Source organism: Dromiciops gliroides, chromosome 1 (genome assembly GCF_019393635.1).
Source record: "Dromiciops gliroides isolate mDroGli1 chromosome 1, mDroGli1.pri, whole genome shotgun sequence".
In the NCBI taxonomy this organism is placed as follows: Eukaryota; Metazoa; Chordata; class Mammalia; order Microbiotheria; family Microbiotheriidae; genus Dromiciops; species Dromiciops gliroides.
The window spans coordinates 480,614,320-480,902,677 of NC_057861.1; the positions used below are offsets into that span (position 1 = coordinate 480,614,320).

At 36.9% G+C, this 288,358-nt stretch overlaps 8 protein-coding genes and 3 pseudogenes across 9 annotated transcripts in view; 3 read left to right on the forward strand and 8 right to left on the reverse strand.

Moving 5' to 3' along the window:
• Positions 1 to 37,458: 37,458 nt before the first annotated feature.
• On the forward strand, positions 37,459 to 170,153 carry CDC42SE2 (CDC42 small effector 2). Of its 2 annotated transcripts, XM_043975826.1 has the most exons (6): positions 37,462 to 37,601; positions 51,249 to 51,474; positions 138,014 to 138,348; positions 156,251 to 156,352; positions 165,610 to 165,725; positions 166,691 to 170,153. In XM_043975826.1, the coding sequence occupies exons 3-5, from the start codon at positions 138,295 to 138,297 to the stop codon at positions 165,706 to 165,708; spliced, it is 255 nt and encodes an 84-aa protein (XP_043831761.1). In that variant the 5' UTR covers positions 37,462 to 37,601; positions 51,249 to 51,474; positions 138,014 to 138,294; the 3' UTR covers positions 165,709 to 165,725; positions 166,691 to 170,153. The 2 variants fall into 2 exon arrangements, with proteins under 2 accessions (XP_043831760.1, XP_043831761.1); XM_043975825.1 differs by lacking the exon at positions 51,249 to 51,474 and having other exon boundaries at positions 37,459 to 37,601.
• LOC122734754 lies at positions 81,959 to 82,548 on the reverse strand (annotated as a pseudogene).
• A 16,699-nt stretch (positions 170,154 to 186,852) lies between the features above and the next one.
• On the reverse strand, positions 186,853 to 187,404 carry LOC122735454 (interferon tau-2-like). Its single transcript, XM_043977012.1, has one exon. It carries the CDS (start codon positions 187,402 to 187,404, stop codon positions 186,853 to 186,855), a length of 552 nt encoding a protein of 183 aa, XP_043832947.1.
• Positions 187,405 to 201,952: 14,548 nt separating this feature from the next.
• On the reverse strand, positions 201,953 to 202,405 carry LOC122750621 (annotated as a pseudogene).
• Positions 202,406 to 202,949: 544 nt separating this feature from the next.
• LOC122750629 lies at positions 202,950 to 206,366 on the reverse strand (annotated as a pseudogene).
• Positions 206,367 to 211,224: 4,858 nt separating this feature from the next.
• LOC122750636 (interferon tau-2-like) lies at positions 211,225 to 211,776 on the reverse strand. The gene has a single exon (XM_043997393.1). The coding sequence runs from the start codon at positions 211,774 to 211,776 to the stop codon at positions 211,225 to 211,227; it is 552 nt and encodes a 183-aa protein (XP_043853328.1).
• Positions 211,777 to 219,737: 7,961 nt separating this feature from the next.
• On the reverse strand, positions 219,738 to 220,289 carry LOC122750646 (interferon tau-2-like). The gene has a single exon (XM_043997402.1). It carries the CDS (start codon positions 220,287 to 220,289, stop codon positions 219,738 to 219,740), a length of 552 nt encoding a protein of 183 aa, XP_043853337.1.
• A 6,182-nt stretch (positions 220,290 to 226,471) lies between these two features.
• LOC122735508 (interferon tau-2-like) lies at positions 226,472 to 227,023 on the reverse strand. Its single transcript, XM_043977102.1, has one exon. The coding sequence runs from the start codon at positions 227,021 to 227,023 to the stop codon at positions 226,472 to 226,474; it is 552 nt and encodes a 183-aa protein (XP_043833037.1).
• A 9,210-nt stretch (positions 227,024 to 236,233) lies between these two features.
• LOC122750654 (interferon tau-2-like) lies at positions 236,234 to 236,785 on the reverse strand. The gene has a single exon (XM_043997413.1). The coding sequence runs from the start codon at positions 236,783 to 236,785 to the stop codon at positions 236,234 to 236,236; it is 552 nt and encodes a 183-aa protein (XP_043853348.1).
• Positions 236,786 to 284,446: 47,661 nt separating this feature from the next.
• On the forward strand, positions 284,447 to 285,564 carry LOC122735109 (interferon alpha-14-like). Its single transcript, XM_043976422.1, has one exon. The coding sequence runs from the start codon at positions 284,829 to 284,831 to the stop codon at positions 285,378 to 285,380; it is 552 nt and encodes a 183-aa protein (XP_043832357.1). The 5' UTR covers positions 284,447 to 284,828; the 3' UTR covers positions 285,381 to 285,564.
• Positions 285,565 to 287,526: 1,962 nt separating this feature from the next.
• LOC122734700 (interferon alpha-3-like) overlaps positions 287,527 to 288,358 on the forward strand; it is a 1,227-nt gene continuing 395 nt past the window's right edge. The window contains exon 1 of the mRNA XM_043975704.1: positions 287,527 to 288,358. This exon is cut by the window's right edge and continues 395 nt beyond it. Coding sequence (XP_043831639.1) covers positions 287,594 to 288,142 — 549 coding nt within the window. The 5' untranslated portion in view covers positions 287,527 to 287,593 and the 3' untranslated portion in view covers positions 288,143 to 288,358.

Sequence of the window (288,358 nt, forward strand, 5' to 3'; positions counted from 1 at the left end):
TTGCCCAGGGTCACACGTGTCACACAGCTAGTAAGTATCAAGTGTCTGAGGCTAGATTTGAACTCAGGTCCTCCTGAATCCAGGGCCGGTGCTCTATCCACTATGCCACCTAGCTGCCCCTAAATCTTTTCTAAGCAATAAAATCCCTGAAATTTAGAATGACCAAAGAGAAACCAGTGATTTCATGAGACAACAAAAAAATTAAAAACAAAGTCAAAAGACTGAAAATATAGAAATAAGTATATCTTATAGCAAAAACAATTCACATAAAACCCATCAAGGATAAAACATTTAAAGATCATCAGACTACTTGAATGCCATGGCCAAAACAAATGCCTAGACATCATCAAGAAATCTTAACAAAAAACAAAACAAAGAAAGAAAACTGCACAGATCGCTTAGAACCCCAGGACAAAGTAGAAATAGAAAGAATCCACCAGTTATCCTCTGAAAGAGAAAACTTCCAGGAACATTAAAGCCAAAATCCAGAGTTTCAGTCAAAGAAAAAATAGTTCAAGCAGCCAGAAAAGAAAGAACTCAAGTACTGAGGATCGCCAGTTAGGATTACACATGGTCCATTACATTGTAAGCTCCTGTCTTTTGCCTCTTTTTGTATTCCCAGCACTTAGCACAATGCCTAGCACATAGTAGATGTTTAATAGTATATACAGATTAATTGATTGATTTGTCAGCCAACACTGTCCAGGAGTGGAGAGCTTAGAATACCATATCCAAAAGGCAGAGAATATAGGCTTACAACCAAGGATAACTTACTCAACAACATTGGACGTAGTGCCACAGAGGGAAGTATGGATCTTTAATGAGACAGAACTTTCAAGCATTCCAGATGGAAAGAACAGAGCTTGCGTAGAAACTTTGAAGTTCAAATACTTCATGACAAAGAACTTACATTCTAACATAGGAAAATGATATGTGTGTCCCCCCACCCCCCCGAACCCTGTTGTCATCAGTGGCTATAGAGGGAGTTCAATTATTAGACCTAAGAGTGGTTTTATCACATATTGGTGAAGTCAAAAGAGAAAAATGAAAAGAAAAGTGGAGAGGAATACATAGGGAGATGGGTAGAAGGGAAAGGAAAGTTATGAGACATTATCCCACATAAACAGCTGTGCACGTGGTAAGGGTAGGAAGCAACTGATATTTGAACTACATACTAATCTGAACTAAATTTCCTCAAATGAGGAAAGAATACAGACAGTTTTATACAAAAATACATTTCATTTAACAGGGAGATTAGAGAAGGGAGAATTAGTGGGAGAGAGGTTTTAAGGCTGGGAGGGTTAGTTATAGGCAAAACAAACTTGATGGAAATTTAGGGGATGCCCACATATTAAGAAATGCTGAACAAGTTATGTTATATAAATATGATGGAATATTATTGTACTATAAGAAGTGATAAAGGATATGGTTTCAGATAAACCTAAGAAGACTTATATGAACTAATATAGATTGAAATGAACTGAAACAGGTGAACGAACAATTTATACAGCCAAAGCAATATGGTAAAGACAGATAACTTGGAAAGAATTAGAAACTCTGATGAGTGTATTTATCAACCATGGCAAACTAATGATAAAACATGCTACCCCCCTCCAGATAGAGAGGGGAAGGCCTCTGAGTGTAGAATGAGACATATACATATTTTTATATATAAACATATATGTGTATATATCTCATTAATAATCATATATACATATAAATTTTTATATATATATTTAATATGGCCTATGTAGAAATTTGTTTTCCTTGATTATATAATATGTTTGTAAAAGGTAGTGTGTTTTGTTTTGTTTTGTTTTGTTTTGTTTTGTTTTGTTTTGTTTTTTGGAGGGGCAATGAGGGTTAAGTGACTTGCCCAGGGTCACACAGCTAGCAAGTGTCAAGTGTCTGAGGCCGCATTTGAACTCAGGTCCTCCTGAATCCAGGGCCAGTGCTTTGTCCACTGCGCCACCTAGCTGCCCCCAGGTAGTTTGTTTTTAATTCTCAATTGGGGGAAGAGAAAATGGATTTTTGCTGACATTAAAAAATATATAATTTTAAAATTATTTTTATCAGCATCATAAATGCAAGTATATTTTTTGTAATTTGTCTTTTCTTGCTTTTAAAAGACATCAGTAGATCTTATTTTTACACTGTTTTGTAGATTTTCCAAAGCATTTTCACATACATTATTTCATTTGCTCAATTCTTTGAGATAGCCGGAGCAGATAATTAAAGATTTTTTTGCCCATGAGAAAGCCAAGGCATATAGAGGTTAAATGGCATAACAAGAAACTAGATTCTCTAACTCATAGATCAGTTTCCTTTTTCACTAAACTTTACTTTCTGGACTTTGCCACCATACTTCAGCTGCCTTTTTCCACTACCCCTGCTGCCCATTGCTCCCATTCGTGAGCAGAACATTAGATTGCCAGCTTTCTCATGGCAGGGACTGCCTTTGCCTCTTTTGTATCTCCAGGGCTTGGCACAGAGCCTGCCCATAGTAGATGTTTAATTGATTTAATTAATTCAAATTTCCATTTTGAGGAAGGTTTCAGACCAGGTATGCTTCATTCTCTGGACTTCACCACCATACCCCTCATTTTTCAGCTCCTTTTTATGTGTTGTCTTCCTCTATTAGAATGTAAACTCCTTGAAGTCAGGGACTGTCTTTTTGCTTTTGTTTGTATGGATAGTGATTTGCACAATGCCTGGAACATAATAATAAGCACTTAATAAATGTTTGCTAACCTTCCTTAACCAAACCATGCTGTTTCTCTTGAGAGAATGCTTTGATAAAAATCTTCAGGCCTATCCAGGGTGAGGGTGGTAAGAATGAAATCCATTATTCACAATCATTTATTGAGCACCAACTGTATGTCAGGCATTGCTCTATGTCTTGAGACCCCGAGTCAAAAATGATATAATCCTGCTTTCTGTAACGATTGGAATGACTCCTAAGCACCTTTGCAAAGACCATCACACAAATGCCACATAGATACATGAAAGAATGGATTAATAGATACTCTTTTGTATCTGGACAGGAAGAAAGTACTCCTTAGGGGTATTAAAATTAAACTATTTCTAAATTATCTAAAATTCATTGTTATTAATCTATATTAATATTTAATTTACAAAAAGATAAATTACTTTTAAGATTTTTACCATTCAGCTACCCAACTAGTTATATTCCTTATTAGAAAAGGAGCTTGCTCATAAATTCCAGTTGAAATTATATCCCTTATTTAGAACATTGAATGAGTGTTTACTTCTTTATTACATCATTGTGGTCATGATTTCATTGATTTGTGTTCTCCATCCACTGTTGCCAATTATAGTCTACCCATACTTATGAGATTTTTTTCTGTGTTCTCCCATAGATCCTCAGTATTAGAGAATCTATCCAGGGGCCTAGAGACAAGCCTTCCACTATGTCTTTTTATGTTTCTTGAGTACCATTGTAGTACTCAGCCCATTATTATCCCTTATTCTTTCAACATAACTGGCCTACCTAATTTTCCTGGATGATCTTCCTTATACAACTTCTTTGTATTTCTATCTGCTTGGCTATGTCCTTTGTCCTTTAGGTCCCCCACAACTTTTAATTTTTTGGAGACTGATATTCTAGAATTTACAGTTACACATTATGAGGAGAAAATTGTTTTCTGGGGTTTTGTTTCAGGGATCATCTTGGAATGGTTAAAATTTTGCGGTATGTATTCTAGCCCACTGTCATATTCTTAATCAATTTTGTGTCCATCTATCCTGAGCATATGTGCTGATGCAGTAACTTAATGGACTTGCCTATCCAACTGTATGTCATAGTCTGAATGAAAAGCATTTTTCATTCTTTCTGGTTTGTCCTTTATTTAGAGAAAACCTCTAATATTCTGGGGCTGGAAGCAATCGGTGCAATGTCATTTATAAATGAGGTATCCAGAAGACCCAATCATCTATAGGAAAGGTTCTTAACATTTTTGGAGTCATGGACTTCTTTGGCAGTCTGGTGAAACCTATGAACCCCCCTTTTCAGAAAAATGTTTTTAAATGCATAAAATAGGTTGAAAGAAATGCTAAATTTCAGTGCTGAATTTTTTTTCCTATTTCAAGTTTATGGACCCCCTGAAATCTGTCTTTGAACAGTAGGTTTCAGGTAAAGAATCTCTCATCTCTAAAGAATCCATTTTTCATTTGGACCCTTCAAAGACATTCTTCCTTTGGAGGACATATTTTCACCTTGTTTTATGCTTCACTTACTAATCAGAGGGTCACTGGATGATCACAGCAGGATTTCATATTCTTAAGCACCTGTCAGTCAGTTGTGTGGTTGTAAATGTATGGTTTCTTGTAGAGAATTGTTTAAAAAGCCTGTCAGATCCCATCATTAGCACAATGCCTGAACCAGAGTAAACACTTATTAAATGCTTGTTAACTGACTGACTTTTCATTTTTTTATTCATGGATCTAAAAATCATAAAAGCTCATACTTGAGCCTCAGAAGTAATTTAGTCTAAACCATATATGAGTAGAAAATCCCTCAACACTGTCTCTGATAGTCATCAAACTTCCATTTGAAGACCTCTAGAGATAGGAATTCAACTACCTCCTGAGAGAGCCCATTCTACTTTTTTACTACTGTGATGGTTAGGAAGCTTTTCCAAATATAAAACTCAAAAAATAGACCTGTCTGTAAATCTATTTTCTTTTTATTTTTCTTTTGGTGAGGCAATTGGAGTTAAGTGACTCGCCCAGGGTCACACAGCTAGTAAGTGTTAAGTGTCTGAGGCCGGATTTGAACTCAGGTCCTCCTGAATCCAGGGCCGGTGCTCTTTCTACTGCGCCACCTAGCTGCCCCAAAATAGACCTGTCTGTAAATTTTTTTTGCATCCATTGGTTGACATGTTGCCCATTATGGCCATGAAAGCAACTCTAACCTTTCTTTCACTTGAGACTATTTTAAATACTTGAAGACTATCTTTCTCTACTCCCAGTTGGGTAGCACAATGGATAGAGCACTGGACCTAGAGTCAGGAATATCTGAGTTAAAATCCAGCCTCACACACTAGCTTTGTGATCCTAGGCAAGTTTAACTTCAGCTTGCCTCAGTTTCTCTCATAAAATGAGGGTGCTAATAGCACTTACCTTTCTGAGTTGTATCAGATGAGATAATATTTATAAATATTTTAAATGTCAAATTTATAAAAAAATATATTTATAAATATAAAGCCCTTAATCATTTCTGTCTAAATTAATGCCTATTTCTCCCTTACTCCCACCAAGTTTCCTTTTTGGGTTCAGCATCTCCCATTCCTTCAATTTAATGAAGTGGTTTTGAGTGCCCTCACTATCCCAGTCTCCCACTTCTAGTTTGTCACTGTTCTTTCTAAAATGTGATGACTAGAACTGAACATAGTACCATACCTATGGTCTAATCAGGGTAGAATATAGTATACTATGCTTTGGTTGCTAAAACCTAAAATTCCATTGGGTTTTTTTTTGCCTGTCATACCACACTGATGAATTGTTTTGTGCTTGCAGTTCACGATGATCCCAAGGCCCTTTTTAAAAATAAATTTTATTTTGATTTACGTTGGTAATTACAAGTGTTCAGTTACACATGCAAGAATATAAGTGCCACCCCAAAAGATTTGCCTTTTTAACATTGTAATACCCAACTAAAAGGATCATAAATTTAGGTCTAGGAGACCTCAGAGGTTCTAATCCAACCCCCTCATTTTACAGATTAGGAATCTGAGACTCAGGAAGATTATTTGACATGTTCAATGATAAGCATAGAATATGTCCAAGGCAAGACTTGAACTCAGATGGCTTAAGAGCAATATCCTCAGATCTTGATGTACTAAAGAGCCAATCTTTAAGCCAGGAACACCTAGTTCAAGTCCATGTTCTAATATATACTGGGTATATGACTCTGGCCAAGTTACATAATCTTTCAGTTTTCTTGGCAGCTCTTAAGAGGGTACAGACCTACATTGGTAGAAATCATTTTCTTTCTTGGAGGTTTCCTATACAAATGAAATCGCAAGTCTAGCCTCTCCTATTCTCCCTCATGCAGTTTAGGTTAGTTTTTCCTTTAAAAGTACTGAACCTGCAAAGGATATGAACAGGCAGTTTTCAGGCAAATTCAGAGCTATATAAGAAAGAATGCTTTAAATCACTATTCATTAGAGAAATGCAAATTAAAACAACTGAGGTATCACTTCACACCTATCAGATTGGCTAATATGATAGTAAAGGAAATGTTTTAAATGTTGAAGGGGATGTAGGAAAATTGGGATGCTAATGCATTGTTGGTGGAATTGTGAACTGATCCAGCCGTTCTGGAGAGCAATTTGGAACTATGGCTAAAGGGCTATAAAACTGTGCATACCCTTTGATCCAGCAATACTACGACTAGGTCCATATCCCAAAGAGAGGGGAAAAAAGAGGAGTGGGGAAGACCTATTTGTACAAAATATTTATAGTAGCTCTTTTTGTGATGGCAAAGAATTAGACATTGGAGGGGATGCTCATCAGTTGCAGAATGGCTGAAGAAGTCGTGGTATATGAGTGTAATGGAATATTTCAGAAAAACTGGGAAAGGCTTATATGAACTGATGCAGAGTAAAGTGAGTAGAACCAGGAGAACATTATAGACAGTAACAGCAGTACTGTAGGATAATCAACTGTGAAAGTGACTTAGCTATTCTCAGCAATAAAATGATCCAAGACAATTACAAAGACTCATGATGAAAAATGCTATCCATCTTCGGAGATAGAACTGATGGAGTCTGAATACGGATCAAAGCATACTATTTTTCACTTTCTGTATTTATTTTATGTTTTTATTATTTTGGTCTATGTATCCTTTCACAACATAATTAATATGGTAATATCTTTTGCATGATTGAACATATATAACCTATATCAAATTGTTTACTGTCTCATCAAGGGGGGAGGTGAGAAAGGAAGAAAACTGGAAACTCAAAATGTTTTTTTAAAATGTTAAAATTGTCTTTACATGTAACTCGGAAAAAAAGAAAATATTATTTAACCCCAAACCCTCAAAAAAGTATTGCACTTGTTATTGAGATTTAATTGGCTCAGGGGACAAAAGCTCAAGCTATTTGTTGGCATGGCTTCCTGGTCACCTGAGTACAAAAATCTTGAGGAACTCCAGCTGGGCCCTAATACTTGGTTGGTGGATGACCATAGAAACACAGTGACTGGGCTAGCTAGGTGGTGAAGTGGATAGAGCACCGGCCCTGGAGTCAGGAGGACCTGAGTTCAAATCCGGCCTCAGACACTTGACACTTACTAGCTGGGTGACCCTGGGCAAGTCACTTAACCCCAATTACCTCACCCCCCCAAAAAAAGTGGCTGAGGAATACTGTCTAGAGTTAATGAGGTATCCTTAATGGGGTGAATGTTCTTTCCCCCCTCCCTCCCTACATCCCTGCTATGGTAAAATAAACCTTCTGTTAACTGATAAATGTTCTGTCAGTGTCTCATTTAGTTCCAAGGATCAGACCTAAACTACCAGGCAACCAACCTGAGTCATGTTTTTCTGAAATACCAGTTCAGCTCATTCCTGAGTCAGTTTTCTTCCTAGCATAGTATGTTGGCTTCTTTATTTAATTGTTAAACAAAATTATTAAGTTCATACTTTGTGAAGTATGCTGTATGATATGGTAGAAATAAAAATATAAAAACTACCAGTCCTTACCCAAAAGAGGGGTTGCTACATTATGCATAAGTCAGTAAATACAAAATAGTACCGAGTACTTTAAAGGGGAGGAGTGCGAATAACTAGGAGATAATAAAGAGGAAAGGCCTCATCAGTTTTTATGATGTAATTTATAAAATATACAATACATACATTTTATATAGATCGTATATACCTATATACTTATGTCTCTGTGTGTGTGTATATACAGGTATACCTTGTTTTATTGTGCTTCACAGATAGTGCATACCCTATATAAAGCAATTCTATCAGTGCCATTTTTCCAAAAGCATGTACTCACATCTTGTCTTTGTGTCACATTTTGGTAATTTTCATAATATTTCATTATTATTATATCTGTTATGATGATCTATGATCAGTGATCTTTGATGTTACTATTGTAATTATTTTGGAGCAACACAAACCATGGTGATGTAATATGATGAACTTAATCAGTAAATGTGTGTATTCTGACTGACCTACCTTTCCCTATCTTTCTCCCTCTCCTTGGTCCTTCCTATTTCCTGAGACACAACAATATTGAAATTAAGCCAATAAATAACCATACAATGGCCTCTAAGTATTCAAGTGAAAGGAAGAGTCAGTCAGTGTGGCAAACTTTATTGTTATCTTATTTTACAAAATTGCCATGGCCCCCCCCAACCTTCAGCACCAACCACCTTAATCAGTCAATAGCCATTAACATTCAGGCAAGACCCTCTACCATCGAAAAGATGAAGACTAGCTGAAGGCTTAGATGATGGTTAGCATTTTTTAGCAATAAAGTATTTTTAATTAAGGTATGTACATTGCTTTTTATAGATATAATACTATTGTACACTTAATAGACTACAGTGTAGTGTACACAAAACTTTTATATGCATTGGGAAACCAAAAAATTCGTGTGACTCACTTTATTGCACTATTTACTTTATTGTGGTAGTCTAGAACCGAACCTGCAATTATCTCCAAAGGTATGCTTTTGTGTGTGTGTGTGTGTGTGTGTGTGTGTGTATGCACAAACACATACAGGTTCTATCACCATATTATTTACATACATAGATATATCTATATTTATCTATAAAACCTGTTTATAGAGATGCTACCAGAGAAATAAAAAAGCTGACATACCATCTTCCATGAGTACACATCAAGCAAATCAATTATCTGAGGCCTATGAGGGTTGACACCTGCAAAACAGGTACATAAAGTGCTGGAAGTGGCAGTAGGAGTGGGGAATGAGGTGCTGGGGAAATTCCTAGAAGGAGGTAGAATACACCCTGGACTGTGGTCCAGTTAGGAGTGATTGACCTGTAGGGTAGATCAAAGGCTCATACTGTGCTTCCCTTAAGGAAGCTTCCCAGTATCATCTGTATTGCGTATATGCATAACCCTCCCCTCTCCCTGCCTCCCCGCCCCCCCCCCACCCCCGGCCAGTTCAAAGCCCTTTAGACTTAGTGGATGACCCAAGACCCTGGGATTCGCCAATGGTTCCCATATGGAGATTGACTGAGATGGGTATGTATACTAAAGGTAAATGCCTCTGTATCCTTGTTAAATATTCTTGCTCTGTTAGGGCTATGTAAACATTTTGTTAACTCTTCAATGCTTCATTTCATTGCCACATTAAACAGGCTGCCATTATCAGTACCATTGTGTGTGTGTGTGTGTGTGTGTGTAGTTAAATTTTTTAAAAGTTGTGAAAAATAACATTTAAAAGATAACTTGTAAAAAAAAAAGATAACTTGTAAAATAACTTCTAACTGTGGCTTTTTAAAAATTCTGAATTTTTATTAATGGGTGTCACAGCTTTTCAAAACATTGCACAGGACCAGACAGGATGTTTTAAAAAATATCAAAGCAGTCAGAGGTAAATTTATTTTTACCTCCTTGAGGCATAAGGTCTTGTTTAATATCCTTGGTTGCCAAAGATCTTTAGTCCATCACCTTCAAAATTTTCTGTCCTAGAGTGTCTATATTGTGATTCCCTCTTCCCCCTGCAGTAAATCTAGAATTATCTTTAAATCTGTTTTAACTGTTCTTCTGGTTATTATAGTGCTTTGTACATCTTAATTAGTTAATTTGTGCTTTGATTTGTTTTTAGATGCCAATCTGCATCAATAGAGGAAGTTTCTTATCAGGAGTTCCCTATACTGATGAAATCACAAATCCAATTTTTTTTAAAGTTAAATAATTAATAGTTATGATTTCTGTCTTATCTGGAAGGTTTATAGCTACAAAACACTGTTGATACTCAGGTGAAATGTCATTTCCTCCAAACATTTCTAGTCTTGCCTATAGAGGGAACCTAAATGTAATGTTATCTAACTACCATATTAGGCAACTAGGTGGCACACTGGGTCCAAAGTCAGAAAGACTTTAGTTCAAATGGAACCTCAGACACTTGCTCTTTGTAACTCTGGGCAAGTCATATAACATCTGCATGCCTTGGTTTCCTCAACTGTAAAATGAGTATAATAATAGGATAATAAATCTACCTCCCAATACTTGTAAAGCACTTAGCATAACGCCTAGCACATAGTAGATACTTATAACAGGTGTCTATACTGTCCCTCCCTATGAAAACAATATTTTGTAATAGCCAATATGAAATTAGGCATGTTTAAGAGGATTTGTGAACATTGTCCATTCTTTGTTTTTCTTCCCTTTCTCCTTTCCCCTTTCCCCTTTCTTTAAAAACATGGCAGATGGGGCAGATAGGTGGTGCAGTGGATAGAGCACAGGCCCTGGATTCAAGAGTACCTGAGTTCAAATCCGGCCTCAGACACTTAACACTAGCTGTGTGACCCTGGGCAAGTCACTTAACCCCCATTGCCCTGAAAAAAAAATATATATATATATATATATATATATGGCAGGTGATGGGATTTAAGAAGGTAAGATTAGCTCTAGAATTTTTTTTAAGCAAAAATATGCCAATCCATAGGAAACACTTTGGAGTCAACAGTAAGGCATCTTTTAAATGGCTAAATAATTTTGTAGGAGAGCTAGAATTAATGGAATATTCCAATCATTTCCATGTACTAGTATATTGGAACAAAACTAGATAGTACAATGCTCTCCCTGGAGCCTGGAAGATTCGTCTTGGTGGGTTCAAATATGGCCTTGACACTTGCTAGCTGGGTGACCCTGGGCAAGTCACTTAACCCTATTTGCCTTAGTTTCCTCATATATAAAGTAAGCTGGAAAATGAAATGGCAAAGCATGAAGAGTTGGACATGACTAAAACAACTGAACAAAAATTTGTTTTGCTAACTTCCCAGACAATGAGATGACATGCCTTTGAGACTGATATTCAAACTGTCATTTTTCCTTTTTTTCTTTTTTTTTTTTGTAAGTGAGGCAATTGGGGTTAAGTGACTTGCCCAGGGTCACACACCTAGTAAGTGTTAAGTGTCTGAGGCCGGATTTGAACTCAAGTACTCCTGACTCCAGGGTGGGTGCTCTATCCACTGCACCACCTGGCTGCCCCCATTTTTCCCTTTTATTTAGAACTTCATTTTCCCCAATTACATGTAAACACAATTTTAACATCCATTTTTAAAACTTTATGTTCCAAATTCTCTTCCTCCCCCACTTTAAGAAGAACACAAGCAATTCAAAATAAGTTATATATGTGTAGTCATGCAAAACATTTCTACATTAGGTTGTGAAAGAAAACAGACAACAAAAATGAAAAAAATATATATATACATATATACACACACATAATATATATATACACACACACACACATACATATACACACATATGCTTCAATCTGTATTCAGACACCATCAGTTCTTTCTCTGGAGATGGACTGCATTTTTCAAAAGTCCTTCAGAATGTCTTGGATCATTGTATTGCTGAGAATAGCTAAGTCGTTCATAGTTGATCATCTTACAATATTGCTGTTACTTTGTATACAGTACATTTCACTTTGTATCAGCTCATGTAAGTCTTTTCAGGTTTTTCTGAGAGCATCCTGCTCAGCATTCTTGTATCACAGTAGTGTTCCTTCATAATCTCATCCCACAATTTGTTCAGCCATTTCCCAGTTAATGGGCATCTCCTCAACTTTGAATTCTTTGCACCAGAAAAGTGCCATTGTAAATATTTTTGTACGTATAGGTCCTTTAACTTTTTGGTTTTTTATCTCTTTCTGAATAGCCTAAGTCAAAGAGTATGCATAGTTTTATAGCCCTTTGGCCATAAAACTGTCGTTATTTTTAAAGTATTTTTGTGAGTACTTACTTAATATACCATCTCACTTTTTATCCTACTAGATCAAAATTTTATCCACAATTTTATATTGTAGAGTTGTCATATTTAGTGGGAGACTCAGCAGCTGGGAGCTGCAATTAAGCCGGGTTTTTAGGATGCAGACCACTCCTTTTATATATGCCATCTTGTTTTATTCCTTTCCCAACTGTAGATTTAGAGACAATATTATACATTTGTTCACTGTTACACAACTGGAACTCATCTTTTTGCCACATCCTATTCTTCCTACATATTTCTAAGTTGTTCCATGTGACTCAGTAGAAAAAGGGAGGCAGCCAGAATAGCAGTTAGAAACTGACACTTCCATTTAGAGGTTCCCTCTAAAGGCTTGTACCCAGGTGCTTAGTAGCCCTGAAAGAGCAGTTGTAGCCAACTATATGACTTGTTTTTTCAGCAAATCTGGCAGTCTTTAATTCTATTTTTTTTTTTAGGCAATTAGGGTTAAGTGGCTTGCCCAGAGTCACACAGCTAGTTAAGTGTTAAGTGTCTGAGGCCAGATTTGAACTCAGGTCCTCCTGAATCCAGGGCGGGTGCTCTATCCACTGTACCACCTAGCTGCCCCAGTCTTTAATTCAATAACAAAAGAGTATAGATAATGATAGCATGCAGTCATCTACCCCATTACATACCTGAAATGATTCCCCAGTATATTGTACCTAAAAACTTCCTCTTGAAGTCCTCCAGTTAGAGGGAAACCAGCACTTCTTGAGGCAGCCTGTTGCACTTTTGGATAACTTATTAGTGTGTGTATATGTATATCTGTATCTATATTATCTATCTATCTATCTATCTATCATCTATATGTATCTGTATGTCTATCTATCTATCATCTATATGTATCTGTATGTCTATCTATCATCTATATGTATCTGTATGTCTATCTATCTATCATCTATATGTATCTGTATGTCTATCTATCTATCTAATGTCTATCTCACTAGTATATGTGCCTCTTTGTAACTTCTACCCGTTATTTGTTCTCTTTCCTAGGCTAAAGAGACCAAGTCTAAGCCTTCTTTCACATGACATCCCTTTAAATATTTGAATATAATCATGTTGTCATCTCCCTCCCCCCAATCTTCTGTAAGCCAAATGTTCTCAGTTCCTTCAGCAGATCCTCATCTGATTTGGACTGAAGGTTCTTCGCCATAGTCTTTTGGATGATCTCCACTTCCTAAATCTCCTTCCTAAATTGTTCTAGTGACCAGAATGAATACAACAATCTAAATGTTGTCTGACCAGAGCATAGAGGGACTTTAACCTCTTTATTCTTGGAAGCTTTACTGCGTTTAATGCAGCCCAAATTACATTAGATTTTTATGGAATGTAGAGACTTTTAAATATAAGGAATTGACCTCTAATATATTTTTTCTAATTTTAATTTTATTAGATGTGTATTTTAGATGAAAATGACTGTTCTAATTTCAGCCTCTGCAGTGCAAATATATTAGAAGGCTCCCTGCCCTTCCCGCTCTTAGTATTCCATTGTCTGCTCAAAAGAATTTCTGATATTGTTAGTCAAGTAACATTCCTATGTTGACAGGATGCCATGTCACTTATTATCCATTGTTTTTAAGGGGGAAAAAGGGGAAATTGACAACAAAGTTGTAATGTACTTGAAGAAAAATAAATTCAGGAAGGAAATTCTTATAAATCATGAATAAAAACATTTTAAAAATGCATTTCAGGTGATTACTGATACTTTATTAAAACCTTTATCAAATGAGTACTGACTCAAATGTGGCAAAGCTGTATCCTCCAACATCAGAGACCACCATCAGAAAATAGTTTTTTTAAGAAGTTAGAACAATATTGACAAGCAGTTGTAAGGGGGTGAAGTCTCACTAGAGAAAGTAGAAAAGGTAACTATAATTGAGGTTTGAAAATATAGTTAAAAATTCTTATGTCATACTTTTCTTAGAAATGGGCAAATATTGCAAATAGAGGGAAAATGTAAAATAAAGTTAACACCTTACCAAGCAACCACCACTACTAGAGATGATTTCTACTTCTTTGAGGTAGCATCTCAGAGTCCTCTGCCTATCCCCAGAAGGCTGTAACTCAGTAAGAGAACATAGAAGCTACCACGTTCAAAAAGCAGGATCAGCAAAATAAAGTCCATAAAGATGGAAGGGACCTTAGAGGATCTAGTCCAAGTTTCTAATTTTACAAGTGAGGAGATAGGCTCATAGAAAGGAAGTGACTTGCCCAAGGTATATGGCTATTAAGTGGGTGGGGGAGGGTCAGAGAATTTTTCTCAACAGGACAGTCTTCAGAAGAGACAAGTAACTAAATAAAGAAGAGAATAGCCGGGGTAGAGGAGGATTATCAGGCTTATAGAGATGGATGAGCAGTGTCATTTAAATTTTAGGGATGTGGCTGTGCAAATAGACTTCAAATACTAATCTTTTCTTTATGTCTCCTTAGCTTCGGTTACCAACTCCAATTGTCACTTGCATTACTAGCATGTAGCTTCTCTATATCTGATGCTGGTGTTCTCATTATCACTTTCTTTTGTCAAGTTTGCCACCTAAATTTAGTCAGAGAGGAACAAAAATAGAAAAAGGAAAAATGAAAGTTATTTGTAGTAATGATAGCTTGAGTAGTTGGGAGTGAGGGAGATGTACAAATTTGTTAATTCCAACAAATATTTAATGAACATCTACTGTGCATGCAAAGTATAGTTCATTTGTGGCCTCCACTTCCTTGGCTCTCAGGCATTCAACTCTTTTCAGTCTCCTTCCAACTTTATAATTTAACTGAAGCTGCTTTCTTCAATCTTACCAGTGTACTCTTTTTTTGGGGGGGGGGGGGGAAAGCAGTAAGGGTTAAGTGACTTGCCCAGGGTCACACAGCTAGTACATATCAAGTGCCTGAGGCCGGATTTGAATTCAGGTCCTCCTGAATCCAGGGCCAGGGCTTTACCCACTGTGCCACCTAGCTGCCCTCAGTGTATTCTTAATTGTAAAATCTGATGTTTGGTTGTTTTTCCCCCCCACTCAGTTCTAATAATTTTCTGTCTGCTATATTTCACACCATGGACTGCCTCCTGGATATTTTTCCTCTTTTAGTTTTCATGACACTGGACACTGGTCATGAGTGATCTTTCTTAATTTCTTTTGCTGGCTCATCATCCATATGGGTTGGGGGCTATTGTCAGTCGTCCTGACCTATGTCTTGCCACTGGACTTCAATGACTGGAGAACAGAGTAAGGCTGATGAGTTTGCACAGCTTTGCCTCACTTAAATCCAATTCACTTGTAAGTCAAGACATCACCCTCCTGATGTCATTGATCCTCTTTAAGAATGAAGGATGAACGGGGCAGCTAGGTGGCGAAGTGGATAGAGCACCGGCCCAGGAGTACCTGAGTTCAGATCCGGCTTCAGACACTTAACACTTACTAGCTGTGTGACCTTGGGCAAGTCACTTAACCCCAATTGCCTCACTAAAAAAAAAAAAAAGAATGAAGGATGAAAAAAAAATGAATGAAGGATGAACCAAAAATACAAAAACAAACAAACAAAAAGAATGAAGGATGAATAATAGCCACAAAAGCTTCCATGGATTTAATTATAATTTCTTTAGAGAAAACATGCACATTAGCTACACACATTCATATGTGTATGTCATAGCACAGTGCCTGGCATATAGTAAGTGTTTGTTCACTGATATAATGGATGATAGGGTCAAGATCCAAAAAAAAAAAATCTACACAAGTTAGCAAATGGGGGCAAATGTAATAAGAGTAAATTTAATAGGACTAGAACTAAATAAATCCTTATATTTTAGTTAAAATTAATTTTACAAGTATAATAAAATAGAATATTTGTAAAGTGCTTTTCAAATCTTAAAGTGCTCTATAAATGCTAGCTAGTATTATTAAGTATAAGATAGGGAAGCATAGCTAGACATAATTGTTTTTAAAAGTCTGATGCTAAATACGAGTGGAGCTTTCAGTGGAGCTAAATGGAGGCAACAGTGGCAGCCTAAAAAGTTAATGTTAGGCAGAACTGAGAGGACTAATGCCCAAGATTAAGGAGGTTACAGCACTGCTGTGCCCTGCCCTGGTTCATCTGTAATACTGTGTTCAGTAGCTGAATCACATCTTAGAAAGGACATTAATAAGCTGGTCAGTGTTCAGAGGAGGGTAATCAAAATGGTGAAGCACCTCTAGTTCATATCAGCTGAAGATCAGTTGAAGGGACTGGCAGCATATCGCCCATCAAAGAGAATACTTGAGAAGAAGACACTACAGCCATCAGGTATGTGAAGGTCTGTCACATGGAAGAGAGATTACCTTTTTTCTGCTTGACCCCAGAGAGCAGAGCTAGGGTCACTGGGTAGGAGTTACTGAGAAACAGACTTAGTTTAATGTAATTAAAAGATTTGTAACTATTAGAACTGTCCTAAAGTGGAATGGCCTACCTGGAAATTTAGTGGGTTCCCTGTAGGCAAAGCCTAAGTGATCCACTTCTCAGGGCTGTCAAGGTGATTTTTGTTCATGTTGAATTAGATGACCTCCAAGGTCACTTCCAACTCTAAGAGTCTGTGCCTGTTTCTTCTTTCCATTAGTCAGTACTCATGCTCTCACTTGGCAGTGTCATGTTGGAGCGAGAGCACAGAATTTTGTAGAGTGATAGAATTTTCAGTATAAAGTGGACTTTACCTGGGTCTCATGGGTGCACTGGATCTAGTTGTCATTGGCATTTTACAGGTTATCAAACTGAGGCACAAAGAAGTAAAGTGATTTGCTTAGGCTGTCACAGCTATTTTAGTGACAGCTTTTTTGAACCTCTATTTCTTTCGTTTGGGTTTGGTTTGGTTTTTTTTTTTTTTTTGGTTTGTTGTTTTGTTTTGTTTTGTTTTGTTTTTTGTGAGGAAATGAGGGTTAAGTGACCTGCCCAGGGTCACACAGCTAGTAAGTGTCAAGTGCCTGAGACAGGATTTGAACTCAGGTCCTCCTGAATCTAGGGCCGGTGCTTTATCCACTGGGCCACCTAGCTGCCCCCAAACCTCTATTTCTTAATCTAGTGCAATTTGCACTGACCTGCCCATAATTTGTAAAGAACAAAAGTATAATTACAGAGACCTCTTAAAAAACTAGAAGTCTGTACTTTAAAAGGGGGAAGTGAGGGTTATTTCTGACATACATTAATGCAGTTAAGCTTCCATGCAGGTCAGAACTTTCCATGATGTCTGGAATAATTTGTGAGCATTTAGAAGCAATGAATCAAGAGCTCATCAAAAGTAGATCATGCCATCAAATATCTTTGATAAAGGTCTGATAAGTGAGGTATAAACTGAATTAACACATATATTACCAAGAGCTGTTCCCTGATAAGGGTTCAAAAAATATAAACAAATAGTTCTTAACAGAAAAAAATTTAAGCTGTTAACATATGACTCTGAATCACTCCAAATAATCAATAAATATGTATTTATTAAACATCTACTAATGCCAGACACTGTGCTAGCCTCTGGAGATACAGATAAAAAAATTAAACAGTCCTTACTTTTAACGAGTTTATGTTCTAAGAGAAATGTAAACCAATAACTCTGCAGTTTTACTTCCTATCCAGCAAAATAGCAAAGATAACAAAAGGCAAAATAGTATGGGAGGGGAACAGAAAGACAAGCATACCGTGTCACTGTTGGTGGAACTTTGAAATGTTCCAGCCATTCTGGAAAGCAGTTTGGATTTATGCTTTTTTAAAAAGTGACTAAAATGCTCATACCCATTGACTCAAATTCTGCTGCAAGGCATATGTACCAAGGAAGTCAAAGTCAGAAAGGTCTGGCATAGACCAATATTTTCATAGTAGCTTATTTTGTGATAGCATAGAGCTGGAAACAAAGGAGGTACACATTGATTGGGGAAAGACTAAAGTAGGAACAAAAGGAAAGTTCTACATTTGAGATAGAAATAAATAAACTTGACTACTCTGAGATAGGGTAAGAATAGATAGAGAGCAGTTAATCTTGTTTTTGTTTTAGTGAGGCAATTGGGGTTAAGTGACTTGCCCAGGGTTAAGTGTCTGAGGCCAGATTTGAACTCAGGTACTCCTGACTCCAGGGCTGGTGCTCTATCCACTGCCCCATCTAGCTGCCCCAGAGAGCAGTTAATCTTAAAAAGAAGTCTGGATATTTTGGTGGACTGCTGGTTCTATGTGAGTTAATAGTGTGATATAAAATAAAAAAAAACCTAATGCTCCCCTTGGCTACATTTAGAAGCAATATTACTATGCTATAAGAAACAAAAAATATGATAAATTCAGAGGAACTCAGGAGAATTTATAGATAGATAGATATACATGCACAAATGTTTATATATATGTAATAGAATTTATATGAACCAATGCAGAATGAAGTAACTGCAAGAAAACTATATATAACAATGCAGAAACAATGCATATGGGAACAAAAAAAAAGTATAAGGTTGTATAAATGCAATTTCCAAGCTTGATCCTAGAAAAGAGATTAAAAACATACAACTTATACCTTTACTGGAGAGATGGGAGACTCTGGGTCTAGGATATTAGATACAGTTGGCATATTGGTTGACTGTTGATTATTTTTTTCTTTTTAAAATCTTTGATACAAGGGAAGGCTCACAGGGAGAGGAAAGGAAAGGACTATATTTATAAATGGATATAATATAAAAACAAAAGGCAGAAATTAAAAACAAGAGTAGGGCATGTCAGAATAGCTAATAATAAGTAATAGTGTTATCAGACTGATAAATTAGGAATATAACATGAATAAAGTATATCTGGATTTTAGCAAATCATGACAATTTCTCATGATATCTTTGTGGATAAGCAGGAGAGATAAGGTGTTGATGAGAGTAAAATACATAGATTTTGAGAGAAAAGACTAAATTTGGACTCTTTTCAGAGCCCTAAAGGCAGAGAGTGAGTCTGGTTTCAGGCCCTACAGCTTTGTTGCCCAAACCTCCCAGTAGGGGGCCACCCAGCACATGAGGCTCTGAGGAGCCCAGGCTCCTGGGCTTTAGGCCCAAGCAAGGCCTGGAACAAAGCCTGTGTTTTGTGGGAGCCAAGCTAAGTTGGGAGTTCACCTTGAGGCACCCAAGGTAATCCCCACGTGACCCCAATGTTCAAACCCCGACTTAAGTTTTGTTTCTTGACAAGTTATGTATGGTTATGTGTGTTAACACATCACTGTTCTAGCGAGGAATGGGGACATTCTTGCCCGGAATAAGGTTAAGGCCTAGTGTCACAATCTGATTGGTTGACCGGTGCAATCTAATTGGTTGTTAATGGGGCAGTCTGATTGGCCGACTGATACAATCTGATTGGTCCATACAGTTACCATATATGGGAGGTTGGTACTATATGCTGTGATTGGTTGTTTTTGTAATGCTGTATGTAAATGGAAACTGTAATGTGATTGGTCCAGAGGGACCCTTGAGGAGTATAAATAGAGGTGAGGGACCTCACTTCAGTGCACTCTCTGGCACATTCAAAAGAGTGCCCATCTTCAAAGATGAATAAAGATGCCTTCAACCACACTCTGCTGCCTGCTTGGATTCTTTGAGCTGCAAGCTGCTAGCAATACTTGAGCTGCTAACACTTGAGCTTTGCAACACTATTCTAGCTGTTAGATGTGTTTCTAACAATTTGAAGGTGATTGAATGTCTGGAACCAAAGAGTAATCATGGGCCAATAGCATCTTGGGAAAAGGTCCCTAGTGATTGCCTGAACAATCTGTCCTTGGCCCCATATCATTCCTTATTTTAATCAGTGACTTGGATGTCAGCATATGTAGCATGCTTGTTAAATCTGCAGATGACTTGAATTTGACAGGAAGAACTAACATGTTAGATGACAGAATTGAGACTTAAAAGAATCTGGGAGGGACAAATATAATGGGTCAAATATAAGATAAAATTCGTGGGACAAAGATAAAGTTCTACATTTGAGTTCAGAATTTTAAAAAATGTCTACTATGAGATAGGGCAAAGATAGATAAAGAGATTGGTAATCTGAGAAAGATCTCTCTTTTGGTAGACTGCTAGCTCTATGTAAGTTAATAGTGTTATATGGCATCCAAAAAAACTAATGCTCTCCTTGGCTACATTTAGAGGCCTAGTTTCCAGGACAAGAGAAGTGATCATTATGTTGTTTGAGTTGTTGAGTTGTACTCTGCCTTAGTCAGATCACATCTGGAGTACTGTTTTCAGTTCTGGCACCACATTAGGAAATCCACAGGCAGGCTGTCAAAAAGTTTGTCCAAGAGAGGACTGTTCTTTCCCTGACTTCCTTTAAGTCCCAACTAAAATTCCATCTTCTAATGCCTTTCCCTCTCAATTATTTCCTGTTTATCTGGTATACAGCTTACTTGTACATATTTGTTTTCTCCATTAGATTATGGGTTCCTTGAGGGCAGGAACTTTCTTTTGTCTCTTTTTTGCATCTCCAGTGCTTAGCACAGTGCCTGGCATATAGTAGACACTTAATATTTACTGACTGATTGGAGATAATAGGAGGACTGGAAACCATACCATGTGAGGATTGATTGAAGGAACCAGGAATATTTAGCCTGGAGAAGAAAATACTTAGGAGACACATACATATTAAAGCTTCCCGAAAGTGGAATGTGCTACCTCAGAATATTATGGTATCACCTGTCTTGAGAGTCTTTAAACAAAAGCTGAAAAACCACTTGTTAATGGTGTTGTAGAATTCAAGTTGTATTAGATGCTCTCTAATTCTAAGGCTCTGGTATAGAAATGTAAAAACAGAAATAAGCATTACTGAAAAAGAAAGGGAATTTTATAGGACATATTTGTGTATGAATCATAGAAAATCATTCTCAAAAGTAATTTTTTTCTGTTTTTATCTTTTTTTAACAGTTAATCAAGATAGGTTCTGATGTTGAATCAATACTCAGAACATCTTTTATACAAGGGATTCATACAGATCACAGCATACAAAGTTACAAGGGAAAGTTGAATTTCTTCTATTCTCTCCATATATCAGACAGATTATACAACTATGCAAAGGACCTGTGATTTTATCATGATAGAGAGAAACCACATGGCATGATTAAGAGCTGGCCTGAATTCAAGTACTATCCCTAACAATCAAATCATTTAATCTCGCAATGTCTCAGCTAATTTTCTAAGACTATAAATTGTAGAGCATTGCTGATCTGCACTGAAACAGGAAATCTATTCACTGGGAGTTCTCTACACCAGTGGTGTCAAACTTAAATAGAAAGGATATTTGCTGGCTGCATATTGGCTTAGAAAAACACAGATTAACATCATCTATCATCTAACATAATTTACTTACATTTATGTTGTATTATATTTTTGTTTAAAATTTTCCCAATTACATTTAATCTAATGCAGTTAGATTAAATTAGATAGAACAGAGTTGACGTTATGGATTTGGAAGATATCTAGAGGTAACTCCCAAGGTAAGAGTTTTGCTGCTGTGTACTGGCTATGAGTTAAAACTTTTATCCTGCACCTATGAAATCACGGCTTTGGACCAGAAAAATAAAGGGAGTTTCTGATAATAGCAATACATCCATGAATTAATAGATCTGTGCCTCAGGCACAAAGAACCTTCCATACTGTGGCCAACTTGCCCCTGAATCCCCCACTCCATCCCCCATGCCTGGATATGCTTTGTTCCCTGGGTTTTCATGTCCTTACTCTTTCTGGTTCTTATCTGTTGGACCATTTCTTCTCACTTTACTTTGCAGGATCATTATCAATTTCCTGCCTTCTTTGTGTACATGTGTAACAGATCTTTTATACTAGGCCATCTTTTCTTTTTTCTCTGTTCTCTATTTTGATGATCTCATCAGCTCCCATGGCATCAACTGTCATATCTCTGCAGATGACTTCTAGATCCATATAGGCAACACTCATCTATCTCCTGAGCTTTAGTCTCACATCTCTAGTTGCCTGATAGACATCTCTACCTATAGCTCCCTTAGGCATCTCAAACTCAACATGTCCAAAATAGAGTCCATTATCTTTTCCCACAAACCTACCTACTCCCTCCTAACTTTCCTATTTTTATCAAAAACTCCATCATTCTTCCAGTCACCCAAGCAACATTCTCACCCCCTGAAAATCATAGGAATAAGTGGATCTTTCCTTAGTATAATAAATAGTATTTATCTAAATCCAAGTACAAACATAAAGGATAAAGCAAGGGTATGCATTATGGACATTAAAGTTTAAGGTAGTGCTAGCTATAGATATAAGACAAGAAAAAGAAACTGAGAGAATAAGCAAACAAAATTATTTCTTTTTCCAAATAATATGATAATGGACTTAGAGAACCTTAGAAAGTTACATTAAAATTAATTGACATAATAACTTAAGAAAAGTTGCTGGACAGAAGATAAAGCAACATAAACCACCAGGATTCATATATATATATATATATTTTTTTTTAAACTGGGGCTTTCTTTTTCTTTCTCTATTGGAAGAAGAGAAATCAAAATTTTGCTGATTGCAAGTACATAGATACGTATGTATGTGTATATGTATAAACACATATGCATGCATATGCATATTTTACAGGTGAGAAAGTGAGGTCAAGAGAAATTAAAGGACTTGCCCAGGACTATATAGCTTTTAAGTGTTTCGTTGTTAAAGTGGAGTACTGGTAAATGGAAGCCACAGATGATAGGTTATAAATTAGAACATATTTTTTTCTTTCAGTGGAGTCTCTTTAGATATGGTAAGAGCCTAGATGAAGTATTAACAATAGCTAAGCACTATTAGTTTTACTTTCACAATTAGGTCTCTTCAAAGCAGGGAATAATATTAGCTAAACAACCCCATGCCCTTGAAATGAGATTTCTTTGAAAGGAAAATAAAAAGATATACAAGGGAAAATAGATTAGGACAGATTTTAAGAATTAAAGAAAAATAAGTTACATTAAAATCCATTATCATATCATTTGGGGTGAAAAAGGTATATTATAAGTCTTTTGGATCATAGAGAGCTTTATTATATAGATGATGTATGTATAATACATTAATTGACCTGTGGTATGTCTGAGTCTACTAAATAGCAAGATCCGTTAAAGTGGATTTTTTACAGATTCTGTGATGAGGCTAGTATTCAAAAAACAATTGAAATATTGATAGATTTCATAGTGAAGAAAATTCTTTTTATTTACTCCTTAGAATTTGAAAGATAGAGCCAAAGTATAATAAGTGAGTAAAAATAAGGCCAGGCTCAAAAGGGAGTCCAAATTCTAAAAATGTATATGCCTAGGAAGGTAAATTTCTTTAACTTTTAATTAAATTTAAAAGTCATGTTTTTTATGTAGCTGGTTGGAATAAATCTGTTGTGTTAAAGTGGTCTTATTTTAGTCATCTGACTAAATTATTTGTATTTGTTTTCATAAATGGAAATATTTTGCTGAATGCTATGCAGTGCTTAATTTATAATGTTTAAGAAATAAATGAATGCAAAAAAAAACCCAAAACAAAACAAAAAAGGGGCAGCTAGATGGCTCAGTGGTTAAAGTACCGGCCCTGAATTCAGAAGTACCCGAGTTCAAATCCAGCCTCAGACATTTGACATTTACTAGCTGTGTGACCCTGGGCAAGTCACTTAACCCCCATTGCCTGCAAAAACAAAAACAAAAACAAAAAAACAAGAAATAAATGAATGACCAAACAGTTTCAATTGAGTAATGGGAAAATACATCTCATTCTCTTCTTTGCAGAAGTTAGGGACCATGGGTATGTTGCATAAAGCTTGGCTAATGTTTTGCTGAACCACTTTTATTTGTTGCTATTTCTATTTTACAAGGCCTGATTCTGTGAATAGGTGGAAGGGGGGGATGGCTATATTTGGAAATATAGACAATGTAAAAATAAAAGATATAAGTGAAATATTTTAAAAGGAATGTGACAGGTTGACGATACAATTTATTGTGGGCTTTTTTGTTGTTTTGTCGTTGTTGTTTTTGTTGGTTTTTTTTTGGTGAGGCAAGTGGGATTAAGTGACTTGCCTAGGGTCACTCAGCTAGTAAGTGTCAAGGGTCTGAGGCAGGATTTGAACTCAGGTCCTCCTGAATCCAGGGCTGGTGCTCTATCCATTGTACCACCTAGCTGCCCCCTGTACAATTTATTGTTATTGCTAATGTGAGGGCCAAAATTGGATATACGGAGCATTAATCTCCCCTTTAAACTTTCCCTTTTATATATATATATACCTCCCGGGCCAATAAGAAAAGGAGCCTCTGAGCTTTAGTTCATAAAGGATCAGGTTTTATTGCTTGGGAATTAATTAGACTACAAAGGTGAAACCAATTAGGGAAACAAGGAAGTAGAAGTACAGATGGATCGTCTTAGCTCTAAGCTTAGCCTATAGAATTTAGGCTTAAACTCACCAATCCCGAACTGCCACCAGACTGAGAACCAGCACTCCCAACACAGTGCATGAAACACGCCACCACAAGCTGAGCACTGCCAGAGACTGCTCTTCAGGCTGAAAAGGTGCAACCTTTTGAATGCCCCGCCCACTGCAAGTTGACTCCCTTCCCGTGGAGTTTTCTTCCCACAAAAGGGGAGGTCCTTCAAAAGCTGCTTAGTAGCATTCGCAGTCTCAGGGTGGGCCAGGTATAGCCCCTCCCAAATGATTCAGCTAAAATTTTCGATATTAATCTTTACCACAAATAATTTTTAACCACACTAAGTCATTTAAATCCACTGTCTTTACTCTTTATACATACCTGAAAAAAAAAATCACACTTTGTGGAAACTCGAAAAAGTTGAAACTTGGTATCCTAATGCCTCTAATATAAACATGACAATGTGCTTACAATTGTGTTTGGTTTTAATTATCTTAAATAATTTTCTCTACTTTTATTTTTATTAGAGTTAATACCAAGGAAAGACCTCCTTACAGAAAACATACCTTATTGTGATACAACCACCCAGAAGACATGACTCTTCTAGGACAAATGCAAGTGTTTGCATATTAATTTTTAAATCATTTTAAGTAAAGTCACTGTAAAAATGTTGAGACCCTTCTTTATATCTACAAAGAGAAAGCAACAGACTTAGAATGAACAATCTTGAGTACATTTTACATTAGAAAGATATAGGTGGGAATCTAAATTGTGGTTGAGTACTTCTGAAGTATATTTGATCAGAACTTTCATTTTCATAGGAAATCAGGTCACGTTTTTGCTAAAGATAATTGTGATGTACTGGAAAATGGGACAGGCCACCACCATACAAGAGTCTGCTGGATACTGTCAGCCAGGTTACTATAATAGCACTGGGGGATGCTAAACAAATACATAGAAGAACTCGAGTTTCCATGTAAGGCTTTGGGGGACAAACTGATCATGTGGAGGTGAGTGAAAGACCCCTGTGTGAGTCACAGTTGTGGTGGTAAATCAAAGGTATCATATTATAGGAATGGGTATTATGGGTTCTTGCAAGTCAATATTTGTGGGGATTCTTTTGGTAGGCCTTGACAATAGCAGAACTTTTTGTGGCAGCAAATAACTAAAAAAATGGGTGAATGGAGAATGGCTAAATAAATGGTGGTACATAAATATGTCAAAATATAACTGTGCTATAACCCATGTATATACACAGTGTAAGTGGACACAGTCTTTATTATTTCTAGCTATAGGAAATATAAATGGCTACGAAATTCCCTTCTTAGCAAGAGGAAGAAATCCTAGTCTCTGGCCAAGCTAGTTGTAAGAAGATATCTAAATGGGAATATTGTTTTTACATTTATTAATAATGTTATATGTAATGCTTATATACTCTGAGGTTCCTTATCCCAAGTCCCACATTCACAGATGAGTCTCAGGTCAAGGGTTTATCTCCCCTTCAGGGTTTTAGTTACCCCTGAAGAGCAAGGGACATTTTCTAATAATATATTGCCTTGAAACTCTACCCCCCGCCTTTCCCCTAAGATTCAGTTGAAAATAATTTTAGTCAGCCAATTTTGAATAACTTGTATAAAGTACTATTTGCTGAAGTTGTAAATAAGAACAGTTGGTACAATTGTCCATGCAAAAGGCTGTGACACATTTACCCACAAGTACAGAGTCCAGGGGAAATAAACTCAAATTGAGAGCACATGTGGCAAAGGATTCTAGTTGTTAGAAGTCCTTTCCCCTCATTTGTGGTATACTTAAGAAATTCCCCTTAGTCATGATATAGATTTTTCTGCCATAGTCTAAAGTTTATGATTGATTCATTGATTGAGATCTATTCTCAGTGGTATAGCATAGTTTTTACTCTTGCATATAAATATTCCATGTGGATCCAGAAAATTGCCTCTGAACATAAGTAAGCCTGGAGGGAGCAATAGCCAAAGAAGAGAGTCTGTCCAAGGCCACACCTAAATATTGATTTATATCCAGGCTATGCAAGTCCAGAAAGGGCACAAAAAGACATAATCTTTAAAGAATTGTCCCCACCCACTCTCAGAGAAGGGAAGTACTCATTAGCCAGCTGTCCCCTACATCAACACCTGAGAGCAATACCTGTCTCCAACAGTAACACCTCACCCTCTCACCTCCACTCCCCTGGAGCATCCAGCCCACCCCTTCAAAGTGCCTCCCAATTTTCTCATCTTTTTACACTTTAAACTTTCCCCAATGTACTCTTCTATCTAATGACATAGGCCTCTTTGCTTTTCCTTAAATAAGACACTCCATCTCCCAACTTTCAGGCATTTTTGATGGCTGTCCCCCAAACACAGAATACATTCCCTCCTCATTTCTACCTCCTAGCTTTCCTTACTCCCTTCAAGTACCAGCTAAAATCTTCCCTTCTACAGGAAGCATTTCCTGATCCTTTTTTAAAAATTAATTTATGTTTGTTGATACTTTGTTTCTTACATCACCATATCCCAAGTATCCCTCCTTTTCCTCCTTCCAGAGAGTCATCCCATCTGACAAATAGTATTTTTTTAGAGAGGAGAAAAAAATCAGCACAACTGATCAGTACAATGAAAAAGTCTGAAAACATGTGCAATGTGTTAACACTTGTGGGGGCAGCTAGGTGGCACAGTGGATAAAGCACCAGCCCTGGATTTAGGAGGACCTGAGTTCAAATCCGGCCTCAGACACTTGGCACTTACTGTGTGACCCTGGGCAAGTCACTTAAGCCTCATTGTTGGGGCAGGGTGGGGGGGGGAGAACACATCTCCTACCCATAGCTGTGAGAGGTATATGATCTACTTCTCTTCTAATTTTTCTACAGTATGATCTTTAATATTAAAGACATAGCAATTTAGAATTTATTGTGGAATATAGTTGAAGATGTTGGTCTAAGCCTCATTTCTGCTAGACTTCTTTCCAGTTTTCCCAACAGTTTTATTTAATCAAATAAGGAGTTATTTTCATAGGTAATTTATATTTTCCACTTTATCAAATTCTGGGTTATTGAGTTCTGTTGTTTCTGAATCTCCCTTTCTATTCTATTTAATATATTTTATTTTTTTTTTGGGGGGGGGACAGAGCAATGAGGGTTAAGTGACTTGCCCAGGGTCACACAGCTATTAAGTGTCAAAGAGGGAATAACATACAAACTCAATTGGGTGGAGTAATCTATCCAACCCTGAAAGAAAGTAGGAGGGGAAGGGGATAAGGAGGGAGGGCGGAAAGAAGGGAGGGCACAGTGAGGAAGGGGCCAGTCAGAAGCAAAACACTTTTGAGGAGGGGTAGAGTAAAAGAAGATAGGAAATAGTAAATATCATGAGGAGGGAATAGGATGGAGGGAAACAGTTAATAGTAACTGTGAAAAAAATTTTGAAGCAGAGGCAAGAGTAATGTAAGGTAGTGATGATGACGGTGGTGATGATTGATTAACTGATGATTGGAGGAAGAGGAGGATTGATTGACGATGATGACAAAATGTATGGTACTTACTTTGCTGGGCTATTGTCAAGAAAATGTCAGGTATATGGTACTATATAAATGTTATTTATTACTGTTGCTACAATAATCAACTTCATGGGTCTGTTGTAAGGAAATCTCTCTTTACAGTACTATATAAATGTAGTTTACTATAAAAAAATGATGAGCAGGATCCTATCAGAAAGACCTGGAAGGACCTGCATGAGCTGATGCAAAGTTAAATGTACTGTATACAACATAGCAATATTGTGAGATGATCTACTATGAATGACTCCGTTATTTTCAGCAATGTAATGATCCAAGACAATTCTGAAGGTCTTATGAAAAATGCAATCCATTTACAGAGAGAAAACTGATGATATCTGAATACAGATTGAAGCACAATTTTTTTTGTTAGTTCTTTTATCTGAAGTTTTGTTTTTGTCTGTTTTCTTTCACAACCTGGCTAATGTGGAAATGTTTTGCATGACTGCTCACGTATAGCTTAAAATGAATTGTTTGAGTTCTTGGTGGGGGGAAGGAGGAAGAGAATTTGGAACACATTTTAAAAAATTGATGTCAAAATTTGTATTTTACATGTAATTTGGGAAAATAAAATTCTAAACCTAAAAAATTGGTTTTGCACGTAATTAGGGGAAGATATTATTTTAAAAATAAACAAATAAAAGAAAAATAGTCCCCTATGAATTTTCAAATGAAGTCTATCAAATATTTTTTTCCTATCTTAATGCAACTTCCCCAATCTTATGTAAATATTCTTTTCAACATTAATTTCTGTAAGATTTTTTTTTGGGTGAGGCAATTGGGGTTAAGTGACTTGCCTAAGGTCACACAGCTAGTAAGTGTCAAGTGTCTGAGGTCAGATTTGAACTCAGGTCCTCCTGACTCCAGGGCCAGTGTTCTATCTACTGTGCCACCTAGCTGGCCCCTGTAAGATTTTGAGTACCAAATTTTTCTCCCTCCTTTGGACAATTTTCCTTAATAATTTCTTGAAATGTGATGTTTATAATCCTTTTTTTTTTTAAACCATGACTTTTCAGGTAGTCCAGTAATTCATAGATTATCTATCCTTGTTCTATTTTATGAGTCGGTCGTTTTTTATCTATGAGACATTTTATATTGTTTTCTATTTTTTTCATGCTTTTGACTTTTATTATTTCTTGAAGTCTCACTAAATCATTAGCTTTCACTTGCCTAATTCTAATTTTATGGTGAATTATTTTCTTCAGTTAGCTTTTATACCTCTTTTTCCATTTAGCTTATGCTTTTTAAGGTATCCTGTCTTTTTTACTAGGTGGTGCAGTGGAGAGAACACTGGGCTTGGAATCAGGAAGACTCATCTTCATGAGTTCATATTTGGCCTCAGACACTTACTAGCTATGTGGCAGACTCTGTTTACCTTAGTTTCCTCATCTGTAAAATGAACTTGAGAAGGAAATGGAAAATCATTCCAGTATCTTTCCTAAGAAAACCCCAAATGGGGATCACAAAGAGTTGGACACCACTGAAAATGAGTAAAAACAATAGTTCTGCTTCTGAAGTACTTCTTTTCTTCATTGAATTTTGATGCCTCTTTTTACCATTAGGCCAATTTTGATTTTTTAAGGTATTATTTTCTTCAGTATTATTTTGTGCCTTTTACCAAGTCATTAATATTTTTTTCATAATTTTCTTGTATCACTCTCATTTCTTTTCCTTATATTTCCTCTACCTCATATTACTTTCTTTAACTCTTCCAGGATTCATGTTGGGCCTGGGTTTAACATTTTTCTTTGATGCTTTACTTATAGATGTTTACACATTGTCCTCTTCCAAGTTTATAGCTTGGTCTTCCCATCTATCATATAGTCAAGTTCTTTTTTGTACCTTGCTAATTTTTCCAGCCTATTTCTTAACTGTGAACTTTATGTTAAAATGTGGCTCTGCTCACCTGGGCATGGGAAGGCACTGTTATAAGCTTCAGGGTTTTTCATGCTCCTATTTTCAGAACTAGTTCTGGGGGTCTACAAGTTTTCATTGCTTGGAAAGTGGTGTGATCTTTGGAGAGGTGTAGTCATTGTTTTCTTGGTTTGTACTCTGGTGCTTAGCCAGGAAGGGCTCATATGCTTCTGCAGCCACAAGTGCTAGTGCTTTTCTTGCCTCTGGAACTGTGACCAGGTCCCTTGCTCAGTTGTGACTGACCACAAATGCTCTTTTCCACCCTGGAACTGTGGCCCAGAACTGCTCATGGGAAATCAGCACCAGTTGCACCCAGTGCCAGCAAAGACCGCCTATAATCTCTTTCTGACTGGTTGTCTGACCCCCTTACTGGTTCTGAGCTGAGAGATCCTAAACCTTCTGCTGCTGCCACCACTGCTGTCATGGCAGCCTCCAAGGCCCAGTACTGTTGTTGCTGCTGTGTACACCCAGGCCAGCTCCCACCTCAGTATTACAGACCTCTCCTGTTGACCTCCTAAGTTGTGTTAGGCTAGAAAAATGTCTCACCCTGACCCTATTTTGGCTCTGCCACTCCAGAATTTGATTTGAAAAGTTATTTTAAAGTTGTTTGAAGTGGAATGTTGAAAGAGTTCAGCTGAATTGCTGTCTGTACTCCACTGTCCTTTTCTTAACTTATATCAGGATGTATATCAATTAAAAAAAGAAAGGTGAAATGATGAATGAATACTTTTGGAAAATCCTTATTTATACCCAAGAAGGACTGAAAAATATTTTATTATAATTTATTATTATTCTAACACAAAAAATAATTATACTCTGCTTTAAACTATAAGCAGTGAATTTTGCTGGGTGAGACTGTAATTTCACATTGTAATTTGATTTGCTCTGAGAGTTTTGAGTTTAGATATAATTATTTGATCATTAAACCATTACTATTCAAGGGAAATGCAAAGAGCCACTCAGAGATTTTGTCCTGGAAAAAGCTGTTGGTGGATGTAAATGAATGGGAAAACTGAAATGGCAGCCTACAAAGATAATGGAAGGATCCCCTTAGCTCAGTTTCCCACTGTACTATTTCTTTTCTGAACAGAAAAGTTTCCCACCTGGAAAGGTCCCTGCCTCAAGCCTGTGGAACTCTGTTGCATGATTGGCTATTACTTCAAAAGGTATGTATGACTCTTACCTGAAATCAAACAGATTTCAGTCTGAACATTCTTAATTTGATATTTTTACAACCATGTCCCTTAGCCTCCTTTCGTAGTACATTTCTCTGACCATGGCAGGAGTACTTCCAAGATTTTATAAATGAATCATTGGTATAATCAGTTAGCTACTATATTGAAATGAAAGTATATAGGACCCTATTGTCTTTATTTTTATTGTTCTGTATTTCAGACCATTACTTGTTTCAACTTCGTAATCTAGGTGACTAGAAAAAAAAATCAGTTTTTAGAATTGCTATCTTGGGGGCAGCTAGGTGGCACAGTGGATAAAGCACCAGCCCTGGATTCAGGCAGACCTGAGTTCAAATCTGGCCTCAGATACTTTGACACTTACTAGCTGTGTGACCCTGGGCAAGTCACTTAACCCTCATTGCCCTCAAAAAAAATAAAAAAAATAAATGGGCATCTACTTAGGGGGCATCTAGGTGGCACAGTGGATAAAGCACTGGCCTTGAATTCAGGAGGACCTGAGTTCAAATCTGGCCTCAGACACTTAACATTTACTAGTTGTGTGACTCTGGGCAAGTCACTTAACCCCAATTGCCTCACCAAAAAGAAAGAAAGAAAGAAGGAAAGAAAGAATTGCTATCTCCTTGTGTTGCTCATTGCTACTGGTTTAATTAGTTAGATGTTCATGTATAAAATTATATCCATCTATACAGTATTACACCTTTCCCCCAATGAGGGGAGATGATTAAGATGTAAAAGCTTTAATTTTAATGGATTAATAAAATTCAGTTTGAGAAAAGCATTAAAATTAGAGTGTTTATATATGTGATTTGCCTTAGCATTGATATTAATTCATTGTCTGTGGTACCTTTCAGCAAAATGTTTTTCCCTGTTTATCTCAGTAATTAACTCTATATTTAACATTATCTTGTCTGACATCAATTTCTATCCTCTTCCTCTTTTATTTCAGCTGAAGCATAAGAAATTTTGCTCCAATCCCTTATTTTAACTCTGGATCTTTGTTTTAAGTGTGTTTCTTATAAACAACATATTGTTGGAGCCTACTTTGTAATCGATTCTGCTATACTCTTTTAAGAGTGAGTTCATCCCATTCACATTCAGTTATGATAGCTGTGTATTTACCTCCACACTATTCTTTTCCTTCTCTCATTTTCTGCCCCTTCTTTATAAAGAGTTAAGAGGGTGGTCAGAAAGGAGTACACTCAGCGTTAGTGCTCTACTTTTGTTGAGATTTGCTTTTGCTCCCCTTTCCCTCATTTCCCGCCACCCCCCACCCCCGCACAATCAGTTTTTATCCTATCCTTTTATACCACTCTTCAAGGTTTTGCTTATGACTAATCCCTTTCTTAATCCACCCTTTTTATTCGCTCCTCTCCTTTCCTTCCTGTTTTTCTGTTGAGTGGTTCTGCATCAAACTGTGTGTGTTTGTTCTTTCCTCTTTTAGTTTAGATGAGGTTCAAGTGTCTTCCACTCTCCACAAACCTTCCTTATTTGGATAGATTTCTACTTCCATACTTCAATTATGTGAAATAATTTTGGTCACCTTTCTTCTTCCTCTCCTTTCCCATCAGTTATTTCTTTCCCTTTCCTTTTAAAAGATCATTAAAAGAGAAGTTTTATTAGACTCCCTCTATAACCTCTGATATTAGGTTTCTGAAGGGACTTAAAAAAATCTTTTCCTATTAAAATGTAAACATTTCGTCCTTTCTCAATCCTAATAATTATCTACTCCTATTTACATTTTTTGTGGTTCCTTAACTCTTGGGTTTGCATTTCAAAGTTTCTGCTCACCTCTGGTCCTTAAGTTAGGAATGCTTAAAAGTCCTCAATTTCATTAAAAATCCCTTCTTCCCAGTTATGAGATTATAATTAATTTTTCTGAGTAAGTTTTTCTTGGTTGTAAGCCTGTATCTTTTGTAATATCGTATTTCAAGCCTTCCACTTCTTTTAGGTGATAGTTTAATCTTCTGTGCACTTAACTGTGTATAATTGAATTCTTTCATTCTTGTTACTTGCATTTTTTCTTTGAACTAGAAATTATGTATATTCTTTATAATATTGATAGGACCTTTCATCTTAGGTGTTTCAGGAGGAAGCCAACAGTTTTGTGAAAAATGCTTTATGTGACTATAGATTGTTTGAACTCAAAATATCATGCTAACCTCAGTAACTCTCTAGGAATACTGAAAATGGCTATAAGGAATTTTGGGTTCCTTCAGGTCCTGGATCCACCCAAGCTTGTATTTTGGCTTCACTCAAATTTAAATGTTTACATTTGCTGATATCCATCTTAATCGACCTTGCTTACAACTTCCCTTCTTGGCAAGATTGCTTGATATTGTGTATGTGTGATTTGTTTGGATATTCCTGTCAAAATCCTATATAATGTAAACCTTTAGGAATCAGGATGAGAGAAAGCCACACCTACTTTCTGGCTCACTCTCCTCTACCAAACCACCTAATAAATTTCTTTCTAAAATTATTTTGGGTTTTGGGGTTTGTTCTCACAAACGACAGTTTATTTTTTCTACTTTGCACTTAAATGTTAAGTGATATGGCCAGTTTCCTTTCCTTATTTTTTGAAATAGTTTGTCCAGGCACCTAGTTAGTACAATGATTTTTAAATTGTCTCTCTTTGATCTATTTTCCGGGTCATTTTTCTTACACGAAATACCTTGCTTTTTTCTATTTATTTTTCAGTCTTTTGACTTTGTTTTTTTTATTATTTATTGTTGTCTCATGGAATTGTTAATTTCTATTTTGTCCATTCTAAATTTTAGAGTCTTTTGCTTGAGTACTTCTTATGCCAAACTGCTAATTATCTTTCCAATTTTTTCCATAGCTTTCTCTTTTTTCTAGCACATTCATTTTATTTATAAAATCAGTTTAAACCTTGTTTTTTAACTCTTGCTTCATTTCTTCTAGGTATTCTCGCTGACCTCGTGACCAAACTGTTTGTTTGTTTTTCTTTGATACTTGTCTTATAAATATTTTGAGTAATTCTTTTCTGGGTTTGTGTCTTGATCTACCTTGTCACCACAATAGCTCTTCATGGTGGGATTATATTCTTTCTTTTCTTTGCTCAGTCTTCTAGCCTTAGTTCCTGATTTTCCATTTTGGTAGAGCCAGGCACTGTGCACTTCAGGAGCGAAAGTCTAGGCTGTTCTTTTTTCTTTTTCCCCTCTTGAGTCCTGTTGTTGCTTTCTCTTGGTTTTGATTATTGTGTTATTCAAGGACCCCAGGGACAGCTCAGGCTGTGGACTCACAAGTTTTCAATGAACTCTAAACTGTCTAATTCAGAAAGAAGTCTGATCGCTGCCCTCTTGGTCTGAGCTTTTCAAGTTCCTAATCTCTAAGTCTGAACAATACTACTATGACCTTGCCCCTGGTTGGAGTTCCAGTAGATTGGTCATACATGTATAAGGAAAACTAGTCAAAAGGAGTTTCGTGAAAACTAAGAGAGGAGTGGTCATAAGCCTGAAGCTGTGTACTGGGCAAGGAACAGAAACAGAAGTGAGAAGCAGTTGCATAGCTTTGACCCCAGGAGCAGAGGAAGGTCCCAGCCCAGCCTGAAACCTACAGCAGAATAAATGGGATAAGGAGCTCATTTCTGTTTTTAAATATCTAACCAGTCCTTAGTATCCTTAACTTTTTCTTTATTCAGGCCATGCCCATTAATTATGTACATCCCCCAAGTCTCTATTCTGGGTTCCCTTTTTTCCCCCTTATTTTGCTTCCTCCATCTCATCAGCTCTCAAAGATTGAACTATGCCAATGATTCTCACATCTATTTATCCAGTGCTAAGCTCTCTTCTGAACTCCATTCTCATATTTCCAACTGTCTATTGAATACCTTTTCTAGTTAAACCTTTATTACCTCACCCCTGGAATATTGAATATTTTATTGTTCTTCAGTCATTACAGTCATGTCCAACTCTTTGTGATCCCAATTGGGATTTTTGGGGGCAAGTATACTGAAGTGGTTTGCCATTTCCTTCTCCAGCCCATTTTATAGATGAGGAAACTGAGGCAAACAGGGTTGTGTCTTGGTCAGGGTCACACAGCTAGTAAATATCTGAGGCCATATATAAAATAATAGAAAAAGACGTATTTGTACAAAATATTTATAGCAGCTCTTTTTGTGGTGGCTAAGAATCAGAAATCAAAAGAATGCCCATCAGTTGGGGAATGGCTGAAGAAGCTGGAAAGGCATATATGAACTGATGCAAAATAGTGACAAGAACCAGGTTATACACAGTAACAGCAATATTATACAGTGAAGAACTGTGACTGTCTCAGCTATTCTCAGCAATACAATGATCCAAGACAATTACAAAGGACTAATCCACCTCCAGAGAAAGAACTGATATTGTTTGAATACAGACTGAAGCATGGTATTTTCACTTTCTTTTTCTTTTACTCCAGTCTTCTTGTACAAAATGACTAATATGGAAATACTTTACATGATTGCATATGTATAACCTCTGATTACTTACCTTCTAAGGAAGAGGGAAGGGGAGAAACAGAGGGATAGAATTTGGAACTCAAAACTTAAAAAAAGTTTAAAATTGTTTTAATATGTAATAGTGGATAAATGAAATATATTAAATTAAATTTTTAAAGAAAGATTGCTGGTTGGTCTCCCTAACCCCAATCTCTCCCCACCTAAGTCCATCCTCCATTCATTTTTCAAAGTGATCTTCCTAAAATACAGGCCTGACTGTGCCATCTTCCTATTCAATAAACTCCCTATTACCTCCAGGTAATAGGGCTTTATCCTTCACAATTTGGACCCTTCCTACCTTTCCAATCTTCTTACACCTTACTCTCTTCCAAGTATTCTGTGACACAATGGCACTGGACTCCTTGCTGTTTCTACCTCCAGACACTCCATTTCCCAACTCCACGAATTTTCTCTGGCTTTTCCCTAAGCCTGGAATTCTCTTCCTGCCCACTTCCATCACCTGGGTTCCCAGGCTACTTTCAAGACTCTTTTTCTTTTTCTTTTTAAAGACTCTTTTTCAAGAAGCCTTCTTGCTCCTTTCCCTCTGAGATATTCAATTTATCGTCTGTGCATAGTCGTTTGCATACTGTCTATCAGATTGTGAGCTCCTAGAGGCCAGGGACTGTTTTTGCTTTTCTGTCTCCAGCATTAGCCCAGTTCCAGTCAGTTAGTAGGTGCTTCCTAGAAGCTTGTTGACTTAACATCATGTATGGATGTCCTCCATTAAATGTAAACTTGGGGTGGGGGGAGGAAACTGTTTCATTTTTGTCTTTTAATCCTTTGCAACTTGCATAGTCTGGAACACAGTAGTCATTAAATACTAGCTGAATGACTGATCTGTGAAATGAGAGAGTTGAAGGAAGCAACAAGTATAAATGAAAGCAGCACTAGAATTAGTCAGTAGACCCAGGCACGACTGGCTTAGGCCACATGTCTGGCCTTTTGACTCCTCTAATGTGATCAAGTTTAAAGGAAACCTTAAAAGGTGACCTTTAGAAAGGGAGGTGGCCAGCTTGCACCGCAGGTCCCAAGTCTGAGCTCTAACTCGCTCTGAGCTGCTGAGTTGTGAAAATCCTCCCCCTCCACCCTGCAAGCCTGCTTCTTGCTCTTAGACTGAGCGCCAGAGGGTGCACTAGGGCCCGGCCGGCCTTTCCGCTTTCCTCTCCCAGGAGTGGTCAGGAGTGTGGCGGCTGTTTGAAAGTGCGGCAGCAGCAGCAGAAGAAGCGGAGGGCGGCCGCGAACCGTCTGCACGGATGCTTCGGTAGCAGCAGCCCGGGCTAGCAAGGGCCAGCACCTCCTTTCCTGCCTTTGCCCCTTCCAAGAATCCCACCTGGCCAGTGAACCGACAGGCCCAGGCCCGGAGCGGAAAAGGAGCAGCCCCGGCAGCCTCCCAACAAGCAGAGTCGGGGGCTCTTCGTTACTTCCCTCTAAGCCGATACACTGAGTCGCCATCTTCACCTCCTTTCCAACTTGCCTCGTTAAAGTCCCTTCCCCCTCCCCCTTTTACGGATTTCCCTTTCCCCATTTGCGATCTTCCCTCAGTTCCAGCATTTTAGCAAACCTCCCTCACAGCAGGAAGGTGCAAGGGGGTGGGAGTGAGGAGGAGAGTCGGGAGAGGGACATTGCAGCACTTGCCGAGCCATCGTTAGCATAGCACACTCTGTAGGGAGGCGGCGAAAGCCTGGGAGGGACTCGGCAGCTCCGCCCGGGCAAGCAGGAGTCCGCGGTGGCGGAGTGAGGGCGAAGGTGCAGGAGGTGACCGGCGGGGGTGGGGGTACGGTGTGTGTGTGTGGAGCGGGGCGCAGCAGCAGCAGCATTATTCCGGGTTCCTCCTTCTGGGGGAGAGATAATCTATTATCACCATTCTCTCTCAGAGCCCTAGGGAGGGGACTGCGGAAGGGAGGAGACTAGGAAGGGGGTGGGGGGGAATTCGGAGAGAGGGGGCAGTGCTGAGAGCACAGGAGAAACACCAGAAGAGAAGCAGCAGCAGCAGCCGCTAACCGGGGGAGAAAGGGAAGAAAAGAGCAGATCAGACAAAGGAGAATAGCAGCGAACAAACTGGTGAGTGGATGAAGGGAACGCGGCGGCAGGGAGAGGGGGAGAGAAGGGATCTCACGTCCTAGCGGTCTGTGGATCGGACCCATCTACTCCCACATTTCCACCTCCGCTCCTCTTAGTTTCACAATTCGCTCTGCCCTCTTCACCACCTCCCCCCCTTTTTTACGAGTTAGTTGGGAGAGGTCACTTCCCAGAAAGCCTTAGCCTCTAGCCCTAGTTCCTGCTGCAGTAGCAACTCGTCCCTGGGCTGTTAGCACATCCCCAGCTGCAAGCAGACATAGCAACAGGGGGACTGAAAGGGAGCTGGGCTGGTTACCTCTTCCTCCAGCTCCACCCCCCCACCCCCCCAAAAAAGACAAAAACAGACAAACCACCACCAACGACGAAACCAAGTCCAAATTAGGATTCTTGTTATTGCTTCCTGTCTAATGCTGAGACTCTTCACCTCTAACAAACACCATGACGGTCCAGACTAGAGCACTGATAGAGAGACGAGACTGCAGCTCCATTTTCATTTCTGGGCACATTTTTCTATTCATTTTAGAGGTTGATTTCTTTCCTCTGGCTCTCTGGCTTTTACTTTAAATGCTTAGTTTAATGCTTCTATGCAGAACTAGAGGTGATTCAAACTGACATATGACATTGAGTGAAAAATCAAGACAAAAATTCCCTAACTTTTTAGACGTTTGAAAGTCAGTTTCACTAGCAATGTAAGTGTGGAATCAGACTAATCCGATTTCTCATTCCTGTACATTAAAGAGCGTGTCTTGAGTCCTGCAAACTGAAATTAGCAGAAGGGCATCTGTTTTTAGATTTTGTTATTGTGGGAGGGATAATGGTGGCTTGTGTGGGAATTGGATGTAGGCTGAGAATCAGAGGCTACCTCAGTCTTCCTCAGATATCCAGAACCTTGATGGAATTAATATTTGAACAGCTGGGTTATTTCTCATAGTTACTCAACAGCAGGCTTTTTAATTTTCTCATCGGAAGCACAAATGGCTTCTTGTTCCTTCCTCGCCCCCCCCCCCCCCATCTGCAGTGTATAGAAAAACATTTAAAAATTACTCACGAGTTGCAGTGGGTGAAGCATTGTGATGACGAGACAGTTATCATTTTATAGCAGTTAAAAGTAAATGTTTTGTAAAGGCGTCTACACTATTGGCAACTTTTTTTTATTGTAGCTGATTAGAAATGAGATCAGTACACTCTGTGAAGGAGCATAAACTCTAACAGGTTGTCTAATAAAAGTGCCTACTGAGTTCAAGGACAAACGGATGCTTCTTTAGGTATGCTTTGCTGGTATTGGGTGTGGTGACTACGCTATAAGGTAGCAGTGGTAGCTGAAAAGAAACTAGAGTGCTGACTTCACATGTATGAAACATTCTGTTTTATTTTTAGTTGTTACTTTAATAAGCATTTATCTTGGGGAAGTGTTAAGGGCGACAGAATTTATAAGTGAAACTCAAATGTTCACCATCAAGCCTTGTATATATGAAGGCAAAGAGGCAAAACCCAAATCTATCTGAATTAAAATGAAATAGTGCATAAACCTCCCCCCCCAACACTCTCTCTCTCTCTCTCTCTCTCTCTCTCTCTCTCTCTCCTGCTTCCTCTCCCTCCCCCATCATGGGCCAGGGAAGACTTATTTGGTGTCAAATATATGAATGTTTGGTGTTGCACCCAGCATGAATGAAGAATGAAGGCAAATAGGTAACACCTTAATTGCTGAATTTTAAGATGTAAATCCCTGCCTTAGATCAAGTCTAGGCGAGTCAGCAAGTATTTAAGTATGTTGGGCTTCCTGCTAAGTCTTGGTCATACAAAGAAAAGCAAAAAATAGTTCCTGCCCTCAACGAGCTCAAGTTCTGAGGCAGATAACCTGAAAAGACTGTATAAGAACAAGACACATACAGGGCAAAGTGTAGTTAATCGCCAAGGGAAAACGCTAGTAATGGAAAGGCTTGGGAAAGGCCTCTTGAAAAAGGTTGGATTTGAGCTGAGACTCCAAGGATGCCTGGGAAGACAGTAGGCAGAAGGTGAGAAGGAAGAGCATCCTAGGCATAGGGAACAGCCAGTGAGAAATGCATGGAGTCAAGAGATGGAGTATCAAGAGTTGGAACGTTATGTGTGAGGAACTTCCAGGAAGGCAGTATTGCTGGATATGTGGATGTGAGTCAAATGCCACAGTAATATCTAGTGTTTCTTAAACAATTACTTTCCCCTCTCTAATAGAATGCACTTGAGATTAAAGAAAAGATATTTAATTTCTGATCTTTGAAAGTGAGAAATAACTACCAGTAAATATAATATTTATTTTGCTGTGACAAACATCAGTAGTATTAGAAATAAGATACTTCCTTTCTTTATGAAGCAAAAGTTAAGGTGAGTATAAAGATGTTAAGATTATCTTAATTAAGATTAAGCTGTTGTCTAAAATTAATGTTATATGAACAAACTATATACCCTTTTATTCCTTTTGTTCTCTCTCTTTTTTTGGGGGGGGGTCAATGAGGGTTAATTGATTTGCCCAGGGTCACACAGCTAGTAAGCATCAAGTGTCTGAAGCTAAATTTGAACTCAGGTCCTCCTGAACCTAGGGCTGGTGCTTTATCACTACGACACCCAGCTGCCCCCTCCCTATATGTGGTTCTCATATGCTAAAATTCCTTGAGCTTTATCCAAATGGGGAGAGATTCTAGACTTACAATTGGTGGGAATAATACAGTGGTTTAAGGTTTACATGTGATTTTATTTGATCCTTACCACAACTCTGTGTGGTAGGTGCTATTATTATCTCCATTTTACAAGATGAGGAAACTGAAGTTGAACAGTAAGTGACTGAGGCAGTATTGGAACTCTGGTATTCTCAACTCCAAGTCCATCACACTGTACTGCATCACCTAGATAACTCCAAAGAAGGGATAAGAAACATACTTTGAGATCTTTTATTCTAGTCCCCAGACTTTACTGATAAGAAAACTGAGGCCCAGAGAATTTTATGACTTTCCTAAGGTCACACAGCTAGGAGGTGGCAGAGCTTGGAGAAGAGTCCAGTTCTCCTAATTTATAGTGTTGGTTGGTATATGTGTGTGTGTATATTCTACATATATGATAAAATCTGTGTGGTACAGACTATATATACATAGAGAGAAGTGATAGAATGACTCGATTTGGAGTTAGAGGATATAGGTTCAAGTTCTGGCTGTACTATCTTGGTTAAGTGGCAATGGTGAAGAGAATAAGCATAACATCTACTATGTGCCTGGCACTGTGATCATTGCTTTTATAAATATTATCTTTGGGGCAGCTAGGTGGTACAGTGGTTAGAGCACCAGCCCTGGAATCAGGAGGACCTGAGTTCAAATCCGGCCTCAGACACTTAACATTTACTAGCTGTGTGACCCTGGGCAAGTCACTTAACCCCAATTGTCTCACCACCACGGCCCCCCCAAAAAAGTCACTATAAATATTATCTTGTTTGATCATTCAAGTTCCTTAGGCCTCAGTTTCTTCTTGTGTGAAATGGTGATAATAATAGCACCTACCATACAAAGTTGTAGTGAGGATCAAAAGAGACAACATGTAAACATTAAACTAATATATTATTCCCACCAATTCAAAGCCTAGAATCTCTCCCCATTTAGGTAAGTATTAAGTTTATCAGGAGTTTTAACATACCTGAACCATATATCCCTTATAGCTCAAAGTTTACAATCCTTCCCTGTGGGTCCTTTCGGCTCCAAGTTTGTGATGCTTGGGTGTCTAAATCCTATGATCTTAAAATTACAGATTTATGTTACACTTTAAAGTATACTTGGATGATTTATATGTGAATAAGTTACATGGACTCAAGCATATGCAGACATTTTCTGTGGCCTTTTTTTTTGGGGGGGGGGGTCCTGCCTGTGATTTCATCTGTTTAGGCAACACTGGTGGGGGAACTTCTTTTTCACTCTTGCTGACAGGTAGCTTTTCTGTAATTTAAATCTTAGAGAGTTGCTTGGGGAACAGAGTGTTTAAGTGACTTATCCAGTTGAATGTGTCAGAGGCAATATGTGAATCCAGGCCTTCCTCACTGTAAGACTGGGTCCACCTCATCCCACTATCCCTTGTTTTAATATTTCCATTTGTCAATTTAAAAATATTTCGTTATGTTTTTAATGAGGAAGAGGGATAATAACTGTAGTATTCTTAGTTTTCCTTTGAGAAAAAAGTGAGAAGCTATTTAATACATTATGTTTACTCCAGAACTTCATGTTTCTGGCCTTGTTTCTGATTTTGCAAAAACAGTAGCATTTTCTGTTTACAAAAAGTTCCTCCAAAAGAAACGGTGGATTCCTTTGCTCTATTTGCCCAATATGGAGTACCTTTTCAAGGAATTATAATTCTAACTTTTCATCTGTCTACTACAAATTAATTTTGAATAGTGCTGAAAATCTAAGGGTCATTAGAGATATTTTACTATCTCTATCCAGACCTTGTTGCCAATTGTATAAGTAAAAGTGTTTAAAATAAATGTGGAAGAGATTTGTGTCATTGCATTGAGTGATCCAATGCAAACAGACTATATTTTCTGTTTTATTGTGCTATATTATGTAAATTCTTTATTTATTAGTTGGTATTGTTTAGTAACCTGAGGATGTCATATCAATTCTATACCTCTGTCCTTTCAATCATGTTCAGAAAGTCAAATTGATATGCCATTACTGATCATAAAAGTCCTATCAATTAGTAGAATTCTTTTTTTACGCTTTCAATTTTTATATGGATATACTCTTTATACCTAATTTTTAAAAAATCAGTGCATTTCATACATTGCTAAGAACATTGTATATATTTTAACAACTTGCAAGTGACAGGATTCTTTACTGATATTGTGCATCCGTACTTTTGTCAAAGAATACTGTATTTACACACACACATACAACAAACACAAAAACCTTGATTCTTAATTCTGTCATAGAGTTGTGACTCTCAGCAAACCATTTAATGTTCTTTGTGCCCTGGTTTCCTCTTCTGTAAAATGAGAAATTAAATTTCAGGAAGGTTACTTCCTGTTTTAAATTCTCTGATCTTCTAACCTTTGATTGGTCATAAGATCAGTAGGATTATAGAATCATAGAACTGAAACTGGAAGGAACCATAGTAGTTATGTAGTCAGACTTCCTCATCTTGTAGAGGAAGAAATGGACGCCGTTAAAGATGAAGTGACTTGCCCAAGCTCACACAAGTAGTAGACTATAGGGCTGGGATTTAAACTCAGGCGCCATGTTTCCAAGCTAGCACTCTTCCCACAGCAGCAAACCTCTAACCAATTTAGACATATTTTGTAGAGAGCTCAGAAAAGCAGGGCACACGTAAGTATTGATTTCATAAATCCTTCCTGGTGGCATAGTGATATGGTGATAGTGATCACTAGCATGGTGTAAAGAGTGCTGAAGTAGAAACTGGTGAAAAGAGATTCCAGGAACTTGTCTGCAAGCGTACTCCCACCCCTTACCTCTAGCCAGTTTCAGTGAGGAGACACTGAGGATTTCATAGCCCAAGTCCAGAGCTTCTGCATCAAAGAAATACTTTAAGCAGTCAGAAAGAGTTCAAATATTGAAGAACCAACGATTAGGACATCATAAAACTAAGCTGTAAGTCTTTATAGGAGAGAAAATCTTCTGAGACAATATTCTAAAAGACAAAAGATAAAAGTTTACAACCAAGAATAATTTATCCTGCAAAAAATTAGTATAAACCTATGGGGAACTCCTAAAGTCATTTTCTATAGCTGGAAGGGACCTTAGAGGCCACTTCATCTAATCACTTCATTTTGTAGTTGAAGAAACTTGAGACCAAGAGAAATTAAATGACTTGTTCAGGGTCATATAAATAGCAAGTGACAGAGCCAGAATTTGATCCCAGGCCCTTTATCTACAAAACCCTTGGCACTGTGCCATCTTACCACTTAAAGAAGTTATCCACATAAAAATGGATCTTTAATAGAATTAGAAGACTTTTAAATATTAGTGCTCAAAAGACTGGGATTGAATAGAAACTTTAAAATTTGAGAATAGAAGTTAAAACTAGAAAGGCAGTGAGCTCTCAAACTCACGACACAATCACTCCAAAAAACATCGAAATAATGTCATAGGACAGTGCCTGGAGCAGCAAAACCCACAGAAGAATGTGCTGAAATCATCTTCTAATCAAGAATGGCTTGGAAGGTCAGAAGGAGGGAGCTGCTGTGCTGAGACAGGAGTAGAGCCCAACCCCACAGTCACCCTGACACAGATCCAGTCCCAGGAAGGCCTCACCAGAGAAGGAGACCCCCCAGAGCCTCTGAATCAGCTGAAGTGCCAGTGTCGTCTGGAACTAAGCTCACAGTCTGGTGAGAGGGCTGAGCCCTTGGCAGGGGGGAAAATACAGGGGTCTATGCTGGTGCTGAGGCAGAACTTGGGTTTTTCACCCCTGCTGGGAACCAGGAGGTAGGCTTGAGTAGCAGTGGCCCAGGTGGGGGAGGGGCAAGGCTCATCAGAGCTGACAACCACAACAGACAAAGCTGGTTGATTAGCAAGTTGGTCTGGAGTCATCTACGGGTCAGGGAACAGGCCAGGCGAGTGAAGAACCTGATCCTCCTTAAATCATACCACCTGGGACTTCTGAAGCTTGGGATACTGCAGCTTAGAAACAGTGCCCCATTTTAAGGAGCTAAAAGTCAAGTAAAAGAAAGGCAAGATGAGCAGAAGGAGAAAGGCAAGGACCATAGAAAATTTGTTCAGTGACAAGGAAGATCGAGGGGCACCCTCAGAGGAAGATGTTAACGTCAGGGTCCCTATAGCTAAAGCTTCCAAGAAAAATATGAATTGGTCTCAGGCCATAGAGGTGCTCAAAAAGGACTTTGAAGATAAAGTTAGAGAGGTACAAATTCTTGGAAGATGATGTCTAAGCTCTTTCCTTGATCATGGTTTTCAGACAGACCAACAATTTTCAAATTATCTCTCCTGGACCTATTTTCCAGGTCAGCAGTTTTTCCAAGAAGATATTTGACACTGCCCTCTATTTTTTTTATTCATTTGGATTTGCTTTATTGTGTCTTGGTTTCTCATAAAATCACTAGCTTCCATTTGTTCAATCCTAATTCTTAGGCAATTATTTTCATCGGAGAGCTTTTGTACCTCCTTTTCTATTTGGCCAATTTGACTTTTCAAGCTGTTGACTTTTATACTGTGGAGCCTGAGTCAGGATAGCACAAGATCTAGCAGCTTCTACATTAAAAGACCAGAGGGTATGGAATATGATATTCCAGAGGGCAAAGGAAATGTGATTACAGCCAAGAATCACCTACCCAGCAAAACTGATCGTAATCTTTCAGAGGAAAAATGGGACTTTAATGAAAAAGAGGACTTTCAGGTATTCATGATGAAAAGACCTGAACTGAATGGCAAATTTGACTTTCAAATACAAGATCCTAGAGAACCATAAAAAATTGGAGTTGGGGGTATACCTGGGGTTGTGCAGTGGGTGACTGTCTTGTGTCTGAGGCCGGGTTTTGGCTGGGATCACCCTGGGTCCAGGGTGGATGCTTTGTCTGCTGTGTCACCTAGCTGCCCCATGAGACATCTTTAGGGTTAAATTGAGGGGTGAGGGAAATGCACTGGGGGAGGGGGAAAGGCATGGGGTGAAATCCTACATGAAAGAAACAGGAAAGGGCTTATGGAGTGGGGGAAGAGATGGGGGAGAAGCATGGCAGTAAATGAGCTTAACACTCATCAGAATTGGCTCAAAGACCTCAATCTCATCAAAATTGGCTCAAGCAGGGAATAACATACATACACAATTGGGTGGAGTAATCTCTCTAACCCCGCTGGAAAATAGGAGGGGAAGGGGATAAAGAGAGAGGCAAAAGAAGGGAGGGCAGATTAGGGGAGGGGACAGCCAGAAGCAAATCCCTTTTGAAGAGGGATAGGATGAAGGAAGATGGATAATAGAATAAATATCATGGGGAAGGGAATAGGATGGAAGGGAAACAGTTAACAATAGTAATCATGAAAAAGAGAAATGGGGGAAAATTGTACAAAAAATATAGCAACTCTGTGGTGGCTAACAATTGAGAATCAAGGAAATGTCCATCAATTGAGGAATAACTGAAGAAGTTGTGTGGTATATTATTGTAGTGGAATGGTATTGTGCTATAGGAAATGACAAACAGTATGATCCCACCTGGAAAGACTCATATGAACTGATGTATAGTGAAGTGAGCAGAACTGGGAGGACATTGTGCATAGTTATAGCAGAATTGTTCTGTGAGCAATTGTGAATGACTTAACTACTCTCAGCAATTCAATGATCCAAGACTATCCCAAAGGACTAATGATGAAGCATACTATCCAACTCCATAGAAAGAACTGATAAAAAGAGCACTTGTGGATTGTACATATATAACCTGGTTGTAGAGGGGGAATGAAAGGGAGGGAGGGAGAAAAATTTGGAACTCTAAATCTTATGAAAATGAATGTTGAGAACTACCCTTGGGCAGCTAGGTGGTGCAGTGGATAGAGCACCGGCCCTGGATTCAGGAGGACCTGAGTTCAAATCTAGCCTCAGACCTTGACACTGGGCAAGTCACTTAACCCTAATTGCCTCACCAAAAAAAGAAAGAAAGAAAGAAAGAAAGAAAGAAAGAAAGAAAGAAAACTACCCTTACATGTAACTGGGAAAAAACAAATGTTTGTTGCAAAAAGAAAAAAAAAGAAGTTAAAACTAGAAAGTAAAATTCATATGAGCCATTGGAAAAGGCTAAATGGTAAATGATTATAGTCAATGGGGGTGGAGGGAGAGACAAGTATCCCTTCAGAGTCTCATTTTCTCCAAAGGTCACAGATGGAATTAAGTAGCATACTAAAATAGGAACTGGATGTGATTTAGTTTTGTTTTGTTGGCTTTGAGAGAGGAAAGGAAAAAAGGAGGAGAAAAAGGATATATTAAAGGAGAGGTGGGAAAGAAGGGGGCGGAACTTACTATTTCACATAATTGAAGTGTACCAGAAGAGTATACAAACATGGAAGAAGGCACCACCATCCTTCTAGTCTTCCAGTTTTATAACCTTAGTATTATCCTGGACTCTCTACTCTCTCTCATCTCACATAGCTATGTAGTCATAAATCTTGTGGATTCTGATTTCAAAATATCTCTCTTAGTTCATCCTTTCTTTCTACTCACATAGCCACCACTTTAATGTAAGCCTTAGGGTATTGGAAAAACCTTTTAATTGGTCTCTCCACTTCATGTTTTCCCTAGCCAGCTCTATTTTACACCCTCTTCAAAAATATAAGCTCCTTCAGAACAGATCTGACCCTATTCTAGTATCTAATAAAAGATCTTTTCAGTAGATTTTAAAGCCCCAGCCCATTTTCCACCTCCACCCCACCCATCGATAATGCGCCCCAATCATACAGTGAAAATGGCCCCCTGTCATCTCCTTAAAAACAACCCTGCATACTGTATCTTTTCACTTCTCTCCTTGCTTTCACCTCACCTTTATTTATGATGTGCCTTATTTTACATGAAACATTTTCTGATCCTCTAACTTCTAGTACTCTCTCTCCCAAACTATTTTCTAGTTAAATACTTATATTTATTTACTTTATTATTATTATTCAATATATACTTATATACTTGTTTCCCCATTAGAATTTTAAGGCCATGTGAATGTTTTTTTTTCCTTTAGTTATATTTATATCCCTAGTTTGTAGCATAGTTCTTAGTACATAGTAGAGACTTAATAAATTCCTGTTGATTTAATGATTGAATTATAATAATGACTATAAATGGGATGAACTTACCCATAAAATGGAAGAAGATAGAAAAATGTATTAGAAAGCAGACCCCCAACCATGTGTTCTTTCCATAAAACACACATTTATACAGTTAAAAATGAGATGAAGGTAAATATATTATGCTTCAGGTAAACTTAAAAAGTAGGGGCATTTTTTATGATCTTAGTCAGTATAACAATAAAAGCAGATAGAGTAAGAGATAGAGAAACTACATTATGCTTAAAGGCATCATAAGTAATGAAATAGTATCATTAAAGATATGAAGGAGAGTAGAATTTCAATATTTAAAGGATAAAATATTTGAAATTAAAGGGAGAAATAGCAAATTTCTAATAGTTAGGGACCTTAATGTATCCTTTTCAGATCTAGGCAAATCTAGTGAAAAAATAGACAAGAAAGAAGATAAGCTCCTGAACAGGATTTTTGAAAAGTTAGATGTGATAAATCTTTGGCAGTTACCAAATGGAAATGAAAAAGATAGACATGTTTCTCAGCTATTCATGGCACCTCTAAAAAATTCTTCTGTTGTAGGGTATAACATATGTTGAAAAGCAGAAACATGAAACACATCCTTTACTGACCACAACATAACAAAAATATAATAAAGCAGCTGGTTGACATAGTGCATTGGGCCCTAGTCTGAGTTAAAATTCTGGTCCACTTTCTAGTTGGGTGGTCTTTTGTAAGTTATTTAATTTCTTTCAGCTCCAGTTTTCTTATCTATAAAATAAAGGGGTTGGACGTCTTTAAGTTACCTTCTAGTTCCAAATTTATGATAATCAGTAAAAGACCTAGACTTAGAGACTAAATTATTTAATCCTAAAAATGAATAGGTCAAAGATAAAATCACCAAAAATAATTATTTTATTAAAGAAAATGATGAGACAATATATTAATAATAACAGCATTTATGTAGTTCTTTTTAAGGTTTGTAAAGTATTTAAATTATTCTCACAATCACCCTGTGAGTTAAGAGCTATTATAATCCTCAGTTTCCAAATAAGGAAACTGAAACAGAGAGGTTAAGTGACTTGCTCATTGTCACAAGCTAGTGTGACATATGCTTATGTGAAACAGTATTTGAACTAAGGTCTTTCTGACCCCAAATCCTGTTTTTCTAACCATTGTGCCACCTAGCTGCCTTTAAAAAAACTTTTTTTGGATGCAGCCAAAACAGTTCTTAGGGGAAAATTTTAATCAACAAAAAAGTCTCAGGCAACTTTTTTTGTTTTAAAAGGCCAGCAATATATCAATTATACACATAAAGTCATGTAAGACATAATTCCAGATTAGCCATGTTGCAATAACAACAACAACAACATATTACATACACCAAAAAAGTAAGAAAAGTAAAGAAAGTGAAAAAACATGCTTCAGTCTGTACTCAGTTCATCAGTTCTTTCTCTCTGGAGATGAGTAGCATTTTTCATCATGAGTCCTTTGGAATTGTTTTCAATCGTTGTCTTGAATCATTGTCTTGATCAGAGTAGCTAAGTCTTTCATAGTTGATCATTGTTATAGTATTGTTCTTACTGTGTACAATGATCTGTTTTTGGCTCACTTCACTTTGCATCAGTTCATATAACTCTTCCTGGGCTTTTTTGAAACCATCCTGTTCATCATTTCTTATAACACAATAGTATTCCATCACAATCATATACCATAACTTATTTAGCCATAGCCCCACTGATAGGTATCTCCTCAATTTCTAGTTCTTTGCTACCACAAAAAGAGCTGCCATAAATATTTTTGTACAAACAGGTCCTTTTCCCTTTCCCAAGCAAGTTTCTAATACCTAATGGCCATGGTTGATATGTGTCATAGACAGGACTTGAATCCAAGTCTTTCTGACTCCAGCCCTTCATCATTATCACTGGTATGAGACTCTCCAGTGTAAGAAAAATTTCATAATAATCTGTAAGAGGATAGGGAACTAATGCTAAAGCACTTGAGAAACCCTCCAGGAAAACAAAGCACATGGATCAGCACAAGAATGAGTGCTGACTTGAAAGGCAAACCGTTACTAAAGTTGCTGAGCCAATGAACAATTAAAAACCATTGTATTTTTGTAACATGTTCCCTAAGGTGGATAAGGAAGACTATTATGAAACACATTAATATGCTTGAATTTAAACCAAAGCACAGTTGAAATAGCACTGGGTTTATAGGCATTGAGACTGCTTTAAAATCTTGCGCCCACCACTTACTGCCCATGTTACCTTAGGCCTCAATTTCTTCCTTTGCAGAATAAGGAAATTGTACTAAGGTCCTTCTACCTCAGTTTGGGATCAAACCTAAATACTAATTTATATTTTAAAAATTGAATACTAGGGCAGCTAGGTGGGGCAATGGATAAAGCACTGGCCCTGGATTCAGGAGGACCTGAGTTCAAATCCAGCCTCAGACACTTGACATGTACTAGCTGTGTGACCCTGGGCAAGTCACTTAACCCCAGTTAACCTGCAAAAAAAAAAAGCCATTAAAAGAAATTGAATAATGAATTACATTACAACATTATCAATCCAAACCCCTTGCTTTTTGGGGTTTAGCAGGGTTTAGCAGTAACCTGTATTATTTGTTTCTTGCCCAAGCTGGTATGGAAGATTTCCTCCTACCTCTGTCCTTCTATGGTACCTTAGAACTGCTTCTCCCAACATGGTTTCATGGATCAGAAATCATATTAGATTACCTCAGAGATCTAATACCCTCTCCCAAAATAAAACAGGTCCTACAAGCTTGGATATCATCAGGTAGAAATTTAATAAAATTAATTTTTCTTTTGCATGATCGGTATTATGAAATATAACTAGCTAAAGTCAGAACTATTGAATATTAACTCAATGTATCTACATCATTGGGATTTACATTATATAGGATTTGGGGAATTAAAAATTCTTAACTACTTTCAGAGCATAACTCAAGTGCTAACTCCTTTAAAGGGTCTTTCTTGACTTCCCCAGTTGTTAGTGCCTTATCTATCTCTTGTGCCACTGCTTTGTACTGATTTTATATATATGATGCATTTGTTTTTCATTGAATAGGTTGTATCCTCTCAGTAAAACCGTAAGTGTCTTGAAAATTGGTTTTGTCTTACATTTCTTTTTATATTCTTTGCTCTGGGTTCGGTGTTGTAGCGACTGAAACAACTGAACAACTATATTGCGTTTGGGATAGTCTGGTGGCATAGTAAAATAGAGTGCTGGGCCTGCCTCAGGAAAACTCTTCCTTCTGATTTCAAATTGGCCTCAGACACTGTGTGACTCTGAGCAAGTCACTTAACCCTGTTTGCCTCAGGTTCTTCATCTGTAAAATGAGCTGGAGGAGGAAATGGCAGATAACTGTAGTATCTTTTCCAAGAAAACCCCATAAGAGTACACGAAAAGTCAGATACAACTAAAAAATGATTAAATAGCAACAGGCACATAATAAAAAGCTTGTTAATTGGTTGAAAAATCATAATAGGATAAAATATAGAATTGATTATAGGAGATAACAGTCTCTTCATTGGTCTTCTCATTTCAAATCCCTTCCCCACTTCAGTATATCTCTTCTTTTCTTTTCTTTTCTTTTCTTTTTTTTTTGGCAGGGCAATGAGGGTTAAGTGACTTGCCCAGGGTCACACAGCTAGTAAGTGTCAAGTGTCTGAGGCCAGATTTGAACTCAGGTACTCCTGACTCCAGGGCCGGTGCTTTATCCACTGCGCCACCTAGCTGCCCCAGTATATCTCTTATAGATACCTTTTCCTCAAGCCCAATCTGTCCGTGTCACACTCCATAGTGCAGTGCTCTTACAACCATACCATTTTGCCTTTTTTCTATACCCATAGGGGAAAAACTATAAAGCTTTGTTCTGTTGCACAATGGGCCAAAAAGGAGAAAAATCTTAGTTGGAAGAAGCAAGGGGAGAAATCTCTAGGACCAATGGAAGAATAGAAAGAAGGTGTGAGGAGCAACCGGGAACTGAAAAGTGTTGCCTGGGGGTTATATCTGCAAAAGTTCCTGATCAACACAAGTGGCAAAGATCCACCTCCACTGACAACTGGTGGGAAAAAGGTGAGATGTGTTCCTGCCTTTCTTTTTGGAACTCTGAAAGAGTTTCCCTGTTGTAATTCAGGGTAATTGGGTTCTGTAACATACTTAAGGTATGGATGATCTGGGTAGTTTCCTTCTATACTTCAGGTACAGTTTGTAGAGTGCCCTAGACATAGAACCACCATTTCTTTCTCTGTGTTTTTAGGGAAGGTCCTTTCTGATTAAGAAACAATTGATTTAAAAATGCAATTTTAAAATTTAGTAACTTTATTGGCATTTTTCTTTTTTCTACTTTTAAATTTAGAAACCCTTGAGCATATATAAAGGTGTTTATTTTTTTTTCTTGTTAAGTGTTTTATTGATGTTCTTTTCTCTCTCTTTTTGTATCATTTTGACTCTCAAATGACACCTTCCATTCCACCCTGCAGCAGTACCCTCTTTTATGGCAGATAAGCACAGTCAACTAAAACATCAATGTATGAAAATGCGTGCCCCATTTATAGCTTACCACCTCACTGCCTAGAGCATGGACCATTAGTCTTCTGAAGGCACTGCATTAATCAGACATCTGAAGCCTATGAAAGTATTTTAAATGTTAAATGTTTAAACATTTTATGATGTTTAGAACATTACTTTAAAGAAGCTAAACTTTTTACATACAGAAGTTCTTTGGAGACTATTTTAGTTGCTGACATACTGCATTGAAATCCAAGATACCCAAGTAATAGAGATGGAGATAAGGGTCAATAAAAATCAGTTCCTGAAATGGCCTCATTTTCTGTTGGTTGATAGACATACTTTTAACTAAGGTACTTGGCTCTTAAGTACACTAGACTATATTGAGTGAATATACTTTTAAAAATATTTTACAGCTTAATTCCTGCCAAATAGTATGAATTTATTTTTCATACTATAGTGATAGGGCATAGAGTTCATTGATATAGGAAGCTACTGGTGAAGAACTTAATCTACCAATGCAAGTTGACGCCTTCTTTGAAACATATCATAAAAGAGCTGCTTAAAACATTGAGAGGTTAAGTGACTTACCCAGGGTTTCATAAACAAACATAGGTCAGCAAGACTTGAACCCAGATCTTGTCTCTGAGGCAACTACCCCATCCCTGCCTTTGATTTCCTTCTGTGAGTAGCTTTTTTAAAAAAAAAATGTTTTTTGTGTTTATATCTAGGACCATTTCCTATTTTTGTTCACTTTCACATGTAGGCCTAGACATGGTATAACTGAGTCAGTGCTTGTGCTCTTTAATAATTTTTATGTGTGATTTGAAATTACTTCCCACAGTGGTCGTATACTTTCACAGGTCCAAATGTGCTTTTTTCCCATATCTCCTCCAACAGTTATTCTTTTCCTTTGTTGTCATCTTTGCCACTTTGATTAGTGTAAGGTAAGGTTTCAGAATTGCTTTAATTTGCATTTCTCTACTAGTAATTGGGAGCATTTTTTTCATATGGTTATACATACCCTGGGTTTCTTCTCTAGAAAACTGTGTTCATATCCTTAGACTATTTATCAGTAGAGGAAACAGTTCTTGTTCTTATGAATTTGAGGAAATTCCTTATATATTTTGGAAATGAGGCCTTTATCAGAGAAACTTGCTGCAAACAATGTTCTTAGCAGTTAATCCCCCCCCCTTTAATCTTAGTTTTATTGGATTTTTTTCTGCAAAACCTTTCAAATTTTATGGATTCAAAATTATCTACTTTATTTTCTGTGATCCTCACTACACCTCATTTAAACTTTTATCTAGTTCATAAATCTAATTTTTAAGTAATTTTTCCCCTAGCATCTCATCTTTGAAATTATCTTTATATAAGATGGAATTGGAATCTTTGTGTTTATTTAATATTGTGCAACTTTGGGGGCAGCTAGGTGGCGCAGTCGATAAAGCACCAGCCATGGATTCAGGAGTGCCTGAGTTCAAATCCGGCCTCAGACACTTGACACTTACTAGCTGTGTGACTCTGGGCAAGTCACTTAACCCACATTGCCTCACCAAAAAAAAAAAAAAATTGTGCAACTTTGATAAGTTTACTTCCTTTTGTTGTAGTATACAAAAAACTTTGGTGATAACTTTTACTGATAATGAGATGGGAACAAAATTTCATTGGAATAAAAAAGTATTAAAACTGTCTCATATTGAAATCAATTTAAAAATAATCTTTTCCTGAAATAGCCTCACATTTAAGATTATGATTGTTAGGTTTGTGTTTTCTTTGATTTATTTCTTTTGCATTGATTTTATTTCTTTTCTCTATGAAGTCATCATTTTTCCTTGTGATTACTTTTGTTTATACTACTCTGTTACTGGTTCTTTCCCATAGGCTTTCCTATCTCCCCTCTCCTACCCATCAACCTTATTCTCATTTTATCAGCCCTATCTCATGTCCTTTGAATTTACTAAGAGTATATATTTCTAGGGGAAGCTAGGTGGCACAGTGGATAAAGCACTGGCCCTGGATTCAGGAGGACCTGAGTTCAAATTCGGCCTTAGACACTTGATGCTTACTAGCTGTGTGACCCCGGGCAAGTCACTTAACCCTCCTCCCCTCCTCCCCCCCAAAATATTATACATTTCTAATTTTAAAAAATTAATCCCTTCTTTTGGTTCTTCTCTTTGCCCAATCAATTATAAATAAGTGGTTCAAAAATCTTCTTTTCTTCTCTCCCCTCTCTTATAAAAGAAACATTCATTTTGCCACATGATTTTCTAAAAAGTTTTCATATGTGTTGTTCTCATTATTTCTCTTCCTTGTATTTTATTCTCTGATTGATGGCCTATACTGTTACATGTTCCTTTTTATTCTTTCTGTCTCATGAGGGTGAAGCTTCACTTAGAAATATAAATTCATGAAGGGAGCAGTGTTGTATCCTGGTAGTCATACTGATTCCCAAGTCGTAAGACCAAGGCCAGTATTCTGCCTTTTCACTACTGAGGCCAGGTTATCATCTCTGATTTTGTGTGCCCTCCTTATTGTGAGATGTTGGCTACTCTCTCGAAATGGGGTGTAGCTGAAGAAGATATATGTCTCTCCCTGACAAGATGATCTCCAAATGGTAAATTCTCACCACATGAAATCTTTTAAAAGGTCTTGCTATCTTTCCACATACATGTACCTATTCCATCATGGTAATTAATGATCTCCCTTCATCCCAATTTCTCTGTACCATTGCTTTTATCCCATTCTTTCAAAGCCCCTTCTGTTGAGCAACTAAAGAAATTATCCCTTTATTGTTCACATGTGGACTTGTTGTGGGCTGACATTCCGCTTGCCTTTGTCTTTTACTCCCCTTTCCCCATTCCCACAACACTCTACTGTCTTATCACTCTCACAAAATATACTGATTAATCTATAGGGAATCACAGCATTTAGTCTATGGAATATTATTATAAGTCTTATAAGATCCTATTAGAAGCTTGAGTCCAAATCCCTCATTTTATAGATCAGAAAACTAAGACCCAAAGATATTAAGTGACTTGCTTAAGGTCACACAGGTGGTATCTGAAGTGAGATTTGAACCCATTACACAGCCTTTTTTTCCCTCTCCCTTAGTCCCTTGGATCCTTTTTGTTCCTTGATGATCTCTCTTCCTTCTGACCATCTGTCAAGTCAATTCTTTTTTTTTTTTTTAATGTGAGAGAATGACTAAGCATAAGTTAACATAAGTTACTGCTTAGTCATTTCTTACTAATCATACTTATTTACTTTTGTGGGGACCAATTTTTAATTGGGGAGTGTTAGCTAAGTGGCTCCCCGCAATATTGGGGCAAGGAAGGAGACCAGCAGCCTCCCTCAAAACAGAACAGGATTTATTTATTTATTTATTTATTTTTTAGTGAGGCAATTGGCCTTAAGTGACTTTCCCAGGGTTACACAGCTAGTAAGTGTTAAGTGTCTGAGGCCGGATTTGAACCCTGAACCCAGGTACTCCTGACTCCAGGGCCGGTGCTCTATCCACTGCACCATCTAGCTGCCCCCAGAACAGGATTTATTTTAACAAGAATGAATTTAAAAAAAACACACACACAAATAGGATCAGTAGGATCAAGGGAAAGGAAATAAAATGGGGAAAGGGAAATTATGCAACCTGAAAAAATGCCACTGCCCAGGAATCAGCTGAGAATATGCAGTAGAACTCCTGTCACCTTCCAGTGTCCAGCCTAGAATGCCCAATTCTCCTCCCCCAATCCCAGAAAAACTCCACACAGCCCCAGCCAATGGGATGGCTGCTCTGACAGTCACAAGACTGCCCTCACTAGGCTTCCAGTCATTATAATTTTGCCAGGCCTATGTAGGCGTAGGTGAGTGGTGATGACGTGAGGTGCCAGCGTCATGGCAATGACTACAACCAGTGAGTGGAGCTCCGTGTGGTTTGCGGAGTCCCAGGCCAGTGCGTGCTGAGGCATAAAAACCTCAAATAACAATTGATTCTTTACACCTTCATTGTATTTCTGACATTTGGGAATATTTTAAAGTTGAAAATCTCTTTTTTTTTAAAATAAAAAGAATGCCATAAATGCCTCTCTTGTTGAAATTCCATCTTTTTTATGCATGGCTATTAGGCCCAGTTTGCAATGTATGTTATTTTGAGTTGTAGTTTTTTTTGGAATATACTATTTTTTTCTCTGATTTTTTGGGAGTGTACAGTAATACCTGTCTGCTTGTAAAAGTTATTTGTCATTGAAATTGTGAAACTTAACCAACAAATGCTTTGGAGTTTAAAATATTCTTTTTTCAAGTGACAACAGAAATTTTGGACATTTTTCTTTTACTATTATTTTCGATATGGCATTCAGGTTTTTTGTTGTTGTTGTTAGGTTTGTCTTTGATGCTTGAGTTATCTCTGCACATCCTGTCTTCAGGGTCGGTTACTTTGGCTTGTGTAGAATTCATGTTATTTCAAAGTTGTTGCCTTTTGTTTCTCATCTGCAGATCCTTCCGTTTCTGTATTGTTGTGTTTCAGATCTTTCATTTTTTTCTCTCTGAGCCTCTACTTCTTAAGAGAGAATGTTTATTGTGTCTTCTAAGTATTGTTCTCTGCTGCTGTTTTTTATTTCCAGTTTTCTTTTGAGAGTTTTTAGTTTCCTACCTAGTTTCACTCAGTATTTCTTCTAACAGTTCTGTTTCTCCTTTGAAACATTATACAGTTTCTTGCTCCTTTTCCATGATCCCTGGAAAGTCTGCAGATTTATCTTTCTTATCAGGAAATCGTTTCATTTTTCTTCAGCACAATAGTGTTCATAGTGTCTTCAACCCCCCTTTTTTTCCAGTTTTCTATTCATTCTTCCATTTGTCTTTATGCTACCCTCTGTTGGTTTATTACCCATGAACAAAGATTTTACTAGGCTTTCTGCCCTTTCTTTCAGCCTTTTTCTTGTAATTACAGTCACTTGGAATGATACACAGATCCTTGAGACAGGGTAGTCTAGGAAAGTCACTTAACCCCATTTTCTTTCAGTTTCCTCATCTGTGAAATAGGGATGATTATAATAGCACCCACCTCCCAGGGTTGTTTTATCTGAAATGAGATAATAATTATAAAGTGCTTAGCACAGTGCCTGGCACCTAGTAGACTCTATATAAATGTTAGTTATTGTTATTATTATTATTAGCTTTTATTATTATTATTTGCTTTTCCTCAGGCAAAGAGCTCTTTTGGTATTGGGCTTTGTTCTGCTTGCATCTTCAGCTCTCCTTCCTTTCAAGGGCTTTTCTCTTTCCTTTGTATGACTGGATAGAATTCCTGTCTTGTTTTTTGTGGCATTTGGTATGGGGGGGCCGGAGGAATGTCTCATGCTGTCCTTGCCATGAGAAGACTAGGAAAGGCCCCTTATGGCTTAACTTGGAAGCTCAAGCCTGGGATTTTACTATGTTTGCTGCACCCAGCCTGGGAAATGGGTTGGGGAATTGAGTTACTGGGAATGTTAAATATTTAAATCCTTGAAATGTTGTATCATGAGGTTTTTTACCTAATGCAGAGCTAATGCTGCAACCCTGAATTCTAATGACAATGACCCTACTGCCCCATTAAAAAAAGATTAGCTCAGATACTCAGAGACTGTACCTGAAATGGCTTCGTCTTCTTTATATTCCTAAAGTCCAGCTTGTGCTCCTCACGAAAGTGTTAATGTGAAAAGGGAGTCCTGCCATATATTATTACTGTGCTAAATTCATACAACACAGGTGACTGGCAAGACGGTAGAGTAGCCTTATTTTTAGCAGACTTTTCCAGTGCCACAACCTTAAAGAAGGGATTATGGGTCAGATACAGTATAGAGTAACTAAAGTTGGACCCACAAGATAAGAAGACAACAAATTTACAATTCTAGGAGACTGGATGAATGATGGTGTCCTTGACAGAAATAGGGAAGTTCAAAAGAAGGAAAGGTTTTGGGGGAAAGATAGTAAGTTCTGTTTGGGACATGTTGTAATTCTTAGATGTCTCTAGGGCATCAAGTTTGAAGTGTTTAGTAAGTAGGCTGTGCCTGATGTGTGACTCAAGTTCCTCTTCCAGTCTGAGCTCCAGCTCAGAAGAGAGACTAGATTAAATAAAGCCAGTGGGAACTATTGAAGCCCCCAAGAGAGAATGTAGAAAATGAAGAGTAGTGGGCTCAGAATAGAACCTTGGGGTGTACCCACACTTGGTGGGTATTATATGGATGAAATTATAGGTATTATAATTTAATGAAAATCTGTAGAGAGGTCACAAAAGACCATTGGATCTGTCTATTAAGAGATTATTGGGGGCAGCTAGGTGGCGCAGTGGATAGAGCACCGGCCCTGGAGTCAGGAGTACCTGAGTTCAAATCCGGCCTCAGACACTTAACACTTACTAGCTGTGTGACCCTGAGCAAGTCACTTAACCCCAATTGCCTCACTTAAAAAAAAAAAAAAGATTATTGGAGGGGCAGCTAGGTGGCACAGTGGATAAGGCACCGGCCCTGGAGTCAGGAGTACCTGAGTTCAAATCCTACCTCAGACACTTAACACTAGCTGTGTGACCCTGGGCAAGTCACTTAACCCCAATTGCCTCACCAAAAAACAAAACAAAACAAAACAAAACAAATACATTTAAGGGGCAGCTAGGTGGCGCAGTAGATAGAGCACCGGCCCTGGAGTCAGGAGTACCTGAGTGCAAATCCGGCCTCAGACACTTGACACTTACTAGCTGTGTGACCCTGGGAAAGTCACTTAACCCCAATTGCCTCACTTAAAAAAAAAAAAGAGAGATTATTGGTTAGGCCAGTTTTTAAGAATGGCGAAGTGCTTACATTTGAAAGCAACAGAAAAGAAACTAGTAGAAACTAGTAGAAAGGGAGATAATGAACGAGAGAGAGAGAGAGAGAGGAAGAGAGAGAGAGAGAATGAATGAATGAGAACAATTGAGGGCCAGTCTGCTGAAGAAGATGGGGGAGGATTGCATTAGGAGCACCCTTGGGAGAATTGTCCTTGGCAAGGAGAATATTGCCAGGGACTGGAGTAAAGGAGGACAGTTAAGGATTGTGTTAAAGGGACTTGAGATGAAGAAGAGAGAAGAGGGAGTTCATGGTGAATGCCTCAGTTTTTTTCAGTAAAATAAGAGACAAGACCTTCAACTGAGAGTGAGTGAAGAGGAAAGTGTGGGAGTATGGAAGAGAAGGGTTAGAACAGCTTCTGGGGTAAGTAGGGTAGATAATCAATTAGAAGGACTGAAAGGATTGTCCTAATGCAGTAAAGAATCAGGTAATGTTATATAATGTAATTCACCACATTTAAATATCCCCCCTTAATCTGTGTCCTAATCTGCAGTCCTACAGTAACACAGCCTATTGGACATTTCAAACTATATTTCCCTTAGGCAGCTTAAATTTCCAAAACAGAATTTATCATCTTTTACCCAAGAGCCATACTACATCTAAACTTTCTAGTTACTGTCAAGTATACCACCATCTTTCAAGGGCACCTGTATTTCCAATTTTTTAATTAATTAATTTACTTTTTGTGGGTGTATTTCCAATTTTAGTGTCATCTTCAGTAACCTCAGTCTCTGTTACCCCATATATTTGATCATTTGCCATTTCTTATAATTTCTACATCAATATCTCTCTCATATGTCCCCTTCTCTCTACCACATAACCATCACCCTAATTTATATTTTAATCACATTTGATTAGACAATTCAATAGCCTTCTACTTGACCTCACTATCTCAAATCTCTACCCCCTCCAATCCTTCCACACAGCTGCCAGACTGCTGTGCTCAATAAACTACAGTAAATATAGTAAAGCTAAACTATAGATTTCTCTATTTATTATGTAAAACCCTTCACAACTTGGCACCAACTTACCTTTCTAGCCTTATTATAGATTGTAGGTGTCCCAGTGGATAGAGCAGGAACCTAGAGTCAGGAAGATGTGTGTTCTAATTCAGCCTCAGACACTAGCTATGTGATCCTGAATAAGTCACTTAACCCTATTTGCCTGTTTTCTCATCTATAAAATGAACTGGAGAAGGAAATGGCTAACTACTCCAGTATCTTTGTCTAGAAAACCCCAAATGGAGTCATGAAGAGTTGGACACAACTGAAAAACTACTAACAACAAATCCCTAATGCACTGTCCAGTTAATCAGTCACTCAATCAAAAAGCATTTTTAAGTGCATACTCAGGAGCTTACCTTCTAATGTGGGTTGTTCATTTGTTCGGTCATCTCTGACCCTTTGTGACCTCATGAACCATAGCATACCAGGCCCTGCTATCCTACAGTGTCTCCCTAAGTCTGTGAAAGCTCATGTTCATTGCTTCCAGTTCATTATCCATAACATCCTCTGCCACCCCATTCTCCTTTTGCCTTCAATCTTTGCCCAAATCAGGGTCTTTTCCACTGAGTCTTATCTTTTCATTATGTGGCCAAAATATTTCAGCTTCAAGTATTTAAGAATTTGTCCTTCCAATGAGTAGTCTGAATTAATTTCTTTAAGCATTGACAGATTTGATTTCCTTGCTGTTCAAGGGACTCTCAAAAGCCTCCTTCATCACCACAGTTAAAAAGTGTTGATTCTGCAGCGCTCTGCTTTCCTTATAGTTCAACTCTCACAGCCATATGTTACTACTGGAAAAAACGCAGCTTGGACTATGCGGACCTTTGTCAGCCAGGTGATGTCCTTGTTTTTTAGTATGCTGTCCAGGTTTCCCATAAATTTCCTGCCAAGGAGCAAGCATCTTTTAATTTCATGGCTGCAGTCACCATGTGCAGTGATCTTTAAGCCCAAGAATATAAAATCTGACACCACTTCCATTTCTTTTCCCTCTGTTTGCCAGGAAGTAATGGGACCAGTTGCCAAGATCTTAGTTTTTTTGATGTTAAGCTTCAAGTGAGCTTTTACACTCCTCTTTCACCCTCATGAAGAGGTTTCTTAATTTTTTTTTTTTTACTTTTTGCCATCAGAGTGTAATAGTCTGCATATCTGAGATTATTGATATTTCTCCCAGCAACCTTAATTCCAGCTTTTGTTTTGTCCAACTTGGCATTTCATGTGATGTACTCTGCATAAAGGTCTTGTACTCTTTTTCTAATCTCAAACCAATCAGTTGTTCGGTGTTTGGTTCTAGCTGTTGTATCTTCATTTTGTTGTGATCCACATAGTCAAAGGTTTTCATGTAGTTAATGAAGCAGAAGTAGATTTTTTCTGGAATTACCTATCTTTCTCCATAATCCAGTGAATGTTGGCAATTTGGTCTCTAGTTCCTTTGCCTCTTTGAAAATCAGCCTGCTCTTCTGGCAGTTCTCATTTCACATATCCTGAAGCCTGGCTTGCAGAATCTTAAAATAACCTTGCTTGCATGATTTGAACATTCTTTGGCATTGCTCTTCCTTAGGTATTGTAACAAAAAGTCAAAAACTGATCTTTTCCAATCCCGTGACTACTGTTGGGCTTTCCAAATTTATTGACATACTGAATGCAGTACTTTAACAGCATCATCTTTTAGGATTTTAAATAACTCAGCTGGAATTCAATCACCTTTACCAGCCTTTGTGTTAACAATGATTTCTAAGACACACTGGATTTCATCCTCTAGGTTGTCTGGCCATAGATCAGTAAACACACTGTTGTTGTTCTTTCCCCAGTTATTTGTAAAGTCTTGTCAGACAGCAATTTTCCTTTCTTGATCTCTTTTTTCCTTTGGGATGGTTTTTTGTTGTTGTTGCTACTTCTTGTACAATACTGCAAACCTTTGTCCATAGTTCTTCAGGTACTTATCTACCAGATCTAATTCTTTAATTTTATTCATTGCTTCTACTTTATAGTCATAAGGGATGTTATTTAGGCTATATTTATACAGACTCATGATTTTTCCTACTTTCTTCAGTTTAAGTCTGAATTTTGCAACAAGAAGCTCGTCATCCGAGCCGTAGTCAGTTTCAGGTCTTGTTTTAACTGACTGCATAGGGCTTTTCTGCCTTTAGCTGCAAAATATATAATTAATCTGATTTTGATATCGACTATTTGGTACATGTATAGAGTCACTTTTTGGGCCTCTGTTGAAACAGAATGTTTGCTATGACTAGTAAGTCATCTTAATAAAACTGTATTAGTCTCCATCCAGTTTTTGTTATTGATATGGTCATGTATGCTGTAGCTTTACTTAATTTTGAACCAGCCCTGGATTCCTCATATAAATCCCACCTGGTCATAGTATATGGTTTTTGTGATAGGTTCCTGTAATGTCCTTGTTAGTATTTTATTGAACAAATTTACATCAGTATTCATTAGGGAAATTGGTCTTTTTTTCTGCTCTCTCTGGTTTAGGTATCAAAACCATATTTATGTCAAACAAGGAATTTAGTAAGATTCCTTTACCTATTTTTTTCAAATAGATAGGTAGACAGACAGACAGACACATACACACACACATATATATGTATGTATTAAATTAATTGTTTTTTAAATGTTTGGTAGAATTTACTAGCAAATCCATCTGGTCCTTGGAGTTTTATCTTAGGAAGCTTATTTATGGTTTCTTTAGTTTCTTTCTCTAAGACAGGATTCTGTTAAGTTCTGTATTTTATTTCCTCATCTGTTAATCTGGACATTTATATTTTGTAAATATCCATTTCATTTATACTGTTACTTTTATTGGCATATAATTGGAAAATCTTTTGGTAATTGCTTTAATTTTATCTTCATTGGTGGTACATTCACTTTTTTCATCTTTGATACTAGTAATTTGGTTTTCTTATTATTTTTTTTTCATATAATCAGCTCCTATTTCTATCTGTTGTAATTTCCAGTTTGATTAATCTCTTCTTTGATTTTCAGGATTTCTATTTTGAGGCTAATTAGGAATTTTTAATTTTGTCCTTCTAGTTTTTTTTTTTAATTGCATGCCAGTTCATTGTTCTACTCTTTTTCTTTTTTATTGATGTAAGCATTAAAAGATTATCAATCATCCCCAAAGAACTCCTTTGGCTTCATCCACACAAATTTTGGTCTGTTTTCTTGTTGTCATTATTTTAATGAAATTGCTTCTGTGATTTGCTCTTTGACTTACTCATTTTTAAGATTATATTATTTATTTTAAAATTTATTTTAATCTATGCTTCCAACACACTTTATTGAATTGTAATTTATATTGTATTGTGGTCTAAAAAGAGTCCATTTAATATTTTGGCTTTTCTGAATTTAGATATGAAGTTTTTATGTCTTAATACATGGTCAGTTTTTGTGATGGCAACATGCCATGCTGAGAAAAAGGTATATACTCCTTTATATTTCCATTCATTTTTCTCCAGATGTTTATCATATTTAACATTTCTAAAATTCTGTTCATATCCTTAACTTCTTCTTCCCTTTTATCATTCTCCTCACTTTCTTTTCTACCTTTCCCTTCCTACTTCCCTGTTGGATAAGATAGATTTCTATACCCATCAGAATGTGTGTGTGTGAGTGTGTGTGTTTGTGTATGCATGTATATGTTCATTTTGAACCATTCCAATGAAAATGAGGTTCAGGGGCAGCTAGGTGGCACAGTGGATAGAGCACCGGCCCTGGAGTCAGGAGTACCTGAGTTCAAATCCAGCCTCAGACACTTAACACTTACTAGCTGTGTGACCCTGGGCAAGTCACTTAACCCCAATTGCCTCGACAAAAAAAAAAAAAAGAGGTTCAGGTGTTGCCCTCCATCCTTACTATTTTCTCTTCCACTATAAAAGAATCTCTTTATGCATTTCATTTTTGTGAGATCATTTTCCCATTTCTTCTTGCTTCCCAAGACATCCCTCTTTTTTTACCCTTTCATCTCAACATAATTGACTCAAACTGATGTCTTCGGTCTATGTAGACTTGTTCTAACTGACTTAATAATGATAAATTAATTAGGAAAGAATGATTTACATATGTATGTGTATGTGTGTATATATTTTCTTATCAGTGCTATAGCTAGCATTTTACATATGTATATATATATATATATACATACATACACACACACACACACACACACACACACACATATATATCTTTTTCTTATCAATGCTATAGCTGGCCCTTCTACTACTATATGATAATGGGCATCCTTGTTTTACCCCTGATCTTATCCCCATTACAATTAATGCATGCATGTGATTTTAGAGGGATACTACCTACCATTTTAAGGAAAGCTCCATTTATTTCTATACTCTCTGGTGTTTTTAATAGAAATGGGGCAATTTTTTGTCCAAAGTTTTTTTCTGCATCTATTGAGATAATCATATTATTTCTGTTGGTTTGTTATTGATATGGTCAATAATGCTGATTGTTTTCCTAATACGGAAGTAGCCCTGCTTTCCTGGTATAAATCCTACTTGTGGTGGCCTAGTCATACCAGTCGTGCTTAGGCTTCCAGGACTGGCAGTTGGCCTGCTATACCAGGGCTTGAGGCCTATGCCACTGGCCTTCTGAGCCAGGACGGTGGGGCCTCAGTTGCTGTGGAAAAGAGCCTTTTGCTTGCTTGCCCAGACACCACCTGCGCTGGGCTGTACTTCTCTTTTACTCAAGTGAGACAGACTTTTCCTGAAGTTCTTCTAAGTTATGATAAGCAGGAATATTGTTTCACTCTGTCTTTTGTGGGATTCTGTTGCTCTAGAATCTGTTTAGAGGCTTGATTTAATGTTGTTTCTGATGGAAACTGGGGAGAGCTGAGGCAGGTTCCTGGCTTTTCTCTCCCATTTTGCCTCCTTTTTTCCAATTTGCATTTTTCTTTGAGGCTTTGCTTTTAGCTCCGTTCATGTAGTTTTCTTCTTCTGAGTTTGTATCTTGATCTTCCTTATGATAATTGATTTTTATGGTCTTTTTTGTTGTTGTAGTAGTTGTTTGATTATTTTTCCCAGCCTATTTCTTGACTTTGAACTTTATGTTAAAGTTGGGCTTTGCTCACCTATGGATAGGGAACACTGTGCCAAATTTCAAGCTTTTTATTGCTGCTATTTTCAGAGGTATTTCTGGGTTTCTGTAAGTTTTCAATGTGTCCAAGGTGGTATGATCCAGGTAGTACTGAAGTCATGGCTCTTCTGGTCTGCACTTTGGTCTTTACCTACGAAGGACTCCAGCTTCCCTGCAAAGTGCAAGCATGAGCACTTCTCTCTGCCCTTGAACCATGACCAAATCTTTTACTTCCTTGTAGCTGCAAGCAGTGGTGCTCCTAGTGCAAGCAGAGAGTTCCCCTGGAATTTCTTTCTGATCAGTTGTTCAATTCCTTTGCTCTCTCTGGGCTGAGAGCTCCTAAAACTCCTGCTCCTGATGTCACCACTGCATTCAAAGCCCACCATTTGTGTTGCCACTGTGTTCATGCCAGGCCAATAATTGCTTGTTGATTAATGATAACCCAAAGAGCATTTTATGTGTTTTATTTAAAATTTTCCATTTTTATTCTCATGAATTTACAAATAACAACCAATATTGCAAAGATAAAAACATGTCTGCTTATGTAAGATTTCTGGTTATTTGAATTTGGGGTAAATGGTAATTTTGTTATGTTTAATCCACTACAGAAGGTCTGTTTGTAGGCTGAATGTTGAGGCCATATGGTGTAGTGGAAAGTACACTAGATTTTAGATTCAGAGAACCTGCTTTGAATCTCAGCTCTGTTATTTATTATCTCTCTGACCTTAGGCAAGACATTTTATTTTTCCGTGTTATTGCGTCCTCATCTCTAAAACGAAGTTTGGACTAGATGATCTCTGAGAACCTTTTCAACTCTAAATCTATGATCTCTTCTAAGTAATAAGCTAACTTTCCATTACCAGTTAATACTAAGTGAATTTTATGGTGTTGAAGTGGAAAATTAGTGACTCATATGCTATCATTTAAATTGCGCAATGGATAGAGAGCACTAGGCCTCGAATCAGTAAGATCTGAAGCCTCAGACACTTACTTACTAGCTTTGTGACCCTGGGCAAAACACTTTACTCTGTTTGCCTCAGTTTCCTTACATATAAAATGAACTGGAGAAGAAAATGGCAAACTGTTCCATTATCTTTGCCAAGAAAACCCCAAATAGGGTCATGAAGAGTCAGACCTGACTGAAACAACACAATATCAACAAAATAGTTAATCAGAAGACCCTATTATCTAATTATTATAATAAATAAGAATTTATTTTAGTAATTAAGTGTTCATGTGCTTATGAACCTATGCATTATTCATATGGTTAAGAAGGTTTAAGCAGATGATAGATTAATTTGTGTTCTTGGTTATTAATGTTTCTAAACTTGATTTCCATGCAGTGTAGAAAATGTAAGTTAAAATCATTAGTCTCAGCCTCTATAGATCATTAAAACAACATTTGAAATACAAACATATCTTTTATTTCAGGAAAATACTTTAGTATTGCCATCTTTCTGAAACCCATTGTTGTAATGTTGTTTTTGGCTGAGTTATGCTAAAAGTATAAAAGGGATAGTTTAAAAAATTATGTTCAAGACCTAAAAAAAAATCACATAATGCATGATAGACCATTTCCTTAGGAGTTTAATTTTTATATTGCATATGAGGATAAGAAAAGTGGCATTCCAGTGAACATATTTATCACTGTTGGCTATTTTTAAATGACTTTCCATTTCACAAATGAATGAAAAATTAATGATATTTTCTAATTCTGGTATTGTTGAATGCATCCTCTCTCAGTTCAGGGAATCAAGAAAAAGAGTCAATTCCAGTATTATCTCTTGACTTGAAAAGGTGACAGATTCTCTATCATTTCAACTGTGTCTATTGATGGAGAGGAAATATAAAGCAATAAATCTGTATTAATATCACAGGTATTTGTCACCAGAATTAATTTAAGTGGTTCCTAATTTCATCAGTAACTTTGATGTTGTTCCTGGCTGTGAATAACTTGATATAATCTTCCTGAATCACTAATTTATTGGGAGTTTTCAACTATACTCTGATAGCAAAAACTATGATTTGCAGTGACACTTTTCCTCTTAATTTAAATGATCATTTTAATAACCTCAGGGAGAATACATAGGCATGGTTTTCCTTTTGACCAATGTTACCCTCAGAATCTTCCTTAGAATTTAAAGAATCAGCTAGTCCATTCCCCTCATTTTTTAGAGGAGGAAAATGAGGCCTCAAGGAAGTGAAGAGATGGAATGAGGTCTAAAGAAGTGAAGAAATGCCAGGTCATTCAGGTAATATGCAATAGAACGAAAATTTGATCTTAACTCTCAAGTAACTAAAGATCCAGGGTTTTATCTGCTTCATGTATCTGTGATGCCTTATTAAATCGAATTGAAACAAAAAATATATTAGTGTTGAGTGAATTCTCAAGTGCCCTGTCACTGGGGCTCATTAATTTTGAAAGTGTTACATAAGTGTATTGGCACTAGAATTATTTTAATTCCAGTACAAAGAAATTTGGACTTTGAGAAAAGATCAATTTTCAGAAATCTTGCTAATAACATGATATTAAAATAGAATTAAAATGTCACCATCTATTTTAATGCAGTTATCAAAATTTATAATAGTTTTGATATTTGTCATTTGCTTCTTGGTTTACATTTTGGTGTCAAGAAGGATTACTTGGAAATGAAATTATTTAACATGCAAAACAATTTTATTTTGGTTAGATTTTGTTTGTTTTATGTGTGTCAAAAGAACAGAAGTATCTCTGATGTGTATTACTTTAACTATATACTTGGAACTACAGTCTCCAGATTGAATTTTTTTTTGGGGGGGGGTGAGGCAGTTGGGGTTAAGTGATTTGCCTAGGGTCACACAGCTAGTAAGTGTCAAATGTCTAAGGCCAGATTTGAACTCAGGTCCTCCTGAATCCAGGGCCAGTGCTCTATATCCACTGTGCCACCTAGCTGCCCCCCTCAGATTGAATCTTTTTTTTGGGGGGGGGGCGTGGGGCAATGAGGGTTAAGTGACTTGCCCAGGGTCACACAGCTAGTGTCAAGTGTCTGAGGCTGGAATCGAACTCAGGTCCTCCTGAATCCAGGGCTGGTGCTTTATCTACTGCGCCATCTACCTGCCCCCCAGATTGAATCTTAAAGCCCCAATTTAATGTTAGGGTCTGATCATTCCCTCACTAAAGACATAATTCATAACTTTAATTGCTCGTTTCTTTGCCCTTTCATCAGATTGATATGATTACTATGATAGTGTAGCCATTGTTTACTTGCTTATATTTTTATAACTCTTGACATGTCCTTTTCTGTTTCATCATTCTTTGTTTCTTGAAGTAGCAGTATCTTTCTTTGACAAAGTTACTTCATCTATGGTAAAGTTATGAATAAGTAGGTTTTTGGTAGTAAGAATGGTTCTACTGAGAAATGATGAGCTTGTATGTATTAACTGAAGGTTTTTATTTATTCCTTAAAATCTGTTCTTACATTAGTTTGTGTAGAAATAATACAAGATCATGATTTGTCCCTAAAAGGCCAAAGGATTCTCTGTACAAATCTGAGAAGAATAATTAGAAAATCTTACTTTTTAAATTTTTAATGAAAATATAAACACTGGTCATTTTGAGTTATTTCCATTTTTTAAATTTTTGTGTACATTTTATGGTGTTGAGATTGTGGTTGAAAGGTAGCAGGATACTGGTTATTGAATCATATTATTAAAAAATGGGTAATTTATTGTAACCAAGTGAGGCCTTTTAGGCAGAATGGATAGTCATCTGTATGATGTGACTTGAAGGACTATAGAAGGATGGCTTGTTATTTACCACACTTGTCTACTGTGTGTAATGGAGAGAACACTGGACTGGGCATCATGAGACCAGGTTCCTAGTCAATGAACATTCCATTTAAAGGCATTCATCTATTTATTCATTTATTTTTACATTTATTTAAAGTTTTGCATTCTGAATTTTATCCCTTCTTTCCTTCTTTCCCTCCTCCCTCCCTGAGACAGTAAACAATCAGATATAGGTTACACATGTGCAGTTATGTGAAACATTACCATATTAGTCATTTTGTATAAGAAAACTTGAATAAAAGAGAAGGAATGAAAGCGAAAAATAGCATGCTTCAGTCTGTGTTCAATCAATATCAGTTCTTTCTTTGGAAGTGAATAGTATGCTTCATCATTAGTCCTTTGGGATTGTCTTGGATCATTGTATTTGCTGAGAATAGTTGTCATTCACAGTTCTTCATCAAACAATATTGCTGTCAGTGTGCACAGTGTTCTCCTGGTTCTGTTCACTTCACTAAACATCAGTTCCTACAAGTCTTTCCAAGCTTAAAAGGCATTTATTGAGTGCATACTAGTACTATTACTGTCTGTGGATACAAAGGCAAACACCTTTGATATCATGCACATAGATAAGCATATCAGACAATATATGCAGAATAGGGAAAGCACTGGCAGCTAGAAAGATTGGGATAGGTCTCAGGCAGGAGGTGCTTTCTTAATTGTATTTTTTTTTTTTTTTTGCTGAGGCAATTGGGGTTAAGTGACTTGCCCAGGGTCACACAGCTAGTAAGTGTTAAGTGTCTGAGTTCAAATTTGAACTCAGGTCCTCCTGAATCCAGGGCCAGTGCTCTTAATTGTATTTTAAAAGAAGGTAGGGATGCTACAAAATAGAAATGAGGAGTGAAAATGTCCCATGCATAGACAACAGGGTGCAAAAGCTTAGAGCCAGAAGATGGAATGTTGATGAGTTTTAGGAATTTCAATTTGACTCCTCTCTGAGAAACCAATTTCAGTAGTCTAGGTTGTAAGTCATGAGAGTCTGAACTAGGGTTATGAGTGGAAGAAGGGGATGGATTCTAAATATGTTGTGGGAGTAGAAGTGACAGGATTTGGACACTCATTAGCTGTGGGGAGTGAGTGAGAGTGAAGAGTTGAAAATTACTCCCAAGATTGAGAATCTTGGTGATTGGAACAGCTGTAGTCACTAATAGAGACAGAAAAGTTCAGGAAAAGGGTGGCTTTTGAGGTGAAGATGATATTGGTTTTATTTAGAGGACAACTTTATAAATCTTAAGTTCCCCATCTGTAAAATGAAGGGGTTGTTGTTTGTCTTTTGTTCTTGAAGAGGACCATGATATCGGGATGATATCATTATTTGCACTAAATTGGATTTAAGTGAGGGAGGGCTGTGCAAAGTCACCAACCTCACTCTCTCCTCCGGAGCCTCCAGAGCCATCTGGGTCTTTTATTGATGCTGGGTCCAGTGGCGCTCTCTCTCTCTCTCTCTCTCTCTCTCTCTCTCTCTCACTATATATATATATATATATATATATATATATATATATACTGGAGATGGCCCCAAATGTTTAAGGCAATTGGGGTTAAGTGACTTGTCCAGGGTCACGCAGCTAGAGTCTGAGATGAGATTTGAACTCAGGTCCTCCCAACTAAAGAGTCAATGCTTCTATCTGCTGTGCCACCTAGTGGGCACAGGTGAGTTAGATGATCTCTAAAGCCTTTGCTGAAATGTCTGTCATAGTTCTTGAATTTTCTACCTTTAGGGACATTTTTTTTTAAGAACATTTGGTTCTGCCTCAGACACTTGACACTTACTAGCTGTGTGACCCTGGGCAAGTCACTGATCCCTCACTGCCCCAAACACAAAAAAATACTTAGCTCATTTGAAGTGCATTAACTCATCAACCCTTACTCTCTTCTATCTGAGAGTCATAATAGAATGGAATGAGAAAGAAGTTTGATGGGATGATATGGTAAAGGTTGTAAGCTTGGGAACAGTTTTTGGCAATGAGACACCTTCCTAATGGAAAGACCCAGCATCAATAAAAGACCCATCTCTATAAACATATTCACAGTTATGTTGTTTATAATTGCAAAAAGAAATTATAATTACAAAAAGAATTGGAGAACTTCAGTATGCCCAAAGATTTGGGGAATAACTGAGCCAATTGAGGTATATAAATGTCATAAAGGATAATGAATAATTTTTTTTTTAAATATGGGAAGACATGTGAAGTTATTCACTGAAAAAGCAGAACCAAAGTAAAAACATACACAATTTGTACAACTTTTACACAAATGAAGACAATTTTGAATGGCAACAAAACTCAGATTTTTTTAAAAATTGGACATTACTTCTAATTTATAAAGCATATTCCTATCCTTTTAACAGAGAAAACTACTCAAGTATAAGATTGCATGTACTATTAGTGTCATGAGGGAGATTCAGTAGGGAGCATAGTGGGATTTGTATGATATCAAAATGAGAATTTATTATAAATTCATTTTTGTTTGTTTTTAGTGAAAAATGTCAGGAAGCAAAGAACTTGGACCTTGTTATGAATGGGAATTGGGAGGAGAGAAGAAGGTAAAGATCACATACATAATGATTCTTAGGTAAAGTACTGCATTCCTTGTCCACAGGGTCATAAACCTGGATGGGATGTTTTAGAGATCATCTAGTTTAGCATTTTCTTTTTATAAATGAGGCATCTGGTCCTAGAAAGGTAAAGTGACTTATCCAAGGTCATACAGATGGTAGCAGAGCCAGGATGGATGCAAAGCTAGGTATTTTGATTTTAAATCCAGCACTTTTTTCGCTACATTATAGCTGTTAATATGTCATATGCCTATTAACTTTTAAGATAACTATTTTGAAGATAAATGGAAAAAAAATTTGTTTAGATGTTCTGTTGAAGATTTTATCGTGGGGTCCAAGTTCCTGACTGGTGAGTGCCTCTGTGTGGCCTACTATATCAGACCTGCGTCTCTAGCCATGCCTTCTTCTCTTTACTCTTCTTCCACCCCTATATTTTCACTTGCTGCTTTCCGCCTTTCCAGTCCTGGAATCATAATAAAATCAGTACTACCCCTGCTACATCTTAAACTCAACATGTCCAAAATGGAACTCATCCTCTTTTCCCCAAAATCTTCCTCACCTTCTATTTACCCTATTATTGTAAAGGCAGCACCTTGCTCTAGTCCTCTGCTCTGCACTATCTTTCACCTCCCCACCATCCAAGTCTTTTGCCATGGCTTTCTGTTTCACCTTTTGCAACATCTGTGGAATGGGCCCTTTCTTTAGACGTGCCGCTACTCTGGCAATCGCCTTATGTTTAGATTCCTGAAATAACCTCTTGGTGGTCTTCCTGCCTCAGTGTTTCCCTCTAGTCCATCCCCCATTCAGCCATCAAAGTGATTTTCCTAAAGTCCAACCATGCCCTTCATTCAACTCCAGTGGTTCCCTGTCAGCTCTTGATCAAATACAGAATCTTCTGGGGCTTTTCAACCTAGCCACCTTGCACCTTTCCAGTCGTCTTCCACCTCACTCACTGCCACATACTCTTTGATCCACTGGCATTGATCTCCTGGCTGCTCTGTGAACAAGACACTCTGTCTCTTGGCTCTGGGTATTTTCTCTGGCTATCCCCCATTCCTGAAATGCCCCACCTCTTCATCTCTTGTCTTCTGACTTCCTTTAAGTCCCAACTAAAATCCCATCTTCCACAGGAAACCTTTCCCACCCCCTCTTAACTTCAGTGCATTCTGTCTTTTATTTCTTTTTTATCCTCTATGTAGCTTATTTGTACAATTTGTTTGCTTCTTGTCTCCTCTATGAGATTGTGAGCTCCTTGAGGGCAAGTACTGTCTTTTGCTTCTTTCACATCCCCAGCACTTAGCACAGTGGCTGGCACGTTAAGTAGATGCTTAATACATGTTTATTGACTTTGACTTGGGGGTATTTGTTAGTCTACTTTCATATACTTAAAGTTATCTCTATAACTTTCCAAACCAAAATACTCCTTCTAGCCACCTTTCCCCATTTTTTTGTCCCCATGTATAATTTATTTGGCACTTATCTTATGAGCCACTTGGAAATGAGTTGATGTCAGAAAACTCATTGAAAAGAAAGGAAACTCAAATTGCAATGAAATGTTACTAATCCCTCTATTCTACCAGTCGGCTTTTGAGGAAAAGAAATACAAATGTTTTAAGTAGTTTCTGATGTAATTTCATTTTACAGTGATTTTTACTTTATTTTTAAAAGTTTTAGCTGTCATAACCAAAGCAGAATAGAAGCTGTGATTGATATTTTGTCAATCAAAATTTAAGGAGTACGATTTAAAAATTTTCTGAAGATATTTTTATTTATTTCCATGTTTGCTTTTTAAAAGATGAATTTTTCAATTATTTAATTTCTTTTCTATTTTAAAATATGTCAAGTGCTGATATTGCTTTAGATGAACCAATTAATTAATCTACAACCATTTACTAAGCAGTTGTTATATTTTAGTCATAAGCTTTGGGGAAACAAAGAAAATGCAAAAACAGACTCTGCCCCCAAGGAGCTTATAATCTAATGAGGAAGATGAAAGGTAAGTAAATAAAGGAGATACATAAAGGAAGATAACCTTGGAGGTAAAGACACTGGTTGCTACTGGGATTCTGAAAAGCCTCCTACAGATGATTGGATTTGAGATGAATCTCAAAGGAAGCCAGATTTTCTAAGTGGTGGAGTTAAGAAAGGAGAAAACTCCATTGTGAGGGACAGCTGGTGAAAAGTGGAAATCTGCGATGTGCAAGGAACAGCAAATAGATCAGTTTGGTTTGGTCATAGTATATGTGGAGGGGAATCAAGAGTCAGAGGATTGTAAAGATAGCAAGGGGCTAGTTTGGGAAGAGTTTTGAATGCCAAATGGAAGAGTTCACATTTGATTTAAGAAGTAATAAGGAATCAGTGAGATTCAGGAGATACCATATTCAAACCTGTGTATTAGGGAAATTAGTGTAGCAACTGAGTGGAAGATAAATTGAAGTTTGGAGAGAACTGAAGGAAGGAGACCAATTAGGGCCTCAGCCAGAGTGGTGACTGTGAATAGAGGGATAGGGATCTATGTATTGTAGAGGTAGAAACCACAAGATCTGGTAACTAATTGGGTATGTGAAGTTAATGAGTGTGAAGAGACAAGAATAACACTGAACCACCTTGGTGACTAAGGTTGGTGGAACTTTTGACAGTCTTAAGCAAATTTGAAAGAGGAAAGAATTTTAGGGTAAAAATAATGACTTTATGTTGAGTTTGATATGCCTAAAGATATCTAATTCCAAATGTCCATTAGGCGGTTGGTGATTCCATACCAGAGAGACTAGGACTAGATATCTGGGAGTCATATTTAAGATTCTATTTGGACCTATGGGAGCTAATGAAATCACAAAATGAGATAGTGTATAGACAACAGAGAAGTCTCAGAATAGAACCTTGGATCCCCATAGTTATCAGACATCAACACAGATTAATACTCCACATAGCTAATGAGGAGTCAACTTTTACAATGAATTTTGAAGAATAATATATTATAGTGCCGTTTTTCTTTTCTGCAAAAGTTCTGTGTTTGTTGGGATAAACATTCTTTGCAAATAAAAAATTGCCATCCATTACAAAACTTATTTTCTCAGACTTGTTTGATATTTTCTCAACACTGTTTTTCTTTATTTCTGTTGGGTCATCCACATATTGATTCCTTAAGAACCATGGTATAGTGGAAAGACTACTTACTGTTTATGGTCTGAAAAATTGGATTCATATCCCAGCTTTGGCACTTGAATGTTCTTAGGTAAATCATTTCACCTCTCTGAGATTCAGTTTCCTAACCTTAAAATGATGAACTAGTTGACCTTTCAAGTTCCTTCCAGCTCTTAAATATACGAACCAATAAGATTGTGGTAATCTATGTTCTACAACCATATAGCATTATGTTAATGCCAGATGAGTTTTTGTTTCAAGGAAGATCTTGGGTTCATTGAAAGTTCTATACAATTTACTAAATGCCATCTAGCTTATTCTCTTCCTCCTGTTGAATTATGTGTCCAGCTTTTTGTCGGTCTTTAATACCTGAATGGACACATATACAGACATACATTCAGATTATGTTATATGTTATGATTTGGATAACAGATATTGATCCATTTGGATTTTTTGATGTGGAGTTAGGCTGAATTCACTTGAATTATTATTAATATATTTTATGAGGCACTGTACTATTTTAGTGCCCGATAAAATCAGAACAATGTTCCTTACAAATAGGAATATTTGGAGGACCTCAACTTTTATAGGGAATCTCTATTTTGTTAAAGCTGTGTACTGGACATCCTCTATAACAATGGCAAACAACTTTGGCACACATATCTCCCTTTTAAGCTTCACTTAACATTACTTAATGATCAGAAGACAGAAAATTATTTCTTCAGGGTCTATTGAAAAAATCTTTTTATGCTCTTAACATGTACAAAGGAGAAACTTTATTGGAGTTGCCTTTAAGGAAGCATTTGTTAATGGGTAGAACTAAAGTATTACCTCAATAACTCATCTTGGTAATGAGATGGCCCTTGGATCATCAAAGGCTATGCCAGTAGAACCCAAGCTCTAGTGTGTTCAATTCAATTTAACAAATATTCATTAAGGACTTCTGTGCTAGACACTATATTCTATGCTGGGAATACATGGGGGGAAAATAACTGTCCTCAAGGAACTTAAAATCTTTCTTCTTACTTGGGTGGGAGAAGGGTATAGATGTAGTGGATTCACAGAAAGTATAGTGCAAGATAATCTGAGAAGAAAAAGCACTCACAACTGGGATGGTAAGGAAAAATTTCTCTGAACATTGAAGGAAGCTGGGAATTGTAAGAGACATTTAAAAGCTCTGCTATGTGGGTTTTATGTTCTCACAGCTTAGTCAGATCATCAGTCTAGATTGGTGCTTTCAACAAAATTTAAGGGGCACTGAATTTTTAAGACTAGCCTGCTGTGCTTTTAATTCAGGAAGGAATTAATACAGTCATGTTTGGGGTGGGGGGGATAATCCCAAAATCAAAATCCTACCATATTTTGAATTTTGCAGTCTTTCAAACTTTATAATCTAGCTTCTTTTCCTCACTAAAATTATCCTATTAATGATATAGTAAACTAACAGTTGAAATTAACTTTAGCTCAAATTATTACAAGATTTCTGAGGAGGTACCTAGTTTACTCAGGAGGAATTTAGGCACTAATAGAATTTGGATAAAGTCGATGACTATAAATGCAGATTTATTAATTTTATACTTTTTCCTTAGTATTTGGTATTAGTTTTATTGTTACATGTTTTGAAGACACTTTTTGTCCTGAGATGTTTCCTTTTTCTCTTTTTCTTGAACTGATAAGTATGGATCACAGATTCTCTTTAAAGATGCTCTTAAGGTTTTTGCTGTTGAATTTTGTCAGTGTTGTGGCTTAATTAATTCAGTGAGGTTTCTATGTTAGCTTAGTGTACTCAGCCTTAACAAATTACTGTAACTGCTGTTGTTTTTGCAACCTTTAAAACTTTTTAAAAATTGTGTTATTATACTTTATTTACTTAAAAAAAACCCCTGCTTGTTAACTAACATTTTTGAGGAGCCAGTATGGTTTTTACCTTATTTGAGGAATTTCAAAATTTTCCAGAACAGATGTATTGCCAAGATTTAGATTTCATTTTAAATATAGATAAACACAATATCATATAAAGTTAAGCTACTTTATGGGGGACTTAAAACCCACTTCTGCTGATCTATGGTGCTGAGCTCTTTGATATTTCTTTTTCATATAATAGTTAAAAAATGGAATCACATTTACTTTATTTTACTTCATTTAATCCTACGAGGAGGGTACATATGCTCTGAATGAGCTTACATTTGTTGGGAGCAGGGGCACAGTGTAAGGAGGAGAAACCCTTTGAAAAAAAGATGTAAAAATACATTCAAGGAAACTATGTAAATTAAAAAGTGGAAAGGGCAAAGGGCTCTTATAGTCAATAACATGGGCTCATCCAGAAAAGGATTCTTGGAGGAGATGAATGTTGACTAGTGTTTTCAAAGGTTGGGAGGACATTCCTTATGGCAGAATGCAGTGTACAGACTCCTAGAGAGCAATTCATAGAAAGGGCAGCAGGCAACATTTATAACAATCTTACATAACTGCCAAAAATATACTGACTCTCCTTAGTTCTTTCCCCTCTGCATTCTTTGGGATCCCTCTCTTTGATGTTTGCAAGCTTGATTTACACTGATAGTACAAAGGTTTAATAGGCATTGGAGCAGTGAGGAGAACCAAATTGTCATAGTGGAGTGAAATTTGGGCTGAGAGATCATGATTTCCCATCTCAGATGTTAACTCAGCTTATGGCCTTGGAGAAGCTACTGTTGAACTCTTCTAGGCCTTGATTTCTTCATCTGTAATTTAAGGGCACTTGAGACTAGATGACCTCTGAGAGGCTTGGGGTATCAAAGGCACATGGTTCTGTGAGACATACTTGATGAATTGCAAACTTTCCTTATTCTTCAGCAATGACTAAGTTCCAGTTGCATACTTTAAAATGGAGAGAGTAGTATTATAGTTCAAAAAGTGTTAGATTTAGACATGAGTTCAAATCTAAGCTCTTTCACTTAAAAGGCATGTGACCCAGAGCAAAATCATATGACTTTTTGGTCCCTTTTTCTTATGTGTTAAATGTGAGGTTTGAACTAGTAACCTGTAAGATCTATAATGCCATAATCCGATGATCTCTCATATTTTGTGGAGATTTTCAGTAGGAAGCTGAAAGGGGTTTGTGGGCCTTCTTTATTGCCATTTCCTGCAACTGTAGTGATATATAATAAATATTTTAACTAGTAATGACTATCAAAATTGCTAGATTACAAATTTCAGGAATTACCTTCATTGCCTAATGCCGTGCTTTGCACATAATTGAACAAATGAGTGCTGAATATTTGTATATAAATCCTAACTAGTAGCTATATATAGCCAGTAGGCAGGGGGAATAAAGCACTAGGTATATTCTTGATTTTCAATAAATAAATACATATACAATTGTATATGAATTAACTAGAACAAAGTAAATAAATTTATTAACATGCAATAAATCTTAAAACTTTAAATCTTTAGAAAACACTATGTCCTTTTGCTGTAATGCATCTGCATAATTTAACATTGAGGTCATGCATTCTTTATACATATAGTCTTTTTTTTCTTTTTCACAGGGCAGTGAGGGTTAAGTGAATTGCCCAGGGTCACACAGCTAGTAAGTGTCAAGTGTCTGATACTGGATTTGAACTCAGGTCCTCTTGAATCCAGGGCCAGCACTCTATCTACTGCACCACCTAGCTTCCCCCTATACATATAGTCTTTAATTGAAACTATACTTTTATTACATTAGATAGTAAACCTACATTTGACAAATAGTCCATTTTTCTAAGTCTAACCTGTAGGTTTTCTTTTTATCTTAAATATGTTTTTATTTATTTTGTTAAGTTGTTTTTGTTTTTCTTATTATTTAGTATTTGTTGTTCCCATTACATGTAAAAACAATTTTTAACATCCATTTGTCCTTCATTTTTATAGCAGCTTTTTTTTGGGGGGTGGGAGCAATGAGGAGTTAAGTGACTTGCCCAGGGTCACATAGCTAGTAAGTGTCAAGTGTCTGAGGCCGGATTTGAACTCAAGTCCTCCTGAATCCAGGGCCGGTGCTTTATCTGCTGTGCCACCTAGCTGCCCCCTGTCCTTCCTTTTTGAAGAGGAACAATGACATAATGTGGTGATATCTTGTCTTCCATGTGAATTGGATTTAAGTGAGGCAGAATTGTGCAAAGTCATTAGCCTCGTTTTCTTTTCCAGAGTCATTAAAATCTACTAGCAAGACAAAAGTCAGTATAACTAGCAATGGCCCATGATGCTGAGGATGACCTTGGTGGCTTTGATGTCTGACCAAGATCTAAGCACTCCATAGTGCATGATTCAACAACCTTCCTGGCCATTGGAAAACATAGTTCTCATCCATCCATTCCCCCAAGGAGGTTTTTACATGCCTGGGTGGAAATATCCCCCTAACTCATTGACCATTTTGAGGCCTGTTGTATACATCTATCTGGTTTAAGTTTCTGGCTTCATCTGCTGAGACAGTTTTACTGGGGTGTGACCATTGTGCATGCTATAGCTTCTTGGAACCATAGGTGAGAGTTGGGTGGATATCAAAGGTATCTAATTAAATATTATCCAATTACATGTAAAAATTTTTAACATTCATTTAAGAAAAAACATTTTGAGTTCCAGATTCTAACCCTTCCTCCTTCTCCCAGCTTACCTTCTTGACAAGGCAAGGAGTTTGATATTGATTATACATGTGACATCATGCAAATATATTTCCATATTAGCCATGTTGTAAAAGAAAACAGTAAAAAAAAAAAGAGAAATAGAGAAAGTAAAAAAAGTATGCTTTAATCTGTATTCAGAGTTTATTAGTTCTCTCTCTGGAGGTGGATAGCATCTTTCATCATGAATCCTTTTCTTGATCAAAGTAGCTAAGTCTTTCACAGTTCATCATCCTTACAATATTTCTGTTACTTTGTACAATGCTTCCGGGTTCTGGTCACTTTTCTTTGTATCAGTTCATGTAAGTCTTCCCAGGCTTTTCTGAAACCATCCTGTTGTCATTTTCAATGGGGCTTACGTCAGGTGAGTTTCTAGGCAGTTGGAAATCAAATGAAATATTTGTAAAGTGCTTAACCCAGTACATAAATTCAACACTCAACTGATAGAATTAACTAAATTTGGGGAAACTGGCTCAATCTGATTTCACCTGGTTAGATAGTTTGAGTCAACCAAGTGTCAGTAGAAGCACACTTACAAGACCATTGTTATTGTAAAGTAAAATAATGCCAAAATTATTGTTTTTCTCAAGTAAATTTCACACCACTTCATTATCCTCTTGAAGACTGGCTATTTTTCCATGAATAGCAGAGAATGATAATTTGATTATTTTACCTATATGATAGAATTTTAAACTCTGTTAGGGTAGAGATTATTTCATTTTTTTAAATTTGTATCCTGGGCATATAGTACAATGTCTGGTACATAAATACTTGTTGATTGATGGATTGGGCATAGAAGAAATTGAAACACAAAAAGAAGTAGTTGGTACTTAGTAGAAATTAGGACTCAAACTCTAGGTCTTTGTACTTCCACCAGACCACAAGAAACAGAAAGCTTTTGAATTATAGTTCCATATATGGTAAAAGTTTATTTTGTAAATTCAAATGGAAAGAAGGCTGCTGTCTTATATAATTAAGCTAATAATGGTAACTGACAGAACTCGAATTAAATGTAGTGGTTAAAGTCGGCCTGGAAAATAATGCTGTTTGCTCATTTTTTCCTCTTTGGTGTAATTGTTTTGCTAAATTTTTATGGTAGATGCAGAAGGAAGTGGAATTATATGTGGTGCAAAAAACATCTAACTATGACGGTTTTAACCTTACATTGAATCTGGTTTCATGTCCTTTTTAAAATAAATTTTCAGCACAATTTGAAGTTTTAGCAGTGGGATTTAGAGAAGTAATCCAGCAGATTCATGATATGTATTTTGTTTTACTATTCACACTGTAAACAATTTTATTCATATTCATACATAATCCTTATCTCAGTTGACCAAGAATCCCAATGGTTTCCTATCCCTCCTATTGAATAGGATCTTAAAAATCTACAAAATATAATATTTTTAGTGTCTTTTTCTTACTGTGCTTTGATATACATCAATATATCAAGCATCTGTAATTTTGTCACTGTGTCATTTCCTCAGTGAAATTGATTTGAAACCTTTCAGTAATGTAGTCATAGAGAGCTGAATTTCAGGGAGGCTAAGTCACCTGACCATGATCACAAAGCTAGTCGATATCCTGCTGTCAGATACTAAAGTATGTTGCCTCACCACATCATTACTATTTAACAGTTGTATCGAAATTCAATTTATCTGCAAAGGTAATTAATTTGTTTTAAAAACAGAAAGAAGATCACCCATTACCACGTCCTGGATGACCAGTTGTCAGATATGTTATAGTGGGAATTCCTTTTGGATATGGGCTGTTGAGGTACTTTCAAAGTTTCAAAACTCCAATTCTACATTTTGTACAGCTTTGAAAAGTTTTTAAATGTTTGGAAATTTTTGTGAGCTTAGAAAAATTGGAAATGTTTTAGTATTAGAATTTAAATGTAAATAGTGTCCATTTCCCCATTCTAAGGAAATAGTATATTTCATTTACATTAAATTTTGGTTATATAAATACTATTCTGAAAGTTGTCTTTTTTTTTTAACATTTTCACTGCATTGGTAAATTTTTTAATATATAATATAAGCATATAAATTCCTCTTGTAGAATTGGGAGCTTGTTCCTGCTATAATCAGAATCAATTGTTAGCATTGGAAGAGACCTTAGTGAACATCTGTTTGCTTAATTGGTTGTTGTCCTTCGTTATCCAAGGATCAAAAGGACATCACTATGTTGGAGTCAAGGTATAGTCTTTCCGACTGTGGCTGATTAGACTGATCCGAAGTTAGAAAGCTCTACCACAGGCTAGGTACAAATAGTTTATATGAACATTTGGAATGTAGATGTCTCTAAATTTGCACATCTTACATTTATTTTGAGCTACTGCAATTCTGCATCGCTCATAGAGTACAGAGCCTTCTTTGAAGTGGACATGCTATGCTGGGCAGCCTTGTGCCAGTGTCTCCTGTGTCTCACAATCAATTCCAAAACTTTTCAGGGAGACCTTGAGAGTGTCCTTATATCACTTTCCTGACCACCATAGGAGCGCCTGCCTTGTGTGAGTTCTCTGTAAAATAGTCTTTTAGGCAAACGTACATTTGGCATTTGAACAAGCCTTTGGAGTTGTGCTCTCTGTAGTAGAGTTTGAATGCCTGGTATTTTAGTTCCAATAAAGAATCTCAGTGTCCAGTACCTTATCTTGCCAGATAATCTTCAGAATCTTCCCAAGACAATTCAAATGGAAGTAGTTCCATTTCCTGGCAAGGCATAGGTATACTTTCCAGGTTTCACAGGCATACAACAATAAGGTCAACACAATGACTCTATCAACCTTCAGTTTGGTAGTCAGCCTAATATTTTTTCTTTCCTACATTTTCCATTGGAGCCTCCCAAACAATGAAATAGCTCTAGCAGTGCGTGTGCAAATGTGCTGGAAAGTATATTGTGGAGGTAAGTGAACTTAACTGTGATATATTTTTTTTAACACTTCGAGGATCATTTTATTGATCTTTTATAGAAAACAGGACTTTATTTGCCAGGAAGGATGATGCCATCGTACTTCTGCTGGAACCAGCGCATGGCTTCCTCTTTGCCAATTCTGTGTTTGGCCCCGATGCAGCCTGCCCTCCGCTTTTTGTCTGCAATGCTGAAACTGGGCCTGCCCAGCACCACATGAAGTCCAAGCCGTAGATGCCAATGCTTGGGTCTTATTTAATCCCCAGGTCGATATGCTCTTGGATCCCAAAGCCAAAGTTGCCTGTGTCTGAGAATTTATTTTTCCTTAACTCGTATTATCGCACCTTCAGCCCCTTCTCCAGAATCTCTTCAGCTTTGGCTCCATGGATTGTACAGTGAACTGTGATCTTCTCATTTCTCCCGATTCCAAAAGATCTGACAGTATGGCGAGCTTTGGAGAACACTGGGGTTTGGCCTGTGAGCTGCTCTAACACTTTGGCAGCCCGGGTCAGGCGATCCCCACTCTCCCCAAAACAGATGTCAAAGCAGAGCTTTCGGATGCGCATTTCCCACATGGGGTTTCCTTTTTCATCTTGATCTTGCACCATGGTGGAAAACCCGAAGCTTAACTGTGGTATTCAGAATTTCTCTATTTGCTGTAACTGATGATTCCATGTATGGATGGTGTGGTGCTGGCTGGTAGAGAAGCTGTATTTTTTTGGTGTTAATTGTCAGGCCAAAATTATCACAAGCAGCAGAGAATTGATCCATATTTTGTTGCATCTCACCTTCATAGTACATTGAGGGCATGATCATCTGTGAACAAAAAATCATGCACCAACTCTTCTTCTACTTTAGTCTTGTCTTGTAGTCTCTTCAGATTAAGTAGTTTACCATCAGGGTGGTAGTTGACCTTGTTGGCTGTTTTTGTCCTCATCGAAGGCTTCTGACTGCATTACTGAAAACATCATGCTAAAAAGCATGGGAGCAGCACCGGCCCTGGATTCAGGAGTACCTGAGTTCAAATCCAGCCTCAGACACTTGACGCTTACTAGCTGTGTGACCCTGGGCAAGTCACTTAACCCCCATTGCCCCGCCCCCCCCCCAAAAGCATGGGAGCCAGCACACAGCCTTACTTTACTCCACTGGTGCCCAGGAAAGCATGAGAGTAGTGTCCATTATCCAGAAGCTGGGCAAGCTGACCATCATGAAATTGACATACAATACTGATGAACTTCTCCAGGCAACCAAATTTTGACATAATTTTCCATAAGCCCTTGTGACTGACAGTATCAAAGGCACTGGTCAGATAAACAAACACTGTACAGACCTATTGTTCTGCTCCTGGCAGTTCTCCTCAAGTTGTCGGATAGCAAGTACCATAGCATCTGTTTCTTGGCCCTTTCTGAAGCCACATTGACTGTCAGGTAGATGACCATTTTCCAGGTAAAGGACCAGCCTATTAAGGAGGACTCTGGCAACAATCTTCCCAGCAGTGACTAAAGAGAGATTCCCCTGTGTTTGGTCACAGGATAACCTATTTCCTTTTCCTATACAGAGAGGGACAATGGAGGTGTTCTTGATCTCCTGGGGGATAAACCTCTTCTTGCCATAAAAGCCAGAAAATTGCTGTAATCATCAGGTAACTTTGTGGATGAGGAAACTGTTGCCTTGGAGATGGTGAATGACTTTCACAGATCATGGTGCCAGTGACTGCAAGATACAGAAGTTGAACTAGAAAATATTAATTTTGTACATCTTCAGGTTACTAATAGTCATTGTCATAGTGTACTTCTTCACTCAGCAAGGGAAGCAGTAGGTGATTGTATAGTAGTAAAGAGGTTTCAATCTAATTAGAAACACAAGGTGCAAGATTCAGGGAGAGGGCAATAAAAAAGGTGCTGAGAATACGGTGCCTGCCTTGAAGAAACTTAAGTGATTGGCTGTTGGATTCTTGGATCATCTTGCAGAGATGTTCTGATAGCAGTGATGTCCCCATATTCAACAGCAGCAATAATAATAGTAATTAACATGCGTATGGCATTTTAGTTTTACAAAGCATTTTACATAGTTTTATCTTTTATCATCCTTATAATCACATGGAATTATTATAATCATTTTGCAGATGGGGAAAGGGAGGCTTCTAATGCTTAAGTGATTTCCCCAGGGTCATACAGCTAATAAAGTGAGAGACTGAATTTGAAACCAGATCTTACTATGTTCCAGATAGATACTTTTTCTACTCTCTGTGTTCTAGACACTCTTTTTACCAAACCACACTGTCTTTCTGAGAGAAAGAACTCTGTACAGAGATTAATAGACCTTCTGTGTTACTACTGTATTTTGTCTCCCTACCAGGCTTATCATTTCTTTTCCAGACCCTCATTTCCTCTTTCTGTTTAGGTCATCTGTCTTATGATAATATAATTTCTGTTACTACCTCTATTGATTGTTACCAAAAGGATTGCCGCCATATTCCCCCTATATGGTTCCTAGATTCCATTACATAAGTATATCATATCCACTTTTGCTATTCACCACCCCACATCTAAAAAATTTTCCTTCCTTTTCCTCTTACCTGTCTGGAACAATATTCCGGTCATGGGTCTTAGCACATCAGGCTGAATTTGCTTCTTTGAAATAGAATCTTTAGTTCTTATTTAGTACCTATACCTTATGCATTTGTATGTAGACATATGGTGTCATGGATCAGGGACCTCGGTGTCTAACAAGTCCAACCTCTTCATTTTACAGATAAGGAAACTAAGGCATTGAGTAGTTAAATGATTTGCCCAGGATTTTACAGGTTGTAAGCTTTACAGGAGGGATTTGAACAGAGTTCCTTTGATTCCAGAGCCAGTTCTTTCCATTGTTATATTCTGCCTCCTTTCCTGAATGTTTTCTCTTGTAAGCTTCTAGGTATTTCTGCTGTTATCTTTTCCCCTACTTTTGTAACTACTTAGGTCCCAAGAAGAAAAGTGACTTGATAGTCTTACCTAGCTAGGAAACAGTTAAGTCTGAACTTAACTGTTTCTTTCATATCACAAGCTCCAGAGTGGTACCAATTGGTATTAACCTAGTAGTCTATTTAAAAATTATTTAACCTAACCCTCTAATATCTATGGTTTTGGTTTTTATATTTTTTCACTGGCAGCTGGTTAGCTTGGGGGTTTTGAATTGGTATTGAATTTCTCAACTTTTGGTTATTTCTCCAAAATTGTCTGGAAGTAATTACCTTGTGTTTAGTTATGTAGTTAGTAGTCTCAGAATAGTTCCTCCTGGACAACTTCACCAATTATATAAACCACTACCTCAACAATGGGAATGAACAGGCACCTTTGTTGTAAATCTCAGCACAGAAGTCAAGGTTTTCATGGGTATATCCCTGGATGCAATTCCTTTGTGGTTTTGATTAAAGGACATTTTTCTGGGTAATATGGAGATGTATTCTGCTTGCTCTGTATAACACCAGAATCAAGTTTTATTATTAACTCATTTAGGAGTCAAATCCTATGGTTAAAGTGTCTGTTTTTCATTCTATCTTTGACACCATCAGTTAATGCTTTCAGAGATATACAGGGTGTGTTTTCAATGAAAAACTCTTGGAGAACTACGTGGGTTCATGCTGATGGACCATACCAACCATACTGGTTTTAGGTTAGATGTGGACATTTTCTCATTCAGGACCAAGCCCTCTGCTTCTTGGAAGCACTTTAAGATAATATTTGAATTGCCAAATTTACAAAGACATTCACCGTTTGTGCTGTATTAATTTGATGCTTGGATTTCTTAAGTGTGACTTAAAGGACAATTTGCTTGCCTAAAATGCTCCAGATATTCACTGTTTCTGGAATGCTTTAATTACATGCTTGCAAGCTTGGAAACATTTGTTTCTGTGACTTGAAATATTCATTGTATTTCCAAATTCTTAAAGGGGAGTATCTTTTCTTTCCTCAATTTATCTAACAATAAATCACCCAGGGAACAGAGAGAACAGGCAATAATTAACACCAAAGGATTTTGCTAGCCTCATCATTTTTCTCTAGAATAATTAAAATTCCAAGTTTCTTCAATATTACATGAATTCAAAAGATGTGCCACATAAATGTTATGTAATGGTTAATAAAAGCTAATTTCTATAAATTATTCTAACTTTATAGCTGGCGATTCTATTTGTTTTATACTTCATAGCAAAAAGTTTTATCTTCGTAGTTGAATCAATTTCACTTCTAACTTTTCTGCAAGTTGAATTTAGTCACAAATTGTCATTCAGGAATAAGAACAAGCAGCTGGTTAGGATTTCAGCACAGAACAAACAGTACTGGAGATTCTAATAAAAAAATGGAGGAGTGTAGATTGCTTTTTCAGTCTTCTCATTCTCCACCTCTCAAACTCCCATAACCAGATTTTAAGTTTTGACTTCTGTGCTCAAGAAACACAATTTGTAAACAAATATTCTATTTCTACTGCATGTTTAAATTTGTAAATTTGTAAATTTTAGAACTCAAACCTGTAAATTTAAATTTTGGGTGTCTTAATTCAACAGTTTCTGAGATCATTAACAAAAGCTTCTATTATACAATGTATCCATTTTTCCTTTCAAATGTTTTTTTTTTTAATCATGACTTTTTCCTCAAAGTCTGGCACTCTGCCATTGTGTCTCTCTAACAATGGCTATGATATATTTACATTTACATTTTTGGCTGAGGGTTTTTGAGAACCTTTTGGCACATTGGAAGTTTCCTTAGGATGTTATATTCCTTGCATGATTGTTCATATGTAAATAGTTATGAGTGAGTTGCTGGACTCCTTTCATTTAGAGGTAGTATGTGTCTATTTTAGTGGAGAACTGTGCTGGTCCTAGTGTAGCTTAGAAAAGAGTGCTCTATCCTCACTATTTGAGCTTAGAAAAGATAATGAAATCCTTTGTGAGTGTCTCTTCCCCCTGCATCCCCCCTCCAACTCTCATCCATAAAAAGACTTGTATTTCAACCAGAATTGGCTGTGCAGCTGCAACCGTGGTAACAAGACTTAGGAAAAAAGAATTAGGGCAGCATTCCAAAAATCAAGGCAGAGAATAGTCCTATTTGGAACTGAGTAAATGAAAATGGTAGCAGAATTTGGGGATATCAAGACCACCATCTTCTTTGGCATGGTGGAATTTGACCTACATTTTTATATTTTACAGAAATAAAAAGGTGACTTTTGATCTTTCCAAGAGTAGATACTCCTCTTTCCTCCAATTTAAAATAACAGTAATCTAAGTAATTATAGGAGTAAAAGAAACCTGTTGTTAGATGTAAAATATTTCTGTATAAATGTACATTTTGAAACTTTAAAAAACTCGAGAGATAAATCTTAGATGATTTATATAGGGTACCCCCCCAAATTATATAACTTTCAAAAAGGTTTTATTGATGCCTGGTTTAAAGGTATTAATCTTAAATTTCTGGATAAATGTTTAGACAGAGTACTAAAGTATTTAAAAACCTATATTTTTAAAAGCTTTTGGTTAAGAAGAAAAGTATTGTTTATGAAAATTTTACTTTAACAGTATGATAATTTACAGGAAAAACGCTGAAATTAGGTAACAGAAGTGAAGGAAATAAAATAGATCTCATTAATTACCCAGAAGTTTTTTTCTTGGTGGGGGGGGGGAGAGATAAAGGTGGGGAAAGGATTGGGAGTTCTCTTATGGGTCTTCCAGGAGCCTGGGAACTGTTAGAATAAAGGAAGAACAAGTGACCTGTGACCTAAAAAAGTAGACAGAGTCCTTTGGGAAAGTAACTTTTCATCCTGTAAAGAAATCTTCCTGGACTTTCTTAACCCAGGACATAAAACTTCCTACCCATCATTCTTGAAGCCTGCAAAGTGAACTGAATCTCCTCATCTTCCAGAGACAAAGAAAGAAACAATGCCCTGAAATTGTTAGGACCAATTTCAGCCCTTCTCTTCCTATTCTAATAGAAAGGAATGTGCTTAGGATAAATATTGAATCCCAAGTCCTTTTCAGAAGACTATTTGCTTGATTTCTAAGTGCTACTGATGTTATTGCTGAAATGTATGGCACAGACGTGTGTGTATATGTGTGTACTCGCATGCATGATATGCTTTCATTAGGTTAGGAAAATAGTAAGGACTTTGTATGTCCTTTTCCTACAGTTACCTTATTTCTAAGGTATCTACCCTTCTAACCAGACTAAATTCTTTTGATATTGTGTCCTTAATTGACCAGTTCTTAGGCCCACTGATTTCTGATTAAGGCTTATTGCTCATTTTGAAGTTCCTAGGTCTACCAACTGGTAAAATATATTGATTAGACTTGCTTCACTGACTTAGAAAGGAAACAAATAAGTTGTGTGTTTTTTCTGTAAGATTTCTAGTTCTATGAATAAATCTATTACTAATGCTGATTGTTTTTGAACCATGTTGCAAAGAACACTTCTCCTTTAGGTTAGGGTGTTATTTATACCACTTACAACACGAACCAATAGCAAATTTTAAAATTTAGGTTCTGGGCTTAAGAAATATAAGTTGTGAATGGATATTCTTATTTTGTAAGAGAATCTTGAAATTATCGATCTGGCAAGTGTACAGTTTGGTGTTTTTATTCCAAAGTTTTACTACTGATTGAAATGTTTTAATGGACTTTAAATAATTTAGCATTGGTGTACAGAATAATGGTGAAAGTTAATCTCATTAGCCATCTTGATTTAATTAAATGTGTAATAAACTTTTAGCAGCATCTCTTTTACATTTTCATTAGAAATTAAGTGTAAAAGTAATTATCAGAAATTTCTTGAGCAGATATACATACTACCAAAGCTGCTTATAAGTATTTTAGTATTGGAGTAGATTTAGAGGCATTTAATTACCTGTCAGAGAGGAAAGAAAAAATAAAGATAGAAGGTTCCTCATTAAGGCTGGTTCTGTCACACACTTGGTATGAAAATGCAGTTTGCCTAAAAATACCATAATAGTAACATAGGTAAGGGCAACATTTAAAAAGTAGATAGATGCTAAGCTGTAAAAAATATACAAAAGCTAAAAACAGAACAGATATTACCAAAGTTCACAAACCTGACAGTGAAATAAAATAATACTAATGGAAGGAAAAAGGTTAAAATAGTATAAACGTGCTTTAAAACACCAGATGGTAATAAAACATTTAAGCCAAATATCCTATTATGAAATAATAAAATAATTTAAAAAATGCAATCTTCCTACACAGACTTTGTCATTCTAAGAACAGAACCCATGATACATAATTTGTAGTACTCTTCTGCACCTGTTACTTTAAAATTTTGTTTTTAATAAAAGATACTATGGGGCGGCTAGGTGGCGAAGTGGATAAAGCACCGGCCTTGGATTCACCAGTACCTGAGTTCAAATCCAGCCTCAGACACTTGACACTTACTAGCTGTGTGACCCTGGGCAAGTCACTTAATTCCCATTGCCCCGCCAAAAAAAAAAAAAGATACTATGTTATACTTAAATGATTGCTCAAGCACATATCAATGAAAAAGTATCAAATAATATAGAGAGCCATCATAATATATGAATACCAAGGGCATGGACATTCAAAACATCTACAGTTTGCAGGAAAAAAATAGGACATTCTTAGTTGGATGAAATGCTAAGGATCATCTGATAACAATAACCTTTCTAAGTAGGTGACTTCTGTGCCTAAGTTTAATGGCCACAGAAATTAATTCACTCCAAAGATGCTTATTTTAACAAAGGGCTGTGGTGGGATGTCAGAATAGAGTTAAGTAAATAATTCCAGATTGTATCAGATGAGTTGTCTATAGTAAAACATGTTCAGTTACTAACCATGCTCAAATGAACTGGATATTACACCCACATAGACCATTTGTTCTCAAATCCTCTTTTAAACCCTTAAGCTATTTGCTTGCATTTCAGAGCATGCTCTATATACAAGTGTTAACCCCATATTAAATAATACACCTAAGTAAAAAATTGGAATTCCCTTTGAGGTAGCACAGGATATTCCATAAATTATTTTCCTTTAAGATTATTCCTTTTTTTTTTTTAACAAAACTAGAGATGTTTTAGATTTAATTAGGAACTAATTAATACATATATTCTGGTCCAACAAATTTACTTTATTGTCTAATTATTCCCAGGCAGATGACAAAGCCAAATATTATTCATTTACTTAGTTGTTTGGAGCATGGAATCTCAGATTGAAAACAGCAGGAGGTGCTTATATATTGCAACAACAATTATATGAAGAAGGACTTGCCCTGGTTATAGAGATTCTTCTATTAGAGGAAGTCAGGACCACTATTGCAGCCTCCTGGCCAAAGCCCGAGGGCAAAGAACAATGGAAGTATCCTTAGTTCTAATTGATTTCAGGTGAGAATAGCATAAGCAGTCTAGTGTATGACCTGATAGCACAGCCAGGCTCAGAATTAACCAGGTGGGAAAATGTTTTGTATGGGAATCTAAGTCAAACCTTAACCTTGACCTTAACCTTCCCAGGAGCGTCAGTCTAACCTTATTCAGAGGGATAGATATCCACTGGCCATAGATCACAGACCTCACACCCATTGACCTTCTGGCTATTTCACTGAAGAGGTGAAACATTGACTTAGGGGCACAAAAAAACCGAAAAAATGAAGCTCGAAAAGAAAATTCATGGTCCCAAAAAGATTTCACTCAGCAAAATTTGACTAATTACAATGGAGTTGGACAGTTATTATCAACGCTGTCAAGCTGTTGCAATAAATTAGCTAACCAAAAAATCATATAAAATATTTCGTTTAACCTTTTCTTTGAATATTCCCTTTTCTCTAATACAGTTTAAAACTCAACCTGATATAAAAAGGCAGTTATTCGATTTTAATAAAGTAATCACATTCTGTAAGTTCACACAGATAGTGACATATGATAGATTGCTAACCCTTTAAAAGCAAAAATATATATTTTAAGACCAGTCTATCCAGACTAAAGTCGGTTAAAGATGTAATGTCAGTTTAGACTATTCCAGATGCAACTTTGTAATTCACAATAAACAGTCCTATACTACAAATTCCTACTTACTCCTCCCTCTCATCAAGGAATGTTTGCAATGGGGGAGGGGATTTAGTTTTCTAAGTGGAGCAATGCACAAATTCTTTCATAGTGCTGCACAATTTTTATAAGTGATAGTCAGATGACTCCAAATAAAACTTCCTTTTTACTATAGACACACGTGCATGTTTCCAATTTCTTAAATTATAATACTTCAGAATATTAACAGTTTTCAAACATTTTCCTTTCTTTTAACAGTTCAATTCATAATCTAGCAACATCCAGATTAGAAAAGAAGCTGTGTTCCTAACAGCATAATTTCACAATATCATAAATAATTTTATGGATTTGAAACTTGAAACAAAAGCCATTACTAGTCAGGTGATTTCAGTTCCGTTGAATGCATTTCCTAATTCCCTTATATAGAAAACTATTCTTCCTATGTCATGTAACTCTAATACAATTTAACAAATTTAGGTAGAACTTACTTCCTTTTACTAAGTTTCAAAATACAAGGTTGCAGTTATTTTTCATTAACAGCACTAGGAAATGCATGTACAGCTTTTACCAATTTAGTCTCATAATTGTTATTATGTTAGCTCAAAGTATGTTGGACTAAGTATCATAAGCCATTGTTGTTAAAATTCCTTACTCTGAGATTTCAGGTGGAGGACTGATTTTTTTAATTAATTCATTCATTTATTTGTTTTTGGCTCAGGCAGAAAGCCTTGAGAAATTTGATCTGATGTTGGCAGAGCATGACATATCTTAGGTCCTTGGGTTTTCACAAAGAGTTAATAAAATGAATGGAGCACTGAAAATCAAAACAACCAACATTTATGTAGTACTTGATGTATAATATGGGCAAGGCCTGATGTTAAGTACTCTTTAAACTAGAGGTTCTTAAAAAAAACACAATTCTGAAAGGTGGGTAGGGAAGGACTACTAGATACTTATCTAATGTTGTAGCAAACTAAGAAGTCAAAGCATCAGAAATTTTTCCTTTTATAATTTCTACTTCTTAACTAAAATTAAATAAATATATTATAAATACCTATTGCACTTCTAAATGAACATCTAAAAATATTTACCATCATTCTTTTAACAACTAAATCTATGATTTAATCTATAACCCAAAAGAATACTGGTCTAAAAAGAATTTACAATTTTACCAATCAATTCTAAGATAATAAATTATCAAATCAATCTTTTGGTAAACTGAGGTAACTTGTTTTAAAATCACACAATTAACAAATTTCCAGCTCCATGCAGGGTTTTTTTTTTGTTTTTTTTTTGTTTTTTTTGGTGAGGCAATTGGGGTTAAGTGACTTGCCCAGGGTCACACAGCTAGTAAGTGTCAAGTGTCTGAGGTTGGATTTGAACTCAGGTTCTCCTGAATCCAGGGCTGCTGCTTTATCCACTGTGCCACCTAGCTGCCCCAATCCATGCATTTTTAACAGTCTTAAAGCCAAGTAGAACAATAAATTCTGACTTATCAAAAGCATTTTATTAGGAGAGATATTTTTCTTAAAATGAGATCAGAATAAATTCAGTAACACCTGGATCTATTTTCCAAATGATATAATGCAGAATCTCAAGTTATAATTTCAATCATTTAGTATTGTGAGATCCTAGCTAGCTTTCCCTACACTGAGGACAGGTAAGGTGACCACATTTAATTTTACCCGTCACAGTATTATGTGTTTCACAAAGCATTTCATATTATGGGGCCCACAATTTCTGGTTAATCCACTGCCACAGATTTTAACTGTCAATCTGATATTAAGTTTTAATCTACCCAATCATCCCATGTAAAAGCACATTTTAATTTAATTCAAAACTATGTTTTACAGTTACTAATGGCAATGTTTAAAATCACAGGAAGAACTCATTGCTTTCAGTTTACTCATAGCTCTGTAAATTTCTCTTATTTACTTTTTAAAAAACTGAAATTGTAATTTCTATATTTTCATAGTTTTACATAAACTTCCCATTTAAATAAAGCCAAAACTTCCTTCAAATTTTTCTTATTTCTTTCATGTTCTAATAGTATTTCAGACTATTATTCTCTAATCCTTACTTTGAGTTCCTCCTTAAAAATTTAGTCAACTTATTAACAATTTTTACTTTATCTAAAATCCAATCAGTTACAATTTTGCTATTCCCTAAGAACTAGAAGTTCCAAAAATCCTTTAAGATGTTCTTAGCAATGCTAAAAACTTTAACAAAAATTTGGTCTATTCAAATAACAAGTTCTGGGTATGTTATTCAGAGAAATAACATAAAGCAATTATCCAAATAAATTTCATGTAAATTTCAAGTTACTTTCTTAAATAAACTTACCTTTTTTATAGGCAAGAAGCAAACTAGTCCTCAAAAATTCAAATACATAATTAATCTATTATAAAAATAGCTAACAATTTCATTTAATTTATGGAAAGATTTCTAAGTTCGAAACACACATCAATTCATAAGTTATTTCTAAATTGAGTTCTACTTTGCTTGAATTTGTAAAACTTCCAAGTATCCAATTAGATTTTATAATCAAATTCTATTTACATTTTGGTTGTTCCCTGATTCACACAAACTTTTTTTTTTTTTTGGCAGGGCAATGAGTGTTAAGTGACTTGCCCAGGATCACACAGCTAGTAAGTGTCAAGTGTCTGAGGTTGAATTTGAACTCAGATCATCCTGAATCCAGGGTCCGTGTTTTATTCACTGTGTCACTTAGCTGCTCCCCAAACTTTTTATTTAACATTTAAAATTCTGGGTTGGTGGCCAAGAAACCAGACAGTTCCCCAGATTCAAATTGAATGTACTCTACAAAACTTAATTTTGGGGTTCAGTTAAACCTGCATTTACTTTGCATAGCAGAGGTTTGTATAGCACAGTGAGCAGTAATCAAAGGAAAGGGCATATTCAAATTAATTGGTTGGGGAGGGGAAAAGGGATCATCTTCAGAAAAGAAGTATCAGTTGCTTTTCTAAATTTTCTTGTTGCTGTTTTTTTCTATTTTGGGCTCCCATTATGTGTAAAAATTCTTAAAGTGATCCAGGCTTTCAGTTTCCACTCCAGCTAGAACCAAAGGCAAGTGTACAGTTATTACCATACTCTCGACTTTCCTGCTGCTCAGACAACCATGAGGGAGACAAGAAAAAAAAATTGGCTTGCTTTTTATTTATGGACACACACACACACACACACACACACACAGAGCATACTTAACACAAATGGCATTCCACAAAGACAGACAAAAGTAAAAAACATATACCCAGGAGCCGTCCTTTTAGAGAGATCTGTTAGAGTGGCCACATATGGTCCATAATTACAAACCCAGCAACTGTTCCTTTTTAAGGGGACTTGTTGGAACAGACCCAAAATTGCCTATGGGTCTATTAACAAAGCCTAGATCAAAGAGCAGGGAACTCAACTGAAAAAGAAATAGGAGTTCAGGAATTTAAGAGCTCACTTACCCAAGTTGAATTGCTAAGTCAAGTTCAAACTGGACACAAAGGGCCCCTACAGGTACCAGGCGTTGGAGGTTGAAACCAGGGGCTAGATGGGCAGGAGTCTTTGAATCCCCCTTCTGAAACTAATCATCAACCTCAAATAAAGACCTGAAATAAAGACTACCAAAGTGGGAAAAAAAAAATAGGATCTTTAATTGAGGCAAGGGAATTGCATTTCAGGACATCGCATAGCACCAAAGTCCTGGTGTGCCCAAGAGGGGGAAAGGGGGCAGGCAGGATTTAAATAGAAACAGGGAGGGAATGTCATGGAAGGCACAGCCTTGCAAAGCTGTTAAATAAGTTGTTTTGCATAACAACTGAAAGTCTGTAGAGAAGGCAAGGGAGGCTGGTGAGTGGTGGCATCTGGTCAGAACAGCGGGCTCCAGGTGCAGCAATGGGAAGTTTGCAGAGATATCATGAGACTGGCTCCCACCATGAGGTCAGGATTAGATGACTCTTCTGATGGCTGCATTCAACGAGGACTTGGGAAGAGATGGAAAGATTTAGAATATTTGATGTGGTAAGTGGAAGAATAAATTGATTAAGGAAGCATAAAAAGATTGTTGCCTTGCTGCACTGAAGTACAAGTTGATATTAAATACCATACATTTGTAGTGGGTCTAGCCTATATGGTTCATGATTTCTTCTAGCTCTGTTCAGCAGCATATGAATAGGGAGAAAAAAGGAGCATGGTGGGGTTAGGATTTGGTAAGTCATGATTGGTGGTAGGTGAAGGCCTGGGCAAGGAATTCAAGTGCAGAGGATAGTGTAAAAAGTTGAATAGATTCACCAAGGGGTAGAGATATGAAAGAGTATACCTAGAGTGGAGAAATGGGGAGGGGGATTTGGCTTGGAAGAGAACTGTGTGGAGGTCACAGTGAAAATGAAGAATATTATTGAGAAGGTTGGATTGATAGGCTGTTTTTTTTTTGTTTGTTTTTTTTTTTGCGGGGCAGTGGGGGTTAAGTGACTTGCCCAAGGTCACACAGCTAGTAAGTGTCAAGTGTCTGAGGCCGGATTTGAACTCAGGAACTCCTGAATCCAGGGCCGGTGCTTTATCCACTGCGCCACCTAGCCACCCCGATTGATAGGCTGTTATCAGGTAATAGCATTTCCTAGTTCATGAAAATGCAAGTGGAACACTTGTGTCGTAATAGTAAGACCACGTTAATGACCATTTCTGTGTGTAGCTGAGGTGGAGTAGAGGAGCATGTTCTAGGAACTGAATAGATTGACGAACTGCGAATTTAAGGTATTTGAGGGAATATCTATATGTATTTGAAATCTTCTAATATGAGAATAGGATTTCGGGGATAGATAATGATATATAAACTGGGGCAGCTAGGTGGCACAGTGGATAAAGCACCAGCCCTGGATTCAGAAGGACCTGAGTTAAAATCCGGCCTCAGACACTTGACAGTTACTATCTGTGTGACCTTGGGCAAGTCACTTAACCCTCATTGCCCTGCAAAAAACAAAACAATTTAAAATTTAAAAAATATATATAAACTAAGCAACAGAAAAAATTGAGGAAGAAAATAAAATATCCTAGGAGTCAATTTATAACAGCTATTAGGATCTGGATTTAGTGACAAATTTGAATAATGTGAACCTCAAAGGAAGAGAAATTGCTGAGTAATCAAGGGAGAGGGAGAGCCAAGAAATAGCACTAGGAAACAAGAAATATATTCTTATAATTCCCCGCGCCCACCCTACCCCCCCCCCCACTCACATCATTTAATCAAGGAGTATAAATCAAAGTGCAACTAATACTAGAAAGGGTATCTGGTGCTGTAGTATCTTTTGGAAGGAATCAGATCTCAGTGAATACCCAAAAAAGGAAAGAATGAAAGAGGAAAAGGTTTAAGATGAAAATTATGATGTTAATTATTGAGTACATGAGGGCCCCATAATCAAAGGAGGTGAAAAACATCTCACATCAAATTCATTTTTTAAAAAAATTCTGATTTTTAAAAGAAATAAACATTTATTGTTTGTTTACCTATGACCATATGACAGCATTCATTTTGAAAATTCTGATTTTTAAAGCAGTAAATCTTATAAAGCAATAAATATTAATGCTGTTAAAAGGAAAATTCTTTGTTCAGGCTTTCATCCAGATTAGCGAGGCAAAACTCAGGGAAAAGAAAATTAAAAGGAATTTATTTAAAAATATGTTAAGGTGGCAACACTTTGACAGACTGGTCACTAGAGATCAGCAAGGGATTCAACGTAGCACCAGCTTTTCTTAATAACTTTCATAATGAAATAAAGACAATTCAGATAGGTCCATGTTAGCAAAAAGGGGTGGGTCAGCTCCTCCCCTCAGCTGCTCCCCATTTGCTGGCTGACTGGCTACTTGATGGATAGCAGGTAATACAAAAGCTGCAGACTGGGTGAAGTCCTCCTCAATAGTTCCTCCTGCACTGTTTTTGACAAGTAGGAAACAACAGGGTCACTGAGTCAACATAACTTTCAACAGTGCTCATCCATGACCATGGAACAACAATGGTGGCACATACTAAAGGGGAGGAAAAAAAGAAGACAATTTTGGACTACAACTTCTGATGACATAACCCCAACAAAACTGGAGTCTGAATTTCTATTTATAGTTGTGGATTAGGAGCAAGGTACAGATAACTTGAGTTTTCTAAGGGCTATTCAATCTAGCTTTGCCTGGGGTAGGAAATTAGAGAGTCAGAGTGGATGCTTATGCTATATAAGTACAGCACTGAAACACCAAGAGTTCATTAATCTGTAGTTAGTCAGCCCTTTCAGATTAGAAAGCAGGTAGAAACAGAATGGTACTTTCTTCATTAGGAAGAATATTAAGAGTTGAGAAAGTAAAATTCCCTCCCTGCCTGCTACCAATTCTTCTTTCGTTTCTGCCTGTGTGTGTGTGTGTGTGTTTCTGGACTGGTATATTCTACTTGCAGGTCCTATGATATTTACACTAGATCCTCACCCATTAATGAAGCCCTAATTTTTAATAGTAGAAATTACCCAACTGTGGGAGGTTCTGAAACTCAAGGTAGAATTAAACAATCGACAAATATTTATTAAGTGCCTAATATGCTTGTAGGCATTGAATATACAAGAACAAAGAATGAAAAAAATCTTCAGTAGCAATGAGCTTACATTTTACTGAAGGACACTAGTACAAATAAATAAACATGCATTATAAATATAAACTATATCTTACAATTTATTACTTTGTCATAACCTAGGCCTAGAGTGAGGAATACTTAGCTTCCTGAGTTCAAATGTGGCCATAAACACTTACTAGTAGTGTGACCCTGGGCAAGTCACTTAACTTTGCCTCAGTATCGTCATCTATAAGATGAACTGAAAAAGGAAATGGCAAAGCACTTATATCTTTGCCAAGAAAACCCCAAATGGGATCAACGAGGAATCAGACATAATTGAAAACAACTGAACAACAATGACACTTAGTCGTTTTTCTGTATATGAATAATAGTTTGGGAGGTAAATCACTACCAATAGTAGGGATTAGGAGACTATGCAGGAAATGGTACCTTGGTTTTATCTTTTTTTTTTTTTAACCTTAGTTATATCTTAAAGGAAGAGAGGGCCTCCATGAGGTAGTAAATTTTAGGCATGGAGGTGCTGGGGGAACAACCAGTACAAAGGCATAGAGACAGAAGATGGGGTATGAGTGAGGAACAGAGAGGAGGTAAGTTTGGCTATTTTGGAAACAGTGATGAGGGAGGGTAATGTTCTTTGAGATTGGAAAGGTAGGTTGGGACTAGCTTGTTCCATTTCTTCTTTTGTGAACAGTTCATATAAAATATATATGTTCATTATATATTTACAGATGTGTATGTTAATTGTTTACACAACATAGACACCAAACCCTTACCTAAGAAACTTGTTGCAAATAATTTTTTCCCATTTGACCACTCCTCTTATCCTAAATGCATTCATTTTGTTTGTGCAGAAACTTTTGAGTTTCATGCAATCAGTGTTATATGTTTTATCTTTTGTAATTGCTTCTATTCTTTGGTTAAGAATATACAGATCCAGAGGCAGCTAGGTGGCACAGTGGATAAAACACCAGCCCTGGATTCAGGAGGACCTGAGTTCAAATCCAGCCTCAGACACTTGACACTTACTGGGCAAGTCACTTAACCCCCATTGCCCCTCAAAAAACCAACCAAACAAAGAATATACAGATCCTGCCTGTAGCTGTGAAAGGCACATGATCTGCTTTTGTCCAATTTTTAAAAATGTTATTTGATATTAAGATGATGTATCCATTTTGAATTTATAGTGATATGTGGTAGATGTTGATCTAAACCCAAAGCTCAAAGGAAGAGAATGATGATGATAGAACTATAGCTTGGAAGTGGCAATGGGGATCAAGGAGTATTCTAATTCACCCACCTCAACAGATAATTTGAGGGGAATGGGTGTAATGGGAACCTGTGATAGAAAGGATGACCAGGGAGGCTGTGTCACTGAGACATTGGCAAAAGTGGTGGTGGGGGTTGTTGGGTTGAGGGGAATGAGAATAAGACAGTAGGCAGTGAGTGATAGAGAATGGGGTTTGCATAATGACAGCTTGAGGTCCAGTCCCTGCCATGAGGAGGTTATAACCTGGTAGAAGTTTGTGATCCATCATTTCAGCTAGGTTATCAAGATTCTTAGGGGCCAAGGTATTAGGCAGCTGAGAAAAGGGGATCCTTATGGAAGGACTCTATGGAATGGTGTTTCCCTCTTTCCTTTGCTTGCAAGACAGGCCAGGCCAGGCCAGGAGCCCAGCAGCAGCAGGAGTACAGTTTCTTGACTTCCCCTTCAGTCAGGAAGAGACCAGCCAGGAAGAGACCAGCCATCTTGCTGTGCTTTATTGTACAAGACAGTCCGTTCTCCTGTCTCAGTGCATCTTCACTGGTTCTCCCACATGCCTATAATTCTCCTTCTTTTCAGCTGTCTGACTTCCCTGGCTTCCTTTAAGTCCTAGTTCAAATCCCACCTTCTATAAGAAGACTCTCCTGATCCCCCTTCATGATAGTACCTTCCCTAATTTTTGTCAGAGTACTCCAGTTCTGCAAGCAGTTTTTTAGAATTCAAATAGGGAGTTTTTTCCTAAGTAATTCATATTTTGTGTTTATTGAACACTGAGTTACTAAGTCCCATTGTTTCTGGGTTTCCCTTATGTTCTACTTATCTACTTATTTATATTTTAACCAATATCAAGTGATTTTGATGGTTAGTGCTTCATAATATAATTTGAAGTCTGAAGTGCTACTCTGCCTTCATCCCTAACTCTTTTCAGTTTTGGCAGACCCTACCAGGTTAAGTTAGGGTTCTGACACACCCCCTCAATTTCTCCACCCCCAACCAGCGGTCTTCTGAAAAACTCCCTGGAGTACTCTCACTTATACTTTACTAAGGGCCTTTTTTTCTTTTTTTTTTTTTTCAGAAGATTGCCCCAAAGGTCAGATGCCTTCTCTCTATCCCTTTTTCTTCTGAGCTAAGCTAAGGTTTAGGTTTTAGTTTTAGATTTAGATTGTTTGCCCTAGGTATTGGGGTCGTTTTAGTTGGTTTAAATTTCCCCCAGGAGTGGGAGTGGTTTAGGATTAAGATTAAGTTTGTTTTCTTTTTAAGTTTTCTGCCAGGGATAGTTAAGGAAATTGAGTTTTGTTGGTAGTAAAATACAGGTGGGTTTGTTTTCCCTTGAATAGACACAGTGAAACCAGAGGATTCACCCTATGCTTATGGGAATAACAAAATGGCACACTATTAAGTTATGTGACATCTGACATAAATCTGCAAGATTCAGTTAGTAATTTGTTTTGGCTAATTTGTCTCTTTTCATTATTGTGAATTGAAAAAATTAAGGCTAACAAGTATGTGTATGTCTTATTATTTTGTGTGTGTTTTTTTCCGGAAAAATCTTTTGTCTTATGTCTTGTTGAGTGTTGTCTGTAGATTTCTAAAGGAAAAAAGCAGCTAGACAGAAAAACTGCAAAAAAGTTGTAGCCAGAGTTTAGAATGCTGGGGAAGATTAGTAAAGTTTCATAGTTTCATACTTGAAACAGTGATGCCAAATTCTCTGTCCCAGTAAACAGGACTTACTCCCACTTAGGCTTTTCATCAGGAGATTAGGTTAAAAAAAACCTCCAAAAACCCCAAACACTTGCAAGATACTTTCTTTCTGTAATTTCAGCCCTAGTCACATTGGAATTACAGAGATAAAGTCAGATAATCTAAGAAAGGAAACTTCCCTAGTTGGTAGAATTGCTAAAGACATCTTAGATTTTGGAAAATAAAGACTTGGAAATTAGTCATTAAGGAGTTTGGGAAATAATTCGTTTCAAATTTCAGGGAAGAACTCCTGGGATTTGGAGTAATTCCAGGAACTGACCCTCTTCTGAAATTTCTTAGTAAGTTTTAGGGTGCCACTATGTAGAATTTGGTTTAAGGAAAAAGAATTAAATTCTTTAAAAGTCTTAGGGGTAAATAGCGCTTAGATTTTTTTTCCTGAACATTGATAAACCTGTTGTTTTATTGTAATGAAGGAAGACATCTAGTTTGAAAATAATCCCAGAGTGAAGAAAAAAAAAATTATTTGGTTTGCTTTAAATTTACCTTATATTTAACCCTTCTTTGAACATAAAAAGAGAAAAAAAATGTTTAAATCATGTCCCTGAGCTCTTCCCCCTTCTGACCCCTATATCATATGAGGAACCCCCTGAAACCCCTCCCCTACTAAACTGATCTCTATCCCAGATCAGGGACTCCCTGAACCCCACCCCACCTTAGCTCAGAGATTCCCCTCTGACCCCCATTTCAGCTTAGAGATTCCTCTCTGACTCCCACCCCACGTCAGAGACCCCCTGTGACTCTTTAAACTCAAAGACCCCTGGTTGCTTCCCCGGCCAAGACAAAGCTTCTTAAATTGTGGGTCATGATCCCCATATGGGGTTGTGCAACTAAATGTGGGGGTCGTGAAAAATTTGTCAGTAAATGATTGTTTTGTATACCTACTTTACATAGCTGTATAGCCAGGGTTGCACAAAAATTTCTTGGGCAAAAAGGGCTAGTGAATGGAAAAAGTTTAAGAAGCCCTGAGCTTAGAGGTCTTCCCCCTCTGACTCACCTTAAACCCTCTCATCTCATATCTGGTTCCCAAATAAAGGTGTTGGACAATAATAACAACAAAAATGCTGGAAAAATGCAGGAAAACTTGAGTTACATTCTGGTCTCAGAACATTTATTAGCTGTGTGATCTTAAGCAATTTAACTATGTTGGCCTCAGCTTCCTGATTTGTAAAAAGGAAAATAATGGTACTCACCTCCCAGGGTTGTTGTGAGGGTCAAAATGATATAATAATTGTGAAATTAACACACTGACTGGCACAAGAACTATATAAATGTCAACTTTTTTTTTTAATTGAATGTAATTTGTAACTGGTTTTAGATGTGATTAGTATAAAATGCCAAAGGTAATCAGATTAATGATTTCTATGTGGGATAATTTGGAAATGCATTTGGCTGTATTGGTGTCATCTGACTGGTAATAAGTATTGTTTCATCTTTTATATACATGAGATTGTATATGTTATTGTTGTATTATATTGATTTGACAGGCCATTGTATCAGAAATGCTGTTAGACAGATCACTTATTTTTTTACCTGGATGCTGTTAGATTATGAATTTAGCTTTGAAAATAACATGATAAAAATAGATAGTTGAAGACAAATATTTAATGGGATACATCTTGTTTTAAAACAGATAATAATAAGTTTACTATAGTAAAAAGGGAGTTTTCATTTGGACAATTTTTTGCTATTGTTTATAAAAATTATAAAAATGTATAAGGTGGTTTATTGTTTAATAAACATCTTTATTTATAGTTTTGAGTTCCAAATTCTCTCCCTCCCTCCCTTCCTTCCCTACTCCCTGAGGCAGTAAAGCAGTTTTGTGTTATACATGTGCAATTATGTAAAAAATCTCCATATTAGTCATTTTGTATAAGAAAACAAACAAAAGAAAAAATGAAAGTGAAACATAGCATGCTTCAGTCTGTGTTCAGTCAGTATCATTTTTTTCTTTAGAGGTATAGTGCATAGTATGCTTCATCACTAGTCCTTTGGGATTGTCTTGGATTACTGTATTGCTGAGAATAGCTAAATTATTCACAGTTCATCAAACAATGTTGTTGTCACTGTGCATAAAGTTCTCTTGGTTCTGCTCGCTTCAGTATACCTCAGTTCTTATATGTCTTTTCAGGCCTTTCTGAAATCATCCTGCTTGTCATTTCTTATACCACAGTAATATTCCATTACAATCATATAACATAGCTTGTTCAGTGTAAGAAAATAATGGGTTTTGCCAATACCCAAAGGGCCCAGCTGGGATTGATTGGATTAAGATTCATTGGATTGACTGACTTCACTAATTAACTCACTTAAAGTCAATTCAATTAAAACCACACCTTCCTGGCCCTCAAGAAGGTGTATTCACAGGAGGTGTATTCACAGGAGGTGTATTCACAGGAGGTGTATTCACAGGAGGTGTATTCACAGGAGGTGTATTCACAGGAGGTGTATTCACAGGAGGTGTGAACTCTAACCTCAGCAGGGGACCACCCTCAAGTCCTGTGTACCAATAGATTTTGTTGATGCTAGCCAATTAGCTTGAAGCAATGTGTGAGGACCACCTCTCCTCCAAACCCATAAAAAGCTTCCACACACAGTTACTTGGCAGTACATTGTTCAGATAGGCTTGTGGTAGAGGACTTGAGGAAGAACCAGACCAGGATGGAGCTCTAGGTTAGATAGGCCTTTTCTTAACTTTCTGACCCAAGTGTTCTCTTTTTACTAATACCTGGTATGCTTTAATAAATGCTTAATGCCCAAAACTGTTGCTAAAACTTCTAATTCATATTAGAAACCTAGCTAATTTCCCTACACTTGGGACAGAAATAAAGTGATCACACATTTAGTTTTACTCGTCATATCAGCCATTTTCCAATTGATGGGCATCCTGTTGATTTCCAATTATTAGCCACCACAAAAGGAGCTGCTATAGATGTTTTTGTACACATAGGTCTTTTTCTCTTTTTTGGATGTCTGGGATATAAACCTAGTAGTGAGATTCCTAGATCAAAGGGTATGCAGTTTTTTTGCCCTTTGGGCATAGTTCCAAATGGTTCTCCAGAAAGTTTGGATCTTTTCACAAATTCACCAACAGTAAATTAGCGTTCCAGTTTTCCCACATCCCCTCCAAAATCCAACATTTTCCTTTCCTGTCATATATTCTGATAGGTGTGAGGTGGTACCTTGGAGTTGTTTTAATTTGCATTTCTCTAATCAACAATGATTTTGAACATTTTTTTATATGACTATAGATAGCTTTGATTTCTTTCTCTGAAAACTGCCCATTCATATCCTTTAACCATTTATCAATTGGGGAATGACTTGGATTTTTATAAATTTGACTCATTTCTCTATATATTTGAGGAATGAGGACTTTATCAGAAATATTTGTTTCAACAATTCTTTCCCAGTTTTCTGCTTCCCTTGTAATCTTGGTTACATCAGTTTTGTTTGTGCAAAACCTTTTTAATTTTATATAATCAAAATTATCTATTTTACATTTTGTTTTACTCTGTATATCTTCTTTAGTCCTAAATTCTTCCTCTGCCCATAAATCTTGACAGAAAAACAATTCCATACTTTCTTTAATGTGCTTATGGTATCATCCTTTATGTGTAAATCATGTAACTATTTTGACCTTGTTTTAGTATACGGTGTGAGATGTTGGTCTATGCCTAGCTTCTGCCATACTGTTTTCCAGTTTTCCCAGGAGTTTTTGTCAAATAATGAGTTTTTGTTTCAAAAGCTTGGATCTTTGGGTTTATCATATACTAGATTACTATAGTCATTTATGATAGTGTAATTTGTACCTATTCTATTTCACTGATCCACCTATTTCTTAGCCAGTACTAGATTGTTTTGATTATTTACCACTTTATAATACAGTTTATCTGGTAGAGCTAGACCACCTTCTTTTACATTTTTTTGTTAATTCCCTTGTTATCCTTGAGCTTTTGTTCTTTCAGATGAATTTTGTTATTCGTTCTTTACTTATAAAATAATTTTTGATATATTGTAATGGAACTAAATAAATTGATTAAAGCAGATAGGATTGTCATTTTTATTATATTAGCTCAGACTACCCATGAACAATTCATATTTTTCCAGTTGTTTAGATCTGACTTTATTTGTGTGAGAAATATTTTATAGTTGTGTTCATGTACTTGCTGGGTTTGTCTTAGCAGGTAGACTCCCAAGTATTTTGTATTGTCCACAGTTATTTTAAGTGGAATTTCTCTTTATAGTTGTTGCTGCTGGACTTTGTTGATAATATATAGAAATGCTGATGATTTATGTGGTTTTATTTTGTATTCTGCAACTTTGCTAAAGTTAATAATTTCAAGTATTTTTTAGTTGATTCTCTAAGATTGTCTATGTATAACTTAATAGCATCTTTAAAGAGTGATAATTTTGTTTTTTTCCTTGCCTATTCTATTTACTTTAATTTCTTTTCCTTCTCTTATTGCTATAGCTAACATTTCTAGTACAATATTAATAATCAAAGGGATAATGGGCATCCTTGCTTCACACCTAATTATATTGGGAAGGCCTATAGCTTATTCCCATTACATATAATGCTTACTGATGGTTTTAGATAAATATTACTTATCATTTTAAGTTAAGCTCCATTTATCTTGTGCTCTCTAGTGTTTTTAATAGCAATAAATAGGCAATGTACTTTTTCGAAGGCTTTTTTGTGTCTGTTGAGATAACTGTAGGATTTATGTAAATTTACTTCCAAATTCTGTGTAATCCTGACTGTAGTTCCATGATATTTGAATTGATTCTTTTTGGCTGCTTGCAGTACTTTCTCCTTGATCTGTGAACTCTGGAAGTTGTCTGTGATGTTCCTTGGAGTTTTATTTCCTTATAGGGTAAGATAGATTTCTATATCCAGCTGAGTGTGTATTTCATTCTTTCTTTGGGACATTTTTGATATGAGTAAGGTTTAAGCTTTGCCTGCCACCCCACCCCCATCTTCCCCTCTATTATAATAGCTCTCTCATCCTTCTTTTATGTGGGTAATTTACCCCATTCCCTTTCCTCCCCCCTCTCTCCTTCCAGTGCAATTTCTTTTTCATCTATTTCTTTTGGTTTTTTGGGTTTTGATTACAGGTATGGTTGTCTGAATTGTCAGGAAGCCAATAGTAGAAAATGGCAGTCTGAGAACTACAGGTGGACATCTGTTCCCTAGGAAAAGTTGAGGGGATAACCTTGGCAAGGCATAGGGTAGGATCCTCTTGACTCAGTTTCCCTATTGTGCTATTCCATTTCTGAAGAGGAAATTTCCCCATCTGATTAATCCTGAGCCTTGTTTTTGTTTCTTTGTGGTTACATGATTGGCTGTCAGATATGTCTCATACCTAGAATCAAACGGAACTAAGGGAAATTTTCCCTTCTTGTGGTATATAAGTAGGTCATTCTGTGTCCTTGAGGGGATGTCTTGACAATATTATAACTATGTCTTTCCTTTACTTTTCATAGCAAATTTCTGTAATCAAGGCAGGTGAACAGTAATTTTTAAAGTACAATATTATTAACCAATTAATAGATTAATACTGGGACATCTCTGAGTTACAATCATAGAATGTAAGTATAAAATTCTAAAAATTTTCTTTTGTATTTGTATTCAAATTACAATATAGGGATATGATATCATCCAAAAGTGGGACTTGGACAAAGTAATAAGACAGTTACATAATGTAAAAGTTTTCTAATCAAATGGAATAGTAAATTTTCAGAAAGTAACATGATGAGACTTTTTTCTAAGAACCATATAAATATGTATATGATTGGCTTCCAAATGTCTCTAGTATAGAAATTCAGACTTTGAGCATACTTTAGTAATAAATTCTCAAAATTGGATTAAGGATTTTACATATAAATTATATTGATATTTATATTATTCTCCCATTTTTAGTTTCTGATAATTGTAAAAGACAGAAGAGTTCATTTTTTTTTCTTTTCTTTTCTTTTTTTTTTTTTTTAGTGAGGCAATTGGGGTTAAGTGACTTGCCCAGGGTCACACAACTAGTGTTAAGTGTCTGAGGCCGCATTTGAACTCAGGTCCTCCTGACTCCAGGGCCGGTGCTCTATCCACTTCGTCACCTAGCTGCCCCAGAAGAGTTCATTTTTAAAATTAGACCATCGTGAATTCTTAAAATACTATTATTTCAGGTACAGAGTTTAGGTAAAGATAGAAATATCAAGAAGTGTATAAAAACTGAAATGGAGAGGATATTTGAGGATGCCATATCATAGATGGGATATACGTCTCTATAAGGAATGGAAAGAATGTGAAAGAGCTCATTGTGAAATGATAGTCTCAATTTAACTTCTGGCAGAATGATTTTCAATTTTCCAAGACATTTTTATTGAATAGCAAATCTTTTACCCTGATAGCCTGGGTCCTTAGGTTTGTGTAATATACCACTATGTTTGAATGCTTTTCAGTCTTGTATAGCTACTCTGTTCTACAATTTAACTTTCTTTATTTTCCAAACCAATACCAAATAATTTTGATGATCATTGCTTTATAATATTGTTTGAGATCTGGTACTGCTACGCTCCTTTTCTTATCACTTTATTTTCTCATATTTCCTTTGAAATTCTTGACTTTTTGTTCCTCAAGATGGCTCTTGTTACTATTTTGCTTTTCTTCTCCAACTCTACCTTCCCTCTTAAACATCCCTCTACAAGGCCAGATAATAAAGCTTGTTTGGGCAGTCACCTAGTTAGTGAAGATGGTAGGCTACCAGGTGTGAAATTTAAAATTGGATATTAGATCATAAATCTCCCCTACTTAACTTTTCCCTTAATTTATCTCCCAGACTAGTAAATGGAAGCTTCTGGTTTTCTAGATAGAGCCTTTATTGTATATAAGGTGTTGTTGATTAGAAGGATAGGAAAGTAGAAATACAGTAGAAATCGTCTTAAATCTAGGCTTAGTCTATATTTCTTATAAAAACTCACCAAACCAAAAAAGGCCACCTTTGGAGTGAGGGAGACCGTCTGTGCTGCGCCGCCAGGAGTCCCGCCAAGCAGGCAAAAAGGCCTCCTCCGTTCTCTCCACCCCGGAAGTCAAAAAAAAACCCGGCAGGCAGTCTGACATGCGCAGCAGGCGGACTGCACCCGGCAGGCAGTCTGACATGCGCAGCAGGCGGACTGTTCATCTCCTCCCCAAAAGGGTGGTCCTTGAAAAACTGGCGTCCTTCAGTTATCCTAACCGACTGTTAAAAACTTTCATATTTTACTACATTTCCCCCCTTTGCTTCCTCAAGAAATGGAATGTTTCCTTGATGGAACAGTAAAAAGAATATAATAACCTTTGCTGACTAATAATATGCGAACAACAATACAGAAAAGGAAGAGAGGAAAGTTTTGTCCAGAGGGGCGATTTTTTTTTTCTTTCCTCATGAACCGACGCTTTGACATTTGTCTTGCAAAGGGAGAGCCTCTGCAGAGAGTACATGTTACAGATAGTATATAACAGAAAGGAGATAGTAAAAGCTAATAAAGCAAAACAGTTCATATAAAGTCTCTGAGTTCTCTTGTCTTCTTGAAGTGGTAAGATGTCATCAGGAGGAAACTGGATTCTGGTCTGGAAAACTGGATTCTGGACTCTGGTCTGGATTCTGGACTCTGGACTCTGGTCTGGAAAGCTGGATTTCTTCTTTAACTGTTTGAATTGCTGTATTTTTTTTTTTTTTAACTAAACCTTAGCATAGCATTTTGCAATCAGTAACACTTTTTACCACCATGTGTCTGGATCAAAGCAAATTTAGTATGTGTTCATGACACCTGAAAATGTTATGGAAAGGTTATCATACCATATCTCATGGTTCCGAGACAGCCAGTGATTGTGCTAGGCCACAGGTGAGTTCAACTGAGTGAGATAAAAAGATAAATAAGTTCAGTTAAATTAGGTTAAATTAGGAGGGAGAGAGGATGAATACTGGACTGTGCCTAGTAATTGTGCTCTACATAGTCACCATCATAAGCAAACCATGGACTTATGTATACCTGTCTCTCCTTATATTCTCTCCAGGGCCTGCATCAGAGTTCACAGCAAGTTAGTCTCTGAAATGATAAGTTTCCATATTTCTGAAATCTCATTAATTTCACCAAAGACAATATGATGGTAAAAATGTGTGCTATGCTGCATAACTGAGAATATATTAGTGATATATACAATAATTCCAAACCATACCCAGAGTATAATGACATATAAATAATAAATGAATGTAAATAGCTGATTATATTAGACATTGTTACATAATCTTCTTTTAGACATTATTACATAATCTTCTTTTAGCAAGTAGACCACATCATCTTATACATGAATTCTCTAGTATAACAGTAGCAGATACTTAAAGTGGTGATTAATTCATCAAAAAGAAATAAGACTTCAATTAGCAAGATTCGATATTCAATAGCATATACTTAAAATGTCTTTGAAAAGTCACTTAGTTTACAAAATCGGGTTTTTAAAGAAAAGCAAAAGAAACAAAAGTAAAAAAAAAAAAAAAAGCAAAACCAAAAACCAAAAATAAAAGGCAAAAGATTCGCTAAGCACCCTTTTGTGCTCTTAAAGAATTTAAAGGTGTGGTGAATTCCAGGTCTTTTCAGTGCCTTTCAAAAGTCAAAACAAAACAAAAAGCAAAAAGGATTAAAAAAAATAGGTATAGGGTAGGGAAAAGGGTGGGAGAAATTGAGGTGGGCCAGAAAACTAGGCCATGTGCTTCAGTGCTTTTGCCTGTGGAAGGAAATGCTTGTTAAATTTTAAGGTATTTAAGCTGCTAGAGTTTGGGGTATGCCACATTGTTTTAACTGGTTCCCCAATTCTCTGCATGCCAAAGTGGCAGGGGTTTCTGAATTGTCATTGATCTTTCTAATGCTGTCATAATGTTCTTTATGGTAGAAAATGTGGAGTTCTCTAGCATCAGTTTTGTCTGTGCCACTGATTCTCAATAAAGGCTGATTTAATTGATGAACCACAACATTCAGCTGATGCTGCTTAGCAAATGCTACAATTGTATCATTTCCTCCCCACTTTCCAAATTTCTTTAATTCATCAACATATTCTTCAAAAGGGGAGTCATTTACTATAAAAGACTCAAACTCTTGTCTATGGTTAATCATATAAGAAGCAGCTTCTTGTCTGTGTCTGAGATGATTTCTACAGTGACCTTCTAGCTGGTCTGCTAAAGCCCTAAAAAGGCAATTTCCGTCTCCTGATACTTTACGAAGACTGAGTCCCAAAGCATTTAACTGATCAGTGGGATTCTTAAATGGGAACTGCCTGTTTCCTCTGAACTTTCTTTGCTCTTTAACAGTTGCTATCGTTAGGGTTTTTACCTCTTTAGCGTCTACCTCAGGTCTATCTGAAATGTCTTCACCTATGAATGGTGCAGGCTTTATATGAGAGCAATGAATCCATGAGTCTTTTTCACCAATTTTAATGGCAGTAGGAGTTGTCAATAATACCTGAAAAGGTCCTTCCCAGGCAGGTTGAGTTCCACTGGTTCTCTGAAAATTCTTTACATATATTTTATCTCCTGGGTTGAAGTTATGCAATGAAAAGTCTAATGGTCCTGCCTGGACCACAGCTCCTGCCTCATGGAGTTCACGTAGCCTGGTTTGTAATTCCTGTATATAGGAAGCAACAGAAGTATCACCTCCCACCAGTGATGTATAAACTGGGGAAAAAGTTTTAGCTTGGATAGGAGGGTGACCAAAAAGCATTTCATAAGGAGATATATGAAGTTCTCCTCTTGGTCTACTTCGTAGATAGAATAATGCCAATGGTAGAACCTCAGGCCATTTCAAATGGGTTTCAGTACATAATTTGCCAATCATACTCTTAAGCTCTTTATTCATACGTTCAACTTGGCCTGAACTTTGTGGATGGTAGGGCGTGTGGAATTTTGGAGTCACTCCCAAGAAAGAGTAGATTTGGGATAAAATCGAATCAGTGAAATGTGTGCCTTTGTCAGAATCAATGCGGGCTGGTGGGCCAAAACGAGGTACTATCTCTTTAAGGAGAATTTTGGCAACAAAGGCAGCTGTGGCTCGGGGGCTGGGAAAGGCCTCCACCCACCGAGTGAGCTGATCAACTATAACAAGGCAAAATTTATAATGTCCTGCTTTTGGCATAGTAATATAATCAATTTGTAAGTGCTCAAAAGGTGTATATGCTAGAGGACGCCCTCCATAAGCTTTGGCCTTAAAAGCATACTGATTATAAGACTGACATGTGGAGCAGCCCGAGCAGATTCGAGATGCTGTATTAGTCACACCTGGTGCTATCCAGGTTCTCTTAATAGAGTCTACAATGCCTTGTGTACCAAAATGGCCTTTTCTGTGAACAGAGAGGCATACCTGGTGGTAGAATTTCCGGGGAAGAAATGGCTTACCTTCCGGAGACACCCAGATGCCATTGATCTGCTTCGCCTTAAATTTCTTTTTCCACTTTTCTACTTCAGAATCGTCATAGGTTAGGTTGGAAGGAATATCCTCAGAAGGTGAAAGGTTAAATACATGTTCAGGAGCTTCTAATGCAGCAAGCTTGGCTGCAGAATCGGCTCGTGCATTTCCCTTTGAAACAGGATCACTATTCCCTGTGTGGGCAGGGCAATGTACAACAGCTAGGGAAGAAGGCAGTTTCAGGGCATCTAAGAGGTCCTTGATAAGGTCCCCATTGGCAATAGCCTTGCCCGAGGATGTTAGAAAGCCTCGTTGACGCCAAATCATACCAATAAAGTGGCATATGCCAAAGCCATATTTCGAGTCAGTAAAAATAGTGGCACTCTTACCTTTGGCTATATTACAGGCCTGTGTAAGAGCCACAAGTTCAGCAGCCTGTGCACTAAAATGGCAAGGCAGAGAAGCTGCCCAGAGGGTGTCATAATCAGAAACTACAGCAGCTCCAGTAAAACGGGTTCCCTCTCTCATAAATGAGGAACCATCTGTATAGAGGACAAGATCAGGATTTTCTAAAGGTGTATCAAAAAGATCATCACGGGGTTTTTCAGCCATATCAATTAAAGAAGCACAGTCATGCAACGGTTCCCCCGAGAATGGTAAATTAGGGAGTAGTGTTGCTGGATTAAGAACTGTGCAGCGTTTTAAAGTGATATTCTCATTACCTAACAGGGTTATTTCATACTTAGCCAGCCTTTGATCTGAAAAGGCTTGTGTCCTGTGACGTAGTAAGAGAGCCTCCACTTCATGAGGGCATTGCACAGTTAGAGGGTTACCTAGGACCAAATCAGAGGCTTTTTCTACCAAAAGCGCTGTGGCCGCCACTGCTCTAAGGCAAGGTGGCACTCCAGCCGCTACAGGGTCCAGCTGAATTGAATAGTAGGCTATAGGACGTTGGTTAGGCCCCAGTGACTGAGTCAGGACTCCAGAAGCCACCCCCCCTTTGTTCATGCACAAAGAGAGTGAAAGGCTTACTATAATCTGGCAGTCCTAGGGCAGGTGCTGATAACAAGGCCCGTTTTAATTCTTTTATGGCTGAGAGATGCTGGGGATCCAACTGTAAACTGTCTGGAACAGAACTTTTTGTAAGAGCTATGAGGGGTTTAGTAATTTCACCAAAAGAGGGTATCCATTGTCTACAGTACCCGGCTGCTCCTAGAATGGCTCTCAACTGCCTCTTAGTAGTGGGGGCAGAGAGTTGTTGAATGGCCTGGACTCGCTTAGAAGAGACAGAGCGAGTTCCAGCAGCCAAAATAAATCCTAAATATTCTACCTGGGGCAAACACCATTGTACCTTTGTCTTGGAAACCTTGTGTCCTCTCTTGTGCAGCTCCAGCAGTAAGTGACGGCTATCTTCCTGACAAATTTCAGCATTAGGAGAGGCCAAAAGTAAGTCATCAACATATTGTACTAGTGTGGAGGCTTTAAAGGTAATAGAGGCCAGATCCTGCTGTAAAATTTGGGAAAATAATGTGGGACTGTCTACAAATCCCTGTGGGAGTCTAGTCCAGGTCCACTGTCTATTTTTCCAGGTAAAAGCAAATAAATATTGGAAGTCCTCATGTACTGGTATGGAGAAAAAGGCAGAGCAAAGGTCTACCACTGTGAAACATGTAGATTCATAGGGAATTGAGGAAATTATCATAGCCGGATTTGCGACTATAGAATGTCTAGGAATAACATAATTATTAATCGCTCTAAGATCTTGCACAAAGCGATAAACAGGTTTACCATCTGGCCCAGGCTTGGGTTTTTTAACTGGCAAAATGGGAGTATTGCATGGAGAGTGATGACATGGAATAATAATACCCTGGCTTTTCAAAGCCTCAATTATAGGGGTGATCCCTTCTATTGCTTCCCTAGACAATGGATACTGTGGAATGGAGGGGGGTGGTCCCCCCTTAACTTTAAAGGTAACAGGCATGGCAGACTTAAGGAGCCCCACCTCATTAGGGGATGAGGCCCATAAAGACTCAGGAATGTCAGAGGGGATTTTGGATACCTCCCCTGCTGTTCCTTGAGCTTCTGTAAGTAAAATTGGTAATAAATGAACAGTATCCTCTGGCAATTGTAAGGAGACAGCCCCATCTGGAGCACAAGATATGGTTGCTCTAAGCTTGCAAAGGAGATCACGACCTAATAAATTTACAGGGGCATCAGGCATGAGTAAAAATGAATGTTCTACTGTTAAGGGCCCCATAGATACCATGCGAGGATTCAATTTTGCCACTCTCTGGCTCTTTCCTGAGACTCCCACTACATTTAAATATCCTACAGGTCTACACCCAGCATCTGGTTTGCTTACTAATACTGATTTAGAGGCTCCTGTGTCTAGCAGACAATCATAATAAGTCTCCCCCACTTTTAAGGTGACATGTGGTTCATTACTCTGGGGAGGTGAATGGACTGGCACAAGTGCATTCAAAAAATCCGGATCTGGGAATATATGGCTTTCATTATCTATGTTCCATTCCTCCCCAAGACACCGTCATTCCTGTGTCCTCTTCTGAGGGGGACCTTGGTTACCATTATTCTGGTACTGCCTTTCTGTATTCCTCCGAAAAGATCTATTTCTATTTTGATTTCGCCTGTAATTAGAATTAGAATTTCTTCTCCAAGTCCTACATTCTCTCAATTCATGCCCCTCCTTACGACAGTAACAACACACCTTAGTGTCCTTGCTCCGGTGTTCACATGGCTGACTAGGAATCGCTGGTGCCAGAATGCTCTGTTTAGGGTGATCTGGATCTTCCTCACGTGAGTCAAAGACATAATTTGCAAGTTCCTTAATTCTATCTACTGTGAGATTTCTCCAGTCTGGACATTGTTTCAGAAAGTATCTGCGTATTTCTGGCAGTGAATTATAAACAAATGTGTTGAGAACGATATAGGAATCTCTTAAATCTACTGGATCCAATCTGGTGTACTGTCTAGCGGCCTCACAAAGTCTATCATAAAATCTGTTTGGTCTTTCATTAGCCTCCTGAGGTAGGCTTAAAAATTTCTGCCAGTTTTCCGGTTTTCTAGAGCAAGATTCCATTCCCTTCAGAAGTGTTTCTCTAGCATCTTTTAATCTTTGGAAATCCCTATCATCATTATAATTCCACTCTGGATCCTTTAGAGGCCATTCCACATTGGCCTTACCTTTCGCAACAAGGGCATTTCCTGCTGAGATAATATCTGTAATCTCAGTTGGGGACAGTAAAGTTTCCAAAAGGCAAGTAACATCAGCCCAACTGGGTTGATATGCATTAAATATAGTCCTTAACTGTGAAATTACAGTGTTTGGATTTTTCTCAAAACTAGGGATGAAAGATTTCCATGCGCTCAAGTCACTTGGTCTAAAGGGGCTATATTTTCTGACTTGAATTGGCACTCCCTTTTTACTATGTTCTATAGCTTCCTGCAGAGGGAGTAGTTTCTGTTGATCTGATTCTAAACTTGGATCATCTCTAGTAGAAACAGCCATTTTGAGGTCTCTCTCCATATGTGAGAATTTCATTTCGAGGTCTCTCTCCATATGTGAGAATTTCATTTTGAGGTCTCTCTCCATATGTGAGTATTTCATTTTGAGGACTCTCTCCATATGTGAGAATTTCCCCCATATCATAACAATGATAATAACAAAAACAAAACAAGACAAAAAAAACCCAATAAAAATAAAATCCTTAGTCGTATGAACTATGGATGTGGTATTAAAAGGTATTTCAATTGCAGGTATAAAATTTCTACTTATATTAAACGTATTTTCCCAAAGATTCTCACTTATACTATTATACAAAAAACTTTTTGCTGCCTGAATGAGGAAAAAACCAATAATGTTTTGAAGGACCATTGAGTAAACTATTCCTCTAAGTCGGGACGTTATGCTGTCCCAATACATTCCGATGAGAAAAATCAAAGGGATAGTAGAATATTCGAGCATCTTGCCCTTTAAACTGGGCTGGCTTTTCTGTTTAAAGCAAGACTTTTAGAGGCTTAAAGTCTTTAAGGGAGATTAGACAAAGGGAAAGTCCGTGGCGGGGGGGGGGGGGGGTATTCGGAAAATCCACCGAATTAGCCGGCTTATGGCCAAACTAGGGAGGGTGGGAGGGTCCTTAAGGTCCCTTCGGGGTCGCCAAACTGTGAAATTTAAAATTGGATATTAGATCATAAATCTCCCCTACTTAACTTTTCCCTTAATTTATCTCCCAGACTAGTAAATGGAAGCTTCTGGTTTTCTAGATAGAGCCTTTATTGTATATAAGGTGTTGTTGATTAGAAGGATAGGAAAGTAGAAATACAGTAGAAATCGTCTTAAATCTAGGCTTAGTCTATATTTCTTATAAAAACTCACCAAACCAAAAAAGGCCACCTTTGGAGTGAGGGAGACCGTCTGTGCTGCGCCGCCAGGAGTCCCGCCAAGCAGGCAAAAAGGCCTCCTCCGTTCTCTCCACCCCGGAAGTCAAAAAAAAACCCGGCAGGCAGTCTGACATGCGCAGCAGGCGGACTGCACCCGGCAGGCAGTCTGACATGCGCAGCAGGCGGACTGTTCATCTCCTCCCCAAAAGGGTGGTCCTTGAAAAACTGGCGTCCTTCAGTTATCCTAACCGACTGTTAAAAACTTTCATATTTTACTACACAGGAAACCTATTCCCAACATCTTTGTTTACCTAACTGCCCTTAGATCATCACATTAGGAAACAAAATAGCTCTGAATTATCTCAATTGCACCTTGGCAAAAACTCTAGCTCTATAAGGCATATAAACCACTCTTGATCAAGGGTACTTTGTCCCTCAGATCTGGTGTAGCCCCTTGCTATGTAGAACAGCTGATGCTTCCTTTCTAGATGTACCTCCATGGCGTCTTGAGAAGGAAAAAGAGATGCCTCTTTCCCAAACCCTCTGCCCTGAAAGCATATCTCTCAAATACTTCTATATCTTTTCATGAAGTTAAGTAAACTAATCTTTGACTATTATTGGGCCTCTGTTTCATTTTCTGTGAATCCTTAGCATAATTCTCTAGGTCTCATAGCAGCTCTGGACATTCAGGACAGGACTAAGTCATGCCTGGCTTAGAACATTTCATATATAACTGATAGTTTTCATGAAGTATGTTACACCTTCAGTTCTCTCCCCACTACTAATAAAATAATCTGGAATTGTTTCACTTATTAATAGGATATTTCAGAGCTATTTGATAGGAGAGACATATGGCAAGCTAGGAAGTCAGGAGTGTATTTTCTGGTGTGGTCAACAAGACGGAATAACTTTAGTTAAGTGACCAATCACTAAGTATCATTGTACCTACTACACTCCACCTCAAGATAGACAGAGCACTGACAAGGGCAATTCCTGTTATGATATGAAAAATTTCCTTGAGGAACAGAAGTATGGTTTATATGCCTTGTAGAATAAATAAGCTACACCTGCAGTTAAACATTCTTTCCTAGAATGTTTCCTAGGCATGTTGAAACTGTTTAGTTTACTGATGTGGCAAACTAGGAGTTGTTGAATATTAGAGATGTTGCCTAATATGACAGTCTAGGATGTTAGGAATACCTGTTCAATTAGACTGATCTTCAGATGACACACATATGACCCATTACCAAGCCTGTGTGTGAACTCTTGTGGATTTTGTAGGACTTGAAGTTCCTCTAGTATAATGCTTGAAAACAGTCGCCATCATGCCACTAAGAGACACTGTAGTAGAACTTCCATGAATTTTACAAATCATGTGAAGTCATAAGACATGTCACAGTTTGATTCCCCTTCTTGGCTGTGGATCTTTTTTTTTTTTTTTTTTTTTGGTGAGGCAATTGGAGTTAAGTGACTTGCCCAGGGTCACACAGCCAGTAAGTGTTAAGTGTCTCATGCTAGATCTGAACTAAGTTCCTCCTGAATCCAGGGCCAGTGCTTTATCCACTGCGCCACCAGCTGTTCCTTGGCCATGGATCTTAGAAAAATGATTTTCTGAAGTAATAAGCTCCTCTTTTTTTCAATAAGTAGCAATTTTATGCATTGTATCAATCTACATTTATTAAATAGTCTGTCCTAGCATAGACAAAAATAAAACCTTTCCTAATCTGAAGGACTTTGTCACATGCAATCGAGAAAGAAATAAGGTACTTATATGTTTGTATGAACAAAATATATACAAAGTAAATAGAAGGTTATTTTAGGGGGCCAAGTGCTAGGAGCTGGATGGCTAATGGTAAAATGTTGCTTAAGTGAGGGCACTTAAACTGAGCTTTAACAGCATTTATATAAGCACTTTTAGGTTTATAAAACACTATGTATCTTATTTGATTTTGACAATAGCCTTTTGAAATAGGTGCTATTATTATTTCCATTTTATAGATGAGGAAACTGAGGCAGAGAGAAGAAAAGTGACTTTCCCAGGATCACACAACTAGTAAGTGTCTGATCCTAGATTTAAACACAGGTTTTCCTAGCTCTTAGCTCAGTGCCTGGCACATGATAGTGCTTTATAAATATGTATGTATTGATTGACACAAAAAAACAAGTTCTATAAATATTTTAGTGCATATGAGAACTTTTTTTTATCAATGATCTCCTTGAGATATAAGCTTATAAACAGAATTTCTGGGTCAAAAGTTATGGACATTTTAGTTACTTTTTTGGAATAATTCCAAATTCCTTTCCCAAACAGTTATACCGATTCACAACTCCAATAACAACTGTTTTCCCACAATTCTTCCAACTTTGATTATTGCCATCTTTTGTTATCTTTGCCATCTTGCAGGGTGTGTAGTGAAGCCTCAGGGTTGTTGTGATTTTCAGTTCTCTTATTAGTGATTTAGATCATTCTTTCCTGTGACTGTTAAATATTCTGCAATTCTTTTGTGAATGTTTTTCAATATCCTTTAACCACTTATCTATTGGAGAGTGACTTTCAGTCTATGTGTGTATTTTTATGTACATATAAAAATTAACATATCTGTATTTTTTTGTCAGAAGAATTTAATATAAAGCTTTTTCTCATCTAATTACTACCCTTCTTTTCCTAGGTGAATTACTTTTGGATATGTAGAAGATTTTTTTTTTGTAACCCATATTATCTATTTCATCTTTTAAAATTTTATAATATTGTCTTTATCCCTTGCTTGTTTAAGAATGTATTTCCTACCCAGAGATGCAGGAAGCATATGATCTGCTTTTTCTATGCAATTTCTTTCTTTCTTTTCTTTTCTTTTTGTTTTTTTTTAAGTGAGGCAATTGGGGTTAAGTGACTTGCCCAGGGTCACACAGCTAGTAAGTGTTAAGTGTCTAAGGTTGGACTTGAACTCAGGTCCTCCTGACTCCAGGGCCGGTGCTCTATCTGCTGTGCCACCTAGCTGCCCCTATGCAATTTCTTTTAATAGTGGGATCTTTAATATTAAAGTCATAAATAGAATGTATTATGCAATATGGTGTAAGGTGTTGCTCTAAGCTTTACTTCTGCCAGACTGCTTTCCAGTATTCCCAGCAGTTTTTGTTAAAATAAGGACTTTATATTTTTCACTTTATGGAATACTGGTTTATTGAGTTCCAATGTTTCTCATTCTCACTTGTTTAGTCTTTTTCACTGATCTACTTCTCTCTCTCTCTCTTTAACTGAAACTAAATGTATTTGATAACTGCTGTCCATAATATTGTTTGATGTCTGGAAATGCTATTTTTCCTTTATTCCATAATTTCCCTTGATATTCTAAATTTTTTTTCCAAATAAATTTTGGTATTTTATCCAGTTCTAAAGAATCCACTTGCTAATTTGATTGGTATAACATTAAGAAACAAATTAATTTTGGTAGTATTTTCATTTTTATCATATTAGCATGGCCCAGATATGAGTACTGAATATTCTTCTAGCTTTATGAATCACTTTGCAGTTTAACCTATACAAATCTTTTATTTGCTTTGGTCGATTGATCCTTAGATAATTGTTACATTTTGCGTTTTTTTGGAATGGAATTTCTCTTTCCATTATTACTTATTTGATTTTGTTGTCATAGAGAAATGCAGTTGATTTTTCAGGGTTTATTGAAGCCTTAAACTTTGCTAAATCTATTAATCATTTTAATAATATCATTGCTAATTTGCTATGATTTTCCTAATAAGCAAATCATATCATCAGCAAATGGGAATTGTTTTCTCTCCCCTTTGTGACTTTATCTTATTTTTATATCTTAATTTTATTCCATTATCTTTTGTTGTTGTTGTTGTTGTTACTAGCATTTCCAAAATTATACTAAAAAACAGTAATAGGAGTGAAATTACTTGCTATGCTCTTGTATTTATTGGAAAAGTTTATAGTGTATTCTCATTGAATATGATGCTTGCTTTTGGTTGTAGATATACTGTTTATGATATTAAATAAGTTCTCTTTAGGCCTTTAGTTTATAAGGTGTTTTTTAAAAATTTACTATTAGTGTAGTACTTTATAAAAGACTTTTTCTTCACCTATTGAGAGAATTATGTGATTTTGGATGTTTTCTTAATATTGGGTGTTTCCCGAACCATTCTTTTACCCTCAGTATGAATTATACTTTGTCATAATGAATGATTTCATGGATAAATTGCTTTAGGCTATTTGACAGGATTCTGTTTAAAATATTTGAATTAATACATGTTAATGACATTGGTCTATAGGTCCCTTCTGTGGTTTTTATTTCCTTGATTTAGGTATTAGGACTATATTTATTTCATAAAAAGAATTTTGGTAGGATACTTTCTCAAATTTTTTGAATAATTTCTGTAGCATAGGTACTGATTGTTTAAAAGTTTAATAGCATTCTCAGGTAAATCAATTAGAACCAAGGTTTTTTCTTTCCTCCGTTTGGTAGTTTCATTTATCTTTTTTTTGATAATGGGTTTTTTAAGCTCTATATTTAGTCTTCTGTTAGTTTGAGCTTATGTTTTTGAATTTTTTAGTTTTTGTGTTTTGTGCTAACATAACTATGTATAATATGGGTTCTAATTATTCTTTTCTATTTCTTCTAGTTTTATGATTTTACTTTGCTCATTTACTATTTTGATTTTCTATCTTTTTAATAAAATTGGCTAAAAGTTTATCAATTTTATTATTCTTTTAAAAAACTTTTTATTTACCACTTATGTAATTTTTTGTTTCTAATTTATCTATTTCTTTAATATTTAAAAGCTATTTTTGCTTGCTATAAATTTGTTTATTTGTTAAGTTTTCTCATTTTTTGTAATGCATATTGAGTTCATTAATCCTCTCTGTTTTGTTAATGTATATTTGTGGAGATATGGTATTTCCTCTGAGTATTGCTTTAACTGTATTCCAGAATTTTGGGTATGTTGTTTCATCATCATAATTTTCTTTTATATAATTATTCTTTCTTTGATTTGTTCTTGGACCCACTCATTTTTTAGGATTTCAGTGTTAAATCTCCATTTGGGTTTGTGTCTTTGATTTGTGTTCCCAGAACTATGATTATATTTAATGCTTTGTGTTTTTTAAAGGATATATTTAATACTTCTTTTAAAATTTATTTGTAATGTATTTGCCCCCTTATAACTGGCTAACTTTTGTAAAGGTTCTGTCTGGTGCTGAGAAATAGGCATATTCTTTTGCAATCTCATTTAAGTAAAACAGTAATTCATTTAGTTCTAGTTTCTTCAGCAATTTGTTCACTTCTGTATTCCCTTGATAGTTTTTCTTTCTGCTCTATTTATCAAACTGAAAGAGAATAATTTAATTTCCCATTGTTGTTGTGCTACTGTCTTATGTATTCTTGTAGCACAATTAATTTTTCCTTTATAAATTTAGATTCTAATTCATTTGGAATTTTAATTCATTTTGGTATGGGTTTGTTTATGTTTCCTTTCAGTATATAATGTACTTAGTTTTGTTTATCTCTCTTTAGTTTTTTTTTTTTAAGGCAACTGGGGTCAAGTGACTTGCCCAGGGTCACACAGCTAGTAAGTGTCAAAGTGCCTGAGTTCGGATTTGAACTCAAGTCCTCCTGAATCCAGGGTGGGTGTTTTATCTACAGCACCACCTAGCTGCCCCTCTTTAGGTTTTTTAATGTATGCTTTTGAACTTTGTTCAATGGCATGATTTCAAACCCTGTTTTATTGGATTTACTATATTGATTAATTTATTTAATATCCCCTAATTTGTATTCTATGTATGTCTTTGCTTTTTACATGTGTTTCTTGTAAGCAATATATTGTGATAGGGTTTTTTTGTTTTGTTTTGCTTTTTGCTTTTTGGATTTTTTTGTGGGTTTTTTTTTTTTTTGGTGAGGCAGTTGGGGTTAAGTGACTTTCCCAAGGTCACACAACTAGTAAGTGTCAAGTGTCTGAGGCTGCATTTGAACTCAAGTCCTCCTGAATCGAGGGCCAGTGCTTTATCCATTGCACCACCTAGCTGCCCCCATAGTTTTTTTGTAATCTGTATCATACCTTTTTGTTTTATTGGTTTATTTGATCCATTTACATTCATAGTTGATAAATTTAAGCTTATATTTTCCTTCATTCATCTCTCATTTTTTTTTTTTACAAATTGGGAATTCTTTTCTTCTATTTTCTACTGTAACATGTAATTCATGGATAAATTTTCTACTGTAAACACAGTTTTAAAACAATCTTTTCAGTGTTTTTAGTCTAATCTATTTTAAGACAGCCCTATTCACATCAGGTCTCTTCCCCTTTCCGTCCCCCCTCCTCCACCTTTGTTACCCCTTTCCCTGGATTTGCAATTTTCTTATCAATTCCCAATTCTTATTAATTCTAATTATTTTTTTCTCTCAGTTAAAGTCATCAAGTAGAAATGTTAGTTTTTAAAATCTAATTGTTTGCACTTTTAAAAAAAGATTTATTTTCCTTATTTTCTTATTTATCTTCCCTTTCTTTTGTAGACTTTTAAATTCTTTGATTCATAGCCCTTAATTAGACCATTATTTTCTATATTTCTTTTTAAATAAAAAATTTTGAGTGCCTTTTTGGTGTTCTCCCTTTTAGACACTTTGTTATTGCTTTGTAGATCTTGTCCCCTCCTACTCTCCCTCCTTTTTCTTTGTTGTGTGTCACTCTTAGAAATTTCTGTAGACAAGTGAGAGGATATTGCCCATGGTATGAATCTTCCTATATCCCTGATTGTGCAATTCATTATTAACTTTTGCCCTCCTCTTAGTCCCCCCAACCCCAATTTTCTCAATCTCTTCTTTGGTTCTATTCCCTCTCACTCTTCTAGATGTCACTTTCTTCCCAAGAGCTTTGATTCCAGTTCTCCTGAAGCAGTGTGAGTAGTCTCTATTAGCCCCAAATCCTTGCAAATTATACCCATTATAAGGTCCTTATTTTCCTTCATAGAGTATCACTCTATTCCCATAGGAAAATTTATCAATGATATCTCCTCCCTCTACAGAAACAAAATATTTCTCTCTTTCCTCTTTTTCAATCCTTTCCTTTTCTTCCTTAACCATTCTCCTCTTAGGCTCTCTTCCTTCTGAGATACCTTAGGAGTTAGTTTCACTCCATCATTAGCCTTTGACTTGATTAGTTTATATTATATATTCCCCTCTATCTTTTTCCTTTCCTCTCCACTTTTATATGTCTTTCCATTCTATAATTTAGGCCCACAAAAATATTTTTCACCTGTTTGACTTCTTCTTTCAGGTGGCTGGTAGTTGACACAGTGCATAGAGTTCTGGGCCTGGCATCCAGATCTGAGTTCAAATGAAGCACCCCACACTTACTAGCTGTGTGGCCTTGGACAAGTAATTTAACTTCTGTTTGCCTCAGTTTCTTCATCTATAAAATGGAGACAATAATAGCACCTACTTCCCAGAGTTGTTGGGAGGTTCAAATGAGATAATTATTGTAAAGGACTTAGCACAGTGCCTGTCGTATAACAGTTAATATATAGGTGTTTATATTTATATATTATATATTTATTATTTTTATTATATTATATTATATATTTATACATAGATAAGAGAATACTCTTATCTCGTATATATTTAGAAAGATATCTTGTAATGATCTTGTGTTGTTATTGTGTTGTGTGTTGTTGGGTTTTTTTTTTTTTTGATTGCTATATTTGTTTACCCTTCTTGCATTTCTCTTGCCTGGAGCGTTTGAGAAGCAAATAATCTCTGTCTGATTTTATTTTTCCTTCTAAGAATGTTTCAAATTTCTCTTTCATATTTAATGTTGAATTTATATAAGTGAGGAGAGGCCACTAAATCCGAGTAAGGCTTTTTCCCCTCCCCACAACCATGTAACTCACCACTATTTTCTACTCTCCCTGTTTATCTTTCCCCATTTTTCTCAGAATCCCCTCCCTGGGTCCATGTCCTCCTATTTCCCCATTTGCCAGTTTCTTCTGGGAGCTCTAATTCCCCTGCTCCTAAGATAGGAAGAAAGGTCTTTTCAAGCACCGAATCTCTCAGACCACACCCAGGACAAGGCCCTCATGTTGCTTTATAGAACATCTTTCTTCACCCGTGGAAGCATCCATCAGTTGAACATCATCCTAACAACAAAAAATCCTTTCTTTCCCCCTCTCCTAACCCCTTCTGTTTTTCAGTCCTTCTCCCCTCCTTATTCACACTACCCTTCACACTCCTCTTGAGGTACCACAGGGGTCAGTCACCTTTCCCTCAATTTGACCCAAGCACATCACATGTTCCTCTCTACCCTTTTCATATACCCTCCCATTTTGTAATAAAAAACCAAAAATATCCATTTACCTGTTGGAAAGGTGTTACCTAGTTTTGTCCATGATGCCCTAGGCCTGCCTGTTGACTGTTATCTCTACATGACTTTTGCCTTCACCTCTGTCTGCTTGTGTACATTTGAAAAGAAGTCTCTTACTGATATCTCTGTTGTCCCTCTATTGCTGTTTTTGACTCTTGCATGTATACACCCCTCCTGCATTTGTGTTGTCTGTTTGTCAAGAAGCAAATAATCTGGTCCGATTTTCTTTCTTAGAATGTTTCCAATACCTCTTTATTATTAAATGCCCATCTTCTTTCATTTATGGTTAAGCTCAGCTTTGCAAGGTAGGTCACCCTGGGCTATATTCTGAGCTCCATTGCTCTTTGAGACACATTCTACCCCCTCCTACATTTCCTAGTAGTTGCAGCATAGTCTTGTATTATTTTAATTTCCTTTCTTTTGTGTTTTAGTACCTTTATCCTGATTGCTTCCAGAACTAATTGTTTCTGAATTAGATTATTACATTACCTCTGTGTCTTGGAGTTTGCAATCTTTGGGGGGTGGGTAGTATTTCATTTTATTTTCGAATTACATGTAAACATATTTTTAGTTCTAAATTTTTCTCCTTCCCATTTCCAAGATGCCAAGCAATCAGATATAGGTTATATATGTACAATCATGTTATACATATTTCCATTTTAGTCATGTTGTAAAAGAAGAATCAGAACAAAAGAGAAAAAGCACAAGAAACAAAAAATAACAACAAATAAAATGAAAATAATATACTTTGATCTGCATTCAGACTCAGTAGTTCTTTTTCTGAATGTGGATAGCATAATTCTTTTGGAATCACCCTGGATTATTACATTGCTGAGAAGAGCTAAGTCTTTCACAGTTGATCATATACAATGTTACTGTTACTATGTACAACGTTCTACTCACTTTACTTAGCATCAGTTCATTTAAATCTTTCCAGGTTTTTCTGAAATCTGCCTGCTCATCATTTCTTAAAGGACAATAGTATTCCATCACATTCATATACCACAACTTGGTCAGCCATTCCCCTCAAATTCCAGTTCTTTGTCACCACACAAAGAACTTGCACATGTGGTTCCTTTTCCCTTTTTTATGATCTCTTTGAGATATAGAGGGGCAGCTAAGTGGTGCAGTGGATAAAGCACTGGCCCTGGATTCAGGAGGATCTGAGTTCAAATGTGACCTCAGATACATGACACTTACTAGCTGTGGGACCCTGGGCAAGTCACTTAACCCTTATTGCCCTGCCACAAAAAAAAAGGAGAGAAAGAAAGAAAGAGAGAGAGAGAGAGAGAGAGAGCGCGAGCGAGCAAGCACTAGTAGTGGTATTGCTGGGTCGAAAGGTATGCAGTATGCCCTTTGGGCATACCTCCAAATTGCTCTCCAGAATTGTTGGATCAGTTTACAAGAGTTTTCAGTCTTGATTATTATAATAGCAAATTCTGTCTCCTTCCTCTTTTCTATACTAGGATATAACTTTAAACTCCCTTCTCTTTCCCCTCAGAATTGTGGGCCACAAAAGTCCAGTCTGCAACAAAAGTATCTGAGCATAATCAATGAATTCATTAGGGAGAGTAATGGTCCCTAATCAGTTGGGTTCAAGCTCTTCCTCATGGTATGGGACCCTGATGCTCAGGGGTATTATAAATCTTGAGGAGTCTCTGGGAGGTTCTTCAGCTATTGAGAAGTTTCTATGATTGTTTAATCTTCAGAAGCAGAGAAGCTCCCATTAATGGCCATGGGCAATGTCCATCAATACCAACCACTTGTGATTGAAAAGCAGGCCTTTCATAGATCATCAACTATAGGCTATTAATAGGCTGTCAACTGCAGGCTATCTCAGCAGGGGTTTTCCACAGCCCCCCAAACATCAGTATTTAGCCAACCATTTACTAGGGACCAAGGAAGTTGTGGCTTTGAAGCAAAGGTCACAAGGGAGTGGGTACTGGTGATTCAAAGGGGTGGAAAGGTAAATAAACCTTATTTCAAGTACTACACTTTAGAGGGTAAAGGAGTGGTGCATAGTTAATTTCTTATAACAGATCTAATTAATTCAGTATGAATATATGATAAGTCAAATGCAATTAATATATTCATCAGTACATGGTAGATCAGTCATAATTCTTATCCTAACAGCATTAACTAACATAATTCATTCAAACTTAATTCTTTTCTGCTTCATTCACTAATGCAATTACTGATACCCATCAAATCACAATGAATGTAAATGCTGATGAAATGGAGTAGGTATATCAAAATTTTCTTCACAGAATAAAATCAATACACCCCACAGGACTTCTGTTTTTCTTATTTATTTCCCTCAAAACACTTTAAAGACATAAAGGTTCTGAAGGAATACTTTTACTTCCCCATTAGAATGTTAGCAGTAGGGGCAGCTAGGTGGCACAGTGGATAGAGCACTGGCCCTGAAGTCAGGAGTACCTGAGTTCAAATCCAGCCTCAGACACTTAACACTTACTAGCTGTGTGACCCTGGGCAAGTCACTTAACCCCAATTGCCTCACTAAAAAAAAAAAAAAAAAAAAAGAATGTTAGCAGTACATCATTGCATAATTCCTTCCAATTGCTCAAATAAATATAAATTTCTTGGTTTCTCTTGACTGTTTTGTTTGTATTTCACAGTTCCTACTCAGCTCTACTCTTTTTATCAGAAATGTTTGAAAATCCTCTTTTCCATTAAATACCTATTTTTTAAACCTATAGGTTAGCATTCAACTTGGAGTTATTTCAGCTTGTGGGGTTTTAAGTTCTTTTTGGTTTTAAACCTATATTTTTTGTGTTTTTGGAATATTGTATTCTAAAATCTCATATATTTAGTAGAAGCTTCCAGCTTTTGCATGATCCTGACTGTAATTCTTTGGTTCTTAAACTTCTGCTTTCTGAATGCTTGCAGTATGTTTCTTTCCTGTGGGAGCTCTAAGTTTTGGCTATCACACTCATGGGACTTTTCTTCTTAGGGTACTTTTTAAGAGGCCATTGGTGGATTATTTTTATCTTCACTTTGGCCTCTGTTTCTCATAGTCATGCACAATTTCCATTTATGATTTCTAGGCTTTTTAAAAAACATATTTTTAAGGAGACCAGTGGTTCTTAAATTATCTCTTGATCTAGTTTTCTAGCTTGATTGTTTTTGATATCAGACTTCATAATATCTTTTTTTAATCTTTCTGTTTTGTTTTAGTTTTTATTAGTCTCATGGAGGCAAATGATTTGTTTTGTCTATTATTTTTAGGTTGGGTCTGTTTCATTTCTGGGGTCCAAAATTGTCCAATCTACAAGTAAAACCAAAGAGGCAGAGCTCCGAGCCAATAGTACTTTATTAAAGGGTCCTTGGTCCCTTCTGATGAAGTGGACCTTGGATCTTCTTCACGATCTGAGATCCTTCCTTTCTACGGGGACTTCCTTTTATGGGGTTTAATACCCAAACATGCAAAAGAGGCATGGTAAATTGCAAAATCTTATTGTTTGATAGACTTGGATTTTGATTTTCCAAGAGAGCCAGAAATGATGCTTTTTCTTGGGAAGTGAATTTGTAGTTTCAAATTTATTTTTCTGATATTAGGTTATTTAAATAATCTATTTTATTTGAGTATTTTACATTTTCATAAGTATATGTTGTTTTATTGTCCTGTAATTGGACAAAATAGTTTTTGATAGTAATTTTTATTTCCTCTTCAATTCTGAATTCTCCATTTCATTTTTGTTGTGAATGATTTTAATTTTCCTCTATTTTTAAAAATACAGCTCCTATTTTTATTTATCAACTCAGTGGGGCCTTTTGCTTTCACTTTTGTTAATCTATTCTTTGGTTTTCAAAAGTTCTACTTTTGGTGTTGGTGGTTTGGGGTTTATTTTTCTAGGTGTTTTTTTTTAAGTCGCACAATTCATTCTTTTTCTGTTTTGCTAATAAACATTCTTTGAGATATAGATTTTCTGTATTTTCACATTTTCACTGCTTTTAGTTGCATCCCATAAATTTTTTTTCTTTTTCTTTTCTTTTTTTTTTGGTGCAGGGCAATGAGGGTTAAGTGACTTGCCCAGGGTCACACAGCTAGCATCAAGTGTCTGAGGCTGGATTTGAACTCAGGTCCTCCTGAATCCAGGGCTGGTGCTTTATCCACTGCACCACCTAGCTGCCCCCCATAAGTTTTTTATATGCTGCTTCATTGTTGTCATTTTATTTAATGAAATTTTTTATATTTTATGATTTGTTCCTTGATACACCAACTCTTTAGAATTGTTCATTAATCTCCAATGAATTTTAATTAGGTCTTCAAAGGCTTTTTTGGTAAATATAATTTTTATTTCATTATCAGTAAAATATATATTTAATATTTCTACTTTTCTGCATTTTTATGAGGTTTTCATACTCTCATTGGCTGGTCATTTTTTATAAAAGTGTTGTATAGGACTGAAAAGTTTCTCAATTCATTTCTCTTCCCATCCAGTAATCACTGGCAATCATTCATCTCTAAATGAGATAAATATTATATCTAATATTTCACTTATGTTTTTAATATTTCTCCTTTGAATATGGTTAACTTTTTCTTTAAGTATTTAGATGCTGTGCTTTTTGGTGCACATACATATTCATTTGTTGTCTATGGTGCCTTTCAGTATAATGTATTTTCTTTGCTTATCTGTTTTTATTGTGTCCATATTTACTATAGTTTTGTCAAATCATTATTGATATCTCTGCTTTTTATATTTCACTCAAAGCACAACAGATTCTGCTCTAGTCCCTCATTTTCACTTATGTCAGTTCTGTGAGATCTGTGAGAAGGTTGGTTTTTTTTTTTCCAATGTTCATCACAGCATTGAAAAAATTATTTTAAAACTTTCTAATATTAAGAAAAGTGACAAAACCAAAGGAAAGAAAGGTAGGCAGATAAAATGAGGTTACACCCTTTGGGTCTTATCTCCATTCTTTACTTAATCCTTATATCGAGTAAACATAACTCTACTCAGTATCAATTTATGTCTCAGTTGCTTGTTAGGTTTTTTTCATTCTCCAACATCAGGTTTGTTTGATCATATCCCACACCTGCTTCCTGGTCTAAAATACACAATCACCTTTACTACTGCTGTCAGTTTCCTAGGAGTGTTTCATGCATTTTTCTTTGTGGGCCATGAAAAGAATGAAGCTTCTCCTTGCAGTCACTTACTTTTTTCTCTGTATCTTCCTTCTCCCTCTTTCCCCTCTCTCAGTACTACAACCCCAATTCAGACAGCATTTTGTGGATTTCTAGGCTTTGTTTTCAAAGGTCCCAGAACTGTTGGTACTTGACTAGCATTTCTTTACTGGAGCAGACAGATGAGATTGTTTCTGTCACTCAACTTGTCTTCTTCATTCTCTGGTTTGGGTTAGTTCTTACCACTGTGAAAAGCTGTACAGGTTAGCATCAGGATGATGGGAACTTCTCTCTTCGTCGTCCTCTTCATAGTTGTCGTCTCCCCCATACTCGCTCAGGAGCTAGTTAGAGAGTTTACAAGGCAGCTTCTGATGGCCCAGTGGATAGAGCACTGGGCCTGAAGTCAGGAAGATCTCAGACATTTACTAGCTATGTGACCCTGGGCAAACCACTTGACTCCATCTTAGTTGTTGTAAGGGTCAAATGAGGTAATATTTATAAAAGTGTTTGGCACAGTGCATGGCACATAGTAGGTGCCTTGGAAACACTTATTCCCTCCCCCTTTCTAACTGCTCTGCGTGCTGCTGCACCCTCTTCCTTCTTCACAGTGGGAAGTAGTGGTTTCTTAAAAGATATCCCCAGGGGCTTTCCCCTCACTAGAGATTGTCAGCGTTTTCAGTGTATGCTTTGGACTTTGTCTTTTTTCTCCCTACTATATCTTTTAGAAACATCTTTCTTTTTATTTGTTTTTCTTCAACTGTTGTGTTTCTTCCCCTTTCACAGATAATCCAAGGTTTTATGGTACATAAACTTCTTCTGAGTTTTGAGATCATAATATGTTCTAACTAAGCAGTCAAAATAGTAAGTAACCAGTGACAAAATCATATATGTATCAGTCAGATGAATGCTGAAACTCCCCCTTCTGGATGCTAAAAGGATATTTCTTTGCAGGGTCATGTATAGTCTCTCATTCACATTCATACCAAATTATTCTCTATATTATATTGACTGAAATCCAAAATATTTGCATCCATAGAGGGTATTTCCCTCTCTCTAAATTTCATATAAGAAGCAGTATCTCACCTAAAATCCTAATCAATATAAGACCAGGGTCTACCTCTGAAATCTCAAAGTGGCAGAACCTTTTGTGAGTTCATCCCATTCCTGCTCTGGGTTATGATCATTAACTTTGTATTTCTGTCCCTCCAGCCCTCCTGTACTCCCCCACCCCTTTTTGTTCCCAATGTCCTCTTTACAAAGGAAAAGGGGGGTAAAATAGGAGTTTCCTAATAACTTGTGATCTATAAAGGAAGCTATCTATTTCTGTTCCATTGCCCCTTTTATTTATCTCTTGCCCCACCTCTGATCACAGGTGTTATTGTTTTTTTACTCTATTTTACTCCTGCCTATTTTATTCCTCCTACTCTTGTCACTCTTACAGTCAAATGGTTTTGCTTATGGTTGACTATTCCCTTACCTATCCTTTCCTCCCTTAAATTCTCCTCTTCTGTCTCACTATTTCCACTTCTTTCCGTGTTGATTTTAAGTATTTCACTACAATGCTCATTCTGTTTGTGTGTGGGGGCGGGGAGTGGGATAATGGATGGATGGATGGTTGATGCCTTGATTTGAATAATCTTCACCTCCTGTACCTCTCTTTTTTTTGTGAGGCAATTGGGGTTAAGTGACTTGCCCAGGGTCACACAGCTAGTAAGTGTTAGTGTTTGAGGCTAGATTTGAACTCAGGTCCTCCTGACTGCAGGGCCAGTGCTCTATCCACTGCACCACCTAGCTGCCCCTCATTTACCTTTTGTTATGTGAGAAAGTGATTTTCCTCTCTATCATCTTCCTTCCATCTCCAGTATAGTCCCCTAATTCTCCCACTACTTATCATCTTTCTCTAAGATCATAGAAACAGAACAAAACCATTCCTCACGCCCTCTGTCTATCTTATTTAACTTTTTCTGTGAGGCTTGACCTTAGGGATCTAAGAAAATACTTGTTTCTTTTCCTCCTGTAAACAGACAACCCCTGCCCTCGAGGAACTCACATTCTAATGAGGGAGACAACAGAGTTTTGAAAGGGAAGATACCAAAATTAAGAAAGGTTGGGAAAGTCTAGTAGTAAATGTGATTTTAGCTGGGAATAACTGAGAGCCAGGGAAATCAGTAGATGGAGATGAGGAGTGAAAATATTCTAGGAATGGTGAACAGCCAGAGAAAAAACTAGGAAAAGTTTCCTAGATGCTACTCTGGACTGGCCCTGCTTTCACTGGTGCACCAGACCTAACTAGCCTGTATTGGTCACTATTTGAGGCCTGTCACCTGCCATGATTAGAATGCTTTGTCTTCCTGGTGTTGGATGTTTTGGATACTGTCTCTTGCTCTGACTCTGAGGCTGCCTCCTTACTTATCTCCTGCTTTGTGGCTGAGCTATTTGAACTACATCATCTACCTATCCTCATCTCTCCTCTACATTTCTGTAGAGTTCTAACAGTCTTTTTCTGCAGTCCTTGACTGTATTTAGTTCATGATAGAAAGGAGAAATAGCCAAAGCTTTTGATGAATGGCATGAGTAACTGTGGACATTAAAATTCAAGGCAAAACTAATTTAGTCTGCTGAAGAATAGGATGTTCCCTCTTGTGTCAACATAACCCTTCAGAATTATCGATTGTGTATATGTATTGTTAGCAAAATTTTTAAAAATCTACAACTAGTTAAACAAAATGAGCAAAGGGAACTTTTATTTTCCACATTTGTATTGTGTATTTTGTAATGACTTTGATCAACCATATTAAAAAGAACTTCATCAAGGAAGAGTCACTATTTTAAGTATTCTGTCTAGATGTTGAAATGGAGTTCACTTTAATGATACTTATTCTTATATATTTAAGGAAGGGTAAGGGAGAAGAAAAAAACCTCGCCTAGAGGTGTATTATCTCCTTTCCTTTGTTTACTCCGTTCCTCATTCTATCATAATTGAAATGAGGCAACAAAGTTCCTGAGTATGATCAATTTATTATCAAGCCTAGCAATTGAAAGTACAAAATAATAGGAAGATTAAAAAATGGATTTTAATATGTCATATTCAGCATATGTAGATGTTTTTAAACATTTTATTTAAAAACTTTACTACAAATGTGACAAATGATTGAAGAGAAATTAATAATGTTCACCCAAAAACCTCTTTCTTCTCTCTTTTAAAATAAGAAATTGAAAATTTCCTTTACTTAGTTGAGCCCAGAAATGCAAATATACTGTATTTTTTACTATCTAGACACTGTAACGGAATCTAGGTGGCTCAGTGGATAGAGCATCAGGCCTGGAGACAGGAAGAACTAAGACCAGATCTATCCTTAGACACTTACTAGCAGTGTGACCCTGAACAAGTCACTTAACCCTGTTTGCCTCAGTTTCCTCATTTGTAAAATGAGCTGGAGAAGGAAATGACAAATCACTCCATTAACTATTTAGGTCACAAAGAGTCAGATACGACTGAAATAACTAAACAACAATAACAAACAAAAATCACTACAGTCCTCAGGGTGGAAGAGTTATGTAATTTAATGTTCTAATTATAGCTACCAAGCTAGATAGTGTTATTGAATAATGCAATGTCCCTAGGACATTACTTTGTTCACTTTCTTAAGAAGCCACTTTCCCCTGTTGAAAATAGTATTTTTCTATTAAAAATCTCTCCTTTTGAGGTTATAAAGTCAACAAGGACATTAGCAAACCAACAGAAAATGAGCCTTCAGGTGATTTTTGGTCAGGTTGACAGGAAACAAATTTTCACTGTCTTATGTCAGATTATCAGATATTGCTTACCTAATGTGCTCATCTGAAGATTGAGCAGTTTTGGGGGACAAGTTGATAGAGATGACTTTTAAGTGTCAGAATAGTCTTAACTTTATTGGAATAGCCCCAAACCAATAAAACTGGAGTTTGGTTTCTTCTACTTTTTATATCTCTGTATATATAAGATCTTAGTCTATAAAAATATAAATGCCATGAGAACATAAACTCTTTGAGGGCAAAGATTATTTCAGTTTTTATCTTTCTTCCTTCTGCAGAGTGGTGCCTTCATTATAAGCTTTTTTTTTTTTGTAATTTTTTTTTTTTTTGCTGGGCAATGGGGGTTAAGTGACTTGCCCAGGGTCACACAGCTAGTTAAGTGTCAAGTGTCTGAGGCCGTATTTGAACTCAGGTACTCCTGAATCCAGGGCCGGTGCTTTATCCACTGCGCCACCTAGCCGCCCCAACTGGAACATTATAAGCTTTTAATAAATTCTTGTTGAGATGCATCGACTTTTTCCAGGTTTTGACTTCTAACAGATTAACCATTTGCAAGATGTTTAAATTTTACAGTGAAAGGAAAGGAACTTTTAAAAAAAATTTTAATCTTTTTCTTAGAATGAATCAACATTTTGACAATGTAGGTCTTTAAGAAGAGGAGGGCTTGGAATAGAGAAACTCCTACTATAAAGTTGGTATAATTAAGAGATTATTTTGATCCTGCCCCACCCCCCAAAATATTATTTTTTTATTTGTAAAGCTTTTTAAGTTTTTTTTTAAATTTCCAAGTTTTTCCTTCCCTTCAGTCCCTCCCCCACTTATTGAAAAAGCAAGCAGTATGTTAATTATACATGTGAAGTCATACAAATCATTTCCAGATTAGCCTTGTCATTAAAAAAAGCAAGAAAAATAAAGTGAAAAAATATGCTTCACTTTCACTCAGTTTATCAGTTCTCTCTCTGGAGGTGAGAAGGTATTTTCCATCATGAGACCTTTGCAATTGTCTTGGACTATTGTTTTGATCAGAGTAGCTAAGTCTTTCACATTACACTAATGCTGTTACTATGTATAATCATCTCCTGGTTCTGCTCACTTCACTCTACATCAATTCATATAGTTCTCAGATTTTTCTGAAACCATCTTCCTCCTTTTTTTCTTAAAGCACAGTAGTATTCCATAACAATCAAACTACAACTTTTCCAGACATCTCCTAATTAATGAACTTCCTCTCAGTTTACATATTTTTCTTTTGGCACTACAAAAAAAGCTGCTATACATATAGGTGGGTTTTTTTTCATCTCTTTGGGATAGAGACCTAATAGTGGTATTGCTGGGTCAAAGGATATGCACAGATTTTTTTTTTAACCCTTTGGGCATAGTTCCAAATTGTTTTCCAAAATAGTTGGACCAGTTCACAACTGTGTATTAGTTTCCCTATTTTTCCACATCCCTTCTAGCATTTGTCATTTTTCTTTTTCTGTCATATTAGCTGATATGATAGGTGTGCAATGTTACCTCAGAGTTGCTTCAATTTGCATCTCCAATCAATAGAAGTTTAGAGCATCTCTTTATATGACTACAGATAGCTTTGATTTCTTTTTCTGAAAACTGCCTATTCACATCCTTGGGAATGGCTCTTATTTTTATAACATTGGTTTTTTCCTATATATTTGAGAAATGAGGCCTTTACCAGAAGAACTTGCCACAAAAAAATTTGATATGACTTCATTGTCTATGATCTATTTTAGCAAAATGTCATTTTCCTGATTATCTCTTTTAATTAGGTCTGGTTTTGCTTTTGCTTTGTCTGAAATCATGTTTGCTAACCCTGCCTTTTTTTACCTAAGCTGAAGCATAAGAGATTCTGCTCCAGATCTTATTTTAACTCCATATGTGTCTTTTTATTTCAAGTGTGTTTCTTATAAACAGCATATTGTTGGATTCTGGTTTCTAATCCATTCTGCTATCTACTTCCATTTTATGGATGAGTTCATCCCATTCACATTCACAGTTATCATTACTAACTGTAGAGTTACTACTTCCATCCTATTTTCTTCTGTTTATCCTTCTTCCTCTTTATTTTTACCCTGTTCCTCTTCTAAAGTCTGTTTTACTTCTCACCTCTGCCTCTCTTAATCTCCCTTCCCTTTTATCTGCCCCCTCCCATTTCTCTTATCCCTTTCCCTTCCTTCTTCCCTATTGGGTAAGATAGATTTATATATTCAAGTGAGCATATGTGTATGTGTGTTTATGTATGTATGTATACACACACTTCCCTCTTTGCACCAATATATTAAAATTAGTGTACATGTGTGTGTATATATGTATATGTATGTGCATATACATATACATCTGTCTATCCATCCATCTATCTATATATCTATATCCGTATAGATATATATCTCTCTCCTGGAACCAATTCTGATTAGAGTGAGGTTCAAATGTTACTGACAACCACATCCCAATTTTTCCCTCCTTTGTTAAAGCTTTTCCTTGTGCACCTCTTTTATGTGAGATATTTTCCCCCATTCTTCCTCTCCCTCCCCCCTCTTCCCAGTACATTCCTTTTTCTCACCCCTTCATATATTTTTTGAGATCATCCCGATATAATTGACTCACACCTGTATCCTCTGTTTATGTAGACTCTTTTCTAAGTGCTCCAATGATAAAATTCTTAGTAGTGATATTATCATCTTCCCATATGGGAATATAAATAGTTTAACCTTATTGTATCTATTATGATTTTTCTTTTGCGTTTACTTTTTCATGATTCTCTTTAGTCATGTGTTTGAATGTCAATTTTCTATTTTGCTTTGGTCTTTTCATTAGGAGTGCTTGAAAGTCCTCTGTTTATTTAAAAGTCAGTTTTCCCCCCTGTAGTATTATACTCAGTTTATCTAGGGAGGTTGTTCTTTATTGTAATCCTAGCTCCTTTACCTTCTGGAATATCATATTCCAAATCCTCTGCTGCTTTATTATGGAAGCTGCTAAATCTTCTGTGGTCCTAACTGTGGCCTAATGATACTTCAATGTTTCTTTCTGGCTTCTGGTTTCTCTTTGACCTGGGAGCTCCCAAATTTGGCTATAATATTCTAGGGAATTTTAATTTTGGGATCTCTTTTAGGAGGTGATTTATAGGTTTTTTCATTTCTGTTTTATCCCCTGGATCAAAGATATTGAGGCACTTATTCTTTATGCTTTCTTGAAATATATCTAAGCTTATTTTAAACGTTAATTGTCTGGGGGCAGCTAGGTGGCGCAGTGGATAAAGCACTGGCCCTAGATTAAGGAAGACCTGAGTTCAAATCTGGCCTCAGACACTTGACACGTACTAGCTCTGTGACCCAGGGCAAGTCACTTAATCCTCATTGCCCTAGAAAAGAAAGAAAAAGAAAAAAGAAATGTTGTCAGGTAGTCCTCAGATTCTTAAATTATCTCCTTTTCATTTGTTTTCCAGGTCATATATCATATTTTCTTCTATTTTTTCTTTCTTTTGACTTTTGTTTTATTGTTTCTTGATGTTCATGGTATCATCATGTAGTATGGTATCATTGCTCAATTCTAATTTTTAAGGAATTATTTTCTTCAGTGAAGTTTTCTAGCTCTTTTCTTATTTGGCCAATTTTGCTTTTTCAGGAGAATTTTTCAGTGAATTTTTGTGTCTCTTTTACCATTTGGCGAATTCTAATTTTTAAAGTGTTATTTTTCTTTGCATTTTTGGTGCCTCTTTTACCAAGCCATTAATTCTCTTTTCACAATTTTTTGGAGTCATTCTCATTTCTTTTCCCAGTTTTTTCCTCTGTCACTTTTATCTTTCTTTACCTCTTCCAAGACTTCTTGATGGGATTCTGTCTAATGTGCATTTTTCTTAGAGGTTTTGATTATAGCTATTTTTCACCTTCTGAGTTTGTGTTTTGATCTTCCCTTTCACCATAGTAGTTTTTTATCGTTAGATTTTTTTTTTGTTTATTTGTTATATGCTCATTTTCCAGCCTGTTTCTTGACTTTGAACTTTATACTAATATTTGGCTCTGTTTACCTGGGAGTGTGGAAAGCATTGTCCCAAGCTTTAGGTCTTTTTATACTGCTGTTTTCAAAGCTAGTTCTGGGGAATCTGCAAGTTTTCAGTGCCTCTAAGGTAGTATAATATGAAGAAAGGTATGGTCGCTCCTCTCCTAGTCTGTTTTCTAGTATTTACCAGGAAAAGACCCTGCTTCCCTGCAGCCAGAATCACTAGTACTTCTCTCTGCCTTGGAATTTTGACCAGGGCCCCCATTTTATTCTGAAAACCACAGGTACTCCTCTCTGGTCTGTAATTACAATTCAGAACTACATATGTTCAGTGGAATTTCAAATCCTAGTCCCATTGTCAGCTGAGAGTCCCTGTAATCTTTTTCTGACCAGTTGTTGATCTTCTTACCGTCTCTGGACTGAGAGCTACCAAAGCAGTTTCTGCTCTTCCTGGAAATGCCTCCAAGACCCATTGATGGTGTTGTCATCACATGCACTTCAAGGCAGTCCCAACCTCATTGTCATAAACCTTTCCTAATGACCTCTTAAATTTTCTTGTGCTGGAAAAATGTTTCACCCTGACCTTTGTTTGATGTGATGCTCTAGAATTCAGTTTAATGCATTATTTTAAAGTTGTTTGGAAAGATTTTACCTGAGTTGTTGCCTCTATTCTGACATTTTGGCTCTCTCCCTTTCCACATCCCATTATCTTAAATTTAATGGAGATTTGGCGCATACTTAGACTCTATAAGATGGTGTTGCCCATGTGGAAGATTCTAGGGGAACTACTTCCATGAAACTGGAGAACTAAAGCATGCATGGACATTCATTCATATAGTTAGGAGAATTTTTTCCCCCCATTGGCTATGTAATCAGAATTATCAGTGGTTTTGAAATTTGCTGATTCAGCAACAAAAGTGGCTAATTTGCTGGGTTTGAAGTGAAATCTCTAATTTGTTTTGATTTTCATTGATCTTAATATTAGTGACTTGGTACATCCTTTCAAATGCTTATTAATTGTTTGTAGTTCTTTTGGGGGGTAGGGCAATAGGGATTAAGTGACTTGCCCAGGGTCACACAGCTAGTAAGTGTCATGTGTCTATGGCCAGATTTGAGCTCAGGTACTCCTGAATCCAGGGCCAGTGCTTTATCCACTGCACCACCTAGCTGCCCCTGTTTATAGTTCTTTTGAGAACTATTTAATTATATCCTTTGATCCTAAGTTTCATTTAACTTTTTTTCTTTTCTTTTCAGGATAAAAGTTAAATCCCTGGAACAAGACACCGTTTTTATTCTTTCCTGTTGGTCCAGAAATAAGACCCTTTGGAAAAAGAAGCCAAGACAGAAAAAGCATCTTAACTCTCTTTATCCAGTTACCTGTATGAGAGACCTGAGTTCTAGGAAAGAAAAAACAACCAGTCATCTTTTCAGGATAAATTGTACATTTATTGGGCTGAGGACAGTTCTTTGTGGAGTGTTTGGAGCTGTGATTTGAAAACGTCACTGATATTTTATTTGCACTTTGGATCGTAAGCATGAGTGAATTCTGGTTGTGTTTCAATTGCTGTATTGCAGAGCAACCTCAGCCTGTAAGTATGAAACAATATTCATACGTATGGTATTAACAGGTATTGGGGTCTAATTTTGAAGGTGACTCGAATTCTAAAACCAAGAGACTTCTGAGTTTTCAGGGCAGTTTTGAGGGGTCCTATGTAGAGCTATGGATATATCAATAGTTGTCTCTTGGTCAAGGCATCAGGGAACTGTCCCTTCCCTTTTCTTCCTTTTTTTTCCCTGGACTTTTTAAAGAACCATTGCTATAATAAAATGACTCTAATTGTGTAAGTCCTAACTATTTTTAGTCATGGCTTTTTAACAGTTAAATGATTACAAAATAGTTTTACTGATGAGCAATATTGGGGAGGTTTTAGGAGCCTTAAGGAAAAAGTAGTAAAGAGTATTGAAAACAATTTAAGAAATGCTGAACTACTTCTCTTAAGATTTAAGTGTATAAATTGTCTTTATGTAATCTAAACAACTCTATGACAGAATAGTTGTGTTTCTCTGTACAGCAGGGAGTTCTTTCATTTAATTTTAAATAAATGTTTATTGATACTTGAATTTTTTTTTCTTTTTTGTGTGTGAGGCAATTGGGGTTAAGTGACTTGCCCAGGGTCACACAGCTAGCAAGTGTTAAGTATCTGAGACTGGATTTGAACTCAGGCCCTCCTGAATCCATGGCCAGCGCTCTATCCACTGCGCCATCTAGCTGCCCCATACTTAAATTTTTTATGTGAGCTTAACACCCACTAAATCAGATTTTCAGCCTACAAACAAGAGGAATATAGAAAAAATATATAAACTTCTCTTACGTGTAACTTGTGTTCTCTTCTCTTCTCTTCTCTTCTCTTCTCTTCTCTTCTCTTCTCTTCTCTTCTCTTCTCTTCTCTTCTCTTCTCTTCTCTTCTCTTCTCTTCTCTTCTCTTCTCTTCTCTTCTCTTCTCTTCTCTTCTCTTCTCTTCTCTTCTCTTCTCTTCTCTTCTCTTCTCCTCTCCTCTCCTCTCCTCTCCTCTCCTCTCCTCTCCTCTCCTCTCCTCTCCTCTCCTCTCCTCTCCTCTCCCCTCTCCCCTCTCCCCTCTCCCCTCTCCCCTCTCCCCTCTCCCCTCTCCCCTCTCCCCTCTCCCCTCTCCCCTCTCCCCTCTCCCCTCTCCCCTCTCCCCTCTCCCCTCTCCCCTCTCTCCTCTTCTTTTGCGGGGCAATGGGAGTTAAGTGACTTGCCCAGTCTCACACAGCTAGTGTCAAGTGTCTGAGGCTGGATTTGAACTCAGGTACTCCTGAATCCAGGGCTAGTGCTCTATCCACTGCGCCACCTGGCTGTGCCCAACTTGTGTTTTGCTTAAATAATTTTTTTAAAAATTTCGATACTTGACAGACAACAAATGACAAAATTTTTCTATAAGAAGACCAGAAAAAGAGCATTGTTAATTAAACACCGAATCATTGCAAATAGCCTATTTTTAAAAGCCTATAACAAATTCAACACATTACTTTTATAGTTGTCCTCCTAGTGGTTCTCCCTCTAAACCTGCTTTTTTATCTTGTTTCTTTTTTTAAATGCTTCAGTGACTTTCTTTTCTTTCTTTTTTTTTTGACCTTGATATCACTTATGCCCTTCATTCCATCTAAGTCCTCTTCCAAATTAAAAAAAATCACCTCACCTTTGACAGATAAGCATGGATAAGTAAGCACAATAGATCCACACATCAGCAATGTCTGAAAATAGGTATCTCATTTTGTATCTTGTATCCATCACCTCTCTGGCAAGTGATGGGTAGCATGCTATATCATGCTTTATCAAACTCTTCTGGGGTTTTAGTTGGTCATTGAATTGATCACAGTTCTTAAATATTTCATGGTTATTTTTCTCTATAACATTGTGCTCACTGTATAAATTACTTACCTTGTTCTACCCACTTCATTCGGTGTTAAAGGCTGGTAGAGGACTCAGTGGATAAAGCAGTGGACCTGGAGTTGGAAAGACCTGAATTCAAACAACCCCAGACATAGCTGTATGAATCTGGGCAAGTCACTTGATCTCTGTCTGTCTCAATTTCCTCAGCCATAAAATAGGAGTAATGATAACCAACTCCCAAGGTTGTTGTGAGGATGAAATGAGAATGTTTGTAAAGCACTTAGTAAAGTGCCTGGCATATATTAGATGCTTAATAAAGGCCGGTACACTTCCCTTTCTTTGTACTGATGCTTTAAAAACAAAATCACTGTTACTTCCTAATGCCACTCTACAGAAACCTCTCCCTTAATGAAAAATTTAGTTTTAAAAAAAAAGCCCACATAATGCATAATTTAAAATTATCAATGATCAAATGGCTTTTTCTTAATTTTTATCCTTCTTGACCTATCTGCAGCTTTTGACATTGTTGGCCACTCTCTCCTCCCTAGATTTTTGTAAAACTGCTTCTTTTTGGTTCTGTTCCTACCAGTCTGTAGTTCCCTCATTCTCCTTTACCACATTAGCATCAGTATCATGGTTTTTGTTTTTTGTTTTTTTTTAAAGTGAGGCAATTGGGGTTAAGTGACTTGCCCAGGGTCACACAGCTAGTAAGTGTTAAGTGTCTGAGGCTGGATTTGAACTCAGGTACTCCTGACTCCAGGGCCGGTGCTCTATCCACTGTGCCACCTAGCTGCCCAGTATCATGGTTTTGATATGTGGAGATACTGTGTCTTTGTCGTGGTCCCTCTTCTCTCACTCAGTAACCTCATCTGTGCAAATGGCTCCCTGATCTACATATCCATCCTACCTTGCTTTCCTGAGCTCTAGTCTCACATTATCTCCGACCTATTAGATATTTCAAATTGGTTACCTGATAGACATCAAAAAACTCAGTATGTCCAGACTAAACTCATTGTCTTTCCCCTAAACCTTCCAACCTCATGAACTTTACTTTTTCTATGAAGAGTACTGAGGGAAATGTTTTTGTTTGTTTGTTTGTTTGTTTGTTTTGCAGGGAAATGAGGGTTAAGTGACTTACCCAGGGTCACACAGCTAGTAAGTGTCAAGTGTCTGAGGCTGGATTTGAACTCAGGTACTCCTGAATCCAGGGCCAGTGCTCTATCCACTGCGCCACCTAGCTGCCTCTAGGGAAATGGTTTTTAAAAAGTAAGAATGAAGAGGGAATACAGTCTCAGACCTCAAACTATATTATTATAAATCAACAATCATCAAAATGACCTGGCACTATTTAAAAAATAGAGAAATAGATTAATGGAAAAGACTGCACAAGGGAGATATTCGGAAACAATAGAACTCAGTAACCCAGTCTTTGATAAAGTAGAAAATGTTACCCAGGGGAAAACTCCCTGTTAAGAAAAACTGCGAGGAAACTGGAAAGCAGTCTTATCAGTCTTGCAGAAATTAGGCTTATATCAATCTTATATACCTCACTCTCCAATATAATCTAAATGGATATAGGACTAATATTAAAGACTGTATTACTTAAAAAATAGAGGAGAAACAGATTATGTACTTCTCATAGCTATGGGTAAGAAATGTATTCTTAACCAAACAAGAGATAGAGGCAGTTATAAAAGAAAAAATATATAACTTTGATTGCTTGTAACTGAAAAGATTCTTCACAGACAGTATTAATACATCTAGGATAAGAAGGGAAGTGATCCAGTTTGGAAAATATCTGTATCAAATTTCTCTAATAAGGCTTTGGTATCTAGGATATATGGGGCAGCTAGGTGTCTCAGTGGATGAAGCTTTGGGCCTGGCATTAAAAAAACCTGAGTTCAAATGTGGCCTGAGACACTTACTAGCTGTGTGACTCTGAGCAAGTCACTTAAACCTGTTTGCTTCGGTTCCTCATCTGTAAAATGAGCTGTAAAAGGACACACAAAACCACTCCAGTATCTTTGCCAAAGAAAACCACAAAAGTAGTAATGAAAAGTCAGACATGACTGAAATGACTGAATGATAACATCCAAGGTGTATAAAACATTTAGATGCATATATGTGACTATTAGTCATGCTACAAGAACTATAAAGTATTCACGACATTGATTCTTTTATGTCAAACTTTGTTTAACATGGAAACCCATTTGTTTCTCTAGTTTATTATTTTTTATTTTTATTATTTTTTATATTTATTATTTTTCCAGTTCTCTTAAATAAACTTGACATTTTGATTGGCATAGCACCAACTAAATTATCATATTGGCTCTATCTACCCATGAACAATTAATATTTCTCTAGTTATTTAGATGTCTTTATTTGTATAACGAGTATTTTGTAATTTTGTTCCTGTACTTCCTATTTGTGTCTTGGTAAGTAGACTTGCAGGTATTTTATACTGTCTGTAGTTATTTAAAATGGAATTTCTCTTTCTATGTCTTCTTGCTGAATTTTATTAGTAACATACAGAAATGTTGGTTATTTTTGGAGGTTTATGCAACTTTGCTAAAGATTGAATCTTTTAAAAATTATTTTCAATTACATCTTCTAAGTAATATTCTTTTTCTTGTGACTCCAGAAGATGGAGAATGAATATATGCATACAAATGATATAAAAAATTAGTGCAGTAGTATCCATTTTAATTTATTTCTCAGTTTGGGGGTACATAATTTGTTATAGTCTTTGTGATTTCCTGACAAAAGTTAGGCATTTCTCACCCCAGCAGATTGACTATTGATTAAATAATGACAGAAGTTAACATTAGAAGAATAAGATAACTAGATCATACTTAATTTCTTTTTAAAAATTTAAAAATTTAATATTTTATTTTTCCAATTACATGTAAAAAGTTTAAAGCACTTTTTTTTTGTTTTTGTGTGTGAGGCAATTGGGGTTAAGTGACTTGCCCAGGGTCACACAGCTAGTAAGTGTTAAGTGTCTGAAGCCGGATTTGAACTCAGGTACTCCTGAACCCAGGGCTGATGCTTTATCCACTGCGCCATCTAGCTGCCCCCTAATATATGATTACTAATTTTTTTTTTTTTTTTTGCGGGGCAATGAGGTGTTAAGTGATTTGCCCAGGGTCACACAGCTAGTGTCAAGTGTCTGAGGTCAGTTTTGAACTCAGGTCCTCCTGAATCCAGGGCTGGTGCTTTATCCACTGCTTCACCTAGCTGCCCTAAAGCACTTTTTAAAAAACTTTTGAGTTTTTTTTTTTGTTTGTTTTTTGTTTTTTGTTTTTAATGGGGCAATGAGGGTTAAGTGACTTGCCCAGGGTCACATAGCTAATAAGTTTCAAGTGTCTGAGGCTGCATTTGAACTCAGGTCCTCCTGAATCAAAGGCCGGTACTTTATCTACTGCACCACCTAGCTGCCCCCCTCTGCCCCCTTCTTAATAAAGCACACAATTTTTCATGCAAAGCATATTTCCATATTTGTCATGTTGTAAAAGAAAACAGACCAAAAAAAACCACAAAAAAACTGCAAGAAAAATGTTTTTTTTTTTTTTTTTAAGTATGCTTTGATCTGCATTCAGACTCCATCAGTTCTTTCTCTGGAGATTGGTAGCATTTTTCATTATAAGTCCGTCTGAATTATCTTAGATCTTTGTGTTGCTAAGAATAGCTAAGTCATTCACAGCTGTTCACAGTACAGCATTGTTGTTACTGTGTACAATGTTCTGGTTCTGCTCATTTCACTTTGCATCAGTTCATATAAGTCTTTCCAGGTTTTTCTGAGAGCATCCCACTCATAATTTTTTATAGCACAATAGTATTCCATCTCAATCACATACCACAATTTATTCAGCCATTTCTCAATTGATGGACATCTCAATTTCTAATTCTTTTCCACCACAAGAAGAGCTGCTATACATATTTTTGTACATTTAAGTCCTTTTCTTTTTTTTTTTTTTCTAAATCTCTTTGGGATAGAGACCTAGTAGTGATATTGCTTGGTCAGCTGGTATGCACAGTCTGATAGCCCTTTGGGCATAAATCCAAATTGATCTCCAAAATTCTTGAATCATTTCATAGCATTAGTTGTCTCAATTTTCTTACATTCCCTCTAGTAGTATCGTGTTACTATTATTCAATCTGATAGTTGTGGGGTGGTACCTCAGAGTTGTTTTAATTTTCATTTCACACCTGAAGTCACCAGGAATTTTCTGAGATCCCCTGCAACACCTAGCTTCTTTGTTCTTTTAATGATTCATTATTTAGTATTTCATTGTTAGGTCTACATTTGAATCTAAAATCTTTTGATAGCCTAAACCAATGACTATTTCTATTACATTGAGGTCTATAAAGGATTATTAACAATTTCTTTTTATATTTGTTTACAATATTTCTGTGTCTTAGTACATGTTCAGTATTTTTAAAAAAGTTTTATCTAGTGGAATTTGGATTGTTCTGAGAAAAACGTACATTTGCTGTTCCATTTAGAAGGCATCATAAGTCTTTTAGCTCTAGTTTCTCCAGCATTTTGTTCAGTCCCATAGTTTTCCTTTTTGTTTATCTTTCTCTTAGGCTTGTCCAAAACAGAGAAGGCTATAGCAGTCTGTAGTCACTATGTCTTCTAGTTCAGATGTTTTCTTTCTGAATTTTGATGCTAAGGCATTTGGAACATATAAGTTTATTACAGTACTGGTTGGTTGTCAATGGTTCCTTTTGTCTATTTTTTGCAGGGCAATGAGCGTGAAGTGACTTGTCCAGGGTCTTTTTTTTTTTTTTTTGGTGGGGCAATGAGATTAAGTGACTTGCCCAGGGTCACACAACTACTGTCAAGTGTCTGAGGCTGGATTTGAACTCAGGTCCTCCTGAATCCAGGGCCAGTGCTGTATCTACTGCACCACCTAGCTCCCTCTTTTGTCTTAATGTACTTATTTCTCCCTTTTTATTCTTTGGATGTTTGTTTTGGCTTGTCAGATGCTTTTGTGGATTCCAATCTGTCAGTCTTTTTTCATTTTATTGGATTGTTTCATCCATTCACTCCATCACTCTTCAGAACATCCCTTTCTCCATCTCCTAGTGGATGCAGAATAATCTTTTGTGTTATTTGAATTTCCTTTCCCTTGTATTTGAAGGTTTTTCTCCTGATCACTTATAGGATTTGTTCTTTGCCTTGGAATTTTTAGCCTTGGTTTTTTTTTTTTTTTCAGCAGGCAGTCTGTCAATTGGAGTTTCATTTCCTATGTTTAGAAGTTCTGGCAGTTCTATTATCTTTTATTATAGTGTTACGGGTTTGGGGTACTTTCCCCTGTTCTTTTGGGAGTTCTTCGATCCTTAAGTTGTCTACATATCCTGTCTTTGAGATCAGTATAGTTTGCATGTGAGCATATTTTATTTTAATGTTATTTTTTTTTGCTTCTCTTTCTAAATTGTCCTTCACATCTATGTTTTTGCATTGCCAATATGTTGTTTTCTCTTGTTTCTTTGACGAGGTTTGCCATTGTAGATCCCAGTCTTTTCTCTTTCCCCTTATTTTTGCTATAAATAGGCAATAAATTCTGCTATCTTAATTTTCACTTTTTTTTAAAACCACAAATTAAATCATTTCCCCCTTTTTCCTTCAACATTAATTCATGGGTCCTGAATTCATCTTTTAGAGTAGTAGACTAGTATTCCAGTCTATTGGAGGCCATGTTTCCTTCTAGTGTTACTATTTTATCTGCATATATTCAAGATCTTTGAGTTTTCTTCCTCCTGAAAGCTTTCCTAATTTCAGTCTTTTATCCTCTCTCCTCTTATTTTCCTCTATGCTCATTTTCTGATTCTCTCCCCTGTCATTGTGGTTTCTTTGAGGATTGGATCTCAAAGTGTCTCAGCCTACACCCAAGCTGGGCAATTCATGCTTCATTAGCCTAGGTCTCTATCCCAGGTGACTTTGGGCTGGTTAAAAATGACCCCAGCTTGATGCTATACTTTTTACTTCAAGCTTAGTGGAGTACTTCCCACTCCTGCAGACATATGATGTCATATCCTGGTGTCCTGTCATATTTCCTCTGTTCCTTAATTCTTTGGCCTGGCATCAGCATTTTGTAGCTTTGTGGCACTGTTGCTTCCTGGTTGTGGTCCATGGCAGGCTTTTGTTCCTGACAGGTTGAGAAAGTTAGTGATGGCTGTCTGCCAAGACCAAATTTCCACAGCCTGGAACTGGGATTTTCATAGGACTAGAAAGGGGAAGACTACGGTATAGGAGTAGGTTTTGTTGTGAGTGTGTATTATGTAACTAGGTATTCTGGTATTCCCTTGCTGCTAGTAGTGTGTTAGGTGGGAGAAGGGTACTGAGTGAGCTCAGCATCAGTTAATAGACTTTTGGAATTTTTTTTTCTCTTGGATTCTGAATATCTTAGATCATGAAATCAGCTGATGTTGCTTTATATTTGGTATATAATTTCTGTTTTAGAGAGGTTTGAGAGGTTGTAGGGAACAGAGAAAATGTTCACTCCTCCATCTTATTGCTCACATCACCTGGAAATATAAAAGAGTTTTATTGCTATCTTTTGTTCTTGCATTTCCTCAATGTTCTTTATTTCTTCTGACATTTCCTCCTGGGAGGAGTGAAGGTAATCTCATTCCTCCCAGAGACTCATCTCTTTTTTTTTTTTTTTTACATATAAGGTATTTTATTTTTTCTGTTACATGTAAAGATAGTTCTCAACTTTTGTTTATACCAGAGAATCATCTCTTAATAAAAAAAGAAAATAAATTAAGAAAACAAATTCCGTAAAACCGATCAGTCCATTGAAAAAAAATTGATGTGATATATAATGATAATACCTATGGCTCTCAGTTCTATAAAGAAGTTATGGAGGTAACATATAATTTCTTTAGGGTCAACCTTGTCTTTTATAATTTAACAGTATTCATTTTTTGTTATTTCCATTTTCATTTTGTAGTCATTATTTGTACTTTACTGGTTGTGGTTACTTCAGTTCATATGTCTTCTCCTATTCATCATGGTTATCACTTCTTAGCTGCATAATATTGGATTACATTCCCGTACCACAGTTTGCTTAACTATTCCATAATCGATGGCTATTTATTATTATTATTATTATTGTTATTTTGCGGAGCAATGAAGGTTAAGTGACTTGCCTAGAGTCACACAGCTAGTCAGTGTCATGTGTCTGAGGCTGGATTTGAACTCAGGTCCTCCTGAATCCAGGGCCAGTGCTTTATCTCCTGCGCCACCTAGCTGCTCCCAATGGGTATTTATTTTTTTCCAGTTCTTTGCTGTCTCTCTCTCTCACACACACACACACACACACACACACACACACACACTGCTTTTTCACAGCCTTTCTTTTTTTTTTTTTTCAATTACTTCCTAAAAGTAAGTGCCTAGCAATGGAATTAGTATATGATAGTCAATCCTCTTGCATAATTCCAAATTACTTTCTAGAATGGTTATACCAGCCTCATTCTACAACCTCCCAACTTTCATCATCTTGGCCAGTTTGCTCTTTTATGAGTGATTTGGAGTATTCTTTCATATGGTTTTAATAGATTGCAGTTCTTTTGAGAACTCTGTTCATATCCTTTTGACCTGTTTTTTTGTTTGTTTGTTTGTTTGCAGGCAATGGGGGTTAAGTGACTTGCCCAGGGTCACACAGCTAGTAAGTGTCAAGTGCCTGAGGCTAGATTTGAACTCAGGTACTCCTGAATCCAGGGCCAATGCTTAACCACTGTGCCATCTAGCTGCCCCTGTTCATATCCTTTTGTTAGAAACACAGCTCAAAGAATCCAAGCAGGCAGCAGAGTGTGGTTGAAAGCATCTTTATTCATCTTTGAAGATGGGCACTCTTCTGAATGTGCCAGAAAGTGCACTGAATTGAGATCCCTCACCTCTATTTATACCCCTCAAGGCGTCCCTCCCGACCAATCACATTAAGGTATTTTACTATCCCCCATTTACATTTAAGTTATTTCAGTTATTATAGTTGCTATTTATACAGAATAACAGTAACAGCATAAGAACCCATCAGGTGATACCAGTTGACCAATCAGATTGTGGCACTAGGCCGTAACCTTATTCTGGGCAAGAAGGTCCCCATTCCTCACTAGAATAGTGATATATGAACACATAACCATACATAACTTGTGAAGAAACAAAATTTAAGTCGGGGTTTGAACATCGGGTCACGTGGGCATCACCTTGGGCACCTCAAGGTGAACTTCCAGCCCAGCCCGACTCCCATAAAACCTCGGCCCTGCTCTAGGCCCTGCTTGGGACCTACTTGGGCCCAAAAGGGCCTTGGGCCCCAGAGCCCCACATGCTGGGCGCCCCCTACTGGGAGCTTTGAGCAACAAAGCTGTAGGGCTTGAAACCAGACTCACTTTTTGCCTTTAGGGCTCTGAGAAGAATCCAAATATAGTCTTTTCTCTCACTTTGATTGCTCTTCTATTGAGAAATGGCTTGTGGTTTCATGTTTCTGTTGTCTATACATCTTGTATATCAAACTCTTATCAAAGATATTCGAGACAAAGAATCCCCCCCATTTTACCACTTCCCTTCTTATAGTATATCTATTAATTTTATTTGTGCAAAAATTGTTTCAATTTCATGTAATCAAAATTATCCTTTTTTTAAAATCTTCTGTAATTGCTTCTCTTTGTTTGGTTAAGAATTCATCTCCTAACTATGACCAAAGGGCTATAAAACTATGCATACCCTTTGAACTAGTAATGCCACTACTAGGTCAATATCCAAAAAAAAAAAGATAAAAATCAAAAAGTTAAAGGAGCTATATGCACAAAAATATTTATGGAAGATCTTTTCTGGTATGAAGAATTAAGAAACTGAGGGAATGTCCATCAATTAGGGAATGACTGAACAAATTGTGGGGTGTGATTGTGATGGAACATTATTGTGCTATAAGAAATGAGAAGAAAAGAAATGATGAACAGGATGCTCTCAGAAAAAGCTGGAAAGAATTACACGGGCTGATGCAAAGTGAAATGTACTGTATACTGTTAGAATATTTTTGGTGACTAGGGCTAATTTTGGGGGGCTAAACTATGGATGACTAGACTGGGGACTGTTGACTATTTGGCTACCTGACTTCGTTTAATTTAATATGGGCTGTTTATAAAGTTCCACCACACTGCTCCCAAACTGATAGACTAAAGATTAAGAAGCCTCTTAACCAAATAATCAAAGCAGAGTTTATTTATGAGATACTATTTAAAAGTAGGAATACAGGGAAATAAAGTGCACAACCTGCTTTCCTGCAGTTTCTTTCGCACCTGCTGCGCCTTGAACTTCTTGAGTACAATAAGGGCCTTAGCCGCCTCCGGCCTCAGGGCAAGTTACACTTTCCCTGGTTTGTATTAAGGCCTGTAACCTTGTCAGACCCGTCTCTCCTTTTCCGAGCCGAACTCTCCTCCGTCCTTGTCCCAGCTCCCCTCTAGTCAGCCTCCCTCCTAGTCCGTCCTCGAGTCTCCTCTAGTCTGTCCTCTTCTAGTCATCCCCCCTCCTTAATCTTGTCTCTCTATCTAGTCCGTCCTCGCTCCTTCTTTTTCTAGTCCATCTCCCTCTAGTCTCCTTCCTTCTTTATCTAGTCCGTCTCCTTCTAGTCTCCTTCCTCCTTTTTCTATCTAACTCCCAGGTCTATATATACCTTTTCTTCTCTCCACTCAAATCTCGGGGCTTCCTTCGCCCCCACAGACCAAGCTAATCCACCAGCCAGAGCTGCAGCTGGTGTGTGTGTGGGGGGGTGCTCTCGAGCCTTATGCCTCAGCACAGGCCATCCGCGATCCTTCAGATAGCTCCGCTCAGGTCGGAGCTGGGGGCTTTTTTTCCCCCCAGCTGTCTGACCTGGCGTCTTGTATAGCCCACGGGGCTTTTGCACTCAGCTGAAGCTGAGGAGGAGGGGGAGAGACCCTGAGGGCCTAAGGCTTTCTAATTTCAGCCTAAAGGTAGGGTCCCCAAATCAAAATAAATTTCCACAATACAAAGAATTCATCTCCTACCCAACGCTGGGAAATATGTATACTAAACTCCCCTTTTAATTTCTTTGTGTCATATTCTTTAATATTCAGGTCAAGTATACAGTTTGAATGTATTGTGAAATATCATGTAAGAAGAGGGACGTGATATTTGAATGGCCTCACTCTCTTCAGTGAAGTATGAATAGAGGTCTTCAGCCAAGGTGTTGGGGGACAGACTGCCTTAGGAAATTTGAGGCGAGATGAAAAGATTTTGAATAGCTGCTATGGTGATAGAGAGAGGAATTTGGGGAAGTATTAAAAAATTACTTTGTTTCATTTTGGACCCAATCAAGATAATATAGAATTAACTTGTAGTGGACCCAGTCAGTACAGTTTCATGATTTCCTTCAGTTGTTTATCAGCACTTGGAGAGGAACAGAGGAGGTGGATGGCAAGAATAATGCAAGATTGGGTTTGAGCAAGGCATTTTGGTGATACTCCAACGTGGAAGAGAATTTGAGTATAAAAGATAGTGTAAAGTTGTATTAATTTACCAAGGGGTCAAGAATGAGAAGGGAGAATGCCTGGAAAAGAACTGAGAGGTGGAAGAATTAGAGGTCACAATGGAAATGAAGAACAGTGTTAGAACTTGGTTGAGGAACAGAGATAATTATGAAAGATTAAGATCAGATAACATAATTATGGAGTTTATAAGCATGGAGGCAGAACACTTGTGGCTGATGGCAAGATCAAAGGTATATAACCATCTTAGAGTTTAGATAAGGTTGTATGCAAGATAGTCAGTCAAAGGAACTGAGTAAATTAAGGAACTGGGAAGTTAGAGTAAGTTGAGGGAGCATCAAATGTATGTTGAAGTCCCCTAATGTGAGGGCAGGAGTTATGATGGAGAGAAATACTGTGAGGCAGGCACTGAATTCACTGAGGAAGGAATAATGCCCAGAAGGAAGTGGGGCAGGGAGGGTAGGAATAGATTACATAACCCAATAGAATTGAGTGATTGATTTGGATTGAATAGGCCTCTCAGGAGAAGAGGTTATATAGTGATGATGGTAAGAGGAGAATCTAGACATGACTTCTTTAAGCAAAATGCATGAGTAAAAAGTGATGCTAGTATAGTTAGGGACACAATGTCAATAGGAGAGGATCTGATCTAAAATGAATACTTCTGGCTTCAAAGGAGTATGAAATGAAATGGTTTAAGAGAAAGTCAGTTTGTTAATTATGTGGCTGGCATTCTAGAAAGTACAGTGTAAGGGATGGGCAAATCTATAGTGTAATATTGGGGGGGGGTTAGAGTTGAAGGGGATGGAAGTAAGGGAATGGGCAGGTGGGAAAGAGGAATAAGGTTTTTTACATAAACAGGCAGGGATTCAGAATCACTTACTGGCAACTATCATGCCCCAACTGAGTATTCTGTTTTCCAGGTTAAACATTACCCATTCCTTCAGTCTTGTATGGCATTAGAGTATGCATTTGATTAACACAATGAATTTATGACTTTAAAATATGTGACTAATTATAGTAATTATTATTTACATTCAATTATTTTAAGAGGTTATAGGATATGTATACATATATATGTGGAAAGAGAGAGCCAGAGCCAGAGCCAGAGCCAGAGCCAGAGAGAGAGAGAGAGAGAGAGAGAGAGAGAGAGAGAGAGAGAAAGAGAAAGAGAAAGAGAAAGAGAAATAGGTAGGTGGTGTGCCTGGGCCTAAAGAGAGTGATGGACCTGAAGTCAGGAAGACTCGTCTTTCTAAGTTCAGATCAAGCCACACTTACTAGCTATGTGACCCTGAACAATCCTGTTTTGACTTACTTTTCTCATCTGTAAAATGAGCTAGAGAAGGAGATGGCAAACCACGTCAGTATCTTTGCCAAGAAAACTCCAAATGAAGATTTGGGCACAAGTGAACAACAATAGCAAATAGAAAGAGAGACAGAAATAGGGAGTAAGTAGTAGGCAGAGATGTATAGCTTACATCATACATTGTGGAATTAATGTCAACTTGACATTGATCATATTTGTTACTGGATCATATTGACCTAATTCTGGATTTTTTTATTTGAGAAATGACAAAATAACTTGGAAAATTGATACTTTTTTTTTACAATATGTACAAACAATCCCTGCAGGTTATTGCTTATAGAAGAAAAGATTTTCAGTAAAAGAATTAATCACTTTGCCATTGTCAGTAGTCATCACATTTTAAGATGAAATACAACACTTTCTGTTACACTTCACAAAGGGTGCTCTACTCTGGAATTCCCCTAGCTAGATCTAATTCAAATCATGTTCCTATCACGTGTTGCTAATACAGTACAGCTGCAAAGTGCTCAACTTCTGAAAAGGCTATATTGTTCAGTGAGAATACCCAACGCTTTCCCTTTCCAAATATTCATTTTCTTGAAAACAATAAAAAAAGAATTGAGAAAATTAAACTTGTAATTCTTTCTCCACATAATCCACATTATAAATGTTTCATATTTCCTATTTGTTCTTCTTGGATCACTGATTTAATTTATTTATGTACTTCTCCACTGATGCATTTCACAAACTTTTCCATGACTTAATAGAAATGTCATGAGTTGCTTTGGCTGGAAAAAAACATCCATCATCTATTGAGGAACCCTCTGATAAGGAGCAGATATGAATATTCTATAATACTGAATAAATTATAACACTAAATAAAATACCTCATAAGGAAGAATTATAAATACTATAGGTCCCAAATGCAGGAAAAGATAACACATTTCTATAGCAAATATTATACTTAATAGTTAATATTTTCTGTGTCCATTTTCGTTTTCCAGTTATTTAAGTCTTTTAGTTCCTAATTATATTTTGAGAAAAAAATTCTAATGGTAGTTTTGAGTTTGGGGAAAGGAGAAGGTAGGTGAAGAGAAGAAATGGTTCTTTTTTATGCTGCATTTGCAAGGGGTATTGGTATACATGTATAATAAAAATTAGATGAATGTTTTTATATTTTTCTGATTATTCAAAAATATATAGAAAAGTTACCATTAGTCAAAATACTTCTGTTGTTTTTCATATAATTCAAAAACACCAGTTGTAGCAGCCAGTTCTTACTAATCCAAAAAATAGTCAGGGAGAGAAAATTTCAAAATATTAAGTTTAAGTAAATTCATAAATTGTAGTTTGGCTAAACATAATCCTGTATGCTAATTAATCCTATGCTGTGTACAGCCTCCACAAACCCTGGTCTTATGGATCTCAGAGTCAAGATGATAGATTTGATATGCACAAATTCATTTCAATCCAATCAGCATTTATTCAGCCCCTACCATGTGAAGGACACTTTGCTAGGCCCCAGGTGTTGATGTTAAAATAAAAATGACACAGCCCTTAAGGACCTTGCATTTTTTTTTTTAGAATCTTGCATTTAACTGAGGGAGATAAAAATATCAGTCGGTCAAAGAATTTTTATTAAGTGCCTACTATTGCCAGTCACAAGTCATACAAAGTAAAGCAAAAACATGGTTCCTGCCTTCTGGGAGCTCACATTCTAATGGGACAGACCATAGGCAAACAATTATATGCATGCAAGATATATAGAGCTTTAAATGGAGGCAATCTCCAAAGGAAGGCACTAGTATTGATTGGAATGGGAAAGGCCTCTTATAGAAGGTAGGATTAAAGTGGAGTTTTTAAGGCGACCAGGAAAGCCAAGAAGCAGAGATGAGGAAAGACATTATATACATATAGGGGAAGCCAGTGAAAAGACATGGAATCCGGAGATGGGATGCCAAAGAACAGCAAATAAGCCCATGTAACTGCATCATAGACAATGTAAAGGGAAGTAAGATATAAGAATATTGGGAAGGCAGGAAGGGGCCAGGTTTTGAAGAGCTTTAAATGCCAAGGAGAGCTTTAGATTTGATCTTTTGTTTGTTTATTTGTTTGTTTGTTTTGGGGGGGGGGGTTGGTGAGGCAGTTGGGGTTAAGTGACTTGCCCAGGGTCACACAGCTAGGGCAGCTAGATGGTGCAGTGGATAGAGCACCGGCCCTGGATTCAGGAGGACCTGAGTTCAAATCCGGCCTCAGCCACTTAACACTTACTAGCTGTGTGACCCTGGGCAAGTCACTTAACCCTCATTGTCCTGCAAAAAAAAAATAAAGAAGACGAAGAAGAAGATTTGGGGAAGGCTTCAAGTAAAAGATGGCATTTTAATTGGTACTTAAAGGTAGCCAGGGAAATCTGTTGTTGGAATGGAGGGGGGAAAGAGCATTCCAGGCATGGGGGACTTCAGAGAAAATGCCTGGAGCCAAGAGATTGTCCTGTTTGTGGAATATCAAGGAGGCAGGAGTCCCTGAATCAAAGAATATGTGTCAGAGAATAAAGTATAAGAAAACTGAACAGGTGGGGTTGGGGTGGGGCTGGATTCTAAAAGGGTTTTTAATGCCTAACAGCATTTTGTATTTAATCCTAGTGACAAGAGGGAGCCATTGGTATTTGTTGACTAGGGGAGTTAATATGATTAGACCTGCACTTATCACTTTAGCTACTGAATGGCAGATGGATTGGAGTGGAGAGAGGCTTGAGGCAGGCAGACCCAATAGGTTATTAATATAATCCGAGTGTGAGATGATGAAGGCCTAAACCAGAATGGTGGCAGTGTCAGAGGAGAGAAGCAGGTATATTGGAAAGATAGTGCAAAGGTGAAATCAACAAGCCTTGTAAACACATTGCATCTGGCAGGATGAGAGTTAATGAGGAGTCAAGAATGACTCCTAGGTTGTGAACCAGAAGGATGGGATGATGGTGTTGCCCACTATAGTAATAGAGGAAGGGCAGGGGGGAGAGTTTAGAGGAAAAGATATGAATTTCATTTTGGACATGCTGAATTTAAGGTGTCTACTGGGCATCCAGTTTGAGATGTCTGAAAGGCAGTTGGAGATGTGAGATTGGAGGTCAGCAGAGAAATTGGGGTGGATTTGAGAATTATCAGCTTAGAAATTAAAATTAAATCTATGGGAACTGATGAGATCACCTGGGAAAGCAGTATAGGAGAAGAAAAGAAGGGGACCCAGGATATAACACTGAGAGAGATCTATATCTAGAGGATGTGATATGAGAGAGGAACCAAAAAAAGAAACATAAAACACAGCTATTAAGTGTTTCAAGCAGTATTTAGTTTTTGTTTTGTTTTGCAGGGCAATGAGGGTTAAGTGACTTGCCCAGGGTCACACAGCTAGTAAGTGTCAAGTGTCTGAGGCCAGATTTGAACTTAGGTCCTCCTGAATCTAGGGCTAGTGCTTTTATCCACTGCACCAACCTAGCTACCCCACAGGCAGGGTTTTGTTTGTTTGTTTTGGTTTGGTTCGGGTTTTTTTGGCAGGCCAAGCAGCATTTGAACTTAGGTCTTCCTGACTCTCAAGTCTAGCCCTCTATCCACTTCACCTCCTGAAATGCTGAGCAATATTTCTTAGATGTAGGCATGGAATATGGTGTTAAAAGGAAGTTTAAATAAAGGGGTTCAAGGTGACGATGCATATGATACAGTGCAGAAAACTATTATAATGACACATGGATTGAGTGATAGTAAGTAGTTCATGGTTAGGGTGGTGTGACATCAAATTACAATCAATATATTTATGGATGGCTTTAAAAAGCAGTGACTTCTGAGACCAATACCTCAAACAATAAAGATGAATGAAAACTTTGACCTGCACAGAAATTATCCGAGTAACATTATACTTCTTTGTAACACTGGATTTGTACCCCATTCGTGATAACAGCACAGGGGACATGCTGACTGATAAAGGTGATTTTTCTTGTCCTGACTTTGCTTTCCTCTTTTTTTTTCAGTGTGAAATTTAAATGCTTATAATGTAAATATTTGGACTGGGACTAAATCTTTGAGTTAGAATAACATGTAATTCTGACAATACTAATAAATAAATACTAATACAGTTGATTAGCATTGTAAAAAATTCATTATAACAAGTCAGTTATCCCAAATGTAGAAATTAATTTAAATGATCAATTATTTATGCTTTTCGCATATAGCTGATTTCAGTTTCATTTTCTTCTGATTTTTAGAAAAGGAGACGGAGGATTGACCGAAGCATGATAGGCGAGCCAACGAACTTCGTTCACACAGCTCACGTAGGATCAGGTGACCTGTTCAGTGGAATGAATTCAGTAAGCATAATTTTAGCATGTGTAACATACATGAATATTGAGAGCCAAAGATGGAATCTGTGTAATGACTTAAATGTTCCCTAATTAGATTGTGAAGTTTGCAGACAATTTAAAAAGGTATATATGATGTAGACTTGTACCACTTAACCATTTTACTTATATTCCCTTTTATATTTTTCCCAACTCTCCCCCTTCATTCTCTTTGTTTCCTTCTCTGGAGCCCCGTTGCTGCCTTATTCTTTCAATATAGAACATCAGAATATTAAAAGATATGTTTATAATGGAAGCCAGCACCCTTTAGGTGTCCATGTTAGCACTGGAAGCCAGCTACTGTTTGCTAGAGTCAGGAGTTTAAAGTAGCTAAACTGATTTAGAAAGTAACTACTTCAGAGAGTAACAATTTTAAATATTTCCTCCTTTATATATTCTTTCTGTTTGCCCTCTTTTTTCTGTTTGCTCCCTGATTTAAGTGTCTTTTGTGCAAATATTAATACCGAGTTTATTTCCTAGGTCTACTTCTGCCTCTACTTGATGTTATTATTAAGAAATTTTTTAGTTATTTATTTATCACCATGGGGCAAATCGTGATGCAATAAACAGACTTATAGAATTTTCACTTATCTCTTCATCCATAAAAGCAAATAACCTAGGGGGAACAAAGGTATTATACCTGTCAGTAGGATACAAAGGATGCGAAATGTTTTAAAAAAAGAACACATAACTTAAACCTTTTACTTTTATCAGAAATATGTTTTAGCTAAAATAGAAAGAAAATATTTATTTTAATCTTAAGATGTTTTAGGGAAATGTTGGATAGACCCCAGAACTGCAAATTTAGCCTTTTTTAATAATTCATTTTCATTTTGAGTTCCTCATTTTATAAGTACAAAAATCATAGGGCTAGGAATCAGAAGGCTTGCATTTTGCTTCTGGCTCTGCTAATTATATAACTCAAGTCAGTTAAGTTTCTAGATTTCTCTTCTTCACTTAAAAATAAGATGATTGGACTAGTTCCTTTTCAGTCCTGAATTCCCAATACACCCATTTTTTCAGATGGGTAAACCAGTGCAGGATTTTTTTCCTGCCCCTAAATTGTGAATCCTTCTTTTATCACTTTGGGAGGGGGAAAAAAAGACCTCATTAGGGAATGGTAGCTTTTTCATAAATTGGCAGGTGGGAGTCTAGGCTACTGCCTATCAGAGTATTTGTTTGCCACTTCATTTGCTCCATAAGCAAAAGGTTGTAGCTTCCTCAGAGAAAACAGCTTATTCACTTTTCAGTTTGCATGAGAAGTACTTGGTTTTATCTGACTACTTTTAGGAATGAGCAGGAGATGTTACATTGCCATCAAAATACAGTGCTATGATTACTTTTGAACTCTATCCTCTCTATATAGAACATCTATATAGAACATCTATTTCTCTTAATAATGTTGTCATCTGTGCCATTCGTGAAAAACAAACAAATGGCTTTTAATTCATTAGATGTTTTTCTCATTTCTTTCAATAAGAAATACCCCCATGGAGCAGCTAGGTGTCGCAGTGGATAAAGCACTGGCCCTGGATACAGGAGGACCTGATTTCAAATCCAGCCTCAGACACTTGACACTTACTAGCTGTGTGACCTTGGGCAAGTCACTTAACCCTCATTGCCCTGCCCCCCCCATAAAAAAATACCCCCACTTAGATAATTTGACATATATATCTGAATTGAATCCCACTTTGTGACTTTTACTCTGTTTTTCTGTTTGTTTGCTTGACTTGTATGTGCATCTACCTCTCAGAGGTGCATGCAAAAATCCCAGGAGGCATTTTACAATGGAGCTACCTACCATTGCAATTTAGTGTTTTATGGAGTAATATGCTATACATAATTCTTAGGAGCCCAGAGTTCCATTTTCATAAACATGCTTCCAAATAAGACTAGAGAAAGGAGTTTGTTCTTTCAAATGAAGTTTACCAAGGAGCCGACAACCTTGATATGCAACTATATGTGGGTCTTTTGTAACCATACATATGTATGGGATTCGTTTTTCTGAATGAAAGTATTGTTAATCCTAACAACATTTTTTCCCATTAACTAAATAGGAACTTGCTTAGAAGAGGCAGGGTACTCAGGGTACTCGAGATGTTTTAGAAAAGGAATCCTTTCTGGCTTCAGCTTAATTTACAGGAGCAATTATGTATCTGATGCTTTATGTAATCATAGTTTAGAGATCATACAGAGCAACACTCTAATTTTATAGGTGAGAATACTAAGACCCAGAGAGGTCAAGTGCCCAATGTTACACAACTAGTAAGAGTCAGAAACTAAATTTGAAGCTAATTTCTCTAACTATAATTCTACTGTCTACTGCACCATAACCTCAAAAATGGAATCAAAATATGGGGCACTCAAAAGGACAACAGAGAGATACATAAATATAAGTATTTTGCAAAAAGTATGAAGGATATGCTTTTTTTCTCAAAAGAAAATATTTTCTCTTAATATTTACAGTTTTCTGCCCTGAGAAAATAATTAGTCAGTCAACCTTAAGTAGCTCTTAGAAAGGAATATTTACTAAAGTATACAATAAGATCAGTTAGTACAACCCTTCCCCACACAAATACTGTGACACATTCTCCCACAAGTACAGAAGAGTCGTAGGACAGTTTCCCTTAGGCATGGTTTAGTATCTTTCTTTGCCTCTTTATGAAACTTTGATTCTATGTCCACCCTATCCTTAACGTCTCAACACAGATACTACTGCCATCAGCTGATCTGAGGGTGCTGCTAGGACAGCTATAGGTAGATGGGAATTCCAACATCCAGTGAACTCTTTGAAGCTCATAAGATGCCCCTCTATCCAAAGAGGAGGGGAAGGAGAAGGGCTAGGCTAAGGCTAAAGCGGAAGCCTATATTTCCCACCCATTCCCCTAGCAATTCCTCTATAGAGATTTGTTGAAACACTCTCTCTTCTACTATAACTCCCCATTACAAGCTAATGTTAATACTTTCATGCAGGATCCAGAGATTGTGATGAAATCCCTCAGCCAGTTGGAACAGACTTCCTGTCTAGAATCATTTCATTCAACAAATGACTTTCAATAGACATCTCACATGTAGTCTAAGGCAGGGCTTCTTAACCTGGGAACCATTACTTTTAAAAATTTTTAAAAATATTTTGGTCATTGCATTTCAATATAATTTGTATCTTTTTAAGCCTATGTAATTCATCTTATACATTTAAAAACATTCTGAGTATGGTGCATAGTTTTCACTGGACTACCAAAGGAGTTCATGACTCCAAAAAGTTTAAGAGTCCCTGGTGTAAGATCTATAATTGAAATTAGACCAAAGCTTTTTAAACTGTGACTTGTGACCCCATATGGGGTCGTATAACTAAATGTGGGGGTCCTGAAAAATTTGGCAACTGTAAAAGGCTATATATACCCATTTTATATACTTGTATAGCTGGGATGGTATAAAAATTTCCAGGCAAAAAGGGTCATTAAAAAGTTTAAGAAGCCCTCATCTAGACAAAACTAATTTAAATACCCAAAACCACTTAGGATCAAATAAGACCTTTTGGTTTCTACTGAATGAATGAAAGAAAGAAAGAGAGAGAGAGAGAGAGAGAGAGAGAGAGAGAGAGAGAGAGAGAAACAATTACAACCAAAAGTAACTTATCCTTCCCATTCTCTTCAATAAGGAGACAAGCATGGAGGGGGGTGATTGTGGGGAAGAGAAGCAAAAAGGAGCATAATACTAGGGAGGGAATAGTCACAATCAAAACAAAGTTACTCTTTCTGAAAGATTAATTGGGGGAACTAGGATTTAAGTGGGATATGTTTGATTTCCTGTTAGATAATTAGGGAAAGGTAGAACAAATTGTGAGAATGGAATATTACTTTACGGTAAGAGAACTTCAGAGAATCCTGAGTAGTATGAACTGACACAGAGTGAAGTAAGCAAAACCAAAGCAATTTATACAAGAGTAGTAAAATTGTAAAGAAAAATTACTTCAAAAGGCTTAATAACCATGTTTCCAAGAGTCCTATCATGAGACATGAAACCTTTTGACAAAGAACTGGACACAAAGTGCAATAAGACACATGCACATATATTTTTTGGACATGAACATTTTGCTTGGGAAGGGTAGCAGTACTGACATTTTTTAAAAGAACTTATTAGGGGCGGCTAGGTGGTGCAGTGGATAGAGCACCAGCCCTGGAGTCAGGAGTACCTGAGTTCAAATCCGGCCTCAGACACTTAACACTTACTAGCTGTGTGACCCTGGGCAAGTCACTTAACCCCAATTGCCTCACTTAAAAACAAAACGAAACAAAACAAAAAGAACTTAAGACATTTTTCAAAAATGCACAGAAAAGAACAAAGGGAAGTTCAGAAAGAAACACAGAAAAATAAGACAGTCCTGAAAATAACATATTTGTTGTTTAGTCATTCAGTCATGTTCAACTCTTCATGACCCTGTGAATGTCTGTCCATGGGATTTTCTTGACAAAGATATTAGAGTGGTTTGCCATTTCCTTTTCTAGTGTATCACTGATCCATAGGCAAACAAAGGTTAAGTATCTTGCCCAAGGTCACACAGCTAGGAAGTTTCAATGATTTGAACTCAGGTCCTCCTGACTTTGAGCCTAGTACTGTAGCTACACTGCGCCACCTAGCGACCTAAAATAACATGTAGAATTCATTATATACATTTTTAAAAAACACAGTTTCATGTATTTTGTGTTCTTTTTGTATTCTGCTATATATATGGAAATTATCTTTTTTGGTGTTTAAGTTCAGAATAAAATAAAACTAAAAAAACCAAAATAACTATAGATTATATAAAATATCTAGGAGACTAGCTACCAAGACATACAGAGGAATTATATAAATACAATTGCAAAGCACTTTAAAGAATTAAAGGGAGCTAAATAATCAGACATATTGATTGCTCCTGGCTGGGTCATGCCAAAAATATGTCATAAGATGAAAATACCATCTAAAGTATGTTATAAATTCAGTGCTGTTTCAGACTACCAAAGGATTACTTTATAGAGCTAGGAAAAAACAATGCAAAACAATAATTCATAAGGAAGAACAAAGGTCAAGACTTTTGAGGGAAATAATGGAAAAAATGAAAAGGAAAGGGGGCTATGGGATCAAACTATACTACAAAAATAGGTTATTGATGAATCATGAAAAATATTTGGTACCAGGTTAAAAAACAGAAAAGGCAATTACTAGAATAGATTAGGTTATGGAAGACCTAGAAACGATTGAACATACCTAGTGTAATGTTTGATTAATGCAATATCAACTGTGGCCTGCAAACAAAAGCAACCAAAAAAATATGATTACATCAGTAGATTCAGAAAAAGATTTTGACAAAATACAATACTCCTTTCTATTAAAAACACATGAAAGCATAAGTATAAATGATTTTTTCCTTAAAATGATAAGAAGTGTCTACCTAAAACCATTAGCAAGCATAATCTTCAATGTAGGTAAACTAGAATCCTTCCCAATAAGATCAGGAGTGAAATAAGATTGCCCATTATCACCAATATTATTCAGTATTGTACTAGAAATGCTAGCAATAGCAATAAGAGAAAAAAGAAAGAAATCAAAAGAATCAGAATGGGCCATGAAGAAATAAAATGATCTCTTTTTTTTGCAAATGTTATGATGGTATACTTGCAAAATCCTAGAGATTCAACTACAAAAGTAATTTGAAACAACAATTTTAGGAAAGTAGCAGGATATAAAATAAACCCACAAAAATCATCAGCATTTTTATACATCACTAACAAAGCCCTGAAAGAAGAGATAGTAACAAGCAGTTCTTTTAAATTGGGGGCAGCTAGGTGGCACAGTGAATGAAGCATCAGCCCTGGATTCAGAAGGACCTGAGTTCAAATCTGGCCTCAGACGCTTGACACTTGCTAGCTGTGTGACCCTGGGCAAGTCACTTAACCCTCATTACCCCGCAAAAATAAAATAAAATAAAATAACTATGGACAATATAAAATACCTGGGAGTATACCTGCCACACTTTTATGCTTTTAAACATTTATTGGAATTTTACAAACATAAGAGTGAAAATAAATCCAGTGCAAATATACATGCAGCTATATCTATACTGTTGGTATAGTTGTGAACTGATTCAGCTATTCTGGAAAGCCATTTGGAACTAGTCCAAAGTGCTAACAAACTGTATATACTCTAACTGAGTGATATCACCAATAGGTCTGTATCCCAAAGAAATCAAAGGAAAAGGACCTTTATGTGCAAAAATATTTCTAGCGGCTATTTTTGTGGAAATTAAGGGAATCCCCAACCATTGGGGAATGGCTAAATAAGGTGTGGTATATGATTGTAATAGAATATTATTGTGCTATAAGAGATGACAAGTGGGATGATTTCAGAAAAACCAGGAAAGACTTACAAGAACCGATGCAGAGTGAAACAAACAGAACCAAGAGAACACCTTACACAGTTACAGCAATATTGTGCAAGGAACAACTATGAATGACTTAGCTATTCTCAGCAATACAGTGATCCAAAGCAATCCCAGTAGACTCATGATGAAAAGTCTGAATGCAGACTAAAGTATACTGTTTTTCACTTTTTTTTTGGTTCAAGTTTTCTTCCACAAAATGACTAATATAGAAATATGTTTTATGTGATTTCACATGTATAACCTATATCAGATTATTTACTGTCTCAAGGAGTAGGGAGGAAGAAGGGGGGAGGGAGAGAATTTGAAACTCAAACTTTTTTTAAATGTTGAAAATTGGTTTTACAAGATGATTAGGGGGGATAATAAAATACTATTTTTTTAAAAATGGTTGCAATAAGGGAAACTTTTTTTTTTGCATTTTATCCTAGAGGTAGTAGTTAGCTACTGAAGATATTTTTTTTAAATAGAGGAGTGACATGGTCAGATGTATGCCCTAGAAAGATTATTTTGGAATCTCTTCAAAGGATTGATTGGAGAGAGAGAGAGAGAGGGAGGGAGGGAGGGAGGGAGGGAGGGAGGGAGAAAGGGAGGGAGGGAGGGAGGGGAGAGGTGACTGAAAGTAGAGAGACTGATTTAAAGTGAGGTTTAGTTAGAAAGTGGTAAGGGCTAAGAGGGAATACAGGAATACATTTTAGGCACAATGGGCTCCATATGCAAAAGCAAAATTATGGGAGATGGAATGCAAGGTTCAGAGAACTGTTGTAATGGGTACCCTTTGTAGCTACCTGTTATATATTTTTGCTTTGGCACACATTATAAATGCAAGATACCACAGGACATGTGGCTGAAAGGTTGGGGGGGGGCGGCAGGCAGAGAAGAGAAATATACAGTAACACTGCTGCAGTTGGCTAGCCACCTTATGAGAAGGAGGCTAAAATAGAAAGGAAAATAGGAAATGGCTATGGCTGCATACAGGGAAAAACCAGTTGGGGTGAAAATCTTCAAAACTGAGAAGAAATAAGAAAACGGAAGGAGATGAGGAATAGGAAGGTCATGGTGATAAGAAGGAGGAAAGAATTTGGACATAATCCCATCACCCCCACTCACCTTGATACGAAAGCATTTAACCCTTTACATTAAACTCGTTCCTTGTAAAGAAAAAAAATATTTAAAATAACAAAAAGTTTATACAGTAACATTTCACACATGCTCTCTGACATCCTGGGGAAATATAGTTTTCCATATAAGTGAATTGTCCAGATAACTAAAGCTTGCCGCTATAAATCTTGTAACTTTAAATTTTATTTTAAAACAAAGTCTCCTGCAATGTATTACATGCTTTCTAATCTGCTTGAAAGGGTCATTATAAACATCACTTATTGAGCTAGGTTTTAATGCGCTCAGGCTCCATTGAAGCTGTTTGCCTCTTAACTAAAGGGCCCCAAACTTTGTGAATTGGTGGGCTTTGTAAATTCTTGTGTTTGTTTGATGTAATGCCCCTTCTCCCAGTTTTAGGCTGAATTCCTTATTTGAAGCTTTTTGTGCCCTTTAGCCTGGGAAATTAAATCTCTATACATGATTTAAGGAAAGCACATTAGTTTTAGTGTACAAGCTTTTTAAATATCAATTTTGGTAGTGTAGTGGGTGCTCTAAGTAGTCAATGTTGCCAAATAAAGTGAGCTTTGAATAAAGCACACTATAGAAAGAGCCTTCCAGTAAACTGAGTTCAAAAAGTAGGCTTGCCACCTACTGTCTTTATGACTGTAAGTGATTTATGTAATTTAATCTCCCTGGCCTTCAGTTTCTTCATCTGTAAAATGATGGTACTGGATCAGATGATGTTCTCCATGTTCCTTTTCACCTTAAAGTAAATGATTGTAGCATCCTAAGAGTCATTTTACTATGCAGGAAAACATCTGTTTGGGAAGAAAAGTAGAAAGTAGAATTGAAATGAGAACTTAATTAAGGGCAGACTACTGGACTTGGAGTCAGGAAGTTGTTGTCATTTCAGTTGTGTCTGGCTCTTTGTGACCTCATTTGGGTTTTTCTTGGAAAGCTCACTTTACAAATGAGGAACTGAAGCAAACAGGATTAAGTGACTTGCCCAGGGTCACACAGCTAGTCAATGTCTATGGCCAGATTTGAACTCACAGAGATGAGCCTCCCTTTTTCTAAACCCAGTGCTCTTATTGCTTTGCCACCTAGCTACTCCTGGAGTCAGTAAGACATGAGTTCAGTCCCTTCCTCACTCATTATATGTATGACCTCAGTAATTCACTTAGTCTCACCCTGTTTTCTCATCTGTAAAAGAAGGATAATTGTAGCACCCCCCCTCAGAGGGTTATTGTGCAAATCAAGTGAGATAGGTTGTGTAAAGTGCTTTGCAAATCTTAAGGAGTTATATAAATGTTAGTTATTTTTCTTGTTATCACCCTTACCCAAAATCTCCATAGTGGAAGGGTGATTGTTATGTTTTAAGGAGTTATAATCTTATCATATTAGCATTAAAAAAATGTCAAAGACCTAGTCTAATTCTATTATTGTACAGGTGAGGGAACAGTCCTAGAAAGGTTAAACACCCTGAATAGGATGTCAGGAAAAATACAGAAATGCACCACCAAGTATTCGTCCTTTAGCCTTGCCCATTGTAGAAATTTTCAAATTCCAGAAAAGCACTTAAATGCCCTTCTACAAACATAGCAAGCATAGTTGGAATGGGAATTCAAGAGGGGAACTATTTACTTTTAACTAAGCCTTCCTCAGTTCTGTTTGTTTTTTCAACTCACTCTTTTTATTCTTTTAGGTTAGCTCCATACAAAACCAAATGCAATCCAAGGGAGGTTATGGAGGTGGAATGTCTTCAAATGTCCAAATGCAGCTTGTAGATACAAAGGCAGGATAACCTTGGGAGCCATTCCAGTGAGTATCTCAGGTTTTGCTATATGTCAGAATTAAGAGATGTGCAGCCACTGTTACCACCAGAAAATGCTGAAAGTACCATTAATATGGTACTTGCCATTTGAAGAATCAATTCAATTCAACAAATGTTGGTCAACCAATTAGTAACTGAAGTCATATTATTATTATTATTATTATTATTATTGTTATTTTTTTTGGTGAGGCAGTTGGGGTTAAGTGACTTGCCCAGGGTCACACAGCTAGTATGTGTTAAGTGTCTGAGGCTGGATTTGAACTCAGGTACTCCTGACTCCAGGGCTGGTGCTCTATCCACTGCGCCACCTAGCTGCCCCAAGTCATATTGTTTTTAATCTTTGAGTTCTAATAAACGTATTTATATGGCATTATATCTTCAAGTATGTAGAAATTGATGCTGGTTGACAAAAAAATAATGATGCTGATTGAGGGCAATTAAGATATGAATACTTTCATTTAAAGTTGACATTACTAACCAGGAAATCCAATTTAACCAGAGGTTTTGGTCCAATTCTGTGCTGTAACTTTAGGTCAATTAAGGTATTATTAAAAATGTATTATAAAATAAATGTTTGTTGAAAGAGAAAAAAAATTGTATTGCAGGGGCAGCTAGGTGGCACAGTGGATAAAGCACCAGCCCTGGAATCAGGAGGACCTGAGTTCAAATCCGGCCTCAGACACTTGACACTTACTAGCTGTGTGACCCTGGGCAAGTCACTTAACCCTCATTGTCCCACCAAAAAAAAAAATGCATTGCAGGGGTTTTTTTTAGATATTCTTAGTGTTTATGCTGAGACCCAAAGAAGTAAATTTGTTTTCATTTTTAACTGTCATATTTTAACTTTGAAATTATAAGCTTCTTAAAGTTAAAAAAAAAAGAAAAACCTTGAATTTTCTCTTAATAATAATAATACTAGAAATAACTTGTTTTCTTTTTCTTGTCTTTACAGGTTCATGTGAATTTCCATATCTCTTCTTTCTACTGTTTTGTTTTTGTTAATTTGGAGTTTTTTGGGTTTGGGAATTGTTTTGGTTTGGGATTTGGGGAGGGAGGGGGCCCTTGAGACTACTTTCCGTGCTTATTTTAAGAAAGAAATGTGATGGGACCTTGTTCAACCTCTTGTGATTACTCCAGTGAAAAGTTACTGTTATGCTCCAAAGAAGCTGTTTGTAAAGTGGATCTTGTCATGCCTTCCACTGGCTTGTGTGTGTTTGGCTTCTACCAAAATAATCGATAAGTAGTAGACTGGGTTGTGATTTTATATTTTAAACATTTTTTCAAGTTTAAATAAATAGGCAACCAATTTTAGCATGACCTTTTCCTGTAATCACCACTGTACAGAATTATTTTGCCAATTTTTTCATTAAAAAAAACCCAAACAACCACCCACCTTTTCTGTCCCCACCACCCTTCTTACTGTAATTTTAGGTCCCAAGCATGACATGTTATTTTTTATTTATATATTTGGGGGAAAGTCTGGGACCCACAAGCACAATTACCATTTTCCCATTTGTTTGAAGCCCGGCAGAGTCAATGCCTGTGCTTTATGAAGTTGCCTCTTTGGTGCCAGAAATAAAAATTGCTCATTTGCTGCAGCTGATGATGCTGCTGGTAGAGAAAATTTAAGTCTGGCACTACAATTATATCAGTATCACAGAAAATGATAACTTGTAACTTAGCTGCTTTAAAACAATGTCCCTTTTAGTTATATTTTATCTTGAAATAAAACAAAAGCTTGCATTCATAAGACATTCTGTTGTAAATGTTTAGTATATTTATTTTAAGAGAACTGACCTCAAGATTGTAAACTAGTCTAGTAACATGTAAATAACATATGATAGTACTTTCAACCAGTCAGTTTTCAAGTGGTGTTGCTCTAGCTGCACATTTCTTTTTCCCTTTTCTTCCTTTTTTGCTTTTTATGTTGACTCTTAGACTTGTCCATCAGCAGAATGTTGAACTGCCTGTCTGTGTTATTAATAGCAGTTTAGTGGACCTATCAACATAGTTGGCAGGTTTATTTGTTTGTTTTTCTTTTTCTAAGTGTTTCCAGGCCATGTTAAGTTGCTAATAGCAACATATTGACCTGGCAGAACAGAAACTATTGAAAACAACTTACAGGGTGACTTTTTACTGTTGGTAACAAGCCTTTTGCTCAGGTTCCAAAGCATATTCATCTTTCACAAACTGTAAAAAGTAAATTTGAATATTGCACTATCTTCAAATTCTAGAAATGGTTTCTCTCCCATCCTTTATCCCCATGCCTTACCATTATGGTAACCTCAAAACAAAGTCAACAATTTGATTCTCTATTGATTTTTTTTTTTTAATCATGTGCACAATTCACCCCTATCCATGTTTGTCTGATACAGTTATCTAGCGATAGGGCAAAACTGAGCTCAACCAGGGTGCCACCAAGTTGGAAATTAAATGCAAAAAGTAAATTTTTATACTGTATTCATATTTCCCCTTCACCCAAACCTCAGTTTCATCTGAAACAACTAATTAAATAAGTGCTAGATGTGTGAAGGCACAAAATGGTATCTTTTCTCTGATAATTTACAAGTTGATTCACCGGAAATAAAGTAGCCCGCTGATTACACTTACTTACTTCCACTGTACCTACAGAGTGAATGCAGTATATCTGGTTAAGAGAACCAGATTGTTGACTCTTTGGATTCATGATTTCAAATGGTCCCCAAGATCCTTTTCAGTAGTATGATTTACTCATTAGAATTTGACATAAGAAATCATTGTCATTAATGCATTTTGTGGAAATAGCAGTCTTACATTTTTTTTTTTAATTTGATGATCCAGTTGTCCATCTATGACTACTCACTGACCCTGGCATTTTTTCCATAGCACTATTTGGCATATTCAACTCTATAATGCATCATCATTTCACACAATGTTGTCAGAGTATGTGCACTTTAATAAGTTTGATTCTTTTTGCAACCGGTAATAGCTACATTCCAACTGCTCTGCTTCTACTATTTTTCTTAAAAGTACTGTTGAAATTCTTCATATTCATATAGAGCATACTGTAGAGTGCAGTACTGTCTGGGCAAAAGGCTTTTGAGCATAGGAAGTGCTGCCACTTCTGTAGGATGAGCAGCACTAGCAGCAGATCTTGCCCCTCTATTGTTCCATGAGGGTTGAATTAGAACAGCAGGAGGAGCCAGGTCTCTATAGTCATTGTCTCTTCAAAATCATATTTTTCTTCCCTCTCTTCCCTGATGTCAATATAGGCATTTGGGTCAGTTTTCCCTCCATTCCTGCTGTTGTTGTTCAGTCATGTCTGACTCTTTGTGACCCCATTTGGGGTTTTCCTGGCAAAGATACTGGAGTGGTTTGCCATTTCCTTCTCCAGCTCATTTTACCTATCAGGAAACTGAGGCAAACAGGGTTAGGTGACTTGCCCAGGGTCACACAGCTACTAAGTGTCTGAGGCCGAATTTGAACTCAGGTCCTCCTAATTCCAGGCCCCTCATTATCTCCACTTTGCCACCTAGCTGGTCATAGAGTCATTCCTGACTCAATGAAATAAATGTTCCAGAATACATTTTGTGAGCTTCCACTGATAAGCAAGAACTGAATTTTTCATTCCTTAACTTTCTAAACTGCTGTATGACCTCTCCAGTGATACTATTAAAATACTATGTATGGTTTTCACAGGGAGGAGATTCCAGTTAAATCATAAGATCAAAAACCTCCCTAACACGTTAAACCATATTTTATGGAGTTTTTTGATACCCAGGAAGAAAAATTAGAAGCATTGTAAAGTTTTGAGGCTGGCTTTAATTGATTAATTAAAGTTTTAATGCATTTTAAAAGTTGATTTAATTATGTCAAAGGGCCAAACATTTCTCCTATGGTAAAACATCTTTTAAAAGAGAAGATAATTGATCAAAACATGGAGCCCACTTACTCAAAATTTAGTTTCTAGTCAACTAATGAAATGCATTTATTTTTTAAATTGGGGAATAACAGTTGCAGTTTAACTCACATAATATCTGACAACAATGGTTCAGGCTTGAAATGGTGCCAAAATATGGAAAGCAAAATTATTATGGTTCAGTGATTTAGAGTGTGTTGGGGGAGGGGGAGTTCAGAAAGAGAAGCCAGTATTTCCAACACAATTTTTGTCATTGGGCCTTTCAAAAAAAAGTTTTGTGATCATAATATTTTTTTCCTTTTGCCATAAATTATCTACTAAAGCAGATTCAAAACTTTCATCAGATGTCCTCTGCTCAGCATCAAGAAAAAAAATTGGGATATTTTTATAACATACTTTATAGCATACTTTTTTTTGTAAACTATGTTCATTCTTGAATAATGTCATTCCCATGTTGACTTGTAGATATTAAAATGAAAGTAATGATTTTGATTCAATAAATGTTTTTTTGTTTGTTTCTGGTTTACCTTTCCATTCTTTTCATGCACCAATGTTCACATAAATACCTTTTTAAAAAATGAGTCTCTTATCCTTTCATTTTATAGCCACTGTCATTAAAAACCTATTTGGTGGGTGTGTAAATATTGTATCCTCCTGTGTTTTTCCCCCCAAAAGAAACCAGACTGAATGGTAAGTTCTAGAAATGGATTATTGATTCTATAAGAAGTTATATGCCATGGTGAATCTGATCTCGAAGATGGGTAAACCTGGATTCAGGTCCTGTTCCTAACCCATATTTGCTATGAGACCGTGAGGAAGTCACTTAATCTCCCTAAGCTCTAGGCTACTGTCTTATAAAGTTGCAGAAAAGGTGCTGACCTACATCAATAGATGGAGTCTCCTCATCCTAGAGTTCCTATACTGATGAAATCACAAATCTAACTCCTTTTTCTAGCATTTAGCTAAGGTAAGTGTTAACCCCACTCCATTTTTTTCTATGTGGAAACTTAACTGAATAGTAGAAAAGGGTATAGTGAATTAACAGGTCTTGGGACATCTGCCAAATTTGAAGGGCCCAGACTCTTACATGAGTGGCCTTTTATGCCCTTAGATTACCAGGATTACTTCAGGATAGTCAGAAACTACAAAAAAACTGTATCAAGGGAGGCCTTGGTCCCTGGGCCAATAAATTTCTGGAAATAGCTTTGTTGTCTTTCAAGGAAAAACTAGCCTGATTCATGTTGCAGAGGATTAGAGGGTGGGAGGTGGACTCTGGTAGATAGTAATTAAATCCTACATGGTTAGACAGAAATATTGAAAAATATCTGAGGGTTTTAGTGGACTGCATTTTCCTGTGAGTTGGTAGGGTGCTGTGGCAACCAAAATAGACTAATGTGATCTTGGGTTGCACTGCATGGCATATTCATATTCTGGGAATATATGAACTCTGAACTCACCTCCCTTGACTTCATTTGTCACTAGACCTGACTTTTAATATCTGGGCACCATGGTATAAGAAGCATGTTGAACAAACTGGAGAGTGTCCCATGAAGGAGATCCAGATGACTAAAGGCCTTCAGTCCAGGCCATTGGAACACCAGTAAAGGAAATTTTAACCTCAGCCTAGGGGAGAAAAGGACTCAGAGCGATCTTGACAGCTGTCTCAAATTTTTGAAGGTGTGTCATCCGGAAGGGGAATTAGATTTATTCTGTTTGCCTGCAGAGGATCCCAGGAACAATAAGCAGTATTTGCCAAAAGAAAAATTTAGGCTCGATTTCAGGAAAAACTTCTGAACAATTAAAGCTGTCCAAAAATGAAATTATTTGACTGGAGAGGCAGTGGGTTCTCTCACCTTGGATGTGTTCAAGCAGAGACTGGGAAGTCGTCTATTGGGTATGTTACAATGGAGATGGCGTTGCGTATGGTTTGGACTACGTGTCCGTTAAGCCCCTTTCAACCGTGCTACAAATTAGGATTTTTATAAGATGGTGATATTTTGATAATGGGGAATAAAATGATCATGGGGTTAATAAAATAAGCAAATAAATTCTGGTATAGGAAAGCAATGATACATAGAAAAGGAAAAAAAACAACATAAAAGTACTGAGTTTCTCTAAATTTTCATACCAGTCAAAATTTCAGGCAATATATAAACTGGGACCCGATTCAAAGACAATCTAACTCAGTACTGCTGACCCTAAGTATAACATAATAATGAAGCATGTGTATATAAACATATACGATTGTTAAGATAAAGGAGTAGGGGCAGCTAGATGGCACAGTGGATAGACCACTGGCCCTGGATTCAGGAATACCTGAGTTCAAATCTGGCCTCAGACACTTAACACTTACTAGCTGTGTGACCCTGGGCAAGTCACTTAACCCCAATTGCCCCGCAAAAAGAACAAAAACAAACAACAAAAAGATAAAGGAGTAGGTTTCTCATAATTTCCCCAAAATATCAGTATATGTATGTATTTATGTGTACATACATATACATCCTATTACTGACATCTTTAAGCATATTATACTTAGAGCTATAAGGAACTGATTCTTTATTGGTAAGAAACTGGCATCTATGCACTGGGATCTAGTGTCTGGAAGGAGCTCAGAAGCATCTAGTCCAAATCCCTCTTTGGGGGTGGGGGGCAGGGCGGTGATGGTTAAGTGACTTGCCCAGGGTGATACAGCTAGTAAGTGTCAAGTGTTTGAGTCTGGATTTGAACTCAGGCACTGCTGAAGGCCGGTGCTTTATCTACTGTCCTACCTAGCTGCCCCCCAAATCCCTCATTTTATAAATCAGGAAACTAAAGCCTAAGAGGTTAAGTGACTTGCCTATGGTAACAAGTAGCAATCAGTAGAGAGAGGATCTGAATCAAGGTCTTCTGCTTTCAGAGCCATTTCTTTCCATTGTTTCAGCTGCCTCTTAATATTATTTTCTTTTAATTTTTTTTTATTTTATTGTGTGTCAGTGAGAGTTAAGTGACTTGCCCAGGGTCACACAGCTAGTGTCAAGTGTCTGAGGCGGGATTTGAAATCATGTCCTCCTGAATCCGGGGCTGGTGCTTTATCTACTGCTCCACCTAGCTGCCCCCTTCATTTTCTTTTAAACTTAACAAAAGATTCTTGGTATTTATTGAATTCATAGTGACTGCATCAATCCAGTGTTTACAGGGGCTAAATACCAAAGTTAGACACATAATTAAGATAAATATATTGCTGGAGTTATTGTTTAATGTTCCGAAAATAGGAAAGGAATCAATCATAAATAGATTAAAGAGTTTATGGCAGGCAACCTTAGAGACTTTTTTGCTGCAAGATTTTTTTTTAATTCTCCTTTAACCTCAGTAAGAAGGGAAATGTAGGTTTTTGTCTTTTTCTTATGGGGACACCATTTTTTAAACTAATTGAGGCACTGAATGATCATGTCAAATAAAAATGTAGCTATTGGGGTTGACCTAAGTTAAATTAGGACATACTGTGTATTTATTTAATTATTGTTCCCTCTCCACAAAGATTTTATGATAATTGCACAAGCCTGAACATGTTGTCTCCTGACTTTTAAACATTCATTTGGCTCTCTCTTGACTATAGGATAAAATTCAAACTACTCAGCCTGACATTAAAGCCTGTTATGATAGAATAAAGAAAATCTAGTAATTATATCCAGACAGCAATTTACTCAGCAATGCATGCGGTTGCAGAAACAAACCAGGTCTAAGACTCTCAGTCGTCAAAAGACCCAGAACCTTGGTTTCTAAACAGTTGATAAGCAATATGGAGGGAGTGGAAAACAGGAAAAAAAGTAACTCCTGGTTTCTTGGTGGAGGGGATCAGGAGGCATTGAGATGAGAGGGAGAGTGGGTAGTTTTGTGATATTCTTTAAGTTGGGTGACCATTGGGAGGGAAAGTAATCTCGTGACTCCTCCACAATCAGGTAATTTACAAGCAGCTGAAACTAAACTTTACAAAATGGTAGATAAAGGCAAAATGGAGTCACTAATACTATTTTTAATGTACCATTCCCCACTTTAGTCCTGGGATTCTCAACTCCCAGGATCACTTATCCTAACGTTTTTATCTATTAGGGATTTAAGTATGAAATGATTGTCTCTCTTAATAGGCATCAAAAGTTGGGAGGAAAGGTACAAAAAGTACAAGTAGAGTCATAATCTAATGTATTTCCTAAGGAGACAAACCTTATTAACTAAACTCTATATGTAAACTAAGTTTAGGCTACAGATCAAACTACTTAGAGGGCTCACCATGGACTAATTTGAGAGGGGAGATCTACATGTCACCAAGGTAACCAAGAAAACTCAGCAAATATAAACACCATGAAACAAAAAACCAAAGCAATAAAATAATGATCACCAATATTAAATAACATCAAGTTTCCTTTAACTTGGTAACCCACTCCCAATGTCCATTTAATCAATACATTTCATTTTACGTCCTGGATGTCCCATGTAGTTGTAACGATTGGAATAACGCCACCTGCTGGATACTAACTGTAGAAGAGTTCTGCCCATGAAGCGAAGGTCTTTGAGGGCAAGACCAGGAGTCTTGTCTTTGGTATCAGGAAGTGACGCGGACTAGTGGGAGGAGGAAGGAAGAGACTGGCGCTCAGTCTCGCTCTCTTTCCTGAGGACGCTGGCGGAGAAGGGAGCTAGAAATGTGCTCTCCCTTTAATAGATAGGAATCTAGACCTTTCTCTCTCTCTTTACCAAATTCTTATTCTCCTTAATAAATGCTTAAAGTCTAACTCTTGCTAAAGCTTATAATTTATTGGCGACCACTCATTAGATATTTTAGACAGACTAGCTAGAATTTTAGCCCTTAACAGATGGCTGACCACGAAGAGGAAAGCTAACCCTCAGTCTTCTTCTGATCTGCTGGTTGGGTAAGAAATAGTTTTTAATCCCCTAGCACCTGGAGGCAAAGTGGGGGAAGAGGAATCCAGGCCTGAGTTCAAAATCAAGTCTGATTCAAATTGTGCTGGTCCCTCCCCTCCTCTCCAGACCCCACCCTCTACTCCCCCCATGGCCAAGCCCTTTGCTTCCCCTGCCCGGGAAGTCCAAAGATCTAATGCGCATGCTCAACTTTCTCTAACTACATTTGCAGCTTCAGGCTCAGCCCTTCCCCAGCCTGGCTGTGCTTCTGAGACAACCTTAGAAAACCCTTTAAATTCCAGATATGCTCGTTTTGTTCATAATTTTGCTAACCTGCTTTTGTCTTTAATTAGTAATCTTATAAAGCATTTGTATGGTGAAAAGACTGACAGACAATATAGAGGGGTTAAAGAAGAAAAACTTAAGCTGAATAAGAATGACAATCATCACCATAGTTCAAGACTCCGCTTCTTTTGCCATGGAAACATATATATTTTACAGAAATGTAGACGTAAGCAGCAAGGTATTGATATGAGTATTGGGGATTTTAGATATCGGAATCAAAAGTGTTCTGAATTCACTCAGAGTAATAGTATCAGTTCAGAGGTTACATAGAATTTCTATGCTATTACACCTACATTTTGAAATTAATGGTATGGGTTTATTTTCATAGAGATTTTCATGCTTTTGAGATCGTGTCTTATACTTAGTTTCTAAAACAAGGAGAATATTTGTAAAAGCTTTTTATAGTCATGCGATCAAGTTTATATTTTGTAATACTCTTATTAATATTAAGTTCATATTCATTTAGATTTCCCTAGTTTGAATTTCATTGTCTTTTATTATTCCACGTGTATTTTCTTCTATTCATTCATCTATCTAATTTTGAAACATGGTTTTGATTTCATAATACAATGTTAATTCTAGGAGTATTGTGCTCCCATATTCTGAGTTGTTTGTTTTTGTTATTTTTTTTCTCAACTGATTATTTGATCAAACTCTTTAAAGCATTTCCCTGGCAAATTGTTTGCCATGGCAAGTGTAAATTGATTCTAGAAGTATTATTTTTGATAAGCATATTCCAAAAAAAAAAAAAAGAGGGGAACATTTGTAAAAGTTGTCTTTGAGATTGTGTTGTGCTTTAACTTTTATTTAAATATGTTCAGATTTTTCAAAAAAGTAATTGTATACTAAGTAAAAAAAAGGGGTATTATTTGAAATTGTTGCATAATTATATATTGTGTTCTGAGTCAAGATGTATTCACATTTTTTGCAATCATTTATTATCCTCAATTTTTAAATCCATATGAGACTTGGTCTCATAGTGGCATGAGGATAATTAGGCAGATGATGCAAAAAGTGATGAAACAAAGATAAAAATTATTTTTAATAATTAATATCGTAGCAATTGTCTTCTCAATTACCCTCCATAAGGGGGGGACTATAGTAATATTATAATTTTAAAGAATGGTTCAATTTTTGTTTTATTATATGTTTCATGTGTAACAACTAAGATTCTGAATTCCCTTAGACATGTTTTTGAGAACTTTCATTGTTTGATTTGATTATTGACAAAGCTATTTTAAAGTTGTGTTAAGCTCAATTTTGTAGGAAATTTTCCTGGCTGATTACCAGCATCCACACATCAACCCCTGAAAAGACTTCCATTCCACGACTACACCTAGAGGACATCTGAGAAAAGACTTTCAGAGACTTTAAATGAACAGTTTTGATTTGTTGTTTTTGTTGTTTTTTTTCTCTTTCTGTTATAATATACACCATCTGTAACATGTATTCTCTGCAGAGGCCCTCCCTTTGCAAGACTAATGTCAAAGCGTCGGTTCATGAGGACAAAAAAAAAATCGCCCCTCTGGACAAAACTTTCCTTTCTTCCTTTTCTATATTGTTGTTCACATATTATTAGTTAGCAATAGTTATTATATTCTTTTTACTGTTCCGTCAAGGAAACATTTTGTTTCTTGAGGAACAACAGGGGGGACTGTAACGATTGGAATAACGCCACCTGCTGGATACTAACTGTAGAAGAGTTCTGCCCATGAAGCGAAGGTCTTTGAGGGCAAGACCAGGAGTCTTGTCTTTGGTATCAGGAAGTGACGCGGACTAGTGGGAGGAGGAAGGAAGAGACTGGCGCTCAGTCTCGCTCTCTTTCCTGAGGACGCTGGCGGAGAAGGGAGCTAGAAATGTGCTCTCCCTTTAATAGATAGGAATCTAGACCTTTCTCTCTCTCTTTACCAAATTCTTATTCTCCTTAATAAATGCTTAAAGTCTAACTCTTGCTAAAGCTTATAATTTATTGGCGACCACTCATTAGATATTTTAGACAGACTAGCTAGAATTTTAGCCCTTAACATAGTTTTCTGGGCCCTGGAAAAATCTTCCCTTGGAAATTCTGAAATAAATCCCATTCTAAGGGTTATTCTGAAAGGGGCTCTTCTTAATAGATCTGCTTTTCTGGTTCCAAGTCACAAAGTTTTCCTATGTAGTTCTGCTAAAATCAGCAAATGACAAGACAATAAAATTTTGTACAACTTCCTATCAAGTTATGAAGTCATAATTCACCTGAAAGTTCTGAGAATTTCAGTTATTACCTACTATTTTTGTTACTATATTGACATGAACCCTTCACCTGATATTTGCCATCAACAGACTGACTTGAAAAATGAGCCTTTCTGTCTCTTAAAATTATTAAATGGAAACTTCAAAATGGGTAGGTGGTGGGAGGGATGATTTAAAATGTTTTTACAATTGTTAATGCAATTTACATGCAAAATCCTTAATCTAATTTTGAGAAGCTGTTACTAAAACATATTCAAGGCCTACATATCCTATTAGAAACATTTGAAAACCAATCACGTGTGTGTGTGTGTCCTAGTGCCCCGTTGCTGTCTCAAAATTGGCTATTCTAACATTTTTACATCTTTGTCTTATTCTCTCTTTTTGAGGATATTATTCTCATATCACCCTGAAAGAATGAGGCATTTCAAGGACCTAATCTTATATGTGAATATATAACCATTATAGCAAGTGGATGGATAGCGGGCCCAAGAACCCATTTACTTGGTTGCTTAGCATATAGACTTGACTACAAATTCATAATGAAAGTGGTAAGATTTTTCATGCTTTCATCTTATTATAGTAAATCAGAGATATTTTAGAATTAATCTGTTAACAGATTTAGTGTTGCAACAACAAAACTTACACTGTTCTCCTGCCCTGATTATAGAAATTTGCTATGAAAGGAAAAGGAGCACGGAAATTTAAGGAATGAAGGGGATTAGTACAACAAGTGGTTAATTATAGGGATTGAGTGAACCACACTGAATCCATCTTGTGACTTAATTTTGGCACTTGCTCAGTTCCCTTTTTTTATTTGCAGGTCAATGGGGGTTAAGTGACTTGCACAGGGTCACACAGCTAGTAAGTGTCAAGTGTCTGAGGCCAGATTTGAACTCAGGTCCTCCTGACTCCAGGGCTGGTGCTCTGTCCACTGCACCACCTAGATGCCCCCTCAGTTCCCTTTCTATTAATTATGAACCTAGTCCAAATCTTGTTTTGTGAGAAAACTTTATTCATTTATGGTAATTAGGAGAAAACCTTGTTGCATTGTTCAAACATAGCCCTCGGTGACTGGGAAACTGCACCAGTTCTACCTCTTGTTTAGAGACCCTTATTAAGGACCTAGGTTATGCTGACCAGAAACCCAGTTAAATCCAAAGATTGGTGTAAGGAATTTTCTCACAATTGTACATATCAAGGAACCCATGTGTCTTCTTTTTTTTTAGTGGGGGGGGGCAGTATAATGAGGATTAAGTGACTTGCCCAGAGTCACACAGCTAGTGTGTCAAGTGTCTGAGGTCGGATTTGAACTCAGGTCTTCCCAAATCCAGGGCCGGTGCTTTATCCACTGTGCCACCTACCTGCCCCAACCCATGTGTCTTATCTGAAAACTGTCCTTACCCTGATCAGATACTGTTTTACGTGTTCCTTTGATTGTTTACAGACACCTGGAATACCTTTTCTGAATTCAGGGAATTGCATCTCTTTGTTCTTTCCCTCCCAACTTGGAAAGTCCATCCAATTAGAAGTCAGATTACCTAATGTTGTGTTATTTCCTTTTACTTAACTGGACTTGTTAGATTAATTGTTTTTAATGTGTAAAAATCTATCTCCCCCTGTATTTGGGGTCTAGCCCCAACCTGAGGAGATTGGATCCTTGTTTGTTGGGCAGTTGTCATGCATTGCTTAATAAATCAACATGCTCAGGAGATCAAACCTTTGTTTCCTCAGTTATTGCATCTTTCACCTGCCACAGGAGAGACATGGTTATAACAGTCTCAAGAATGTACCCTCAAAGACACATACTGACCTGACATAAGCCATAACAGGGGAAAAACTCCCTTAACAGTTTAATTCCAGGCATGAGTCATATATGACAGTCAATATGTGGTAAAGTTCCACATTTATTCACAGGATATCAAAAGTCATGCATGATGTTTTCAGCAATGTGGTTGGAGGCCTTCAACAAAAAAGAAACCAGAATCAAGGTCAACTACCACACTGATGGTAAATTATTTAACTTGAAAAGGCTACAGACTAAGACTAAAGTGGAGAGAGAGTTGGTGCATGACTTTTTCCCCCCAGAGATTATTTTGAAGTCAATGCAGCATCTGAGGCTGAGATGCAACAAAGTATGGATTGATTTTCTGATACTTGTGCTAATTTTAACTTATTAATTAATACCAAGAAAGAAAGCTGGTGCTCTACCAGCCAACACCATACTATCTATAGATGGAACCACTGGTTATAGCAAGTAGAGAAATTTTGAATACTGTGGATAAATTCACTTACTTTTCCAGTTTACTTTCTAGGGATGTCCATATGGATGATGTGGTTGACACACACATTGCCAGAGCTAGTTCAGTGTTTGGGAGACTTCAAAGGAATATGTGGGAGCCAAGTATTAGACTGCCTACCTGATTGAAGGGCTAGAGAACTGTAGTGCTGACCTCTTTGTTATTTGCTTATGAAACCTGGTCATTATACTAACACCTTGACAGGAAACTGAATTGCTTTCATTTGAATTTTCATTAATTAGACAACTTCAGTTCAGATCCTGGTGATGGTGGTTTTCTTTTTGTTACTTTAAACAATTCACTTAACCTCCCTAGGCCTTCTTTTCTTCATCTGTAAAATCTTTGGTTTGGAGTAATTGTCCTTTAAGGTACTGAAGATCTAAGCCTATGATCCCAATCCTTCCACTCCTAAAAACATCCTTATTTCCTTTGGGAAAAATCAGGTTCATAAAATCAATATCTGATTCTTACACCACCCCCCACTCCCTTTGGCCAATCGCTTCCCAGTTCCAGTTAACTCTATTTCCTCCACAACCTTTTAAGCAGAATCTTGCTCTAGTCAGTGTATATGTATGTATGTATGCATGCATATATGTATAGGCATACACATACCTATTTATATGTATACATATACATGCATATATGTGTACATATATTTTCTATATACTTATATACACACATAAATAATATAGATACATATATATGTGTATATGTATCTGTCTATATTGTAAGGGGCTAAAATTCTAGCTATACTATCTAAAATCTAATGAGTGGTTGCCAATAAATTATAAGCTTTAGCAAGAGTATTTAAGTGTTTATTAAAGAGCATTAGGATCAGAGAGAGGTAAAAATCTAACTATTTCAGGGGCAACTAGATGGCGCAGTGGATAGAGCACCGGCCCTGGAGTCAGGAGTACCTGAGTTCAAATCCGGCCTCAGACACTTAACACTTACTAGCTGTGTGACCCTGGGCAAGTCACTTAAGCCCAATTGCCTCACTAAAAACAAAACAAACAAACAAAAAAAATCTAACTATTTCTAAGAGACCCCATTATTCGACCTACCCTGGCGAGGTCAGGAACCAAAAGAGCAAAAAACCCTTCTGCCAGTGTCCACTTCCTACTTCATGTTCTCTTCCCAGAAATGGGAGCCTCCTCAAATTGATTGGCTGGTAGTTTTGATAGACAGTACCCACAACCAAATGTCACTTCCTGACACCAAGGAGCTGACCTCATGGCTTGCCCTCAGATGCCTTCTCCTCATGGCGGAGCTTTCCTACAGTACCTCTCCAGCAGGTGGCATCATTCCAATTGTTACACTGTGTGTGTGTGTGTGTGTGTGTGTGTGTGTGTGTGTGTACATTAATACTTGCCTAAAATGCACCCTCATTCCCTATTTCTTTCTATTGGAATCTTCCTCTTTCATCAAGGTCTAATTCAAGATCAACATTTTTCTTCTTGTCTTTTCTTATCCCAGAGCCAATAAGTGATATTTAATTCTCTAAACCTTTCAGGCCACTCCTATGCACTAAATTATTCTTAACTTGTATTGCATTTAGTTATGTACATGTGTCATTTCTGTACTAGACAATAAACCCAAGGAATGCAGGAAAGTGATAACTTTCATCTTCATGATCTTAGCAAAACAACACACATTTCCTGTTCTTTATATATGAAATACATACATATACATATATATGCATATATGTGTGTGTTAAAGGAATTATTAAGCACCTCCTGTGTACCAGACATTAAGTTCTGGGGTTACAAAAAAATGGCAAAACAAATAAACAAACAGTCTCTGCTCCCAAGGAGCTCAGAGAGAGAATATTAAAAAGGGCCTTACACATAATAGACATTCAATAGGTGCTTTTTTGAATTATGCCTAAGAAAACACCACCATAGTCCATGAGTTTGAAGAATCCAATAGTTCAACTCAAATAATTTCTGAAGTTCCTTCTTGTGTAACTCTTCTCTAAGTCTGTGATTTATGTCTTTTACCTAAAAGAACCATATCCCCTGAAATCAGATTTGTGAAAATGCATTCCAGTGATTCAAGAAGAATTTTAAATGAGATTGGTCTCAGTTTTTACTCTCTAAATGGTACATCATAAAGAAGGGACTTTCAGTCCCATGGATTTCACCATATTGTAGGGTGTCCAAAACATACCTTATTTTGGTATGTCATAGATTGTGATTCAGCATGGATGTGTTAATTTTCCATTCTTTTCAAAGTCTATAGAGTCTCCCTTGTCTATCCATTCCAACCCCTTGATACAGCTCTTTTGCTTAACCACAGTTCTTGAGCACCTCATATAGATGAAGAACTTGAGGCTTAGATAGGTTTGTTATGGTCACAATGGGAATAAGTGTAATACATAGAGAGAAACTTGGAAAGATGTATGAACTCATTTAAGTGAAGTTAACAGAACAATGAAAAACAATAAATGCCAAGTGACTTACAATTTACATGAAAAAACAAACACCACCTCCAACAAGATCACTGTGCCTGGAAGATCACCCAAGTGGAAATCAGGAGGGACTTTCTTTTCATTGGCCAACTCACAAATGGTTCCCCCTCTGCAAAGAAATGGGGGAATGTGTTTTCTCATATCTGTTCTTTGGGACCAAATTTGTTTATTTTACTTGTGTAGCATTCAATTTTCATGATCTTGTTGGAGGTGGTGTTTGTTTTTTCATGTAAATTGTAAGTCACTTGGCATTTATTGTTTTTCATTGTTCTGTTAACTTCACTTAAATGAGTTCATACATCTTTCCAAGTTTCTCTCTATGTATTACACTTACTCTCATTGTGACCATAATAAACCTATCTAAGCCTCAAGTTCTTCATCTATATGAGGTGCTCAAGCATGGTGATCCTACACCTATAATACCAGCTACTAGGCTTCCATCATTGTCTTTTATAGGCTTTGGAGAAAAATATGAGCAGGAATTTCCCCTATTTGTAGAGAAAAGCTCCAGATGAAAGTGTGGGCTTCAGAGAGAAGATAAGTGGATGTCTGTAACGATTGCAATGAAGCAAACATCCTCCTCTTAAAAGAAATCTGTCAAATTCAGATACCAAAAACTTTTCTATACTATACTATATTTGACCTTGGAATTGGTCAAATCTAAATCCCTTAGTCTGAAGACGAGCAAACTGAAGCAAAGAGAGACTAGGTAAGTTTCTTTGAACCAGCTAATCAGTGATAAAGCCAGAAGTGGAACTCAGGTCTCTTGATACCCAATCAAGTGATTCTATTACACCACTTGACTAAGGTCAAATGAGAAAAAGAGAAACCCTTCATGTTAAAGAGCAGCAAATATTATTCTTTTACCTTCCTTTGTTCCTTATGCTCCTTATCCCAAACCCTACCTGCAAAGGCCAGAAAAAAGTGAGCATAGACATGGGGTAAGTTACCATCAGCGAATCACAGAGAAAAGATCTGACCCTTCATCTCTCCACGAATGTTTAACAGCTCCCTGGTCCTACTTCAGGAATGAGAATACTGGGCTGAACTAAAAGAATTGCGCCTGAACAGAAAGTGGCCCAGATGAAAGTCAAACGAAATATCAGTTCTTCTACATGAGAGGAGCTGAGGGTGTTATCATGAATCACATGAAATGTGGGATTATTTCCTCTCTTCTAATATATTACAACTATTGCCCAAGGTCACACAGCTAGTAAGTGTCAAGTGTCTGAGGCCAGATTTGAACTGAGGTCCTCCTGAATGCAGGGCCAGTGCTTTATCCACTGCGCCACCTAGCTGCCCCATTCATGACTTTAAATGCCGAACCTACTTTCCCATTCATTAGAATACCTACACTTTTTCATTTACTTTGATATTTGTGTATTTGACCCTTTTAATTGCCTATCATGGGAACACAGTGTACTAGAGAGTCATCTAATAATGATGATAATAATTTTTAATAATAATGATAGCTGCCATTTATATGATGTTATACATAAGTCATCTAATTTGATTCTCACAACAACTGGATGAAGTAGGTACTAATATTTTCTCCATTTTACTAATGAGGAAAATGATGTTGAAAGAACTGAAGAGACTTGCTCATGGTTGCCTAGCGAGTAAGTGCCTGGGTCAGGATGTTAAGATCTCCCTGACTCTTAAGTTTACCACATTATTCACTGGGCCATCTGCCTGCCTTCTCAATTTGTTGGCATTTCATGAATATTGGAGGAGCGAGCAGGCTTTCCATCAGTGACCCTTCATTCTTGCTACACCACCAGTTCATTTGCTTTCTAGTCTCACATGATACTCTCTGCACTTCTGTACATAGCTTGACTGGTGAGATGTTGAAGCCTTCTCATGCCTACCCTCTTCCTTTGCTTGACCTGAAACTTTACTTCCTTGGGTACTATGATATTTGATCATGTCATGCAGCATCAGTGGAAGAGTACTGATGTTTTTTAAAAATGTCCCTTCATTTTAGGGAAAAACTTGGGGTCATTAAAGGCATTGTTCAATTTTTCAAAGAAAGGACAGTTCCCTTTCCTTCTCCAGTTCAACCTGGATACAGCTGATTTTTCCATCTGTTTTGTCTCTCTAAGATACAAAACTTGTCCAAAAGTCTGAGTACACTTTTAAGTGGCCATTGCTTGACTAAACTATCAGTACTTAAAATTGAAAACTCTTCAGTTTTAGGCATTGGTCACTTAAAACTGTATTCAGACTATTGGGATACACTGCATACTGATGGATCAGTATTATAAGTTGGCCATCAACCTGCAGATCATAATATAGACAGGGGGCATTTTCCTACCTGTGTGTGTGTGTGTGTGTGTGTGTGTGTGTGTTTTGGTCTATTCAGCCTACAGGCTGAATGCTTGCTTAATAATGGACCTCAATTAGGAGTCTGAAAAATCATAGCACATACACAAACCTAATTTGTAATATTAATGCTAGAAACATTTAAAAAATGTCTTAATGCCTTTGGATGTCAAGCTAGAAGAAGATGAAAGGAGCTTGGATGCAATCAACTCTCCTAACATCAGAGTTGATACAGTGGAAAGAACACTCTCCTAGGAATTAAGGGACCTTTATTGAGTAATGGGTCCAACATTATATGTGAGTATCTTCTCTATTGGAATGTAACTTCCATGTGCTTAGTACAGTACCTAATATAATATAAACATTTAATGTATGATTGTTGACTGATTTTTTAAAAAATTGACATTTCTTCTTATGTGGTTAGCTGAGCAGCTAGGTGGCGTAGGGGGAAGCTAGGTGGAGCTGTGCATAAAGCACCGGCTCTGGATTTAGGAGTACCTGAGTTCAAATCTGGCCTCAGGCACTTGACACTTACTAGCTGTGTGACCCTGGGCAAGTCACTTAACCCCCATGGAACCGCAAAAAAAGAAAAAAAAAAGAAAAAGAAAAAGAATTCCTCTAGTACTTCAGGGCATGATGAACTTCTGAACACAATATCATATGGGAGTAGGTAGGTGTATCTGGAGAGGTTTGTCATTAACAAGTTATCCTATCACATTTTAGATTGTGTATAAGGAAATCCTTTATCAAACTGGCAAGCACTTGCTGGTGAATATTTGTCATTTTTTTTTCAATATCAATGCATTTCCTCATGTGAGATATTGGAGACTAAAGTGAGGCAGGCTGCATGGGCTACTTCATTTCCATCACTAATAAGGATAGATTAAGACATAAAGGTCACTCCAACTCTCTCTTTTTTAAAAAAAATAAGGTTCTTTGGTGTAATTGTCTTTTTAAATCACCATTGTGTCCCTCAGTATTTCTCACTTCTATATCCCTGAGAACATTTCATATAACAAATAGTATTTTAATGACCAAAACAAAAGAAAAAAATAGCATAAGTGATTAATATACTGAAAAGGTCTGAAAACATTTGCAATGTTCAACAAGTGTGGATATCACATGTCTACAAATGGGTGGGTTTAAAAAGTCTTCTTATCATTCTTCTCCTGAGTCCTGCTTGTTCTTTTTCATTTTAAATCATTCACTTTGATTGTTGTGTGTGTGTGGTCATTCTTTCCCCCTTACATTATAATCATTTTAAATATTGTTTCCTTGGCTCTACTTATGTCACTCTTCATCAGTTCATGTAGATTCATGCTACTCTGTATTCATCACATTCATCATTTCTTACAGAAGAATAATATTCCACTGTATGCATGGACCACACTTTGTTTAGCCCAGTGGTGTCAAACTCAAATAGAAATGGGACCACTATACTGTATATAAGGTTCTCTGCAGGCCACATATTGACATAGGGAATCACCTATTAACATTATTTGTGTTCTGTTGTATTTTTATTTATTTTGTTAAATATTTCCCATGTACATGTTTGATATAATTCAGGCAGGACATGGGAATGCTGCTCACTACAAGGTAGCCAATGGCTCTGGTTGAGCAATTCCTCGCACAATAGCCATCTACTTTGTTTCCAATTCTTTGCTTTCACTAAAAGTAACCCTGTAAATATTTTAGCTTAACTGGAGATTTACATCTTATCAATGGTTACCTTAGAGTATAAAATTAGTAATGGAAATTCTCAGCCAAAAAGTATAGAAATGGGGCAGCTAGATGGCGCAGTGGATAGAGCACTGGCCTTGGAGTCAGGAGTACCTGAGTTCAAATCCGGCCTCAGACACTTAACACATACTAGCTGTGTGACCCTGGGCAAGTCACTTAACCCCAATTGCCTCACTAAAAAAACAAACAAACAAACAAACAAAAAGTATAGAAATGTTAGTCGCTTTCTTTCCATAATTATCATTTTCTTTCCAGGGTTGTCATATCATTTCACAACTCCATAGCTTTGTCTCTATTGTACCTTTCCTCTGGACACATGCATTTTGGACACTGGTTGTATCCTCCCTTTAGATTGTAATTCATCTGAGGATGCAATGACTATGTCATTTTGCACCTCTGTGTGTTACTGAGTAGCACAGTGCCTTGAATTTGAGTGTTTTAGTAAGTGCTTGTTGAATTTCATTCTTGCAATGAATCTTCTCTGAATTCTTATGGATCAACAAATCAGCCTTTTCAAATGAGGTTTATTAATAAAATAATTTTTTTAGTAAAATAGAATTATTTAAAAGAATACATTTTATATTAGAAATATAACAATTAACAATAGGCTCAATATAAATAGTACAACAATGTTTCTTCTATGAACAATAAATATAAATATTAGCATAAGAACAAACAGTATAAATAAAAAATAGAAGGTTGTACATTATAAAATATTCAGTTATTGAACACAGATGATGATTCTCTGTATTCAAAGCCTCTTTCAAAGAGAGTAACAGCAGCTTAGATCATTTTAAAACTATTCAGGGAATATGGATGTTTTCAGTTGATGTAGAAACAATTCTTTCCAATGATTGACTTCTTAATTTTAGGAAGCAGTCAATGATTTGAAGAACTGAAAGTCTGTTTTTTCTTCCTCAATCCCTGAGTTTCCCTGTGAGTTTGTTCATGAAGAGAAAGACCCTTCTGATCTCTACCCGCACAATCTCCCAGGCACAGCGGCTGTATTCTTTGCCCTTCAGGTACTGGCTTATTCCTTGGAAGTAGCTCTTCAGGGCCAGGCTGGGGTTCTCCCTTCCCAAGGAAGCCTCTTCCCACTCTACATCCTGTCTAAGACACCTCTCCAGTTGTCCCATCTGCTGATCCAGTCCACTGAGCAGTTGTGTGAGGTGGGTCTGATTCCAAGCAGCAGGAGTGGCATTCAGGCTGAAGAGGGTAAAGATCTGCTGGAGCATCTCATGAACCATAACTGTGGTATTTTCCCTCTGGAGCTGGGTGCCCTGCATGGCTTCCTTTGGGAAGCTGAAGTTGGTCCTGTCCTTCAGACATGGCACTAGGGAAAATGTGCTCATTTGGTTCAGAAGTGAGAAGTCTTCCCGCATGCCCTGAGTCAGGTCACAGGCCAGGGAGCAGAGGGTGCTGGAGCAGAGCAGCACCAGGGCAACTGGCAAAAGGCTCCAGGACTTCATGCTGATGCTAAGGATAGTTTGGGGCTGAGCTTGGAGACCAGTGAGCCTTTGTCTTCAGCTTCTTAGGTTATCTGGCCTCTGGGTCCCTCTCCCTTATATAGTCCTAAGTGTGATTTTCTTTTCACTTTCTACTTTCTTTTACTTATTTTCTATATTGTTCAAAGAAGATGTCATTAAAATCTCTCATATTTGTGAAACTGCAACAAAATTTGCCCTTAAAGAGGGTTTACACACAAATCTTTTTGAGATAAGACATCCTATTTTACTTATTTTTTTTTACCTCATTCCCTTGTAGGGCACATATTTGTTAAATGCTATTAATTTTATCCCTAAACTATTTCTTACCCCTGTCCTCTCCCTACTAACTCCACTGCCCCCATCTGCATTTCAGCCTTCATGAGCTCTTCTCTTCCTTTGGTTTCAATGATATTCCTTTCCTCACTTAAGTCTATGACCTTCTACTTACCAGTTCTCCAGCTACTCAGACCAGAAATCATAGTCTTCTGAATGTAACCCTTTCCTTCCCATAATTTCCACCCTGTGACCTAGCCCTCATGATCAATGGTTGTCTCACATCATGCACTATATCTAAACCTCCAGTCATGCTCGACTTCACTGCCCTACTCTGTTCTCATTAGCCACATTGCCTTCCTTCACTCTCCTCATTCTTTCCCAATTTGAGAGCACAATCAGGTTAACTCTACCCTTGTCCTTGGAAAGGGTAGGCCAATATATTCCCCCAAGACTTCCCTGAAAACACTTGTAACTTTTAAAAAAATGATGTTGTATTATTTCCCCCAATTACATGTTAAAACAATTTTGTAGCACTTTTTAAAAGTTTTGAGTTCCAAATTCTACCCTTCCTTCCATTTTCCTCTCTCCACTCCCTGAGATAGTAAGCAAGGAATCTGACATCGCTTATACCTGTGCAATCATGTAAAATATTTTCATATTAGCCATTTTCTACATGAAGATTCAAAAAAAAGAATGAAAAAAACAAAGTAAGAAGGAGTATACTGCAGTACATATTCAGATAGTATTAGTTTCTCTGGAGGTAGATAGCATGTATAGAATCATGATTCCTTTGGGATTGTCTTGGATCATTGTTTTACTGAGAATAGCTAAGTCATCTACAGTATTTCATCATCATCATAATAATATTTCTATTACTATGTACAATGTTCTCCTGCTTCTGTTCACTTCACTTTGAATCAGTTTATATAAGATTTTTCAGGTTTTTCTGAAACCATCCTGCTTGTCATTTCTTATAACACAATAATATTCCATCACAACCATAGACCACAACTTATGGAGCCATTCCCCAACTGATGAGCATCCCCTCAATTTGCAATTCTTATCCACCACAAAAAGAACTACTATAAATATTTCTATACAAGTAGCTTTTTATTATCTCTTTTGGATATAGTTCTATCAGTAGTATTGCAAGATCAAAAGGTATGAGTAGTTTTATAACCCTTTGGGCATAGTTCTCAATTGTTCTCAAGAATGGGTAAATCAATATACTACTCCACCAACAGTTTATTACACATTTGTAAATTTTCTTAACAAAATATTCCTCCCTGGCCACAACTTCCCTAAATATATTAACTCCAACTATGAGAATTTAACATCCTAAATTAGGGTCAAAAATCAATTAGCAACGTGAAAAATATACTTTTTTCTCAGTAAATACTCCTTTATTTAAATTTTGAGTTCCAAATTTTATCCCTCCTTCCCTCATTCCTTCCCCTGCCCCTTGAGGTGGTAAGCAATCAGATAAGTTATACATGTACAATTATGGAAACCATTGCCATATTAGTTATTTTGTACAAGAAAACACGAATGAAAGAAAAAAATGAAAGAAAGTGAAAAATAGCATGCTTCACTTTCTGTTCAGTCTGTGTTCTTTCTTTGGAGGTGGATAGTATGCTTCACCATTAGTCCTTTGGTATTGTCTTAGAACACTGTATTGCTGAGAATAGTTGTTATAACCTGTTCTTCATCAAACAATATTTCTGTCTCTGTGCACACTGTTCTCTTGATTCTGCTCACTTCATTATTCATCAGTTCATACAAGTCTTTCCAAGTTTTTCTGAAATCATCCTGCTTGTCATTTCTTATAGCACAATAATATGCCATCAACACCATATACCACAGCTTGTTTAGCCATTCCCCAATTGATGGACATTCCTTTGATTTCTAATTTTTAGCCACTACAACAGAGCTACCATAAATATTTTTGTGCAAATAGGTCTTTTACTCTTTTTTTGGATGTCTCTGGGACATAAACCTAGCAATGGTAGTGCTAGATCAAAGGATATGCACAGTTCTATAGCCCTTTGGTATAGTTCCAAGTGTTTCTCCAGAATGGTAGGATCTTTTCACAACTACACCAACAGTGGATTAGGGTCCCAGTTATCCCACATCCCCTACAATATCCACTATTTTCCATTTTTGTTATATTTGCCACTCTGATAGGTATGAGGTAGTACCTCAGGGTTATTTTAATTTGTATTTCTCTGAACAAGATTCATATGATTATAGATAGCTTTGATTTCTTTGTCTGAAAACTGCCTGTTCATATCCTTTGGGGAATGACTTGTATTTTTATAAATTTTACTCAGTTCTCTATATTTGAGAAATGAGGCCTTTATCAGATACACTTGTATCAAAAATTCTTTCCCAGGGGCATCTAGGTGGCATAGTGGATAGAGCACCAGGCCTGGATTCAGGAGGACCTCAATTCAAATCTAGCCTCAGACACTTGACACTTACTAGCTGTGTGACCCTGGGCAAGTCACTTAACCCTCATTGCCCCCCCACCAAAAAAATTCTTTTCCAGTTTTCCGCTTCCCTTGTAATCTTGGTTACATTAGTTTTGTTTATACAAAAACCTTTTAATTTTATATAACCAAAATGATCTATTTTACATTTTGGAATGCTCTCTGTATCTTCTTTGGTCCTAAATTCTTCCTCTTTCCATAAATCTGACAAACTATTCCATGCACTTTTAATTTGCTTATGGTTTCACCCTTATGTGTAAATCTTGTACCCATTTTTGCTTTATTTTAGTATATCATATGATATGTTGTTATATAGCTAGCTTCCAGTTTTCCCAGGAGTTTTTGTCATATAATGCATTTCTAGGGGGCAGCTAGGTGGCACAGTGGATAAAACACCGGCCCTGGATTCAGGAGGACCTGAGTTCAAATTCAGCCTCAGACACTTGACACTTACTAGCTGTGTGACTCTGGTAAAGTCACTTAACCCTCATTGCCCTGCAAAAAAAAAAAATGATGCATTTATGTTTCAAAAGCTTTGATCTTTGGGTTTATCATATAATAGATTACTATAGTCATTTGCTATAGTGTAATTTGTACTTTTTCTATTCCACTGATCCACATCTCTGTTTCTTAGCCAGGAAAAGATACTTTCTCCAGACCCAATGAGCTCCTAAAAGAGGTATTAAGCACTACATATAGAATAATTACAGCTGATTTCATAAGACAAAATAGGAAAGTAACCTGATATTCCTAATCATTAATGTGCTTGCCTTTCAACTCTTTACCACTACTCTGCAAGTGCTTGCATAATGTGTACAAATTAAACTGGGTGCTTATACCTTGGATCATATAGGAATCCCTGGCTCACCTAGCAACTAAATAGTGTTCCCACAGGGAAGGAAAGTCTGCTTGCAATAGGGGATAGTGACCTTGTGCTAGGTTTATTCTAAAAAGTAGTTGGTGTAATGAGGGACCCACCCCTTTTCTGAGAGAATGTTGTGCCTCTCTACATAATATCCTGATTAATGAGAAGGGATATGTGAGCTCCTGAGGACAAGCGGTCTTTCACTATGGTGTCAGCATATAAGTGTATATGTGTGTGCATGTGCACTCATGTACATGGACTCATAAATGAGATTGCACACTTATTGAGAAAGAGCACAACCATCTAGAAGACAAGTGCTTTAAGACAAAGCAAAAATAAAAATTGTCATTATCATTAGAGAAAAAACAAAGGCACTATACTTAATGGAAGCATAACAATGAATGAATTAAACCATATATGCACTTTACATTAGAGCCTCAAAATTCATAAAGAAAATTTAACTGAATTGCTGAAAGACAAAGACATTTTACATGAGCTTGCGTAATTGAATCTACTAGCACATCACAACATGCCTGTTTGAGGATTCAAAGATTCAACAGAAATTATTTTGAAAGTCCCTCCTAACTCAACCATTCTCTCACTCTGTAATTTATGCTTAGTGCCTATATGAGAAGCAAGTTTCCTGTGAAGTCAGATTGGTGAGACTTCATCTTCAGGCAGCCAAGAACAACTTTATTTTTTTTGGGGGGTGGTGGTGAGGCAATTGGGGTTAAGTGACTTGCCCAGGGTCACACAGCCAGTAAGTGTTAAGTATCTGAGGCCGGATTTGAACTCAGGTCCTCCTGAATCCAGGGCCAGTGCTCTATCCACTGCACCACCTAGCTGCCCCCAAGAACAACTTTTAATAATAAGATTGAGTTCAGTTCTTACCCTCCTTGTGAGGCAGAGTAAGTCAGGGACTCTCTGTCCCATGGATTCCCCTTTGACACTTGCTAAACTGTGAGAAAAACAGGGCCATCTTGGTGTTGTGGGATACCCACACAAAAAGCCAATCTTGGCATTTCCTTAGTTAGTGATTGTGCCTTTATGTGTGAATGATCTGTACCCTTGAACCTCCATAGAATCCTCCTCAGTTCTCTGATGTAACCTCAGATTCAGCTCTTTTGCTTGCCTGGCCTGTAGGCCTTATTTACATCAGGACCATTTGGCTTTGGTCTCTCTGGGTACCCTGAGTTGCTGAGTTCACTGCACTGGGTTTACCTCAGCTAAATTTACTCCCCATGACGAGAGGGGAAATTACTTTCTCTACTTCTGTTTTCAATATTTTTGACATGAGTTCAGTTTCTTTTTGGTTTCTCATATCCTTTTTACCTTTGAGGAAATTTTCATGTTGAGAAAATAGAATTTTGAGGCTTTAAAATCTTGAAACAGAAATTTCATATCCTTTCCTATCATTTATCTTTCTTCATTTGAAAAACCTCAAGGAGGGGCAGAAATTGCTCTATTTTTATTAATGGGACCAGTGTCATCACTTGTTCATTAAGGAGTCACTTATGATTCATTTCTCCTTCACCCTCTACATGTAACTAATTCCCCAGTTCTGTTGTATCAACCTCTTCAATATGCCTTGCAGCTTCCACATCAACCATCCTGGTACCAAATTCAATGATTTAAGGAGATCTTCATTCTGGGATTATCCAAAAAGGAGAAAACCCTGCAGTCCACCATAGTACAATGCACATAATATCCGTGTAAATCCCCCAAATTAAGCAAAACACAACAACAATTTAATATAAAATAATCACTGACTAGAACTTAATTGAAATATAAAAAATATATGTAACATTCTCTAGAGCTACTATCTTTTTTAAAATATAAATTTAATAATTTGTTCTAGTTAATAAGTCTTCATTTCACTCCCTCCCACTTCTTTTCCCCATTCCCCCATTGAAGAAGAAAGGAGAAAAAGAAAATCATAAGAAAAATATGGTTATACTCAAATAAACTAAATTTCTAAATTGGACATGAAATCTCATGTCTCTGACAGGAAATGGAAAATGTGTTTTCCTCTTCAGTCCTCTGGAATTGTAATTTGTCATTTCATGGATGATGTTCTAAAGTCTTTCAAAGTTGTTTTTCTTTGTGATATTCTTTTCACTGAACAAATTTTTATCCCAGTTGTGTTCCATTAACTCTGCATAATAGAGTTTATAGAGGTATTCCCAGTTTCTTCTGAATTATTCATCATAACTCATGGCATAATGATATTCCATTTTACTTATAACCATGAGAACTGATATTTTTCCAATTGTTATATCTGATTTTATTTGTGGGAAAAGTGTTTTGTAATTGTGTTCATATAGTACCTAGGTTTGTCTTGGCAGGTGAACTCCCAAATGTTTTCTATTATCTACAATTATTTTAAATGGAATTTCTCTTTCTATGTCTTACTGCTGGCCTTTGTTGCTCATATCTAGAAATGCTGATGATTTGTTGGTTTCTTTTATATTCTTTAACTTTGCTAAAGTTGTTAATTGTTTCAAATAGTTTTTAGTTGATTCTCTAGGATTCTCTTAGTATATTATCATAGCATCTGTAAAGAGTGATATTTTTGTTTCCTTCTTGCCTATTCTAATTCCTTCAATTTTTTTCTTCTCTTATTGCTAAAACTATCATTTCTAGTACAATATTGAAGAATAGTGGTGATAATGAGCATTCTCATTTTACTCCTGGTCTTATTGGGAATGCTTCTAACTTATTCCCATTACATAGAATGCTTGCTGATGGTTTTAGATAAATACTGCTTATCATTTTACATAAAATTTCTTTTATTCCTATTCTCTCTGGTGTTTTTTAATAAGAATGGGTTCTATATGGTATCAAAAGCTTTTTCTGCCTTTTTTGAGATAATCATATGATTTCTCTTAGTTTTTTATTGATGTGGTCAATTATGTTGAGAGTCTTCCTAATATTTGAACTAGCCGTGCATTCTTGGGATAAATCCCACCTGATCATAATGCATTATCCTGGTGATAAATTGTTGTAATCTCTTTGCAAATATTTTATTTTAAATTGTTCTATCAATATCCATTAGGGAAGTTGATCTATAATGTCCTTCCTTGTTTTGGCTCTTCTGGTTTAGTATCAGTATCATATTTTTGTCATAAAAGGAATTTGGTAGGAATTCTTCTTTGCCTATACTATTCCAAATAGTTTTTACAATATTAGAATTAATTGTTCTCTCCATATTTGGTAGAATTTACTGTTAAATCCATCTGGTCCTGGAGATTTTTTTCTTAGGGGGTTCATTGATGGCTTCTTCAATTTCTTTTTCTAAAATGGGCTTGTTTAAGTATTTTGTTTCATCTTCTGTTAATCTAGGTAATCTATATTTTTGTAAATATTCATCCATTTCATTTAGATTGTCAGATTAATTGGCATAAAATTGTTCAAAATGGCTTCTAATCATTGCTTAAATTTCCTCTTCCTTGCTGGTGAATTCAACCTTTTCATTTTGGTAATTTGGTTGTTTTTTTTTCTTTTTCTTTTTATACCTTCATTTTCTGCCTGAGGACACTGAGGTAAAGAAAATTCAGATAACTTTCACTAAGTCAGGTCATTATTGATAAAGTCAAGAACTCAGGTCTCTTGACACCTCATCCAGTGATTCTCTTACACCCAGATCTCTAAAGTCACAATGAGGAAAGTAGAAAACCTCAGTATTAAAAGAAAAGCAGGCATACTTTTTTATTCCTCTGCTTCCTATGCTCCTCCTACCCAAACCTCTACTTAAAAGTCCAGAAAAGAATGAACATGAACATTGTGTGAGTTTCAGTCAGTATACAGTAAAGAAAAGAGACCATCCTCATTTGATGATGTCATCCCTCCTTAAAAATATGATAGTGTTCCTTGGGGCCAAGCCAAGATGGCAGAAAGAAGTTGGGAAGTTGCCTGAGCTCTCCCAAATTTACTTCAGAAACAGTGTTAAATTAAGCCTCTAAATGGATTATGGAGCTACAGAACCTACAAAAAGATGGAGTGAGACAATCTTCCGGCTTAAGATGATCTAGAAGGTCTTCAGACAAGGTCAGCCTCACCTGGGTAAAAGGGAAGCATAGCTGAGTGCAGAGGGTGTCTGGGCAAGCCAGCAGAATGCTCTTAGCCACAGCACAGATCAGTAGCTAGGGACCCTCTGTCCTAGCTCAGCAAGCTAGTGGCAGTTTTAAGGTCAGTTTTAAGGCCCTCAACTTCAACACAGAAGGCAATTTGCCAACTGAGATATCCCCTACCCAACAGACACAACTAGGTTAGGCCACCCCAGTGCAGAGAGCAAGCTGCTAACCTGACAAGGCCTCAAAGCAGAAAGTCAGTGACTGCACCCCTGGACCCCAGCAAAAGAAGTTTGAGTCATTGCATGCCATATTGCAGGAGCAGAGCTCAACCATAAAAGGCACAAAATAAGCTCAAATATGAATAAGAAACAGAAAAGAGACCTCACCATAGAAAATTACTATAGCCAAATAGAGGACCAAAACACAAACTCAGAGGACAAGAAGTTCAAAATGTCCCATGTGAAACCTTAAATGGGAAGAGAAATTGGTTTCAAGACCAAAAATCCCTCTTGGAAGAGTTCAGCAAGGATTTTACAAACCAAATAAGTAATGTAGAAGAAAATAGGGAAAAGAAACGAGAGTTATGCAAGAGAGAGTCAGTAGCTTGGAAAAAAGAAATAACACCTTAAAAATACAATTCAATAAATGGAAAAGGAGATGCAAAAGCGGACTGGGGAAAATAATTCCTTAAGAACCAAATTGGACAGGTGGAAGCTAGTGACTTAATGAGACAATAGGAAGAAGTAAAGCAGAACCAAAAGAGCGTAAGAGTAAAAGAAAACATAAAGTACCTCTACAAAAAAAAAAAAAAAAACAGAACTGCAAAATATATGCAGGAGGGACAATTTAAGAATAATTGAACTGCCTGAGGGCCATGATCAAAAATGTGCCTAGACAGTATATTTCATGACATTATCAAGGAGAACTGCCCCAGTGTCTTCGAACTGGAGGAAAAAAGTCATTGAAAAAAATTCACTGATCACTTCCTGAAAGAAAGCACAAAAGGAAAACACCAAGAAATATCATAGTCAAATTTCAGAATTATCAGGTAAAGAAGAACATACTGCAAGCAGTCAGAAAAACAATTTAAATATCAAGGAGCAACATTCTGGATTACACAGGACCTGGCAGTCTTAACATTAAAGGATCAGAGGGCTTGGAATATGATATTCTAGAGGGCAAAGGAACTTGGATTATAACCAAGAATGTACAATCCTGCAAAGTTAAGCATAATCTTTCAGGGGAAATGATGTGTGTTCAATAAAACAGGGGACTTAAAAATTTTCCTAATGAAAAGCCCAAATCTGAACAGAAAATTTAATTTACAGACATAAGACTCAAGAAAAGCATAAAAAGGTGAAATGGGAAAAAACAAAAAAACATGTTACTCAATAAAGTTAAAATGGTTAGATCCCTACATGGGAAGAAGATACTTGTAACTCTTGAGAACAGTACCTCTGTTAAGGCAGATAGGATGAGTACACATAGAGAGAGGGTGTGGATATAAGTTAATTTTAATGTGATGAAATAAAATGCCTCATGATTAAAATACAGAAATAGGAGAGCAATGAATTGGCATGCAACTAAGAAAGCTATTAAAAGAACAAATTTAAAATAACCAGTTAAATACCAAATGAGAAATTCTAAAAATCAAAAGAAAAACTAATAAGATTGAAAGAAAACTATAGAATTAATAAATAAAGCTAACACGTGGTTCTATAAAAGAGCAATAAAAGATATAAACTTTTGGTTAATTTGATTTTTAAAAATTAAGAAGAAAACCAAATTATCAATATAAAAAATGAAAAAGGTTAAATCACCAACAATGAAGAAGAAATTAAAGCAATAACTAGGAGTATTTTGCCCAACTATATGCCAATAAATTTGACAATTAAAATAAAATGGATGAATATTTACAAAAAGTATAAATTGCCCAGATTAACAGAAGAGGAAATAAAATCCTTAAGTAAGTCTGTTTTAGAAAAAGAAATTGAAAAAGCCATCAATGAACTCCCTAAGAAAAAATCGCCAGGGCCAGATTTACCAGTGAATTCTACAAAACATTTAAAAAACAATTGATTCCAATACTATAAAAACTATTTGGAAAAATAAGTGAAGAAAGAATCCTACCAAATTCCTTTATGAGACAAATATGGTGTTGATACCTAAACCCAGAAAAGGAAGAACAGAGAAAGAAAATTATAGATCGATATCCCTAAAGAATATTGATGCAAAAATTCTAAATGGAATTATTAGCAAAGAGATTACAGCAATTTCCCACCAGGATACTACACTATAACCAGACGGGATTTATACCAGTAATGTAGGACTGGTTCAATATTAGGAAAAATATGAACATAAACTACCACATCAATAACAAAACCAACCAAAATCATATTATCTCAATAGATGCAGAGAAAGCTTTTGACAAAAATGTATTACCCATTCCTATTAAAAACAGCAGAGAACATGGGAATAAATAGAGCTTTCCTTAAGATGAAAAACAGTATCTATCTAAAACCATCAGTAAATATTCTATGTAATGGGGATAAGTTAGAAGTGTTCCCTATAAGATCAAGGGTGAAACAAGGATGTCCATTATCACCACTAGTATTCAATATAGTACTAGAAATGTTAGCTTTAGCAATAAGAGAAGAAAAATAAATTGAAGGAATTAGAATAGGCAAGGAAGAAACAAAACTATAATTGTTTGCAGATGATATGATGATATGCTTAGAGAATCCTAGAAAATCAACTAAAACAATTTGAAACAATTAACAATTTTAGCAAAGTTGCAGAATATAAAATATACCCACATAAATAATCAGTATTTCTAGATATGACCAACAAAGTACAGCAGTAAGAGATAGAAATGGAAATTCCCTATAAAATAACTGTGGATAATATAAAATATTTGGGAGTCTACCTGTCAAGACAAACTGAATAACTATCTGAACACAATTACAAAACACTTTCCACAGAAATAAAATCAGATCGAAACAAATGGAAAATATCAATTGATCATGGGTAGGTTGAGATAATATAATAAAAATGACAATTCTGCCTAAATTAATTTACTTGTTTAGTTTCATGCCAAACTACCAAAAATTACATAGAGCCAGAAAAAAATATTAACAAAATTAAACTGGAAGAACAAAAGGTCAAGAATATGAAGGGAATTAATACAAAATGCAAAGGAAGGTGGACTAGCTGTACCATATTTATATTAGATAATAGTAAACATCTGGCCAAGAGATAGTGGGGGATCAGTGGAATAGGTTAGGCACACAAAACAGAGCAGTAAATGAATATAGCAAACCCTTGTTTGATAAACCCAAAGACTAGGCTCCAGGATAAGAACTCACTATTTGACAAAAGCTGCTGGGAAAACTGGAAAATAGTATGGCAGAAACTAAGCATAGACCAACATCTTATACCATTTACCAAAGTCAAGTCAAAATGTATACATGATCTAGACATAAAGGGTGATATCATAGGCAAATTTACTTTTTTTTTTTTTTTTAGTGAGGCAATTGGGGTTAAGTGACTTGCCCAGGGTCACACAGCTAGTAAGTGTTAAGTGTCTGAGGCCAGATTTGAACTCAGGTATGCCTGAATCCAGGGCCAGTGCTCTATCCACTGTGCCATCTAGCTGCCCCCGCAAATTTACTTTTGAGATCTATGCAGAGGGGAAGAATTTATGACTAAACAAGAGATAGAGAACATTATTAAATGCAAAATGGATCATTTTGATTACATTAAATTAAAAAGGGATTTGCACAAACAAAACCCATGCAACCAAGAAGCAGAAATCTGGGAAACAATTTTTACAGCCAGTGTTTCTGATAAAAACCTTATTTCTAAAATATAGAGAGAACTAAATCAAATATATGAGAATACAAATCATTTCCCAGTTGAGAAATGGTCAAAGGATATGAACAGGCAATTTTCAGATGAAGAAATTAAAGCTATCTACAGCTAGATGAAAAAATGTTCTCAATCACTTTTTTTTTTGAGGGGCAATGGGAGTTAAGTGACTTGCCCAGGGTCACACAGCCAGTAAGTGTCAAGTGTCTGAGGCCGGATTTGAACTCAGGAACTCCTGAATCCAGGGCCGGTGCTTTATCCACTGTGCCACCTAGCTGCCCCTTCTCAATCACTATTGATTAGAGAAATACAAATTAAAACTACTCTGAGTAACCACCTCAATCCTATCCAGTTGGGTAATATAGCAAAAAAGGAAAGGGATAAATGTTGGGGAAGATGTGGAAAAATTGGAACACTAATGCACTGTTGGTGGAGTAGTGAACTGATCCAACCCTTCTAGAGAGCTATTTGGAACCATGCCCCAAAAGCTATAAACTGTGCATACCCCTTTACCCAACAATATCACTACTAGGTCTATATCCCAAAGAGATCATAAAAAATGAAAAAGGATCCATATGTACAAAAATATTTATAACTGATCTTTTTGTGGTGGCAAAGAATGAAAATTGAGGGGATGCCCATCAGCTGGGGAATGGCTAAACAAGTTGAAGCATATAAATGTAATGGAATACTGTTGTGCTGTAAGAAATGGTGAGCAGGCAGATTTCAGAAAAACCTGAAAAGACTTACATGAATTGATGCTGAGTGAAATGAGCAGAGCCAAGAGAACATTATACACAGTATCAACAACATTGTGTCATGATCAGCTGTGATAGACTTAGCTCTTCAAAGCAGTACAATGGCCCAAGACAAAGCTAAAACACATGCTGAAAATGCTCTCCACATCCAGAAAAAGAACTATGTAGTCTGAATGCAGATTGAAGCATACGATTTTCACTTTTGTTGTTTCTTCTTTCTTGTTTTTTTCCTTTTGTTCTGATTCTTCTCTCACAATATTACTAATGTGGAAATATGTTTAACTTGACTGTAATATATAACCTATATCAGATTGCTTTCTGGCTTTGGGAGGGGGGAAGGAAGGAGGGTGGAAGAAAAATTTGGAATTCAATATCTTATAAAATGAATGTTGAAAACTATCTTTACATGTAATTGGAAAAAAATTAAATACCATTCGAAAATAGGACAGCTCCCTTTTGAATGGTAGTAGGGGGCTGAGTTCAAATAATTTTCCTTGAGTAGAAAAAGGAGTGGTTGGATGTAAAATTAAATGCAGAAATTCTAGTTGCTCAAACAGCAAGAGCCTGAAAAGTTTTTCATTATTCACTTGGAAAATGGGATTTTGTTTGTTTTTTAATTCCCTACAACTACTACCTATCTTCTTTTTTTGTTGTTTTTTTTGGGGGGGAGTGCAGGGCAATGAGGGTTAAGTGACTTGCCCTGGGTCACACAGCTAGTAAGTGTCAAGTATCTGAGGCCATATTTGAACTCAGGACCTCCTGAATCCAGGGCTGGTGCTTTATCCACTGCGCCACCTAGCTGCCCCATCTTCTTTTTTTTAACCAACAAGTTGTATTAGTATTAATAATTGCTTTGCTTTTAAATTCACAATTCACAAATAACTACTCACCTGGTTTTGATTTTATAAATCTCCACATTGGGCACACTTATAGTACTGGAATACATCTAATAATAACAATAATAGTAACAACAATAAGAACAGAAATAATAGGAGGAGAAGGAGAAGAAGAAGAAGACAAGTGATCATCAATCCATTGAAAAGGTTTGAAAATATGTACAATGTGCAATAATTGCTGGCCACAGACTTCTGCAAGGGATGGGTTGGGATTGTTTTCTCATATCTTTCATTTGAATCATGATTATTTGTTAAAAGTGTATAACATTCATTTTTGATTAGTGTGTGTCCTTTCTCTTTATATTTTTGTAATTATTATGCATATTGTTTTCTTGGCTCTGCGTACTCCACTCTTCACCACTTCAAATAGATCTTTCTATGCTTTTCTCATTCAGCACATTCATCTTTTTGTTACAACAGAATAATATTTCATTACATTCATGTACTACAATTTGTTGAACCATTCTGCTTTTGATAAGCATCTATTTTTTCCTATTCTTTGCTATTTCAAAAATTTTTCTTTGGGTTATATGCATAATTTCTTCTTACTAATAATCCCATTGGGGGATGAGTGCAATTATGTAATCCCGAAGTCAAAAGAATGGAAATTTTACTCACTTTATTTAGATAATCCCAAAATGATTGACCCTACCAAAATCAAAGCATTGTCTCTAAGACATCCTACCCTTGAAAACACTTACTTCAGAATTAGGTCTATCCTTCCTTTACACTATCAGTCATCTGAGGACAATGACTATGACATTTTGCATTTCTACATATTCAGTAAGAAGCACAGTGAGTTGAATTCAGCATGTTTTAAAAATATGTTTGTAAAATGCATTCTTGGAAATAATTTTCTTTGAACCCTTTTGGAGCAATCAGTCTTTTTGCATGAGATTTATTAACAATAATTTTATTACTAAGATATAGATCTTCAAAAGAAAACATCTTATATGGGAAGTATAAGAATGAACAGTAGGCTCAATATAAATACACAAAATAACTTTGTTTCCCCTCAAAAACAAAAAACTGTAAAGATATACTGATTAGAATAAATAATAAAAACAAATAGATTCATCAATAAGTATGAATTATGAAATATTCAGGTGAGAATTCTCTGTACTAAAATGTACTTTCAGTTCATGAATGGCAGCTTATGTTTTTAAATAAGTCAGTGAGTACAAATGTCTTTCTGTGGAAACATTTTTTTCTAATGATTTCTAAGTTTTAAGGAAGCAGCCAATTATTTGAGGACCTGAAAGTCCATTTCTATTTCTTCAATCCCTGAACTTTTTTGTGAGTTGGCTCATGAACAAAGGCACAGTGGCTGGACTCTTCTCTTTAGGTACTGGCTGGGATTTTCACTTCCTAAGGAAGGCTCTTCCCACTCCACATCCTCTCTAAGACACCTCTCCAGTTGTTCCAGCTGCATATTCAGTCCAAGGAGCAATTGTTTGAGCTGGATCTGACTCCAAGCAGCAGGAGTGGCACTCAGGCTGAAGAGGGTAAAGATCTGCTGGAGCATCTCATGCACAATGACTGGGGCATTTTGCCTCTGGAGCTGGCTGCCCTGCATGGCTTCCTTTGGGAAGTTGAAGTTGGTCCTGTCCTTCAGACATGGCTCTAGGGGAAATGTGTTCATTTGGTTCAGAAGTGAGAAGTCTTCCTACATGCCCTGAGTCAGGTCACAGCCCAGGGAGCAGAAGGTGCTGGAGCAGAGCAGCACCAGGGCAACTGGCACCAAGCTCCAGGACTTCATGTTGATGTTGAGGGTAGTTTGGGGTTGAGCTGGGAGACCAGTGAGCCCTTGTCTCAACTTCTTTGGTTACCTGGCCTCTAAGTCCCTCTGTCTTATATAGTGCTAAGTGTAATTTTCTTTTCACTTTCTAATTCTTTTACTTACTTTCCATATTGTACTCAGAAGATGTCATTGAAATTCCTCCTTTCTTTATTTGTGGAACTGCAACCAAATAGACTTTTTAAAAGAGGCTTCTGTGTATTTATTGTTTTACAGCAGAATGCCCAACACAGATCATCATAACTGCCAAATAGTCAGCTGTGCAAAATATATATATATATATATGGGGGGGTGGGGGTGGATGGGTGTGTAGTGCTTAAGTACAAATGGGAGACATGATTTTTAAAAAAATAAATACTTACATACAAATTTATGGTCCTACAAAAGGAGCATTTAAACGAGATGGTCTAAGTTGATCTGCCTCTTTGGACCCACAATAACTGTTATTTTCCCCAAAACCAATAGAATCAATATACTGAATCATCATCAGCTCCACTGTGTGAATAATGGATCACAATAAATGAGTCCCTTTTTCTAAGAGCTTTCCTTGGCTCCTCTACAAACATGATCTGTCCTGGATAAAAAGACAACAGGAATTTCTTGAAGGTCAGTGGTCCAAATTGCTAAGTATGGTTAAGTATTCTACATGATCTATATTCACTGGTTCCATTTTTAGTTAGGATGTACTTAGATTACTTTCTTCAATTCATCATACAGGACAAGCACAAAAGCTCCACCCATGCCTCTAAGAACATTGGACCATGGGGCAACTAGGTAGTGAAGCACCGGCCCTGGAGTCAGGAGTACCTGAGTTCAAATCCAGCCTCAGACACTTAACACTTACTAGCCGTGAGACCCTGGGCAAGTCACTTAACCCCAATTGCCTCACTAAAAAAAAAAAAAAAAACATTGGACCAGGCACCCTTGAAGAAAGCTCTGCCACCTTTATCTTTAGCAATCTTCTTCCAGCAGTCAATTGTCCCAGTGCACATGATATCAGCACCTTTGCACCCAGACTGTATCATCATTCGCTGCCTTACTGTATCAAAGGGATAGGAAACGACACCTGCTACAGCCATCACTGATTGTGCAATCATCCCACTTATCACAATATGAGTGTTCTTTGGATCTGGGAGCATACCTTTTGCTGTATCATAGATTCCAAAGTAGGCTGCTCTCTAGATAATGATACCCTGCACTGAGACATTGAAACCTTGATACAAGCCATGAATTCCATCAGAGTTGGTGATTTTCACAAGGCAGTCTCCCAGGACTTTAAATTCTCTTTCAGTGCCAGATTTCCCAACATCAGCTGCCAAGTGGGTTCTCGCAAAATCCAAGGGGTAGACAAAGCAGAGAGAAGTGGCTCCAGCTTCACCACCAGAGGCAAGATTGCCAGCAAAATACCTCCAAAATTGTGTATGCTTGTCCACTCCTCCCCAAAACACCTGCTTATCCTTATCCTTAAAGGAAAAGTTAAGGGCCTGGGTGGGGAAATATCTGATAACATCTGCTAAATTACCTCACCAGAAAGAAAGCATCCCTTGTTCCTTTGGAATTCAGACTATACAATCCATTATGCCTTTGTACTGCTTATCTACAGCAATTTGTTTGCTTGCATGCTGCACCTGCAATAGTAGCTTGACTCTCTTGGTGGGGGCCACCGCAGTCTTGGAGATAGCAGCAGCAATGCCACCAGCCAGAAAGTTCTTGGTGAATGAGATGGCCTGTTCTGTTATGGTTACAGATGGGAAAAGTGTTGGAGATGGAAAAAGAAAGCCGGTGAGAGAGGGCTGAAAGCTGAAGAACTCATTGCTATCTGCACAGCCACTTGCTACAGCTCAGACTGAAAAGGAACCAAATAGACTTTTAAGAGGGTTGACAAATGTAGCTCTTTGTGGTCATAAAAGAAACTCATACTTCTCATAGACTATAATTCAATGCAAATAGCAATGAATCAAGGAAGCAGAGACAAAAACTATAGACCTTAAAGAGGCAATCACATAATACTAAACAAATGTGTCAAAAAACAAAGTAGAGAAACAGTTCTAAAGGAGTGCTCAGAAGAAAAATTACGTTTACAAAATATTATGAGCACCAATGAACAGAACTGGTTTTTTTGTTGTTTTGTTTTGTTTTTTGGTCAGGCAATGAGTATTAAGTGACTTGCCCAGGGTCACACAGCTAGTAAGTGTCAAGTGTCTGAGGCCGGATTTGAACTCAGATCCTCCTGAATCCAGGGCCAGTACTTTATCCACTGCATCACCCAGCTGTCCCCCTGAACAGTTTTTTAAAATGTAGTAAAGAAACCCAAACAGGACAAAAAAGGAAATCTAGAAAATTCAAGAAAAAATAGATAAATTAGAATCTTAAAAGTATATAGAATTGATAAATTGAAACAAAAAACAATTGACTTTTTAAAAAATCTAATAAAATGTATATACCTTTAACCAACTCAATTAAGAAGACAAGTGTGCAAAAAAATACACCAAAACAGTCATAAAATCATAAAAACAGAAAAGCAAAATAATTTTCAGATCTTGCTGTAGCAAATTATATACCAATAAAACAGAATCCAAAAGTAATATGGCATTATGTACAAAAACATGTTACCAAATTTAAGAAACACCAAATGGAAACCTTAAATAATCCAGTCTCAATAAAATGAATTCAAATATTTGTAAACAAACAACCAAAGAAAATAACACAAATGTTATTAAATTATAGGAGAATTCTGCCATCTGTTAAGAAGACAATAGCTATGCTACTCTAATTATTCTAAAAAAATTGAGAAACACTCTGAAATCTTCTTTAGAGGCAATATATTCTTAGGAAGAATAAATGAAAGATGGAAAACTATACATTGATATCAGGAAGAATAAATGAAACAAAAATATAAATTGATACCATTAAGAATATTTATTCAGGGGCAGCTAGGTGGTGCAGTGGATAGAGCACCAGCCCTGGATTCAGGAGGACCTGAGTTCAAATCCGACCTCAGACACTTAACACTTACTAGCTGTGTGACCTTGGGCAAGTCACTTAATCCCAATTGCCTTAAAAAAAAATTAAAAAAAAAAAAAAGAGCTGCTACAAGAATATTTATTCAGGGGCAGCTAGGTGGTGCAGTGGATAGAGCACTGGCCCTGGAGTCAGGAGGACCTGAGTTCAAATCTGGCCTCAGACACTTAACACTTACTAGCTGTGTGACCTTAGGCAAGTCACTTAACCCCAATTGCCTCACACAAAAAAAGAATATTCAAATATTTTAAAATAAAAACTTGACAAATAAACCATAGCAATTTATGGGGGAACCATTCTTTATGAGCAAATTGGATTTAAACTTAATATGTAAGAATAGTTCAATATCAAGAAAATAAGCAACTTAAAAAGCATTCAGAACTATGATCTAACAGATGACAAAGATCTTGACAAAGAAACAATGATTTACGTTTAAAACTGTACAACATTTAGGAATAGATAGATTTATATATGGTAAAAAAAACTATCTAAAATTAAAAGAAAGTGCTGTAGCCAAGATGGCAAAGAAAAGGCAGGGACTTGCCTGAGCTCTCCAAAATTACCCTTCAAACAACTTTAAATAATGCCTCAAAATAAATTCTGGAGGAGCAGAACCCACAAAAGCATGAGGTGAAACAACTTCCCAGCCCAGACAACTTAGAAGTACTAGAAGGGGGCGGCTAGGTGGCACAGTGGATAAAGCACCAGCCCTGGATTCAGGAGTTCCTGAGTTCAAATCCAGCCTCAGACACTTGACACTTACTAGCTGTGCAACCTTGGGCAAGTCACTTAACCCCCATTGCCCCGCAAAAAAAGAAGAAGAAGTACTAGAAGAAATGTCCTGCTGGGGTGAGTACTGAGCAGAGTCAGCTCTAGCAGAAGGGGCTCCAGCATCAGCCATGTCACAGAAAAACTGCAGCAGGCCTTGGGGGTCATTGAATCAGTGGCTGTAACGGTCCCTGCTAGACTTCTGAGCCCACAAATGGTAAAGAATTTGGATAGATGGTCAGGAGAATACAGGTGTTCCTTTGCTGGCACTGAGTAAAGAACTCTGTTGCATTGCCCTTACAGGGATCCAGGTCATAATTGCACTAGCACACTAGAGCTTGCTGCCACAAGAGAACAGGGAACCTGGTGACAGTTTCAGGACACAAAAGAGTGCTTCTAGTCATTCACAGACCAGATCACATCTCTCCTTACATCATACCACCTTGGGATAACTGAAAACTCAAAGACTCCCATAACTAGCTCTGAAAACTGCTGCACCAAAAATCCTTAAGCTTATAACATTGCCCCATCTATCCAGGAACAGAACCCAGCTTTAACATATAAAGTTAAAAGTCAAGAAATAAGCTGGAAATATGAGGAAAACATGGGCGCGTGCATATGCACACACACGCGCACACACACACACAGATCCTGAGGCATATTCAATCAAATAGAGGGCTTTTAAGTATTCTTGATGAAAACACCAGAGCTTAATAGAAAATTTAACCTTCAAATCTAAGTCTTAAGGGAAGCATGAAAAGTCAAACAGGAAAGAGAAAGTCCTAAGGGATTCAATAAGGTTAAAGTATTTGTATTCCTACATGAGAAGATGATACACGTACCTCTTAAAATCTTTGTTATTACTGCAGTAGACAGAGGGTACAGAGTTGAATATGATGGGATAATATCTAAAAAATTAAAATGAAGGGGTAAGAAATAGAAATGCACTGAGAAGGGGAAATGGAGAGGTAGAGTGGAATAAATTATCTCACATAAAACAGGTGCAAAAGAGTTATCCCACTGCAAGGAAACATGGGGTAGCTGCAGAGGGGGAGTGCTTGAACCTTACTCTCATTGGAATTGGGTTAAAGAAAGAATACCTTACACACTCAGGTAGGTAGAGAAATGTATCTTACTCAACAGGAAAGCAGGAGGAAAAGGAGATAAGTGAAGGGGGCTGGTAGAAAGGAGGGCAGAGAGGAGGAGGCAGGAGTCAGAAGCAAAAACATGCCTAAGGATGGATCAGTAGAAATGAAAGAGGAGACACAGAAACACAGATAGAGTAAGGTAAATGGGGTATGAAATAAGAGAAAAATACAGTATTAGAGTAAGTAATACAGTAATTACAATAAGTAATAAAAACACTATAGATAAATATAGTAAAATAAAAATACAGTAATTATGGTAAGTAATCATAACTGAAAAATTTTGGGCAAGTTTCTCTGATAAAGACCTTGTTTATCAAATATATAGGAACAATTATCAAATGTATAAAAATAAGAGCCATTCTCCATTTGATGAATGGCCAAAATTTATGTATAGTCAATACTCAGAAGGAGAAATGAAAGTCATCCTTGGTCATATTAAAATATGCTCTAAATCACAATCAATTAGAAAAATGCAAATCTAAACAACCCTGAGAACGTGCAGTTTCCATTATTTTTTAAAAATCTTTCTTTTTATATTGCCTACATTTTCCACTGTATCCATCTTAACTTCTCTTCCCAGAGAGTTAGCCTCAATAATAAAGGAGAAAAATAGGAAGAAAAAAAGGTCAGCAAAACTAAACAGTGATTTAAAAAGTCTGGCATCATGTGCAAAGTACACCACGAATGGTCCTTCACCTCTACAAAGGAATGGGAGGATGTCTGTTTTCATGTCTATTCCTCAAGAGCAAATTTGGTTTTTTGTTTTTAACATTTGTAGCATTCAATGTTCATGATTTTGTTGGAGATGGTGTTTCTTCTTTCCATTTATATTGTGTCATTTTGTGTATATTGTTTTGCATTGTTCTGTTAACTTCACTTGAATCAGTTCATACCTCTTTCCAAGCTTTTCTTTATTTATGTCACTTACTGCCATTGTGACCATAAACCTATCTAAGCCTCAAGCTTTTCTTCTATAAAACAAGGTGTTCAAGCATGGTGGTCCCACACCTATAATCCAAACTACTAGGTTTTAGGGATTTTAAGTTATCACTTTTCTTTACATGAACAACCACAAGAAGGGACAGAAATCCAACTTTGCACCATCATGAACAAGTGAACAGCTCAGGCGCTGATTAAACACACTCAAAAACCCCATAATCCTTTGAGAGGAAATTAGTGTATTACCTTCCATTATTGTCTTTCAGAGGCTTTGGAGAAAACTATAAACAGGAATTCCCCCTATTTGCAGAGGAAAGGTCCAGATGAAAGTGTAGACTTCAGAGAAGATAAGTGGATGTATGTAATGATTGAGATGAAGCAAATATCCTCCTCATAAAATAAATCTATCAAATTCAGATACCCAAAACTTTTCTGACAGAAGAAACCTTGGAAATGGCCAAATTGAATCCCTTCCATCTGGAGATGAGGAAACGGAAGCAAAATGAGTCCAGGTAAGTTTCCTTGAGCCTGCTAATCAATGATAAAGCCAGAAGTAGAACTCAGGTTTTTTGATACCCAATGCAGTGATTCCATTACACCAAGATCTCTAAGGTCAAATAAGAAAAAGAGAAACCCTTATTGAAGAGCAGCAAATATAATTCTTTTACCTTCCTCTGCTCCCTATGCTCCTCTTATCCCAAGCCCTATGTGAAAAGGCCAGAAAAGAGTGAGCATAGACATGGGGCAAGTTACCATCAGTGAATCACAGAGAAAAGATCTGACCCTTCATCTCTCCATGAATGTATAACAGCTCCCTGGCCTTACTTCAGGAATGAGAATACTGGGCTGAACTAAAAGAATTGTGTCTGAACAGAAAGCAGCACGGATGAAAGTAAAAGGAAACATCAATACTTCATCATGCAAAGACCTAAAAGGGGTGTTTTCATGACATCATGTGAAATGTGGGATTGAATTTTCTCTTATTGCCTGGAATCTTTTTTTTTTTTTCATTCAGGATTATAAAAGCTATTCACTTACCCTTCTCATTTACTTTGATCTTTGTGTCTTTTATCCTTTAAATTGTCCACTACGAAAACACTAACGGTACTAGAGAGTCATCTACTAATAATAATGATAATAATTAATAGTAACTAAAATAATATGTGCCAAATGTCATCTAATTTGATTCTCAAAACAACGACTCTGTGAAGTAACTGCTAATATTTCCTCCATTTTACTGATGAGGAAAATAAAGTTGAAAGAGCTGAAGGGACTTGCCCATGGTTGCCTAGTTAGTAACTGCCTGGGTCAGGATGATAAGATCTCCTTGACTCCAGATTTTGCTTGTGTTTGTATTCCCAGTGCTTAGTACAATGCCTAGTATATTGTAAATACTTAATGTATGCTTGTTGGAAGACTGACCTGACTGAATTTTTTAAAATTTGTATTGTGTGTTCTTAAGTGGTTAGCTGAGCCAATCTCTTTTGAGGAAACTTAAAATCTCCCTGTCAAGAATTCCTCTAGTACTTCAGGGCATAATGTAATTCTGAGCACACTATTATGTGGGAACAGGTGTATCTGGAGAGCTTTGTCATTAACAAGATATCCTATCACCCTTTAGGCTGTGTGTAAGGAAATCCTTTATGAAAATGGCAAGTACTTGCTAGTGAATATATGTCATCTTGTTCTATGTTTTGCTTTTTATTGTTATAAATTGTATTATTGAACAAAAATTTTGAATGTATTTGGTTAGGTCTAGTTTTTTTTTCCTTAACTATACCTTTTTTTCAATTATCAATTCATTTACTCACATGACATATAGAGACTAAACTGATGCAGACTACAGGTGGTACTTCTGTTCTCATCACTAGGATAAATTAAGTCAACAAGTCCAGTCCAATTCTCTCTTTTTTTTTTTTACAGATTTTTTCAAATCACCATGGTGTTCCCCAGTATCCCCCCCTCCTTCTATATGCCTGAGAACTCTTCCATATAACAAATAGTATTAAAGACCAAAAAGAGAAGAGGTAAATTTTCCATAAGTAATGAATATACTGAAAAAGTCTAAAAATATTTGCAATATCCAACAAATGTGGATATGTCAAGTTTACAAAGGGTTGGGTATGAAAGGTCTTATCTCTCTTCTTCTGAGTCTTGGTTATTCTTTTACATTTTGAAACATTCACTTTGATTGTTATTTGTGTGGGTGGTCATTCTTTCCCAATTACATTGTAGTCATTGTGTATATTGTTTCATTCTCTCTGCTTACTTCCCTCTGCATCATTTCATGTATATTCAAGCTGCTTTGTATTCATCACATGCGTCATTTCTTACAACACACCTTTTTATATCCATTGAGCAGCACAATGCTTGAATCTGAGTGTTTTAGTAAGTGCTTGTTGAATTGCATTCTTGCAATGAATCTTCTCTGAACTCTTATGGATTAACAAATCAGCCTTTTCATATGAGGTTTATTAATAAAATAATTTATTAGTAAAATAGAATTATTGAAAAGAATGCATTTTACATGAGAAATATAATAAACAATAAGCTCAATATAAATAGTACAGTAATGTTCCTTCTATGAAAAATAAATACAAATATTAGCATGAGAATAAATAGTACAAATAAATGAACAATTAAATAAATAAATAGAGATAAATAAATAAATGGATAATGAACGGGGGCAGTACATTATAAAATATTCAGTTATTGAACACAGATGATGATTCTCTGTATTCAAAGCCTCTTTCAATAGAGGAATGAATGGCAACTTATATTATAATGAAATTATTCAATGAAGACAGATATTTTCAGTTGATGGAGAACCAAATCTTTCTAATAATTGTTTAATTTTAGGAAGCAGCCAATTATTTGAAGAACTGAAAGTCTATTTTTTCTTCCTTAAGGCCTGAGTTTTCCTGTGAGTTTGTTCATGAAGAGAAAGACCCTTCTGATCTCTACCCGCACAATCTCCCAGGCACAGCGGCTGTATTCTTTGCCCTTCAGGTACTGGCTTATTCCTTGGAAGTAGCTCTTCAGGGCCAGGCTGGGGTTCTCCTTTCCCAAGGAAGCCTCTTCCCATTCCACATCCTGTCTAAGACAGCTCTCCAGTTGTTCCATCTGCTGATCCAGTCCACTGAGCAGTTGCATGAGCTGGGTCTGATTCCAAGCAGCAGGAGTGGCATTCAAGCTGAAGAGGGTAAAGATCTGCTGGAGCATCTCATGCACAATGACTGGGGCACTTTCCCTCTGGAGCTGGCTGCCCTGCATGGCTTCCTTTGGGAAGCTGAAGTTGGTCCTGTCCTTCAGACATGGCACTAGGGAAAATGTGCTCATTTGGTTCAGAAGTGAGAAGTCTTCCCGCATGCCCTGAGTCAGGTCACAGGCCAGGGAGCAGAGGGTGCTGGAGCAGAGCAGCACCAGGGCCAGTGGCAACAAGCTCCAGGATGTCATGTTGAGGCTGAGGAGAGTTTGGGGTTGAGCTGGGAGACCAGTGAGCCTTTGTCTCAGCTTCTTGGGTTATCTGGCCTCTGGGTCCCTCTCCCTTATATAGGCCTAAGTGTGATTTTCTTTTCACTTTCTTCTTTCTTTTACTTACTTTCCATATTGTTCAAAGAAGATGTCATTAAAGTCTCTTTTTTTTTCATATTTGTGAAACTCCAACAAAATTTCCCCTAAAATAGGGTTTACAGATGAAGCTTTTTGAGATCAGACATCCTATTTTACTTATTTTTTTTTATTGCATTCCCTTCTAGGGCTCATATAATCATTTGCTAAAGACCAAAAAAAGAATGAAAGAAAGTAAAAATCAGTACACTTGAGTATGTATTCAGATATTAAGTCTTTCTGTGGAGGCAGATAGCCTGTTCAGAATCATGAGTCCTCTGGGATTGTCTTTGATCACTTTATTACTGAGAATAGCTAAGTCATCCACAATTCTTCATAGAATATTACTGTTACTATCTATAATGTTCTGCTGCTTCTGCTCACTACCCTTTGCATCAGTTCCTATGAGACTTTCCATGTTTTTCTTTTCTTTTCTTTCTTTCTTTCTTTCTTTCTTTCTTTCTTTCTTTCTTTCTTTCTTTCTTTCTTTCTTTCTTTCTTTCTTTCTTTTTGGGCAATGATGGTTAAGTGACTTGCCCAGGGTCACACAGCTAGTAAGTGCCAAATGTCAGGTTCTCCTGAATCCAGGACCTGTGCTTTATCCACTGCACCACCTATCTGCCTCCCCCGTGTTTTTCTAAAACCATCATGCTTGTCATGTCCTATGACACAGTAATATTCCATCACCATCATATACTACAACTCATGGAGCCATTGCCCAATGATGAGCATCCCCTCAATTTGCAATTCCTAGCCACCATGAAAAGAGCTGTTATAAATATTTATGTACAAGTACATCTTTTCCCTTTTTTTATGATCCCTTTGGAATATAGATGTAGCAGTAATACTGCAGGATCCAAATGTATGAGTTGTTTTATAGCCCTTAGGGCATAGTTCCCAATTGTTCTCTAGAATGGGTAAATCAGTATACCACTCCACCAATAGTATATTGCTGTGACTTTTCTTAATAAAATATCCTTTCCTGGCCACCACTTCCCTAAATGTATTGCCTCCAACTATGAGAGTATAAGATCCTAAATTAGGGTCAAAGGGTCAATTAGCAGTGTAGACAAGATACTTTTTTTAGACACAATGAGCTCCTCCAAAAGGTATTAGGCACTAGATATAGAATGACTACAGCTAATTTCATAAGACAAAACAGGAAAGTCACCTGACAAGGTAAAATCCTTATGAATGAACCTCAGAGATTCCTAATCATTAAAGTGCTGGTCCTTCACCCCTTTACTAGTCCCCAGCAAGCTCTTGCATAATGTGTACAAATTAAACTAGGTACTTATTCCTTGGATCATATTGGAATCCTTGGCTCATCTAGTGACTAAATAGCATTCCCACAGAGAAGGAAAGTCAGCTTGCAATAGGGGATAGTGACCTTGTGACAAATTTCTTCTGGTGCAATGTGAGACCCCTTCTCTGGGAGAATGCTGTACCTCCCTACACAATGTCCTGATCAGTGAGAAGGGTTGTATGAGCTTCTGGGGACAAGTAGCCTTTCAGGATGATGTGAGCATATGCTGGTGTGTGGGTATGTGTGTGTGTGTGTGTGTTTGTGCTCAGGTACGTGAACTCACAGATGAGATTACATACTTAATGAGAAAGGGCACAATCATCTAGAAGACAAGTGCTTTCAAACAAAATAAAAATAAAAAATTGTCATTAAAGTAAAACAAAGGCACTATGCTTAATGGAAGCATAACAATTAATGAATTAAACCATATATCCACTGTGCTTTAGAGCTTCAAGATTCATAAAGAAAACTTAACTGAATTGCCAAAATACAAAAACATTTACATGAGCTTGTGGAATTGAACTACTGACACATCACAATAAGCCTAAGTTTGAGGACTCAGAGTCAACAGAAATGATTTCTAAAGTCCCTTCTAGCTCCAGCAATTGCAATCTCAATCTCTCTCTCTCTCTCTCTCTCTCTCTCTCTCTCTCTCTCTCTCTCTCTCTCTCTCTCTCTCTCTCTCTCTTTTGGTGAGGCAACTGGGGTTAAGTGACTTGCCTAGGGTCACACAGCAAGTAATTGTTAAGTGTCTGAGGCTGGATTTGAACTCAGGTCCTCCTGACTCCAGGGCTGGTGCTCTATCCACTGTGCCACCTAGCTGCCCCTCCAACAATCTCTCTCTCTCTCTCTCTCTTTTATTTTTAGTGAGGCAATTGGGGTTAAGTGACTTGCTCAGGGTCACACAGCCAGTAAGTGTTAAGTGTCTGAGGCTGGATTTGAACTCAGGTACTCCTGACTCCAGGGCTGGTGCTCTATCCAATGTGCCACCTAGCTGCCCCCCAACAATCTCTTAATCTGTGATTTATGACTAGTGCCTAAATGAGAAGCAAGTTTTCTGTGAAGTTAGATTGGTGAGACTCTATCTAGGGCAACCAAAAACAACTTTTAATAATAAGATTGAGCTCAATTCTTACTCTGCAGAGTAAGGCAGGGAATCTCTGTCCCATGGATTCCCCTTTGATACTTGCTAAACTGTGAGAAAAACAGGGTCATCTTGGTGTTGTGGGGTACCCACACAAATAGCCTATCTTGGCATTTCCTTAATAACTGATTGTGCCTTCATGTGTGAATGATCTGTACCCTTGAACCTCCATAGAATCCCCCTCAGCTAACTCTTCTAGCCTCCAGATACAACTCGTTGCCTTGCCTAGGCTCCAGGCCTTATTTACATCAGGACCATTTGGCTTTGGTCTCTCTGGGTACCCAAGGTTGCTGAGTTCATTGCACTGGGTGTACCTCAGCTAAATTTACTCCCCATGATGAGAGGGGAAATTACTTTCTCTACTTCTGTTTTCAATATGTTTGACATGAGTTCAGTTTCTTTTTGGTTTCTCATGTCCTTTTTACTTTTGAGGAATTTCTCACCTAGAGAAAATAGAATTCTGAGGCTTTAAAATCTTGAAACATAAATTCCATATCCTTTTTGATCATTTACCTTTCTTCATTTGAAAAACCTCAAGGAGGAACAGAAATTGCTCTATTTTTATTAATGGGACCAGTGTCATCACTGGTTCATTATGGAGTCACTTATGATTCCCTTCTCCTTCACCCTCTACATGCAGCTAATTCCCCAGTTCTGTTGTAGCAACCTCTTCAATATGCCTTGCATTGAGTCTGTCTCAGCTTCCACAACAACTATCCTGGTCCCAAATTCAATGATTTAAGGAGAATTTCAGTCTGACATTGCCAATAAAGGGAAAAAGCCTGGAGTCCACCATAGTCACAGTACCCATAATATCCATGAAAAGCCTACAAATTAAATGAAACACAGCAATAGTTTAAGATATAAAAAATTACTGACAAAAACTTAATTGAAATATAAGCAAATATATGTGACATTCTCTGGAATTACTATCTTTTTCCCTCTTAAATTTAATCATTTTTCCCAATTAACAAGTATTTATTTTCTCTCCCTCCCACTTCTTCACCCCTCTCCCTATTGAAGAATAATGGATAAAAAGAAAATCCTCATTAAAAATATGATTATAGTCAAACAAAATGAATTTCCAATTTGCACATATCTAAGATGGTATGTATCATGAAGTTTATCACCTTTCTGCCAGGAAATGGAAAGTGTGCTTCCTCGTCAGTTCTATAGAATTCTACTTTGTCATTTCATGGATGATATTCTAAAGTCTTTCAAAGTCATTTTTAATGATATCCTTGTCATTGTACACATTTTGGTCCCAATTTTGCTCCGTTCACTCTGCATCATAGAGTTTGTGGAGGCATTCCCAATTTCTTCTGAAACTGTTCACTCTTACTCATGGCATAATGATATTCTTTTTTATTAATATCTCACTATTCAGCTATTCTCCGAAAGATGAGAACCCCTTAGTTTCTCTATTTTTGTCTACTACAAAAAGAGCTGCCCAAAATATTCTTATACATACATATACATCTGTGTGTATTACCTTTTCCTGTTTCTTTCTTTTTTTTTTTTTGAGGCTATAGACTTACTTAGTGCTATTACTGGGTCAAAGGGTTTAAGCCTGTGACCTGTGACTAGTGGAAACTGTCAAGATAATGGAATGTGAGATGAAATTTAGCAGATACTCAGGAGCCCACCTGAGTGGATTACTGGCTGATTTGACTGGATTAATAGTTGACTATATTCTAAGCACATCTGGCTAGTACTTGAGAGTACTTAAGAAAGCATGGTTCTCAGAATCTAAAAAAACTTTGAACTTCTGGCCCAGTCAACCAATCAGCTTGAAGAACCTCCCATTTCTGGGAGGGGACAGGAAGGAGGAAGGAGAGCCTGCGCAGAGAGTGCTGTCTCTTTGGGTTGCCCCATCATGAACAAGTGAACAGCCCAGGTGCTGATTAAACACATTCAAAAAATATAGCCCTTTGAGAGGAAATCAAGGTATTCCCTTCCATCGTTGTTTTTATATGCTTCTGGGAAAACTATGAGGTGGAATTCCCTCTATTTGTGGAGGAAAGATCCCAATTTTTAGAGGAAAGTGTGGGCTACAGAGAGAAAATTAGTTTATGTATGTAATGGTTGCAATGAAGCCATCATCCTCCTGATAAAATAATTCTATCAAATTCAGACACCAGAAACTTTCTAGACAGAAGAGATCTTGGAATTTGCCAAATCTAATCCCATCAGTCTGGAGATAAGGAAACTGAAGTAAAGAGAGGCCGGGTAATTTTACTTGAGCCAGCTAATTAGTGATAAAGCTAGCACTAGAATTCAGGTCTCTTGGTACCCAGTCCAGTGATTCCATTACACCAAGGTCTCTAAGGTCAACTAAGAAAAAGAGAAATTATTTTTTTTTCTTCCTTTGATCCCTATGCTCCTCTTATCCCAAGCCCTACCTGCAAAAAGGACAGAAAAGAGTGAGCATAGACACGGGACAAATTTCCATCAGTGAATCATAGAGAAAAGATGTGACCCTTTATCTCTTCATGAATGTATGACAGCTCCTTCTCCCTACTTCAGGAATGAGAATATTGGGCTGAGCTAAAAGAATTGTGCCTCAACAGAAAATGACACAGATGAATGTCAAATGAGATGTCAATACCTCTATATTTGAGGCCCTAAAAGGGGTGTTTTCATGAATCACATGAAATGTGGGATTTTATTTTTTCTTATACTATGTTACAACTATTGCCTACAAACTTTTTTCCATTCAGTATTACTACTATTATTATCAGTATTATTACTGTTACTATTATCAGTATTATTACTATTGCCTAAGCTACTTTTCTATTCACTTAAAATTTTTCATTTACTTTGATATTTGTGTATTTGACCCAATTTAAATTGTCCGTTATGGAAACACTCAATGTACTAGGCTCCATCTTCTAACAATAATGATAATTATTATTGATAATAATGGTAGCTGACATGTCATCTAATTTGATTTTCACAACTACAAGCCTGTGAAGTAGGTGGTAATATTTTCTCCATTTTACTAATGAGGAAAATGATGTTGAAAGAGCTGAAGGGACTTGCCCATAGTTGCCTAGCAGCTAGTAAGTGCCTGGGTCAGGATGTTAAGATCTCCCTGACTCCAAGTTTACCATAATATCCACTGGGCCATCTGGATGCCTTCTCAATTTGCTGGCATTTCATGCATACTGGAGGGGCAGGCAGGCTTTCCATCAGTGACCCTTCACCCCACCAGTCCATTTGCTTTCTAGTCATGGGCCTCAACCATGATATTCTCTTCTCTTCTGTACAGAGCTTGACTGGTGAGGTGTTGAAGCTTTCTCAGGCCCATCCTCTCCCTTTGGGTTCCCTGAACCTTTACTTCCATGGCTACTATGATATTCAGTCATGCCATACAGCATCAATGGAGGAATACTGATGTTTTTTAAAACGTGCCTTTGTTTTAGGGAAAACTTGGGGGTTGTTAAAAGCAGTTCTCAGTATTTCAAAGATGGTACAGCTCATTGTCCTCCTCTAATTCAATCTCAATGGAGCTGGTTTTTCCATCTGTTTTGTATTTCTAAAATATACAGCTTGTCCAAAAGTGTGAGTATACTTTTAAGTGATCAGTGCTTAAAATTCAACTACAGTACTTAAAACTGAAAATCATTCAGTTTTAGGCAATGGTAGCTTAGAACTGTGCTCAGACTATTGGGATACCCTGCATACTGATGGATCAGACCATAATCTAGGTAGAGGGCATTTTCCTACCTACACTTGGGGTGTGTGTGTGTGTGTGTGTGTGTGTGTGTGTGCGTGTGTGTGTGTGTGTGTGTGTGTGTGTGTGTGTATGTTGGTCTATAGGTTGAATTCTTGCTTGATGATGAACCTCATTTAGGAGTCTGGAAAATCCCAGCACATACACAGCACTAATTTACAATGTTAACACAGGAAAATTTTTGAAAATGTCTTATTGTCAATACTATTAGATGACATGCTAGAAGAAAATGAAATGAGCTTGGTTGAAATCAACTCTCCTATAGGCAGAGTTGGTACAGTGGAAAGAATACTGTCCTAGGAATTAAGGGACCTGCAATGGGTCCTAGGTACATTGTATGTGGTGTCTTCTCTATTAGAATGAAACTTTCCTGAGGGCCGGGACTTTCTCAGTTTTTGCTTTTGTTTGTATTCCCAGTGTTTAGTACAATCCCATGTATATTGTAAACACTTAATGTTAGCTTGTTGGTAGACTAACCTGACTGAATTTTTTTTTGATTTGCATTGTTTGTTTAGGCCAGTGGTGTGAAGCTCAAATATAAATGGGGCCACAATACTGTACGTAAGGATTTCTGAAGGTCACATATTGATATAGAAAATCACTTACTAACATTAACTGTGTTCTACTGTATTTTTATTTTGTTAAAAATTTTCCTTTTATATTTTTGATGTAGTTCAGGCACCACGTGGAAATGTTACTCACTACAATGTAGCCAATGGCTCCAGTTGAGCCATTCTTTAGACAATAGCCATCTATTTTGTTTCCAATTCTTTGCTATCACTAAAACCACCATTGTAAATATTGTGCTTTAACTGGACATTTTCTTCTTATCAATGACTTCCTTAGAGTATGAACTAAGAATTGGAAATTCTCAGCCAAAAAGCATAGAAATGTTGATTTCTTTCTTTCCATCATTATCATTTCCTTTCCAGGGTTGTCATACAATTTTACAAATTCACATCTTTGTCTCTATTGTATCTTGCCACTGGATACATGTATTTTGGACACTGGTTGTATTCTTCCTTTAGATTGTCACTTATCTCAGGACATAGTGACTATGTCATGCTGCACCTCTATATATCACTGTGTAGCAAAGTGCCTTGAATTTGAATGTTTTAGTAAGTGTTTGTTGAATTGCATTCTTGTAATGAATCTTTTCTGAACTATTATGGATTACCAAATCAACCTTTTCACATGAGGCTTATTGATAAAATAATTTTATTAGGAAAATAGCATTATTTAAAAGAATGCATTTTATATGAGAAATATAAAAAAGTAACAAAAGGTTCATTATAAATAATACAACAGCGTTCCTTTTATGAACAATAAATATAAATATTAGCATGAGAATAAACAGAAAATATATATATATATAAATAAATAGATAGATAAATAAATGGAAGACTTTACATTATAAAATGTTCAGTTATTGAACACAGATGATGATTCCTGTATTCAAAGCCTCTTTCAAAAAGAGTAACAGCAGTTTATATTATTTTAAAACCTTTCAGGGAATACAGATGTTTTCAGTTGATGTAGAACAATTCTTTCCAATCATTGACTTCTTAATTTTAGGAAGTAGCCAATTATTCGAAGAACTGATAGTCTATTTTTTTTCTTCCTTAAGGCCTGAGTTTTCCTGTGAGTTTGTTCATGAAGAGAAAGACCCTTCTGATCTCTACCTGCACAATCTCCCAGGCACAGCGGCTGTATTCTTTGCCCTTCAGATACTGGCTTATTCCTTGGAAGTAGCTCTTCAGGGCCAGGCTGGGGTTCTCCTTTCCCAAGGAAGCCTCTTCCCATTCCACATCCTGTCTAAGACAGCTCTCCAGTTGTTCCATCTGCTGATCCAGTCCACTGAGCAGTTGCATGAGCTGGGTCTGATTCCAAGCAGCAGGAGTGGCATTCAAGCTGAAGAGGGTAAAGATCTGCTGGAGCATCTCATGCACAATGACTGGGGCACTTTCCCTCTGGAGCTGGCTGCCCTGCATGGCTTCCTTTGGGAAGCTGAAGTTGGTCCTGTCCTTCAGACATGGCACTAGGGAAAATGTGCTCATTTGGTTCAGAAGTGAGAAGTCTTCCCGCATGCCCTGAGTCAGGTCACAGGCCAGGGAGCAGAGGGTGCTGGAGCAGAGCAGCACCAGGGCCAGTGGCAACAAGCTCCAGGATGTCATGTTGAGGCTGAGGAGAGTTTGGGGTTGAGCTGGGAGACCAGTGAGCCTTTGTCTCAGCTTCTTGGGTTATCTGGCCTCTGGGTCCCTCTCCCTTATATAGGCCTAAGTGTGATTTTCTTTTCACTTTCTTCTTTCTTTTACTCACTTTCCATATTGTTCAAAGAAGATGTCATTAAAATCTCTCCTTTTTCATATTTGTGAAACTCCAACAAAATTTCCCCTAAAATAGGTTTTGCTGATCAAGCTTTTTGAGACAAGACATCCTATTTTACTTATTCTTTACCTCATTCCCTTGTGGAGCACATATAGTCATTTGCTAAATGCTGTTAATCTTATCCCTAAAATATTTCTTACTCCTGTCCTCTCCCTACTAGCTCCACTGCCCCATCTGCATTTCAGCCTTCACAAATTCTTCTCTTCCTTTGGTTTCAATGATATTCCTTTCCTCACTTCACTCTATGGCCTGCTACTTAGCAGTTCTCTAGCTATTTGTACCAGAAATCATAGTTTTCTGAACTAAAGCCATTTCATTCCCATAATTCCCACCCTATGACCTAGCCCTTTAGATTAATCTTTGTCTCATATCATCTACTATATCTAAGTTTTTCTCCAGTCATACTTGACTTCACTACCCTGCTGTCTTCTCACTAGTCACCTGTATAACAACTCTGGCCTGCCTTTATTCACCTCTGTTCCAAATTTGAGAACATTATCATTTGACTCTGTCCTTGTTCTTGAACAGGGTATGCCAGTGTTTCCCTCCATGACTTCCCTGAACACACATAACTTTTTTAAATGATATTTTATTATTTCCCCTAATTGCATGATAAATCAATTTTAAATATATTTTTTAACATTTTGAATTCCAAATTCTATCCTTCCTTCTATTTTCCCTGCTCTCCTCCCTGAAGACACTGAGGAATCTGATATAGTTTATACATGTGCAATCATGTAAAACATTTTTCATATTAGTCGTTTTTTATAAGAAAACTCCAAAAAAGAATGAAGGAAAGAAAGTTTAAAACACACACTTCAGTAGGTATTCAGACAATATTAGTTCTTTCTCTGGAGGCAGATAGTATGTTCAAAATCATGAGACCTTTGGGATTATCTTTGATAATTGTATTACTGACAATAACTAAGTTATCCACAATAACTCATCATAATAATATTGCAATTTGTATGTACAATGTCCTCCTGCTTCTGCTCAGTTGGCTTTGCATCAGTTCATATAAGACCTTCCCTGTTTTTGTTTTTGTTTTTTTTTTTGCAGGGCAATGGGGTTTAAGTGACTTGCCCAGGGTCACACAGCTAGTAAGTGTCTGAGGCTGGGTTTGAACTCAGGTCTTCCTGAATCCAAGGCTAGTGCCTTATCCATTGCCCCACCTAGCTGCCCCCCCTGTTTTTTAAACCATCCTGCTTGTCATTTCCTTTAACACAGTAATATTCCATCACCATCGTATACCAAACATGTGCAGCCATTCCCCAGTTGATGAGCATCCCATCAGTTTGCAATTCCTAGGCAACATGAAAAGAGCTGCTATAAATATTTCTGTACAAGTAGGTCTTTCCCCCTTTTTTGTGATCTCCTGGGGAGAAATAGCCTTTCAGGATGGTGTGAGCTGGTGTGTGTGAGCTCATGTCCATGGACTCAAAAATGAGATTGCATACCCAATGGGAAAGAGCAGAATCATCTAGAAGACAAGTGATTTGAGACCAAATGAAAATTTAAAATGTATTATCATTAGAGAAAAATAAAGGCACTATGCTTAATGGAAGCATAAAAATCAATGAATTAAACCGTATATGCACTTTACATTAGAGCCTCAAAATTCCTAAAGAAAATTTCACTAATTTTCCAAGAGAAAAAGACATTTACATGAGCTTGTTTAATTGAATCTACTGACCCATCACAATATGCCTGTTTGAGGATTCAAAGATTCAACAGGAATGATTGATAAAGTCCCTCCCAGCTCCACCATTCTCTTACTCTGTGATTTATGCCTAGTGCCTGAATGAGAAGCAAGTTGCCTGTGGACTTAGATTGTTAAGACTATCTCCAGGCAGCCAAGAACAACTTTTAATAATAAGATTGAACTCAGTTCTTACTCTCCTCATGAGGCAGAGTACGGCAGGGACTCTCTGTCCCATGGATTCTTCTTTGACAAACAGGGCCATCTTGGTGTTGTGGGGTGCCCACACAAAAAGCCTATCTTGGCATTTCCTTAGTTAGTGATTGTGCCTTTATGTGTAATTGATCTGTACCCTTGAACCTCCACAGAATCCCCCTCATCTATCTCATCTAGCCCCCAGATACAGCTCGTTGCCTTGCCTAGGCTGCAGGCCTGATTTATATCAGGACTATTTTGCTTTGTTCTCTCTGGGTACCCAGAGTTGCTGAGTTCACTGCTCTGGGTGTACCTCAGCTAAATTTACTCCCCATGACGAGAGGGGAAATTACTTTCTCTACTTCTCTTTTCAATATGTTTGACATGAATTTAGTTTCTTTTTGGTTTCTCATATCCCTTTCACTTTTAAGGAATTTCTCATCTAGAGAGAATAGAATTATGATGCTTTAAAATCTTGAAACATAAATTCTATATCCTTTCCTATCATTTACCTTTCTTCATTTGAAAAACCTCAAGGAGAGACAGAGATTGCTCTATTTTTGTTAATGGGACCAGTGTCATCACTGGTTCATTAAGGAGTCACTTATGATTTCTTTCTCCTTCACCCTCTACATGCAGCTAATTCCCCAGTTCTGTTGTGTCAACCTCTGCAATGTGCCTTTCATATAGTCTGTCACAACTTCTTCAATGATCATCTTATTCAGGTCCTGATCTCTTCTTGCTCAGGCTATTTTGTGGGGGTGGGGGGCAGGGCAATGAGGGTTAAGTGCCTTGCCCAAGGTCACACAGCTAGTAAGTGTCAAGTGTCTGAGGCCAGATTTGAACTCAGGTCCTCCTGAATCCAGGGCCAGTGCTTAAACCTCTGTGCCACCTAGCTGCCCCCACCACCACTCTTTAGACTGTGTATAAGGAAATCCTTTATGAAGCTGGCAAGCACTTTCTGGTGAATGTATGTTATCTTCCTATATGTCTAACTTTTTATTGTTATCGATATTATTATTCAACAAAATTGTGACTGTATTGGGTTGATCAGCTTTTCTTCTCTCACTATCCTTTTTTTCAATATCAATACATTTCCTCATGTGACATATTGTAGACTAAATTGAGGAAGACCACATGTGAGAACTTTTTCTCATCACTAATAAGGATAGATTAAGTCAGAAAGGCCAGTCCAACTCTCTCTTTTTAAGAAATAAAGTTCTTCAGGGCAGCTATGTAGCACAGTGAAAAAAAAAAAAAGCACTGGTCTTGCATTCAGAGGATCTGAATAAAAATCCGGCATCAGATACTTGACAATTACTAGTTGTGTGACCCTGGGCAAGTCACTTAACCCTCATTGACCCACAAAAAGAAAGAAAGAAGAAAGAAAAAAAGAAAGAGAGAGAGAGAGAGAGCACAAGAGAGAGAGAGAGAAGAAAAATAAGGTTCTTTGCAGGCAGTTTTCTGATGAAGTAATTAAAGCTATATACTGCTTTATGAAAAAATGTCCTCAAACACTACTGATTAGAGAAATGCACATTAAAACTACTCTGAGGTACTACCTCACATCTATCAGATTGGCTAATATGACAAAAAAGGAAAATGATAAATAGCACAGAAGATGTGAAAAATTGAAACACTAATGCACTGTTACTGGAGTTATGAACTGATCCAACCATTCTGGAGAGCAATCTGGAAGCATGCCCAAAAGGTACCATTTGAACCAGTAATACCACTAGTGGGTCTATATCCGAAAGAGAGGATAAAAAGGGAAAAGGACACACATGTACAAAATAATTTATAGAGGTTCTATTTGTGGTGGCAAAGAATTGGAAAGTGGGGGGATGTCCATCAATTGAGGAATCACTGAACAAGTTGTGCTACATGAATGTATTGGAATACTATGGGCTGTAAGCAATGAAGAACAGGCAGATTTCAGAAAAACCTGGAAAGACTTACATGAATTGATGCTGAATGAAATGAGCATAATCAAGAGAACATTGTACATGGTATCAGCAACATTGTGTGATAATCAAATGTGGCAGACTTAGTTCTCCTTAGCAATACAGTGATTCAAGACAATGCCAAAAGACTCATGGTGGAAAATGTTCTCCACATTCAGCAAAAGAACTATGGAATCTGAATGCAGATTGAATCATACTATTTTCACTTTCATTGCATTTTTTTGTAGTTGTTTCTTCTTTCTTGTACTTTTTCCTTTTGTCCATATTCTTCTCTCACAAGATGACTAAGGTGGAAATATGTGTAAGATGATTATAATGTATAACCTATATCAGATTGCTTGCTGGCTTCAGAAAAGGGGAGGGAAAGGAGATTGGAAGAAAAATTTGGGACTCAAAATTTTCCATCCTCCTTTCTAGTTTTTCCAAGCAGTTTTTTCCAAATTCTGATTTCTTCAAAAAAAATGAATATAGAAAACTCTCTTTACATGTGATAGGAAAAAATAAAGTAAAAAATTATTTGAATCTGAAAAAGAACTAAAAACAAATATGTTTCTTTGGTAGAATTTATTTTTAAGATCGCCATAGTGTTCTCAAGTATCCCTCCACTTCTGTATGCCTGAGAACTCTTCAGTATAACAAACATGATTTTTAAAGACTAAAAAAAAAAGAGGAAAAATTAGCATGTGATTAATATATAGAAAAAGTCTGAAAATATTTGCAACATTCCACAAGTAGGGATATACCATATTTACAAAAATGTGGGCTCAGAACATCCTATCTCTCTTCTTCTCTGTCCTGTTTGTTCTTTTTCATTTTGAAACATTCACTTTGATTGTTGTTGTATGTGTTTGTGGTCAATCTTTCCGCCTTACCTTGTAGTCATTGTGGATGTGGTTTCCATGGCTCTGCCTACTTCACTCTGCATCAGTTCATGTATATTCATGCTTCTCTGTATTACCCACATTTGCCATTTCTTTCAACACAATAATATTCCACTATATTCATTTACAACACTCGGTTTAGCCCAGTGGTGTCCAACAAAACTAGAAATCAGACTGCTATACACTACATAAGAATATCTGCAAGCCACATATTGGCATAGAGAATCAACTATTAACATTATCTATGTTCTATTGTGTTTTTATTTATTTTGTTAAATATTTCCCAATTACATTTTTAATAGAGTTCAGGCAACACATGGAAAAGTTGTTCACTACAATATAGGCAAGGGCTCTGGTTCAGCCATTCCTCACACAATAGCCATCTACCTTGTTTCCAGTTCTTTGCTATCACTAAAAACACTTCTGTAAATATTTTGCTGTAACTGGGGATTTTCTTCTTATCAATGGCTACTTAAAGTATAAAATTAGTAACTGAATTTCTCAGCCAAAGTATATAGAAATGTTATTTGCTTTCTTTCCATAATTCTCATTTTCTTTCCAGGGTAGTCATATCATTTCACAACTCCACAGCTTTGTCTCTATTGTATCTTGCCTTTGGACAAATGTATTTTGGAAACTATTTTTATCCTACTTTTCTATTGTAATTCATCTGAGGACACAGTGACTATTTTATATTGCATTCTAATATATCCATTGAGTAGCACAATGTCTTGAATTTGAGTGTTTTAGTAAGTGTTTGTTGAATTGCATTCTTGCAATGAATCTTCTCTGAACTCTTATGGATTAACAAATCACAAATTAACCTTTCCACATGAGGCTTAATAATAAAATAATTTTATTAGTAAAATAGTATTCTTTTAAAAATGCATTTTATATGAGAAATATAACAATTAACATAAGGTTCATTATAAATAGTACAAAAATGTTCCTTCTATGAACAATAAATATAAATATTAGCATAAGGATAAATAAATAAATAGATAAGTAGACTATAAATTATAAAATATTCAGTCATTGAACACAGATGATGATTCTCTGTATCCAAAGCTTCTTTCAAAGACAGTAACAGCAGCTTAGATCATTTTAAAACCATTCAGGGAATATGGATGTTTTCAGTTGATGTAGAAACAATTCTTTCCAATGATTGACTTCTTAATTTTAGGAAGTAGCCAATTATTTGAAGAACTGAAAGTCTATTTTTTTCTTCCTCAATCCCTGAGTTTTCCTGTGAGTTTGTTCATGAAGAGAAAGACCCTTCTGATCTCTACCTGCACAATCTCCCAGGCACAGCGGCTGTATTCTTTGCCCTTCAGGTACTGGCTTATTCCTTGGAAGTAGCTCTTCAGGGCCAGGCTGGGGTTCTCCTTTCCCAAGGAAGCCTCTTCCCATTCCACATCCTGTCTAAGACAGCTCTCCAGTTGTTCCATCTGCTGATCCAGTCCACTGAGCAGTTGCATGAGCTGGGTCTGATTCCAAGCAGCAGGAGTGGCATTCAAGCTGAAGAGGGTAAAGATCTGCTGGAGCATCTCATGCACAATGACTGGGGCACTTTCCCTCTGGAGCTGGCTGCCCTGCATGGCTTCCTTTGGGAAGCTGAAGTTGGTCCTGTCCTTCAGACATGGCACTAGGGAAAATGTGCTCATTTGGTTCAGAAGTGAGAAGTCTTCCCGCATGCCCTGAGTCAGGTCACAGGCCAGGGAGCAGAGGGTGCTGGAGCAGAGCAGCACCAGGGCCAGTGGCAACAAGCTCCAGGATGTCATGTTGAGGCTGAGGAGAGTTTGGGGTTGAGCTGGGAGACCAGTGAGCCTTTGTCTCAGCTTCTTGGGTTATCTGGCCTCTGGGTCCCTCTCCCTTATATAGGCCTAAGTGTGATTTTCTTTTCACTTTCTTCTTTCTTTTACTCACTTTCCATATTGTTCAAAGAAGATGTCATTAAAAAATCTCTCCCATATTTGTGAAACTCCAACAAAATTTCCCCTAAAATAGGTTTTGCAGATCAAGCTTTTTGAGATCAGACATCCTATTTTACTTATTCTTTACCTCATTCCCTTGTGGAGCACATATAGTCATTTGCTAAATGCTGTTAATCTTATCCCTAAAATATTTCTTACTCCTGTCCTCTCCCTACTAGCTCCACTGCCCCATCTGCATTTCAGCCTTCACAAATTCTTCTCTTCCTTTGGTTTCAATGATATTCCTTTCCTCACTTTACTCTATGGGCTGCTACTTAGCAGTTCTCTAGCTATTTGTACCAGAAATCATAGTTTTCTGAACTTAGCCCTTCCATTCCCATAATTCCCACCCAAGACCTAGCCCTTCACATTAATCTTTGTCACATATCATCTACTATATCTACACCTTTCTCCAGTCATACTTGACTCCACTACCCTGCTGTCTTCTCACTAGTCACCTGTATAACCTCTCTGACCTGCTTTTATTCACCTCTGGTCCAAATTTGAGAACATTATCATTTGACTCTGTCCTTGTTCTTGAAGATTGTATGCCAGTGTTTTCCCCCATGACTTCCCTAAACACACATAAGTTTTTAAAATGATATTTTATTATTTCCCCTAATTGCATGATAAAGCAATTTTTAAATATATTTTTTGAATTCCAAATTTTTTCCTTCCTTCCATTTTCTCGGCTCCCCTCCCTGAAGACACTAAGGAATCTGATATAACGTATACATGTGCAATTATGTAAAACGTTTTCATATTAGTCATTTTGTACAAGAGACCTCCAAAAAAGAATGAAGGAAAGAAAGTTTAAAAAGCCCACTTCAGTAGGTATTCAGACATTATTAGTTCTTTCTCTGGAGGCAGACAGCATGTTCAAAATCATGAGACCTTTGGGATTATCTTTGATTATTGTATTACTGAGAATAACTGAGTTATCCGCAGTAACTCATCATAATAATATTGTACTTTTTATGTACAATGTTCTCATGCTTCTGCTCAGTTGACTTTGCTTCAGTTCATATAAGGAATTCCATGTTTTTTAAACCATCCTGCTTGTCATTTCCTTTAACACAGTAATATTCCACCACCATCATATACCAAACATGTGCAGCCTTTCCCCAGTTGATAAACATCCCCTCAATTTGCAATTCCTAGCCACCATGAAAAGAGATGCTATATATATATTTCCGTAAAGAAGGTCTTCCTGAGGAGAAATAGCCTTTCAGGATGGTGTGAGCTGGTGTGTGTGAGCTTATGTCCATGGACTCAAAAATGAGATTGCATACCCAATGGGAAAGAGCACAATCAATGTAGAAGACAAGTGCTTTGAGACCAAATGAAAATTTTAAAATGTATTATTATTAGAGAAAAAACAAAGGCACTATGCTTAATGGAAGCATAAAAATTAATGAATTAAACTGTATATGCACTTCACATTAGAGCCTCAAAATTCCTTAAGGAAATTTCACTAATTTGCTAAAACACAAAGATGTTTACATGAGCTTGTGTAATTGAATGTACTGACGCATCACAATATGCCTATTTGAGGATTCAAAGATTCAACAGGAGTGATTTTGAAAGTCCCTCCTAGCTCTACCATTCTCTTACTCTGAGATTTATGCCTAGTGCCTGAATAAGAACCAAGTTGCCTGTGGAGTTAGATGGATAAGACTATCTCCAGGCAGCCAAGAACAATTTTTAATAATAAGATTGAAGTGAGCTCCCGAACTCATGACATGATCGCTCCAAAAACCATTCAGATAATGCCATAGGAAAATGCCCGGAGCAGAAAAACCCACAGAAGAATGTGCTGAAATCATCTTCTAACTATGAACAGCTTGGAAGGTCAGAAGGAGGGAGCTGCTGTGCTGATACAGGAGTCCAGCCCAACCCCACAGTCACCCTGACACAGATCCAGTCCCAGGAAGGCCTCACCAGAGAAACAGACCCCCAGAGCCTCTGAATCAGCTGAAGCGCCAGTTTTGTCTGGAACTAAGCTCACAGTCTGGTGAATGGGCTGAGCCCTGGGCAGGGGGAGACTACAGAGGTCTATGCTGGTGCAAAGGCAGAACTTGGATTTTACACCCCTGCTGAGAACCAGGAGGTAGGCTTGAGTAGCAGTGACCCAAGTGGGGGAGGGGCACAGGCTTATCGGAACTAACAACCACAGCACACAGAGCTGGTTGATTAGCAAATTGGTCTGGGGTCATCTATAGACCAGGGAACAGGCCAGGCAAGTGAAGAACCTGATCCTCCTTAAATCATACCACCTGGGACTTCTTAAGTTGGGATACTGCAGCCTGGAAACAGTGCCCCACTTTAAGGAGCTAAAAGTCTAGTAAAAGAAAGGCAAGATGAGCCAACAGAGAAAGGTGAGGACCATAGAAAGTTTCTTCAGTAACAAAGAAGACCAAGGGGCACCCTCAGAGGAAGATGTCAACATCAGGGCTCCTATATCTAAAGCTTCCAAGAAAAATACAAATTAGTCTCAGGCCATAGAGGTGCTCAAAAAGGACTTTGAAGATAAAATTAGAGAGGTAGAGGAAAAAATGGAAAGAGAAATGAGGATGATGCAGGAAAGACATGAGAAAAAAGTCAACAGCTTGAAAAATCAAATGGAAAAGGAGGTACAAAAGCTCTCTGATGAAAATAATTGCCTAAGAATTAGGATTGAACAAATGGAAGCCAGTGACTTTATGAGAAACCAAGACACAATAAAACAAATCCAAATGAATAAAAAAATAGAGGGCAATGTGAAATATCTTCTGGAAAAAACTGCCAACCTAGAAAATAGGTCCAGGAGAGATAATTTGAAAATTATTGGTCTACCTGAAAACCATGATCAAGGAAAGAGCTTAGACACCATCTTCTAAGATATTCTCAGGGAAAATTGCCCTGAAATTCTAGAAGAAGAAGCTAAGATAGAAATTGAAAGAATCCACTGATCACCTTCTGAAAGAGATCCCAAAAGGAAAACTCCTAGGAATATTATAGCCAAATTCCAGAGCTCTCAGGTCAAGGAGAAAATATTGCAAGCTGCCAAAAAGAAAGAATTCAAGTACTGTGGAGCCCCAGTCAGGATAGCACAAGATCTATCAGCTTCTACATTAAAGGACTGGAGGGCATGTAATATGATATTCCAAAGGGAAAAGGAAATGGGATTACAACCAAGAATCACCTACCCAGCAAAACTCATCATTATCTTTCAGTGGAAAAAATGGGACTTTAATGAAAAAGAAGACTTTCAGATATTTGTGATGAAAAGACCTGAACTGAATGGCAAATTTGATTTTTAAATACAAGACCCTAGAGAGCCATAAAAAAAAAAAATTGGAACTGGGGGACATACCTGGAGTCGTACAGTGGGCAACTGTCTTGTGTCTGAGGCCGGGTTTTGGCTGGGATCCCCCTGGGCCCAGTGGTGAAGATTTGTCCACTGTGTCACTTAACTAGATGATAACATCTTTAGGCTTAAATTGAAGGGTGAAGGGAATTCACTGGGGGAAGGGGAAGGGCAGGAGTGAAATCCTACATGAAAGTAACAGGAAAAGGCTTATGGAGTGGGAAAAGAGATGGGAGAGGAGCAGGGCAGTAAATGAATTTTACACTCATCAGAAAAGGCTCAAGGATCTTAAACTCATCAGAGATGCCTCAAGGAGGGACTAACAGACACACCCAACTGGGTGGAGTAATCTATTTAATCTGGGCAGTAAATGATCCTAACACTTATCAAAATTGGCTCAAAGACCTCAATCTCATTAGAATTGGCTCAAGGAGGGAATAATGTACACCCTCAATTGGGTAGAGTAATCTCTCTAACCCTTGCAGGAAAATAGAAGGGAAAGGGAATAAAGAGAGAGGGGGAGGGGTAGCTAGGTGGCACAGTGGATAAAGCACTGGCCCTGGATTCAGGAGTTCCTGAGTTCAAATCCGGCCTCAGACACTTGACACTTACTGGCTGTGCGACCCTGGGCAAGTCACTTAACCCCCATTGCCCCCACAAAAAAAAAAAAGAGAGGGGGGGAGGAAGAAGGAAGGGCAGAATGGGGGAGGGGACAGATAGAAGCAAACCCCTTTTGAAGAGTGATAGGATGAAAGAAGATGGATAATAGAATAAATATCATGGGGAAGGGAATAGGATGGAAGGGAAACAGTTAACAATAGTAATCATGAAAAAGAGAAAAGGGGGGAAAATTGTACAAAAAACATTTATAGCAACTCTTGGTGGAGGCTTAGAATTGAGAATCAAGGGAATGTCCATCAATTGAGGAATGATGGAAAAAGCTGTGTTATATGATTGTAGTGGAATGGACTTGTGCTACAGGAAATGAAAAACAGGATGATCCCTGATCGATGTTCTTTACATCGATGTATAGTGAAGTAAGCAGAGCTGAGAGGACATTGTGTGTAGAGACAGCAGTATTGTTCAATGAGCAATTGTGAATGACTTAACTACTCTCAGCAGTGCAATGATCCAAGACAATCCCAAGGAACTAATGAGGAAGCTTACTATGCACCCCTATAGAAAGAACTGATAAAAAGAACACTTGTGGATTGTACATATATAACCTGATTGCGATCTTGTGGAGGGTGGAGGAAAGGGAGGGAGGGAGAAAAATTTGGAACTCTAAATCTTATGAAAATGAATGTCGAAAACTACCCTTACATGTAAACGGAAAATAAAATAAATGTTTGTAGCATAAAAAAAAATAAAAATAATAAGATTGAACTCAGCTCTTACTCTGCCCATGAGGAAGAGTAAGGCAGGGACTCTCTGTCCCCTGGATTCCCCTTTGACAAACAGGGTCATCTTGGTGTTATGGGGTACCGACACAAAAAGCCTATCTTGGCATTTCCTTAGTTAGTGATTGTGCCTTTATCTGTGAATGATCTGTTCACTTGAAACTCCACAGAATCCTCCTCAGTTCTCTGATGTAACCTCATATGCAGCTCTTTTGCTTGCCTGGCCTGTAGGTCTTATTTACATCATGACCATTTGGCTTTGTTCTCTCTGGGTACCCTGAGTTGCTAAGTTCACTGTACTCGGTGTACCGCAACTAAATTTACTCCCCAAGACGAGAGGGGAAATTACTTTCTCTACTTCTGTTTTCAATATGTTTGACATGAATTTAGTTTCTTTTTGGTTCTCATATCCTTTTCACTTTTGAGGAATTTCTCATCTAGAGAAAATAGAATTATGATGCTTTAAAATCTTGAAACATAAATTCCATATTCTTTCCCATCATTTACCTTTCTTCATTTGAAAAACCTCAAGGAGAGACAGAAATTGCTCTATTTTTCTAAGGGGTCAGTGTCATCACTGGTCATTATATAGTCAATTATGATTCCCTTCTCCTTCACCCTCTACATGCAGCTAATTCCCTAGTTCTGTTGTGTCAACCTCTGCAATGTGCCTTTCATATAGTCTGTCACAACTTCTTCAATGATCATCTTATTCAGGTCCTGATCTCTTCTTGCTCAGGCTATTTTGTGGGGGTGGGGGGCAGGGCAATGAGGGTTAAGTGCCTTGCCCAAGGTCACACAGCTAGTAAGTGTCAAGTGTCTGAGGCCAGATTTGAACTCAGGTCCTCCTGAATCCAGGGCCAGTGCTTAAACCTCTGTGCCACCTAGCTGCCCCCACCACCACTCTTTAGACTGTGTATAAGGAAATCCTTTATGAAGCTGGCAAGCACTTTCTGGTGAATGTATGTTATCTTCCTATATGTCTAACTTTTTATTGTTATCGATATTATTATTCAACAAAATTGTGACTGTATTGGGTGGATCAGCTTTTCTTCTCTCACTATCCTTTTTTTCAATATCAATACATTTCCTCATGTGACATATTGTAGACTAAACTGAGGAAGACCACATGTGAAAATTTTTTTCTCATCACTAATAAGGAAAGATTAAGTCAGAAATGCCAGTCCAACTCTCTGTTTTTTAAAAAATTAGGTTCTTGTGGGCAGCTATGTGTTGCAGTGGATAAAGCACAGGCCTTAGATTCAGAGGACCTGAATACAAATCCGGCATCAGATACTTGACAATTACTAGTTGTGTGACCCTGGGCAAGTCACTTAACCCTCATTGCCCCACAAAAAGAAAGAAAGAAGAAAGAAAAAAGAAAGAGAGAGAGAGAGTGCAAGAGAGAGAGAGAGAGAGAGAGAGAGAGAGAGAGAGAGAGAGAGAGAGAGAGAGAGAGAGAGAGAGAGAGAGAAGAAAAATAAGGTTCTTTGCAGGCAGTTTTCTGATGAAGTAATTAAAGCTATATACTGCTTTATGAAAAAATGTCCTCAAACACTACTGATTAGAGAAATGCACATTAAAACTACTCTGAGGTACTACCTCACATCTATCAGATTGGCTAATATGATAAAAAAGGAAAATGATAAATAGCACAGAAGATGTGGGAAAATTGAAACACTAATGCACTGTTACTGGAGTTATGAACTGATCCAACCATTCTGGAGAGCAATCTGGAAGCATGCCCAAAAGGTACCATTTGAACCAGTAATACCACTAGTGGGTCTATATCCGAAAGAGAGGATAAAAAGGGAAAAGGACACACATGTACAAAATAATTTATAGAGGTTCTATTTGTGGTGGCAAAGAATTGGAAAGTGGGGGGATGTCCATCAATTGAGGAATCACTGAACAAGTTGTGCTACATGAATGTATTGGAATACTATGGGCTGTAAGCAATGAAGAACAGGCAGATTTCAGAAAAACCTAGAAAGACTTACATGAATTGATGCTGAATGAAATGAGCATAATCAAGAGAACATTGTACATGGTATCAGCAACATTGTATGATAATCAAATGTGGCAGACTTAGTTCTCCTTAGCAATACAGTGATTCAAGACAATGCCAAAAGACTCATGGTGGAAAATGTTCTCCACATTCAGCAAAAGAACTATGGAATCTGAATGCAGATTGAATCATACTATTTTCACTTTCATTGCATTTTTTTTGTAGTTGTTTCTTCTTTCTTGTACTTTTTCCTTTTGTCCTGATTCTTCTCTCACAAGATGACTAAGGTGGAAATATGTGTGAGATGATTATAATGTATAACCTATATCAGATTGCTTGCTAGCTTCAGGAAAGGGGAGGAAAAGGAGATTGGAAGAAAAATTTGGAATTCAAAATCTTCCATCCTATTTTCCAGGTTTTCCCAGAAGTTTTTTTTCCAAATTCTGAGTTCTTACATAAATGAATATTGAAAACTCTCTTTACATGTGATAGGAAAAAAATAAAGTAAAAAATTATTTGAATCAAAAAAACCCCTAAAAACAAGTTTCTTTGGTAGAATTTTTTTTAATCGCCATAGTGCTCTCCAGTATCCCTCCCCTTCTGTATACCTGAGAACTATTCCATATAGCAAATATGATTTTTAAAGACTAAAAAAAAGAAGAAAAATTAGCATGTGATTAATATATGGAAAAAAATGTGAAAATATTTGCAACATTCCACAAGTAGCAATACACCATATTTACAAAAGCGTGGACTAAGAACCTCCTATCTCTCTTCTTCTCTGTCCTGTTTGTTCTTTTTCATTTTGAAATATTCACTTTGATTGTTGTTGTGTGTATTTGTGGTCAATCTTTCCCCCTTACCTTGTAGTCATTGTGAATGTGGTTTCCATGGCTCTGCCTACTTCACTCTGCATCAGTTCATGTACATTCTTGCTTCTCTGTATTGCTCACATTTGCCATTTCTTTCAACACAATAATATTACACTATATTCATTGACCACACTTGGTTTAGCCCAGTGGTGTCCAACAAAACTAGAAATCAGGCTGCTATACACTACATAAGAATATCTGCAAGCCACATGTTGCAATAGAGAATAACATAGTAACATTATCTATGCTCTTTTGTGTTTTTGTTTATTTTGTGAAATATTTCCCAATTACATTTTTTTGGGTGGGGCAATGAGGGTTAAGTGACTTGCCCAGGGTCACAGGGCTAGTGTCAAGTGCCTGAGGCTGGATTTGAACTCAGGTCCTCCTGAATCCAGAGCCAGTGCTTTATCCATTGTACCACCTAGCTGCTCCACCCCACCCCACCCCCCTGCCCAATTACATTTTTAATGGAGTTCAGGCAAGACATGTAAAAGTTGTTCCCTACAATATAGGCAAGGGCTCTGGTTCAGCCATTCCTCACACAATAGCCATCTACTTTGTTTCCAATTCTTTGTTATCACTGAAAACACTCGTGTAAATATTTTGGTGTAACTGGAGATTTTCTTCTCAATGGCTACCTTAAAGTATAAAATTAGTAATTGTGTTTCTCAGCCAAAGTATATAGAAATGTTATTTGCTTTCTTTCCATAATTATTATTTTCTTTCTAGGGTTGTCATATCATTTCGCAACTCCACAGCTTTGTCTGTATTGTATCTTGCCTCTAGACACATGTATATTAGACACTGGTTGTATCCTTCCTTTCTATAGTAATTCATCTGAGGACACAGTGACTATGTTATATTGCATCCTAATACATCCATTGAGTAGCACAATGCCTTGAATTTGAGTGTTCAGACAGTGTTTGTTGAATTGAATACTTGCTTCTCTGAACACTTAAGGATAAACAAATCAACCTTTTCATATGAGGCTTATTAATAAAATAATTTTATTAATAAAATAGAATTCTTTTAAAAATGCATTTTATATGAGAAATATAACAATTAACATAAGGTTCATTATAAATAGTACAAAAATGTTCCTTCTATGAACAATAAATATAAATATTAGCATAAGGATAAATAGGATAAATAAATAAATAGATAAATAGAGTATAAATTATAAAATATTCAGTTATTGAACACAGATGATGATTCTCTGTATTCAAAGCCTCTTTCAAAGAGAGTAACAGCAGCTTAGATCATTTTAAAACCATTCAGGGAATATGGATGTTTTCAGTTGATGTAGAAACAATTCTTTCCAATGATTGACTTCTTAATTTTAGGAAGTAGCCAATTATTTGAAGAACTGAAAGTCTATTTTTTTCTTCCTTAAGGCCTGAGTTTTCCTGTGAGTTTGTTCATGAAGAGAAAGACCCTTCTGATCTCTACCCGCACAATCTCCCAGGCACAGCGGCTGTATTCTTTGCCCTTCAGGTACTGGCTTATTCCTTGGAAGTAGCTCTTCAGGGCCAGGCTGGGGTTCTCCCTTCCCAAGGAAGCCTCTTCCCATTCCACATCCTGTCTAAGACAGCTCTCCAGTTGTTCCATCTGCTGATCCAGTCCACTGAGCAGTTGCATGAGCTGGGTCTGATTCCAAGCAGCAGGAGTGGCATTCAGGCTGAAGAGGGTAAAGATCTGCTGGAGCATCTCATGCACAATGACTGAGGCACTTTCCCTCTGGAGCTGGCTGTCCTGCATGGCTTCCTTTGGGAAGCTGAAGTTGGTCCTGTCCTTCAGACATGGCACTAGGGAAAATGTGCTCATTTGGTTCAGAAGTGAGAAGTCTTTCCGCATGCCCTGAGTCAGGTCACAGGCCAGGGAGCAGAGGGTGCTGGAGCAGAGCAGCACCAGGGCCAGTGGCAACAAGCTCCAGGATGTCATGTTGAGGCTGAGGAGAGTTTGGGGTTGAGCTGGGAGACCAGTGAGCCTTTGTCTCAGCTTCTTGGGTTATCTGGCCTCTGGGTCCCTCTCCCTTATATAGGCCTAAGTGTGATTTTCTTTTCACTTTCTTCTTTCTTTTACTCACTTTCCATATTGTTCAAAGAAGATGTCATTAAAAAATCTCTCCCATATTTGTGAAACTCCAACAAAATTTCCCCTAAAATAGGTTTTGCAGATCAAGCTTTTTGAGATCAGACATCCTATTTTACTTATTCTTTACCTCATTCCCTTGTGGAGCACATATAGTCATTTGCTAAATACTGTTAATCTTATCCCTAAAATATTTCTTACTCCTGTCCTCTCCCTACTAGCTCCACTGCCCCCATCTGCATTTCAGCCTTCATGATTTCTTCTCTTCCTTTGGTTTCAAAGATATTCCTTTCCTCACTTTACTCTATGGGCTGCTACTTAGCAGTTCTCTAGCTATTTGTACCAGAAATCATAGTTTTCTGAACTAAAGCCATTTCATTCCAATAATTCCTGCCCTATGACCTAGAACTTCAAATTAATGGTTGTCTCATATCACCTACTATATCTACACCTTTCTCCAGTCATAGTTGACTTCACTACCCTGCTGTCTTCTCACTAGTCACCTGTATAACATCTCTGACCTATTTTTATTCACCTCTGGTCCAAATTTGAGAACATTATCATTTGACTCTGTCCTTTTTCTTGAAGAGGGTATGCCAGTGTTTCCCCCCATGACTTCCCTGAACACACATAGCTTTTTTAAATGATATTTTATTATTTCCCCTAATTGCATGTTAAAACAATTTTTAAATATATTTTTTAATGTTTTGAATTCCAAATTTTATCCTTCCTTCCATTTTCTCAGCTCCCCTCCCTGGAGACACTAAGGAATCTGATATAGCTTATACATTTGCAATCATATAAAACATTTTCATACTAGTCATTTTGTACAAGAGACCTCCAAAAAAGAATGAAGGAAAGAAAGTTTAAAAAGCCCACTTCAGTAGGTATTCAGTCATTATTAGTTCTTTCTCTGGAGGCAGATAGTATGTTCAAAATTTATTAAAATTTATTATTATCTTTGATTATTGTATTACTGAGAATAACTAAGTTATCCGCAATAACTCATCATAATAATATTGCAATTTGTATGTACAATGTTCTCCTGCTTCTGCTCAGTTGGCTTTGCATCAGTTCATATAAGACCTTCCCTGTTTTTTAAACCATCCTGCTTGTCATTTCCTTTAACACAGTAATATTCCATCACCATCATATACCAAACATGTACAGCCATTCTCCAGTTGATGAGCATCCCCTCACTTTGCAATTCCTAGCCACCATGAAAAGAGCTGCTATAAATGTTTCTGTACAAGTAGGTCTTCCAGAGGAGAAATAGCCTTTCAGGATGGTGTGAGCTGGTGTGTGTGTACTCATGTCCATGGACTCAAAAATGAGATTGCATACCCAATGGGAAAGAGCAGAATCATCTAGAAGACAAGTGATTTGAGAACAAATGACAATTTCAAAATGTATTATCATTAGAGAAAAACAAAGGCACTATGCTTAATGGAAGCATAAAAATCAGTGAATTAAACCGTATATGCACTTTACATTAGAGCCTCAAAATTCCTAAAGAAAATTTCACTAATTTGCCAAAAGACAAAGACGTTTACATGAACTTGTGTAATCGAATCTACTGACGCATCACAATATGCCTGTTTGAGGATTCAAAGATTCAACAGGAATGATTGATAAAGTCCCTCCTAGCTCCACCATTCTCTTACTCTGTGATTTATGCCTAGTGCCTGAATGAGAAGCAAGTTTCCTGGAGTTAGATGGATAAGACTATCTCCAGGCAGCCTAGAACAACTTTTAAGAATAAGAAAGAACTCAGTTCTTACTCTCCTCATGAGTCAGAGTAAGGCAGGGGCTCTCTGTCCCATGGATTCCTCTTTGACAAACAGGGCCATCTTGGTGTTGTGGGGTACCCACACAAAAAGCCCATCTTGGCATTTCCTTAGTGATTGTGCCTTTATGTGTGATTGATCTGTACCCTTGAACCTTCACAGAATCCCCCTCACCTATGTCATCTAGCCCCCAGATACAGCTTGTTGCCTTGCCTAGGCTCCAGGCCTGACTTACATCAGGACCATTTGGCTTTGGTCTCTCTGGGTACCATGCACGAGGTGTACCTCAGCTAAATTTACTCCCCATGACGAGAGGGGAAATTACTTTCTCTACTTCCGTTTTCAATTGGTTTGACATGAATTTAGTTTCTTTTTGGTTTCTCATATCCTTTTTACTTTTTAGGAATTTCTCATCTAGAGAAAATAGAATTCTGATGCTATAAAATAAATTCCATATCCTTTTCCATCATTTACTTTTCTTCATTTGAAAAATCTCAAGGAGGGACAGAAATTGCTCTATTTTTGTTAATGGGACTAGTGTCATCACTGGTTCATTATGGAGTCACTTATGATTTCATTCTCCTTAACACTCTACATTCAGCTAATTCCCCAGTTCTCTTGTGTCAACCTCTTCAATATCCTGTGTATTTATTCTGTCTCAGCCCCCACAACAACCATCATGGTCCCAAATTCAATGATATAAGGAGAATTTCAGTCTGAGATTACCAAGAAAGGAAAAACCTGGAGTACACCATAGTTACTATATACATACTATTCATGGAAATCCAACATATTAAGCAAAATACAGCAATAGTTTGAGATATAAAATAATCACTGGGGGCAGGTTGGTGGCGAAGTGGATAGAGCACCTGGCCTGGATTCAGGAGGATCTGAGTTCAAATCTGGCCTTAGACACTTGACATTAGCTGTGTGGCTCTGGGCAAGTCACTTAACTCCAATTGCCTCACCCCCCAAAAAAAATCACTGGCAAAAATTTAATTGAAATGTAAGCAAATATATATATGCCATTCTCTGGAGTTACTATCTTTTTTCCTCAATTTAATCATGTTTTTCCAATTAACAAATATTCATTTTCCCTCCCTCCAACTTCTTCACCCCTCTTCTTATTGAAGAAAAGGGAGAAAAAAGAAAATCCTCATAAATATATGGTTATAACCAAGTAAAACAAATTTTCAAACTGGGCATATCTAAGATGATATTTTTCATGAAGTCTATCACCTTTCTAGCAGGAAATGGAAAGTGTGCTTTCTTGTCAGTCTTCTAGAATTCTAATTTATCATTTCATGGAGGGTGTTTTAAAGTCTTTCAAAGTTATTTTTATGATATTCTTGTCATTACACAAATTTTTTCCCAGTTGTACTCCAATCATTCTGCATCACAGAGTTTATAGAGACATTCCCAGTTTCTTCTAAACTATCCATCATTTCTCATGACATAATGATATTCCATTGTATTTATATCTCACTATTTAGCTGTTCTCCAAAATATACCCCTTAGTTTCTCTCTATTTTTGACTACTACATAAAGAGCTGCCCAAAATATTTTTGTACATACATATACATGTGTGGTGGGGGAGGGTGCTATGGGGTGTATTACTTTTTTTCCGGTTTCATTTCTTTGAGGCTATAGACTTAGTAGTGGTACTGCTGCATCAAAGGTTATACTTAATTTTGTGACTTAAGGCGTATAGTTCCAAATTGCTTAACAAAATTGCTGAATCAATTCACAACTCCACCAGCATCCAGCTAGTGTCGCAAGTCTCCCTCATCCTAACAAATAAGGTCCCCAGATTATGGCTAGTATCTCCTCTCAAGGTTCTAGGTATACTCCTTACAGTTTTGCAGATGTCATTCTATCAATATACATAGTTCATGAGCCCTTGTGTGTATACTTTGCACTATGATTATCATCAGAGAATTATTTATTCAAATAGATTTTGTTTTAAAAGAGAAGTTTTCACTAAAGTAGTGCAGTAAGGATAATTGGTATTAAACATCCCTTCAAAAGTCTGTGACATAAGAAAAAGTCTCTGTTGCTCTCCCACTGGGGGAAAGTGGATTCATTCTTAGAAAGTACAAGCCAGTCGTCCTAAAGGGTTTTACTGAAATGTCACACTTCCTCCGATCTCTGAAATCGCTACAATTGCAAACTAGGTTGATAATTTTTATATGATTTTTTAGTTTCTTCCATCACTCTGAAGAATTACATTTTTTGTGAATGTAAGTCCAATTGCAAGGAATTTTCATCCTTTGTCTAAAACTTGTGATTGATTGATTGAAACTGTAGCATATGTCTGAAACTGAAATCTGTTCTCATGGGATGAAAGTGTCAGAGCCTCTGATGCCTGCTTTTAAGTAGAGTAGGGTGACTTCGTTGATTACACAATCAGCATCCCTACTCTGACATTCTCTCTTTGGTTTTCATATTTGTTGGCCCTAACAATCTACTGATATATGTTTGCAAAAATCCATAATACCAAACCCTTGATAGTTTTGTTTTGTTTGTTTGGTTGGTTTTTTGGTTTTGGGGGGGATGCTCTACATCTCCTCTTTTAAAATTTATTTAGAATTTTATTTTTCCCCACTTACATGTAACAACAATTTTAATGTCAATTTAAAAAACTTTGTACTCCAAATTTTCTTCCTCCCCCCTTAAGAAGGAAAGCTATTCAATATAAGTTACACATGTGTAGTCATGCAAAACATTTCCATATTATGTTGTGAAAGAAAACTGTCAACACCCAAAAGAAAAATAAACAAACAAAAAAATTAGGCTTCCATCTGTATTCAAACATTGTCAGATCTTTCTCTGGAGTTGAATCGCATTTTTCATCATAAGTCCTTCAGAGTTGTCTTGGATCACTGTTTTGCTGAGAATAGCAAAGTCATTCACAGCTGATCATCTTACAATATTGCTGTTACTTTGTACATTTCACATTTCACCAGGGCAACGCCCCCTGAGGAGAAAAAAATGTGACTAGCGTCTGGAAGTTACATCTATTCATAGAACCACCTGTAAGTCATGTCAATCAATGGTATCAGCCAATTAGCTTGGAGCTGTGTGTAGGGACCGCCCCCTCTTGCAGTCCCATGGGGGGTTGGGGTTCCACTCTAGGAGAATGGGGATCCTTCTTTTGGTTGGAGGTCCGGGCAGAGTTGCCAGGGTAGCTAGGCTTCTTTCTGAACTCCACATGTTCTTCCTCTCTCTTATGCTAACTTCTAAATAATTTAATAAATGCTTAATGCCCAAAGACTGGTGCTATAAGCTTCTAATTTTTGGTGACCACACATTAGATTTTAGTCTTCACAATTAGATTTTAAACATCAAAATTGTCTTATGGAATTATTTGAAGGTATTTGGAAGGGTCTTGGGGAGAAATCAGGCAAATCACTGCTTTCTTCCTCCATCTTGGCTCCACTCCCCACATCCTTTTTTTTTTTTTTTTAAAGTGAGGCAATTGGGGTTAAGTGACTTACCCAGGGTCACACAGCTAGTAAGTATTAAGTGTCTGGGGCCAGATTTGAACTCAGGTACTACTGACTCCAGGGCCGGTGCTCTATCCATTGCGCCACCTAGCTGCCCCACCTTTTTTAATAAAACTGAACATTTTTATTTAAAGTTTTGAGTTCCAAATTTTTTCCAGCCTTCCCTCATTCTCATCCCCCTCCCTGAGGTAGTAAGCATTCAGAATATAGGTTTTACATGTGCAATTATGTAAAACATCACCATACGAGTCCTTTTGTATAAGAAAACTTGAATAAAAGAAAAAAAAGATGAAAAATAGTGAAAAACAGCATGCTTCAGTCTGTGTTCAATCAATATCAGTTCTTTTTTTTGGAGGTGGAGAGTATGCTTCATCATACATTTCCCTTTTGAACACCTTCCCTAGCACCATGTACTAAAGACTCTCAGGAATATCTAAGTGGCTCAGTTCATAATCAGAATTGGAAATTAACCTTCTTACAATCTTCCAAATACATGGTGGTATAAATTAATAAGCCAATACCATTTTACAAAGATCTTATGGATTATTAATCTCTTTCTCATTCTTCATTTGTTTGGTTTTGGTTTTTTTGCAGGCAATGGGGGTTAAGTGACTTGCCCAGGGTCACACAGCAAGTAAGTGTCAAGTGTCTGAGGTTGGATTTGAACTCAGGTACTCCCGAATCCAGGTCTGGTGCTTTAACCACTGCACCATCTAGCTGCCCCCTCTCTTTCTCATTCTTTTTTTTTTTTTTTTAGTGAGGCAATTGGGGTTAAGTGACTTGCCCAGGGTCACACAGCTACTAAGTGTTATGTGTCTGAGGCCAGATTTGAACTCAGGTACTCCTGACTCCAGGGCCAGTGCTCTATCCACTGCGCCACCTAGCTGCCCTCTCTTTCTCATTCTTACAAAAAGGCCTTGTTGTTTCATGGTTCAATTATGTATAAGTCTTAGTGACCCCATTTGGAGTTTTCTTGGCAAAGATACTAAAGTGGTTTGCTACTTCTTTCTCTAGCTCATTTTATAGATGAAGAAACTGAGGCAAACAGGATTAGGTGATCTTCTCAGAGTCACATAGCTAGATTTGAACTCAGGTCTTCCTGACTCAAGGGCCAGCATTCTATCCACTGCACCAACTGCCCACTATACAAAAAAGGCCTTCCCCAAACTCCCCACCCACCACAAATGAAAGGAAAGGACAATCAAGCCTTCCCTTTAAGTGGGAAGGCCTGCATATTTAGGTCTCTTCCCACAAGTTTAGAGACTTTGTATTGACTAGAAGTTAACCCCTTCAGGTGAGAAGCCAAACAAAATTGCCTGGTTGCTGATGTAACAGCACTGGTTTATTGGCTCCAAAGAGCTGGAATACTTCTTCTCTCCCTCTCTCATCAAAGGGCCTAATGAAATGATCAAGTACCACAACAAATCAAGCACTGGTGGGAAAGAGGGATGTGAAAGTACTTTACCTTTTCCATTTCCCACTAAAAGACCCCTCTACTAAACTAACAAGGGCACCCAAAAATTTCTTCCTAGTAAATTCTAGCCATTGTATGGGCCCTCATTCTGGAACTCTAAACTCTGAAATAAGAAGACAAATAGGCTCAGGGATTAATAAATAAGACAAGATCAGAAAAACTCTGAACAACAAAGCCAATATATACATATGTATGTAAATATTTTTTAGTATATATACATAGTGTGAGAAATAATTATTAAGAATCAGTATATTGGGAGACCCAGAGATCTCTCTTAGTTCTCCCTCCTCCTCCACTCAAAAGGCTTCATCGTATGTCAGCTAGGTTAAATCCAATCCAAAGCTAACAAAAGGAGCTTCTTTTCCCTGATGTAATCCCTGGATTTCATCATAATATAACCCACCATCAATCATGCAAGCCTATAGACTTAAGAGATGAGAACCCATTAGTTTTTATTAATGTATAGTAACCCACCTCTGTCAAAAAAGGATAAAAACCCTTGGAAAATGTCACATGGGACTTTTGGGGCTTTTCTCATGCTCACCCCAACTGGCATGCTGAAGCTCTCTCAGTCTCTTTTACCATGCAGCCTAGGACCATGAGAAGCTAGGAAGACACCTCATCAATCCCTTACTGGTATAATATTGATAAATTGATATTAATATTGTCCAAAACTTCTGTCTATATTAATTATTTTCAACATTACAATAGACAGAGAGAAAGAGTCGCATCCATTGTCAAATACATTATAAAACTTTGTTAAATAGGCCATTTTTGTAGACACCTTGAAGCTCAGACAACCCCCAATAGCCACATGTTAGTCAAGTCTCAAAGGTAAAACCATGGAACTGAAAATTCATATGTAAGTCCTCCATGTAAATAAAGTATAAATTAAGCCTAGGTGATCCTTTAAAAAGTGTCCTTGGCTAATGGGAGATAGCCAAATTCTCTGATTTTCTGAATTCACTGACTAGTGAAAGAAATACGTACACTAATATTTGTAATAAAAGTTAGAAATTAAGTTCATTAAAGAGTTTTAATTTCTTTGTCTGAAACTGCCTGTTCATATCCTTTGACCATTTCTCAATTGAAGAAAGACTTGTATTCTTATAAATTGGATTCAGTTCTCTATATGTTTGAGAAATGAGGCCTTTATCAAAAACACTGACTTTTAAAATGGCTTGCCAGCTTTCTACTTTCCTTCTAATCTTGGTTGCATTGGTTTGGTTTGTGCAAAACCTTTTTAATATAATGTAATCAAAGGGATCCATTTTTCATTTCATAATGTTCTCTATTCCTTCTTTGGTCATAAATTCTACCCGTCTCCATGGATGTGACAGGTAAACTATTCCTTCTGATGTAGGAGGCAAAAAAAGGGGTTAACAGAAAAACCTAAGACCCAAGTCCTAATTTAGATATGAGCTCCAAGAAAGGCTATAACTTACAGGCCCCAGTTCTGAAACGGATTCAGACCCCAGTTAATGGATAACTTAAAACTTGGGAAACAAGTCAGGGCCTGGGTTCTTGATACCCACATTAATCAGCACCCATAACAAGAACATAAAGAGGCAGTCCATGGAGATAGAGATAGAAAGCAATACTAAGTATAAAATAGATCATTTTGATTATATATAGTTAAAAAGCTTTAACAACAATAACAACAATAACAATGATAAAATGACAACATATAGAATGTTAAGGGCTAAAATTCTAGCTAAACTATCTAAAATATCTAATTAGTGGTCGCCAGTAAATTATAAGCTTTAGCAAGAGTTAGGCTTTTAAGCATTTATTAAGGAGAATAAGAATTTGGTAAAGAGAGAGAGAAAGGCCTACATTCATCTATCTATTAAAGGGAGAGTGCATTTCTAGCTCCGCTCTCTGCCAGAGTCCACAGGAAAGAAGAGAGTCCGAGCACCAGGCTCCTGCCTTCTTCCTCCCACCAGCAAACGTCACTTCCTGATGCCAAAGAAAAGACTCCTGGTCTTGCCCTCAAAGACCTTCACTTCATGGTGGAGCTTTTCCACAGTAAGTCTCCATCAGGTGGCGTCATTCCAATCGTTACAAGAAATTTAAACTAGAAATAAATGATAAATGAAGATATTTTCAAACTAGCCACGGGAATCAGAAAGAGACATGGACAGAAAAGGCCAAATTTGTCCCCAGATTCACCTTATGACATGTAAACCCCAAAAACACACCTCCATGGAAAAAGGTACCATCCTCAGGGGTTGGCTTAGGATCCCAGGAACTCCAAATTAAGATAGGCCCTCCCCTGAACCTCCCTAAGGTGGAGATTATTATAATGAGAAGGACAGGCCCTTCCCTGTACCTCCCCAAGCTGGAGATTATTATAATGAGACTGATAATCAATTAATCCATACTATAAATATAACTGTATTTTCTTTCACTATTCGAGAGATACCTTTCCACTTTTCTGGTTCTCTCCATGTGGTCACTCACAGTATTGCAATAAAACTTGGGAAACTGAGTCACTGAGTCTTGTAATTCTTTTGGGACAACTCACAATCAGTTTGACCCTAATTCCATCCCACATCACTTCCTCTCCTAATTTGCCGATGGTATCATGCTTTATGTCTAAATCATGTACCCGTTTTGAACTTATTTTGGTATAATGTATGAGATGTTGGTCTATGCCTAGTTTCTCCCACACAATTTTCCAGGTTTTCCAGAAGTTTTTTTCAAATAGTGAGTTATTATTGAGAAGCTGGAATCTTTGGGTTTATCATACCATAGATTACTATAGTCATTTATTACTGTGTCTTTTGTACCTCACCTATTCCACTGATCTACCATTATATTTCTTTAAACAGTATCAAATAGTTTTGATGATTGTCCCTTTGTAATGTAGTCTTAGATCTGGTATGGCCAGGCCACCACCATCCTTTGTAATTTTTTTCATTCATTTTCTTTATATTCTTGACCTTTTAAGTTCTTCCAGGTGAATTTTGTTATGATTTTTCTAGCTCCATAAAATAATGTACTTAGTAGGTTGATTCGTATGGCACTGAATAAGTAAACTAACTTAGGTAGAATTGTCCTTTTTATTATCTCAAGCTAATCATGAGAAAATTGATATTTTTCCAATTGTTTAGATCTGATTTCATTTGTGTTAAAAGTGCTTTGTAATTGTGTTCATATAGTTCCTGGGTTTGTCTTGGCAGGTAGACTCCCAAATATTTTATATTAACCACAGTTATTTTAAGTGGGATTTCTCCTTCTATATCTTGCTGGGCTTTGTTGGCCATATCTAGAAATGCTGATGATTTATGTGGGTTTATTTTATATTCTACCACATTTCTAAAGTTGTTAATTGTTTCAAATAGGTTTTTAGTTGATTCTCTAGGATTCTCTAAGTAAAAAAATAATTTCATCTGCAAAGAGTGATAGTTTTGTTTCCTTCTTGCCTATGATAATTCTTTCAACTTCTTTTTTTTTCTCTTATTGCTAAAGCTAACATTTCTAGTACAATAATAAATAATAGTGGTGATAATGGGCATTATTGTTTCACCCCTGGTCTTATTGGGAATGCTTCTAACTTATCCCCATTACATATATTGCTTGCTGATGGTTTTAGATACTACTGCTTATCATTTGAAGGACAGCTCATTTATTACTATGCTCTCTAGTGTTTTTAATAGGAATGGGTGCTGGTTTTTGTCACCATGTCAAAAGCTTTTTCAGTCTCTATCAAGATAATAATATGACTTCTGTTAGTTTGTTATTGATGTGGTCAATTATTTTGAGAGTTTTGCTAATATTGAACCAGCCTTACATTGTTGGTATAAATCTCACCTGGTGATAGTATATTATTCTGGTGATACATTGCTGCAATCTCTTTGCTAATATTGTTTTTTAAAATTGTTACATCTATATTCATCGTGGAAGTTTGTCTATAATTTTCTTCCTCTGCTTTGGTTCTTCCTGGCTTAAGTATCAGTAGCATATTTGTGTCATAAAAGGAATTTTTTATAAGACGCTGCCTTTTTTTTCTAAATAGTTTATATAGTATTGGAATTATTTGTTCCTTAAATGTTTAGTGGAATTCACTGGTAAATCCATTTTTTCTTAAGGAGTTCATTGACGGTTTATTCACTTTCTTTTTCTAAAATGGTTTTATTTAAGTATTTTCTGTCCTCTTCTGTTAAACTGGGTAATTTACATTTTTGTAAATTTTCATCTATTTCATTTAGATTGTCAGATGTGTGAGAAAATAATTATTAATAATGGATTTCTAGGAGAAACCCTGACATTAGTTTTAGCTGTTCTCTCCCCCTCACCAGAAACCAGCCTGGGATGAGCCTTCAGCTTAACAAAGAGGAGTGCAGATTGGTTCTTTTGATGAACTAGGGGAAGAAGCACACCTGGATGGTTGGAATTTGATCCCTAGACTACCGCCCAAGTCATGTCAATCAATGGAGCTGAATGATGCTAACCAATTAGCTTAGATGAATGTATGATGACCCACCTCTACCAAAAAGAAGATAAAAAACTGGGGCACGAGAGGCTTTCTCTTTTTTTTCCTGGACATCCTTTTACTCTCCTCACCCTCAATATGTTGGGGATGTAATTATTTAGGCCTGTAAGCCTGTGACTAGTGGGGAAGTCAGGAAGACATGTAGTCAATATTTTAATAATCTGTGTTATTAATGAATAATAAATGCTCATTGCCAAAACTAGTGCAATAGCCATTAACATATAATTTAGTAATATTTTAGAAAACCCAGGTTAGCCCCCAATAATTTAAATAACACAGATTTATTGGCATACAGTTGGCTAAAATAGCTCTTAATTATTGCTTTAATTTCCTCTTCATTGGTGGTTAATTCACCCTTTTCACTTTTGATACTGGTAATTTGATTTTCTTTTTTCTTTTCCTTATATGCCTTCATTTTATGCATGAGAAAACTTAGATAAAGAGAAGTCACATAACTTTCACTGAGACAGGTAATTATTGATAAAGTATAGACCTCAGATCTCTTGACACTCAGTCCAGTGATTCTATTACACCCAGATCTCTATGGTAAAAATGAGGAAAACAGAAATGCTAAATATTACAAGGAGACATTATTCTTTGTTTCTTCCCCTGCTGCCTATGCTCCTCATATCCTAAATCCAAACTTAAGAATCCAGAAAAAAATGAACATGAATATTGGGTGGGTTTCAGTCAGTTGGCAATAAAGAAAAAGACCACCCTCATTTGATGATGCCATCTCCCCATAAAAATAGAATAGTTCCCTTTACTTAACTTTTGAATGAGAGTATGTGAGAGTATAGGGCTCAGATAAAAGATTTTTCCTTGAGCAGAAAAAAGGAATATTTGGATATAAAATGAAATGCAGAAATTCAAATTACTCAAACAGCAAGGGCCTAAAAATAATATTTTCATTATTTCTTTGAAAAATGGGATAATTTTTCTTTTATCTTTTACTATAATTACTACCTATCTTCTTTTTTTAATCAACAAGGTTTACTAATATTAATAATTGTTTCACTTTTTTTTAATGTATAAGGTATTTTATTTTTTCCGTTACATGTAAAGATAGTTCTCAACTTTTGTTTATACAAGCTTTACAATTTCAGATTTTTCTCCCTCCCTCCCCCTTCCCCTAGACAGCAGGTAATCTGATATAGGTTATATCTATATATCTCTATACATATAGATATAGATATAGATATATACACACACATATATATACACACATAATAACATTAATCCTATTTCTGCATTAATCCTGTTACAAGAGAAAAAATCAGAGCAGTGATGCAAAACCTCAAAATAGAAAAAAATAACAACAGCACCCAAAACAAAAGAAATAATATGGTTCAATCAGCATCTATACTCCACAGTTCGTTCTTTCTTTTTTTTTTTTCTTGGATTTGGAGATCCTCTTCTATCATGAGTTCCCTGGAACTCTTCTGTACCATTGCATTGGTGAGAAGAATATAGTCCATCACAGTAGATCAACACTCAATGTTGATGATACTGTGTACAATGTTCTTCTGGTTCTGCTCATCTCACTCATCATCAGCTCACGTAAGACCCTCCAGGTTTCTCTGAACTCTTCCTGCTCATCATTTCTTACAGCACAATAGTATTCCATTGTATTCATATACCACAACTTGTCCAGCCATTCCCCAATTGATGGGCACCCCCTCAACTTCCAATTCCTTGCCACCACGTAAAGAGCAGCTATAAATATTTTTGTACATGTGGGTCCCTTTCCCCTTTCCATGATTTCTTTGGGCAAAAGACCTAAAAGTGGAGTTGCTGGGTCAAAGGGTATGCACAGCTTTATCGCCCTTTGGGCATAATTCCAAATTGCTCTCCAGAATGGTTGGATCAGTTCACAGCTCCACCAACAATGGATTAGTGTTCCAATTTTCCCACAGCTTCTCCAACATTTATTATTTTCCTTTTTTGTCATTTTAGCCAATCTGATAGGTGTCAGGTGGTACCTCAGAGTTGTTTTAATTTGCATCTCTCTAATCATTAGAGATTTAGAGCATTTTTTCATATGGGAATAGATAGCTTTGGTTTCTTCATCAGAAAACTGCCTGTTCATATCCTTTGACCATTTCTCAATTGGGGAATGACTTGGATTCTTATAAATTTGATTTAATTCCCTATATATTTTAGAGATGAGGCCTTTATCAGAAGCACTGGCCTCAAAAATTGTTTCTCAGTTTTCTGCCTCCCTTCCAATTTTGGATGCATTGCTTCTGTTTGTACAAAAATTTTTTAATTTAACTCAACACAAACAGTAATGAATCAAGGAAGCTCAAACAAAAGGCATAGACCTAAATGAAGACTTAATCAAATAACTGTAAATATGTATATCAAAGAACAAAGTAGAGAAACAGTTCTTGACCTTATGAAAGACAATGATAATAATAATACATCAGCATTTCTTTATTTCCTCTTAAGGAGTGCTCAGAAGAAAAATTATATTCCAAAACATGTATAAAATATTGTGTGCATCAGTGAACTGACCAAATATTTTTTTTAAATGCAGTAAAGAGACCCAAACAGGATAGAAAATGAAATATCAAAAATTCAAATAGAAATGTATAAATTAGAATCTTAAAAGTCTATAGTGTTAATAAATAGAACCCAAAAAATTATTTTTAAAATTATTTTATTATTTATTCTATTTAACCACCTCAATGAAAAAGAAAAGTGTGGGGAAATTGACCAAAATAGAAGAGTCACAAAAATCATAAAAAACAGAAAATGTATAAAATAATTTTCAGATCTTGCTGTAGCAAATTATATGTCAACAAAGCTGAGAACTCAAAAGAAATATGGGATTATATACAAAAAATATGTTACCCACATTTTAAAAAATAACAATTGGGAATCTTGAATAATTCAGTCTCCATAAAATGAATTCAAATGTTTGTAAATGAACCAAAGAAAATAATATGACTAGTCTTTATCAAATTATGGAACTCTCACAATCTCTTAAAGAACCATTAATAGCTATGCTACTCTATTCTCAAAAATTGAGAAATATTCTGTGAAATCCTTTTTATGAGGCAAATGTAATCTTAATGTTTGTTACAGGGAAGGATAAATGAAAGATGGAAAACAATATACTGATATTGGGAAGAAGAAATGAAAGAAAAAAGTATACCAAAAAATTTCTAGACAAAAGAGACCTTGGAATTGGGTGTGTGGGCAAGTCAGCAGCAGGCTCTTTGCCTCAGCAAAATCTGCAGCTAAGGCTCCTTGGTCCTGGCTCAGCAGGCTGGTGGTGCAGCAGGCCAGTTGTGAGGCCCCCGCAGTCCTGACTGAGAGGGCAAACTGCCAGCTTGAGAACCACCCAGAGGACAGGTGTGACTAGGCCAAGCCATCCTAGCACAGAGAGCAAACCCAGAGCAGTGAGGAATCCATGAGCTCCAGAGGCCTCAGAACAGAAAGCCAGTAATCAGGTACCTGGCCTCCTAGCACAGGAAGTCTGCAACAGTGGCCCCTATGCTCTGGGAGCAGAACTCAACTTTAAAAGTCACAAAATAGGCCAAAATATGAGTAAGAAGTAAAAAGAACCCTTACCATGGAGAGCTTCTATGGCAACAAGGAAGACCAGAACACTAACTCAGATGAGGACAGCACTTTCAAAATGCCTACAAGTAAAGCCTCAAAGGGGAAGATGAATTGGTCTCAAGACCAAAAAGCCTTCTTGGAAGAGCTTGAAAAGGGTTTTAAAAATCAAATAAGAGAGATAAAAGAAAAATGGGAAAAGAAATGAGAGTTATACAAGAAAATTATGATCAAAGAATCAACATCTTGGAAAAGGAAGCACAAAAATTGACTGAAGTAAACAATTCAGTAAAAAACACAATAGGTCAAATGGGGGAAAATCCACTAAAGAAAACAACTCCTTAAAAAGTAGAATTGGTCAAATGGAAAATGAAGTTCAAAAGCTGACTGAAAAAATAATGCTTTGAAAATTAGAGTTGGGCAGGTGAAAGCAAATGACTCTATGAGATACCAGGAATCAGTTAAACAGAATCAAAAGAATGAAAAAAAATAGAAGAAAATGTAAAATAACTCATTGGAAAGAAAGTGACCTGGAACGTTGAACCAGGAGAGATAATTTAAGAATTATTGGAATACCTGAAAGTTGTGATCAAAAAAAGAGCCTAGACACTATATTCCAGGAAATTGTCAAGGAGAACTTCCCTGATATCCTAGAACCAGAGGATAAAATAGTTATTGAAAGAATTCACCGATCACCTCCTCGGACACTTGACACTTACTAGCTGTGTCACCCTGGACAAGTCACTTAACCCTCATTACCCTGTCCCTCCCCCTGAAATGAAAAGGAAACAGAATACATGTTAAGTCATGGTTTAAAAAAAAAGGAAGAAGAAAAAGTGGTTTGCACTCAAATAAAAGAAATTTTAATTTAGAGAAACTCAGATGGGGGAATTCAGTATCCTAGGAAATAGACTGAAGCCAAGAATAAAAGTTACTTAATAAGGTTAAATTGTTTACATCCCTACGTGGGAAGATAATACTTGTAAGTCTTGAGAACTGTATCTCTATTTGGGAAGATAAAAGGAATATATGTATAGGTAGAAATTGACTTTGATGAGATGATATAAAAAATTAAGGGGTGACAAAATAAATATAGAGTGAGAAGAGGAAAGCTAAGGCAGAATAGGGAAAATTACATCACATAAAGAGGCACAAAAGACCTATTAAAATAGGGGGAAAGAGTGGGGAGGGGTGAACATTGTTTCAACCTTACTCTCTCTGGATTTGGATCAAAGAGGGAATGACATAAACACTTGTTTGGATAAAGAAATTCATCTTACCAGATAAGAAAGTAGAAGGGGAAGGGGAAAAAGAGAGGAAGGGGTGCTGATAGAAGAGAGGGCAGAAGTAGGAGAGGAAAGGGTAAAGAAAAGGGAGGGAGGCTGATAAAAGGAAGGGCAGACTGAGGGAAGCAGTGGTCAGAAGCAAGACACTGGTGAGAAGGAACAGGGATAAAAGAGAAAGAAAAGGGGGAAAATAGTATGGAGGAAATACATAGTAATCATAACTGTGAATGTGAATGGGTTGAACTCTCCCATAAAATGGAAGTGAATAGCAGAGTGGATTAAAAACCAGAATCCTACAATGTGTTGTTTACAAGAAACAAATTTGAAGTAGAGAGATACACACAGAGTAAAGGCAAAAGGTTGGAGAATATATTATGCTTTAGCTGAAGTAAAAAAAAGCAGCGGTAGAGATCATTACCTCAGACAAAGCAAAAGCAAAAATAGATCTAATTAAAAGAGATAAAGAAGGAAACGACATCTTGCTAAAAGTATTGTAGATAATGAAGTAACATCAATACTAAACATATATGCATCAAATGGTATAGCATCTAAATTCTTAGAGAAGTTAAGTGAGTTACAAAAGGAAACAGATAGCAAAACAGTTCTAGTGGAGGATCTCAACCTCTCCCTCTCAGAACTAGATAAATATAACCACAAAATAAATAAGAAAGAAGTTAAGAAGGGGAATAGAATGTTAGAAAAGTTAGATATGTTAAATCTCTGGAGAAAATTGAATGGGGATAGGAAGGAATATATCTTTTTTTCTCAGTGGTACATGGCACCTACACAAAAACTGACAATGTAATAGGGCACAAAAACCTCACAATCAAATGCGGAAAAGTAGAAATAGTAAATGAATCCTTTTCAGATCATGATGGAATAAAAATTACATGTAATAAAGTGCCATGGAAAGATAGACTAAAAACTAATTTGAAACTAAATAATCTCATCCTACAGAATGAGTGGGTCAAACAACAAATCATAGAAACAATCAATAACTTCATCCAAGAGAATGACAACAATGAGACAGCATATCAAAACTTATGGGATGCAGTCAGAGAAGTGGTTTTTGTTTTGTTTTGTTTTTGTGAGGCAATTGGGGTTAAGTGACTTGCCCACGGTCACACAGCTAGTAAGTGTCAAGGGTCTGAGGCTGGATTTGAACTCAGGTCCTCCTGAATCCAGGGCCGGTGTTCTATCCACTGCACCACCTAGCTGCCCCCAGTCAAAGAAGTTTTATGGGGAAATTTTATATTTCTAAATGCTTACATGAATAAAATAGAGAAAGAGGAGATCAATGAATTGGGCATGCAACTAAAAAAGCTAGAAAAAGAACAAATTAAAAAGTCCCAATTAAATACTAAATTAGAAATTCTGAAACTCAAAGGAGAGATTAATGAAATTGGAAGAAAATGATAGAATTAATAAAGTTAAGCTTGTTTTATGAAAAAATCAATAAAATAGATAAACCTTTGGTTAATTTTATTTTAAAAAAAAGAAAGAAGGAAACCAAATTACCAGTATCAAAAATGAAAGGGGTGATTTCGCCACCAATAAAGTAGAAATTAAAGCAAATAATTAGGAGCTATTTTGCCCAACTGTATGCCAATAAATTTGTCAATCTAAATGAAATGGATGAATATTTATAAAAATATAAATTATCCAGATTAACAGAAGAGGAAATAAACTACTTAAATAAGCCAGTTTTAGAAAAAGGAATTGAACCAAAAATCCATGAACATCCTAAGAAAAAAATCTCCAGGGACAGATGGATTTATCAGTGAATTCTACCAAGCATTTAAAGAACAATTAATTCCAGTACTATATAAATTATTTGAAAAAATAGGTGGAGTTCTACCAAATTCCTTTTATGATACAAATATAGTCTTGATACCTAAACCAGACAGAGCCAGAACAGAGAAAGAAAACTATAGACCAATTTCCCTAATGAATATTGATGAAAAAAATGTAAATAAAATAGTAACAAAAATATTACAGCAATTCATCACCAGGTTAATACATTATGACCACGTGGGTTTTATATAGGAATACAGGGCTGGTTCAACATTATGAAAACTATCAACATAATCAACCACATCAATAACAAAATTAACCAAAATCATATGATTATCTCAATAGATGCAGAAGAAGCTTTTGATAAAATACAGCACTCATTCCTATTAAAAAGACTAGAGAGCATAGGAATAAATGGAGCTTTCCTAAAGATGATAAGCACTATATACCTAAAACCATCAACAAGCATTATATGTAATGGGGATAAGTTAGAAGCATTCCCAATAAGATCAGGAGTGAAACATAGATGTCCATCATCACCTCTTTTATTCAGTATTGTACTAGAAATTTTAGCTTTAGCAATAAGATAAGAAAAAGAAATTGAAGGAGTTAGAATAGGGAAGGAGGAAACAAGACTATCACTCTTTGCAGATGATATAATGGTATACTTAAAAAATTCTAGAGAATCAACTAAAAAAAAACTACTTGAAATAATTAACAACTTTAGCAAAGTTGCAGGATACAAAATAAATCCAAATAATTCCTCGACATTTCTATATATAACCAACAAAGCCCTGTAATAAGAGATAGAGAAATTCCCTTTAAAATAACTGTAGACAACATAAAATATTTGGGAGCCTACCTGCCAAGACAAATCCAGGAACTCTATGAACACAATTATAAATCATTTGTCACATAAATAAAATCATATCTAAATAATTGGAAAAATAACAGTTGCTCATGAATAGGCTAAGCTAATATAATAAAAATTATAATTCTACCTAAATTAATTTACTTATTCAGTACCATACCAATCAAACTACCTAAAATTATTTTATAGAGCTAGAAAAAAATAATAAGAAAATTCATCTAGAAGAACAAAAGGTCAAGAATATCAAGAGAACCAAGGGAAAAAAATGCACAAGAAAGTGGGTTAGCTGTACCAAATCTAAAGCTATACTATAAGGCAGCAGTCATCAAAACTATTTGGTACTGGCTAAGAAAAAGAGTTGTGGATCGGTGGAATAGGTTAGGCACAGGAAACACAGTAGTAGATGACTATAGTTTGACAAACCCAAACACAACAGCTTCTGAGATAAGAAGTCACTATTTGACAAAAACTGCTGGGAAAACAGGCCTAGACCATCATTGTATACTATATACCAAAATAAGGTAAAAATGGGTACATGATTTAGACATAAAGGGTGATACCATAGGAAAATTAGGAGAGAAAGGAATAGTTTATCTCTGGAGAGGAGAAGAATTTATTACCAACCAAGAGATAGAGAAAATTATGAAATGCAAAATAGATCATTTTAATTATATTAAATTAAAAAGGTTTTTTATAAACAGAAGCAATGCAGCCAAGGTTAGAAGGAAAATAGAAAGCTGGGAAACAATTTTTACAGCCAATATTTCTGATAAAGGCCTCATTTCTCAAATATATAGAGAACTGAATCAAATTTATAAGAATACAAATTATTCCCCAATTGAGATATGATCAAATTTTATGAACAGTTTTCAGATGAAGAAATCAAAGCTATCTATTGCCATATGAAAAATGTTCTAAATAGCTATTGATTAGATAAATGCAAATTAGAACCTCCCACCTATCAGATTGGCTAATATGACAAGAAATAAAAATGATAAATGTTGGAGAAGATGTGGAAAAATTGGAACACTAATATATTGTTAGTGGACTTGTGAATTGATCCAACCATTCTGGAGAGCAATTTCAAAATGTGCCCAAAAGGCTATGTGACCCAGTAATACCACTACTAGGTCAGTATCCCAAAGAGATCATAAAAAAGGAAAAGGACCTACATGTATAAAAATATTTATAGCAGCTAAGAATTGTGACAGCAAAGAATTAGAAATTGAGAGGATGTCCATCAATTGGGGAATGACTGAACAAGTTGTAGCATATGAATGTAATGCAATAATATTGTGCTATAAGAAATGATGAGCAGACAGATTTCAGAAAAACCTGGAAAGACTTAAGTGAACTGATGATGAATGAAGTGAGTAGAACCAGGAGAACATTGTACAAAGTAACAGCAACATTATGCGATGATCAGCTATGATAGGCTTAGCTCTTCTCATCAATACAATGGTCAAAGACAATTCAAAAGTACACAGGATGGAAAATGTTCTCCACTTCCAGAAAAAAACTTGTGGGATCTGAATGAAGATTGAACCATACTGTTTCCTTTTGTGTTGTCTTTTTTTTTCTTTTTTGAGGTTTTTCCATTTTGTTCTGATTCTTCTTTCACAACATGACTAATGTGGAAATAGAAAAAAAAAGAACTACTGGGAGCCCGAGAGCTGTGACTGCACCCACAGAAATAACACAATGGCTGAGTAAATCTATCAAAAAATTTTGGGGGAAAATGTTTATTATTTAAAAAAACAGAATTCCTCTAGTACTTTTGGGCATGATGTACTTCTGAGCACAATATCATGTGGGAATAGGTGGATCTGGAGAGCTTTGTCATTAACAAGATATTCTACCCCTCTTTTCAACTTAGTTGTTACCCTCCTTGTGAGACAGAGTAAGGCAGGGACTCTGTCCCATGGATTCCCCTTTGACACTTGCTAAGATGTGAAACACTCAGGGTTCTATTGGTTTTGTGGAGTGCCCACACAAATAGCCTATCTTGGCATTTCCTTAGTGATTGTGCATTTTTGTGTGAATAATCTGTACCCTTGAAACACCATAGAATCCACCTCAGCTATCTGTTCTAACCCCCAGATATAGCTCTTTTGCTTGTCTAGGTTCTAGGTCTTACTCACATCATGACCATGTAACTGGTTTCTCTAGGTACCCTGAGTTGCTGAGTTCACTGCATTGGGTTTACCTCAGCTAAATTTACTCCACATGACCAGAGGGGAAACTACTTTCTCTACTTCTATTTTCAGTATATTTGACAGTCCAGTTTCCTTTTGATTTTTCATATCCTTTTTACCTTTGAGGAATTTTTGAGGTACAGAAGTTCCATATCCCCTTCAATTGCCTTTCTTCATTTGAAAAACCTCAAGGAGGGGCAGAAATTGCTCTATTTTTGTTAATGGTACAAGTGTCACCACTAGTTCATTATGAAGTCACTTATGATTCCTTTCTCCTTCACCCTCTACATGTAGCTAATTCCCCAGTTCTGTTGTGTCAACCTCTGCAGTGTGCCTTTCATTTAGTCTGTCTCAACTTCTGCAATGACCATCTTATTCAAATCCCACCTCTGGCAGTTGTTAACTGTGTGACCTGTCTCCACCCTGTGTCACAGAGTTGGGGACTGTATTAAATAATGTATATAAAGTGGTTCACAAACCAGGATGTTCTGGAGCCTGCTCATACCAGTTCATTTTCATAGATTTTTGCCATGGGTATGTATGCTTCAGAAATAGATAAACACTACAGATCAAGGCCTGTTTTATTTCATTGTTGATTGCCTAGATTTAAGAAAGGGATGGAAATTATGTGGCTAATGCAGATTAGACTTTAAAATACATCATGTAGGGGCAGCTAGGTAGCGCAGTGGATAAAGCACCGGCCCTGGATTCAGGAGTACCTGAGTTCAAATCCGGCCTCAGACACTTGACTAGCTGTGTGACCCTGGGCAAGTCACTTAACCCCCATAGCCCAGCAAAAAAACAAACAAACAAACAAACATCATGTGTTTTTGGAAAGCTGATTGTTAGCATTTATGAGTATACAACTTTTTACTATAAGCTATTATTGTATGAGAGTCACTGTGGCATATCATATAGAATGTTACATTTGAACCTAGAAGGTTTTGGTCCAAATGCCACTTTAGATAATTATTGATTATAACCAAAACACAATACTTACGCTCTCATTGCCTCCATTTCTTCCTCTATTAAAACAAACCTAATAACATTAATACTACTTACCTCATAAAGCAAATAAGAATAATACAGTTATAATAATATTTATATAGTGCTTTAAAGTTTGCAAATACTATGAGGAAGTTTGCAAACTTTAAAGGACTTCCTAAATGTAGATTATTATTTATCAAATGAAGTATAAATTCATGGCACCAGCAAGACCTTCTATAGTCTATATTCAGCCTATGTATTCAGCCTTACCTTAGATTTTTTTTATATATTTTATGTTCTAGCCAAAATGGAACCCTTACATTTTCTTTCACTCTCTCTTATTCCCACTTCTTTCCTTGCATGATCCCCAGTAGCTTCAGTGACTATCTCTCTTGTCCTCTCCCTCTTTCATTCCATTTGTTGAAGTTGTTCCCTTCCTTTGAGGTCCAACTCAGATGTATATTTTCCACAAATCTGTCCTTTACCTCTTCAAGTTTCTTATAGCAATTTACCTGGATTTTTCCATTCAATGAAAAGTCTGTCCTTGTGTTACAATTATTTCTTCCAGTTAGGTTGTAAACTACTTGCTAAGCAAGGCAAATGCTGCATGTGTCTTTTTCTCCCCAGCATATCACATTGGAAATAAATGACCCTTTATGTTTGTAGAATTGAATTAAAAGCATTCATGATGTACACACATGAGGCTTCTGAACTAAGTAGTCTATAAATTTTAGGTTCTGTAATTTCTTGAGCCTCAACCACATTTTCTAATATAGCTTCTGCTCTTCTTCACTTCTGCATTGAAGTGACTAATCTGTATTCATTTCATTTGAAAAATCTTGTCTAGTTCTACATAGAATTTCCCTCTTAAATTCTCTCTGAAAGATGTTGGATTATAAAGCTTTGATTTTTTTATGTAGTCTATTTGCTTAGAGTCATGACAAACCTTGCAAGGCAAGATAAACAAGTATGTCATAAAATACCATTTCCATGCCTTTGGGAATATGATACAACCATCTCCCTCCATTCCATTATTCAAGGTTTCTTCCCTTTTGGACATAACCTGTATCTCTCTTTTGGATATGTTCTCTAATAAATTCACATATTAGTCTGAGTACTCTAACGTCTATGTAAGGGGGAGAGAATATACCCTTATAGTCAACATTCATAAATAAAGTTCATGTTTCCAAATCATGTAATCTATCTGAGCCTCAGTTTCCTTATCTTAAAGAGGATAAAACCATCTCTAGTACCTTCTTCACAGGAACTATTTTGAGTCTGAAATAAGGTAATGCATATAAAATGCATGTGAAGGGTCTTGACCCCTCTCAATGAAGCCTTCCCCAATAACCATAAGGAGAAGCAATCTCTATGTAACATGTGGCTCAAAGTCCACTTGCATAAGTCTCTCCTCATTGGCAGAGATTGATTACTCAATATGCCATTCCTTTATTAGGGAGAGTTGGCGACAGGTTGGGGGAAGAGAGATCCTGTTCTGGATTTCATCTTCAAGAATAAAGACACACTGGGACAGCTAGGTGGCGCAGTGGATAGAGCACTGGCCCTGGATTCAGGAGGACCTGAGTTCAAATCCGGACTCAGACACTTGACACTTACTAGCTGTGTGACCCTGGGCAAGTCACTTAATCCCCATTGCCCTGCAAAAATAATAATAATAATAAATTAATTAATTAATTAGTTTTTAAAAAGAGTAAAGACACACAGTTCCAGAATGTCTTCAGGTCTTCAAAGGAAAAGAAAGACTCTGGAAAGAAACCAACATAGAGTAGCTGTCACCTTTATTGTGTCCTTATCCCAAAACTCTCTCTTGGTTGAGATGAGATTTCTCCCTGCCATTAGAAGGGTTTGTTTCTTCTATATATTGTCTAACATGTATTCCCGAGTGTTTACTTGATCTGATTTCTGTTTGCTCTCAGTTTGGGTAAATGTGTTTATTTGGCATATGTGGTCTTTGTGTAACTAGTATTTTGTGGAAAGGGAGTCAAGTACTGGGTATATAGCTTGAAGCAATCCTTCCCCATTAAGGATAGCTGAACTTGAACCTAGAAATTATTTCCCCTAGACTAACAATATTTAGGAGGGCAGATAGATATCATTCTAGTCTGGTATTCCCTTTCTTAATAAAGTAGATATCATCTGACCCCAATCTTCTGCTCTTCCCCTGGCAGGAAACAAAGTCTCCTTTTTAGAAGGGTAGAAGAAGAAGACTCTAGAGATAGTTCTTCTTGCCTCCCTATGAGCCACATCTAGACAGACAGCCTATGTGAGCACATCTACCATCCCTGACATCAATATCCCTGAATCTCTCATTCTACTCTGGGTGCCCTATGCATTTACTATACTCCACCTTGTACCATAGGTATCTGTGTTCTTCCCCCTCTCCATCACCAAAAAGAAAGTCCCAGGCAAATAACCTGTCTTAGAGCTCATCATCTAGTCAGTCATAGCCAGTGAAAACAAAGAAGTAGTCTGAGAATGATGGCAGAAACCTTGTAGGAGGAAAATCCCTACCTATGCCACCAGTAGTTGAGAGCTGGAGAAGTAGATTCCAGAAGGCTGAGCAGTAGCAGCTTAGAAAATCAATCCATAATATAAGCTAGAACTTTTCTAATATAAGATCAAGAGCAAGCAGAAGGAAGCTGAGTAGGAGGGAAAAGTAACAGAAAAAGAATTAGGCCAATGCCCATATTTTGCAGTTAGGACCAGAATCAAAGTTTAAAAACATGACCACTTATAAACTTTCAAGTTCCCTTTCCCTGCTCTTAAAGTCAGTGTGTTTTAGTGAGAAGACCACAGAACTGGGAATTCATCTATTGTGGATTCCCAACTCTGGCACTTTATAGCTTACGTGACCCTAAGTAATTCACTTCCCCAATTTCCTCATCTGCAAAATGGGTTCATTAATATTTCTATCCCCTGCCTTTTAATATTGTTGCATGGAAAATATTTTGTCAAAAATAAAGTGCTATACAAATGTGTTATGATTGTTGCATGTTTTCCTTGTAATGTTTTATAATAAATTTCCTTTTCAAAAAGCCATTAAGCTGCTTTGGGGAAATAGAAGAAAGGAAGCTGGGGTTGGTGGGTTCTCCCTAAAAGGCCCAGGGGATAGGGAATTTTGTGAAAAGCAGGAAAAGCGTTAATAGTGAAAACTCAATAGAACTCAATAGGTTGGTTCAAAAACAAAATTATGTTAGGTAGGGTATCTGAGATTAGCCTCACCACCAGGCCCAGGATGCACAAGAATATAACCAACAGTGCAGAAGTAAGAGAAAAAAGAAATGAAAAAAAAAATCTCATGACAAAAGCCTGATTTTCCTTTTTAAATTTTAAATAGTAAATGTTTTTATTTAAAGTTTTGAGTTTCAAATTTTTTTTTTCTTGCTTCCCTCCCTCTCCTCTCCCCTCCCTGAGGCAGTAAGGAATCAAATATAGGTTATATATGTATAATTATGTGAAACATTACCATATTAGTCATTTTTATAAGAAAAACAAAAAAAAGAAAAAAATGAAAGAAAGTAAAAAATAATATTCTTCAGTCTGTGTTCAATGAAAATCAATTCTTTCTTTGGAGGTAGATAGTATACTTCATCATTAGTCCTTTGGGATTGTCTTGGATCACTGTATTGTTGAGAATAAGCAAGTCATTCACAGTCCTTTATCAAATAATATTGCTGTCATGGTATTCAACTTTCTCCTGGTTCTGCTCACTTCACTATACATCAGTTCATACAAGTCTTTCCAGGCCTCTCTGAAATTATCCTGCTTATCATTTCTGATAACACAATAATATTTCAGAACCATCATATTACCACAGCTAGTTTAGCCATTCCCCAGTTGATGGGCATTCCTTTGATTTCCAATTCTCAGCCACTATAAAAAGAGCTGCTATAAATAGTTTTGTACAAGTAGTTCTTTTTCCCTTTTTTGAGATGTCTTTGGGATATAAACCTAGCAGTGGCATTGCTGGGTCAAAGGGTATGCACAGTTTGGTAGCCCCTTGGGTGTAGTTCCAAATTGTTCTCCAGAATGGTTGGATCTTTTCACAACTCCACCAACAGTGGATTAGCATTCCAGTTTTCCCACATCCCCTCCAACATTCAATATTTTCCTTTTTTGTTATCCTTGCCACTCTGATGGATATGAGGTGAAACCTCCAAGTTGTTTTAATTTGCATTTCTCTGATCAATAGTGATCTAGAGCATTTTTTCATATGATTATAGATAGATAAAATTCTAATTCGATAAAGGGACAGAGAAGAAATGGTTGTCAATTCAGAGAGAAATTAGGTACTACATAATCAGTACTGCACTATTGCCAGCAGAGGGCACAAAAGACACATTTAATCAGCCTGTTTACATTCATCCCATTGGTAAGACTGTTGAAAGAGGTTGCTGTGGTTAGGCCTACGGATAGAGTGAAATCTAAAGGACGATTTTACATAGGCACAGGATCATATATTTAGAATTATACCCATCTTAGGAACATTGAATCCAACCCCCTACTCTCAGAAATGAGTCCCAGAGATTAAATGACTTGCCCACAGGGTCTGCAGAAGGATTTGAACCCAAGTCTATTTGATTCCAACTCCAGATTCAAGAGACAGGTGAGGGGGAAGGTCAATTCGCTATGGTAACTTCCTAGAAGTATAATACAAAGTAATAGGTGTTGGCGGAGGGACTGTCATCAGAAAGAGTTTAGTATGAATAACACTCTATTTTTTTTAATTAATAAAGTATTTTACTTTTTTCTGTTACATGTAAAGATAGTTCTCAACTTTTGTTTATACAAGCTTTACAATTTCAGATTTTTCTCCCTCCCTCCCCTCCCTTCCCCCTCCCCTAGACAGCAGGTAATCTGATATAGGTTATATATATATACACATAATAACATTAATCCTATTTCTGCATTAGTCATGTTATAAGAGAAAAAATCAGAGCAATGATGAAAAACCTCAAAATAGAAAAAAACAACAGCACCAAAAACAAAAGAAATAGTATGGTTCATTCAGCATCTATACTCCACAGTTCTTTTTTTTTTTTTCTTGGATTTGGAGATCCTCTTCCATCACGAGTTCCCTGGAACTCTTCTGTGCCATTGCATTGGTGAGAAGAATATAGTCCATCACAGTAGATCAACACTCAGTGTTGATGATACTGTGTACAATGTTCTTCTGGTTCTGCTCATCTCACTCATCATCAGCTCATGCAAGACCCTCCAGGTTTCTCTGAACTCCTCCTGTTCATCATTTCTTACAGCACAATAGTATTCCATTGTATTCATATACCACAATTTGTCCAGCCATTCCCCAATTGATGGGCACCCCCTCAACTTCCAATTCCTTGCCACCACGTAAAGAGCAGCTATAAATATTTTTGTACACGTGGGTCCCTTTCCCCTTTCCATGATTTCTTTGGGAAAAAGACCCAAAAGTGGTATTGCTGGGTCAAAGGGTATGCACAGCTTTATCGCCCTTTGGGCATAATTCCAAATTGCTCTCCAGAATGGTTGGATCAGTTCACAGCTCCACCAACAATGGATTAGTGTTCCAATTTTCCCACAGCTTCTCCAACATTTATTATTTTCCTTTTTTGTAATTTTAGCCAATCTGATAGGTGTCAGGTGGTACCTCAGAGTTGTTTTAATTTGCATCTCTCTAATCATTAGAGATTTAGAGCATTTTTTCATATGGGAATAGATAGCTTTGGTTTCTTCATCAGAAAACTGCCTGTTCATATCCTTTGACCATTTCTCAATTGGGGAATGACTTGGGTTCTTATAAATTTGATTTAGTTCCCTATATATTTTAGAGATGAGGCCTTTATCAGAAGCACTGGCCTCAAAAATTGTTTCCCAGCTATCTGCCTCCCTTCTAATTTTGGATGCATTGCTTCTGTTTGTACAAAAATTTTTTAATTTAATGTAATCAAAATCATCCATTTTGCATTTTATAATATACTCTATCTCTTGTTTGGTCATAAACTGTTTTCCTTTCCAAAGATCTGATAGGTAGACTATTCCTTTCTCTCCTAATTTACCTATGGTATCACGTCTTATGTCTAAATCATGTATCCATTTTGACTTTATTTTAGTATAAGGTGTAAAAGATGTTGGTCTATGCCTAATTTCTGCCATACTATCTTCCAGTTTTCCCAGCAGTTTTTGGAGTCTTTGGGTTTATCAAACACTACATTACTAGTGTCATTTACTACTGCATTTCCTGAGCCTAGCCTATTCCATTGATCTACCACTCTATTTTTTAGCCAGTACCAGATAGTTTTGATGACTGCCGCTTTATAGTAAAGCTCCAGGTTTGGTACCACTAACCCATCTTCCTGTGAATTTTTTTTCATTATTTCCCTGGATATTCTTGATTTTTTGTTTTTCCAGATGAATTTTGTTATTATTTTTTCTAGCTGTATAAAATACTTTTTAGGTAGTCTGATTGGTATGGCACTGAATAAATAAATTAATTTAGGCAGTATTGTCATTTTTACTATATTAGCTCTGCCTATCCATGAGCAATTGATATCTTTCCAATTATTTAGATCTGATTTGATTTGTGTGAAGAATGTTTGGTAGTTGTGTTCATAGAGTTCCTGGGTTTGTCTTGGCAAGTAGATTCCCAAGTATTTTATATTATCTACTGTTACTTTAAATGGAATTTCTCTTTCTATCTCTTGCTGCTGGACTTTGTTGGTCATGTATAGAAATGCTGATGATTTAGGTGGATTTATTTTATATCCTGCTACTTTGCTAAAGTTGTTAATTGTTTCAAGTAATTTTTGAGTTGATTTTCGAGGATTCCATATCATCTGCAAAGAGTGATAGTTTTGTTTCCTCCTTGCCTATTCTAATTCCTTTAATTCCTTTCTCTTCTCTGATTGCTAAAGTTAACATTTCTAGGACAATATTAAATAATAGGGGTGATAATGGACATCCCTGTTTCACCCCTGATCTTATTGGGAAGGCCTCTAATTTATCTCCATTGCATATAATACTTGCTGATGGCTTTAGGTAGATACTATTTATTATTTTAAGAAAAGCTCCCCCTATTCCTAAACTCTCCAGTGTTTTTATTAGGAATGGGTGTTGTATTTTGTCAAAAGCTTTCTCTGCATCTATTGAGATAATCATATGATTTTGGTTGGTTTTCTTATTGATGTGGTTGATTATGTTAATAGTTTTCCTAATGTTGAACCAGCCCTGCATTTCTGGTATAAATCCCACCTGGTCATAGTGTATTATCCTGGTGATCACTTGCTGTAATCTCCTTGCTAATATCTTATTTAAGATTTTAGCATCAATATTCATTAGGGAAATTGGTCTATAATTTTCTTTCTCTGTTTTTGCTTTGCCTGGTTTTGGTATCACCACCATATTTGTGTCATAAAACAAATTTGGTAGAACTCCTTCTTCACCTATTTTTCCAAATAATTTGTATAATATTGGAATTAATTGTTCTTTAAATGTTTGGTAAAATTCACCCATAAACCCATCTGACCCTGGGGATTTTTTCTTAGGGAGTTCATTAATGGCTTGTTCAATTTCTTTTTCTAATACGGGTTTATTTAAGGATTTTATTTCCTCTTCAGTTAACCTGGGCAGTTAACCTTGTATTTTTGTAAATATTCATCCATTTCATTTAAATTGTCAAATTTATTGGCATACAGTTGGGCAAAATAATTCCTAATTATTGATTTAATTTCCACTTCATTGGTGGTAACATCCCCTTTTTCATTTTTGATACTGGTAATTGGGTTTTCTTCTTTCTTTTTTTTAATCAAATTAACCAATATTTTATCTATTTTATTGGTTTTTTCATAAAACCAGCTCTTAGTTTTACTGATTAATTCTATAGTTTTTTTGCTTTCAATCTTATTAATTTCTCCTTTTATTTTCAGGATCTCTAATTTAGTATCTAATTGGGATTTCTAATTTGTTCTTTTTCTAGCTTTTTAAGTTGCATGCCCAATTCATTGATCTCCTCTTTCTCTTTTTTATTCATGTAAACAGTAAGAGCTATAAATTTTCCCCTAAACACTGCTTTGGCTGTATCTCATAAATTTGATATGTTGTCTCATTATTGTCATTCTCTTGGATAAAATTATTGATTGTTTCTATGATTTGTTGTTTGACCCACTCATTCTTTAGAATGAAATTATTTAGTTTCCAATTGATTTTCAGTCTACCTTTCCATGGCTCTTTATTACATGTAATTTTTATTGCATCATGATCTGAAAAGGATGCATTTACTACTTCTGCCTTTCTACATTTGACTATGATGTTTTTGTGCCCTAATACATAGTCAATTTTTGAAAATGTGCCATGTACTGCTGAGAAAAAGGTATATTCCTTTCTATCTCTATTCAGCTTTCCCCAGACATCTATCATGTCTAACTTTTCTATTATTCTATTCATCTGTTTCACTTCTTTCTTATTTATTTTGTGGCTAGATTTATCTAATTCTGAGAGGGGAAGATTCAGACCCCCCACTAATATAGTATTACTGTCTAATTCCTCTTGTAACTCATTTAACTTCTCCTCTGAGAATCTGGATGCTATACCACTTGGCACATACATGTTTAATATTGATATTACTTCATTATCTATAGTATCTTTTAGCAAGATGTCGTTTCCTTCCTTATCTCTTTTAATTAGATCAATTTTTGCCTTTGCTTTGTCTGAGATAAGGATTGCTACCCCTGCTTTTTTTACTTTATATGAAGCATAATATATTTTGCTCTAGCCTTTTACCTTTACTCTGTTTATCTCTCTGCTTCAAATGTGTTTCTTGTAAACAGCATATTGTAGGATTCTGGTTTTTAATCCACTCTGCAATTCGCTTCTGTTTTATGGCAGAGTTCATCCCATTCACATTCACAGTTATTATTACTAGCTGTCTATTCCCCTCAATTCTATTTACCCCCTTTGTACTTTCCCCCCTTCTTTCACCCGATTCCTCCTCACCGTTTTGGTTCTTACCCCTACCTCCCCCAATCTGCCCTCCCTTTTTATCACCCCCTCACTTTTCTTTGCCCTTTTCTCCCTTGCTTTTGCCTTCCCTTCTATCAGTTCCCCTTTCCCCTTACCCTTTTACTTCCCTAAAGAATGAGTTAAGTTTCTTTATCCAAATGAACGTATATGTTATTCCCTCTTTGAATCAAATCTAGTGAGAGTAGGGTTGAAACAATGTTCTCCCCTCCCTTCTTTCCCTCTATTGTAATAGGCTTTTTTCACCTCTTCATATGATGTAATTCACCTCATTCCACCTCCCCTTTCCTCTTCTCCCCATAAACTCCCTTTTTAAGTCCTTAATTTTCTTGATATCATCGACAGTTTATATTTATACCCTCTGTGTATAATCCTTCTGTCTGCCCAAATATATATACCGTTCTCAAGAGTTATAAGTATTATCTTCCAGTGTAGGGATGTAAGCAGTTTAACCTTATTGAGTAACTTTTTCCCCCCATTTACCTTTTTAAACTTCTCTTGAGTCTTGTATGTTAAGATCAAATTTTCTATTCAGATCTGGTCTTTTTATCAGGAAACCTTGAAAGTCCCCAATGTCATTGAATGTCCATCTTTTCCCCTGAAAGAAAATGCTCAGTTTTGCTGGGTAATAGATTCTTGGCTGCAATCCAAGCTCATTTGCCTTCTGGAATATCATATTCCAAGCCTTGTGATCCTTTAATGTTGAAGCTGCCAGGTCCTGAGCAATCCTGACTGTGGCTCTATGATACTTAAATTGCTTCTTTATGGCTGCTTGGAGTATTTTCTCCTTCACCTGATAATTCTGGGATTTGGCTACAACATTCCTTTGAGTTTTCCTTTTGGGGTCTCTTTCAGGAGGTGATCGGTGGATTCTTTCAATGATGATTTTATCCTCTGATTCTATAATATCAGGGCAGTTCTCCTTAATCATTTCCTGGAATATGGTGTCTAGACTCTTTTTTTTTTTTTTTTTGCAGGCAATGGGGGTAAAGTGACTTGTCCACGGTCACACAGCTAGTAAGTGTCAAGTGTCTGAGGCCGGACTTGAACTCAGGTACTCCTGAATCCAGGGCCGGTGCTTAACCACTGCGCCATCTAGCTGCCCCCTAGACTCTTTTTCTGATGATGACTTTCAGGCAGTCCAGTGATTCTCAAATTGTCTCTCCTGGATCTGTTTTCCAGATCAGTTGTCTTTCCAATGAGGTATTTCACATTTTCTTTTATTTTTTCATTCTTTTGATTCTGCTTGACTGATTCCCGGTGTCTCATGGATTCATTATCTTCCAACTATCCAATTTTAATTTTTAAGGCATTGTTTTCTTCAGTGAGATTATGCATCTTTTTTTCCATTTGGCCAGATGAATTTTTTAAGGAATTGTTTTCTTCAGTCAATCTTTGTGCTTCCTTTTCTAAGCTGCTGATTCTTTGTGCATTCTTTTCCAAGATACTGATTCTTTTTTCATAATTTTCTTGTGTTGCTTTCCTTTCTCTCACCATTTCTCTCAATTGATTTTTAAAATCCATTTTGAACTCTTCCAAGAAGGCTTTTTGTTCTTGAGACCAATTCATCTTCCCCCTTGAAGCTTCACATGTAAGCAATTTGGGAGAATTTTCCTCATCTGAGTTTGTGTTTGCCTCTTCCCTGTTGATACAGAAGCTCTCAATGGTGAGAGCTCTTTTTTGTTTCTTACTCATACTGCAGTTGTTTTTTTTTTTAAGTTGAGGTCTGGGGGCACCAGACTGTTTTAAGCTTCTTGTGCTGGGGTATAGGGGCTGTGTCACTGGCTTTCTACACTGAGGCCTCTATGGTTTGTGGATTTCACCCCACCCTGGGCTTGCTAGCTGCACCCTGGGATTTGTAGGCCTGGTCGCACCTGTCCTATAGGTGGCTGTCCAGCTGGCAACCTGCCTTCCTGGCTGGTACAGGTGGGTTTCGTCACTGTCCTGCTGCACCACCAGCTTGTTGAGCCAGGATTCAGGGGCCTCAGTTGCTTGGCTGTGGCCCACAGCTTCCTGCTGAAATCCTCCAAACCCTCCTGTGCTGCACTGTACCTCCCTTTTGCCACAGTGAGACTGACCTTTAATGCAGTCTACTAAATTATCTCTGGTTGGAAGTCTGTCTCTCTCTCTCTCTCTCTCTCTTTGCAGGTTCTGTAGTTTCAGAATATGTCTAGAGGCTTGATTTAACGTTCTTTTTGAGGGAACAGAAGGAGAGCTTAAGCGATTTGCTGGCTACTCTCTGCCATCTTGGCTCTGCCCCCAAATGTGCTTTTTGAAAGTAACTTTTGTCCTAAGTTGAAAACTTTTCTTACAAAAAGAAAAAATAAATAAATGTATAGGTAAAAGCTGACAACACACCAAATCCTAAAGCAGTAGTATCAAACTCAGAAAAGAATGCCTGCAGAGTAGGTTACTAGCAGAGAGTTGGTAGCTCTCTGCCAGTATGCTTAAAAGGCAATGGATCAGCCATATATCAACAGCACAGGCAGTAGAAAGGTATACCTTCTTTCTGGTGGATGGATCTGGAATGTGATGACTTGCTTCCTGATATTTGCCAAACCTGAACACTACTATTCACTTCTGGTGACTCATGAGGGTACCAATTACACCATCAAAAAGAACCTAGAAAGTAATACTGGTAAATATGAACCCCTGGGAAATCAACTGTAGTCGCGCTTTTGGTTTTTATTTTGTTTTGTTTTATTCACTTGATGCTGATTGAATATGGGAGCTTCCAAAAAGAAAGGTAGATTTAGGATGTTACCCACTGCTTGAAGTGATGGTGTTTGAGAACAGGATTTGAAATTTGGGGAGATGACTTTAGAAACAGGAATGATGAGCTTTGGCTAGGGATGTCAGGGGTATATTGCTCAATGTCATGCATGACACACTTTGAAAATTCATTTGTATTATTAACATTTCATTCATCACTTTTTTTGTGGGGCAATGAGGGTTAAGTGACTTGCCCAAGGTCACACAGCTAGTAAGTGTAAAGTGTCTGAGCACAGAATTGAACTCAGGTCCTCCTGAATCCAGGGCCAATGCTTTATCCACTGTACCACCTAGGTATCCCCATCACTTTCTTAAATATTACTATTCACAAAACAATAAAATAAATCCTAATTTGGAACCTATGCTGTTTTCTGAGGCATAAATGTCCACAATAAAAATTTAACAAGTGGCTCTTGAACCAAGAAAGAAAGAAAGAAAGAAAGAAAGAAAGAAAGAAAGAAAGAAAGAAAGAAAGAAAGGAAGGAAGGAAGGAAGGAAGGAAGGAAGGAAGGAAGGAAGGAAGGAAGGAAGGAAGGAAGGAAGGAAGGAAGGAAGGAAAAGAATGCCTGCAGGGTACATATTGACTACAAAATCACAAGTTTACATCATCTATGTTGTATTATATTTTTATTTATTTTGTTAAACGTTTTTTTCAATTACATTTTAATTTGATTAAGGCATACTCAAGAGTTTTGCCATGGCCTGCCAATTGTGAGTTAAGTGTCACTTCCCTAAGGAATAGAGAGAACATTCAATACAACAATTTAATTCAACAAATGTTGATGAAGCAGAGCACTGTGTAAGTACTAGGAATGCATAAAGGGCACACATGTACAAAAATATTTATGACTGCTCTTTTTATGGTGGCAAAGAATTGGAAATTGAGGGTGTGCCCATCAATTGGGGAATGGCTAAACAAGTTGTGGTCTATGAATGTAATGGAATACTATTGTGCTGTAAGAAAAGATGAGCAGGTGGATTTCAGAAAAACCTGGAAAGACTTAAGTGGACAGATGCTGAGTGAAGTGAGCAGAACCAAGAAAAAATTATACACAGTAACAGCAACATTGTGTGATGATCAGCTGTGACAGACTTAGCTCTTCCCAGCAATACAATGATCCAAGACAAAGCCAAAAAATGCATAATGGAAAATGCTCTCCACATCCAGAAAAAGAACTATGGAGTCTGAATGCAGATTGAAGCATACTATTTTCAATTTTTTTTGTTGCTTTTTGTTGTTGTTTCTTCTTTCTTGTGTTTTGTTGAGGAAATATATGGCCTGAAAAGGAAATGGGTTGTTCATATAGTAAATGTAAAGATCTGCAGGCAAATAGCCTGAGTACTGTACTGGTACCTATAAAATGTTAAAAGACTGGGAGGAAACATCCAGAAAAAGAACTATGGAGTCTGAATGCAGATTGAAGTATATTATTTTCACTTTTCTTGTTTTGTCATTATCATTGTTTTCTTGGTCTTGTGCTTTTTCTATTTTGTTCTGATTCTTCTCTCACAATATGACTAATGTGGAAATAAGTTTAACATGATTGTAATGTATAATTTATATCAGATTGCTTGCTGGCTTCATAAGGAGGGAGGGAAGAGAGGGTAGGAGAAAAAATTGGAACTCAAAATCTCACAAAAATGAATGTGTAAAATGATCTTTTAATGTAATTGGAAAAAATAAAATAAAATACTATCCCCCTCCAAAAAAAAAAAAAGAATGCATAGAGGAAAAATGACACAATTACTGCCTTCAGAGAGCTTACAATATAATGTGAGGTTGAAATACATGCCTGAAGATAGTTTGAGGGAGAGAAAAAGGGAAAATCCAGATAATATGTCCTGATAAAAGATGATGAGGGAGACTTCATTTTCAGTTGATAAGGCCAAGGGAGAATTTATGGAGGAAAAGGTAAAAGAATTGGTTCTTGAAGGAAGTAAAGGATTCAACATATAAAATCAAGAGGAAAATATGCTACATATATGGCCCAATAGCCTTCATGCATACATAAAGGCAGAAGAGATCAGAAAAAATTTAGGTCTACCTGACTCCAGGCCCAGAGCTCTATTTATTGAGCCACCTATCTGCTCTACTTAGTATTACAGTTATGTATTAATGTGTGTATTCATGTATATCATCTATAGTAAGCAATATTGATTCATTGACATTCCTTAGAGTGAGGAATGATAATAGTGCTTGGAGTTACTTACTACTATGTATTGTGGACCTAATCTAGTCCAGTGATCCACCACTCTATTTCTAAGCCAGCACCACATTGTTTTGATGATTGCCACTTTGTAATATAATTTGAAGTCTGGTTCTATGAGCCTGTCTTCCTTCACATTTTTTTTCATTGATTTCCTTGATATTCTTGACCTTTGTTCTTCCAAAAGAATTTTGTTATTTATCCAGTTCTATAAAATAATTTTTAGTAGTCTGATTGGTATGAGACTGAATAAGTAAATTAATTTGGATAGACTTGTCATTTTTATAATATTGGCTCAGCTTAATAAAAGATTCTGTGTCAGCCCTTTATTTTAATTCTGTGTGTGTCTCTGTTTCAATTGTGTTTATTGTAAACAACACATTGTTGGATTCTGGTTTCTAAGCCATTCTGCTACCCACTTCTGTTTTATGGTTGAGTTCATCCCATTCACAGTCACAGTTATAATTACTAACTGTGCATTTTCCTCTATCCTATTTTCTTCTGTATATCTTTCTCTCTTTTATTCTGTCCCTTCTCAAAAGTCTGATTTGCCTTTTTTGTGTGGGGGAGGCAGGGCAATGAGGGTTAAGTGACTTGCCCAGGGTCACACAGCTAATAAGTGTCAAGTGTCTGAGGCCAGATTTGAACTCAGGTTCTCCTGAATTCAGGGCCTGTGCTTCATCCAATGTACCACCTAGTTACCCCAGTCTGATTTGCTTTTGACCACTGCTTCCCTTAATCCACCCACACTCTTATTACCCCACCTCCTTTCTTTTATCTTCTTCTCTTCTCCTTCCCTTATGGGTAAGATAGATTTCTGTACTCAATTGAGTTTTGTAGTAAAAATTATTGGAGTTTAGCTGACTCATTTGGGAGGGGCCACACCTGGCCCACCCTGAAGTTATGTATGCTACTGAGGTCAGAAGGAGAAACCTCTCCATAGGCATTTTTTGAAGGACCTTTCCTTTTGGAGGAGGAAGATTGAACACTCGCTGAGGGGAGTCTGAGTTGCTTTCAGAACACTAGTTCCTCTCTCCCTCCTCAGCCTTTCAGGTAGCACAAGTAACTAGCAAATGTCCCAGGTGTGGTGAGTGAACACAAAACCCCTGCATTCCTTTGAATTAGCTTAATTGGAAATGAGCTGGGGATTGTATAGACTTAGGTTAGAGCTAGGAGAATTTATCTGTTTTTCTTTTTCCCTATTTCCTTATCTTTGATTTTTATTAATTTCACCTTTGTTGTTTAATTAATTCCCAAGTAATAAAATCTGATCCTTTTGTGGAAAAGAAGCTGTAAGGCTCCTTTCTTATTGGCCAGGGAGAAATATCTAAAATTGCAGTTCAGACGGGAGGGAGCTTTGAACCTAGAGGTCCCTCATTATTTCCAGGACCCCAATATTTCAGTGAGTCATCCAGTTAACTCTCCATATATTAAATTTGGCCCCCACAGTTTGTATACGTATTATTTCCCCTTTGAACCAGTTCAGATCAAAGAGGAGTTCAAGAGTTTCTACCCTTTCCTTCTTCTTTTCCACTGTAAAAGTCCTTTCTTCTGTGCCTCTTTTACTGGGATAATTTCCCCCATTCTACTTCTCCTCCTTTCTCCTAGTGTATTATTTTCTCTTTCTCACCCCTCCATTTTTTGACATCATTCCAACATAATCAACTTACACCCACACCCTGTATATAGACTACTTCTAACTGCCCTAATAATGAAAAATTTTTTAGGAGTTACATGTATTATCTTCCTATATGGGAATGTAAATGTGGAACTTTATTGAGGCTCTTATGGTTTTTCTTTCACGTTTACCTTTTAATGCTTCTTTTGAGTCTTGAGTTTGAATGTCAAATTTGCTATTCAGCTCTGGACTCTTCATCAGAAATGCTTGAAGTTCCTCTATTTCATATCCATTTTCCCCCCTGAAGTAGTAAATGAATTTTTTGCTAAATAAGGTTATTCTTAGTTATAATCCTAGTTCCTTTTCCTTCTAGAATATCATGTTCTAAGTCTTCTGCTTCTTTAATGTGGTAGATGCTAAATCTTGTGTGACCCTGATTTTGTCTCCATGGTATTTGGATGGTCTCTTTCTGGCTATTTGCAATGTTTTCTCCTTGAACTGGGTGCTCCGGAATATGGCTATAATATTCCCAGGAATTACCATTTTGGCATCTCTTTTAGGAGGTCATCAGTGGATTTCTTTCAACTTCTATTTTGCCCTCTGGTTTAAGATGTCAGAGTACTTTTCCTTCATAATTTCTTGAAAGATGCTATCCAAGCTCTTTTTTTGATGATGGCTTTTAGGTAGTCTGATAATTTTTAAATTTTCTCTCCTGGATCAATTGATTTCCAGATGAGTTAGTTCACATTTCTTCTATTTGCTCATTCTTTGACTTTGTTTCATTGTTTTCTGATTCTCATGGAGTACTTAACTTCTACTTGCTCAATTTTAATTTTTAAGGAATTAATTTCTTTAATAAGCTTTTGTTGCTCTTTTTCTATTTGGTCAATTCTGCTTTTTAAGGAATTAAGGAAGTTTTGTTCCCCTTTCACCAAGGCCTTTCTTCAAAGAAATTTTGTATCCCTTTTACCATTAGGTCAATTCTGTTTTTGAAAGTATTATTTTATTCAGTATTTTTGTGCTTCTTTTGCCAACCTGTTAATTCTCTTTTCATAAAGCAGCTAGGGTTCAGTGGATAGAGGACTGGAGTCAAGAGGCACTGAGTTCAAATCTCACCTCAGACACTTACTAGTTGTGTGACCCTGGCCAAGTCACTTAATCCCAATTGCCTTAAGCATCCAGGGTTATTTCCAGTTGTCCTGATATATATAGATATAGATATAGATATAGATATAGATATAGATATAGATATAGATATAGATATAGATATAGATATAGATATAGATATAGATATAGATATAGATATAGATATAGATATAGATATAGATATAGATATAGATATAGATATAGATATAGATATAGATATAGATATAGATATATCTTGCCACTGGACCCAGATGACTCTGGAGGAGAGAATGAGGTTGGTGATTTTGCACAGCCCTTGAGTCGAGAGGATCTGAATTCAGATTTCATCTCAGACACTTACTAGTTGTATGACACTGGGCAAGCCACTGGACCCAGATGGTTGTTAAGGAGAGAATGAGGTTGTTGACCCTGCACACCCCTACCTTACTTAAATCCAATTCAGTGAAAGTTATGACATAGTCCTCTTTAACAATGTAGGACAAGGGGGCAGCTAGCTGGTTCAGTGGATAAAGCACTGGCCCTGGACTGAGGAGGACCTGAATTCAAATCTGGCCTTAGACACTTGACACTTACTAGCTGTGTGACCCTTGGCAAGTCATTTAACCCTCATTGCCCTGCAAAAAAAGAGAGAGAGAATGAAGGACAAACAACAACAATCAATTAAACAAAAATTAGTGGTACTCCCAAATATAAAAAGTATACAGTGTAATGATTGGAATGACACCACCTGCTGGACACTTACTGTAGGAAAGCTCCACCATGAGGAGAAGGCCTCTGAGGAGAGGGCCTCTGGCAAGGCCATGTGGCTTTTCTTTGGCTTCAGGAAGTGACGTTTGCTTGTAGGAGAAAGAGAGGGCAAGTCTGATGCTCTGTTTTTTTTGTCAGGACTCTGATGGAGAGTGGAGCAAGAAATGTGCTCTGCCTTTAATAGATAAATGAATCTAGACCTTTCTCTCTTTCTTCACCAAATTCTTATTCTCCTGAATAAATGATTAAAAGTCTAACTCTCAGGGGCAGCTAGGTGGCGCAGTGGATAAAGCATCGGCCCTGGATTCAGGAGTACCTGAGTTCAAATCTGGCCTCAGACACTTGACACTTACTAGCTGTATGACCCTGGGCAAGTCACTTAACCCCCATAGCCCAGCAAAAAACAAACAAAACAAAACAAACAAAAAAAAAGTCTAACTCTTGCTAAAGCTTATAATTTATTGGTGACTACTCATTAGATATTTTAGACAGACTAACTAGAATTTTAGCTCCTTACAGATGGCTGACCATGAAGAGGAAAGCTGAATCTCCATCTTCTGATCTTCTGGTTGGGTAAGAAATTTCCCCTACTCTGTCCCTTTAAACTGCTAAGTACCAGCTGTTTTCCCTTTAAATTTTCAAATGGGTTTTTTCAACTCCCTAAGTACCCTATTTCTGATTTTAGTCCATTTAACCAGACAAATGGGGGATAATATCGTGTTAATGCTTGTTTTTGTGGATTTTCTCTTTTTATTTTTGTTAGAAGAGCCAGCAAGGTGCACACATAAGGGAATATAAATATCCCCACCTCTCCCAACCATGCCTTTTTAGAGATATCTCTGACTCCTGCAGCTTTTCCAAGTTCTAACACTAATTCTTGCTCTAATTTTGCATGCCTGGAGGTTTCTCTAGAAGCCTTTAATCCCTTAGAAGGGGGAGAAGGGGAAATCAGGCCTGAGTTGGATTCCCAGGCTGTGCACCATGTGGGAGAGGTGGTCCCCTCCCCTCCACTGGCACCACCTCCCATGGCCAAGCCCCTTGATCCTCCTGCCCAGGAGATCACAAGATCTAATCCACCAGCTTCTACTCAGTCAGGCTCAGCCCTTCCCCAGCCTGGCTGTGATTCTGACTCAAAAAACTCTAAATTCCAGATATGCTCATTTTGTTCATAATTTTGTTAACCTGTTTTTGCCTTTAATTAGTAACCTTATAAAGCATTTATATTATGAAAGGACCAACAGAGAAAATAGAGGGGTTAAAGAAGACAAACTTAAGCTGAATAAAAATGACAATCATCATATTTCAAGAAGACATATTTTGCAGAAATGTAGAAGTAAGTAGCAAGGTGTTGATGTGAGTATTGGGGATTTTAGATACCAGAATCAAGTGTTCTAAATTCACTCAGAGAAATAATGTTAGTTCAGAGGTTACATAGGATTTATATGCTATTACATCTACATTTTGAAATTAATGGTATGAGTTTATTTTCATAGAGATTTTCATGCTTTTGAGATTGTGTTTTATACTTAGTTTTTTTTAAAAAGGGAGAATATTTGTAAAAACTTTTTATAGTCATGTGATCAAGCTTATATTTTGTAATACTCTTATTAATGTTAAGTTTATATTCATTTAGATTTCCCTAGTTTAAATTTCATTGTTTTTTTATTCTTCCATGTGTATTTTCTTCTATGCACTCATCTATCTAATTCTGAAACAATGCAAGATGGTTTTGATTTCATAATAAAATGTTAATTCTGGGAGTATTGTGCTTCCATAATCTGAGTTGTTTGTTTTTGTTATTTTTTTCTCTTTGAACTCTATAAAGCATTTCCCTGGCAAATTGGTTGACATGGCAAGTGTAAATTGATCATAGAAGTTTTATTTTTGATAATCATATTTAAAAAAAAGAAGGGAACATTTGTAAAAGTTTTCTTTTTTCAAAAAAAAAGTTTTCTTTAAGATTGTGTTGTGATTTAACTTGTATTTAAATATGTTTTGATTTTTCACAAAATTAATTGTATACTTAGTAAAAAAAAGGTATCATTTTAAATTATTGCATAATTGTATATTATGTTCTGAATCAAGGTACATTCACATTTTTTGCGATCATTTATTATCCTCAATTTTTAAAATCCACATGAGACTTGGATTATGGGAATTTATCATTTAAGACATTAATTGCCGGGGCAGCTAGGTGGCATAGTGGATAGAGCACCGGCCCTGGAGTCAGGAGTACCTGAGTTCAAATCCGGCCTCAGACACTTGATACTTACTAGCTGTGTGACCCTGGGCAAGTCACTTAACCCCAATTGCCTCACTAAAAAAAAAAAAAAGACATTAATTGCCTTCATTCTGAGTTATCAGATGCTAGTTAGCCAAGATGCCATCCAACTGAAAGAGGAATACATGCAAGAGCAGACATTGAACTGACATGCATGAAGTCAAGGTATGGCCGAGGGAACAGCTTTTAACAAATGTTGAGGTTGGTTTCTCTTGGTTTAATTTCCCCACACACACACAATATTGTACAGATGGCTGGAAGTTTTCATCCCACCCATCTCATTCTCCACCTGACTTCTATGCCCCCTCCTATATGCCTGATGCCATGGACATCTCAATCCCATGCATCTGATTAAGTCTGACTCAGTTTCCTCTAATATGTTCGGTGGCATGGACATATATTCCATTCACCTATTTTAAGCCTGGCATACTGCATGGGCAGTATATATTGCTCAAGTGTGGGAATGCTCATATCCCATCATTTCTCTGTTCTTTTATGGTAACCCCCATAATTATCTCAGGAGTCATGATAAATAGTGTTGGATTTGGCCTTGACATCTGTTACCAATTATATTAGATTTTTAAATTTCTCATAATGGCATGAGGATAATTAGGCAGATGATGCAAAAAGTGATGAAACAAAGATAAAAATTATTTTTTTAAATTAATATTGCAGCAATTATCTTCTCAATTTATTCTCCACAAGGGGGAACTATAGTAATATTAAGTTTTAAAGAATGTTTCAATTTTTGTTTTATTATATGTTTCATGTATAACAACTAAGATTCCGAATTCCCTTAGACATGTTTTTAAGAACTTTCATTGTTTGATTTGATTATTGACAAAGCTATTTCAAAGCTGTGTTAAGCTCAATTTTGTAGGAAATTTTCCTGGCTGATTACCAGCATCCACACATCCACCCCTGAAAAGGCTTCCATTCCATGACTACACCCAGAAGAATCTGAGAAAAGACTTTCAGAGACTTTAAATGAAGAGTTTTATTTTGTTGTTTTTCTTTTTTTCCCTTCTGTTATTATATACAGCATCTGTAACATGTACTCTCCGCAGAAGCCCTCCCTTTGCAGGCCAGTGTCAAAGTACCGGTTCATGAGGGACCGCCCCTCTGGACTAAACTTTCCTCTCTCCCTTTTCTATATTGTTATTAACATATTGTTAGTTAGCATAGGGTATTATATTCTGTTATATTTGACTGTTTCATCAAGGAAACACCCCATTTCTTAAAGAAACAAAGGGGGGACTGTAACGATTGGGATGAAACCACCTGCTGGAGACTTACTGTGGGAAAACTCCACCATGAGGAGAAGGCCTCTGAGGGCAAGGCCATGTGGCTTTTCTTTGGCATCAGGAAGTGACGTTTGCTTGTGGGGGGAAGAGGCTGATGCTCTGTTTTTTTCGTCAGGACTCTGGTGGAGAGTGGAGCAAGAAATACTCTCTCCCTTTAATAGAGAGATAAATCTAGGCCTTTTTCTCCTTCTTCACCAAATTCTTATTCTCCTTAATAAATGCTTAAAAGTCTAACTCTTGCTAAAGCTTATAATTTATTGACAACTACTAATTAGATATTTTAGACAGACTAGCTAGAATTTTAGCCCCTTACAACAGTGAGACTTAAAATATAAGCAAGAAAATTTTATAATAAGGCAAGTTAAAAGGCTGATAGTATATAGGCCTATCAGATCATACGGAGAGCTATGAATCATCTTCATAGAAATGATAATTAAACCTATAGGAACTGGTAGGTCACATAAAGAGAGTGTTATTGGGGCAGCTAGGTGGCACAGTGGATAGAACACCAGCCCTGGAGTCAAGGGTACCTGAGTTCAAATCCAGCCTCAGAAACTTAACACTTACTAGCTGTGTGACCCTGGGCAAGTCACTTAACAAGTGTTATTGTAGAAAGACAAGAGTACAGGGCCAAAGACAGAGCTTATGTTATTATTACCCATGACAGACCCTCTGTTTCTTTGAGGTTTTAAAAAAAGTGAAAAAATTAAGGAGTGAAATTTCTGTTTAGAGTTTTTAAAAAAGAAAGCCTCAGACACTTGACACTTTCTAGCTGTGTCACCCTGGGCAAGTCACTTAACCTTCATTGCCCCACCCATCCCCCAAAATGAAAAGGAAACAGAATATATGTTAAGCCATGATTTTGAAAAAAAGAAAAAGTGGTTTGCACTCAAGTAAAAGAAATTTTAATTTAGAGAAATTCAGATGGGGGAACTCTGCATCCTAGGAAATAGACTGAAGCCAAGAATAAAAGATCTGAATATCAAATCTAAAGACTGCTATGAAAAAATATCAATCAAACAAAAAGCATTTATTAGGCATGATAATATTATTTATTATGTTTGACAATGGACTAGACCTTGGATTACAGAGACAAAAAAACAATGTTCACTGTCCCCTCTAAAAGTTACAATCTACAAAGGAAAAAAGCAGGTTCACATTAAACAACATGCACAAAATATCTACAATATAAATATAAGATACCTTCAGGAGGAGATACCAGCAACATCAGGGACCAGGCAGGGCTTAAGATAGCTGAACTTTGAAGAAAACTAGAGAATGTAAGAGGCAAAAGGGTAAGTACATTCCATAGCTTGTGAAAAGGCAAAGAAATGGAAATTTAAAATCATATATGAGTAATGGCAAGAAAGCCCATAGAATTTATTGTGCTTCTTATTGGTATTATATTAATACAATATATTAATTATTAATATAGCCATTAAAACAATGAATTGTCCATAGAATTAATAGTAATAATAATAAGAGCATTCTGTAGTTCTTTAAGGTTTATAAAGGGCTTTACATGTGTCATCTCATTTGTTCTAGGAATCACTTTGGTATCTGTATAGAGGATGGATCAGAGAAGGAAAAACATCGAGCAATGAGACTAATCTGAGTAGTTGAGGGAAGAGGTGATGAATTATAATGTTAGTCTTATGAATCAAAAGAAGTAGACAGATGGGAGATAAATGATATAGGCAGAGAATTGATCAATATGTGGGGTGGAGATTGAGAACTTGATGTTGATTCTGAGAGTACAAACTCGGGTGACTCGAAGGATAAGGATTCCCTCAACAGAAATAGAGAAGTTTGAGGAAAGAAGGAAACTGAAGGGGGGAAGAAAATTACTTCAGTTTTGTACATATTGAGTTTGGGATGACTGGGACCTGTGGCAGGAAATGTCAAACAGACAAATAGTAATGTTAGACTACAGATACAGAGAAAGAAGAGGTCTGGATGTATAGATCCATGAGTCATCTACAGAGGAATGAAAATTGAATATGAAGTGATGAAGTCACAAAAAGAGAGAGCTACTGTAAGAAGAAGAGAGGAGAGGAGAAGAATCCATTTCAATTCACTTAATTATAAAAATGGTTTGAGCTGTTACTTATAAAATGAAAAAGTCTTAAAATACAGCGAAGTTTGATCTATGCTCAGAAGTTGAATAGTCTTAATGTTTCATAATGTATATATATTTATTTTGTTATAGTATTTATAACATTTATTATTCGTTGATAAATATGTACATTTGTACAATACTTAAATTTCCTCATTAAATACATTAAAAAAAAAACCTTGTGTATCATTAATTATGCACTATTTTACTAAGTAAACTCACTTCAAAAGGTGAACTGGATGGGGCAGCTAGATGGCGCAGTGGATAGAGTACCGGCCCTGGAGTCAGGAGTACCTGAGTTCAAATCCGGCCTCAGACACTTAACATTTACTAGCTGTGTGGCCCTGGGCAAGTCACTTAACCCCAATTGCCTCACTAAAAAAAAAAAAAGGTGAACTGGATACCCCAATGGAATGGACAGAAGTTTCAGTGAAATAATTCAATTCAAACAACATTTATTAAGCACCTAATATATACAAAACACTGGAGGAGATGGAAAAAGTCATAAGCAATGACAATCACTGCCCTCAGGAAGCTGGTTGTGTAATAAAAGAATCCAACATGTGAACATAATACAACAATGAATATGATACAAGGATGAAACTGATGTGGGATGAAATTAGGGTCAAACTGATCGTGAGGCATCCCAAAAGAATTACAAGACACAGTGACTCAGTTTCCCAAGTTTTACTGAAAGACTGTTGACCACAGGGAGAGAACCAGAAGAAATATAGAAAGGTATCTCTCCAATGAGTAAAGGAAGATAGTTATATTTATAGTATGGATAAATTGATTATCAGTCTCATTATAATAATCTCCACCATAGGGAAGTACAAAAAAGTGCTTATCTTAATTTGGAGTTCCTGGGGTCCTAAGCCAACCTCCGAGACGGGTAGCTTTTCCCATGGAGATGTGTTTTGGGAGTTTACATGTCATAAGGTGAATCTGGGGACAAATTTGACCTTTTCTGTGTACGTCACTTTTTGATTCCTATGTCCAGTTTCAAAACATCTTCATTTATCAGTTGAATTTCTATACCTTGTCTGTGTATCATTGTTATAATTAAGGTCTCTATGGCGTGCCTCTTTATGTTCTTGTTTAAGTGAAGACTCAAGTCTTAAGTTATCCATTAACTGGGGTCTGAATCCCTTTTAGAGCTCATATCTAAATTAGAGTTTGGGTCTTATGTTAACCCTTTTTTTACCTCCTACATCAAAACTGAGACAGAGAGACAGGCAAATAGCTTAAAGGAAATTTGATTAGGTAGAGATCATCTTCAGGTGAGAAGGTGAGATGAGCTTCATGGAAGGGGGAAAAATAGACCTGGAGCTTCAAGGAAGAGAATTCAAGACACCAGGAGATATGGAAGCAGAAATGTACTGGAGCCAATTTACAAAGAGAGGGAAAATTGGTAAATTTTCAGTGTACACATTTACAACCAGGAAATGATAAAAAAAAGCTACAAATAATGGCTTGATTCATTTTTTGTTGATTGGCTTGACTTAAGAAAGTAATGGAGAAATGTTAACAATGAAGAGAACTTAAACAATGTTATGCATTTTCAAAGAGGTGGTTGTTAAAAATTTACCAGCATATCTCTAGATATCTCTAAATATCTCTAGATCTCTAGATTGAGAAGACAGAGATCAGAAGCACCTTTCTGTTCATGAACAAACTCACAAGAAATCTCATAAACTAGAGAAGAAATAGACTCTCAGAAAACATCGGCTCACTGATTGATTTCCTATTTCCTAATATCACGAAGCCCATCACTGAAAAAGATATTTCTCAAAAAGAACTGAAATACAATTTAATTCACTGAATGAATTTAAATCAATGAGTAGACACTAGTATACTGAAAGAGGAGAATACAGATAATTTTCTGAAGAGCTGAGTTATTAGATATTTCATAATTTGTATTTAATTATAATATTCATCCTGTTTACAATGATGACACTATTTATTTTGGTTAAATAAAATATTTACACAGTATTTATGTTGTCAACTTTTCATTGTTATATTTCTATATTAAAAATCATTTTTAGTAAAAATTATTTGATGGGCCTTTGGTTATAAACTGTTTTCCTTGTAAGGTTTATTCACATATTTGGAAAAGAACTATCTTTGAAAGGTATTGGAAAACAGTATGGAGAATTTTAGGATTTGATCATAATCTCACACAATATATTACAATAAGCACCAAATACATACAACCTGTAGGTAGAAATTCATATCATGTTAAAGATGCCCTTCAAAACTATGGATAAAGGAAGAAAGCCTAATGGCTTTCCCAAAATTATTCCAACGATGAATTGATTTTCGTTCTGCAATACTACAAACGGCTATTAAAGTCCTTTCATGATATCTTCTCAAACCAATGTAGAAAATATGTAAAGAAAGCAGAAATTTAAAGGAAATACTTTGGCAAGACATGTAGGGTCAGTTATCTCAGAAAGATTTCAGAGAGATTTTAGAGATATAGGAGGCCTCAAGGGCAAGAAGCTGAGTCTTTATCAAGAGGCCAAGAAGCTGAATCTTTACATTACTGTCCCGTAGGGTGTTGCCACAAGACCAGGTGTTTCTTAGCTCCAGGACCCTCTGCTACATGGGCTGTCATGTGACTGAGTCCCTCTGAAATATTTAAGGGGAGGCTAGAGATCTAGGAGTCCTAGAGGCCAGAAGCTCAATCTTCACCAAGAGGCAAAGAAGCTGAGTCTTTACCATGATGTCCTGTAGGGTGCTGCCACTTGCCCTGGTGCTGCTCTGCTCCAGCATTCTCTGCTCCCTGGGCTGTAACCTGAATCAGGGCCTACAGGAAGAATTCTTCCTTCTAAACCACATGAGCATGACTTCCCTCCGGCCATGTCTGAAGGACAGGACCAAATTCAACTTCCCAAAGGAAGCCATAGAGGGCAGCCAGCTCCAGAGGAAAAATGCCATAGTCACTGTGCATGAGATGCTCCAGCAGACCTTGACTCTCTTCTGCCTCAATACTCCTCCTGCTGCTTGGAATCAGACCCAGCTCACACTACTGCTCCTTCGAGTGGATCAACAAATGGAACATCTGGAAAGGTGTCTTGGCCAGAATGTGGGTTGGCAACAGCCTTCCTTGAGAAGTGAAAACATCCAGCTGGCCCTGAAGAGCTACTTCCAAGGGATAAGCCAGTACCTGCAGGCCAAAAGATACAGCCTTTGTGCCTGGGAGATTGTGCGGATAGAGATCAGAAGGCTATTTCTCTTCATGAAGAAACTCATAAGAAAGCTCAGAAACTAAAGAAGAAGAAAAGATGCTCAAAACACATCAGAATTCATTGATTCATTTCCTATAGGCTAACACAAAGCAGTCCATCATTGGAAAAGACATTTCTCCAAAAGAACTGAAATACACCTGAATGGACTGAATGATTTTAAATCAGTGACTTTGCATTCATATACTGAAAGAAGAGAATCCAGATAATTTTCTGATGACTTCAGTTATTAGACATTTCACAATTTTTATTTCATTATAATATGCATCCTCTTCACAATGCGGACACTATTTTTTGATAAAGAAAATATTGTAATGGGACTTATATTCCCTACTCTTCATTGTTATATTTATATATTAAAATCATTTCTAATAAAAATACTTGATGGGCCTTTAGTTATGTACTGTTACTTGTAAAGTTCATTCCCATATTTGGAAAAGAACAATCTTTGAAAGGTATTGCAAAGCAGTATGGGGAATTTTAGGGTTTGATCATCATCTCACACAATATATTAGGGTAAGCACCAAATAGATACAACCTGTAGGTAGCAATTCAAATCACGTTACAGATCCCCTTCCAAACTATGGATACAGGAAGAGGTAGTTTTTTGTGTTGGGTTTTTTTTTATCTATATCCTTCGCTGCCACTAGACTTGGTCTTTTTCCCCCCCTTCAATCATTTCCAACATTATTGCAATTGTAACTGATTTGCCATTCCATGAGGATGCAAAAGGATATTAAAGTCCTTTCATGATATCTTCTCAAACCAATGTAGAAACTATGTAAAAGAAAGCAGAAAATTAAAGAAAATCCTTTGCCAAAGTATGCAGAGCCAGTGCTCTCAGAAATATTTAACAGAGTCTAGAGATCTAGGAGTCCTATGGGCCAGAAGCTCAATCTTTAACAAGAGGCCAAGAAACTCAGTTTTTAGGATGATATCCTGTAGGGTTTTACAACTTGCCCTACTGCTGCTCTGCACCAGTGCTCTTGAACCTAGTGCTGCTCGGGACTGAATCAACAAATGGAAATCCTTGAAAGGGGTCTAGGGCAGGAGGCAGAGTGGCAAGAGCCTTCCTTGGGAGGTGACCACAACATGCTAGCCCTGAAGAGCTACTTCCAAGGGATAAGCCAGTACCTGCAGGCCAAAAGATACAGTCTTTGTGCCTGGGAGATTGTGTGGATAGAGATCAGAAGGCTATTTCTCTTCATAAACGAACTCACCAGAAATCACAGAAACTAAAGAAGCAGAAATGGATGCTCAGAACACATCAGTGCATTGATTGCTTTCCTCTTTCCTAACACCAAGCACTCCATCTATGGAAAACACATTTCTCCAAAAGAACTGAAGTACACCTGCATCACTGAATGATTGTAGAACAGTGACTTCACATTCATATGCTGAAAGAGGAGAATCCAGAGAATTGTCTGAACACTTGAGTTATTAGACATTTCATAAGTTGCATTTAGTTATAATATTCATCCTGTTCACAATGCAGACACTATTTACTTTTGGAGAATGATCATATTCATCGGGTATTTATGTGGCCTACTCTTCATTGTTATATTTATATATTAAAAACCCTTTTTAATCAAAAGTATTTGATGAGTCTTTGGTCACATAGCTTGTAAGGTTTATATGCATATTTGGAAAAGAACTATATGTGCATGGTCTTGGAAAGCAGAATGGGGAATTGGGGGGTTTGATCATCATTTCACACCATACGGTACAATAAGCACCAAAGAGAAACAACCTGTAGGCAAGAATTCAAATCATGTGAAAGATCCCCTTCAAAACTATGGATAAAGGAAAAGGGAGGGTTTTTTGTTTTTTCCCCCTTCAATCTTTTCCAACCTTATTCCAATGGGAATTGAGTTGCAATTCTACAAGGACAGAAAAGGATATGCAAGTCCTTTCAAGACATCTTCTCAAACCAATGTAGAAACTAGGTAGAAGAAATCCTTTGCTAAGGCATGTAGAGTCAGGACTCTTTGCAATATTTAAGGGAGAGCTGAGAGATCTAGGAGTCTGAGAGGCCAAGAAGCTGAATCTTTACCAAGAGGCTCAGAAGCTGAGTTTTTACCATGATGTCCTGTAGGGTGCTGCCACTTGCACGTGTGCTGCTCTGATCCAGCACATACTGCTCCCTGGACAGTGACCTGACTCTGTCCCTCTGAAGTATTTAAAGGAGACTCTAGAGGTCTAGGAAGCCTAGAGGCCAAGAAGCTGAGTCTTTACCAGGATGCCCTGTAGGCTGTTGCCACTTGGCCTGCTGCTGCTCTGCTCCAGCACATACTGCTCCCTGGGCTGTGACCTGAATCAGGGGATACAAAAAGACATCTCGCTTCTCAAACAAATCCACACATTTTCCCTCTGGCCGTGTCTGAAGGACAGGACCAACTTCTCCTTCCCAAGGAAAGCCATGGAGAGCAGCCAATTCCAGGGGGGAAATGTCACAGTTATGCTTCATGAGATGCTCCAGCAGATCTTTACCCTCTTCAGCCTCAATACTGCTCCTGCTGCTTGGGATCAGACCCAGCTCACGAAACTGCTCCTTGGACTGGACCAACAAATGGAAATCCTGGAAAGGTGTCTTGGGCAGGAGGCAGAGTGGCAAGAGCCTTCCTTGGTATGTGACCACAACATGCTAGCCCTGAAGAGCTACTTCCAAGGGATAAGCCAGTACCTGCAGGCCAAAAGATACAGTCTTTGTGCCTGGGAGATTGTGTGGATAGAGATCAGAAGGCTATTTCTCTTCATAAACGAACTCACCAGAAATCACAGAAACTAAAGAAGCAGAAATGGATGCTCAGAACACATCAGTGCATTGATTGCTTTCCTCTTTCCTAACACCAAGCACTCCATCTATGGAAAACACATTTCTCCAAAAGAACTGAAGTACACCTGCATCACTGAATGATTGTAGAACAGTGACTTCACATTCATATGCTGAAAGAGGAGAATCCAGAGAATTGTCTGAACACTTGAGTTATTAGACATTTCATAA

Bases quoted from the DNA above. Each gene is read 5' to 3' on its own strand.
- LOC122735109 (XM_043976422.1), top strand. From the start codon at position 284,829: ATGATGTCCTGTAGGGTGCTGCCACTTGCCCTGGTGCTGCTCTGCTCC.
- LOC122750654 (XM_043997413.1), bottom strand. From the start codon at position 236,785: ATGACATCCTGGAGCTTGTTGCCACTGGCCCTGGTGCTGCTCTGCTCC.
- LOC122735454 (XM_043977012.1), bottom strand. From the start codon at position 187,404: ATGAAGTCCTGGAGCCTTTTGCCAGTTGCCCTGGTGCTGCTCTGCTCC.
- LOC122735508 (XM_043977102.1), bottom strand. From the start codon at position 227,023: ATGACATCCTGGAGCTTGTTGCCACTGGCCCTGGTGCTGCTCTGCTCC.
- LOC122750636 (XM_043997393.1), bottom strand. From the start codon at position 211,776: ATGACATCCTGGAGCTTGTTGCCACTGGCCCTGGTGCTGCTCTGCTCC.
- LOC122750646 (XM_043997402.1), bottom strand. From the start codon at position 220,289: ATGACATCCTGGAGCTTGTTGCCACTGGCCCTGGTGCTGCTCTGCTCC.
- CDC42SE2 (XM_043975825.1), top strand. From the start codon at position 138,295: ATGAGTGAATTCTGGTTGTGTTTCAATTGCTGTATTGCAGAGCAACCT. The intron at 138,349-156,250 runs GTAAGTATGAAA...TCTGATTTTTAG, and splicing joins TTGCAGAGCAACCTCAGCCT to AAAAGGAGACGGAGGATTGA. The intron at 156,353-165,609 runs GTAAGCATAATT...TTATTCTTTTAG, and splicing joins TGTTCAGTGGAATGAATTCA to GTTAGCTCCATACAAAACCA.